The sequence below is a fragment of the Odocoileus virginianus genome, chromosome 31 (assembly GCF_023699985.2).
Source record: "Odocoileus virginianus isolate 20LAN1187 ecotype Illinois chromosome 31, Ovbor_1.2, whole genome shotgun sequence".
Taxonomy (NCBI): domain Eukaryota; kingdom Metazoa; phylum Chordata; class Mammalia; order Artiodactyla; family Cervidae; genus Odocoileus; species Odocoileus virginianus.
In genome coordinates this window covers 9,078,016-9,366,373 of record NC_069704.1, presented here as the reverse complement: position 1 = coordinate 9,366,373, position 288,358 = coordinate 9,078,016, and the positions used below count along the sequence as shown (strand labels likewise).

The following is a 288,358-nucleotide window of genomic DNA, read 5'->3' as shown; positions in this document are numbered from 1 at the left end:
GGGATGGAAGAATGAATGTCAACAGGGGTCGGATCTGTGTTCAAACCACCACCCTTTCCTACATCTTGAAGTCAGTTAAGACAAGAGTTTTCCATTCCTTTCTTCCCCGTTCTCTCTTCTGCTTTTAAGAGCATCCTAATTGCACCAAAACCACAATGTCTGATGCGCAAACCACACTTTCTTGTTGCTAAAACCCTTTCATATCCTTCATCTCATCTGACCTGCACATTTTAGGGTGAGGAAACTGAGGTACAGAATCTCTGGAGCAGTAGACGGCAGAGAGAGGCCTTCAACCTTGGTTCTCTGGTTCCAAGACTAAGGGGCTGGCTACGATGCATCCACAACTCCTGCATTTCCAGGACTGTGTCCTTAGAAAGCAGCAGTGCCGGAGGGGCCCACCCCTAATTTCCGTCTCAAGCAGACCAGGCAGGTTTTGGATCCTGCCTTCCCCCTCTGATGTCCTCATAACTGCTCCAGGACTCGTTCATAAGGGCTTTTCCTGGGTAGGCAATTACCTGAGTTCATATGGTTAATTGAAATATTCCTTTTCCTAGAGTTTTAATTCATCCAGTGTAGTTTCAGGAGCCACAGATAATAAGACCTAATTTATAATTAGGGCTTATCAAGAATCAGCTAATTTCTAGACCCCTGATTCCCAAGGAGAGAGAAGCAAGGTGGGGGCTTCTCTTCTCTTTCCAGGGACTTGCTGCCCACCACCAGGGAGGGAGGAGAACTAATTGGGAGCTGGCCCTCCATCTTGGACAATTTATTAATTGGATTATGGGAAATCTCAGGCCCCAGGCAAATCCCAGGGAGGCACGGCTGCTCCCCCTGGTTTACAATGAGAATACTAGGCCAAAGACTGGGTTCTACCCAGTCCTCCAGGAGCTGGGACTCTTCAAACAACTGCTGCATGCTGCCTGGCCTCAGTTTCCCCGTGTCTACAATGACCGGGATCATCTCACTCTCCTGACTCTCAGAACTTTCCTGGGAATTCGATGAGATGATGGGCATTTCAGGCGCTGCCACGATTTCTGCTGGGGCTGATGATATACCTGGGATGGGCCTGAAAAACAGTGAGAAAAAGATGTCCCAACACAGAAAACCATGCCTCAGACAGATTGGGATTGGTCACGACCCCACAGGCAGGAAGAGCTGGGGTCTACCTTTGACCTCAGCTCCCCTTGTACCTCATTTGCTGAGACTTTCCTTTCACCAGAGGTCCCAGAGGTCTTGAATTCCAGATTCCTTGTTGCTTCCCTAGCAAGCTCCACCTCTGTCTAGATGCTACTCAAACATCCACCCAACCAGTCTGAGTTTAGGAAGGGTTAATGCAGGGATAGGTGGCCCAGTGGTAAAGAATATCCCTGCTAATGCAGGTGACACGAGATGCAGGTTCGATCCCTGGCTCGGGAAGATCCCCTGGAGTAGGAAATGGCAACCCGCTCCAGTATTCTTGTCTGGAAAATTCCACGGACAGAGGAGACTGACAGGCTAAGTCCACGGGGGTTGCAGAGTTGGACACGACTGAGAGACTGAACACACGCCCGTATAGCGGAGTGAGCACAACTTTGGAATCATAGAGGTGTGGTTTCAAACCCATACACTGACCTTTACTAGCTGCGTCAGTCAAAATTTTTGAACCACAAGAAATTGACATGAGACAGAAACCCAATGCAAATGGGCTTAAGCCTTAAAGAAATATTAGCTAATGTGTCTAAACACTATAGCGGTCCTCACTTTAGGGATGACTGGATTCAGATGTTCAATGATGACAGAAATGTCTTTCTCTCTATTGACCTCGTTCCTCAGCAGGTTTCACAGTGGTGGGCAAGGATGGCTGTGGCTTACCCCTGGGGAGAGGGAGAGGAATGAACCCACTACATAGGCGAAGCAGGATTTCCTTGCAGCAGGAAAGAATGGTTCTGCAAAGAAAGGGAGATTTGTGAAGACAAACAGCACTATAGTCTCAAGGCAACCACTCACTCTATCTGGTTCTCTTCTCTCATCTGTAAATTAGTATCAATAGCAATGTTGCAGGATTAATATACAAGATGAATGTACAAAAATCAATTGTATCTCCGTACACTAGCATGAACAATCTAAAAAGGAAATTAGAAAAGCAATTGCATTTATAATGGCTTCAAAAAATAAAATACTCAGGAATAAATTTAACAAAAAAGAAATACAAGGCTTGTGCATTAAAACTACAAAACTTGATGAAATAATTTAAAGAAGATCAAAATAAATTTAGACATCCCGTGTTCATGGAATACTTAATGATAAAATGGCAGTACTCACTCAAACTGATCTACAAATTCAATGCAGTCTCTGTAAATTCCCAATATTTTTTTTCAGACATTGATAAGCTGATTCTAAAATTCATATGGAAGTGCAAGGGACTAACAATAGCCAAAACAATACTGAAAAATAAAAATAAAAATAGAGAATTTACTTCAACTTCTCAATCTCAAAACTTTCTATGAAGCTATGGTAATCAAGACAGTGTGGCCTTGGCAAAAGGATACACATATATTATCATTGGCATAAAATTGAGAGTGCAGAAATAAATCCATGCATCTGTGGCCAACTGTTTTTAACAAGGGTGTCAAGACAATGAAATGGGGAAAGAATAGTCTTTTCAATAAATGGCTCTGGAACAACAATATATCCACACGTAAGAGAGTGAAGTTGGACTCCTACCTCACATATTATTCAAAAATTAACTGACAGTGGATCATAAATCTAAATATGGGATTTATAAGCCAAGTAAGATTCTCCCCAGAGGTGGAAGGATGGTTCAATATCCACAAATCACTATACTAACAAACTAACATCCATTTATAAGAAAAACTATCCACAAGATGGGTACAGAAGGAACATACTTCAACATAATAAAGGCCATATATAGTAAGCTCACAGCTAACATCATACTCAGTGAAAAGCTGAAAGCATTTCCTTTAAGATCAAGAACAGATAAAGATGCCCACTCTTGCTGCTTTCATTTAACATGCTATTGGAGGTCTTAGCCACAGCAACCAGACAAGAAAAAGAAATAAAAGGAATTCACTCTCTGCAGATGATTTTATATTATACTTAGAAAATCTTAAAGATGTCACCAGAAAACTGCTAGAGCTCATCAATGAATTTAGTAAAGCTGCATGATACAAAATTAATATACAGAAATCTATTGCATTTCTGTACACTGACAATGATCTATCAAGAAAGGAAATTAGGAAACCATACCATTTACAACCACGTTAAAGGGAACAAAATACCTAGAATAAAACTAAGGACAAAAAAGAGAAAGACAAATATATGATATCACTACTGAAATGAAGCGAAAGTCTCTCAGTCATGTCTGACTCTTTGTGACCCCATGGACTGTACCATAGAAATCTCCAGGCCAGAACACTGGAGTGGGTAGCAGTTGCCTTCTCCAGGAGATCTTCCCAACCCAGGGAGAGAACCCAGGTCTCCTGCATTGCAGGTGGATGCTTTGCCAGCCACCAGGAAAGCCCATCACTTTTGTGTGGACTCTAAAAAAAATACAAATGAACTTATTTACAAAACAGAAACAGACTCACAGACATAGAAAACAAAACTATGGTTACCAGAGGGGAAGCAGGAAGGTATAAATTAGGATTAACAGATACACATTTATATAAAATAAACAAACCACAGGATTTACTGCATTGCACAAGGCACTGTATTCAATACCTTGTAATATCATGGAAAAGAGCATAAAAAGAAGACACATATATATGTATTTGTATGTATATATCCTGAAGGAAATCAACCCTAAATATTCATTGGAAAAACTGGTGCTGAAGCTGAAGCTCCAATAGTTTGGCCACCTGATAAGAAGAGTGACTCATTAGAAAAGACCCTGATGCTAGGAAAAGTTGAGGGCAGGAGAATTGGGTTACAGTGAATGAGACGGCTGGATGGCATCACCAACTCAAAGGACATGAGTTTAAGCAAACTCCAGGAGAGGCTGAAAGACAGGGAAGCCTCTCATGCTGCAGTTCATGGGGTCACAAAGAGTCAGATACAGCTTAGCGATTAAACAACAACAGCAACAACAACAATATGTATATACACATACACACACACATACACACACACACACATGCTTCCCTGGAAGCTTAGCTGGTAAAGAATCCACCTGCAATGCTGGAGACCCTGGTTCGATTCCTGGATTGGACAAATCTCCTGGAGAAGGGATAGGCTACCCACTTCAGTATTCTTGCCTGAAGAATCCCCGTGGACAGAGGAGCCTAGCAGGCTACAGTCCAAGGCGTCGCAAAGAGCGGACATGACCGAGGGACTAAGTACCGCACAGCACACATATATGTTCAGATATGCATACATACATATATCTGCATCCCTTTGCTGCACATGTGAAACTAACACAGTATTGGAAACCAACTATACTAAAGTTAAGTTTATTTGCAACTACATTATCAAGAAACTTGCAAAGAGAAAGGAAGGGAATATTTACAAATCATATAGCTGACAAGGGAATTGTATACAGAATATATAAAGAAATCTTACAATTCAGTAATAAGAAGTGAAATAACCCAATTAAAATTGGATTTGTCATCAGACGTTGAAAGATTTGAGTATATGTTTCTCGAATGTGTCTGTCTTCAACAGAAGACATACAAATAACCAGTGAGCTTATAAAAGATGCTCAACATCATTAGGAAATGCAAATAAAAAAACCACAGTGAGATACCACTTCACACCCATTAGGACGGCCATAACCAAAAAGAGGGATAACAACAAGCACTGATAAAGATGGGAAGAAGTTGGAACTGGAAGGAAAAATGGTGCAGTCACTTTAGAAAACAGTATGGCAGTTCTTCAAAAAGTTAAACATAGTTACCATATGACCCAGCAATTCCACCCTCAGCAATTCCACTCCTAATTTCAAAGAATTGAAAACATATATCCATCCAAAAATATTTACATGAATGTTCATAACAGCATTATTCATAAGGGGCAAAAAGTGGAAACTGCCCAAGTGTCCATCAACTGAAAATCAGATAACAAGACGCATTGTATCTGTACAATTGAAATGCCATTCAGCCGTAAAAAGGAATGGAGTACCGCTACATACAGCAACCAGGATGGACTTTGAAGACGTCATGCTGAATAAAAGAATCAGTCACTAAAGTCCACATATTATATGGTCCCATTTATTTGAAATGTCTAGATCTGACAGATCTCTATAGACAGAAAGTAGATTAGTGGTTTCTAGGGGCTGGGGGCAGGGAGCAATGGGGAGTGACTGTTTATGGTGTGGCATTTCTTTGTGGGATGATGAAGGGCTCTGAAATTAGATAATGGTACGGTTGCAAAACTTGGTAAATAGGCTGAAACCACTGATCTGGATACTTTAAAAGGTGAATTGACGGTGTGATGGTTACATTTATGTGTCAATTTGACTAGAGAACAGGAGGGACCCAGATCTTTTGTTAAACATCATTTTGGGCAGATCTCGCAGAGTGTTTCTGGAAAAGATTAGCATTTGAATTGTTGGACTCGGTGACGCAGACTGGCCTCCCCAGTGTGGGTGGGTGGGTACCATCCAACCCGCTGAGGGCCTGAATAGAGCAAAAAGGCAGAAGGCTGAATTCTCTCTGCCTGACTTCTCTTGCCCTTGGACTTAAACCATTGGTGTACTTTGCTCTCAGACCTTTGGTCTTGAACTAGAACTACACCATGGACATTCTTGTGTCTCCAGCTTACAAATGGCAGACTGTGGGGCTTTTTAGCCTCCATAATCATGGTAGGTAATTCCTTATAATAAATCAATTTTATATTTCACTTAGAAATACATATCTATATATATAGGTATGTACGTATATATGTCTAGGGGCTCTCCAGGTGGTGCTAGTGGTAAACAATTTGCCTGCCAATGCAGGAGATGCAAGAGACGTGGGTTCGATCCCTGGGTTGGGAAGATCCCCTGGAGTAGAAAAAGGCAACCCATTCCAGTATTCTTGCCTGGAAAGTTCAATGGATAGAGGAGCGTTGTGGGCTACAGTTTATGGGGTCACAAAGAGTCAGAACATGACTGAGCAACTGAACACACAGACACAAATGCATCCTATTGATTCTGTTTCTCTGGAGAACCCTAATACACATATATGTGAAGTCTATCTCAATAAGGCTGCTGTTTTTAAAACTGGTTTCAAAACATCCACCATACAGGGTCATTATGGAGAAGAAATGATGCATTGAATCTAAAACTCTTAGTACAGTGCTAGGCACACAGTAAGTGCTAAGAGTGAGTTTTCTTTCCTTTTCAAAGAAATACTCCCAACTCTGCCACCTTTCCCCCACCAACCCTCTTTAAGCAATCCCACCCAGTGTCTAAGGCAGAACTTGGAGGCATTCCACAGAGAAGGCTACGCTATGCCTGGCTACTCACAGAGCAGCCAGAGTCATTCTGAAGATAACTGGGCTGGTCTCCCCTGATATTAATGAATAAGATATTCATTTCCCTAAGAATGCATCTACCACTTCAGCCATCCCGGGAACAGAGCGGGAGGCAGGTGCAACTCTATTCATCCAAGCCGGTCTCACATCCACTTTGATTCAAAGGTTTCATTTTGGTTGGCTTCCATGAGAAGGACAGTTTATTAGTGGGCGATGACAGGCTAAGTGAACTCAGGTACTGGGTGTTTGGCTAAGGATGACGACGAGGCTATTTTAAGTCACCGGAGTTCAAGGGTATCTGCCACAGAGCTTTTGTTTAAATTGATTTGTAGTCCTGCTGGCTTGACCTTGATGCATTAAATAGTTCCAAGGGGCAAGAACAGAAGAACACAATTCTAGCCAAGAGAGCAGACGCATTCCAGCACACCGCCTTCTCAGCCGCTCTCTACAGACCACTGAGCCCACAGCCCAGCTGACCTTCACTCTGGGCTTTCACCACACAGCCGTCACGGGAGTCAGAGAACGGTGGAGTAGGGTGGTCCCGCCGCCTGAGTTGGGAAGGCCCAGAGACGGAACGGATTGCTCAAGGCTGTGAAATGAGTCAGTGACAAAGTTAGAATTTTTCAGCCAGGTTGGTATAACTCCAGCTCCTTCTCTCAACTCATAAAACGATTTAATATTTATTCAGTACCTACCTGGGCTGCTCAGGAGGCGTAGTGGTGAAGAATCCACCTGCCAATGAAGAGATTCAAGAGACTAGGGTTCGATCCCTGGGTCAGGAAGATGCCTTGGAGCAGGAAATGGCAACCCACTCCAGTATTCTTGCATGGAAAAATGCCATGGACAGAGGAGCCTGGCAGGCTACAGTCCATGGGGTCACGGAGAGCTGGACATGACTGAGCACGCACACGGGACAGTACCTACTATGTTCCAGATACTCTCTAATGCTTAATATACATTGGCTCCTTTAATTCATACAGAAGCCAAGGAGATGAAGTTCAGCTGGTATCTCCATTTTACAAAAGAAGAAATTAAGATTCCCCATCTGACATGGAGCTTGAGTACTTCGCCCAAGTTTCCAGCTAGTAAAATGGCAGAGGTGGGGTTTGAACTGAGGGAGTGTGATGCTAGAACCAGCCTCTTAGTCATCCCACCATCCCCTCTCTGCTTATTGCATGTGAAAGGAAATGAAATCAGATTCTGCCAGAGTCTAAGGTGGACATTTGAGCTGTCTGGAGTGCCCAGGCCTAAGTTAACCTGGTCATTGTCACATTCCCAAACCCCTTCATGCGGAATGGAACCAGATGACATCACTGTTCAGAATCACTCCTCTATCTAGGTTTCTGGAGTGCCCCAAACTCCTGGCTAGCCGATCTGAGAAGTGCTACACTGGACAATGTTTCCTATAGAAGCTGTCCCATCCTCTCCTCCTCTCTGATGAGTCAGAGATCTGCGCTCCTGCTCCTCTCTTTCAGCCTTTAGCTAATCAGCCTGAGGGGGGTTGTTAATTGGCGTGGGCAGAATGAGCACTGGACTGGGACGCAGGGCATCCAATGTGTGAAATTCCTGTGTGTCCTTGAATAAATCACTGAACCTTTCTGGTCCCCAAATTCCTCATATGTAAGAAGGATATAAGGATATATATTTTTCTCACAAGATTTTTCTGAGGAGTCAAAGAGCTTGCAGACATGAGGCCGAATGCGATGAACCCCACAACAGACTAAGCATTTCCAGAGTTAGCACCAAGGTAAAGAGCCCTGGGGAAGGGATGGGGTGTAATGAGAGGGAGTGACCAGTAGGTGGCAGTGCTTCAAAGCAGCCTGCGGGATGCCTGAAGGAGGGTCCTCCTAACCTTTCCTCTTTAGGTCCGTGAAACCTTAGTCCCTCACTCCATACAAACATCTAAAAAGGGAAAAGTGACATTCAGAGGACAGAAGCACCGCTTTCAAGAACCCATCCTAACCCAATGGCAGAGCCTGGATCAGACCCCAGGTTGGTGGGTCTCTGAATGTCTGCCTTCATTCAACCTCTATTTACGGTGGTTCCTACTGGGTACAAAGGGCTGGGCTTCCCAGGTGGCGCTAGTGGTAAAGAACCTGCTGGCCAGTGCAGGGGACATAAGAGGCGCGGGTTCGATCCCCGGGTTGGGAAGATTCCCTGGAGAAAGTAACGCAAACCCGCTTCAGTATTCTTGCCTCGAGAATCCCCATAGACATAGAGCCTGGCGGGCTACCGTCCATAGGGTCACAAAGAGCTGGACACAACTGAAGTGACTTAGCACGCACTGGGTATAAACGCTTATGTGAGGCCTTTCTCGTGAGTTTTATTGCATTTACTGATTCCCAACCCTATCGGGGCCACCTCCCACTGCTTCCTGGGCTGTACTCACTGGTATAAGGACTCACCCTCTGTCTAAACTGGACACCGGAGAAGCGGCGGAAAGCACCCTGGATGGATTACAGGCTGAGAGACGTGGTTCTAGCTCTTATAAGAGCTCTTTATGTGACCTTAACCGATGCCTTTATTAGTAGATCATGAGCTCAATATAGTGGGTATTTAATTGTAAAAGAAAAGAATTTTTTAAATGCTAGCATATGTCTGCCATAGTACAGCTAAACTTTGTTTTTAATTGTTTCACTTTTATATGCGCACAGACAGGTGTGAAAATCTTGTGTCCATATGAGCGTGTGTCTCTGTGTGTCCGTGTGTGTGTGTCTGTATGGTGTCTTGTGTCTGTATGGTGTCTGTGTGTGCGTGTGATGTGTATGTGTGTGTACAGGGTCCTGATATGAAAGGCATTTCATCTTACTCTTCACAGTCTCACAGTTCTGAGAACCCAGTCTAAGGGCGATTCTAACTCTATTCTGCAATCCAAAGTTTCTTGCACATCAGCTGCACATCTGCAAGCCAACCCCCAAGCTGTCCAGGAATCCCTATACTTGTTATTTCTGCTTTAGGCAATTTGATGTCTCAACAGCAGAAAGGTCTAGTAAACTCCTGTCTTCCTTCACTTAACGCTCTGAGAATGTGCAGTGTTATTTATCCTTAAAACAATCACCTGTGGTAGATATTCCCCCATCTACAGATGAGAAAACAGGCTTAGAGAGGTGATGTGACTTGCCCAAGGCCTCACGGCCAGCAGGTGCCAGAAGAAGGTCTGGAGCAGAGCCAGCCTCACTGGGAGATGTTGCTGACATGTTGCCTGGAGCACAGAAAAGGCCGTGGGGTCCCTTCTCCAAAGAAAAGCAACAACTGCTTACCAGCCCTTCCATTTCTCTTCTTCCTAGTCACTTTTATTTTCTTTCTCTCTCTCAAGTTTGATTGAATTTGCACTTAATGAATCCAACTTTGTCATTTAGGGGATGTTGAAGCAATAAGACTTGACAAGGCGTGAGTGATGATGCAATCAGTTGTGCTGGGAGCCGGGGCCAGGCCGTGGCCCGGAGCCCGAAGCGGTCCCTGCACCCTCCCTAGAGTGGTGGCTGCATGCAGCTCCCTCGCTGGGGAAGCATCTGGTGACTCCCTGCAAGGAGAAGGACTGGGTGGTTTAGGGTGGAGTCGTTTTATTTCCAGTGAGAGCAGGAGCTGGCCTTTGGGATTACAATGGGTCAGCAGGGGTGGGGATGGGGGTGGGGGGTGAGGATTCGAAAGATGCGAGAGGTGAAGAGGTAGGTGTCACATCTGCCACGGGCTTGCGTGCTCTGTGCCCTTGGGCAAGCCACTCCACCCCTCTGGTCCTCTGTTTCTCCAACTGTAAAATGGGGCAATGGACCATGGCTTTGTTGCCTTGTAAACTGTGACCAGAGGCTCAGTCTCTTATGGGCATTTCAAAGGTGGTTGTTTGATGGCAAAATAAGCTACCTGGAAGCTCATCTCATGTCCTTGTACTTGCCCGTGATAAAGGGGCAGCCCCACCATCTGCTGGGTGCAAGGTTTATGCGAGGGCTCCAGGGGAGGAAGGTGGGTAACCATCTTTGGTAAAGGAACAAAATGAAAACTTAAACTTTTATTAAAGTGTGATCTCATTCTTCTTAGGAAAGATGATATATACACAGAAAAAAATGACTAGGAGAATGTACCCAAAATGCTCACAGTCATGGGTAGAATTTGGAGGTGCTCAGTCGCTCAGTTGTATCTGACTCTTTGTGGCCCCATGGACCGTAGACTGCCAGGATGCTCTTTGCATGGAATTCTCCAGGCAAGAACACTGGAGTGGGTGGCCATTTCCTATTCCAGGGTACCTTCCTAACCCAGGGATGGAGCCCATGTCTCTTTCGTCTCCTGCATTGGCAGGCAGATTCTTTACTACTAACACCACCTGGGAAGCACTAGAATTGGGCGGATTTTCCTCTTATTATTATCTGAAATTTTAGACCTTTTTTAAAAAACTGAAATAAAGCACACATAAAAGAGAGTGTATGGGACATAAATGCAGAGTTTAAGGAATAACGATAAAGTGAACATTTATGGCACCATCGTCATTGCTCCTCTCTAGAAACCTCCCAAGTGTTCGTCTCTACAAAGTCATTCCTGCATTTTCACAGGCAGCTTTTTACCAATTGTCTTTGTCTTTATTTTTCAGAGTTTTACTCTCTTAGTAGGCATCCTTAAAAAATAGTTGTTTTTTCCCATTTTTTGAAATTTATAAACATGAAATTATATGGACTTTGTGGGAATGTATTCATCTTCTTTAAATCAATATTATATTTTTCAGATGGATCCTTGTAGTGCATATGGTTAAAGATGGTGCATTTCTGATGCTGTACTGAAGTAAATTTTATCTCTATACTGCAATTCATATACTGATGCTGAAGCTAAAGCTGAAGCTCCACTACTTTGGCCACCTGATACGAACAGCTGACTCACTGGAGAAGACCCTGATGCTGGGAAAGATTGAAGGCAGGAGGACAAGAGGGTGACAGAGGATGAGATGTTTGGATGGCACCACTGATTCAATGAACTTGAACTTGGGCAAATTCCGGGAGATGGCGAGGGACAGGAAGGCCCGGCATGTTGCAGTCCATGGGGTTGCAGAGTCGGACGCGACTTGGCAACTAAACAACAACAGCTGCAATTCATCTATCCATTCTAATGCTGGTGGATATCTGGGTTGTCTTCTCTATGTCCTGTAGGTTTTCTACAATGAATCTATTATTTAGGGTGGAGAGCCCAGCATCTAGTAGGTATTCAATTAAAATTTTTGAATAAATGCATGAAAAGTGAAAGCTGATTATTATTTTTTAATTAAAGAAAAGTTCCAATGGTATTTGGAGGGTTGAGACTACAAACAAAGAGAGATCAAAGAGAACTTTCTAGATCTGTCGATTTTCCCTGGAGCTCAGAGGAGAAGATTGGTTGGTGGCATCTCCACTGCCTAGAAAAGCCTCAAGCCTGTTTGGACATCCCATTTAAAATAAGAAGAGAGTAGTACTGAAAATGAAGAAAAACTCCCACAATCATAGTGTTACATGTGTGATTAGAGAAAATGAAAATTTACAGAAAGCACTGCAACAACGGAGGCAAAGCAATTAACTAGGAGTCAGAGGAGCTGAGGAGTCAGAGAAGATGAGTCCAACTCTCAGCGCTTTCCTAAGTGAGCAATTTGGCCTTGAAATAGTCATCCTCACATCTCAGAGACTCAGTTTCCCCATCTGTAAACTGGAACTACTCCCTCCAAGGCTTAATCAAGGGAGACAGTGTAAGGAACTGAGTTTTGTAAAGGTCTACATGAATGCTGGGGATTTCGCCTGAAAGTGCTGGGTGGAAAGCAGATCTTTCGGCAGGTCCATTTCCTGACCTATAACCTCTATTTCCTTACTACCTATCACACACCACCTCCTGCCTGAAGCACAGTATGTACGGAAACAAGGATACACAGCCTGCCCATAGGAGGGCACTGAGGAGTAGGGAAGAGCCCAGTATGAAATAAAAGTGACTCCTTTATTATTAGGAATCCGACTCAGCCGGGAAGGCTGGGGGCAGGTGTGGGAATGGGAGGCTCCTCGGTAACTCCCTTCTCCCCTGTTAGCCTGAGGAAGGAAAGGTCTCCAACTGGGCCAGGCAAGTAGCAGACACTCCATTTTGAAAGAAAGAAGGAAATAATAACAGTCTTTTAAAAGCAGATCTAGGGAGAACTCCCCTTCCCTTCTCTTTTTGCATCATGAGTGTAAGAGTGAAGTTGCTCAGTCATGTCTGACTCTTTGCAACCCCGTGGACTGTGGCCTACCAGGCTCCTCTGTCCTTGGGGGATTTTCCAGGCAAGAGTACTGGAGTGGGTTGACATTTCCTTCTCCAGGGGATCTTCCCGACCCGGGGATTGAACCCAGGTCTCCTGCATTGCAGGCAGATGCTTTACCACCTGAGCTACCAGGCAAGCCCCAGAGATCTCTTCAAAAGTTGCATCATAGATCTCTTCCAAAGTTGACAAAGTCTTTGCATCCTCCTGAAACCCCACAGGAAGTCCTGGAAGGTCTGGTTACAATCAGGCATTGCAGCAGAGTTCCTGATTGCTTCGTGTGTGTGTGTGTGTGTGTGTGTGTGTGGCTTTTTTTTTGAGCCATTGACCATTTTGGCAGCCTGGGGGAGCCCATAGATCCTCCCATCCTCAGAGTAATGTTTTTAAATGGAAATAGTGTGTATATAAAATGCATATGCATTTTTGATGAAAATATATTATGGGATTGCAAGAAAATCAATTATATTGGAATATAGTTTTCAACATATTAAAAGAACAAATACAGTAAATAGTAATAAGTATGTTTCTCTATTAATGCATTGAATAACAAGCTCTAGCAACAAGTTTAACAGCTAACATGATTTTAAAATAACATGGAATATAAATATTTCCAGGTAGCTGCAACAACTCTATTGTGATAGGAAAACATTTGTGATTTTCATTGGTGGGAGTCATAGTACTGTTAATGTATCTGTGATTTGTCACTTACGTTCAAAAGGGAAGACAACGCTAAATTATAGTTGCAAAATGAATGAAAATAAAGAAAAATAGGCATAGGGTTTTTTCCCTATCCAAGTTTGCAGACCTCCTGAATTCTAACCGTACATCTCAGGTTACTAGGCCCTGCAGGTGTTCAAAACTGTTTTTATTCATAATGAAGCGGCCCATACTCACCACTGTCTTTTGGGGGAAAATGTCTCCTTTTACAAACACAGGAACACACACAAAGACTGAGGCACCTGTGGGGCTCAAGGTGGGGAGGGGACACAGGACAGGCTGGAGTGGAGAACCGGGAGGGCCTTGTGGCATGAAAGCAACTCAACTAGTGCAAGAGGTAAATTCTGCTTTAGATGCTTTTTAAATTAGGAAATAAAATAAGCCAATGAACTAAGCTTACCGCTTTCTATCTTGAAAAACAGATTTCTCTACCCCATCCCCACCACACACACACAAAGTAGTTGGCAGGAAAGAAAGATAATAGTGGGAATAAACTAATTAGGAAACGCAAAAACAGGGGAGCCAGTAAATAAAACCAAGAGCTGATTCTTTGAGAGAGCTAATAAAAAAGACCAACCCCTGCAAGTACAGTATAATTAAGAAAAATAAAGAGACGCAAACAAAATCAGAATTGAGGAAGTGTTTACAATGACTAATCAAAAAGATGACAAATATTAAGGGGGGACATTGTACATAATGCCATAGCAAATTTGTTTTAAATAATCAGTTAAACAGACAATAGTCTACAAATATATAAAATGATCCAATAAGAAATATAGGTTAGATCAGCAAACAAGGAAGCCTCTAAGAATGAGAAATTTGTTAAAGAACAACCCTACCAGGACCACTGCCACCCGACCCCACCCCCTGACATTTGTACCCACCCTGGAGCCTCTGTTGTTGGAGAAAACTCTTGAGAGTCCCTTGGACTGCATGGAGATCCAACCAGTCAATCCTAAAGGAAATCAGTCCTGAACATTCATTGGAAGGACTGGTGCTGAAGCTGAAACTCCAACAATTTGGCCACCTGATGCGAAAAACTGACTCATTTGAAAAGACCCTGATGCTGGGAAAGACTAAAGGCGGGAGGATGAGACAGAGGATGAGATGGTAGGATGGCATCACTGACTCGATGGACACGAGTTTGAGTAAGCTCTGGGACTTGGTGATGGACAGGAAGGCCTGGCGATGCTACAGTCCATGGGGTCGCAAAGAGTTGGACATGACTGAACAACTGAACTGAACTGAACTGGAGTCTCTGGTGAAACCTACCCAAATTTTACAGAAGAGTGCATTTCCATGTTACATAAATTATTCTTTAACATAGAAAGAATGGTTTAAAAGAAACTGCTAATTCATTTTGCAAAGCAAATGCAGTCCTGATTTTAAGCCCTGATACAGAATTTTTTTTTTTAAAGGAAAACCAAGGTCCAGTATAATTTTAAGTACAGTCCCAGGGTACAGTGTTCACCAGCATATCAAGAGACTAAAATACCATGACCACAAAGGGTTTCTCCAACAATGCAAGGAAAGTTCAGCACAAGGGTATCTATTAATACAACACATCAGATCAATAGATTAAATAATGTGAACCGTATGATCACCCAAATGGATGCCAAAAAATGTATTTCAGTAAATGTCAAAACATTTTCAAAAGTAGGAATAGAATGACACTTCCTTAACATAGTAAGGATCTATTTAAAACTTAGCCAGTATCCTTTTCAATGGAAAAACATTAGAGATTTTCCCATTAAAAAAGGGAACAAAATAAATAAGCTTTCTAACACCATTATCATTTAATGTTGTATTGATAAATCTGGTTGATGTAATAAGACGTGAAAAACAAACCATTGGAATACTTTTTAGAAAGATAAAAAGTCTTCATTCACAGGTGATATGATTATATTCTTTTAAAAATCTGATGTTCTCATCTCAATTACCATTAGTGGTAAAACAAAAGTTTAATAACTTGCTATATATGGACACATGGTAAATATTTTAAAAATCAATAACTTTTTAAAATAAGTGCAATAACAAGACAGAAAAGAAAATCTTTTTTAATGAAGTTCAAGTTGCAACCAAACACAACTAATTAAATACTATGACATAGCAAGACATACCAAAAAATTTCAGTTTTCCTGGAAAGCATAATAGAAAACATGAATAATAGAAAAACATATCATATTTTTAACAGAAAGTCTTTACTTTAACTTTCTGTTTAATGATTCAAGATAGTCTCAAAATAATACAAAAGAATTTCTTTCAGAATTTGACAATATGCATTTAAAAATAATCTTGAAAAGAACAAGCAAAATAGCAAAGATTATTCTGAAAAAAAGAGCAATGATAATGGTTAACATATAAATAAGCCATTAAGAACAATAATTGAAATGGTGTGGTACTAGATCTAAAATTTGATGAAATCAAAGGTGCCAAAACAGACTTGATGACATAAGAAACTGTAATATATGAAAAGTGGAGAGGGAAATGGCAACCCACTCCAGTGTTCTTGCCTGGAGAATCCCAGGGACGGAGGAGCCTGGTGGGCTGCCGTCTATGTGGTCGCACAGAGTTGGACACGACTGAAGCGACTTAGCAGCAGCAGCAGTATACAGAAAGAACATCTCAGAGCGATAGAGAAGGGAAACATCATGTAATGAACAGTTGGATGGTGGATAAGCAAAGAAACTAAGGTCTACACCTAAAAATAAATTCCAGATTTAGAAGAGATCAATTGAAAAAGTATATAATTAAAATGATTCATTTATCCCATCTAAGAAATAACAACAGGCTAAGGGTAGAAGAAATAGAAGAAATTACAAAGAGGAAGAGTGGACAGATTAAGCCATATTAAAATACTAAATGTATACACAAACTAAAAGAAAAAGAATACACTAGGGAAAAGACTTATATCAAATGGACTCGTAACTATTTTTTAAAATTTGACACTCTTGAGAATCTAAGGAAATTTAGGGCCCTTTCACATATACTTGCAGACATGACTACACACCCACAGGAACACACAGAAACATTCGTAGTGACATAGGCAGATATACACAGAGACACACATGGAAGCAATAGATATACTTGTATAGGGCTGGCGGACTCCCGAAACTTCTTGGTCCCAAGCTTAAGACTATCTCATCTGGACAGAATAGACTGTATTAAAATATGTAAGGATACCCCAAAGCCAAACAAATAAATGAGCAAAAAGCATGACCAAACCACTCATGGAAAAGGAAATAGAAATAGTAAATGCAAGGACAAATGATCTATAGGCATAAAATATGCTTCATTTTTTGTCCAGTAAATTATCAGATTGGTATAAAACTAATGCAAACTAATGTTGATGAGATTTCAGGAAAGTTGCCACATTGCCGGTCCTTTTTGAAAAGTACCTCACAAGAGCCTCAGAACATCAATATTTTTTTGATCTAATTGCTCTTTTTCTAGGAATTCATACCCATGAAATAAATTTTAAGAATCAGTTTCCCCAAAGATGCTCCTCACACCATTGCACCGTGATGGGCTAAGTTGCTTTAATCGTGTCTGACTCTTTATGACACTATGGACTTTAGCCTGCCAGTCTCCTCTGTCCATGGGATTCTCCAGGCAAGAATACTGGAGTGGATTGCTGTGTCCTCCTCCAGGGGATCTTCTCAACCCAGAGATGAAACCCGTGTCTCTTACATCTCCTGCATTGGCAGGCAGATTCTTTAACACTAGTGCCACCTGCGAGGCCCTCCTCACACCGTTAGAATCCTCTAAATATTCGAAGAAAGGGCAGGGTGACAGCTAAACAATTTTGAGAATCCATATAAAGTAACGAAGTATTGCCATTTCATTGGAAATGATGAAAATAAGAACATGGTTATGGTATGCTAACTTAGAAAATAGAATTGTATATTTTTTTTGCAAAAGTGAGGAATGATAAATTAAGTTTTTAAAGTTTCCCTTAATGTTGTACATAAAAAGTTGTATTCCAGGCTGAGCACTCTGTGCTAAGCATCATAATGTAATGGAAAATGAGAAAGGGGCTTAGGGGGTGCAACTCGAATTCAGGACTCCTGACTATCTAATTGTGCACAGGAGACAAGTAGGGCCCTAGGAACTTCTGTGACGAGCTCCAGGTTGCTTTTCCTCTCCCGCTTTCTTTTTCTCCTTTTTCTTCTTTCCTTCAAGCAGGTGATTCTTGTACTTCATGATCATGATGCAAGCTGACTTCTTCCCCATGTCTTTACAGACTCATAAAGTGTTCAAAATATCTATATCAGTACTAGGCTGCAAGGATATTTTAAAGTAATAGGGTAAAAATGAACTCGGATTGAAGGAGGTAAAAGCTCTTACACCAAGTAATGCAACTCTTTTCTAGAAAGTAAGCGCCACATCTTTTTTCTTCCACCACTGAATCTCTAGCATTCAGACAGTACTTGGCACATAGTAACCTTTTAATAAATATCAGATAGTTAGAGGGATGGATGGGTAAAGACAAAGAAGGACACACCTAAGAAGCAAAGAGAAATAAGCCTGAAAACCCTAAAATTCAGCAGATCACGGCTGTGGAGAGCCACACAAAAGTCAACAGGGGCAAACCAAAAGACTATGGGAACTGCTACAGGTGCATACTCAGCACACACTCTGCACACACAACTTCAGAATTTGCTACCATCTTTTTTAAGGTGTACTCAAAGCTGGTGGACAGACCAGTTAAAGAAGGAACACAGTGTCCCTCACTAACTCAGACATTCAAAACCAAATATGCCTGATTGAACTGTGAATGCCCCCGCTCTGCAGGGCCCTTTGGTAGAGACCTTTTTCAATTCCCATTGGCATCTGGACCTTAGACATCTTCCAGATGCCTAGAATTAGGGCCTGACATTGAGAGCGAACCAAGAGGTAGTAAGAAGTGAACTACTCACAGGCCCAAGAACGACGGGGAACTGTGTCTGCCCGCACCCACATACAGAGAGGGTGAAAGGATGTGTCCACAAAGGGGAGAGCATCCCTGCCAGATGACTGCCTTACTGTACTTATAACCTACATCTTGTGGTCAGTTGAATGCACCGACTGGCCGCCTAACCCCTCAGAAATATGAAGTTTTCCTATGCCTGAGATCAAAAGAACGATAACCAGGTCTTCCTCTAACAGATGTTATCTGTAAACCCAGGCCCGCCTCTGAAGAAAAAGTAAAACAAGAACAATCACCAGAATGTCACTTTTACAAGGACAAAAAAAGGAATCAAATCCTATATAGAATCTGTACAGATGTCCCCCTGTGAGACAGACTTACTCTAAGAAACAGAAGGAAAAATATTAATATAAAATTTATATTTTCCATGCAATTAGATAATATATTGCATTTATGAAAAGGTAATCCTCTGAGATGAGATAATTTTACTTTGAGGTGTAAACCATGATTACAGAATTTTAAGACGTAGTAAGGGAAGTGAAGAGCATATTAAACATTGAAGAAAACTGAATTAATAATTTAAATCATCTGTTGAAAAGAGAAAATCTCCTAGAATTCAGAGAGGAACATAGTGAGATGAAAGATGAGCAAAAACATCACAGTAAATCTAAAAGTGGCAATCACAATTTGAGAGAAAAGCCACCAAGAGCAGATAAAATTAATTGAAAGAATTTGCATCTTGGTACATCCTGGTGAAATTTCCAAATGTCAGAGATACAGGAAAGGAGTCAAGGATTAATAGGGTTTAAGTTTTAAAAATAGAATCAACAAAATAAAAATAAGAGAGTATATGTAACTTCTGAAAGAGTGGGAGGAAGAAAGTAGAAAATGTGAACAATATAACCAAAGACTGGGAAAGAATATAAAAAACAATATAGGATACAGTGACGAAATCAAAAAGAAAAGTATTAGTCATCACAATAAATATAAACAGATCAAACTTCTATATCAAAAGACAAAGATGATCATACTGAGTCTAAAAGTATACTGCACTAAAAAATGATAATGTTTAAAATAAAGGAATAGGTAAAAAGTTATAAGTCAACTGTTAGTCTGTAAAAGCAATACAGGGATGATATCAACATAATAAGCTGAATCCAGACCAAACTTTCAAATGGCATAGAGTTATTCTGATAAGATTAAAATCCTCAGTTATGATGTCATGAAACTTAGTCACTAAATAACAAGCAAACAATAATAATGAGAGGCTTTAAAGACACTACTCTATCTACACTTTCACTTCTGATCATGATGGAGTGACTGGAAACAGATAATCTCTCCTGTCAAAAATAGATAGAAAAGTGAACAGCGTATATGACATATAATAAAAAATTAACAGCCAACAGGCAAACTGGAAACACTAACAGAAGAAAGAAAAAAAAAAAAGGCCTCGATAAGAACTTTCTTCCTCTAGCCAGAATACTAGGAAAAGTGCAGCCTCAGAGGACAAAGAAATTTTAGAAAATTCCTTAGCTGTATCAAACGCCACAAAAAACTCTGGGGCCCCACTCCAACGCAGTATAGAGAAGGCTGAGTGGACAGCCTACACTTCTACCTTTGCCAGACTGTGATGAGACACTGCAGTACTTCTCCTAGGATGGTGTCAGAGAAGATCAAGATGGACTTTCGTCCCTGCTAGGTAATAAAGAGGCACTCTTTCACCACATCAACAGAGATCTTGTGGAGAACATGGACTTCACACTCCAACTGGCAGTGATGAGGTGCTTTCTCTTACTGGGGTGATGTCAGAGGAAGCTGAGCAGAGAGCAGGGACTTTCATCACTGCTCAGCTGTAATAAGTCCATTCCTTCCCGTTGAGCCGATAGAGGCCATGGGAGGAGCATTCCTGACTGGTCCAACCAGGAAGGTATCAGTAGAGGCCTCGTGGGAAGCTGGAATTACCTTGCAGCCCAAAAGCCCTGAAGAGAGCCCCTCCTTGGGACTCACAGGCACCGACAGTGACACATGAATAGAGGAGGGTTAAGGACAGAAGTAAGAGAAGTAAGGTTTCAAACTGATAAAACAGGAATACCAGCACACTCTGATAAGTTATGCATGTATGTGCATATGTAATACCTATAGATATCTAAGTAATAGTTAAGAGTAGCCAGTAAAAGATCTATAGAAAGATAAACACTATCAGTTCAGCTCAGTTCAGTCACTCAGTCGTGTCTGACTCCTTGCGACCCCATGAATCTCAGCACACTAGGCTCCCTGTCCATCACCAACTCCTGGAGTTTACTCAGACTCTTGTCCATCGAGTCAGTGATGCCATCCAGCCATCTCATCCTCTGTCATCCCCTTCTCCTCTCTGCCTCCAATTCCTCCCAGCATCAGGGTCTTTTCCAATGAGTCAACTCTATGCATGAGGTGGCCAAAGTATTGGAGTTTCAGCTTAAATATCAGTCCTTCCAGTGAACACCCAGGACTGATCTCACTATAGATAAGTCAAAAATGTTCAAGTAAGCCACAGGTGGTAATAAATAGAAAACAAGTAAGTGAAAAACAGAGAGAACAAACAGCCAACAAAAAATTAAATGGGAGACTTAAGCCCCAATATCTTAATAATTTCATTAAATATAAATGGTCTAGATATACCAATTAAGGAACAGATGTTGATCGAGAAGGTTAAAACACATAAACAAAGGGAATTCACTGGCAGTCCAGTGGTTAGCGCTCAACACTTCCATTTCTGGGGCCCAGGTTAGATTCCTGGTAGGGGAACTATGATCCTACAAAAGAGCACGGTGCAGCCAAAAAAAAAAAGGGAACAAACTACAAGAAACTCATTTCAAATATAATAATATGGGCAAGTTGAAGTAAAAGACTGTAAAAAGATACATCATGCAAACACTAATCAAAAGAAATCAGGAATGTCTATATTGTTGTTGTTCAGTTGCTAAGTGCTATCTGACTCTGCAGCCCAGTGAACTGCAGCACGCCAGGGTTCCATGTCCATTATCTCCTTATTAAAGACAGAGAGAGATGTTATATGATGATGAAAAATTAATCCACAGAGAAGATACAGTAATCCTTAATACATATGCACCCAAATATGGAGCTGCAAAAATGTGAAGTGAAAACTGATCCCACTTAAAGGAGAAATAGAAAAATCCACAATTATAGTTGAAGACTTCCACACACTTCTCTCAACAATCAAGAAAACAGCTAGACAGAAAATCAGCAGGAATACAGAACTCAATAACACCATCAACCAATAAGATTTAATCAACATATATAGGACATTTTACTCAACATGAAAAGAACATGTATTCTGTTCAAGTACCCGTGGAACATATACCAAAATAGACCATATTTGGGGTCATGAAAGAAACATCAACAAATTCAAAAGAATTGGAATAATAGTGTGTTCAACTATATGGAATCAAACTAGAAACCAGTAACAGATAACAGGAAAAATCTCCAAACAATACTAAATGACTTCTTAACAATCCATGGATCAGACAGGAAATCTCAAGAGAAATTTAAAAATACTTCGAAATGAATGAGAGTGAAAACACAACATATCAAAATTTATGAGACACAGCTACAAAAGTGCTGAGAGGGAAATTTATAACACTAAATGTACATATTAGGAAAGAGGAAAAGTCTCAAATCAATGATGGAAGCTCCTACATCAAGAATCTAGAAAAAGAGAAAAAAATAAACCCAAAGCAAGAAGGGAGTAAATAAACATAAGAACAGAAATCAATGAGATTTTCAAACGAAAAACAATAAAGAAAATAAATGAGACAGAAGTTTATTCTTTGAAAAGATCAATACAATTGAGAAACTTTTAGCAATACTAAGGAGGAGACGGGGCCGATAGAGGATGAGATGGTTGGATAGTATCACCAACTCAATGGACTTGAGTTTGAGCAAACTCCAGGAGATGGTGAAGGACGGGGAAGCCTCACGGGAGGCATGCAGTCCATGGGGTTGCAGAGTCAGACACGACTTAGTGACTGAACAACAGCAAACAAAATAGACAGAGAGAGAGAGAGACATGTTTACCAATATCAGTAATCAACCAAGAGGGATCACTACAGATTCTGAAGACATCAAAAGGAAGACAACTCTATACAATACACTCAAAAATGAAGATGAAGCAGACTAATCTTGAAAAACACGGACACAGGGGCTTCCCTGGTGGCTCACTGGTAAAGAGTCCGCCCGCCAATGCAACAGACGTGGGTTGCATCCCTGGCCCAGGAAGATTCCACATGCAAGAGACGTGGGCTGCATCCCTGGCCCAGGAAGATTCCACATGCAAGAGACGTGGGTTGCATCCCTGGCCCAGGAAGATTCCACATGCAAGAGACGTGGGTTGCATCCCTGGCCCAGGAAGATTCCACATGCAAGAGACGTGGGTTGCATCCCTGGCCCAGGAAGATTCCACATGCAAGAGACGTGGGTTGCACCCCTGGCCCAGGAAGATTCCACATGCAAGAGACGTGGGTTGCATCCCTGGCCCAGGAAGATTCCACATGCCGCAAAGCAACTAAGCCGGTGCACCAGGACTATTGAGCCTGTGCTCTAGAGCCTGAGAGCCGCAACTACTGAGCTCATGTGCTGCAGCTACTGAAGCTTTCCCGCCCTAGAGCCTGCACTCTGCGACAAGAGAAGCCACCACAATGAGAAGCCTGAGCAACGCAGCTAGAGAGTAGACCCCGCTTCCTGCACCTGGAGAAAAACCTGGGCAGCAGCAAACACCCAGCACCGCTATAAATTAAAAATTTTTTTAATTTTAAAGACTCAAAATTGCTGTTAAAAAACAAACAACTCATCAAATATTAAATAGATAATTTGAATATTCCTGTAACTCATAAGAAATTAAATTTGTAATTTAAAAATTCCTCTCAGAGAAATCATCAGACCCAGAGAGTTTCGCTGGAGAATCCCACCAAACATATAAAGAAGATTTAACAAGAATTCAACACAATCTCTCTCAAGGAATAGAAAAGAGGGGATTACTACCTTCATTTTAGGAAGGTAGTATTACTCTTCTACCAAAACCAGACAAATACTCTACAAAAAGGATATCACAGATCAATATCCCTTCAATACAGACAAAAAGACCCTTAAAATACAACAGCAAATAGAATTTAGCAATGTATTGAAGAATTATACACCATAACCAAGAGAATTTATTTCAGAGATGCAAGGCTGATTCAATAACCAAAGTCAGTCAATATGGCCCATGATGTTAATGGGCTAAGGAACAAAATCACATGATCACATCAAGTAATGCAAATAAAGTTTTTGGCAAAATTCAACACCTACTCATGATTTAAAATTTCAGAAAATTAGGAATAGAGGGTTATTTGCTCAGGTTGATAAACTGCATCTACAAATAAATCTGCTGCTATTATGCTCAATGGTGAAAGACTGAATGATTTTTGCCTAAGACTGGGAAGAAGGGAAGAATGTCTACTATGTCAAACTCAGCTGTATTTAATATATATATTAGCAATAAGTGTGTGGAACTGAAATTTTAAATACAGTACCACTTAAAACTGTTCAAAAAAAAATGAAATACTTTGGTGTAAATTTGACAAAACATTCTTAAGATTTGAAGTCTTGAAAACTGTAACATGCCAATGAAAGGAATCAAAGATCTAAATAAGAAAGACATCACGTTCATGTTTCGGAAGTCTCAACACAGTAAAGTATTAATTCTCCTCAAATTGATATACAAATTTAATGCAATTTCTATCAAAGTATCAGCAAGACTTTTTGTAGATATACACAATTTGTAAATACACACAAAAGATATAAAATTTACATGAAAAGGCAAAGAAATTAGAAAAGCTAAAACAATTTTCAAAAAAATAAAGTGGAAGGAATCAATCTGTCTGATTTCAAGACTTACATAGTTGCAGTAATCAAGACCTATATCGGACCAGGGACTTATATCAAGAATATATAAAGAATTCTTTACAACTCAACTACCAGAAGGAAAACAATTCAGTTTTTTAAATGGCAAAGATTGAAGCAGATTATTTCACAGAGGAAGATATATAAAATGTTAATACACAAACATCATCTGGGAAGTGTAGATCAAAATCTCAGTGAGGTACCTCTATATAGTCACTTTAGTGGCACAAATTAAAAATTAGTCAGAATGTAGAACCACTGGAACTCCCATGTTGCCAGTGAGAATGTAAAATGTATGGCCATTATGGAAAAAGTGTTAGCAGTTTCTTACAAAGTTAAATATACACTTAAAATGCAACCTGGAGAAGTAAAACCATCTGTTACATGAAGACTTGTACATAAATATTTAAAGCAGCTTTAATCATAGTAACCCAAACTGAAAAAAATCCAAATGTCCATCAATTGATGAGTGCATAAAGAAATTGTGGTATATCCATCCACACAATGAAGCTCAATGACAAATGGGAATTCACTAGTGACTCCAGCAACTACATGGATGAATCTAAAAATATTATGCCAACCAAAGAAATCAGACACAAAAGAGGACAATCTGTATTAGTCTCTTTATATGAAGTTCCAAAGAGGCAAATTTAATCTATACTAACAGAAAACAGAAGATTTGCTACCTGGAACCAGTGTTGCGGGTGCAGGAGAGAGGTTGGATTACAAAGGCCACAAGGGAACTTTCTGGCATGATGGAAATGTTCTCTATCTTGACTGCAGCATGGGTCACACTAAACAAACGTAAGCTTAAAATGTGTATATTTTAATGTATCTAATTTACACACAAATTTTTGTTTAAATTGATAAAATTGATTGAAAATAATTCTCAGTCTTTGACAGATCAAAGAAGTAAATAGAGGAACTGAATAATATATTTAATTATGACAAATGAGCGCTAGAGAGAGAATATTTTATAAATATATTACTTTCAGACGTTCACGGAAGAGTTTTTAATTTGATGATCTCATAGGTTACCAAGGAAAAAAATTAATCTTACAAGAGTAGGATTTCACTGACATGTTTACATGTTGCAAGGCAATAAAATAAAAACTGGATTGCAAAATTATAAATAAACATCGCTTGGAAAATTTTAAATGTCCTCATAAATAAAGCTTAAGTCAAAACCAAAATAACATTGCAACTACAGGCTGGAAAATAGTTTTAATAACACTGTGTATGAAACTCCAAGATAATGCTCAGAGGATAAATCATATTCTTTTAACGTTGTTTATTAGGAAATAAAGATTCAAAATAAATGAAATAAACATTTATTTCAAAAAGTAAAAAAAGAAAAATTAACTGGATTTAACTAAAGAAAGAGAAAATAATTGATAAGATTAAAGTTAATGAAATGGAAAATGGGAAAAAAGAGAATTAATAAAATCAAGTTTGGTTTTTTAAAATATTAATATTAATTCAAAGTTCTGGCAAAACTAATCAAAGAGAGGAAGAGATAGAGAGAAAAGTTAAATTAACATTATTTGGGTGATGGCAATGAATACGGCAAAGCGACGATGTCTAAAAATTCTTTCCTCCCTAAAAGCTATGAGGAAATTAGTGAAAGTGGTCAGAATCAATTTTTTAGAATTCCAGAAATTAACTAAAGGCTTGTAGCAATATGAGGAGTGTTTGTTCAAGAAAAACAGCTGAATCTCAGGAGGAACAGAAGACTCTGTGTTATTTTAATTGCTTTAATCTTATCTTCCATTGTTCAGTTTGGCAGTTGTCTTGAAAACAAACAACTTCCATTTGTGATGAAAACCAGCAGGCAGCTTCTAGAGGGAGCAGAACAGGACTATAGCTCCTTCAAAGCCTCATTCCCAACCAGTTTTCATTATTTGATCTAACGTTAATACCAGGAAAACAGCATGTTCAAGGCTATCTTTATTTGAACTGATTCAGTATTTGCCCACTGCAAAAAAAACTTTTCCATAGAAACATTTGTGAAAAACGATTATAGTCAATTGTTTAACTTTCTGGCTTCCTAAAGTGGTAGATAATAGTTAGACCAAACAACAGATAAATCAAAAGAAAATAAATTTAATAGGAGAATCGAGGGGATGATATGTGCATTGGGGCTTTGAAAACTCTGACATTACATTAAAATTCAGCCGCTTTTTTCTTTTTTTTTTTTTTTGCAGAAATTCACAAGCTTATCCTAAAATTCACATAGAAATGAAAGGAACTGAGAGTGGCCAAAACAACCTTGAAAAAAAAAGAGTTGGAAGACTCATACCAATTTCAAAACTTAATACAAATCTACAATAATCAAAGGCAATGTGGTGTTGGCATAAGAAGAGACATATAGATCAGTGGTATAGAATTGAAAGCTCAGAAATAAACTATGGTATTCTATGGTCAATTGATTTCCAATATGGTGCCAACAAATTTCAATGGGGAAAGAATAGTCTTTTCAATAAATGGTACAGGGATAACTGGTCATCCATATGCATAAGAATGAAATTGATCCCAACTTCACACCATATACAAAAATTAACTCAAAATGAATCAAAAAAAAAAAAAAAAACCCACAATGGCTAAACTTATAAAACTCTTAGAAAACATAAATGTAAAATTTTACGGTTTTTGATTAAGCAGTATTTTCTTAGATAAAACATTTATGGCTAAGCAACCAATGGGGAAAATAACAGATAAATTAGATTTCATCAGAATTTAAAACTTTTATGTTTCAAAATAGATGATCAAGAAATTAAAAAGACAACCCACAGAATAGGAGGAAAATTTGCAAAATATATGATAATTGTATATCTGATAACTGTTGTATGTCCAGACTATATGAATAACTTCTGCAATTCAAAAATAAAAAGACAAATAAACCAATTTAAATTAACCTAAAAGGTAAAGGATGTGAATAGGCATTTCTCCAAAGAAGAGAAATACAAATAAAAACCACACCAAGATTCTGTTCTACACTCACCAGAATGGCCATAATTTAAAAGATAGACATGAACTTCCCTGATGGTCCAGGGGTTAAGACACTATGCTTCCACTGCAGTAGGTGCAGGTTCAATCCATGGTCAGGGAAGTTTCACATGCCACACGATGCAGTCCAAAAAAAATTAATATTAATATAAAGACAGATAATAAAAGGTGATGACAAGGATGTGGAACAATTGGAACCCTCATGCATGCTGGAAGTAATGTATGATGGAACAGCGATCTTGAAAAATAGTTTATCAGTTCCTCAAAGATTTAAACACAGAGTTCATATGACTCAGCAATTATTCTTCTAGGTATATATTCTAGAGAATTGGAAATATGTGTTCACACAAAAAACTTGTACATTTATGTTCAGCCTTATTCATACTACTCAACATTCATAATGTCTAGGAAGTGTAAACAACCCAGATGGCCAACAAAGGTGAGTGGATAGGGAAAAAATGTCATATATCCACACAGTGGAGTATTATTCAGCCATGAACAAGAAATGATATACTGTTACTTTCTACACTGTGGATGAATCTTGAAAATATTATATGTTAAATGAAAGAAGCCAGACAAGAAAGACCAGATCCCATTTATATGAAACGTCAGATTAGGCAAATCCATAGAGATAGAAAGTGTATTTAGTGGTTGCCAGGAGCCGAGAGGGAGGGAACAATGGGGAACGACAGCTCAATGAATGCCAGTTTTCTTCTTGGACGGATGAAAACATTCTGGAATTAGATAGTGCTGGTGCTTGTAAAACTTACGAATGTATTAAAAACCAGTAAATTTTATGATGTGTGAATTATATCTCAATAAAAATGTATGGTATTTGATATGACATATCAGTTTTAACCAAAGATCTAGAGAGAAAAATGTTATTTGTAAGTGGATATTACACAGAAATTACAAAAATCCTATGCTCTAAAAACTGGGAATTTTAATGAAGTTATTTTATAAGAATATATCTTCCCCAAATGGACTAAAAAGAAAAAAAGAAAATGTGCATAGACTTAAAACCATAACTGAATTTGAGATGGTTGTCAAAGAACTGTACCAAAAAGGCATTAAATCTATATTTTGTCATCAGTAGATCTTTCAGACTCAAGTCTGATAACACTTATACACATATATAGAAAAAAACTAATAACCAGTCATGCTGTGGGTTATGGATATAAAGTTTCTTTTAAAAAAATAAAAGAGTAATTGGATCCAGATGTACATTTAAAAAATAATACACAACCACCAAATAAGGCTCATTATGAGAATGAAAGGTCAAGTCAATATTAAAAATCCACTATTATAACCAAATCATATTGTCAAAGATAGAAAACCATATGAAGTTTTTTACACACCAAAGATAATACTTATGCAACTTGAATTTTTAAAGCCTACATCAAATCACCATGATGCTTAATGGCAAGGCAGTAGAAACACTATAATTAAAATCCAAAGAAGAAAAGGCATTAACCATCAATGTTACTTAACTTCACTATAAAGTGACTGCCTAGGCAACTAGATGATAAACTGTAACAAAAACATGGGTGATATTCAAAATATTTAACAAAGATTTTAGTAACATAACACATAAATTCATTAAAATATTTAAATGTATTTTAATGTATTTAAAATGTATTTTAAAAATATTTTAAAATATTTGAATGTATTTTATTCTCCAAGGAAACAAATATGTTCATAAAATTGCTCTCCAATTAAAAGAGATTATAGTTAAAATTGTTCATCAAATCATTCTAAGAATTTCCAAATCATTTTTTAGTTTTTAGAAACTGTTGGTGTAACTTTTAAGAATATAGCTTTCCTAATTATATGATAATCTCTCCAAACTATAATCTGACACATGAATCTCATCAAAATCTTTCAACAATTTACCATTAATTGGTAGTCAGTGAGTGACTTGGGAAATGCATGTCTCTTAAGGTCCAAAATATTGTTCAGAGTGCTGAGTCATCTCTCAGCTTCTGTTGAGCTTCTTGCAATTAACCTGGAATTTTTATATCCCTTGAAATATTTGGATTTTTATATATTTAATTTTTATTATCAAAATTGTTTACTTATTATAATATTGTATTTAATCACAATAATCATTTATTTATGTTCATTTACTTTCAATCAATGGCTTTTCATAAATACTATTGTGTTTATAAGCATAATACATGAACATCCATGAAATATAGTGTTTATGAACACAAATAATGGCCAAGGCAATACTAATAACTTAATAAATGAAAGGCCATGTTTTATTAGATAAAATAGAAACAAAAATTATTATTTGTTTCCCTTTTAGTCATTGAACAACAAATATATTCCTGATAATCTATCAATTTAATAGGTTTTTCTCTGAATTAAAACTTTATCTTATTTAAAAGCGTATACTTTTAAAATTTCTGCAAAATCTCCATTTTCTTCTGGTTTTATATGCTCAAACATTTTTAATTTGGGAGCACTAATTGTAGTCTATGCTCAATAAAGCTTTCTATTAAGCTAAATATATTATTAATGTCTTAATAAATTAGCTTAAAGTAAAATATCCTGTTTAAAATGGATAATTTTTAAATTATTTGCTTCTATTACATAATTTTTGTGCAAATGATAAATCTGACATAATTTTTAAACTGCTTTTGTAATTATAGCATCATAGCCCAAGCATTCTACTTTTTATTGTCTCAATTGCCAAATTTTCAGTTATAAATTTTTCCTGATGTTGTTTGATGCATAGTGATAAATTAAGAAAACATTTATAATTACTTATTTGCTTTATGCATTTTATTGCATCATTCTGGGATAATTAAATTCAGTGACTTGGATAGTGCCAAACTGAAACATCCAAAAATTTTCCTAAATTTTGGCTGAAACTGCAGACACTCTCCCTAGCTATTCACAGGCAGTGTTTGTGTAAAATCCAATAAGATTTTCATGGAAATAGTTTCATTGAAACCATTTTTCTCATTAACAACAATAAATTTTGATAAATTACTTCAGATGTTGTTACTTTCTGCTTCATGAGGTCAACAAAAACCATTAAATTATCTCCAAAGTCTTGAATTTCACATTTTAAGTAAATTATTAAAACTATTTTATATGAAACGATTGAAACTACATCAATAATAATTGAAATTTTACTGCTTTGATTTATATATTTTCCAAAAAGTTATTTCCTCATATCAGTAGATAGATATTTGGCAACAAGCAAGTCCATAAATTTAGACTGCTATGATAAGCCCATGTAAGCAATACTAATATTGCTCTTTTTTTGAAGAACAAACTTTTAAAAGTATTTTATATTTGAGAATGGAAAGACTGATGCTGAAACTGAAGCTCCGTTACTTTGGCCACCTGATGTGGAGAGCCGACTCATCGGCAAAGACCCTGATGCTGGGAAAGATTGAGGGCAGGAGGAGAAAGAGGTAACAGAGGATGAGACGGTTGGATGGCAACACTGACTTAACGGACATGAGTTTGAGCAAACTCCAGGAGACAGTGAAGGACAGACAAACCCACGCAGTCCATGGTGTCCCAAAGAGCTGGATACAACTGAGCAACTGAACAACAATTATTTTTAACCATATGAGTGGAGTTTTCTAGGTGCTTTTCGTTTGTTTTATCAATATTCTGATCATTTTTTTTCTGGAAGTTTTTATACTGCTAATGTTTTTACATGAAACTGATTTAAAATGTACTTATAATTTTCCTCATTGATGAGATAAATTTTTCTTTATTTAAACCATCAGTTTTAACAGAATGTAATTGCCATTTTGATGAAATATGGACCTATAATTAATTGTATGCAAATTTTGCACTCTGATTATTTGAGTCACATGTACACACTGACTATAAAAAGTCACTCATTATTTTTACTGAAGTAACTGGGTTGTTTTCATTTCACATATATACAGGTTATTTATTTTGCATTGTTTCTACACTGTTTCAAAAGATATCCTGGGTTCTGGTTTGTACATAACAGTAAGAAGCTATTCCTGGCAGAGTTCATTACTAAATAGCATTTCTTCTCTGTTCTTCCACAGTCATAAGATTTATGTTTACAATATTTAAAAAAAACATTAAAAAATTTATCCAAACTCTGCTATATCTTCATTCTGGATTTCATCTTTAATATTTTATTATAAATCCTTAAATTTATAAACATCAGAATATTACACAATTACTACTTACACAAAGAATTACAGCACATTAACTATAAAACGAAAGCATAAACTAAACTCAGTATTTAGTCCTTAGATGCTCAGTTGTGTCCATGTCTTCCGCCTGCCAATGCAGGAGACACAAGAGACATGGGTTCAGTCCCTAGGTGGGGAAGAGCCCCTGGAGTAGGAAATGGCACTCCACTCCAGTATTCTTGCCTGGAAAATTCCGAAGGCAGGAGAGCCTAGCCTGCTACAGTCCCTGGGGCCGCAAAACGTCAGACACAACTGAACAACTGAGCACCGAATAAGTTGTGAATTTTCCTAAAGCAGTGGTTTTCAGTCTTTTTGGTGTCATCACCCTTTCACAGTGTGAAGAATTACTTCAGATAGCTCTAGATCTTTTGTTTATGGCAGTTACATCTATTGATACTTACACTATTAGAAGTTATAACTGAGAATTTTTAATTGTTTGTTTTTATTCAGTTAAAAATAACAATCTTAAGCCTATTAAATATTAACATAAATAACATTTTTGTGAAAATTACTTTATTTTCCAAATGGAAAAAATAATGGAAAAGCACCATTGTTTTACATTTTTCAAATCTCTTTAATGTCTGGCTTAATAGTATTCAGCTGGGCTCTGAAATCTGCTTCTGCATTTAATCTCTTGATATCACACATCACGTAGCCTCAGGAAAACTCCACTTACACTCCAGGGAGAATGAGTGTGAAAAAGGCAAAGATGTCTTGGTATTATTCTTGAAAGTTCTGTGAAGACACCCTGAAGCGGGTCTCAGAGACTCCCCCAGAGGTCAACAACCCACAGGTTGAGAACCACTGTCCTATAGATTGTCCTAAAGTATGTGCCATGAAGTCATGCTGCCTTCTATGAAATGGGCAAAGCTGCCTGGAAATGCTGCAAAAGTGCTCAGATGTCATTCTGATAGGAAGTTCATTTATTGGCAGTTGTTACATGCTACCACCATTAGCTTGAACTAACAGATTTATATTAGGACCCAAATTATTAATTCATTTCGCTGTACCTTGCTGCTGCACACGTGTGCTGAGTCATGTCCAAATCTTTGCCACCCTATGGACTGTAGCCCACCAGGCTCCTCTGTTCATGGGGTTTTCCAGACAAGAATACTGGAGTGGGTTGCCATGCCCTCCTTCAGGGCATCTTACCCACTCAGGGATCGAACCCGCATCTCCTGCATTACAGGCGAATTCTTTACCAATGAGACACCAGGAAAGTCCACCTTGTCCCTACTGGTACACTATTTACCAACTAGTATGGAAACTTTTCAATATTTAAAGACCAGTAAATCACATTGGTAAGTACCATGGAATATCAGCTTTGTTGAGACTATAATATTTTAAATGGAGAGCTATATGAATAATTGTCATTATTCATCAGTGAGGTATTGACAGAAGAAAGCCAAGAAGATTAAAAAAAAAGTTCAAAGTAATTAGGGTATTTAGTAAAAAAAAAAAAAAAATCTGTTGCAAAATAAAAATGTATACGTTTGTTTATCAACATCTGTATCTAGCTTAACTATATAGCAGGGATATTCAAACTTAATAAAAAAATATGCAGAACATGTATGAAGAAGAAACTTGACTCTGAATATAAAAGGAGATATAGTATTATTCTAGATGAAAGGGTTTGATTATGTAACTCTCCCCAAGTTAATCTATATATTTAATATTATCTCTATCAAAATAATGCTATTAGTTTTGAAATTGATAAAATTATTTTAAATATTTTCATATAGTATTAAATTTGATTTTTTAAAATGTAGGAATAGCAAAACAAAATCTGGAAAAAAGGGTAGGGCAAAGAATATTGGGTTTGTTTTATTAAATGTTAACATGTGTTAAACATTTGCAGAATGAAAATAATGTGGTTTTAAGACCAAATAAATAGACACATTAATGAAACAGAATAGAAAGTTCCCAAAAGACCCAAGGTGTATACAAGTTTAATATGTAACACGGAGAGCATTTCAAATTCAAAGGAAAAAATTATTCTTCAATAAACAGTGGTACAACTGGCTAGCCACTTTGAAAAAAATAAGTTGAATGCCTAGCTCTCATCAAATTGCTGCTGTTGTTTAGTCACTAAGTTGTGTCCGACTCTTGCAGTTCCCTGGACTGTAGTCTGCCAGGCTCCTTTGTCCGTGGGATTTCCCAGGCGAGAAAACTGGAATGGGTTGCCATTTACTTCTCCAGGGGATCTTCCCAACCCAGGGATCAAACACACATCTCCTGCATTGGCAGGCGGATTCTTTACCAATGAGTCAACAGGGAAGCCCAAACACCAAAGCAAATCCCAGTAGCATTAAAGATTTAACTATCAGTGAGATATTCATAGAGTAATTAGACAAAAATAAAGAGAAATATAGAATCCTGAAATAGTACAAACTCTCCAAAGCATAGGAAAAAAAAGATTTGATAACATAATGCAAAACTGCATAAAAATAATGAAAGGAAAAAAAAGAAAGAAAAAAATAATCAATAATAAAGTTGACCACTCCAACAGAAAAGTAGACAGGAGCATATTTATGAATAAACACAGGTGTCCAGAAAGCACAAGAAAAGAAGCTCAACTCAGTTGTAATCAAAGAATAAACGTAAAAACAGCATATCAGTTTTCACCTATCACATTAGCCAAGAGTAAAAAGAATCATGCCAACAATTGGTTAGTGTATGGAGAAAGGGAAGTGTAAGCTGGAGCAATAGTTTTGGATAGGATGGAAGTAGATTTGGAAGTGTTTGGTTAAGTTCTTAAAACACCCCATAAACTTTGATGCAGCAGTTCCATTTTTAAGGAAATATTCAGGAAGTTTCCTAACAAAGGATCTCCCAGAAGCTCTTCATAATATTGTCTCTATCAGTAAAAATATCAGAAACACCTAACTGGTCAGTCAATAATAAGAATTTGCTATATTCATATATGCCATATAATAAGGGTATGGTATATTCATATGATGAACTATTATGCTATCATTAAATATGTTATAAATACATATTTATTGACTTGGAGACAAGTTGGTGATACAGATATAAAAAGCACCACCCCAGGCAGCACAAAGACTCTGATTTCATTGTTCTTAAAGGTTATTATTCTCATGTCTGTATTATAGAGAAATGCAGAAAGTGTCAGGCTTTATAGTAATGACACTCATTAGCTTTTGTGGTAAGCATAAAGATGATTTTACTTTTTTGCTGTTTGGGCTGATTTTAATTTTTTCAACACTAGACATGACTTTCACCAACAATAAGTATTTTTAAATCTTGCTTAGGCTGCTACCCAACTAAGTTTGGTCTTTAATAATACTTCGGACACATACGCTCTGTCAGCTCCACATGTGGGGAAATGGAGGGCATTGTTCACGAAAGGACTAAATGAGGCTTTGGCCAGTATTGATGGTATAAACATGCTAGGAGAGGAGTTTCCCAAGCCACCTGGCTGCTGGGTGCTAGAGCCCAAGTGTATCCTCCTCAGGCTGGAGACAGAACACCCTGGGAATTCCAGACTCCTAGACAGGTAGGAGTGATCTGTGTGTTGAGTTGCTCCATCTCATGGACCTGTGACTTCTGTCCCTTCTACCAGAAGACCAGACATCAGTCCCCCAAAGCATGGGCTCTGCACACCACTCTGGTTGCATTCTCTGTTTTAGTGATGACCAACCTCCATTCCCTTTCAGATCCCGCAGAGCCACTGAGAAGGGCAGATATGAGCACGCGCAGTTCACCAGTCACATCTTCCACCCTCACCAAGCCCTTTGCACAGAACATGGCCAAGTGACTTCAGCTCAGTTCAGTTAAGTTTCTCAGTCCTATTTGAAGCTCTTAGTGACCCCGTGGACTGCAGCACGCCAGGCCTCCCTGTCCATCACCAGCCCCCGGAGTTTACTCAGACTCATATTCATCGAGTCGGTGATGCCATCCACCCATCTCATCCTCTGTCGTCCCCTTCTCCTCACGCCCTCAGTCTTTTCCAGCATCGGGGTCTTTTCAAATGAGCCAGTTCTTCCAGTCAGGTGGCCACAAGTATTGGAGTTTCAGCTTCAGTACCAGTCCTTTCAATGAATATTCAGGACTGATCACCTTTAGGATGGACTGGTTGGACCTCCTTGCTGTCCAAGGGACTCTCAAGAGTCTTCTCCAACACCAAGGTTCAAAAGCATCAACTCTTCAGTGCTCAGCTTTCTTCATAGTCCAACTCTCACATCCATACGTGACCACTGGAAAAACCATAGCCTTGACTAGATGGACCTTTGTTGGCAAAGTAATGTCTCTGCTTTTTAATATGCTGTCTAGGTTGGTCATAATTTTTCTTCCAAGAAGCAAATGTCTTTTAATTGCATGGCTTCAGTCACCATCTGCAGTGATTTTGGAACCCCCAAAAATAAAATCTCTCACTGTTTCCACTGTTTCCCCATCTATTTGCCATGAAGTGATGGGACCAGATGCCATTATCTTCTTTTTCTGAATGTTGAGCTTTAAGCCAACTTTTTCACTCTCCTCTTTCACTTTCATCAAGAGGCTCTTTAGTTTTTCTTCGCTTTCTGCCATAAGGGTAGTGTCATCTGCATATCTGAGGTTATTGATATTTCTCCCAGGAAGATTGATTCCAGCTTGTGCTTCATCCAGCCCTGCATTTCTCATGATGTACTCTGCATATAAGTTAAATAAACAAGGTGACAATATACAGCCTTGATGTACTCCTTTTCCTATTTGGAACTAGTCTGTTGTTCCATAACCAGTTCTAACCATTGCTTCCTGACCTGCATACATATTTCTCAAGAGGAGGTCAGGTGGTCTGGTATTCCTGTCTCCTGAAGAATTTTCCACAGTTTGTGGTGATCCACACAGTCAAAGTCTTTGGCAAAGTCAGTAAAGCAGAAATAGATGTTTTTCTCCAACTCTCTTGCTTTTTCGATGATCCAACAGATGTTGGCAATTTGATCTCTGGTTTCTCTGTCTTTTCTAAAACCAGCTTGAACATCTGGAAGTTCACGGTTCAGATGCTGTTGAAGCTTGGCTTGGAGAATTTTGACCATTACTTTACTAGCATGTGAGATGAGTGCAATTGTGTGGTAGTTTGAACATTCTTTGGCATTGCCTTTCTTTGGGATTGGAATGAAAACTGACCTTTTCCAGTCCTGTGGCCACTGCTGGGTTTTCCAAATTTGCTGGCATATTGAGTGCAGCACTCTCACAGCATCATCTTTTAGGATTTGAAATAGCTCAACTGGAATTCCATCACCTCCAACTAGCTTTATTCATAGTGATGCTTCCTAAGGCCCACTTGACTTCACATTCCAGGGTGTCTGGCTCTAGGTGAGTTATCACACCATCGTGATTACCTGGGTCATGAAGATCTTTTTTGTATAGTTCTTCTGTGTGTTCTTGCCACCTTTTCTTAATATCTTCTGCTTCTGTTAGGTCCATATCATTTCTGTCCTTTATTGAGCCCATCTTTGCATGAAATATTCCCTTGGTATCTCTAATTTTCTTGAAGAGATCTCTAGTCTTTCCCATTCTATTGTTTTCCTCTATTTCTTAGCACTGATCACTGAGGAAGGCTTTCTTATCTCTCCTTGCTATTCTTTGGAACTCTGCATTGGAACTCAGTCACAACCAAGTGACTTACCACCCCACATTACTATCTGCTTATGAACCGTGTATGAATTACAGGTGTCCCTGGTGGCTCAGATGGTAAAGAATCTGCCTTTGACAGGGTTCAATCCTGTTGGAAGATCCCCTGGAGAAGGAAATGGCTACCCACTCCAGTATTCTTGCCTGGAGAATTCCCTGGACAGAGGAACCTGGTTAGCTACAGTCCACGGGGTCACAGAGAGTCCCACAACTAAATGACTAACACTTCCACTTTCAAGTCTTACCTAAATCCAGTAATTCATTGACTACATCTGTATCTTGCATCAGACTCTGGCTTCCACCAGCCGAGGATCCCACCTGATTTGTATCTGAGGCCCTAGCACTTGGCTAAATGCGGTAACTCGTTACTAATCCTTGGAAATTTGGGATGAAATTTCATTTGCCTGCTGTTCCTGAATGCTATTACCAACCAACAAGTGTCCATGGAGGAACATCTCCGTGCCTGACACACACCTGCCTTTCTGTCTAACTAGTGCCGACCAGCAGCTGGCAAAAACCTTCCTTTTCAGTGACTGGTGAGAAACCAGAATGACTAGAGTCTTGGCACAGGCTGAGAATGAGCTGGCTGCCTTTCTCTTGCTCCTTCTGCCTGGCTCCCTCAATGAGAGAGACGAGCCAAGCCTTCACAGAGTGTTCCAAGAGCACAGGATTGGGGGATCAAAAACAACTCAAGTGCTTAGGAGCTGTGTGACCTCGGGAGACTGACTTTACCTCTCTGAGCCTGCTTCCTCACCTGCAAGCTTGGGTCTAATAATAATGCATGCCTCACAGAATAGTTTGGAGTACAGTATTATGTGAAATAATGTATGTAAAGTTCATAGACAGGCTCCATAAGTGAGCTTTAGTTGTTGCTGTTATTTTCCTTATGGTTATGATATATATTCAGTGGATCAGCTCTGATGGGCCTGATGGACTTACCTGAGACCCCACCACTACCTTGTATTCCTGTCAACTTGGGCCATGATGAAGCCTGAGAACTCCCATGTGACAGACGAGGCTACTGAGGCTGGAGGAGACGTGACTTGCCCAAGATGTACTGGGGAGCCTCTTGCCATGGCCAGCAAGATCTAGGTCTTTTTGCCTCCCAGGCACTTGCCTCCCATCAAACCACATGTTTTCCCTGAGGAAGAGTCGAGCCTTTAAAAAGCATTAAGCCCCCAAAAGAAGAGAAGGATCGCCCCCATTCTCTTGACTTGAGTTTCTCTGGGATAGCCGACTTTGTGCCATTCATGGGTGTGAAGCTGGGTTGCTCTTTTCTGATGCGTTTTGCACTTGCTCACTCCAGCTCAGCCGCTGTGCACTAGCACACCCTGAACAGGCTCACTAAGAAGAGCTGGCAGAGACAGGCTCTCCTTCTCTTCAGGAAAAAAGATGTCTCTTGGCTGGAAGCTGCCATTAGCCTCTTGTGGCTTATGAACCATTGCACTGTGTGCTGAGTGTTGGATGCCAGCACCTGTTCTCAACAAGGCCACTCCACCAGTTGGTAAGGATCATCGTTTCCCATCCTCTGAGGTTCCCAATCCAGTATCCTCTATCCCTTGGCCCTGGGATAGAGGATGACATGATCAGAGTAGTTGGGAAGAAGTCAAACCACATTTCCCTTCTGGAGATGCTCATTGCAAATTGGCATAATAACCCCCGAAGAATGTTCAGAAAGGGATCTGTCAACTCACATGGAACTCACATTTTCCAAATGTATTTGATCACTTTTAAAAGTGCGAGTGTTAGTTGCTCAGTCATGTCCGACTCTTTGCAACCCGCAGACTGTAGCCCACCAGGCTCCTCTGTGCATGGAATTCTCTAGGTAAGAATACTGGAGTAGGTTGCCATTTCCTTTTCCAGGGGATCTTGCTGACCCAGGGATTGAACCCAGGTCTCCCACATTGCCGGCAAATTCTTTACTGTCTGAGCCAGCAGGGAAGCCCTTAAAAAAGTGCAAAATAGCCACTGACTTAGTTGGCTTCTTCACTTCTTTCTGGTCTCTGATGAAACGTCTTCTTAGAAAAACTCCCTGGCCCCCTGGCTAAGACAACACCCCACAACTCTGTAAATTCACTTTGCTTTCTGTTTCACCATGGCACTTACCATGTGATACACAGTTTGTGTCATGTGACCATTCATCTCCTTCTCTAGAATGTGAGCTCCATGGTGGAAAATGGTGCCATTTTATGGCTATACTTCCAGTCTCCAGCACATAGTAGGGCTCCGTAGATGCTGTTGAACAAATGAACAGCCCTGCAAAAGACTTCAGTGCCCAACCTCGCAGTAAGAAAGTTTTCTTGGATGTCAACCAAAAAGTGGTCCGGGATAATTTCTTTAATCTCAGACATGAATTTCTTAGCCAGCCGGTGTTAACTTTGACTTGGTTGTACAAATTAAAAAGAGCTCTGTGAAAAGGAAAATTAATACAGTCTGCTAAAATTTAGCAAAAGCAAAAGCGGCTGTTAAAATGGAAACAGAAATGCAGCCAACTTCTTAAAACAGCTCACACCTTCATCAGAAGTCCCACCTGCATATCCCTGTCTTTCTCTTCCCATTTATTGAGCTCTTGTGTGCGTGCATTTTGGTCACGTCCAACTCTTTGTGACCCCGTGGACTGTGGTCCACCAGGCTCTCCGTCTGTCGGAATCTCCAGGCAAGAACAGTGGAGTGGGATGCAGTGCCCTCCTCCAGGGGTCTTTCCCAACCCAGGGATTGAACCCAAGTCTTTTACGTCTCCTGCATTGGTATGTGGATTCTTTAACACTAACGCCACCTTGGAAACTATTGAGGTTTTATTTGGTGCCAGATACTATATCAGTCACTTGACATCTCTTACCTCATTTAATCCACACAATCACTTTGTAAGGAGAGATTATTGTGTCCATTTTGCAAATGAGGAACTAGGTCTAAAGGTTTTCTGGGGAAACAGGCCCAAAGGAAGAGAATGAATTTGTAAATCAGTTAGGGGAGAATTGCCATGCTGACAAAATTGAGATTTCCAATCCATGAACATAGAATGTCTCGATTTATTTAGCTCTTCTTGAATTTCATCAATGATTTGTAGTTTTTCATCTACACATCTAGCACTTCTTTTGTTAAATTCATTACTAAGTATTTTATTCTTTTGCATTTTATTAATGGAAACATTTAATTGAATGGTTTAAGTATTTAGAAATATAATTAATTTTCATATATTGAACTTGTATCCTGTGACCTTTCTCAACTTGGTTCTTACTTGCAGTGGGGTTCTTTTGTGGAGTCCTGAGAATTCCTGGGATTCATGTCACCTGTAAATAAAGGTAACTTTACTTTTCTTTCCTAATTTATATGTCTGATATAGGCATTTAAAGTTATACATTTCCCTCTTTTGTTTAGTTATAGCCTATGAATTTTGATATATTATTCCTTCATTTTCAATCAGTTAAAAATTTTTTTAATTTCCCTTGTGATTTCTGGTTTAACCAATTTGTTGTTTAGAAGTGTGTCATTTAATTTCCAACTATATGTTAATTTTCCAAGTTTCCCTGTATTATTGATTTCTAATGTAATTCCAATGTAATTAGAGAGCTTACTTTCTATGATTTCAATCCTTTTAAGTTTACTGAGACTTTTTTTAATGGCCCAGCTTATGGTCTGTCTTAGAAAATGTTTCATGTGTGCTTGAAAAGCAGGCAAATTATACTGTTGTTGGTGGGGTGTTCTATAGATGTTAGTAACATCAAGTTAGATGTTCTTATTGTTGTTGTGCTGTGTTAGTCTCTCAGTCATGTCCAACCCTTTGCATCTCCATGGACTGCAGTCTGCCAGGCTCCTCTGTCCATGGGATTCTCTAGGCAAGAATACTGGAGTGGGTTGCCATTTCCTTCTCCAGGGGATCTTCCCGACTCAGAGATCGAACCTGTGTCTCTTTCGTCTCTTGCATTGGCAGGCAGATTCTTTACAACTATGCCTGAGGAAGTCCTATTGTTTTGGTCACCCTGTAGACCCAAGGTATCTTATTTTAACTCATGACATATTTATCATTTCTGATGGCTTTTATTTCTTCCAGTAGATTCAAATTGCCATCTGGTGTCAATTCTTTTGGGCCCAAAGGACTTCTGGTAAGGTTGGTCTGATAAGCATGAATTCATGAATTCTCTCAGTCTTTTTCTTAAAAAAAAAAAAAAAGCTGAGTACATCTTTAGTTAGCTTACATTCTTGAAGGAGTTTTGTTTAATATGGAATTCTTAGTTGACAGATTTTTCCCCAGTACTTTCAGTATGTCCTTCTAGGTCTCCATTATTTTACATGAAAAGTCAGTAAAGGTATTGATGCTTTCTATATGTGATGAATAGAGAAGGCAATGGCTCCCCACTCCAATACTCTTGTCTGGAAAATCCCATGGATGGAGGAGCCTGGTAGGCTACAGTCCATGGGGTCTCAAGAGTTGGACACGACTGAGCGATTTCACTTTTGCTTTTCACTTTCATGCATTGGAGAAGGAAATGGCAACCCACTCCAGTGTTCTTGCCTGGAAAATCCCAAGGATGGGGGAGCCTGGTGGGCTGTCATCTATGGGGTCGCCTGGAGTTGGACATGACTGAAGTGACTTAGCAGCAGCAGCAGCATACATTTTTCTCTTGCTGTTTTCAAGATCTTCTCTGTCTTTGTATAGTTCAACTCTGATGTGTCTAGGTATGTATCTTTTTTATAAATCAATGAACCTTAAATAAATAATCTTTAAATTGCTCAGAGAGCAGTTATTATACTTTCAATTTCAGAATTTCATTTTGGTTCCTTGCAATAATTCTTATCTCTTTATTGAGATTATTTTTTTCATTGTTGCTATACTTTAATGTTTTAAACATTATTTTCTTTAGGTCTCTGAATATATTTAAATAACTGCTACATAGTAAAAAGCAAAGACATCACTTTGTCGACGAAGCTCTATATAGTCAAAGCTATGGTTTTTCCAGTAGTCATGTGTGGATGGAAGAGTTGGACCATAAAGAAAGCTCAGCATTGAAGAATTGATGCTTTCAAATTGTGGCACTAGAGAAGACTCTTGAGGGTCCCTTGGACAGCAAGATCACCAAAGCAGTCAATCCTAAAGGAAATCAACCCCAAATATTCATTGGAAGGACTGATTCTGAAGCTGAAGCTTCAATACTTGGGCCACCTGGTGTGAAGAGCTGACTCACTGGAAAAGACCCTGATGCTGGGAAAGACTGAGAGTAGGAAGAGAAGGGGACAACAGAGGATGAGATGTTTGGATGGCATCACCAACTCAATGGACATGAATTTGAACAAGATCTGGGAGACAGTGAAGGGCAGGGAAGCCTGACATGCTGCAGTCCATGGGGTGGCAAGGAGTTGCACATGACTTAGCAATTGAACAACAGCATGAAATCTTTAGGGGTTCCCAGATGGCTCTAGTGGTAAAGAACCTGCCTGCCAATCCAGGAGACATAAAGAGACACAGGTTTGGCCCCTGGAGGAGGTCATGGCAACCCATTCCGCTATTCTTGTCTCGAGAATCCCATGGACAGAGGAGTCCAGCAGGCTACAGTCCATAGGGTCACAAAGAATTGGACGCAACTGGAGTGACTTAGCACACACCTATGAAGTTTTTATCTGCCAGACCAAATACCTGGAGGCACTCAGAAGCAGTTTTGACTGTTTCTTTTTTCCCCGAGTGTGGGTCACACTTTTGTTTCTTTGCATGTCTCACACTTTTTGTTGCTGTTGAGACCTGAACATTCTAGATAATATATTTAACAAGTCTGGATTCTGTATTTCCCCCCTGAAAGTTATTATTGTTAATTTTTTTTATTTGTTTAATAATCTGCCTGAGCTAAATCTGTCTCCCTAGTGATATGCAGCTACTGCTGCTATCTCTTCCCAGGCTTTTGGATTTTTGTTGTTTCTTTCTAAGCCTGGCTTCCTAAGGGCCATCCTTGTGTCTATGTTGCTTAGTAGTCTGTCAATGATTGAACAGAGGCTGTGCTAAAATACTTCAAGCTAGTCAAGGTTCTGTCTTCTGTTGAAATCTATGTGTGGGTAAAGGAGCACATTCAAAGGCAGGTCATTTTACTTTCTGTGGACCCCTTTTGGTCTCTTAAACACATGTGTGTAGCCTCAGGGTCAGTCAGGATTGTGTGATTAGCTTGTGCCCTCAGCTGCTCATAAATCTGGGCTCAGCCAGGAATATACTTGGTCTAACCATGACTATAATCTCAGACTACTGGAGCCATTGGCCCTCTCTGCTCACTTATCACCGAAATAATCACTTTCACCAGTGTTGCTGGACTTATTACCCAAACTGAGTAAGTCCTCTTTGATTTCAGCAATTGCCGCTGCCTAGACTCACTGCACACCATCTCCTGGTAGAATCTCTGAACCAACTAAACTAGGAGGAAGTTGAGAATTAGGAGCTGCTGCAGGCAGGAAGAACATACTGTCACTCTTCTTATCCAAAGTTCAGTAGTTTGTCAAAAAAAAATGTCAAACAAATGCTTCTCAGATTGGTGTAGATTTTTAGCTGGTTTCCAGAGGATTGAAAAAGTTGTTTTCATCCATTGAAAAGGTTGTTTTTGTCGAGCTTTATGGTTTCTCTGTGGGAGAATACTTGCTGACCTCTTATTGGCCATTTCAAATCCTAAAAGACGATGCTGTTAAAGTGGTGCACTCAATATGACCAGCAAATTTGCAAAACTCAGCAGTGGCCACAGGACTGGAAAAGGTCAGTTTTCATTCCAATCCCAAAGAAAGGCAATGCCAAAGAATGCTCAAACTACCATACAATTGCACTCATCTCACACACTAGTAAAGTAATGCTTAAAGTTCTCCAAACTAGGCTTCAGTAGTATATGAACTGAGAACTTTTAGATGTTCAAGCTGGATTTAGAAAAGGCAGAGGAACCAGAGATCAAATTGCCAGCATCTGTTGGATCATCAAAAAAGCAAGAGAATTCCAGAAAAAAAAATATATTTCTGCTTTATTGACTCTGTCAAAGCCTTTGACTGTGTGGATCACAGTGGAAACTGTGGAAAATTCTTCAAGAGATGGGAATACCAAACCACCTGATCTACCTCCTGAGAACTCTGTATGCAGGTCAAGAAGCAACAGTTAGAACTGAACATGGAACAACAGACTGGTTCCAAATTGGGGAAGTAGTATGGCAAGGCTGTATATTGTCACCCTGCTTATTTAACTTACATGCAGAGTACATCATGCGAAATGCCAGGCTGGATGAAGCACAAGCTGGAATCAAGATTGCCAACAGAAATATCAATAACCTCAGATATGCAGATGACAGCACCCTTAAGGCAGAAAGTGAAGGAGAACTAAAGAGCTTCTTGATGAAGGTGAAAGAGGAGAGTGAAAAAGCTGGCTTAAAACTCAACATTCAGAAAAAGAAGATAATGGCATATGGTCCCATCACTTCATGGCAAAAAGATGGGGAAACAATAGAAACAGTGAGAGATTTTATTTTTGGGGGTTCCAAAATCACTGCAGATGGTGACTGCAGCCATGCAATTAAAAGACATTTGCTTCTTGGAAGAAAAGCTATGACCAACCTAGACAGCATATTAAAAAGCAAAGACATTACTTTTCAAGAAATATCTGTCTAGTCAAGGCTATGGTTTTTCCAGAAGTCAAGTATAGATGGGAGAGTTGGACCATAAAGAATGCTGAGCACTATAAAGAAAGCTGACCTTAAAGAATTGATGCTTTTGAACTGTGGTGTTGGAGAAGACTCTTGAGAGTCCCTTGGACAGCAAGGAGATCAGAGCAGTCAATCCTAAAGGAAATCAGTCCTGAATATCCATTGGAAGGATTGATGCTGAAGCTGAAGCTCCAATACTTTGGCCACTTGAGGCGAAGAACTGCCTCATTGGAAAAGGTCCTGATGCTGGGCAAGATTAAAGGCGGAAGGAGAAGGAGATGACAGAGGGTGAGTTGGTTGGATGGCATCACTGATTCGATGGACATGAGTTTGAGTAAGCTCTAGGAGTTGGTGATGGACAGGGAAGCCTGGCATGCTGCAGTCCACAGGGTTGCAAAGTCAAACATGATTGAATGACTGAAGTGAACTACTTCGTCATAGCCAAAATCTGTGATTTCAGTCTATAATTTTAAACCTAAGTTAACTGATCCTGAGCATGTGTTCTTTCTATAGTACCATGTGACCAACATTATTTTGGTTTAGTACTTATTAGCCTTTTCTTTCTTTCTTTCTTTCTTTTTTTTATAAGTATTAACTTTATGTAGTGTCCAGGACAATTCTGTAAAAAGTTTGTCTTAATTATTCTGCTGTTGGAGCTAAGGCAATTGAGGTGTAAGAGGTACTGAAATTAATATTTACAGGTGAAAAATGTCATATCAGAGAGAAGAATGTAGCCAAGCACATACAGTTGAGTCAATCACCACTAGGACTAGAACCTGGGCTAGAATGAGGACTAGAGCCTCATCCATTTCCCAGATGAGGGTCTTTGTGTACCATCCAACTCTTTTCCGTTGGGGGACGATTTGGGACAAGACGACCTCTTCTCACTACCCGCTTCTCTTATCCACTCTACTACACCTCACTACCTCTATGACTTAACTCCTGTGAAGAAAAAGGACGGGTCAAAGGGCATTAGATCACTGGAGATCCCTGCCCCTAGAGGGTGCTGCTCTTTCTGGAACAGGAGCGCAGGTTGCCTAGAAAGGTAATTTAAATGTTTAAGCATTTTGGATCATGTCAATTGCAAGCATTCTTTCAGTCTAATTATATAGGACTCATCTGTCTTTGAGCTTACCTGGTGGCTCAGATGGTAAAGCGTCTGCCTACAATGCGGGAGACCCAGGTTCAATCCCTGGGTCGGGAAGATCTCCTGGAGAAGGAAATGGCAACCCACTCCAGTATTCTTGCCTGCAAAATCCCATGGATGGAGGAACCTGGTAGGCTACAGTCTCTGGGGTCGCAAAGAGTCGGACACGACTGAGCGACTTCATTATTCATTATTAATCTGCCTTTAATAGATACTATTAATAATTTATATTGTTATCTTTAATAATGTAGTTCTGTTTAAAATGTCCATTTGCCAGTTAGTTTTCTCAGGAATTTCCCCTCAACTCCTGAGTTTTACTTGGAGTTTGTAGCAGTCTATGAAAGCATCCATGAGTGGGGATTTAGCAAGGCACTTTTTAGAGAAATAAAGATCAGTTTCCAATGAAAGGAGATGCCAAAAAAATTATAGTATTAAAACAAGAAGATATATGTGTATCAAAGTTACAATACGAAAAATAAAAATTCTTTTAAAGTACTCTGAAATTTCTCGTAACTCATACACACAAACTTTCGGTTTTTTTTAAATTGTTCTAAAAAACAATTCTTATTAGATTCTTTTTAATGTTAATCGGCTTTGTTTGTTTGTTTGTTTGTTTGTTGGCTTTTGGATTCCTCTGAGGGGAAGATCTCTTTAGTTTGCTGCGGCTTACCTTAACTCTCAAGCCAAGTCTTTTTGTTTAACTACAAATGTCAAGTTCAAATGGAAAAAGGGGTGGATATTTCTGGTTGTCACTCCAGATCTACCCTCTCTCCTTCTGTATTTTGCTCTGTGCCAAGGAGGTTGATCTCTGAAGAGTATATTAACCAGCTTCCTTGCCCTCTGACTTCTGGGAGACTTGACCAATGGGAGGAACCAGCTTGGAAAACCACGCAGAAGAGAGAGGTTGTGCTTATTCCTCAGCATTCTCCTTGCTGGCTGTGGCTTGACAGCAGCCCTGTTCCTCTATTTACAGCACATTCCTCCTGGAGGTGAAAGTGTTAGTCACTCAGTCGTGTTAGACTCTCTGCGGCCCCATGGATTGTAGCCCACCAGACTCCTCTGTCCATGGGATTCTCCAGGCAAGAGTACTGGAGTGGGTTGCCATTCCCTTCTCCAGAGGATCTTCCCCACTCAGGGATCGAACCCGGGTCTCCCGCATCGCAGGCAGACGCTTTACCCTCTGAGCCACCAGGGAAGTCCTCCTGTGGGTGGCCCCCTCCTACAACCACACTCGCACAGGGTCAGGAAGGGCTATTTCTCCTTGCCCCTTCGGCCCGGGGGTGGAAATGGCTTTCTCTCTTTCCTAGCCTCTGGTTCTTCGGCATCCCCTGCTGTTTTCCTTAACTCTGTCCTTACCTCTGTAAATAGACACGTGATTAGCTTTCCTGCTTTTTATCTTTTGGAGTGCTGCTAACTGCTGAGACTCTGACTGATACAGCAAGCCAGTATGGTTAAGAAAAGGGGGTCAAATTGGGAGTCCTGCAGTGTTACTTTGGGGCCTCGCTCAGTTACTATTTCGCTATGCGACCTTGGGTAAATCCACTTTATTCTCTGGATTGAATGCCTCATCTATAAAAAGAGTGGTTGGACAAAATCAGAGAACACAGCACATTTTTTTTGCTCATGTCCCTCCAGAAGAATTCTGAAAAACCACATAATCACATATTTTAAAAATTTGTCATCACAATTTTAAATAGTTGTAAAGGGCATAATGTCCTGCGTATTGTAAATATTTGTGTTTAAAAATAAAACTGTTACTTACTCTTTAAAATATATCCAACGGAATTTAAATATCATACTGATTTTATGTCCACCGTCATCCATTTAAAAAAAATAGATGAACAAACTCTTAACAGTTAGAAATTTTACAATGTTCTTCTTTCTCCTTTAAATCATTTTTTTCCATTCCACTCCCCTCACAGAGTTTTATAGGAATGTAATATATTCTTCTGCTTGTAAGCCTCATATGGATCATCTTGGCACAGTCTCTAAATCAAAAATATGTTTGTAGACAAAAATTGAAAAATGTTTATATTTCCTGTGATCCTAAGGCTCTAAGTGTTAAGCACTTTTCTGAATTAAGTCATCAACACAATTAATTTTAAGATATAGTTGATCAAAATTTTAATAATTGTTAAACAAAAATGAAATTAATGGAAATCCATCTCTTAGTGGGCTGGATAGAGGCTGGATAGTAATATTGGGATTAGAAACTCTCAGCATTTGGAATCAGGCCTCTTTCTGGTGTCCTCTCCCCACCCACTCCCAACCCAGGGTGATCCACCCAGGGCAATACCCCACAGTAAGACTGGATGCAAAAGGAATGCACCTTTATTTTGTCAAATAGGAGAAGGGCAACCAAGAAAGGGACGGTGAGCAAGGAAAACCAGATTCATGCCTTCACATCGGAGCTCTCAGGCAGGTTGGTGATAGGAAGCCATACAGGTAGCAGTTGACAATCTAGATATCCACACCTTTAAAACTCTCTGTGTCGACTACTCTTTCAAAATTGGATCCCCAGTGGATGTGTCCTCTACTTTACAGGACATCCCTGGATGGGAGCTTTCACAGCAAAGCCAGTTCTGCTGTCAGACAGCCTCAGAATGTACTTTGTGACTTGGGTAAACTTTTTCTGCTGAAACTTTTTGCCTCAGTTTCCTCATCTCTAAAATGGGTTTACATATCGATCTGTCTCATAGCGATTCTTTAAGAATTAAAAGAGGTAATGAGAGTAAAGCACCTGAAATAAGGTAAATGATTTATTCAGAAAGGATTCATAGGATTGCAGAAGTTCCTCCCAGCTCTGACATAGTCTAGGATGGGCCTGGGACCCATTGAGTGGGATCTGTGTTCTTTCATTAAGCCTCCCATTTTAAGGCAATGAGCTGTCATTGTAAATGTCCTGATGTCTCTGAACGGAAAGCAAAATACTCCAAGCTCTTTAGCTCTGCTTTGAGGGTAAGATTTACTGTCTACTGAAGCTTTTCCAGTATTTCCAAAAAAGCATCAGTCAATATTTATTCCTTGGTCTTGACCTTTGCCCCCTGGAGGAGGGTGATATTTCCAGTTTATTCTCATGGTAGAAGAACGAGGCCATGGGGTTGTAGGTTTACAGACTCATTTGACTGTCTTAATCTGTTGTTGTTTAGTCGCTAAGTCATGTCCGACTCTTGCAACCGCATGGACTGTAGTCCACCAGGCTCCTCTGTCCATGAGATTTCTCCAGGCAAGAATGGTGGAGTGGGTTGCCATTTCCTTCTCCAGGGGATCTTCCTGACCCTGGGATTGAATCCCTGTCTTTTGCATTGGTAGGAGGATTCTTCAACGCTGAGCCACCTTAACAGGCCTCCCCTATTTCTCAGAGAACTAATCATGATCAGGCTATGTGCGAGCCCAGAAAATGTCAGCTCCTGCTTTCCAGGAGTGAGAATAAAGTATATATTCACTCATTCCCTCCTAGAGAAACAGGTTGCTCAGGGGCCACTTTTGAATCAGGCAAGCCAATATCTGAGCTTTCTGCCAGAGAAACAGAAAGAAACATTGATATGCTAAAAAGTTGCTAACTGAGTCAGTTTTGCTGTCATCTGCTCTGATGTGACTTGTGCGTTAATATTATTGCTCAGACAGGAGGCCTGCACAATGCCTACCCTGCTGACTGCCACTCTGCCACCAGAATGTGGGCCTCCCTGACACATGGCCGGGCTGAGTTCTGAGTTCTCAGTTTCATTTCCCACTGATCCAGAGGAACGCTGCTATTTTCCTTTTAGAAAGAAACCATTTGTATAGATGGCTCCTGGTTTGGCTTTCTTCTTTACTATCTCTCAGAGCACAGCTTTAATGTATAGAGTCTTGGGCAGCTTTATCTTAAAGTTTTTTTATTTTGAAATTTAATTTTGCCCTAACATTTTTGGAGAAGAAAGAAAATTGGTGATAAGTATGGTAGATTGATTGCATTAATGGCCCCAATTCTTTATTCCTCCCTGGATCCATGCCTGGCACCGTGTGACTGTGCATCGTTCTCCTGCATGGCCTCTGGGCCCAGCTGCATGACTTGTTTGGGCCATAGGATGTTCACAGATGTGACTTATACAGGAGTTGGTAATGTGCCTGTGCAGTTGGGCTTGTCTGCTTTTCCCCTCTGCCATGGCCAAGTGAACACGTGTAGACTAGGCTGCTAGAGGATAAGTGTGTGGACCAGAATCATGTGGCCCTGGTTGTCCCAGCCATGGCCAATGGAGATCAGCCAAGAGCCAGCCCACCCCAGGTATGTGGACAAGCCCACCCATGATCACAGGAACCTTTCAACTGATCAGCAGGCTCACAAATTACACTCATGGAAATTATTTGAAGCCATTGAGTCTCGGGGCTGCTTGTTAGGTAACATTGTTGTAACAGATAGCTTATGGCTTCCCCAGTGGCTCAGACCAGTGAAGAATCCACCTGCGCTGGAGGAGACCCGGGTTTGATGCCTGGGTCGGGAAGATCCCCTGGAGAAGGACACGGCAACCCACTCCAGTTTCCTTGCCTAGGAAGCCCCATGAACAGAGTAGTCCGTGGGGTGGCAAAAGAATTGGACACGACTTAGCAACTAAACAGCAATAGATAGTTTATGGAATAAGCAAACTTTCCCTCCAGGAAAAATATTCAAGGGAGCATCGAGTCCACAAGCAGCACCTCTCAAGGACTCTGGAAACTGTGAGAATTAAAGGAAAGGGAGACTTTTACCAGGGAGGCTCAAAGGCCTCCACTTGGCAGGTGGGGCTCTACATCAGCGAGATTCAGGGTCGCAACGGGAAGATGAGCACAGGCTCTGCCGCTGGACACCTGAGTCTAAAACTTAGATCCATGGAGGAGCTCTGGGTCCTTGGGCAAGTTACTTCACCTCTTTGTACCTCCTTTTCATCATTTATAAAGCTGGGAGGATAATAAATAGTACCTACCTCATCAAATTGTTAGAGGAATTGATGATTTTAATGCACTTAGAACAGCTCATTGCAAGCCCTGGGTAAGTATTTGTTAAAGAAATAAATAAAACGTGACCTCATTTATACCCGCAGGCTAGGAAGGCCTGGGAGACTTCCGGATTACGTTTGTTCTTCAGTAGGAAGGATACATTTAGATCATGGAGGACTGTTTTTCATTCCATAGAGTCAAACATCGACTTCCAAAGTTGAATGCATACTCAACAGCTCTCAAAAATCCAAGGAAAAAATTTTTTTCTTTGGAAAAATTCACTTTATTGTGTTTATATCCTTAGCTCAGTCAATTCACCTTACTAAGTTCTTGCTAAGATGGCATAAGTTCTGGGGCAGTGCTCAGTGTGAGCTTTCAAGAAGGACAGCAGAGATGATGCTATCCACTGTTAAAGAGTCTGTGAAGGATTTCCATCCCAAAGTATTGAAATAAAAATATTGGCACATAGAGAAGTAATCTTCAACACACATTTATTATCTCACAATTTCCGTGGGTCAAGAATCAGATTTGGGGTCTCTCGTGAGGCTGCAAGCAAAGGCTGGTGTCTCACTGAAGGTTCAGTGGCAGAAGGATCTGCTTCCAGGCTTGCTTACCCGGTTGTTCACAGGAGTCAGTTCCTTCTGAGTTGTTGGACAGAGTGCTATATTTCCTGAGTGGTGTTGGCCAGAAGCTATTCCCAGTTCCTTGCCACATGGAACTCCTCAATATGGCAAACTTGCTTCATCAAAGCCAGCAAGGTTGAGTCTACTGAACAGAAAGAGGTTATAGTCTTAAGTAACATAACCATGGAAGTGAAAGCCCATAATCTGCAGTATTCTGATGATTAGAAGCAAGTCTCAGCTTCACTCAGTGTGAAGGTATGCATAGATACCAGAAGGTGGGGATAAGTGAGGGCCACCTTAGAGTCTGCCTGCCTGGCTGCCTACCAGAGAGACTATAGTGCAGCTTGCATGCATGCATGCTGAGTTAATTCAGTTGTGTCTGACTCTTTGTGACCTATGGACTGTAACTTGCCAGGTTCCTCTGACCATGGGGATTCTCCAGGTAAGAATACTGGAGTGGGTTGCCATGCCCTCCTCCAGGGGATCTTCCCAACCCAGGGATCGAACCTGTGTCTCTTATGTCTCCTGCATTGGCAGGCGGGTTCTTTACCACTAGCACCATCTGGAAAGTACTCACAGTGCAGCTTAGCTTCCTCAAAAGACGGCGGCCTCAGGGAATTTGGGATTCTGGCAAGATGGTTCAGGGCTCCAAGTGTGAACATTCTAATGAATAAAGCTACTTTGTCTTTCATACTTCAGTCTAGAAAGCCAGTCCACATCACTTCCACAGTGGTCTATTGGTTGAAGCAGTCACAAGTTCACCTAAATTCAAATAGAAGAGATTTGGACTCCAGCCCTTAGGAGTAGAGGCAAAGACGTTGTAGAAGAGCAGTGGGATGAGAGATATGGTGGTAACCATCTTTGAGCTCTGTCACTCCTCTGATGCTGTTCTTCCAACCCTTTAGTAAAGTCTGAAACTACTGTTCAGCTTTAATTGTGGGGGGGGGGGGGACAGGGGGGAGTGGAGAATCAAGGGATGACACAGTAATCTAAGTGGAAAGGGAAACTTTGCAATCCACATTCTTGAAAGTGATCTCATTGACTTGGCCTGCCATGTGATTCTTCCTGGACCAATTTGGGGCAAAGGGGATGAAATACATTGATTAGCTAGGCCTGAGCCATTTGCTGATGGTGCTCGGGTGAATAGAGAGAGTCCACCCAGGATACAGAAAATGAGCATGATGGAGATCTTGTTCTCCAAGGAATAGAACATTGAGATTTTGTCACTAAAATATGTTACAGTGGAAAACAGGTGATCTCTACAGCCCTCCTTCCACCAGAAAAAAAAAGGGAGGGGGTAAATTTAGATGGGGTCGCAAAGAGTCAGACACGACTGAGCGACTGAACTGAACTGAGCTAAACTTTCAAAAGAGAAGAGAGAACTAGAACTTTAGATTGTAACTGGCAGTTGCCAGACCGGGCCAGTTCTGGCATTTGTGCTAAGTCACTTCAGTCGTGTCCGACTCTTTGAGACACTATGGACCAAAGCTCGCCAGGTTCCTCTGCCCATGGGGATTCTCCAGGCAAGAATACTGGAGTGGGTTGCCATTCCTTTCTGCAGGAATTCTGGCATTTACTTCTCATGATATCTCTGTAAATTCAGTGAAATCAGTCATTTCATCACTCTTCAACAGATGCAGAAACTGCAACAGATTGGCAGAGGAGAGAAGGTGTATCAGTTATCTGATACACAATAAGTCTGTATAACATACCACCCCAAAACTCAGTGATATAAGAAAATAAACATTTATTTAACTCATGAGACTGTGGCTTGGGATTTAATCTGAATGGTTATTCTAATCTAACTCTGGGTGTGGTATTTTGTGGTCAACTGGCAAAACCAAACTGTTTCACTTTATTCTCCTAGTCTTCCAGGAGGCTAGCTTGGGTATATTCTTATGATAAAGGCAGAAATGTAAGAGCTAGTGCAAATCCAGTCATATAAGTACCTTTAAAGCCTCTGCTTAAGTGGAATTTGTTAATATCCCATTGACCAAAGCAAGTCACATGAGCAAACTCAAGGTCAAGGATGGGAACATAGACTCCACCTTTTTAGGCAAAAGAGCTTCAAGGTCATGTGTCAAAGAGGGATAGATGCAAGGAGGTGTGCAGAAAGGGGAAGTGTATGATCCTTTCAGGTTGCTAAAGATAGATTTATTAGTTTTTTAATAAATAAATAAATAATAAATAAATCTTTAATAAATAAATCTCAATAAGCTTGGGATAAAAGTCATGAAAGATAATCATCTTTCTACCTTTATTAAAACAATGTTTAAAAATAGTCCTTCCTCAGCTGCTGAAGAGAACATTATAGTGGTTCCTCAAAAAATTAAACATAGCATTACCATGTGATCCAACAATTCCACTTCTGGGTATACACCCGAAAGAAGTGAAAGCAGGCATTTGAATGGAAACTTGCACAATCATGTTTATAGCAGCATTATTCGCAATAGCCAAAAGGTGGAAATAAACAAATATCTGTTGATGAATAAATGAATAAACAAACGTGATACATGTATACAATGGAATATTATTTATCCATAAAAAGAAATGAAATTTTGATACACTTGTTGTTCAGTAGCTCAATCATGTCTGACTCTTTGATCCCCCATGGACTACAGCATATCAGGCTTCCCTGTCGTTCACCATCTCCCGTAACTCGCTCAAACTCATGTCCCTTGTGTCAATGATGCCATCTAACTATCTCATCCTCTGTCATCCCTTTCTCTTCCTACCTTCAGTCTTTCCCAGCAACAATGCCTTTTCCAATGAGTCAAGTCTTTGCATCAGGTAGCCAAAGTACTGGAACTCAGCTTCAGCATCAGTCCTTCCAATGAAAATTCGGGTTGATTTCCTTTAGGATTGACTGGTTTGATCTCCTTGCAGTCCGAGGGACTCTCAAGAGTCTTCTCGAACACCACAATTCAAAAGCATCAATTCTTCTGCGCTCAGCTTTCTTTATGGTCAAACTCTCACATCCACACATGACTACTGGAAAACCATAGCTTTGAGTATACAGACCTTTTGGTTGGCAAAGTAATGTCTCTGCTTTTTAATATGCTGTCTAGGTTTGTCATTGCTTTTCTTCCAAGGAGCAAGCATCTTTTAATTTCGTGGCTACAGTCACAATCCACAATGATTCTAGAGCCCCCCAAAATAAAGTCTGTCACTGTTTCCATTGTTTTCCCATCTATTTGCCGTGAAGTGATGGGAACAGATCCCATGACCTTCATTTTTTGAATGCTGAGTTTTAAGCCAACTTTTTCACTCTTGTCTTTCAACTTCATCTGCCATAAGGGTGGTATCTTCTGCATATATAAGGTTATTGATATTTCTCCCTGCAATCTTGATTTCAGATTGTGTTTCATCCAGCCCAACACTTTGCATGATGAACTCTACATATAAGTTACATCAGAAGAGTGACAATATACAGCCTTGTTGTATTCCTTTCCCAATTTGAACTACTTCATTGTTCCATGTTCATTTCTGTTACTTCTTGACCTGTACACAGGTTTTGCAGGAGGCAGGTAAGGTGGTCTTGTATTCTCATCTCTTTACGAGTTTTCCACAGTTTGTTGTGATCTACACTGCCAAAGGCTTTAACATAGTCAATAAAGAAGAAGTACATGTTTTTTTCTAGAATTCCCTTGCTTTTTCTATGATCCAATGGATATTGGCAATCTGATCTCTGGTTCCTCTGCCTTTTCTAAATCCAACTTGTATATCTGGAATTTCTCAGTTCACATACTGTTGAAACCCAGCTTGAAGGATTTTGAGCAATACTTTGCTAGCATGTGAATTTATGATAAATCATCTGATACATCCTATGTCATAAATGAACCAGGTAAGAATACTGGAATGTTTTCCATTCCAACACAGGAATACAGAAGCCATTCCCTTTTGCAGGGTTGAAGACATTATGCTAAGTGAAATCAGAAGGACAAAAAAGGACAAGTATTGCATGAGTCCTACTTATATGCAGTCCCTAGAATAGTCAAATGCACAGCAACAGAGAGTAGAATAGTGGTTACCAGGGCTGGGAGGAGGTAACAGATAGTTATTGCTTAATGGGTATGTAGTTTCAGTCTGGGATGATGAAAAATCCTTGTGATGAGAAGTAGCCGATTCACAACAATGTGAATGCACTTCATGTCACTAAACTGTACACTTAAAAGTGGTTCAAATAATAAATTATAGGTTTATACATTTTACCACAATAAGAAAAAGTCATTCCTTCCTTTGACACTTATATTCAAGGTGTTGATTGAGCCAACAGCCAACCAGCTTGCATTTTTGCTCCCTAACCTGACAAATGGGTATGCTGGTCATATAGAAACCATGAACTTGGTCCTCTCCTCACAAATCTCATAGTCAAATTGGGGAACTGAAACATTAAAATCATAAGGATAACAAAGCCCAGAGAGTTTACAATATTTCTTACCAATAACACAAGGCAAGTTGGGCTCCTCATCAAGCAATGGCCAATAACTGCTACAGAGCTTGAAGGGCTAGTTAAAAATACAGATACGGGTCCCTCCTGACCTATTAATTCAGAATCTTGGAGGCATTGGCAGCGGGAAACCTATCTTTTTCACAAGCCTCATAGGTAATTCAGAAGTACAGCCAGGTTGAAAATCCTTCTAAGCTATACATGGATTAATATCAGGGAAAAAAAATTAAAGAATTAAATCTTATTGGTAACACTGAAATGAAAATTGAAAAAATTTTTACTTGGTAGAAATAAGCAACAGAAAATGAAACTGACAAAGACTAATATTGCACACAGTAAAGATTATTATTGACTAAAAATGGAAGAAGACCCTAAATCTTCTCGACAAAATTTAGATCACAAAATTGGCCTGGGAAAATCGAACCTAGTAGGAATAAGAGTCACAGAAGAAAACTATGTTATTAGGGAAAAAAATCAGCAATTTTTGATGGGGTCAAACCACTGATCAGTGAATCAAATTTTGTTGTCAGACATACATTGAAATGAGACAGTTCTGATGAAAAAAATGTCACTGTAGGCTTCTAATGCTTTTGAACATTTCAGATGCATTACTTTTCTTAAATTCTTATTTTGAAATAATTTCAAAATTATATTGAAGAGTTGAAAGAATAGTGCAAATAACTCGTGCATATCCTTTACCAAGATTTGTAATTGTTAAATGCAGTCACATATTAGTATGTTATCTTAAGTTATATGTGATATATGCACACATATAGGGTTAGGGTAGATAGGTGTGAAAGCGAAAGCGAAATCGCTCAGTCGTGTCCGACTCTTTGCAACCCCGTGGACTATAGCCTACTGGGCTCCTCAAACCATGGAATTTTCCAGGCAAGAATATTGGGGGAAAAAAAGAAAAGAATATTGGAGTGGGTTGCCATTTTCTTTATGCACACACATAGGGTTAGGGTAGATAGGTGTATACATATATAAATAATTTGTTCTCTTTAACCATTTGAGAGCTGCAGACACCATGTCCCTTTGCGTCACAAGTTTGTACTTTCTAAGGGCGAGAAATCATCTTATACAACCCAGAGAACATCTATCAGGTCAAAACTTTAACATGAACAAATACTCTATCTAATAATCTTACCATATCCATATTTCACCAATTGCCCCCATAATGTCCTTTATAGCAATTTTTTAAAAACTATAATCTAGGGTCCAATTCCAGATCACTCTTTGCCTTTAGCGGTCATGTGACTTTAGTCTCCTTTAATTTGAAACAGTTCCTCAGCCTTTCTTCGTCTTTCACAATAATGACATTTTTGAGGGAGAGGCCAGTTGTTTGGTAGAATCCCCCCTCTATCTGGCTTCATGTGACATTTGCTCATGATTAGATTTGGGTTACGTGTTTTTGGCAGGAACTCTATGTGAGTGCCGTTGGTTCTTGCTGCCTCACATAGGAAGAGTACATCAAGTCCATTTGTCCATTTACCAGTGAAAGATAGATTCCATTTTATTGTCTGTGTCTCACTCTCCTCATCTGTTCCTGGAGATAACTCAGGAGCGTAACTGAACAGTGCCATGGCTGAATGGTCATTTCAGACATACTCCACCCACTGGACAACTTTCGCAAATACAAGTCGTTGAGTTCATGCCACGATTAGTTATGATCATTGCTAACATCTAGTATACCTGATGTGTGCTGGCACTTGTCATTTTTTCCGAACCTTCATGCAAAATATGAATATGTATGTTATTATTCCCATTTAACAGTTAAGGAAACTGAGGCTTAGAGACAGCTGAGTTGGGATTTGAGCCCAGCATGATCTAGTCCAGAGTCTAAGTGCCACACCATGCCATGTGCGTGCGTGACAAGTCATTTCCGCCGTGTCCAACTCTTTGTAACTCTATGGACTATAGCCGGCCAGGCTCCTCTGTCCACACTGTCACTTAATCCCATTTGCAAATGTACCTGATGGCAGAAAGGACAGATTAAAGCTTCCTTTGAGGACGTCCTGGTGGCATAAGGAAAAACAGGATGGGCCAGCTCCTTCCATCTTTGTTCCTCTCCCTCCTTCCCCTGTCCTGGGTCTTTCCCTTCTGAGATCCAGCAGAACTAAGGTCAGGATTGCTGCCAGATTCAGGGGCATACCTGCTGGACATGTGGCAGCTGTCTCTAAAGCTGATTTTGTTCCCTTCTTGACTGGATAGAAAGAAGAAAGTAGAAAGTATTAGCTGGTCAGTTGTGTCCAACTCTTTGAGACCCCGTGGACTATAGCCTGCCAGGTTCCTTGGTCCATGGAATTCTCCAGGCAGGAATACTGGAGTGGGTTGCCATTTCCTTACTTCAGGGAATCTTTCCAACCAGAGACTGAACCTGAGTCTCCTTCAATGCCGGCAGATTCTCTACCATCTGAGCCACCAGGGCTGATGCTGCTCAAATGTGGTGATTCCATCCCACCCCCTCCAGAGGCCTGAATTTCCAATATATGTTAAAGTGGAAACGAGCTGGGACTAGGAATAATAGCTACCTTGTTGAGTGTGTAACTTGAATTAATGCTTTAAATCACCCTGTATGTTAGGTACCTTATTTTGCCCATTTTGCAGATGAGGAAACTGGGGCTTGGTTAAGGTCACAATTTGGTGAGTACAGAGCAGGGATTCCTATGCAGATCAAATTGCTGAGATTGGATGAGATCTTCACCAGCATGCTAGACCTTCTCTAGGCTTCATAAGATGGCAGGCACAAGGAATAAGTTTTTGAAACACACAGTATATTTTAATGTGCTATGTTGAATCTGTGGATGGGCTGCTCAGATATGGCTTTAATTGTGATACTTGCTCTAGGCTGTCAGCTTGATCTCTCCTCTCTTGACTTGCTAGCGGAATGTCTTGGACCTTTGTTCTTTCTGTCTTTTCCTCCCAGGGGGACTGCTAGACCTCAAGTATCTGTCTCTGGAGACTTCATCGTGACTAGGAAGGACCTCTCTTAAAGAAATAAGTTGATGCCACATCTTCTCAACTTCTTCCTTTGTAGGGAGGGGGATGAAGAGGCGGGGAAGGAAGGAAAAGAAGAAAATTCTTCAGTCAGTCAGAGCAGGACGATTTACTGAATCTGTTGGTTTTGTTTTTGTTTTGTTTGGCCACACCTTGAGGCTTATGGGATCTTATTTCCCTGACTAGAGACTGAACCCAGGTCTCAGCAGTGAAAGCGCTTTGTCCTAACCACTGGACTGCCAGGGAATTCCCGAATGATTCCAATCTCCTGAAACTTTCATGGGGGCAGCCAGAGCAGAGCCCTGACTGAGAGTCAGATGGGGCTGCCACTGGCTGGTTCGGCCAAGTACTTGAGCCTCACGTTCCTCATCTTTAAAATATGGGTGACTGCACCTTCTCCACCGATCTCAGAGAAGTAGTGGGTCAAATAAGAAAATGCTGCCATCTTGTTTGGTAGATTGCTAAGAGAGTGTATGAGACCAGATTGTGTGGTTCTCTCTTGTCATGCAGATTCAGGCAGTCCAAGTCTCCCTGGCAAGGGTTTCACTGAGGATTGTTTGGGCTTAGAAAAGAAACTCAGCTTGAGGAAGAAGACATCATTTTGTGAAGTCCTTACTTTCTGTTCCACACCCCTGAGAACCTACTGTTTCACTCTAAAGTCATTTTCTTCACCAGGATCTACCCACAAGATTTTAGCCAAGACCCAAGTTCTGTTTCAGATCCAAAGGCTATTTTTGGAGCAATTCCTGTTTCCTGGTTCACCTCACCTGCCTGTGACACAAGCCTCATCTACCTTGCACCTCCTGACAAAATGTCAAAATCTCACCACTCTCAGTCCCTGATTACTTTGAAATCTCCCGATTCCACCAGGAGGAAATGTATCTTCTCATGCCAGGTCCTGAACTAAGTCCTTTAAACCCCTTCTGCTGCTGCTGCTGCTAAGTCTTATCAGTCGTGTCCGACTCTGTGCGACCCCATAGACGGCAGCCCACTAGGCTCCGCCACCCCTGGGATTCTCCAGGCAAGAACACTGGAGTGGGTTGCCATTTCCTTCTCCAATGCGTGAAAATGAAAAGTGAAAGTGAAGTTGCTCAGTCGTGTCCGACTCAGCGATCCCATGGACTGTAGCCTACCAGGCTCCTCCATCCATGGGATTTTCCAGGCAAGAGTACTGGAGTGGGTTGCCATTGCCTTCTCCATTTAAACCCCTAATGTCAGCCAATTCTCACCGTCCTCAATGACGTTCAACATCTGAGGGGGCTGCCCAACCTACTACACCCCCTTTCCTCAGGGGTGGGTTTCTGAAGTTTCTGCACACTGTGTGATGTCAGATGCCTTGTTCTTCAATGATTGGCTCCTGGTGGCATCTGAGTCAAGCTCTGCCAACCACACTCTCTATCCCGAGAATTCAGACTGGAACACAGAGACACCAGCCAGCACCTGTTGGCACTGAGGCCATTTTGACTGTGTGCCCAGAGAGGCAGAGAACACCCACCTGGAGAAAGGGAAGGCGGAGAGGCATGGGAGCAGAGAGATAGAGAGAATGGATTGGAGCTGAGACGTCCAGAGACGGTGGCACAGAGTCATGGAGAGAGCAAGCCTGTTCCTGATGGTTTTCTAGTTCCTGGCTCCAAACCTCTGGAGGCTTCATTTCATTTCTGCCCTTGGGTACCATGATTTTGTTTAATAAAATAACACTTAAAAAAAAAAGCAAGATTTTGTTCCTACTGATTATAACTAAAAGAGTGTTGATAAGACTTTAGTGTCTCCATTTTGCAGAGACAGAAACTAAGAAACTGAAGCTCCAATAATTTGGCCACCTGATGTGGAGAATTGACTCATTGGAAAAGACCCTGATGCTGGGAAAGATTGAAGGCAGGAGGAGACAGGGACGACAGAGGATGAGATGGTTGGATGGCATCACCGACTCGATGGACATGAGTTTGAGCAAGCTCTGGGAGTTGGTGATGGACAGGGAAGCCTGCAGTCCATGGGGTCACAAAGAGTCTGACACAACTGAGCAACTGAACTGAACTGAAACTAAGGTACAGAAATTAAGCCAGGAGCCCAGCGTCACACAGCTAGTCCATGCAGAGGATGGAAACATGTGTCTCTGATTCCCATAGCTGATGTGTATGGAGTGCTTTCTTTATTCTAGGCATTTTCTCTTTATTTATTCATTTTATTTGGCTGTTCCGGGTCTTAGTTGTGGCACAAAGGATCTTTAGTTTCAGGATGTGGGATTTGATTCCCCATCTAGGGATGGAAACTGGGCCCCCTGCATTGGGAGTGCAGACTTTTAGCTTCTGGACCACCAGGAAGTCTCAGGTACTAGCACTTTTTCAGAAGTTTTATATGTATTATCTCATTTTATCCCCAAATCACCCCACCTATCAGCACCATTTGAAGGACGGGGAAATTGAAACAAGGGGAGATTGAGTTGCCTGCTGAAGATCAGGTAGCATTCGAGGGCCAGAGCCAAGGTGGGGACCCAGACGCTGACCCCACTGTTTGAAGTGAAGTGAAGTGAAGTCGCTTAGTCATGTCCAACTCTTTGCGACCCCATGGACTGTAGCCTACCAGGCTCCTCCATCCGTGGGATTTTCCAGGCAAGAGTACTGGAGTGCGTTGCCATTTGGGCTCTTAGTAAATAAAGCAGTGCTGGTTTTGGGGATAGAAGGGGGCAGAGGTCTCTAGAATTTGATAAACACAGGTATGTTGAGTTGAATCATGAACCCTTAGGGGATGGGTAAGCCCTCGGAGGTCCCTACTGGGTTACGCTTCCACCTAATGCGTCTGTTCTCAGCAGCTCTGACAGATGGCATCTCGCCCCTGTGATATTGTGATGCCTCTTCCATCATTGAGCAGGTCTCGCCCTGCTCACTAAATACTCCCTGTGCCCCCCGCTCCCGAACTCCACTGCTGCTTGTGGCGAGTATACTCTTAGTTAACCTCCTGAACAGGGATAAATCACAGCTGTGGGTGACTGTGTCGTTTCCACTATGGTTTTGGGATATGTGCGAGTTCATTTAGAACCTGGATTTTGTCAGGAAGATACCAAGCCCAGTCTTCATCCCCTTAACCTATCTATACCCTTCATGACCCAGGAAAGATAGACTAAAGAAGGGACAGATGACTCTCCAGGTCAGGACGCCTGTGGTGAACTTGTCTCACCTATCCCAGGTGCTAAATGCACTCTATGCGCACTCTGTCCAGATGTCCTCACGGAAGAGAAGGCCCGCTTCTTGTGGCTGTGGGTGGTAAGGAAGCAGAAAAGGCTGGCAGTGATTCCAGAAAGAGAGGTTGAGAAGGACCCGCAAGGATTTTCCAGGCCAGAGGTGCCTGGAAACAGGCTGAAAATCAGTCTAGGTTGGGGTCACTGACCCTTTAGGGAAATCGGTGAAAGTCAGAGATTTTCTTCCCCAGAATGCACATGCAGAGATAAATTTGCTTAAGACGTAAAATTTCTTACTTCGGGGATCCACAGACCTACTAAGGACACTACTGAAAAATCCCTGACCTAGAGAGACTGCCATCCGATGCAGACCTAGAGGGGAAGGATGTCTCTATCCCGCCTTCCTGCAGGATGCTATTCCTCTAGGAGTCTTTGTCGACCCTGTTGGAGCTGGGGTGGGTTCTTTCTCTTTCTCTTATGCCTGTGCAATTTTGTTGTTAACACTATGACAATGGCTTTTATTTTTTAAATATTTTTATTTATTTATTTGGCTATGCTGGGTCTTAGCTGCTGCATGCAATATCTTTGATCTTTGTTGCAGCATGGGGAATCTTCAGTTGAGGCATGCAAACTCAGTTGTGGCATGTGGGATCTAGTTCCCTGAGCAAGCTAGAACCCTAGGTCCCCTGCTTTGGGAGTCTTAGCCACTGGACCACTAGGGAAGTCCTGGCAAAGGCTTTTAAAATGTGGTCCTCTGACCAGCAGCATTAGCATCACCTGAGAACTTGTTAGAAATGCAAATTCTTGCTCCCTACCCCTGACCAGTCTGGATGGGGCTCCGAGATCAGTGTTGGAATGGGCCCTTACCGTGATGCTGAGGATCGCTCAGGTTTGAGAAGGGTTGCTACAACCAGTCCTCTTCTCGAAGGTGTGGCTGCCCTGCTGGACACAACATGCCTGGCAGATAGTAAGCGCTCAATGAATATTCATTGCATCACGTTTTCCTGACTCCCAGGGCAAGATTCCTTTTCCCCTTGATACCCGATGGCTCTCAGACGTGGTGACTGAGATCTAATGTTATTTTGGATCCAGTTTCTTTCTACTCCAGGGCCGTAAGTCAGGCGTGACTCTGCTAGGTACAGTAGGGGGTCTGGTCTTGAGACAGGTGCCTTGAAACTTTCACACAGGGATGGAGCCAGAGAGACACCAAATCTGGACGATTTCTCTGGGTAACGGGGCCTCAATCATCTGATGGCTGAGAGGCAGATGGGCAGGGGGCTGCCTGGCCTATACGTATGTCCTGGGTCCCTGAGAACCCAACACTGCCAAACTCCACTGGCTGCCCTGCTCCCCTCGGTGCCTGCCCTACACCAGCCTTGGCAGAGGCTGCCAAACCTTGGCCAGGGACATACCTGCCAGGCTGGCAGGAAGAGAAATGACCACTTTTTATTTTCAACGATTCTCCAGCTTTTTGGGTGGTAGGGAAATGGTTTGAAGATTCCTCTTAATCTCGTGTGTGTATTTAGTCTGGAGGAGAGTGTGCCTCAATTCTCTGCTAAATTCTCACTTTCATCCTTTAGGGAGAGACAGTGTCTTCAGTACAATCTTATAGTTTCTGGATATTTAAAAAATAACCTTTGCTAGAGGGTGCAGGGAAAAAAAATTTCTGTAACTCTTCCTGTCTCATATTAACCCAACTCCTTAAACATTAAAACAAACAAACAAACAAAAAAACCCTATTTGATTTTTTTAAGGTGGGTGCAGAGAAATGACACCTCTTTGCCCTTCATTTCCCATGGTTGTATTTTTAAAAAGTATTCTGGCAGCTTTCCCTGTGGCTCAGTTCCCAGGTGGCTCAGTGGTAAAGAATCCGCCTGCCAAGGCAGGAGACATAGGTTTGATCCCTGATCCTGGAAGATCCTACGTGCCAGGGAGCAGCCAACCACATGTGCCATAATTATTGGACCTGTGCTCTAGAGCCTGGGAGCTGCAACCACTGAGCTCACGGGCTGCAACTCCTGAAGCCCCCAGCCCTAGAGCCCGTGCTCAGAAATAAGAGCAGTGGGAAGCCGGTGCACCGCAACTAGAGATTAGCCCTCAATTGCCACAACTAGAGAATAGCCTGTGCAGTGATGAAGACCTGGCACAACCAATAAATAAATGCATAAATAAATTAAAAAAATTAATACGGACACGTGACACTAATTAAAAAAAGTATCCTATTTTTCTACTAGGGAGGGGTAAACAAAGACTTCTCTCATCTCATAGACTCGCAGTTTTACAAATTTTTATTCTAAAAAACAATCAATTGTGGGAGATGCAGGACGGATCCATTAATCCTTTCTGTTTCTATATGGGACAAGTCCTTCACACATAATTTTTTTTTTTTTTAATCTGGTATTTTTGGAGGGTGAGGAGGAAGGGGGGAAATCCCTTTTAAACCTTACCAAGTTACAACAATGCCTGTTTCTCAAATTTAAAAATAATCTGATTTTTTAGGGTATTGAATAGAAATATTCTTGTTCACCATTTACTTCATCCAGAGTTTCACAAATTTTTCTCTTAAAAATCAATTTGATTGGGCATGTGGATGGTGGGTGGGGGTGTCTAAACTTTCACCCTTCTTGTCCAACATGGGACCAGTTCTTCAAACTTTAATTTGTAAAATAAATATATTCTTTAAAAAATTGACAGGGATAAAGAGAAACATTCCCTTTATCTTGCATTTCACATAAAAGCAGCTCAGATATTTATTTTTAAAATCAATCTGACTGGGGGGGGCTAGAAAGAGTTCCCATAACCCCTGTTGTCTGACATAGGGCTAGTTCTGCAAACTTTTATTCTTCAGTTACATTAGGTTTTTTTGGAAGGGTGGCAGGGGCAATGATAATATCCCCAGTGAGTCTTCCGATTCTTCCATAAGGCCAGCTCTTCAAACTTTATTTAAAAAAATCAATCTGATTTTTTGGGGGTGGGTGGGTGGGGGGAGCCAAAGAGTTCCCATTAACCCCTTGTGTTCCGCCCAGAGAAGGCGCCCCAAACTTTTTTTCCAACGTGAAAATGACCTCTCGGAGGGGCTGGGGAGCGGGGGCAGGGCAGGAAGGCTCAGAAGGGCGGGCGCGGGGGGCGCGGGGCGCGCGGGGCGCGGCGCGGGAAAGTTTGGGGGGCGGGTGCGCCTCGGCCCGGGGGCAGGCGGGCGGGCGGGCGCCGCGCGCCCGGGGGCCGGCCGGCTTTGTGTGCGGCGCGGAGGCCGGTGGCGCGGAGGCCGAGGCCGAGGCCCGGAGCTCGCGGGCCGCGCGGCGAGGCCGGCCCGGGGGCGGGCAGGGCGGCGGGGGGCGGCCGCAGCCCCGAGAGGGGCGGCTCGGCGGCGGCGGCGGCGGCGGCGGCCGGTGCGGGCCGGGGGTGGGGGCGAGGGCCGGGCGCCCCCCCCGCGCGCCCCCAGCGCCCCCAGCGCCCCCGCCCCCCCGGCCTGAGCGGGGCGGGCGGAGGAGGGAGCGGCGGCGGCGGCGGCGGCGGCGGCAGCGGCGGCGGTGGCATTGTGCGCGCACCAGCAGCCCGGCCCGGGAGGAGCGGGACGCGCCGGGGCCGCCTCCTCCCGCACGGACCCATGAACCAGCCGGGCGGCGCGGCGGCTCCGCAGGTACGGCGGGGGGCCGGGGGCATGCACCGCGCGGGGGCCCCCGGGGGGCCGGGGCCCGGGGCGCTGCGCCACTTCATTGCAAGATTTGCAAAATGCAAAGTGCCTGGGCACGTTTGCGGGCTTTTTTGTGGGCGCAAACGGGAGAGTCGGGGTCTGGTGAGCCCCCCCCCGGGCGCAGCGGGGTGTGCGGAGGGTGGGGGTGACGTGGGGGTCTTTTCGGGCCCCCACCCGGCGCCCCCTCCAGCCCCGGGCTCGGACCGGAGCCCAGAAAACAAAGCGGCGAGAGAACAGAGCAGCCATTTCAGTTTGGACAATTCACATTTTGCAAAAATGCAACCTCTTCCAGATCTCCCCCCTCCCCTCTAAATTTACAATTTCCCCCTGACCCTCTGTGCGCTCGGGGTCCCCGATGACCCCTCAGGAGGTCTTTCCCCCCTGGCTTCCTATCTTTGCAACAATCTTTTTTTTTTTTTTTAGGCCATATTTCCTTTTCTCAATTTTTTTTCTAATTTTTCTTCAAACGGTAGTTTTTTCCCATTAAAACGACGCCACCTAGAGGATACTATTTTGTAAATAAAAAAGAAATTAAAATTGAAAAGAAATATTTTTTATTTCTTATTTTTTCAAAAGTTTCCTCTATAAGGCAGCGGAGAGGACAGAGATTCTTTTTTTTTCTTTTTGAGGGTGACAATTTTCACTTTGATCTTTCCAGGAGCATAGAGACAATTTTTATTTCTGAAGCCAAATCCAGATAATATGTAAATGAAAATTAAGCTAGAATTTGAATGAATTCAGTTTTTGAAGGGGAGAAGGCAAAAAGCCTTCTAAAACCAAAGCCGATTTGGCTGTCCAACTCATTTTAGTTTGAGAAAAAACTATTTGGAATGAGGAAAGGAGGGAAATTGTTGAGTTTAGGGGAAACTGGGAGAATTGGCTTTATTGAAGCAATTAGAAATTGTACTTCATTGTAATTTGGAACTTGTTTAGCCCAGTGGGCAAAAAAGACTAATTTTGCCATTTGGCAATATTTAAAGTTTTTCTGTTTCCAAGAAGGAAGGGTTTAAAAGAGAAATAGAGCCTAAAATGTTGGCTTTGGACACACCCAAAAATTGTAGGTTTTATTTTTTTAATTTTTCATTTACATTTTACTGCGTTTAAATCCCAAGGTTCTAAAGAAAAGCAGAAACTGGAAAAGTTAGAGTGAAATCCATTTTTTCCCTGCATTTGTTGGGTTGTGTGTTATTTTTTTTTTTTTTTTTGCTTTGATGGAATAATTAAGACTGTTTTCTGATTTTGTTTGCTGAAAGGTCTAGGCATTTCTTTTTTTGCTGTTGTTTTATACAGAAAATGTCAGCCACCTTTTCTGAGCAATATTCAGTGGGAAAAAAATGTAAATTCATTACATTATACAAATTGAGTAGTCCACAGATTTGTAGGAGAGACCGCCATTAAAATAAGATATGCATAATTAACATTATTATGAAAAAACTAACAGTGGATTCACAGAAGCTCATTTTTTATGACATGCAACTGAATCAGTTGGTAAAGACAAGGGTTGAAGAATCCTTGGTAAGAAGAAAATTTTCCTTTCTGTGGCTTGCTCAATCTTTCAATTTGAAAATTTTATTATTAAAAAATATATATCCAGTTTGGTTTCAGGCCTCTTTGATTGTGCTGTGGGGTTGGTAGTTTACTAACATTTGGTATTTTTCACAAATCTGATTACTTTCAAAGGGGAAAAAAATCCATTAAGCTTGATCATTTAGTGGGGGAGGGTCTAATTTTTTTTTCAAAAGCACAAATTTTACTGACTTAGGAAGGAAAGATAAAAAAGGGAAGGACAGAGAAGAGATGAAAATTCTGATTTTTATCCATCTCCTGTAGTGGAATACTTACTTTGCTGAAAAAATGGGGTAAAACACCAATTCAACTTGATTCTAGCATCAAATTTTAAATTTTTTTTTTAAGGGAAAAAAAATCAAAATATAAACAAAAGCCAAAACCCAAAGATACTTGTCTTTGGATCATGAAAGCATATGTGCACATATTATTAGATAGTTTTTGGCCTTCAAAAAAGTCAAGGTGAAGCCAAAAAAAATTTTTTTTCCTTTGGGAAGACAAATATTGGCCAAATTGAAATTTAACAAAGGAAGATAAGGTACCTACCCAAAGTTGAAGGGTTATGTGTGGTAAATTACCTTCTGAACTTGCTGGGGATTTTGCATCAAAAAAAGAAAGTTCCAATTTTTCTATCCAAAAGGAGGGGGAAATGTTAGCATTTGTGGAGTGGTTTCTTGGATGGGACCTGGTGGTGGGTCACACAGGGCTAGGGCAGAAAATCCTGTTTCCTTTTGCCAGCCACCAGCTGGTCTTGGAAGAAATGATGGCCCTGGTCCATGAATTCCCAACCCCATTTTGGGGAAATTCAGATTTCTAAGGGGATACAAATTCTGTGAAATATATTTGACAGTGCAGAGGTTTGACATTTCCCATCACCGCCATTGCATTTGGGAGATTTTTACTTTTTTAGTAACAAAATCCTTCAGGGCTGACTGGCCACATTCTGACATATTTGGAATGAGCTTTTTTTTTTTTTTAAAGTAGCGTAATTAATTTTTTTTTTTTCTGTTGAATTATTTAGGCCGATGCCTAGGACAGGCAAGGAATTTATAATTTCCAAGGGCTCAGGAGGTCTCACGAGACAGGAGAGCCAGTTTAGCAGGTGATGGGAGGAGAACTGTGTCCTGCACTGGGGAGGGGTGGGTGGGCACCCCTACCAGGCATCTGAGAAAGACTCAGGGTTGTAGATAACAGGTTATTTCTGGTGCAAGGAATAAAAATATTGCAGCATGTTTCTTTGTGTGCCCTGGATCTCCTGACACACAACTCAAATTCCTTCATTCCATTCTCTTAAAATTTTGTTGTGTTGTCTATGGTTTAAAGGGAACCCCTGACTAGAAATGGAAAATCATCTCTGTTTTGGAGGCTTGTTTTTTCTTTTTTCTTTTTTTAAATTGGTTATTCTGATCATGTTTGTTTTAAAGGAAATAGAGGTGCATGATGGTACTGTTGGGGGCGGGGTCAATTTTCTTTTGTTTCTATTGGCGTCTCTCAGGATTGAGACAGTGACCTGGGCCTTGCCTTTCTCATCTCCTGTGGTGGATGGAAGTGTGGCCAGGAATGGATATATATCAGCTGATTTTTATTAGGCCATGTCTGTTCACCAAACTCTTGTCGTCTTGAGCGAAAAATCTGGCAAATTGGACTTGAGGGGTGGTAATTTGATGATGGACTGAGTTATTTTGGTGAAAGATCATTTATGCTCACTTTCACAGAGGAGACTCTTATTAATGTTTTGCTTTTCTGCCTAAGGAGGTTTTTTTTTTTTTTTAATTTTCTACTAAGGTTTGAAATTTCAAGGGCTTGCTTTATTGCTTGACTTCAGACCAAGCTGAGAAAAAGGGTTTGCTTATATTTTCAGCTCTGTTCAGAGGTGGACTTGAACAAGGGTTCTTGCTGTTGAAGGAAAGCAACAAAGATGGCTGGTCAGGGTGAGTGTGACCTCTCCCTGGTCCTTGGAAATCAAGAGCCAATGGTTTGTTTTGTTTGAGAAACAGTTTAAAAACTCCTGCACTGTCAGATACCATTCTCCCCCTCCACCTTTGACTCAGCTGTTGGCATACTGCTTTCTCTGACCTCAGAAGGCTCATGTCGTCTCCTTGGAAGGGTGATAAGAACTTCCTTGCGTGTTTCATTGGATATATAAGGGGACTTTTCATAGCCATGGTGAAATTTTGAAATTTTTCTGTGTTCTTGTAATGTTTCATGTCAGTGATGTCTCCTCCCTGGTGATGGAAGGTGAAGTGGCTTGGTGGGTACACAGGAGGCCTAGTTTGCCCAAGGTCTTGTGTATGATCTTGGACAAACTGCTTTTTTTTTCCTTCTGAGCCCTCAGTCTTTGTGTTTGTCATATGAGAGCTTTGGAACACAGCAGTATACTAATAAGTTGTTTTCTTCTCTGATTCTGACTCCATGCAATGGCCTGGATCACTGTGTTGAGAAGGATTCTGAGGTCACGTCTGGACTCCGATATTGTGGAGAATGGGGGGCAGTGGTCACGTAGCAGTGTCCATCCCAGAGTGGGGGGTGTACCACTGCTCACCATACCCAGGCTAGGTTGTGACTCACGACCCGTTAGTGGGTTATAAGATCAGTTCAGTGGATCACAATCAGCACACACACAAAAAGAACACAGTAGGATACGGGGGAACAAATACCAGCAGAGGCATAGCTATGTACTCAAGGTAAGTGTCGTCTTAACGAAACTTTAGTTTTATTTACATGTGCTGATGTGTGTGCACGGTAAATGTAAGTCCTACTGTGAGTTGTGGTTAAAAGAATCTGACAGGTGCTGGTCTAGATGATGGATGGTGATGTGCTCCAGGAATCCCTCATATTGCTTCTTGTACTTCATTTTCTTATTTGTTACCCCAGTGACTTTCACATGAACCCTTTGGGATAGGTGTCCTGGGTCACTTTTTTTTTTTTTATTTAATTCTCTGGTTGAGCTTAGCTGAAGGGCCAGCTGTGAAGACATCTCGACCGCGTAGGTGGCAGTCAGGCATGCACCCCAGCTTGTTGGCCTTGGATGAGACAGGAAGGGCAGGTGCTATTAATGTGTCCTTCCAGGGTGAAGTGGCATCTTGGCCAGGTTCTCTGGCTGGGAAGGAGACTTTTTATGTAGTGTGGGATCCCAGTCTTGATGGGAGGGAGAGCAGCCCCAGTTACTTTTATTCCTCACTTACTTCACATTGCCAGTGGACTTTTTTTGGAGTTAAGAAAGTTCATGTCTGTGCTATATTTAAATGCCTATCAGACTCTGAGTGAACGTCTGTATTTTTATGTGTATGCACTTCCTAAAAAACTCAAGAATTGCTGTCTTGGTCTTCTCATCTTTTAAATGTGTCAGGCCGGTGCTGTCCAATCGAAATAAAATTCAAGCCACAAATGTGAGCCACATATGTCATTGTAAATTTTCTAGTCACACTTTAAAAAAACCAAGAAGTAGATGAAATTAATTTTAATAATATGGCTTATGTAACAGCATATTCAGAATGCTATCATTTCAGTATTCATTAATATAAAAATTATTAATGTGCTATTTTACATTCTTTCTTTGGAGGGGTTCTGAGTCTTTTCTGACTAGCCACATTTCACGTGCTAGTAACCACATGTGGCTAGTGGCTCTGTATTGGACAGCATAGAACCAGACCAGTGTTCCATTTCTTCGTTACTGGGTGGCCTCAGAAGGTTATAACACATCTTTGAAAGCCCTTGGTTTTGTTGGTGGGACTTCCTTTCTGAACTCTGTGTGCTGAGGCATTTCATCTGTATAGCCTCTTCTGGCCAAAATGGTCCACGCCTCCCTTGTATGTGCCCAAAAGCAGCCTTCTGCCAAGGTTAGGCCAGAACACTTTAGCCGGAAGAGACAGATGATGGCTCGAAACTCCAAGATATTGTGTTTCAGTATGTGTGCCATTGAAGTTAAGAAGTGGAGGAGTCTGTCCTAGGAGGTTGGTTTAAAAAGTATTGCTTGGAAAAAGGATGAAGATGGAAGAAGACAGCAGGTGCATAGGACCAGGGTTGGGGGTCCAAGGGGTGGGAGGAGATCTGGGTGCCAAGATGGTCAGTCAGTGCAGTCCACCAGGAAATTCCCCCCAGGGGAGGCCTTAAATATGAAGCATAGAAAATTTCTAACAGCCACCCAGTTGGTGAAATGGAAAGGTGGATGTGAGGTCAGCCAGACCAGAGTTTGAAATCCAACCTCATTGCATGGTTAGCCTTGTGTTACTTTGGAAAAGTCTCCTTTGGTTTTGGAACCGCAACTTCTGCATCTGGAAGAAGGGGTGAAATCTTGACCTTGAAAGGTTGTTTTATGATTAAATGAAGCAATTCACGTGTTATATCCAGCCACTCCTTAGAAGGTGGTCAATACTTGTTAGTAATCTCTTGATCCAGTGGTCTCCATTTGTGGAGGTTGACAGCAGTTTTGGTTGTTCTGCAAACTTGGTGACTTATCTTTAATAGGTAGAGTTAAGTAACGACAGAAAATGTGCATTTTTTGTGTGTTGTTTGATTTTAAAACAGACTAGGATGAGACATCTCTTGGACCTTACACGTCTTTCCTGTCCAAAGTGTTGTCAGTGCTTTCATTCCAAGGATGCTCTGGCTCCTCCAGATATTTCTGGGTTTGTTTCAAAGCCTGTGGCACAGTTTAAAGGGATAAATCTTAATCCGGGGTGAACTGTCTACCTTTTTTTGGGGGATGATTTATTTTATTTTTTGGCTGTGCTGAATCTTCGTTGCTGCACTTGGGCTTTCTCTAGTTTGGTGAGTGGGGCTACTCTCTAATGTGGTGCATGGGCTTCTCATTGCAGTGGCTTCTCTTGCTATGGGCCACGGGCTCTAGGTACATGGGCTCTGGCGTACGGGCTTCGTTGCTCCATTGCATGTGGGATCCTCCTGGACCAGGGATCGAACTGGTGTCCCTTGCATTGCAAGGCAAATTCTTAACCACTGGACCACCAGGGAAGCCCTGAACTGTCTACCTTTGAGATTCTGTTCACACCGGGCCTTCTGTCTCTCATGACCTCGCCCTCATTTTTCTCTGTCCCATGAGAAACCAGACCCCCTTGAGACCCACCTGCATGTTCTCTTCTCTGGAGCCCCCTGGACCCCTGCAGCCTGCGGGACTTTCCAGATACTCTGGGCTCACGGATGGGGGTTGGTTGTTCGCATTTCTGACTCAGCAGCCAGCTTGCGAGTTCCTTGAGGGCAGAGATCATGGGTTATTCATTTTAGGGTCTGGCACTGAGCAGCAGCTCAATAAATGTTTGATGACTTAATCTTATTTTTTGGAAAAAGCTCAGATCATTTGGATTTGGATCTAATGAAGAGTAGGTGACCAGTTTGGGTTTGGCCATTTGGTCAACATCCGTGTTTTGTTAGGGAGCCGTAAATAGATTTCTTAGAACTGCCTCCAAAGCCCATGGCTCCCTGGGAATAATAATAAATAAATAATAATAAGTCAGAGAGGGCTCCCTGGATGGGACTAATGCTCCTTTGACTTCACATGTTGTGGAGGATTTTAAAAAGTTCCCACCCTTTTTCTCTCCTGTTGTATGAACCATTTCCTTAAAATAGATGGAGACATCCAGATTTGCAGGTATGAAGAATGGGGCCCAGCATGTCCAAGGAGGTGGAAAAGGTGGGGTGCCTTGAGGTGGAGGGCACTTGATAATTCCCTGTCCTTGCTCCTGGAGCTGGTATTGGCCGTAGGCCCTAGAATTGGATCTCAGAGGATTGTTTGTAGATACACAGGCCCCTTCAACGTGAAGTAGCTTAATGTGTGATTTGATGTTCAGCCAGGCCCCATCTTTGGTCAGATTCCCATTTGCACATGCCAAGGATTCAGGGAACATTTATGGAGGAAAACTGAGAATATTCTGTTTATTTGCTTAATTGTTTTTCCCTATCAGTTTTAGAAAGCTCTGTCATTGTTAACACTGTATAGTCCAGCTCAGTAAGTGAGCTCAGACTCCCATATTTCCTGCATGGTCAAGTTCCCACATTTTCTTATTTCTGAAATTGGGATGTGTTTTGCAGTAGATGTGTGTGTTCTTTTTCAGCACTGTTTCTCCCTCATTTTTTTTTTTTTTTTTTTGGTCTCAGAAAGCCATTATAAAATCGATGGTGTATCTGACAGTCTAAGGCACCTTGGAATTGAGGATATAGAGTGTCCTGTTCCTGGTGGGGTGAACTGTGACAATTAGGGACTTCCAATTCTGCCCTTTTATTTTAACCTCACTTATCTCTGGGTTTGGTGTCTCCACCTATAAGTGAGACTGGAACTCTGCCTTTGGAGGAAGCATCTGGATCTCTGAATTCACCTCACTTTCCTTCCGTGTCTTGCTATGGTCCCTTCTCTGAAAGGCTGAAGCAGCCAGTGGGAGGAAGGTGAAGCCTTGGAAACAGGTGGTCCCTTCTGTATGGCCACGTGGATGAACTGTCCTGCCAGTGGCAGAACACCAGCTGGACATTTCCAAGGGTAGAACAAACAGATTGAAGTTGGGGGGCAAGGCTCTGCTCCCCTCTCTGCTCTATTCCTTAATCATATTGTGAGATTTGTCCAGGTATAATATTACACTTTGGTTTCCACATCTGTAAAGTGGTGATGATAACAGTGATGATGAAGATAGTAACAAGTGTGGCACAGGGTTCTGCTGAAAAGTTGCGAGCGGTGTGAGAAAAAAGTTTGTAAAACGCAGAGTACTTTTCACTTGCAGCATGTTTTTTATGCATCTAATCCAGGGATGGTAAATAAGTAATATACATGCCACCACTCCCCATTTTTAAGCCTGTGGCAGACATTGCTGATCAATCATGGCAGTCTTTTCCATGGAGCCTGGCCAGTGGCCTTAGAGTCCTTCTTAGTAAGAAGCTACCACATGAAGCCAGTTTGTCATTTCTGATTTAGACACACACACACACACACACACGCATGCATGCACGCCTGGGAAGAGAGGTAGAGTTACTTGCCCAGAACCTCAGTGGATAGGCGGAGTCACTTCAAACCTCAGATTTCTTAACTCCTCAACCAGTGCTTTTTCCTATTATTTGCACAAACACTCTGTCAAAAGGAATTAGAGTTAATTTGGTCTTGAGAAATCGTGAGAGGGTCTTGACTCCTCCCTTCCCTGTTATAATTAGATCCCCTTGGGGTTGTCATCAAAGCAGGGCTGGATGACCTGCTTCTCTGTCTGATCCCCGCGTGATCAGGTTTCAAAGGGAAGATGTGGTGGCTGGGCCACTGGGTTGGGTGGTGTTGCCCGCTTGCTCACTCGTATGGTACATATGACGTGGCCGGGAGGGTGGGGGGCAGGGCCCGCCCTGGGGTTCCTACAGGAGCACCTGGGTTTGCTGTTTACACGCCAGCCGTTCCTGGGAATCTTTAATTTCTACAACTGGGACCCGAGATGGACACAATCCTTCACAGGAATGACGTGAGACAGCATGTTTGAAAATGTTTTTTAAACTCGGAAGCCCTGTGTGCGGTTTATTTTGTTTTGTTTCATACGTGTTAATTTTTATAACTAGAGCTAATCCCTGATCATCAATGCCCGGTTGGGTAAATTGTATAAACCCAGAGTCACAGATGGGTGCACGCAAGGTGAATTGGCTCCTTATCTTGTTTTATTTGATTTGCCAGCCTAAGATTTAAAACATTCCGAACTTTGAGGCCTTTGCAGCGTAGGGCCTGTTTCAGCCTCGTGTGATCTGCTGCACTCCGTAAGGCACTGGCATCTGGGTGCCCCGATGCACCTCTGTTTGGTGATGTGCTACGTGGCAGAACAGTTCACTTGTATACCCCTCACAGGCTTCCTGCAAGCATCCCATGAGTTAACGGACTCAAAAGTGCTTCATAAACAGGGAAACGTATTGGCGACAACTCCTTTCTTTTCGTAAAAAGGAAAGGAGGGAGGCCAAGGTGAGGATGGTATTGAGTCGACAGAAAAATGATATAAATATTTTGGCTGACGAAGCAGGAGGAGGCTTCATGTATAAGCTGTGCTATGCTTAGTCGCTCAGTCGTGTCCGACTCTGCAACCCTGTGGATTGTAGCCCACCAGGCACCTCTGTCCATGCGATTTCCCAGGCAAAAATGCCATTTCCTTCCCCACATATATAAGCTAAAGAGAAAAAAAATCAAGTCAGGTGATGCTCCGCTCTCCAGTCTGCTGTGGAAACCACAGGAACACCTGCTTTCTAGTGAAGTGACGTTCTGTGTTAGGGATGGAATCTCTGATTCCCAGGGCCAGCCCTGCTTGTGGTTGGGGGGGGATCCAGGGAGAAACCAAATCTGATGTCTCCCCTGTGGGTGAGAAATGACTCCTAACAGGTGGAGGAGGTCTGAGTGGCCCTCATCAAACCCCTGGCTTGCAGTTTGCTGGTAACATTAAAAATCAGAAGCTGTTTTGGCTCTTTTCTGGATGTGTTATTGTCTAAGACAGCATGCCCGAGGGGCCAGCCCTTCTTAGTTCAATTCAGTCGGTCAGTCATGCCTGAGTCTTTGTGATCCCATGGACTGCAGCACGTCAGGCTTCCCTGTCCATCGCCAACTACCAGAGCTTGCTCAAACTCATGTCCATTGAGTCAGTGGTGCCTTCCAACCGTCTCATCCTCAGTTGTCCCCGTCTCCTCCCGTCTTCAATCTTTCCCAACATCAGGGTCTTTTCCAATGAGTCAGTTCTTCACCTCAGGTGGCCAAAGTATTGGCTTTTCAGCTTCAGCTTCAGTCCTTCCAATGAATATTCAGGACTGATTTCCTTTAGGATGGACTGCTTTGATCTCCTTGCATGCCAAGGGACTCTCAAGAGTCTTCTCCAACACGACATACAGTTCAAAAGCATCAGTTCTTCGGAGCTCAGCTTTCTTTACGGTCCAACTCTCCCATTCATACATGACTGCTGGAAAAACCATAGATTTGAGTAGATGGACCTTTGTTGGCAAAGTAATGTCTTTGTTTTTTAATATGCTGTCTAGGTTTGTCATAGCTTTTCTTCCAAGGAGCAAGAGTCTTTTAATTTCATGGCTGCAGTCACAGTCCACAGTGATTTTGGAGGCCAAGAAAATACAGTCTGTCACTGTCTCCATTGTTTCCCCGTCTGTTTGCCATGAAGTTATGGGATGATCACTTCGAATGAAGATGCCATGATCTTTGTTTTTTTGAATGTTGAGTTTTAAGCCAGCTTTTTCACTCTCCACTTTTACTTTCATCAAGAGGCTCTTTAGTTTTTCTTTGCTTTCTGCGATAAGGGTGGTGTCATCTGCACATTGCGCTTTGAGCCTCCTTCTGGTCAAATTCCCACCAGCCCCAATGTTCTTAAAGAGGATTGAGAATGGGAATTTTTATCTGGTGAAATTTTGCCGAGAATTTGTTTGGGCTCAGAGTTTTGCAAGATGAGGGGACATAACCAGAGCCCTTGGAATACCCAGAGACAATAATTGAAGGCATTTTGGATGCTGGAGACTTTTTAAAAAAAAATTCATCAACTGGGGGGAAAAAATAACTATAAAAATTTCAGTGCATTTATGTGGGTGTTTTTTTTTTAATGTATGCTAGAAAAGCAGAAAGTGAAACTGATCTGAAGTAAAACTGAAACTGGCCTGAAAATGAGGCCTCAGGGAAGGGAAACTTCCCTGGGGTGCTGCTAGGTTGAGCTGGAAGTTGTTGTGAGGCTCGTCTTTTTGGATCGCAGGAGTCTAGAGCTAACACGGCTCATGGAGATGATTGAAGTCTGTGCCATTCAACACGTACTGGCAACCACTAGCCACAGGGGCTGTCGAGCAGTTGAAATGTGGCTAACCTGAACTGAGATGCGCTGCAATTGAAAAAATTCACACTGGGTTTTGTTTTATTTGTTTTTTTTTTTTGGTGAATTGTCATTTTCTCTTCTCTAGATCAGGATCTTAAACACTCAGTAGGATAAAAAAATGACTGTAGAAGGTCTCAGTCATCATTTTTTAAAGTAAGGTTAAAATGATAGTATTTTGTATGTTGTGTGAAATAAGGTATTAAACATTTCATTTGTTTTTATTTCATTTCTTACATGTGGCCACTAGGAAATTTGAAATTAACTAGTGACTTATATTCCATTTCTGTTGGACCATACCGAGCTAAGGCAACCTGAACCCCCCAGACAGAAGGAGTAACTTGTTCTTGAGGGTTAGGTCACAGGGCAGCTTCATCAGCTCATTGGACAGATAACAAGATTGAAGAGTTTGGGATGGAAGGGAAGATGATGTAGTGGTATAGGTATCAGCATAACTGGGCGGTTAAAATGGAAGGGTCATGGGACAGGCAGAGAGAGTGAGATACTAGTAATTTGGGGGAGGGAATTCAAATGCTTCCCACTTTCCTTATCCATTCCCCTAAACATTAATTAAACACTTTGGAAGAAAGTAAACCTAACACGATGAGCAATAACAGATCTAAAAGATCACCCCTGACAGTTTTTCTGATTGCCAAAAGAATTTCAGTCTATTTAGTCTTCTAGGGTCTTTTTGAATCAGAGTACACAATTCAGGACTGGTTTGGGCATAGAAATCCAGGTCCCATTTGGGTCTGTGGGTTTTGGATCCTGGGGGGCTGGAAGCCATTCTCTTACTAAGTTGGATCTGCTCCCTGTAATGATTTGGGAAGCAAGGCTTCTAGAAAACCCAGAGGGCATATTGCCTAGTGGACAGAGCTGGCAGGGTGAGAAGGTCACCTAGCTCTCCTGACATAGGAACCTGGAGGAGGGTGACTAACCTTGCGGGAAACAGCAAAGCTAAACTTGAACCCGGGCCTACCTTTCCAGCCTGGTTCTCCTGCTGTTAGTGTTTTGAAAGGAGTTTGAGCAATGCATTGGAAATTCAGCCTTACAAGTTTTTGTTCTTTAATCAGGAACTCTTTCTGTCAAAAGGCTGAAGTTTAGCATTCTATCTCACTTGATTTTTGCAAAGTAGAATTTGTCTGCCTTGAACTATAATTATTGCACATTTGTTGACTTGTTATATGCCAGGCACTGGATTAAGCATTTAACATCTATTATCTCGTTTAATACAACCACCTTGGGAAGCAGGGATTTTTCTTTTCTTTATAAAATGAAAGAATTGAGATTGAAGTAAATGGAATTGCCCAGTACTCAGCTGTCAGTCGTGTCTGACTCATTGCAACCCCATGGACTGTGTAGCCCACCAGGCTCCTCTGTCCGTAGGATTTTCCAGGCAAGATTACTGGAGTGGGTTGCCATTTCTTTCTCTAGAGGATCTTCTCAACCTAGGAATTGAACCTGAGTCTCTGGTGTCTCCTGCATTGCAGACTGTTCTTTACCCGCTGAGCCATCGGTGATTCAAATTCAGATGGATGCTAGATTCCAGGCTCACAACATTCCTTTGAGGAAAGTGAAGTAACATGGCCAGAATGTGGAGTTGGTGATTGGCTGGAACCTGAACCCCAGTAGATGTTCTGCCCATGCCCTGCCCCAGACCTTACTGTGGGGGGTTGTCTGAACCCTGCTGTCATGGGAAGTTGCCCTGCTGACTCCGAGGACCTTGTATGGCACTTGCCGTCTCCTATTCCTCAGCTCCCAGCTCGCCTCCGTGGACCTGGGCTGTGTTTCATGCGCACAGAACCTTTAATAGTGCGTTTGAAAACAGTTGCAGAAGGTTTGCTGTAATTAATTACATTTGACATACTTGGAATCGGGGCCTCCTGGATTCAGAATGCAAATTTATGCCCAGACAGATGTAAGGTATGCTTGGAGCCAAGAGCTCTGGCACGTCCCCGCCAGGGCGTGTGGCTTCGCTCACTGCCCTGATGGGAATGTCATCACAGGCAGTGAGTGGGAGAGGCAGGACTCAAACTCGGGGGTACCAGGAGCCCACAGGCGTTTGGAGGAGAAATAGCACTGAGCTTTAAGGCAGGAACTGTGGTCTCTGGTCTGAACCCTGCTTCTAATTCAGCCGTGGTAGGGGGAATCTCTTTTCCCTCTTTGGGCCTCAATTTCCCCCACTATAAAGGCTTAGGCTAGGTGGTCCACTGGGTAGTCTCGGAAAGTACGTGCTGTAGTTTGTTCAGGGGCAAGCGGGCAGTTAATCAGGAAGTCAGAGCTTGGGATGCTTGCTTTTGGGAGTATTAATCATCGAGGTGAGAAAGGCTTGTAATTGGTAGGTAAGCAGGAGGCTGGTGGAACAGAGAGGTGTATGAGACAAGGCCTGGTATCTCGACAAGAAGTTGCTAGTTTCCAGGGCTCCACATAGAGAAGTTATTTATTCCGCATCAGTCCCTCCTCCTACCCATATATACTCATCTCACCATCTGTATTAGATATCTATTACTGTATAACACATCACCTCAAAACTTCAGCTTAACAGAACAATAGTCATTTATTGTGTCTCATGGTTTCTGTGGGTTGAGAATGTGGAAGTGACTCAGTTGGTCAGTCTGGTTCAGGGTCTCTCAGTGGTTGTGGCCAGATGTCTGGGGCTGGGGTCATCTTAAAGGGTTCTCCACTCTCATGTTTGGTGCCAGGGCTTGGAAGACTCAGAACAGCTGGGGCTCTTGGAGTATCCCTCCATCTATCCATCTCCATTCCCCTTCCCACCCACTGATCTCTCTATCTATTTATATATGTCTTTCTATCCATCCATCTACTTTATATACATATATCTTTCTAATCTATCCATCTATGTATCTAATGTATATCTCTCTAATCCATCTTTCTGCCTTTCCATGTATCTCCGTGTGGTCTCTCCAGCATAGAGATATTTGACTGGACTTCTACATGGCACCTTGAGGCTCTGAAAGCCCATGTCCTATGAAGGCATAGGGTCAAGCAAATGCAGCATCTCCTTGAATCATCTAGCCTCAGACCTCATGCAGCACAACTTCCATGTCAGTCTTTTGGTTGAAGCAATTGTAAAAGGGTGCCCCAGTTCAAGAGGAGAGACATAAACTCCACCTCTCCATGGAGTTGTGTCAGTATCATGCTGAGTATGTAGGATGGGATATATATCAATGTGGCTCTTTGGAAAACTCAGGCTGACATTCCATCTATCTACTCACCAACCCGTCTGTCTAGCTGTTCACCTTTTCATCCTTCTCTCCACAGACCCATTCATCTACCCATTTCATCTTTCCATCCTTCAGATGCCTGTCTTTCCTTACTACTATCTGCTTATCCATCCATCCCATTCAGTCACCAAACAAATCTCCAGCAACCTGATATGAGCCAGGGACAGCTCAGCTCAGTTCAGTCACTCGGTCATGTCCGACTCTTCGTGACCCCATGGACTGCAGCACGCCAGGCCTCCCTGTCCATCACCAACTCCTGGAGCTTACTCAAACTCATGTCCATCGAGTCGGTGATGCCATCCAACTATCTCATCCTCTGTTGTCCCCTTCTCCTCCCGCCTTCAAACTTTCCCAGCATCAGGGTCTTTTCCAGTTAGTCAGTTCTTCGCCTCAGGTGGCCAAAGTATTGGCTTTTCAGCTTCAGCATCAGTCCTTCCAATGAATATTTAGGACTGATCTCCTTTAGGATGGACTGGTTGGATCTCCTTGCAGTCCAAGGGACTCTCAAGAGTCTTCTCCAACACCTCAGTTCAAAAGCATCAATTCTTCAATGCTCAGCTTTCCTTATAGTCCAACTCTCACATCCATACTTGACTACTGGAAAAAGCATAACTTTGACTAGACGGATTTTTGTTGGAAAAGTAATGTCTCTGCTTTTTAATATGCTGTCTAGTTTGTCATAGCTTTTCTTCCAGGGAGCAAGGGTCTTTTAATTTCATGGTTGCAGTCATCATCTGCAGTGATTTTGGAGCCCCCCAAAATAAAGCCTCTCACTGTTTGCACTGTTTCCCCATCTATTTGCCTTGAAGTGATGGGACTGGATGCCATGATCTTAGTTTTCTGAATGTTGAGTTTTAAGCCAACTTTTTCACTCTCCTCTTTGACTTTCATCAAGAGGCTCTTTAGTTCTTTGCTTTCTGCCATAAGGGTGGTGTCATCTGTGTATCTGAGGTTATTGATATTTCTCCCAACAGTCTTGATTGCAGCTAATCAGCTGAATGACCTTGGGCAAGTTACTTCTTTGTGCCTTGGTTTCCTCACCAGTAAGGAAACATGAGAGGGACAGCTAGGTACTTTGAATAATGAACTAAAGGAGAAAATGAAACTAACGTTTATTGAGACTCTACTCAGCGTTGGTCCCTCTATCCTCAAAGTAACACCATAATGTAGAATTATTATCATGTTTATTTACTGGTGAAGAAACCAAGGTACAAAGAAGTAACTTGCCCAAGGACATTCAGATGACTAGTGTCTGAGCCAGAATGTAAACCCAGGACTTCCTCATCACCCTGTCCCAGGTTATTTCCATTCTGATTCTGAGTATGAAATGGCTGTCCAAGAGTTGGTTTTACTCTTCTCTCCTTTTTTTTTTTTCTAAGTAAAAATAGGTTTTTTTCTCCCCAATTATAGAAAAATATGTTCATTACAAAAACATTCAAGCATACAGAAAAGCAAGATTTTTTTTTTTTAAAAACCACCCCAAATCTTACCTCTGTTTACATTTTGATGGACATTATTTAAATATATATGTAAATATTTATAGAAATGAGACTATATTCTTCATGCTGTTCAGTAGCCAACTTTTTTCATTTTAATACTCATTGATACCTTTTTCATCAGTAAATTTGTTATTACTTTACTGCCTGCATTGTGCTTCTACTGTGAATGTGTTCTCAAAATCAGTGCCTGCAGGATTTTGGTTATTTCTGACCCTTTTGCATTTGATTTTACATTCATTTGTATGGTAATCTCCTTGACATCACTTGTGAAGAGGTCAGTAGCTGAATCCCAGCATGTTCACATTGTTCAGGTCGTATCAGTTTACGTTTCTACCGGGAGATCGTGAGTGCTCTCTGTGCACATTGTGGCCATCACCTTGTATTGCCAAATATCTTTGATGTCCCGGTAGACAAATTAATGAGGCTGAACATCTGTTGGTATATTTTATTAGCTGCTCGTGTTTCTTCTTTTGTGAATTGCCTGTTCAAGCATTTTGCTCTTTTTTCTTTTGGGGTGTTTTTCCTTTTTTTTAAAAAAAAAAACAAACAACTCTTTGGATTTTAGAGATATTGACTCTTTGCTATTTAAATTCTAAGTTTTTCTTTTTTGAAAAAAATATTTAGTGATGTTAAATAAAATGTTTAGTTTTTAATATTTATGTTTTGGATTCTATTTTTTGTGTATGTCACACTTGAAAAGACATTAAGAATCTAATGAATATAGCTAAATGGATTTGATTTTAATGCATTTAACATTAATTAATGCAATTAACATTAATTAATTTAATTAAAAGACATTAAGAATTCATAGTGAAAAGTCAGCCTGCAGAATGGGAGAAAGTATTTGCAAATTCAATATCTGGTAATGGGTTAGTTTCCAAGATATATAAAGAACTCCTACAACTTAGCAACCACAACAGTAAATACAACTTTAAAAAAACTGGAAAGGACTTGAGTAGACATATCTCCAAAGAAGATATGCAGATGGCCACCAAGCATATGAAAATGTGTTCAACATCACTAATCATCAGAGAAACACAATTAAAAAACAATGAGATATCATTTTGCACCCATTAGGATGGCCACTGTCAGAAAATAAGTGTTGGTGAAAATGTTGAGAAATTGGTAACCCTCATGTACTGTTGATGCTGCTGCTGTGAAAAACAATATGGAAGTTCCTCAAAAAGTAAAAACAGAATTACTGTATGGTTCAGTAATCCTACTCCTGGGTATATATCTGAAAGAATTTAAAGCAGGATCTCAAAGAAATACTTGTACATCCATTTATTGCCACATTATTCACCGTAGTCAAGAGGTGGAAGTAACTCATTTGTTCTTTAATGAATGGATAAATAAAATGTAGGATAGACATACAATGGAATATTATTCAGCCTTTAAAAGGAAGGAAATCCTGTCATATGCTACAATATGGATAAACCTTGAGGACATTATGCTACAGGAAATAAGCCAGTCTCTAAATAACAAATATTGTATGATTCTACTCATGCGAGGCATCTAAAGTAGTGGAGCTCATAGAAACAGAAAGTAGAATGGTGGTTGACAGGGGTGGGGGAAGGGGGAAACACAGAGGGGGTGTGTAGTGGGTATAGAGTTTCAGTTTTGCAAGCTGAAAAAGTTCTAGATGTCTGCTGCACAACACTGGGAATGTACTTAGCTCTACTGAACTACACACTTTGAAATGTTTTAAGATGGTTTTAGAAAAAATTAACATTTATTTAACAAATAAGCAATTTGTCTTGTTGGAACATACACACAAGAAATACTTGTACTTCTATACCACTGGAATGTGCCTAAGTGCTCACAATAGAATTGTGTATAATATCAAATGCCTGGAAACAACACAAAAAAATGTTATAGAAATAGTCACCATTTTTAAAAAATTAATTTTTATTGGCGTATAGTTGCTTTACAATATTGTGTTAGTTTCTGCTATACGGCAAAATGAGTCAGCGGAATGTGTTCATGCGTGCCTGCATGCTAAGTGGCTTCAGCCCTGTCTGACTCTTTGCAACCCTATGCACTGTAGCCCACCAGGCTCCTCTGTCCATGGGATTCTCCAGGCAAGAATATTGGAATGGGTTGCCCTACCATCCTCCAGGGGATCTTCCTGACTCAGGGATCAAACCAGCATCTCTTATGTCTTCTGCATTGACAGCAGGGTTCTTTACCACTAGCACCACCTGGGAAGCCCATATGTATACATATATCCCTTCTTTTTTGGATTTCCTTCCCATTTAGGTCCCAGCAGAGCATTGAGTAGAGTTCCCTGTGCCATATAGTAGGTTCTCGTTACTTATCTGTTTTATACTTATTATTGGTAGTGTATATATGTCAGTCCCAGTGTCCCAGTTCATCCCACCCCACCTTTCCCCTTTGGTATCCATAGGGTTCTAAGTCTGCCTTTAGAAATAGTCACCCTTATTTTTTCTATTATTTCATGTAGGTTTTGTTTTCTTACATTTAAATTGTTCGTCCATCTGGAATGTATTTGTTTTAATACATTAAAGGTACAGAGAGGGGCATAGGGATCAGGCTCTATATTTTTTTCCAAATGGTGAGCTGCTTGCTGCAACATCAATAATTGAATGGTCCATCTTTTCCTCCCCGATTTGAAATGTCATTTTAATCTTATATTAAATTTCCATATACTTAGGTCTATTTTTGGACTCTTATGTTCTCTGGCTGTACAGGTATAGCGCTGTTTTAATTTGATCACCTTAAAATAAACGTTAATCATATTTTAAGAACAGACTTATAAACTAGCATATAAATTGCCCCTGCAGTGCTTACCACATTGGGGCAGCTTTCTGGTGGGCTCTTTGATAGGACAGGCTCTCATTGATACCCACACTGGCATCAGTGCCATTATAGATATGGAAACTGTGGTTCATAAGGTTAGGTAACTTGCCATGGGTAGGTAATTGGCGCTTTCGTTCACCACTGGGATGTGGCAGAGTGGAAATTGGAGCCTGAGTCTGAACAACTTTAGAGCCTGTGGAGTTCCTTTAACAACGTGCTGTGTCTTTGGATGCACAGATATCTTCCCTTAGAGATCGTACATACCTTGATCCTCATCGTGCCTGGCATAGAGTGGTGCTAGTATGTACTACTTGAATTGAAAGGGAAGCAATTCATGGCTTATCCAAAAGGGAAGCAATTCATGGCTTATCCAAAACAGGTATTATTAAAAAGATTATTCCCTGGCTGCAGTTAGATGTATGCTAATGTTTGTTTTAATAAATTAATTTTTAAATCATTAAAGTAACCTAATGATATTACAGATAAATCAGAAAGTAGAGAAAAAAATTGTGCTAAATATATTCCAGCCCCCATATATTCACTGTTTTGGTGCATTTCCTTCTAATTACTTAATAAGCGTATTTTTATTGTTTGAATCATAATGAGTTAGAGTTCTGCGTCCTGTCTTTTCCTTCTCCCATGTTTTCTTTGTTTTCATAATCCATCATTTTTCAAGATTGCACAGTATTCACAGAAGAGAGCAAAAATAGATTGCTTAACCCATAGGCTGTTGGTGAACATTTAGATTAGTCCTGTTTTTTCTCTTTTATAAAATGACGCTGTAAAAGGTGCTCTCCTGGTGGTCCAGTGGTTGGGATTCGCCTTGCAGTGCAGGGGACACTAGGTTGATCCCTGATCCCGGAGGATCCCACACGCCTCAGGGCACCTAAGCCCATGGGCCACAACTGCTGAACCCGGGTATTGCAACTACTGAAGCCTGTGCACCTCCTGAAGCCTCGCACTGCAGCCAGAGAGTAACTTCCACTTGCTGCAACTAAAGAAAGTCTGTGTGCAACAGCATAGACCTAGCACAGCCATGAGTACATAAAATTTAAAAATTACATTGTAATGAATATCTTATATTAAATATTCTGATATTTTAAAGCCATCCCTTTTGGATATATTCCCAGAGAGAGGTTACTGGGTCAAGGGTAGATATTAGTTTTGGGTATTTATTGTCTCTAAGCTTTAGGAACCTCTGCTAATTTGGAAAAGAACTGCAGTAAATTCTTCAAACACATGTTTTGTTGACCTTATTATCATGAAAGGAATTCCTGTTCAATGAGGAGACCTAAAATATATATACAAAAAAGAAAGGATTCCATAATTTTGTATTTTCCAAGATGATCTCTGATAATTTCATTTATCCTTGTATATTTATATCAATATGTATTTTTTAGTAAACTTTTAAATTTCATTTTATTAGCCAGAATTCTCTAATAATTTTTTTATGCATTTATGTTGATAATCCATATTTGGATGATGATCCTTTGTCTTTTGACATCCTAAATATCTTCTGAATTATTTCAACCATCCATTAAATATTTGTTCCAACTATGGGTGACAACCCTTGATAGGTGCCAAGGTGTTGAATCAATATGGATTGACATCCTAAATATCTTCTGAATTATTTCAACCATCCATTAAATATTTGTTCCAACTATGGGTGACAACCCTTGATAGGTGCCAAGGTGTTGAATCAATATGGATTCCCTTCACAGCCATCTGTAATGTGTTGTGGAAAGTGCTTAGTGCTCTGAAACTGGATACTGAGGGTGTTTGGTGGAGGGAAGGATGAATCCTGTTAAAATCCTGAGCAGCTTTCTGGAGGAAGTGGCATTTGTGCTTGGCTTTGAAGGATAGATAGGGCTTTCAGGTCTAAAATAGAATCTGTAGGAGAAAGGATGGAAGAGTACATTTTGGGCCAGTGAAATAGTATGAATCACCAAAGAAAGATGAACTTAACTTTTAGTGAATTTTTAGTGTCAAGTATGCTGGTGGTTTAATTGCTAAGTCGTGTCTGACTCTTGAGACCTCATGGACTGTAGTCCGCCAGGCTCCTCTGTCCACAGGATTCTCTAGGCAAGAATACTGGAGTGGGTTGTCATTTCCTTCTCCAGGGGATCTTCCTGACTCAGGAATTGAACCAGGTCTCCTGCACTGTAGGCAGATTCTTTACCGACTGAGTTACCAGGGAAGCCCAGTATATTTTATTATAAATCTAATTCTTTGAAAGCTGATGCATCACAAAATTCTGCCCAAATATGGTTATCCCTTATGTCGGCCCACCAGAATGTTCAGTTAAATCCTAACTGTTGTCTCTGAGGGGCTGGGGGAAGAAAGGGGCAAGGGAAGACGGGAAGAAAGCCAGTCTTTGGTAAACTGGTATCAGGTAGAACGGTATTTTAACTCTGCAAAGTGTTTTTGCGAATGCAGTCTCATTGCTCCCTCTTGGTGTCCTGACAGAACCGACCCCCGAAAGGCCTGTGACTTGTTTAGAGTCTCAGAGCAAGGGAGGAGCTGTGCTGGGCATTGGCTCTCAGACTTTCATGACTGACCCATAGGAGGAAATACATTTTATATCACCCTCTTACACACACATATGCACTCATTGAAATAAAGCAAAGTAGGGAACAGTATTTACACTTAACCACTTGTGGTACATTGTGGTAATTCCTATTCTGGTTTTTTAAAATTCTGGCTGTGACTCGTTAAATTGATTTTGAGACCTAACAGTGGGTCATGACCTGCTGTTTGAAAACTGCTTCCATTGTGGCTCAGCTGGTAAAGAATCCTCCTGCCATGCGGGAGATCTGGGTTCGATCCCTGAGTTGGGAAGATCCCCTGGAGAAGGGAAAGGCTACCCACTCCAGGATTCTGGCCTGGAGAATTCCATGGACTGTATAGTCCGCAGGATCACAAAGAGTCAGATACTACTGAGCGATTTCACTTTTTCACTTTCACTTACACACACATATGTACTCATAGAAATAAAGCAAAAAGTAGGGAACAGTATTTATACTTAACCACTTGCAGTACATTGTGATAATTCCTATTCTGTTTTTTAAGAATACTGCCTATGACTCATTAAATTGATTTCAAGACCCAGCAGTGGGTCATGACCTGCTATTTGAAAACTGCTACTCTGAAGGACCCTGAAAACCTGGCGTCAGATTCTCCTGCCATGACCTCCCAGCTGTCCTGAGGAAGTGGAACCCAGAGCTTCTTTTCCCCTCCTGTCCAGCAGGTGGGGAGTAAATCAGGTATGTCCTGCCTTCCTGGCTCCCCTGTCCTCATGATGATTGGTGATTTTTGTCACTTCTTATTGAAGATGTGAATGCCTGAAGCAGGCAGCTGTGGAGCTCCTGAGTTGGTGAGCTGAACTTAGTGATGAGCTTGGAGCAGTTTCCAACACTGATTAGAAGGCTCAGGGGTTCCAATGAGCCACAAGGAGCAAAATTATTAATGGAGATTATCTCAGAGGGGTATAGGAGTATAGGTCTATTTTTCTTCATTGAACTTGAACGTCTTTCATAATAATAGAGTGAGTTGACAAAACACTTTTTGAAGAATTTACTATATTTCTTTTCCAAATCAACAGAGATTCCCAAAACTTAGTACCAGTAATCACCTATGTAAGGAATGACCAAAACTCTGGGGCGGGGTATGTGTGTGTGTATGTGTGTGTGTATTATGGAAATGTGTTGAACTAATATCACTCCTTGGCCCAGTAATCCATCTTTGGGAATATATCCAAAGGAGAGGATTTTAAAATATCAAAATATTTTGTGTATGAAGATGTTCATTACAGTGTAATTTCACATAAGCCCAGCATTAGGTCTGGTAGGAGCATGCAGTGTGGGACCAAGTGCGGATGCTGGTGCTGCTTTGGGCCCAGGAGAAACAGTCATTAGGTGACTGCTCTGAGAAGCAGAATGACTAAGGATGTACACTTTATAGTCAGGCTGTGCTGTGTTTACTAGTCCCTCAGTCGTGTCTGACTTTGCAACCCCATGTACTCTACCCACCAGACTTCTCTGTCCATGGGATTCTCCAGGCAAGAATACTGGAGTGGGTTGCCATGCCCTCCTCCAGGGGATCTTCCCATCCCAGGGATCAGTTCCAGGTCTCCCGCATTGCAGGTGGATCCCTGGTGGATCTGAGCCACAGGGAAGCCCATAGTGAGACTACCTGGATTCAAAATCCAGATCTGCCACTTTTAGACCACACGCCTCGGGGAAAATTACTTACCCTTCTTTGTGTCAGTTTCCTCATCTGTAAAATGGGTTTGGTGAGAATTAGGTGAGGAAATACTGAGAACACCAGAACAGTGCTTGACACACACTAAGTCCTGCATAAGGCTCAGGTTGGCTAATTAATTCTGGTTTTTTTTTTTCTTGCACAGAGGATGGAAACTTTGCATAGGCTCACTTGTCATGTGTCTGCGTCCATTTGGGGAGTAGGACATAGAGAGTGGAAGGACTATAGGACTGGATGTGAAAGATAGAACGTTGAGGGTTCTGCCCCTTATCAGACTTTAGCTGAGTTTAGGGTATTATTTTCCCTGTTGGAAACATTGTTGTCTAAAATATAAGATAACGAGCCTTTTTCTGCTCTGCTTTGCAGAATTGTCATGAGGATTAGAAAAAAAAAAAACAAAAAAACAAAACCACATCCATAAAATGAAGAGATTGAACTTTAGAGATGTCCACTGGATTTATTGTGAATTCTGTCTCTGTTTGTGGAGATGGGTTCCGTGGATAGCCCATAGTGGGAAGGAGGTGCTGAGATTGATTGGTGATGTCTGCCACTGGAAGGAAGTGTGGTGGTGGCTTAACTCACCTTTGCTACCTCAGGGCTGCATGGCTTCCTGGGCCCCACCTAATCCGAGGCTAGGTGGTTCTATGGTTATTGAGGAATTGAATTAACTGTGTAGTACTGTAACCAGGAGATGGGAGGTCATCTTTTCCAATTATATACATTAAAATATCTTAAAGCTATGGTAATGAAATGTGGGTGGAAATGGCATGGACATTGAACAGGGAGATAAATAGAACAGATTACAGTCCAGAAACAGACCCAATGGATCCTGCTGTGTATAAACTTTAGTTCTGGTACCACCCTATTTCAGATAACGTTGCTTTTGAGATAATTTAGTAAACATCTCTCCCAATTGTCTTGTTTTCAAAATTCTCCTGTGTCTCTCTCTTTTATTCTACCAGATGAACTTGAGAATCACGTTCTTCAAGGTAAAAATTGTAAAGACATGTATGCATGAAACTGAGTGGGAAGGACATATTCCTAGTACTGTGTTTCTCTGCCCAGTAACAGGGTCTCTATTCATTCACGTTCCTTTATACCACCCTCAGTAAAATTCTGTAGTTTGCCACATAAGTTTCGAACATTTATTTCTAAGTGTATTCCTAGGCATTTGATATTTTTGACCGCAGTTGTAAGTGGGATAATTTCCCTCATTGTATATCTTACCTAATTAACACAAGTAATAGAAAAGCTACCGGTTTTTATGTGCTGGTTTTTTTGTTGAAATGTATAATGTACTGTATTGTCTTCTTAGTTCCAGTAGTTTCTTGTGGTTTCTAGGTAGGCGATAATATATGCAAACAATACTCATTTCCCTTCTTATTCTACAGTATTGTCCTTTTTTCCCCCTGTGTAGTAGGAGATGACTAGATCTTCTAGAGCCATTTGCATAATTGTGGGGATAGCAGGTATTCTTGTATTATCTTATTTTCTTATTTTAGTGGGAAGCATTCTAGTGTTTCATAATCAAGTACGAAGTTTTATTTTGGTTTCCGATGTGTATTCTTATCTTTGAGTAAGTATCTCTCTGAGTTGCTAAGAGTTAGTTTCTCTTTCTTTCTCTTCTCTCTGTCTCTCCCTCCCTCCTTTTCTTTCCTTCTTTTTAAAGTTGTTTCAAGATGAAGGTGAGTGGTATGATTTAGGAGTGATTTTTACTTTTCTGTGTTTGAATTTTTCCTTTGCAGTGGAGTGTGAATCATCCCCTCCCCCACTATAAAGGTATTTAGTAATGGGGGGGGGGAAGGGATGATGAATTTTTAACAAATGTCTTTTCATTATGTACCCAGATGGCCATATGTTTTTCTTACTTTGATCTGCTGATGTGATGAATTATATTAATAGATTTCCTAATATTAAACCATCCTAGAAGGAACCCATTTTGTTCATGGTGTTTCATTATTTTTATACATCCTGAGTCCATTTTGAAGTGTTTTGTGTCTATATTCATTGGGGAGATTGTCCTGCAGTTTTATTTTTAGTGTCTGTTTTTTGGCATTTTTTTTAATGCGAAGTTTGCTAGTACAGTGGGTTGTAAATTGGAAAGCTTTCCATCATTTTCAATGATCTGGAACAGGAGGATAAATACATTTCAGATTGTGTTCCTATTGGTGGTGGCTGCTGAGACTGCTGTGTTGAGAAGGATTCTGAGTCCCTGTCATGTGTAAACAATTTAGTGTTTTGGAAGAGTGTAGGAAATGAGAGTTTAAGCATGCATGCCAGATGTTTATTTGTAGTCCTTGCCAGGAATGATTTATATTGCACGGGAATTATCTATCTTTTGAAAGTTTAAAAAGACTTGTCTTTAAAACTTTTCTATCTTTTTAGGCTTTAGAGATAATTATTTTCCACTGTTTCCCTTTCTTTAATAACTTTTTGGCTTTTGCTGTTGTTGAAATAGTTTGGGTCATTTATATTTTCTTAGAAATTTATTTATTTCAGCAAGAATTTGAATTGTATTTTGCGTAGACCAGAATGTGTGTGTGTGTGTACATATATATATATCTATATATATAGATATATAGATATATATATATTGTTCTCTGTTTATATTTCTTCATCTGATTTTCTTGTATACTTTTTCTCTTTAATTTTTGGTTGAATACTAATATCCGGGCCTACTTATTATTTTTGTATCCCACCTCTTAAAATTTTAAAGTTATTTATCAATTCTAGCTACTTAAAATATTTCCAAATTTCTACTTTCTTTGGATTTTTAAAAAATGGAATCCATAGCTCTTTATTTTTTTCTGTTTAGTAATAAAAGTGCTTAATCAATGAATTTTTCCTCTGAGTACTTTTTTGGTCACATTCCATAAACCTTACTGTGAAGTATTGTTACTATTTTCTCCTCTGAATATTCTGTAATTTTAGTTGTGATGCTCTTTAACCTGCAGATTATTTCAGAGTATAATTTAAATTTTTGTATGAGTCCCTTTTTTACACTGCTGTTTATTTTTATTCATTTTTAGTTTATTGTAAGAGAATGTTGCTAGTGTTAGTTCTGCTTTTGGTAATTTATAGACATTGGGTTCCTTTCTAAGTATTAGTTTGTGTAAATATTTCATTTGCTTGTAAAAGTAGTAATTTCTACTTTTTTTGTTGTTCAGTCTCTTAAGTCGTGTCCAACGCTTTGTGACCCCGTGGACTGCAGTGCGCCAGGCTTCCCTGTCCTCCGCTATCTCCTGGAGCTTGCTCAAATTCATGTCCATTGAGTTGGTAATACTATCTAACCATCTTATCCTCTGCCACCACCTTCTCCTTTTGCCTTCAATCTTTCCCGTCATCAGGGTCTTCTCCAGTGAGTTGGCTCTTTGCATCAGGTGGCCAAAGCATTGGAGCTTCAGCTTCAGCATCAGTCCTTCCAAAGAAAATTCAGGGTTGATTTCTTTTAGGATTGACTGGTTTGATCTCCTTGCTGTCCACTTTTAGGGTTTATTATTTGCCATATACATATATTTCTCAATTTTATATGTCATCAGCATTATTAATTACATTTTTCAGATTCCTTGTAGGGCCCCAGTCATGTTGCTTTTCCATTTATATTTTGAGAATTTCTTACTGTCTCTCCATACCGTGTTTCTTTTGATTTTACCTTTTTTTCTTTATACTTTACTTTATATTTTTATTAGTTAGGTTAACAGAAATTTACCTGCTTACTACATTTTATTATGGATTGTACCCTTAATGTGTAAAAATCAGCCTTCCTTGACCTGCTTTATAGGGCTTCCGTCATAGCTCAGTTGGTAAAGAAACTGCCTGCAATACAGGAGACCCTGGTTCGATTCCTGGGTCGGAAAGGTGCTCTGGAGAAGGGACAGGCTACCCACTCCAGTATTCTTGGGCTTCTGTTGTGGCTCAGCTGGTAAAGAATCTGCTTGCAATGCAGGAGGCTTGGGTTCAATCCCTGGGTTGGGAAGATCCCCTGGAGAAGGGAAAGGCTAGCCACTTCAGTATTCTGGCCTGGAGAATTCCATGAACTGTATAGTCCATGGGGTCACAAAGAGTCGGACATGGCTGAGCGACTTTCACTTTGAGTATTTTATGCTTTCTACTTTCAGTTCTAGTTTTTCTGATTCTTATTATGCTTTTTCTGTTTTCACCTTTAACTTTAGTGAAATTTATAAAGCACTTCCTACTTTGTGTTGTTGGAATTTACCTGATAAAATTTTATATATTTATTTCACTTTTAACCTTTCTATGCCCTTTAACAGTTGCTATATTTCTGTCAGATTGCTTGTAGTTTTTTATATTTAAAAACTCAGAGTCTGAATATCTGTCTTTTGGAACTTACCCCTGTTTCTGTTTATCATAATAGTTAATGTGGTTTTTTAAACATCGTTTTTCTATAATTAGTTTTTTTTTTTATTAAGTATTTGTGTAACTAAGAAGACATTTTTGATTCCTTCTTATGTAAATGGCATCTTTTAACGAATAGGGCATTTTGTGTTATATATTTTTTCTCTCAGTACTCTGCGGATGTTCTGTAGTCTTATGTTGTTAATATTGAAGAAGGCAATTCAGAGGCCACGTGGTATTTCACTTTAGTGGTTGATTCCTGCACCCCGTCCCCGACCTTCCTGAATGCCTGTCCTATTCTTTCTCACCCTTGAAATCCCAGGATTATTTCGGGCAGTATCTGTGTTTGGTGTCTTTTAATTCATTTGCTGGGCTTCCCTGGTGGCTCAATGGTAAAGAATCTGCCTGCAATGCAGGAGCCACAAGAGATGCAGGTTTGATCCCTGGGTTGGGAAGATACTTTGGAGGAGGACGTGGAAATCCACTCCAGTATTCTTGCCTGGGGAATCCCCATGGACAGAGGAGCCTGGCGAACTACAGTTCATGCAGTCGCAGAGAGTTGGACTCCTGGAGAGACTTAGTGTGCATGCACGCAATTCATTAGCTAAATACATGGTATGTACATTAAGTCTACAGACTTAGGTCTTAATAATAGAGAAATTTTTGTTCCATATGTTCCCCTGGTCTCATCTTTTTTTGAAATTTCATCATTTATATCCATATATCCCTGCTGTTTGTTTTCCATAATGATCTCTTCTTTTGATGATTGTAACCTCTCTCTATTTATTTCCTCTGAGTTTTATGAGTGCTTCTCAAGCTTATCCTTTGCATCACATACTCAGTTTTCTGTGCTAATAGTTTGTTTATTACTTCTGATGCTGGTTTTAATTCTTCAGTGGCATTATTTGGTTCCTTGTTCTTTCTTCTTAATTCCTTGAGCTTCCTTTTCATTTCACTCTGCTCTTATTTTCTTTAATTTTATTGAGGGAGCAAAACAGAGTGTATCTCAAGTTTATTTCCGTTTCCTGGAGTAAAACTATGTTTTATATGTCCCATCTCTGTGTCTTGAATGGAAGGCTTGTCTCCTTCTTTTTGTTCACACAGTTTTGTTTCATTTGCCCTCCCCCTAGTTGTGTTATTTATTCGTGTTAAATAAGGAAAGGTATGTTTTGGTCTGGCATGTACTTTAAAATGACATTGTTAACTGCTTCGTTAGATCTTGAGGTGAAAGGGGAGGGCCAGATGGTAAAAGCTGATATGATGGATGAGTGATGCGGTAGCCTGACATTGATGGGGTTGTAAGTTTTCTCAGTCTGGGTACCATCGTTTGGTTGAATGGAGCAACACTGTGATGTACCCAGGGGGCTATGCCCAGATTCTTTCCTGATGGGATTAGGGTTGAGTTGAAAAGCTCTTCCTAGAGGAAGCTTAGCTGCCACTGGGATTTCTCTGTGGAAATGCCATCAAGGAGGGTTTTCAGTAGCTTCTGTCACAGCCCCTCCATTTCACCCCCAGCTGCCTTTGGCTTTTATCTTAGCAATTCTGGGTTGGAATCTCAAGGAGGGTGGCTGTGAGATGATCTACTGGGATGCTCTTTGATTTGTTCCCATGTCCCTGACATCTAGCACAGAGCCTTCAGTAGGCAGCGTGTGTGTATGTGTGTGTGTGTAATCATCTTCTAAATTTTAGGATCTCCTTTTAGTTTTTAATTGTGGTAAAATCCTCAGAACATAAAGTTTATCGTCTTCACCATTTTTATGTGTACCGTTCAGTGGTGTTAAGTACATTCATGCGGCTGTGCTGTCCATCTCTAGAACTTTCTCACCTTGCAAAACTGAAACTCTGTTCATTAGCCAATTCCTCGTCGCCCACTTCTCCTGGCCCCTAGAAACTCCCATTCTACTTTTTGTCTATGAATTTGACTACTGTGAGTGTCTTATATGAAAGGAATCATACAGTGTGTGTCTTTTTGTGACTGGCTTACTTCACTTAGCATAATGTTCTCAAAAGTTCATTCACATTATAGCATGTGTCAGAATTTCCTTCCTTTTTCAGACTGAGTAATATCCCATTGCATGTATATACCAAATTTTGTTTGTGTATATATATCTGTGGACACTTGGGTTGCTTCCACATCTTGACTATCTTGAATAATGCCTCAATGAACATGAGTATAATATTGTCTCTTTGAGATTCTGTTTTCAATTCTTTGGGGTATATACCCAGAAGTAAAATTGCCAGATCATATAGTAATTCCATGTTTAATTTTTTGAGGAAGCCACTGTACTATTTTCCTCCTATTTAAAAATGTGATTAAGGAAAATTTCAAATATGCAGAGCAAACAAAGTTGTATAATGACCTATCATGCCTGATTGTCCAACTTCAATAGCCATCAGCATAGATTGCTAATCTTTCATCATGTGTACCTCCACCTACTCTCCCCACTCAGTGATGACGGTGGTTATTAAACTGTTACAGCTGATTCAGGAAGAACTTCCATAAGTAAAATGGACATAAGTAAGTGAAGGTTTCGGTAAAGAGATTTGTTGTTCAGTGGCTCGGTCGTGTCTGACTCCTTGCGACCCCATGGACTGCAGCACGCCAGGCTTCCCTGTCCTTCACCATCTCCCAGAGCTTGCTCAAACTCATGTCCATTGAGTCAGTGATGCCATCCAACCATCTCATCCTCTGTTGTCCCCTTCTTCTCCTGCCTTCAGTCTTTCCCAACATCTGGGTCTTTTCTAATGAGTTGGCTCTTCGCATCAGGTGGCCGAAGTGTTGGAGCTTCAGCTTCAGCATCAGTCCTTCTAATGAATGCTCAGGATTGCTTTCCTTTAGGATTGACTGGCTTGATCTTTGCAATCCAAGGGTCTCTCAAGAGTCTTTTCCAGCCCCACTGTTGAAAAGCATCAATCCTTCGGTGTTCAGCCTTCTTTATGGTCCAGCTCTCACATCCATGCACTCGTGTAACTCGTATCCCTACTGCAGCATAGAACCTTTCCGCCTCTCAGAAAGTGTCCCTGGGTCCTTTGTCAGTTGCCACCTCCTCTCCCAGAGGCAGCTGCTGTTCTGATTGCCTTCATGTTAGACTAATCCACCTGGTCTAGATAGAGAATTTACGTAAACCACGCCTCCTGTTTTTATATTCCTGTGGTCCATCTGTGAGTGTGTTGGTGGCCCTGTGTCACTTGCCTTGTAGGACTCTCTTCTTTCACCTTTTTGCAGCTTTGGGGTTCAAGGTCCTATTAGGTAAGCACTGCCTTTGGTTTTTGTTTTTATTCTGTCCTGCTAGTGTTATAACTTAGGAACCCAATGAAAAAGCCCCAGCATTTCCCCCGCATTTAAAACTCATTGTATTTTACTCCTCTTTTACCTGTAAAAACAGTTATTCACATATTAAAGATTTGAGAATTAAAGGAAAATAAATCCATCAGTGTTAACATAACTTCATAATCATGATTAGTGGTTCTCTGTTAAATTTGTCTTTTTTCTAGGTGTACTTTTTTACAGCTATCATCATAGTGCATACAATTTTATATCCTGCTTTTTTCACCTAACACTGAAACAGCAGTAATTTTAGCTAGCTACATGGACGTCAGTAATCATTTTTTATTGGCTCCATAGTTGCTGTAGGGGGTCTGTCATTTGAGCTCTTACACTGTCTTGCACTGTGCTAAGTCTTATTAACTCATTGGATGCTCACAACGTACCTGTGAAGTGCTTACTGTTCCTCTCAATTTACAGGTTTGAAATTAGTCACACATTTGGTGAGCAGGGAAGCCAGGAACCAAACCCAGGCATGCTGGCTCCTATCCCCAATACTTAGGCACAGTAATTAACTTCATCATTCCTTTGAGTGGACTCTACAGGGGTCCTTTCTTCCATTTTACAGATGCGTAAACTGAGGCACAGAAAAGTGACTTCACTGAGGTGACGTGGCAAGGAAGTGACAGAGCTGAGGCTGGAACCCAGGCTCCTGCCTCCTGGCATCATCCTTTCCCGCTTTTTCTGGAAACCCGCTGCTGTGCTTGGGTGGGGGTAGGCTCTGCCTTGTGTCTAGTACTGCGGCACAGCAGGATCACCCCCTTTTCTTTAAGCTTCTGGTTTTCCTTTCATCCTTATTCTCTGTCGTCCTTCCAGCAGCCTCCAGGTCCTCTTGCCTCTCTGGGCCTCACTTTCTTCATCTTTGAAATGGGCCTCTCCTTTCCCCCTCTCCTTTCTGGGCCCTGTTGCTTCAGCCCTGCTCTCCTGCATTTGGCTGGCCCGGCGCGTTCCCAGACACTTGCAGGGAACTGTACTTGCCGCTGAGCGAGCATCTGCTTCCCCATCTGGTCCCAACTTTTTCCTTAATTACCCACTGAATTGGCTCTAACAAAACGCTGACAACTTGAATGAGACATTAGCTGATACATCAGCACCCGTGCCAGGGCCTCACGGGCTTTTCCGGGACGTGACGAACCCAGGCCCAGCAAAGCCCCTTGTTCCCTGGCCCGAGTCCCCGTCCCAGCTGAGAGGCAGGCCCAGCCGAGGTGCAGGGCCTCTCCGGGGTCCTGCCGCCTTGTCGTGCCGGGACCCCAGGCTTTCTTGCCATCATCTTTGGGACTGGGTCATGAGCCTGGAGGCAAGATTTGTCCTCCCTCGCGTCAGCCCCTTGGTCCCTAGCCTTTCATGTCTTTTGTTCCTAGTTACTGTTGTTCAGATTATTTTTGTTTTGTTCCTAACTAGTCTTGAAGCAGCCAGGCTAAGTGTACCACAGAGGGAGGGATGTTGGCTTGGGTTTTCTCAGCCTCAGGGTGCCTCCTGCAGAGCCTTTTTGGGCTTGTTTTTTGGATTCGAGGACTTCCCAGGTGGCGCTAGTGGTAAGGAACCCCCCTGCCAATCCAGGAGACATAAGAGACAAGGGTTTGATGTCTGGGTCGGGAAGATTCCCTGGAGGAGGAAGTGGCAACCCACTCCAGTATTCTTGCCTGGAGAATCCCATGGACAGAGGAGCCTGGCGGGCTCCAGTCCATGGGCTTGAAAGACATAACTGAAGTGACTTACACGCTTGTTTGCATTCAGATAAGAGGTCTGAGGGGGTGTAATAGAGGCTGTATATTACATTCTAACTTCCTGAGAAGAAGAGGCAGGGCTTCCATTTTTTTCATTGCAGGAAGAATAGGTAGAGTCAGCTGCCTTGGTGGGGGTGAAGAGCACAAATTTGGGGGTCAGCCAACCTGGATTCAAGTCTTGCTTTTGCCCTGTGTGACCTTGGGCAAGTTGTTGAACCTCTCTGGGCCTTCATTTCCTCTTCAAAAACTGGAGATCAGAGAACCCCATGAGAGCTAGTTATGAAGATTAAATGAGGTAGTACATATAATGCACAGACACATAATAAGTATTCAAATGGTACCTGTTTTTACTTCCTCCTTTTTAAACTCATATGCAACAGGTGAAGTTAATTATGCTCAGTTTAGGGTGCATGATCATTTTTGGCTCATTATAACCTTTTCTTGCTTTATTTAGTTACTTCTTTGTATTCTCATTGGCCCCTCCTGTTTCTCCCCTATCTTCAAGCTATTTATTCGGTGTTTTTAACATGCTTTTTTGGTTTTGTTTCTATTTGTTCTTAAAAAATGTGTGCTGTTGTTTCCTGTGCATGTTTCAAAAATTGATGTCAGTGCTTTAGTGTCTGGATCTCATTCTGTTTCTCACTTTTGTCCCTCAGCTCTGAGTTTTTGAAATCTATCACATTATTTCTCGCTGCTGGGTGCAACCACCACAGTTTTCCCAACCAAGGCTCCTTAACTCCCCCCTACCCACCCCCAGCCAAATAGAGTTGTGGTGCACTGCCCTATGCATGTTTCCATGTGGATCCCCGTAAGATCTTGCCATGTGTGCCCAGGTGTGGAATTTAGTATAGAATAAAATGGAGAATAGTTGAAGGAAGCAAATGGAATGGATATTCTCATGCCTTGAATTGAATAAAATCTTAAACAACAATTGGCCAGTTAAGTTAACCATCTACTGAGCTTGCTTTGAACCCCAGCAAAGGACTCTTGTTTTTAAAATTTTTAATTAGAAATCACATGAATACATATTCTTTGAAAACAGTTTAGAAGAAAGACTAAAAATGGAAAGGACTCTTTTCATCGTGCCTCCCATCCTCCTAAGCCCCATTTTGAGGAGTTAAGCACTGGTGATAGTGGACTAAAGTCAACTTATTGGAAAGACCCTGATGCTGGGAAAGATTGAGGGTAGGAGGAGAAGGGGGTGACAGAGGATGAGATGGTTGGATGGCATCACCGACTCCATGGATGTGATGAGTTTGAGCAAACTCTGGGAGATAGTGAAGGCCTCCTTCACTAGGGAAGCCTGGTGTGCTGCAGTCCATGGGGGCACGGAGTCAGACACGACTTAGTGATTGAATGACAAATATACTTATAGGCACAAATGTGAACTTTTATACCGTTACACAGCTTAGCTTTTCTCACTTAATAGCATGTCATGAGGGCATTCCACCTTAGCCCCAGCACATCTACCTCAGGTTTTCTCGTGCTCTGTATTCCATGTTAAGTATCTATCATAGTTTATGTGGCTAGTCCCCTCCTGATTGGCATTTTGGATGTAGCCAGTTTTCTGGCTATTTAATAAAGAACCAGTGCTTCTTGTGATGTTAGTCTGCTGGCGATGAATTCCTTTAGCTTTGTACATCTTATTTTTGAAAGCTATTTTTGCTAGGTATTTGCTAGGTTGACAGAGATTTTCTTTTTTTCCCTTTCAGTAGCTTAAAGAAGTCCTACAGCATGTGGATGCTATGTTTATTTCTGTCCATCTTTTTTTTTCTTTGTTTTATTACTGTTAGTTTCTATGGCTGTGTCTTCAAGTATGTCAGTCTTTTCTTCTTCACTATCTAATCTCTTCTTCATGCCAGGCATTGCATTCTTTGTCCGGAGAGGTTTGACTTGTATCTTTTAAATCGAGAGATTGGTCACTAATGTGCTCATGTTCTTCCCTACCTTCTTGAATTTATGGAGTATGTTTATGACAGCAGTCTTAACGTCCTTAAAGTCTGTCAACTTGAAGGACATTAAAGTCTGTCAACATGAAGGACATTGGTCTCTTCCTGTTAATTGATTTTTCTGCTTCTTTCAGGCCTAGTGATTTTTGATTGATAGATGCTTTTACATTGATAGCGACAGTGACTACATAGATAGTGACTTTTACATTGTTAAGTGCTGGATGTATTAACATTCCTTTTTTTGTACTTTGTTATCATTTTTGTATTAGTTTACTATTGCTGCTATAACAGATTGTCACGATTTTAGTGGTTGAAAGCCACTCAGATTTATTATCTTACAGCTCTGGGGATCGGAAGTCCAGGGTCTCACTGGGCTAAAATTGAGGTGTTGGCAAAGCTCTGTTCCTTCTGGAAGCTGTAAGAGTAAATCTATTTCCCTTTCCATCTTCTAGAGGCTACCTGCATTCCTTGGCCTGTGGCTCCCTTCTCCATCTTCAAAGCCAGCAATGTTGGACAGAGTCCTTCTTATGCTGCCATCTCTTTTCTGCTTCCCTTTTCTATTTAGAAGGACTGTTTTATTGAGCCCATCCAGATAATCTCTCCATCTCAAGGTCATTTGACTAGCAAGCCTCATTTCCTTTGCATGTATCCTCACATGTTCACAGGTTCTGGGGATTAGGATGTGGACATCTTTGGGAGCCCACTCTCTGCCTACCAGGCTTTCCTGGTGGCTCAGATGGTAAAGAATCTGCCTGCAGTGCTGGAGACCTGGCTTTGATCCTGGATTGGGAAGATGCCCTGGAGAAGGGAATGGCTACCCACTCCAGTATTCTTGCCTGGAAAATTTCATGGACAGCCTGGTGGGTACGGTCCATGGGATTCCTAAGAGTCAGACATGACTCAGCGACTGAAACACACACATTCTGCCTACCACAGCAGTTAAATTGTTGTGAAGGACAAGAGCTGGGTTTAAAATAGAGGACAGTTTGGCAGACTCTGGTCCATGGGGCAAGTCTGACCTTTTTTGGTGGGGGCACTGGGTCTTAGTTGCAGCATGTGAGGTCTTATTCCCTGATCAGGGATTGAACGTGGGCCCCCTGCATTGGGAGTTGAAGTCTTAGCCATTGGATCACCAGGGAAGTCCTTGGCCTGTTTTGGTAAATACAGTTTTATTGGAACACAGGTATGCTCATTGGTTTACGTGTTGTCTCTGGCTGCTTTCCTTCTGCAGTGGCCCACAAAGGCTGAAATGTTGACCTTCTGGACCTTTATAGAAAAGGTGTTCTGAATCCTGGCCTAGTGCTAATTTTTCCTCACTGTTGTTAATGCTGTTCAGTCGCTAAGTCATATCTGACTCTTTCCCACCCCATGGGCTGCAGCACACCAAGCCTCCCTGTCCTTCACCATCTCCCTTCAAACTCCTGTCCATGAGTCGGTGATGCCATCCAACCAACCATCTCATCCTCTGTTGTCCCCCTCTCCTCCCACCTTCAGTCTTTCCCAGCATCAGGGTCTTTTCCAGTGAGTCAGTTCTTTGCATCAGGTGGCCCAAGTATTGGAGTTTCAGCTTCAGCATCAGTCCTTCCCATGAATATTCAAGGTTGATTTCCTTTAGGATGGACTGGTTTGATCTCTTTGCTGTCCAAGGACTCTCAGGAGTCTTCTCCCCACTACTGAGGGCATACCTTTTTGAGTACCCTCCCCAATGCCCTTGTGTATTAGGAGATTTCTCCCCTTTGGCTGGTGGCACTATGACTTATTCTTAGCCTTGTTGTGAGTTCTGAGAATTGTTCTGCTGGGTTCTCTCTTTCTTGCTCTAGCCTTAGGTAGTTTCCTTATATGCATGTGTGATCAGCACTAAAACAGCTGGAGAATTGGAGCTCATTCTCTGGGCTCCTCTCTCTCCTCTGACTCTATTCTGTCTAGCTTCCTTGGCCTCCCCTGTTTTAAACTGTCTGCTCAACTCAGGGGAACCCTTGAACTCTGCTTGAGTGCTTCCTCTCTGCACCGCAGTTTAGAAATTCTCTGAGCAGTCACCTGGGACAATTGTAGGACCCAGCATGTTTGCTTTTCCTCTCTTCGGGGTTACTGTCCTGTAAGCTTGCTGCCCAGTGTCTAGAAATAATTGTTTCAAATGTTTTGTCCAGTTTCTTGGTTGTTTAAAGTGGGTGGCGAATCTGGTTCTGCTGACTCCTTCATGACCAGAAGCCACCAGCACTTCTTATAGCAATGCTATTTTACATCTTTGAAAGTACTTTGAGGGTACTTTGAAAAGATAGAGTACTGGAACAGGCATCATGGTGTCAGAGACTGTGCATTTTCAACGATGTTACCAAATTGGTCCTTGTAAAGGGTGTGCCACTTTATACTTTGAGAGTCTCATTCTAATAGCAGAGGTTGTGGGAATAGACGATGATATGAAATTGCCCTGAGCTCTGTAAAGTGCTGGGAACATGCCAGGGCTTATGCTTCTTAAGAAAGGGCTTCTCCTAGCTGTTTCTCTTTTGACTTGTGTCCCTGGTGGCCATTTTGCCTTGCCAGACTCTCCACCAGCTTGGCTTCGTAGGACTAATATTATTTCCGTAGCAAATGGGGATGCCTGGGGGGATCTACTGTTAGGCTGAGACTTTCTTTCCTGACATCTGTTGAGCACCTACAAATGCTAAATCATGTCCTGAGTGTTTTGTGTAGTCATTGTGATGTAGTTTAAATGTCCACCACAACCTTGGGAGCTTGGGATGAAATGGAAACCGAGAGAGGTGGCATAGCTTGCTCAAGGTCCCAGGAAAGTGAGGATTCTTTCTGCCTTTAAACCAGATCTATTGGTTCATGCAACTGACTGTCCATTTTTTCTAAAAAAGGTCTTTCTAGATCCTTTAGACTGCAAATGATAGATACTCAAAGTGTAACCTAAAACTTGATAACATGAAAAGGGATATTTGTTGACGTTGTTGTTGTTTAGTCGTTAAATTGTGTCTGACTGTTTTGTGACCCCGTGGACCGTAGCTCGCCAGACCGCTCTGTCCACGGGATTTCCTAGGCAAGGATACTGGAATGGGTTGCCATTTCCTTCTCCAGGGGATCTTCCTGACCCAGGGATCGAACCTGTGTCTCCTGAAGTGGCAGGTGGATTCTTCACCACTGTGCCTCCAGGGGAGCTCATTTGTTGACATACCTACTGAAAAGTCCAGGGCTGGGCTCAGGTAACTTCGTTGGGGTTATCAGAAGTGTGTTGCTCTGCATCTCTCAGCTCTTGTTTCCTTGTGTTGACTTGCTCTTCTTGCAGGCCTTCCCCAAGTGGTGGCAGAAATGGCTGTAGTGTCCCCAGCCTTATTTCTCACCCCACTGGCGTAGCTAGTCCCAGTGAAAAGAGAGGACCTGTTTCCCAAGGGTTTCAACCGAAGTCCTAAGGAAGGCTCATGTTGGCCCAGCTTGAGTCACAGGCATATCCCTGAACCAGTCACGGTGCAGGAGGGTCTATTGTTCTAAGTGATGGACATGGGGGTCACTTGAGTCTCTTGGTGCTGGGCACTGGGACTGTAGATTCCTGAAAGGACAAGAAAGTTCTTTGTTGGAATCAGGGATGCTGAATAGGCAGAAATAAAAGTGTCCCTCATCCTTGGTGCTCTGTGGTCTTACTTGGCACCTGCTGAGCGACTTCTCTCCTCTGGCCTTGGTTTGACATGGCATTCCTCCTTCCGGTTTCTATCAGTTGTTATCTCTCACCACCTGGGGCGGGTGAGGCTTCCAGGCCATCACTCCCTCTGGCATGGGTCAGCTTCCGCCCACAACTGCACCACATTGACACGGAGCGGACAGGGGGAGATGTCGGGCCTTGACTTTTCAGTGCTGAAGCCCCCATTCTTCAGCCCCCGGGGTGGAGGGGAGCCGCTCCTGGGGAAGGTAAAGCTGGGAGAGCAGAGGAAGTGTGTGTGTGTGTGTGTGTGTGTGTGTGTGTGAGAGAAGCTTACCATTCCACTCTGAGGCTACAAAACAAGAGGCCCCCTGGGGGGCCTTACCCTCTAATTGGCACCAGGAAACAAGAGCCCAACAGGCTCGGGACTCCCCCAAATTCTCTTTCATCTTTAGTAGATGAGCTCCTTTCCAAGGGAGGTCTGGGACCTCCTGCACTAAAAGCAGCTGGCACATTCAGCTTCCCCCTGCTGTTTCTGAAATCATAGCGGGTGGGGGAGGTGGAGAATCGGAGGGTTTTTTGTTTTAGTTTTGGGGTTTTTTTTGGCTGCACTGTGTGGCCTGTGGTATCTTAGTTCCCCAACCAGGGATGGAACCTAAGCCCCCTGTGCTGGGAGCAAGGAGCCTTAACCACTGGATTGCCAGGGAAGTCCCAGAATCTGAGATTTTAACCAGCTCCCCGAGCATTGCTTTCACATGCTGCAGGTTGAGGTCCTAAGGCTGATGACTGTCTTTGAATTGGCTGAGTTTCCCGCTGCCTTAGGTTTTTCTTTAAAGGATTCTCCTTTCTCCTGATGGGACTATTCGCCTGGTTTATCCAGCTCAGGGATTTCCCTCCTTCAGATTTGAACTGTTCCTCCCCTGATAGCTCAGCTGGTAAAGAATCCTCCTGCAATGCAGGAGACCCCAGTTCAATTCCTGGGTCGGGAAGTTCCACTGGAGGAGGGATAGGCTTACTCACTCCAGTATTCTGACCTGGGGAATTCCATGGACTGTATAGTCCACAGGGTCACAAAGAGTCAGACACGACTGAGCGACTTTCACTTCACTTCCAGAGGAAGGAGGTGTAACTGAGCTTGGGAGTGAGTCTGAAGTGTGGAATCCCTTTTTGAAGAGATCAGCATTACTATTCTCCATCTAAAACTTTCTGTGTCTCACGACATACATTGAAATTAACATGAAAAGAGAGGGTAATGCACAGTGAGCCCGCATGCCTACTACAAACCACTGATGCCTAAAGCCAGTGACACATCAGGATTGGTCGTGAGAGCTGGGAAAAACTAAGTGACTAACATGAAACCACATTTCATTGGTTCATAAATTAAGATCCTAACACTCGGTTGAGTAAAATACTACTTTTGCTCACTGGGAGATTTCAAAAATATTTTTTGCCAAAGAACCTTTTCACAAATGAAGTCTTACAGAGGAGCTCAGTATATCAAATAGATAAAAGTGATTTTTTTTTTTTTTTTAATTGGAGAGGGACAGTCACATTATGACTTTCGTGGGCCCCAGGTACTTTTGCCTTTGTGATTGGCTTCCTTCATTAAAATATATGTAAAATCTGAGGACTTCTCTGCCTGTCCTGTGGTTGAGAATTTGCTTTCCAATGCAGGGGGTGTGGGTTCAATTCCTGGTTGGGGAGCTAAGATCCTACATGTCTCTTGGCCATAAAAACAAAACATAAATCAGAAACAATATTGTAACAAATTCAATAAAGACTTTAAAAATGGTCCACATAAAATCTAAAAAAAATTTTTTTAATTACTTTTTATGACTTCATTGGTATAAATGATGATTGTGTTAATATTATATGGCAGGCATTTTCTCTGACCTGAAAGTTCAGTACTTTATTCTGGTTTTAAAGAAATCAAAGCTTTTTTTTGTGGACCCTGTACACTGTGTCTCCCCTGTCCAGCGGGGAGTGTGGCCCTCAGGGGACAGATCCTGGCCTGACCACCTCCTGGGTGGCTCCTGAAGCATGCTGGAGGAGAGGGACCCGTTTGGAAGACCCTTGCACAGATTCATCGCTCAAACCTTATCAGATGCTTGTCTGCCTCACTGGGGAAGAATCAGAACATATCAGAGTAAGCATGGAATGTCAGTCATCCTCCTTTTTTGCCCTCTGCCCCCAACTCAATCTCTTGAGCATCATTCATACCAAGAGGTCAGCTGTCCAGCCTCTGCTTGAACCTCTCTAGGGACAGGGAGCGCCTTAGCGTGCTTGCCTTCTTTCCGACCCAGTTCTGTAGGACGTCATGGTACCCAGCAAACCTCTAGGTTGATCCCCATTTGTCCCCTAAGCCAGAGAATCCTGGAGTGCCCATGCCCACTGCGGAGCCCAGGTGGGAGTCAGGAGTCTGGGGTTTAAGGTGCAACTTTTGCCCCTCCCCCCTCCGCTGTTTGTGATGGTAAAGTGAGACCAAGTCTTGTCCTGGGCAGGGATTGCCTGTAGCCCAGGTTTTTTCTGGGATGTAGAGGGCTTGTTGGCTTTTGTGCTCAGAGATCGGGGGCCAGAGACTCTGTATGTTCCTGTCCCCCTGGGTCCGGGTGGGGCACTGTTACACCACAGGAGAAAATTTGGATAAGAGGGGAAGGGTCAGGTGGTTTTAGGGTGACCGTTCCACTCCTGGGCCCTCCGTCTGGTTGCCTTTTTCCTGAGATTCCGGGACATGTGGCCACCTCGGAACCCCGTGGGCACCCGTCCAGTGCCTCATGGTGCCAGGCACTTGTCCGCTTGGGTTGGGGAGAGGAGAACAAGAATGGTGATTTCTCCCCTGAGGCCTACTGGCCTCAAAGCCTGGACTTGCTTAGAGACAAGCGGGAGCTTGGCAGCGTGGGATATTTCTTCTCTTCCCCCCTTTCCCATGCAGCCTCCCCTAGTTCCTGGTGCTTGGAAGAGGGGTGTACCCCAGCCCCTGTCCGCAGTCCTCATGGCCCAGCGTATCTTTATGAGCCCCCCATCCACCCCTCGTCCCTGCCGCACTAGACGACTCTCCTAGACCCACCTGTGCTTTCTCAACCTCCACGCTTGGTTCTCACCGTCCCTCCTGCCAGGGCAGTTGGTGCGGTGGGTGCCCACGGAGAGTGGGGTGCGGGGTGAGTCCCCCAGCCTGGCCTCCAAGTAGGGGAACGTCCTGCCCAGCCTGGTGTTTGCTCACCTGGCCCCTGCCCTGCACTTTGTAATTATTGATCCTGCCGCGTCCGCTTCCCGTGAGCCAGCTGGGGTGGACTGGCCGTCCGGCTTAGAAGTTCCTGGAAACAGTGACTTATTACTCCCCTAATGAGCGTGTCTCTGCCAGCCAGGTGTGTCCAGGAAAAAGCGTGAGCATGTGAGCTGCTGGACAGGACATTTTCATGGGCACTGGGTGAATTTCCCCCTTTTCTCTTGGGTCTGGCTCTTCAGGGCTATATTCTCTCTTGCCATTACATCTTGACATTTTTACTTAAATAACTCCTCTGATTATATGCCAAGGGAAAGCCAGTTTAGTAGGCAGTTCGTCTGAAGCCAGTTTTCTCCATCCCTCCCTCCCCCCTCCCTCCCTTCACACCTTCTGTGAGCAGGGCTGTCCTGTCCTTCTGTCCCAGGCAGCAGGGACCTTGTGGTCCAGCGGGAGACCTAGGAAGCCAGATGCAGAGTGAGTTTCAAGTTAGTGCAGCACTTCCTGCTTTGTTGGTAGTAACTTCTCTCAGAAACTTTCTGTTTTATTTAAAACAGTTTGTTTTTCCTTCCTTATAAAAAGTAGCAAATATTTTTATAGGAAAAGTTGGAAAACACGGAGAAGCCTGAGGAAGAAAGAAAATCACCTATAGATTTGTACCCGAGGTTTCCATCTTGGACGTTTTGACCGTTTTCCTTTTTTTAAACCAATGAGTGCAATAGGTTCAGCTTCTTTCCCGCTTAGAAGAAAAAAAGGCTCAGCTCACAGGATTTGCATTTCCCAGTTTTATTGTAAACCCCGTGGTTTTGGCTGTATGGTGTTCCATGAAGTGGCTGCATCCTAGTTTACACAATAGTGCCCAGTTGGGGGATGTTGTGCTATTTCCAGTCTTCCCCTGTTGTAAATAATGCTGTGAAGAATATCTTGTAAGTGAATTGGTTTTCACGTTTGGATTGTTTCCCAGACTTCGTCATCTAGAAGGCATCTTCGTGATCACCCAGACCACTTCTCCAGCGTTAGTGTGTGTTAGCATCACCTGAAGGGCTTGTTGAACCCAGCTCTCTGAGCCTCACCCCCCAGAGACTCTGGTTCAGTGGGTGAGGGTGGTGCCCGAGAGTCTGGGTTTTAACAAGCTTCCTGGCTGTGCCAATGATACTCGTAAATGGACCACACTCCAGGTGGCATCGACCAGCCTCTCCTGGGTGGTGAAGTTGACGCTGATGAGTCAGGACAGTGGAGGGGGTGGGTGGCCATTGCCCAGGGGGGACCAGTGGGCAGTTCCTGCACTCAGCCAGGGACCCCTACCCTTTGCTGCCCCTGCTGCCTGGGGAACCTGCAAGACAAGGCAGCCTTCATGCACCCAAGGATAGAGGATCTCCTCCATCCAGCCACTCGGGGCAGGCAGATGCAGAGGTGAGCTTAGTGTTGGGATACAGATGGGGGCCAGGGTGAGAACCAGTTTAGGAAAGACACCGGCGGAGACCGTGGTGAATCATCTTAAACGAGAGTGAGTGACAGCCCCTCTAGGACGCGAGGGGTTAAACAGGCGGCTGGCACAGCCTCCCCGGAGCCGAAAGGGGGAACTCGGGAGTAAGTCGTGACTGCCTAATTAATTCAATTAAACTACTTTATAAGCTCCACTGGTGTCAGTAAATTGTTAAAGTCTATTAAAAAATCAGTGGGACGTGATGAGGGTTTGGGGTTGCTTCACCACCTTCTGGCTCTTCCTTTGGCTTCCTCCCCTGATGTGAGTGGGGATGCTCTGTCTGGTACCCCTGATGACCTGCTGTGTGTGCCGAGGCAGGTCCTACCCCCCGCCACCTGCCCCCGCACCGGGCTTCCGTTTCCCTCCTGCAGAGCTGAGTGATGGCCTGGTTCTTGAACACCCCTTCAGCACCAGGGTTATTAGGATTTGCCAGTCTTGTCTGGTCAGAGGGAGCTGTTGCTGCCGAGGCACTGCCCTGTTCACTGCTCTCCCTTCTCATCACGTTCGTCTGGGCTCTTTCTTGAGTTGGCTGTATGGACAGGTGACCCAGAGCGGAGGTGCAAGCTCTGGAGAGAGAGTAAGCAGAGTGAATTTCACCTAAGCCCTAACCCTGTGCTGGGGTCAGGGACTGCTCACAGGGTCTCCTTTGGCATCCCCCCCCCAGGCTGGGACTGGTACCCACGCTCTTGCTGGTGAGGATCTGGAGGGTCCCAGGTCTCCACGCGACCTCCCCACGGTTACCTGGTGGGGCTGAGATTTCAGCTCAGGGATTCCGTGCCTCAGAGTCCCTTGGCTGACTGCTTGCAGTTGTTTAGTTGCTCAGTCGTGTCCGCCTCTTTTGCGATGCCCTGGATTGTAGTGCTGCCAGGCTCCTCTGTCCATGGGATTTTTCAGGCAAGAATACTGGAGTGTCTTACTATTTCCTTCTCCAGGGTATCTTCCCAACCCGGGAATCGTACCCAAGTCTCCTGCATTGCCAGGTGGATTCTTTACCTCCGAGCCACCAGGGAAGGCCTCCTTCCTCTGTAGACATATTTAAAATAAAGCTGCATCCCCTGGCCAAACCTGGTCCACACTAGTTGAGTTAGTTGCTTGTCTTTAGAAATTCAGATTTGCCACTTGTTTTGACAACCTGGATGCCCAGCAGCAGTGAGCATTAGTTCCTACTGGCCAGCCATCAGCAGGAACAGGTAAGCGGGTTTCCTTGTCTTCCCAACTCTGTGCCCAGCTTCGTGCCACATTGTAAGTGTGGGAAGGAATACACGAGAAGTGTTCTTTTTGTCTAGTTAGTATCCAGACAGGAGGAACTGAGGAGAGGGAGTGACAACCCGTCCCTAGAGGTATGTTAGCAGTGGTTGGCTGACTACTCCAATAGGCCCGTTAGAACCAAGATCCTGTAACTCTGGGCCCAGCTGTTGGTTTATACTTTTTTCAGCATTTTGTGCTAAGGGCAGACTGGGAATTCAGCAGCAGTTGCTCCCTGGCACATGAGCACTGGATTTATTGTCTTGTTTTCTGTCAGATCAGGTCTTGTTTAGCCAGACCGGTAGGCTGGATAGTGCTGGTCTTGAGTATGACTGTGGTCCTGGGTTCGAGGGAAGCGTCTGTTTTAAATTAACCAACGGTGGATCTTTGGCAAAGCTCTTCTCCTGATCCTAGAAGTTTAGGTTAGTTCCCTCATCTCTGAAAGGCAGCTCAGACAGTATGCTCGGGAGGTGGTCCCTAGCGAGAGGAAGAATGAGGAGGATGAGTTTAGGGCCAGATACACTTCTAAATGTAGCATATACCACCTTAAAGAGTGTGTGGTGTGTGTTAGTTGCACTGTCATGTCCAACGCTTTGTAACCCCTTGGACCCACCAGGCTCCTCTGTCCATAGAATACTCCAGGCAAGAATACTGGAATGGGTTGCCATTTCCTTCTCCAGGGGATCTTCCCGGCCCAGGGATCAAACCCTGCATTACAGGCAGATTCTTTACCATCTTAGTCACCAGGGAAGTAATAGCAGGCGTTGGACCTTTAAAGGCTCTGAGAGCTCCTGCACCTGAGAAAGGAGATCAGCTTTGTTTATCTGGCCTTCGCCAACCTGGCCACTCTTTCCCTGTCCAAGCACACCTTTTATTTAACAACCTGAATAGACATGAAAGCCTAAAATATTACCCTGGAGAGAGTGGCTTTTTTATGGTGGTTCTTTTTGTCATGGACATCCTTTCCGTAAATAGGACAAACCAGCCTTTAGCAGGGTGGTATCTGACTCCCCTAAGCTGGGTTTTCTTAAACCGAAGTCCAAGTTTGTTCTTAGATCCCAGAGGCTGGCCATGTTCCAGGAGCTTCTCTATGCCCGCGAGTAGCCAGGCCCTCCAGCTCTGGATTATCCTCTACTTGGGGTTCCCTTTGTATTAGCTATAGTATTTGGTGTTTCAGAGAAACCCTCCTTCCCACTTTATACCAGCAGGCAGAGGAGCCCATTGGTGGAGCTCGGAAGTTGCCTGAAGGTATATCATGATGTCCTGATAATCCGGAGCTGCCTGTTTAAGAATTTGTGAACTGCAGCGGACCTTTCCAAAAGAAGATTTGCTTAGGAAAATGCTAGTGTAAACAAGGGGAAGAACTGTAAGGTGTGTGAGGAATCAGTCTATTTTTAAGCCTTTTGAAAGCTCCCATTTGTGGAACACAAACACTATGCTAATTATAAAAACACCTTTTCTGTTCAAAACTTGGGTGAACAAGATGGGAGCTGGGTGGAGGAGGGAACTAGTGTCTGAACAGAGGTTCGACCAGAGTTTAAACACTGTCGGTCCACACTAGTTGAGTTGGTTGTCCATCTTTAGCAGTTCAGATTTCCCACTTGTTTTGACAGCCTGAATGCCCAGGCAGCAGTGGACATGAGTTCCTACTGGCCAGCTGTCAGCAGTAAAAGGTTAAGGGTGGCTTCCTTGTCTTCCCAGCCTGGTTTATTTGTGGGAGTGACTTGCACCGCCCCACCCCTTGGAATGTACACCCCTGCCTTTCTAACACTTTCCCCAAATATCTTAAGAGTATAGTTAGCATGTCTGCTCATTTCCTCTCCATTAACCGTGGAGGAAGTCTTCTGCCTTGTTCAGCAAAACTTTCGAAGATAAACAACCAAGTGTCTTTTTATTGGACATCACCTAGACATCAGGTTCTGTGCAGATGTCTTATCTCAACGTGGGGTTGAGATAAACCTTCCTGCTGGCCGTGGGGGATGCGGTGCAGCCACCAGCCAGGTGTCACCCAGAGCTCCCATCCTGCGTGCCTTGAATTGGGGCAGAGGACTCTCAAAGAATGGATGAGGTCCTTGCCCGTGACCTGCCTTTGTAGAGAGATGAGATGAAGGGTGAGGTGAACTCCTGAGAAGTGAGACTGTGGGGTCCCTTTGAGCTTTGGGGATGTGAGATGTGGGCGTGGGGAGAGGAAAGGGAAAGGGGGTGGGGGAAGGGAGGGGTTAGGTATACCAGAGGAGGTGTGTGACCTTGAGGGGTGGTTAGGGTTGGATAGGCTGAGGGGAGAGGAGAGACCATCCCAGGCTCTAATGAAGAGGTAGAAAGATGATAATTAGCAGAGGCTTTATTTGTGAATTACATTCGAAAATGCTTAAAAAATATCAGGAGGCTGAAAATAGCAGGTGGTCTGCTTGTTGGGGAGGGGATGGGGATGGAAGGAGAGGAAGAGAAAGAGAGAGGTAGATGGATGGATGGATGGAGACATACCAGCTGTCTTGGTGGAGGACCCTGAGAACCAAGTGAAGAGTTTTGCTAACTAAGGAAATACATATAACTGGTCTTAAGACCCATGAGGGCACAGTCTGTCTTATTCATTACTGTGTCCTCAGTTCCCAGCAAGGCCTTGACATGGTGAATGCTTACTAATTATTTGTTGAGTGAGTGAATGAAGGTACCTAGTCAGTATTTATCACATTTCTCTTTATGGTAACCCTATGAAAAGATGTTGTTACTCCTTTGAACCATTCTTAGAGGTGTGTGTTTGTGTGTGTTTATGTGTATGTGTGTGTATTATGGTGGGGGGGGGGGGGAGCACGGGGCTACCAGAAAGGTTTTTTTATTGTTGCAGTACCATGAAATATTGATCAATTTGATTCTATTGTATGACACAGGGACAATTTTACTAGCGGAAAATATGACCGTGTTATATGGCTGCAATAAAAAATCACAGCCGTGAGCCCAGGCTCAGAAAGCGAAGCGAACTGACAGTGTAGGCAGGACCCGCTGACTCCCTGTCTTTCTGCCAGTGTTAGGTTGCTCTTGTTCCTTCCTGGTGCCAGTGATGAGCTCTGTTTCAGGTAGGAGGTAATAGGTCCCAGCAGAAAATTTATAGAAGACAAGCTTAACGTCAGTTTGGTTTGCGGTTCTCCTGCAATTAGGAAATGTCCAGTGTTGTTTAGTTGTAGATGTAAAGAGTACCAGTCTAGCCTGAGAATTTTCCCATGGGAAGGTTTTGAAGCAGGGATGTGATTTAATGAATGGGTACCATGACATCTCAACAGAAGTGCACTTGACTCTGGAGAATATGTATTGTGCCTGTGGCAGGTGTCCGGGGGTGAGATGACCAGGAGGTGAGAACTGGTGTTCTTTGGGTCCCTCTCAGAATGAGAGCATATTGACCCACTGACTGTGATTGTTATGGTGCAAGATATGTGTCTTTCGTACAATAGGGTCCTTTAATGCAAGTCAGCATCTTCATCAGGTGCCCAACCAGAAAAACGTTGCTCTGTTCCAACTCTAGAGGACCAGCTGGCCTTTGGGTTTCTGGAAAAATGGGAAGACAGTCTCCAACGTGATGCCTTCCCAAGGAGTCACTGGTTGCAGGTTTGTCGTGGTTCAGTCTCTAAGTTCTGGCCGACTCTTTGCGACCCCATGGACTGCAGCACACCAGACTTCCTTGTCCATCACCGTCTCCCACAGTTTGCTCAAATTCATGTCCATTGAGTTGATGGTGCTATCTAACCATCTCATCCTCTGCCACCCTCTTCTTCTTTTGCCTTCACTCTTTGCCAGTGTCAGGGTCTTTTCCAGTGAGTTGGCTCTTCGCATCAGGTGGCCAAAGTGTTGGAGCTTTGGCTTCTGCATCAGTCCTTCCAAGGAATATTCAGGGTTGATTTCCTTTAGGATTGACTGGTTTGATCTCATTGCAGTCCAAGGGACTCTCAAGAGTCTTCTCCAACATCACAGTTCAAAAGCATCACTTCTTTGGTGCTCAGCCTTCTTTATGGTCCAGCTCTCACATCTGTACATGACTACTGGGAAAACCATAGCTTTGAGTATACAGACCTTTGTCGGCAAAGTGATGTCTTTGCTTTTTAGTATGCTGTCTAGGTTTGTCTATGGCTTCCCTGGTGGTGCTAGTGGTCAAGAACTCTCCTGCCAATGCAGGAGACCTAAGAGACAAGGGTTCAATCCCTGGGTCGGCAACATTCCCTGGAGGAAGGCATGGCAACCCACTCCAGTATTCTTGCCTGGAGAATCCCATGGATAGAGGAACCTGGCGGGGTCGCAAAGAGTCAGACACGACTGAAGCAACTTAGCAGTAGGTTTGTCATAGCTTTCCTTCCAAGGGGCAAGCGTTTTTTAATTTCATGGCTGTAGTCACCGTTCACAGTGATTTTGCAAGTTTTAACTGTGAGATTTCAGGTTTATGTACTGGCTTTAGGACTTAACCTCCCCTAAGATGTCACCCTGCCTTGCCTGCTGGTGGCTGACCTGGCAGCTTGTTCAGGAAGAACTGGGATGTGTGAAGAGGATGGAATAGAGTGGCAGACTCCCTTGGAAGCAGGGATGGAGCTGAGAGATAGTCCTGGCTCACTCGGACCCTGTTTTTCCTCTTTACACTAGGCACTGCAACCTCGGGGCCTTTGCACTTGCTGTTCCTCTGCCTAGAAGGCATTCCCTAGTTATTTTCTTGACTCTTCTCTCACTTTGATTTAGTCTTCTCAGTAAGCCTCCTCTGATCTTGATATTTAAAGTTATATCCTCCATTCATCCCATCACCCTTTTTTGCTCCATTTTCCTCCATAGTACTCTTTTCTATTTTACCTTTAGAAAGAAATTATGCTTCCTTTCTGTCTCCCTCTTTTGCTTTTCCAAGGATGTAAACTTTGTAAAGGCAGGGCTTAAAAAACACTTAAAAAATAAGTTTTTCTTTTGAAAGCAGTTTAGACATAAAATTTTGCAAAAGTAATGCAAAGAATTTCCAGGTATCCTATACTCAGCTTCCTCTAATGTTAGCACCTTACATAACCATGGTATAATGCTTCAATTATGTTATGAAATTTGTATTAGCACAGGAAGTGAATAGCAATGCAATCCTGTGTACTAAGCCACAGACTTTATTCAGGTTTCACAGTGGCCCCACCAATAGTCCAGGATTCAATCCAGGATCCACTATTGCCTTTAGTTGTCATGTCCCCTCGATTTTCACCAGTCTGGGACAGATCGTGGGCCTTTCTTTGAATTCTGTGCCCTTGACCCCTTTAAAGTGTCCTTACTAATTATTTTGTAGAATGCTCCTCATAGGTTTGCCAGATATTTGCTGGATCACCGAGTTGGGTTCTGTGGTTCTGGTCGTAGCTCACCCACAAGGGCTGGTACCCACCCCAGGCATCACAGCAGAAGGTACGGGATGTTGGTATGACTTATCACTAGTGATGTGAACTTTGAACACTTGGTTATGGTGGTGTCTGCCTGGTTTCCCAAGTTACTGTCTTACATTTTATATTAAGAAGTATCTTCTGGGGAGATACTTTGCGACTATGCGAATAACTTGATTCCCATCACACTTTTTGTCCCTGACATCCTTAGATGATTCTTGCCTTCAACAGTTATTACTGTGGTGTTTGCCAAATAGTGATTTCCTATTTATGTCATTCTTTGTACATTTATTAGTTGGAATTCTACTGTAGAAAGAGCTTTCCTTTCTCCTTCATTTATTCATTTATTTATTTATACCGGTGTAACTCCTGGCTGTTTATTTTATGGATTATAATCCATTACTATCATATTCTATTGCTCAAATTGTTCCAGATTTGGCCAGTGACAGCCCCTTCATGCAGGCTCCTCTGTCCTTTGGACAAATGCCCATTATTCTTTGAGCTTGTCCTCATACTCAGCAAGGTATTCAGGGCTTCTCTTGTGCTGTCCCAGCCCCGGAAACAACCCTTACTCTATGAAGGCAGGCAGGGGTTTTTGTCTGTGTTCTTCATTCTGTTGCATTCTAGTGCTCACAGGGTCTGACATGTAGTAGGTTCACCTCAAATAATTTTTGGATGAATGGATGAACCCTGGGAAGGAAGATTCCACCGGCTGGGTACAGAGGCTCCATACAATTCATACTTTTCCTAGTCTCCTCCTGATAAGCCTGAATGAATGATTTAGAAAGGGAGGGTTCTTTTCCCTGTTTTTCTCTCCTGTGAGCCTCAGGGGCTTTGACAGACCCGTTTTGTCACTTTCAGCCTGTTCTCCTTGCTGCAAAGTGTGAAAAGGATCCCAGGGCATCCCCGATCTTGTAGAAATAGATCTTGTCGAGTAGAAAGAGCCAAAGGCGGGGAAAGCAGCCAAGAGGAGCAGGCTGGCTGGAGAGTTAGCTGGGGCTGGCAGAGCCGGGCCTGCTTGCTGCTAATGACGGTTGAACACCAGCCGCGGCAGGCGGGAGGCTCCAGCAGTTGACGGCGGAGGTCCGGGGACCCCCACCGACGTGTCTGTAGCTGGGGGGCTGCCAAGAGCCACTCCTGGTCTCCTGAGATGCACAGGTCTCGCTTGAATATTTTATGAGTTTTTCTTTATAAAAGATTAAAACTCAGTCACGTTGGCTTTGGAAAAGCTTGTGATAATCAGATTTTTATTTATGAGTTGGACTGTGTGTGCGCATGCCCCTGAAGAGGAGAACTGGCTGCCAGGCTTTCTTGCCGACCCTTCTGGCACATTTCTGGGCCAGGAGCAGCCTTGGCAAGTGGTAGCCCCTTTTTTGAGTCAGGAGAGGCCCCGCTGGCTCCTGAGATGTCGTTGCTGGTGCCCCTGAGAACGGCGCAGGCCCCTTCACAGGGTGGTACCTTCTCTGATACCACCTCTACCCAGCGGTTCGGGTTTGCAGAGCACCGTGATGTCTTGTGTTCTCACCAGTTTCTGCAGGGCAGTCCTGGGAACTGGGCCAGGCGGGCATGGTTGTCTCAGTTTGCAGGCAGAGAGACTGAGTCCCAGGAAAAGGGAAATGACTGCCTCTCCATCGTGCTTAAGGGTCTGGAAAGCATCAACATGTTTTAAAATGTCACAGTGCCCAGGTGGGGTGGCCATCTCCTCAGGGTCTCCTGGGTTGGGGTAACATAGCAAAGGTTTGTGTGGATGGAGGAGACAGGGGAAGAGCAGGGGGAAGTTAAGAGTTCTTAGAGCAGGCCTTCTGGGAGGGAGAGGGCAGTGTCAGCTTGCCTTGAATCTGTATTTATCAAGCACGTATACGATGTGATACCTAACAGGGGCAAGAACATGGAGAGATCCCAGCAGGTGATGGAAGACTACCTGTCAAGGACGGCAAGCCTTCCGTGGTCTCTGGTCAGGGATACTGGAGGCCTGTTCGCTCAGCCTGGGGATGCAGCCGTCAGCAAAGCCAAGCACTGGTGAGCTGTGTATGCCCCAGCTTAGCACTCAGCATACTCCTCCCCAGGGTACGTGTGGCCCAGAGTAGCGAGGGATCCCATTCTAGCATTCTTTTCAGTCATTTATTCCCCCCATCCCAGAAGTGTTTATTGCATGCCTGCAGTAGGTCCAGCACTGTACTAGATACCAGGGCGAATTAGACCACAGGACCCCAGCCCTGTGGGGTTCACTAGTAAACAGACAGGCAGTTTTCCAGTATGTAGGGTAAGTGCTCTGGTGGTGGAATCCAGGGGTTTGTAGAAGGCCCCTGTTGTCCATGTGTCTCATCCTCAGGACAACTCTGAAATAGATGCTGTCATCATCTCCTTTTACTGATGAGGAAGCTGAAGCTCAGATGTTGACTTCGCCAGCAGATAGCAAAGCGAAGCTGGAGCCCACAGGCTTGACTCTCCAGTGAAGGAAGGAGCTGGCCAGTGTTTAACAGTCAGTCCATGGCTAAATGGACAGACTTTCCATCACCCCAGCCTCCCTGACTTATTGTGAACAGGAGTGAGTGCAGATGCTGAGGGCCTGTGGCCAGAGTCTCATCCCATCTGAACCAGGCAGGGGCTTGATGCCTGGTTGGAGCTGGGGAGCAAATGGAGCCCTGGGCTGGGCATGGAAGCCTCTGCATCACCTGGGTCCAAAACAGAGAATCTCTGTTGGAGGAGCTCCTGGCTAGCCACTCCAGCATGCTTGCCTGGAGAATCCCATGGACAGAGGAGCCTGGCGGGCTACAGTCCATGGGGTCCCAAAGAGTCAGACATGACTGAGTGGCTAACACAAAATGAGGAGAAGTGAGCTTACAATATAGGGTGGTCGTGATGACTAAGTGAAGTACTGAATAGGAAGTGTTAAGCACAGTGCCTGGCGTATGAGAGGAGCCACAGTGACAGTTTGTAGTAGTCCTAGTAGGTTTTAGCGGTGGGTTTCTGCGGATTGCTGTGTGGCTGGTGGTAGCTTAGGTGTCTTTGTGTTCCACTCGGCTTGAAGGCATGAGCTCTGCCTGGTAGTTCATTTCACAGACGGAAGTCGGTTGTATGATGGCTGGCAGTTCTGTGGTTATTAAGCATTGTGTGATGGGATGATTTTCTCTTGTTTGTGTGCAGACTCCCCAGGGACAGGGCCGGTGGCTTTCCTGTTGGTAGTCTTGGCTCAGAACCTGGCGTGGATCAGGCACTCAGTACTTTTGCCATTTTTAAAAGTTCCTTGACCATAAAGCTTCATTTACCATGAACCTTTCGTATCTGTTAGATGAGATTGGAATCGTGAGCCCTGTTTCTTTTGCCTAATGGCTAGGGTAGGTAAATTACTTCTCCTTTCTGGTCTGTTTCCCCACCTCTCAAACCAGGTGAGAGTTACGCACCTGGTTTCTATTCTGAGGCCAGAGAATCACTCTAGCCTTTTGCCTGTCAGGCCAAGGATGTTCTGTCTCCATCCAGTGGGTCAAAGGTTTCTTCTGGATACAGCGACTGAGGATCCAGTCTCTATTCCCAGAGTCTCAAGACATCCACCTCTGAAGGGAAAGCCCTCGGAGGCTGATGGGGTCAGAGGTCACTGAGTTCAGAACTGATGAGTTGGGATTTGCCATGACCTCCTTTGAGGAGACAGAGGAAACAGCACGTGGCTGGAAGGAAGGAAGAAGGGACAGCTTCTTTGTTTCCCTTAGGGCAAACAAGACTTTCTGAACTTCATATCATCCTGAAAAGTTCCCCGCTAATCAAACCCTTTTTTGGACTATTCTCTGCATAAAAGATTTTTATGACAGAGCTTTTTTACAAAGCAAAAGGTACCTTCTGTAAAGTGAATCATCACGCCTGATATTTCCTTTGTGTAAACCTGACCTTTCTTATGTTGTTTTCCTGCTTTTTTTTCTTTTTACTTCTATTATTATTTTTATTAACCAAAGAAATGCATGTTCACTACTGAACAGTTAGGAAGTCCAGATGAGCAGAAAAAGGAATAAAAAATCAAGGTCGCCTATAACCTTCCCAGAACCTGGAGGTAATCCCTCTGAATGTTGCTATTTGATGTATTGATAATTTGATGTATCAGGAGACGTATGACATGCAGAACATAAAAGTTCACTCATTTAGGAAGTGTTTACTGAACTTCTATCCTGGGCACAGTGTTGGAGAGAAACCAGGGACCAAAAAATAGATACCATTCCTCCAGGAAGCAATTTATGTAGACAAAAGGAAGGAAAGAAATTGACGTGGAATTGGGACTAAGGAAAGATCTGAAACTGATAGTAAAAGTTGTCATGATCTCTGCGAGTTTTGACCTGACTCGGGAATGGTTGGGCCTGAAATGGCTGGATCGGGGAGAGGGAGGATATATTGACAGCTTCCAGGAGAGCTGATACATACTGCCCAAAGAAAGTGGTAGTGGTTGGTATCTGTATACTGGGGGAACAAGGACAGAACTGAGCTGAGTTGTTTTTTTTTTTTTGTCACGTTGCTATCTAGTTGTTCTGTTGATAGTACCATTTGTTGAAAGACTATCCTTTCTCCATTGAGTTGCCTTTTTCAAAGATCATTTAATTGTATTTGTGGGTCTTTTTCTGAGCTTTCTATTCTGTTCTGCTGATCTTTTTGGCTGTTCTTTCACCAGTACCACACCCTTGATTACCATAGTTCTACAGTAAGTCTCGAAGTCAGATAGTGTGAGTTTTTTGACTTTGTTCTTCTTCATTGCTCTGCTGGTTACTCTGGGTCTTCTGGTCTTTCCATGTATGCTTTACCATTAGTTTGTCAACAGTCACAAAATAACTTGCTGGAATTTTGATTGAAATTGTGTTGATTCCATAGATTAAGTTGACAACCAACATCTTAACAATATTGAGTTTTTCTTTCATAAATATGGAATATCTCTTCATTTATTTAGAGTTTTGCTAATTTATTCCATCAAAGTTTTATAGTCTTCATGTATCATTTACATATTTTGTTAGATTTATACCTAGGTAATGCTTTCTTTTATTAGTGCCAATATAAGTGGTATTGTGTTTTAAATTTAAATTTCCATTTACAATGCACTGTTAGTACATGTAAAAGCAATTGACTTTTTAAAATACTAAGCTGGGATCCTGCCACCTTCTTATATTATTTATTCCAGTTTTTTCTAATATCAAGGTTTTTCTTTTGGATTTTCTAAATAGTAGTCATATATCTTTGAATAAAGAAAATTTTATTTCTTCCTTCTCAGTCTATATACTTTTAATTTACTTTTCTTATCTTATTGCATTAACTAGGACTTCAGTATGATGTTGAATAGGAATGGAGAGGGGGACATCCTTGCCTTGTTTCTGGTCTTTCCATCCTTGCCTTGCTTCCAGGAGAAGACATCTGGTTTCTCACCATTAAGTATGATCTTAGCTGTAGGTTTTCTGATACATATTCTTCACCAAGTTGAGGAAGTTCTCCTCTATTCCGAGTTTTCTGAGAGTTTGTTTATCATGAGTAGATGTTGGATCTTGTCAGAGGCACAGCTACTGACATGACAGTGTGATTTTTCTTCTTTAGCCTGTAGATGTGATGGAGTGTGTGAATGTGTTCTTCAGTGTTTAAGCCAGCCTTGCATGCCTGGAATAAATCTCATCTGGGTGTGGGACATACTCCTTTTCGCTTCCCCGGTGGCCCAGATGGTAAGGAATCCGCCTGCAGTGCAAGAGACCTGACTTCAGTCCCTGGGTTGGAAAGATCCCCCGGAGAAGGCAATGACTACGTCTCCAGTATTCTGGCCTGGAGAATTCCACGGACAGAGGATCCCGGCAGGCTCCAGTCCATGGGGTTGCAGAGTCACACATGGCTGAACAACTTTCACACATACGCCTCTTTCTATACGTTGTTCAACTCAGTTTGCTAATATTTTATTGGTGATTTATGCATCAGTGTTCAGGAGAGAGAATCATTTGTGGTTTTCCTTTAATTATCTTTATCTGGTCGTGGTGTTAGCGTAATACTGACTTCATATAACGAGTTGAGAAGTGTCCCCTATGCTTCTTTTTCTTGGAGAAGATTGTAGAGAACTGGTATCATTTCATCCCTAAGTATCAGAATGCACCACTGAAACCATCTGGACCTGGTACCTTTTTTTTTTTTTTTTTGGAAAGGCTCTTTTTATTGATTCAGTTATATGTATATATGTGTATATATATATATATATATATGTATGTATGTAAATATATGAAATAGATAATTTGTTTCTCCTTATGTGAGTTTTACTAATTTGTCTTTCAAGGAATTGGTCCGTTTCATCTCAGCTAGATTTACGTGCAAAGAATTTATAATATTTGTTTATTCTTTTATATCCATGAGGTCAGTGCTGATAGCCTTTTTCCTACTTCGGATGTTAGTGATTTGTGTTTCTGTTTTATTTTCTTGGTTATCATGGCTAGCCACATGACTGTGGCTCAGATCATGAATTCCTTATTGTAAAATTCAGACTTAAATTGAAGAAAGTAGGGAAAGCCACCAGACCATTCAGGTATGACCTAAATCAAATCCCTTACAATTATACAGTGGAAGTGATAAATAGATTCAAGAGATTAGATCTGATAGAAAAAGTGCCTGAAGAACTATGGATGGAGGTTTGTGAGTTGTACAAAAGGCAGTGATCAAGACCATCCCCAAGAAAAAGAATGCAGAAAGGCAAAATGGTTGTGATCAAGACCATCCCCAAGAAAAAGAATGCAGAAAGACAAAATGGTTGTCTAAGGAGGCTTTACAAATAGCTGAGAAAAGAGAAGTTAAAGGCAAAGGAGAAAAGGAAAGATATACCCATTTGAATGCAGAGTTCCAAAGAACAGCAAGGAGAGAGAAGAAAGCCTTCCTCAGTGATCAATGCAAAAAAATAGAGGAAAACAATAGAACAGGAAAGACTAGAGATCTCTTTAGAAAATTAGAGATACCAAGGGAACATTTCATGCAAAGATGGGCACAGTAAAGGACAAATGGTATGGACCTAACAGAAGCAGAAGATATCAAGAAGAGGTAGCAAGAATATACAGAACTGTACTAAAAAGATCTTCATGACCCAGATAACCACGATGGTGTGAACCTGGAATGCGAGGTCAAGTGGGCCTTAGGAAGCATCACTACGAACAAAGCTAGTGGAGGTGATGGAATTCCAGTTGAGCTTTTTCAAATCCTCCAAGATGATGCTGTGAAAGTGCTGCACTCAATATGCCAGCAAATTTGGAAAACTCAGCAGTGGCCACAGAACTGGAAAAGGTCAGTTTTCATTCCAATTCCAAAGAAAGGAAATGCCAAATAATACTCAAACTACTGCACAATTGCACTAATCTCACACGCTAGCAAAGTAATGCTCAAAATTCTCCAAGCCAGGCTTCAAGAGTACATGAACCATGAACTTCTAGATGTTCAAGCTGGATTTAGAAAAAGCAGAAGAACCAGAGATCAAACTGCCAACATCCGTTGGATCATTGAAAAAGCAAGAGAGTTCCAGAAAAACATCTGCTTCTGCATTGTTGATTATGCCAAAGCCTTTGGCTGTGTAGGTCACAACAAATTGTAAAATTATTCAAAAGATGTGAATACTAGACCACCTAACCTGCCTCCTGAGAAATCTGTATGCAGGTCAAGAAGAAACAGTTAGAACTGGACATGAAACAGCAGACTGGTTCCAAATAGGAAAAGGAGTATGTCAAGGCTGTATACTGTCACCCTGCTTATTTAACTTATATACATCATGCAAAATGCTGGGCTGGATGAAGCGCATGCTGGAATCAAGATTGCCAGGAGAAATATCTATAACCTCAGATATGCAGATGTCACCACCCTTATGGCAGAAAGCGAAGAAGAACTAAAGAGCCTCTTGATGAAAGTGAAAGAGGAGAGTGAAAAAGTTGGCTTAAGTGCACCCCAATGTTCATCGCAGCACTGTTTATAATTGCCAGGACATGGAAGCAACCCAGATGCCCATCAGCAGATGAATGGATGAGGAAGCTGTGGTACATATACACCATGGAATATTACTCAGCCGTTAAAAAGAATTCATTTGAATCAGTTCTAATGAGATGGGTGAAACTGGAGCCCATTATACAGAGCGAAGTAAGCCAGAAAGATAAAGACCATTACAGTATACTAACACATATATATGGAATTTAGAAAGATGGTAACGATAACCCTACATGCAAAAAAAGAAAAAGAGACTCAAATGTATAGAACAGACTTGTGGACTCTATGGGAGAACCCGGGGGTGGGATGTTTCAAGAGAACAGCATCGAAACATGTATATCTAGGGTGAAACAGATCACCAGCCCAGGTTGGATGCATGAGACAAGTGCTCAGGCCTGGTGCACTGGGAGGACCAGAGGGATGGGGTGGAGAGGGAGGTGGGAGGGGGGACCGGGATGGGGAATACATGTAAATCCATGGCTAATTCAATGTATGACAAAAACCACTGCAATGCTGTAAAGTGATTAGCCTCCAACTAATAAAAATAAATGGGAAAAAAAAAAAAAAAGAAAAAGTTGGCTTAAATCTCAACATTCAGAAAACTAAGATCATGGCATCTGGTCCCCCCTTCATGGCAAATACATGGGGAAACAGTGGAAACAGTGAGAGACTTTATTTTTCTGGGCCTCAAAATCACTGCAGATGGTGACTGCAGCCATGAAATTAAAAGACGCTTGCTCCTTGGAAGAAAAGTGAAAGTTGCTCAGTTGTGTCTGACTCTTTGCGACCCCATGGACTATACAGTCCTTGGATTCTCCAGATCAGAATGCTGGAGTGGGTAGCCTTTCCCTTCTCCTGGGGATCTTCCCAACCCAGGGATCAAACCCAGGTCTTCCACATTGTAGGTGAATTCTTTACCAGCTGAGCTACAAGGGAAGCTATGACCAACCTAGACAGCGTGTTAAAAAGCAGAGACATGACATTACCAACAAAGGTCTGTGTAGTCAAAGCTATGGTTTTTCCAGTAGTCTTGTATGGATGTGAGAGTTGGACTGTAAAGAAAGCTGAGTGCTTAAGAATTGATGCTTTTGAACTGTGGTGTTGGAGAAGACTCTGAGAGTCCCTTGGACTACATAGAGATCCAACCAGTCCATCGTAAAGGAGATCAGTCCTGGGTGTTCATTGGAAGGACTGGTGTTGGAGCTGAAACTCCAATACTTTGGCTACCTGATGTGAAGAGCTGACTCTTTTGAAAAGACCCTGATGCTAGGAAAGATTGAGGGCAGGAGGAGAAGGGGATGACAGAAGATGAGATGATTGGATGGCATCACTGACTTGATGGACATGAATTTGAGCCAGCTCCGGGAGGGGTGATGATCATGGAAGCCTGGTGTGCTGCAGTCCATGGGGTCACAAAGAGTTGGACACGACTGAGTGACTGAACTGAACTGAATTGATCGTGGCTAGAGGTTTATCAGTTTTATTGGTCTTTTCAAACAACCAGTCTTTGCTTTCGTTAATTTTTGCTATTGATTTCCAGTTTGCAGTTTCATTGATTTCTGCTGTAATATTTCTTTTCTTATGATTGTTTTTTTTCCTTATGATTGTTTTAAGTTGATACTGTTCTACTTTCTCTAGCTTCCTAAGATGGATGCATGTATGAATGATTTTAGATCTAGCTTTTTTCTAACATATGTATTCAGTTCTATAAAATTCCCTCTAAGCACTGCATTCACTGCGTTCCACAAATTCTAATAATTGTATTTTCATTTTCATTTAGTTAAAAATATTTAAACATCTCTCTTGAGACTTCCACTTTGACCCCTGTGTTTTTTAGAAGACGGTTGTTTAATCTCCAAATATTTAAGTTTTCCATCAATATTTCCAGCAAATATTTTGAAATTTAGCTACAGTTTTCTGTTATTTATTTCTGGTTAAATCCATTGTGGTCTGAGAGCATATTTTGTATGGTTTCTGTTCTTTTCTTTTTTTTTAACTTTTTAAGGTGTGTTTTAGTCTAGAATGTGATCTGTTTTGGTGACTGTTTTATGTGAGCTTGAGAAAAATGTGTATTCTGTTGTAGTTGGATGAAGTACTCTATATATGTCAGTTAGATCCAGTTGATTGATGGTGCTGTTCAGTTTAGCTATATCCTTACTGATGTTAGGCTTCACTTTGCAGTTCTGTCAGTTTTGCCTCATATATTTTCATGCTGTGTTGTTAGGCGCATGTATGTTAAAGATTGTCATGTCTTGCAGAATTGACCCCTTTGTCATTATATAATACTCCTTTTTATCCCTGTTTTTCTTGCTCTGATTCTTGCTTTGTCTGAAATTAGTATTACTCTAGATTTCTTTTAATTTGTGTTAGCATGGTATATTTTTCCCTATATGTTTAATCTACATATATATGTTTTTATATCAATATGTAAGTGGATTTTGTCTTTAGTACACAAAATATAGTTGGATCTTGAGGGTTTTTTGTTTTTTTAAATCTGTTCTGATAGTCTCTGTCTTTTAATCAGTGTATTTAGGCCACTAATATTTAAAGTGATTATTAATATGTACCATATTTGGAACCATTTTCTATTTGTTGTTCGTGAATTTTTCTTTTTTGTCTTTCCCTTTTTTCTGCCTCCTTTGGTTTTAATTGAGCATTTTATATGATTCTGTATTCTCCCCTCTCATAGCATCTGAAGTCCTTAAAATTTTTTTTTTAGTGATTGCCCAAGACTTTGCAACATACATTAACATTTAATCTAAGTCCATTTAAAAATAACACTGTTCTGCTTCAGGTGCAGGTTCCTTATAACAAGATTCCTAGTTGTTCCCTCCCATCTCTTGTGAGGATGAGATGGTTGGATAGCATTACCGACTCAATGAACGTGAGTTTGAGCAAATTCCAGGAGATAGTGAAGGACAGGAAAGCCTGGCATGCTGCAGTCCATTGGGTCAAAGAGTCAGACACGACTTAGCAACTCATCAAAAACAACAATAATCTCTTATGAAACTGCTGTTAGTCATCTCACTAATTCATAAGTTATAGTTAATGTCAGTATATTGTTTTCTTACTATTTTGAACAAAGTTATCTACTAGGTAACTTAAGAATACGACATATAAAAATTTTATTTTACTTTCATTTTTTCCTTCTCCCACACCATTCCTTTCTTTGTGTATGCTGAGTTTCTGACCTGTTATTTTTCTTCTCTCTGAAGAACTTTTAACATTTCTTTTAGGAATCTGCTGGTGACAGATTTCCTTAAATTTTTGTCTGTATTTCTTCTTCACGTTTAAAAGAGAATCTTATTTGATATAGGTTACTAAGTTGGTAGTTGTTTTCTTTCCACACTTTGAGTATTTCACTCCACTGTTTTCTTGCTTGCATGGTGTCTGGTGAGAGCTCCCAGGGTGACTCTTTTCTTTGTTACTCTGTGGGTAAGCAGGCTTTTCTTGTTGTTGTTCATTTGTTTCTAATGACTTCTGGCTGCTTTCATGATTTTCTCTTTGTCTTTGATTTTTCTGTGGTTTGAATATGATATGCCTAGGTGTAGATTTTTTGTTACTTATTTTGCTTGTTGCTTTCTGAGCTTTCTGGATTTGTGGTTTAATGTCTTGTCATTAATATTGGAAGACTCTCAGCGATTATCGTTTCATATATTTCTTTTGTTTTCCTTTTCTTTCTTCTCCTGACATTTTTATTATGTATATGTTACACCTTTTGTAATTATCCCATAGTTCTTGGACATTCACCTTCTTTTTTTTTTTTTTTTTTTACATTCTTTCTTGTCTTTGCTTTATCATTTTGAGAAGTTTCAATTTCTGGCATTTGATTTTGATTCTTTGTTAAGAGTTTCCATCTCTTTGCTTACATTGCTTTCCATTTTTATGTGTTGTCCACCTTTTCCATTTTTGAGCCCTTAATATATTAATCATAGTTGTATTAAATTCCTGGCTTGATAATTCTAAAGTCTGTTTCATATCTGAGTCTGACTATGATGTCTGCTGTGTCTCTTTAGACTTGTATTTTGCCTTTAATTATGCCCTGTAATTTTTGATTGAAAGCCAGACATGATATAACTAGTAACAGGAACTGAGGTAATCAGCGTTTTAGTTTGAGGTTTTGTGTCTATCTGGTTGGGAGTTAGGCTGTGCTAACAATTTGCTATAATTGTAGGTGTCAGAGACTAGAATTTCCTCTGGTGGCCTTGTTTTTGTCTTCCCTGTAGTTTTCAGGTTTCCTTTGAGACTGCTTAAGTAGAGTCTGAACCTTGCAGGTCTTTTAGCTATAATCCTCTATTAATTGTTCAGGAGCCCTACTGATGTGGTGAGGTGTGGGGAGAGGCGAAGCATTTTAGACTCTTGTGATTAGTGTTCAGTCTTTTAGTGGGCCTGGGTCCCTGGCCTGTGACCTTAACAAGTGCTTCTCTATTTTTTTTTTTCCTCTTTAGGTCAGACCGGAAGGTCAGAGGGGACTGGATTTGGGTATTCCCCTGCCCTAATGTCAGTTAGTTCCTTGTAGGACTCATTTTGGTTAAACTCCATAAATATTTTCCCTTGAGGGTAGGCCTTTGTTAAATAGCACGGAATGTTCTGGGTATATTTAAAAATTGCTACTTTTCACCAAGAGGAGAACTTTCTTCCATCTTAAAACCCTGAGAAGCTGGTAAGGCTCCTGGAGATAAAACTCAGGAAGGAGTTGCAACCCCCAGGAGTTTTTTTCTCCCTCAAGCCCATCTGTGCTGTCTCCGCAATGACCCCCAAGTGTTCCTACCAGCTCCTGGCTCCAGGGGGCAGCTTCAGCTCATGGTAAGCTATGAGTCTCTTTATTCACCTGTCTCTCCAGATTTCAGGGTCTGGAGGTCTCTGTTCTCTGATGGCCTAAGATAAGTTATTGAGTTTTCAGTTTGTCTAGTTTTTCTTTCTCTCTTTTAAAAAAGATGTGTTTATTTATTTTAGCTGTGTCAGGTCCTAGTTGCGGCATGTGAGATCTTTTATGCAGCACATAGACCCTAGTTGTGGCGTGCAGGCTTAGCAGTTGTGGCTGGCAGGCTTAGTTGTTCTGTGGCATGTGGGATCTTAGTTCCCTGACCAGGAATTGAACTGTGTCCCCTGCATAGCGAGGAGGATTCTTAACCACTGGACCAGCAGGAAAGTCCTTAGCTTCTCTCTCGTTGTGAACTCTTTCCAAGAGTGGAAACCAGAAATGGAAACCAGAAGTTTTTATTATCTCATTCTTTATCTCTTTGTATTTCAGTTTGGGTATTGTGTAACCTACCTTCCAATTCAGTGATTCTTTCCTCAACTGTGTCCAGTCTGCTGAGGAGCCTATCAAAGGCATTCTTCATTTTTGTTGCTCTGTATTTGGTTTCTAGCATTTTTTCTTAGACTTTTGATTTCTTCTTTTATGTCACCCATTTGTTTTTACATATTATCTATTTTTTTTCTGTTAGAGCCCTTAACATATTAATCATAGTTATTTTCAATTACAATTCAAAACCCGTGTCATATCTGTATCTGATTCTGATGCTTATTTTGTCTCTCCAGACTATTTTTTCTTGTCTTCTAGCATGTCTTATAATTTTTTGTTAAAAGCCAGACATGATGAATTTAATAAGAACTGAGATCATGAGAATTTTCGTGTAAAACTTTGTTTTTATGGCTATGTGATGTTACTGGACCATGTTTAATGCTTGGTGTACCTATAGATGGGCTTCCCAGGTGGCACTAGTTAATAAAGAACCCGCCTGACAATGCAGAAGACAGACTCAGGTTTGATCCCTGGATTGGGAAGATCCCCAGGAGGAGGGCATGGTAACCCACTGTAGTGTTCTCTGCTGGAGAATCCCATTGACAGAGGAGCCTGGTAGGCTACAGTCCACAGGGTCACAAAGAGTCATAAAGACACGACTGAAGCAACTTAGCACGCACACACATACCTGTAGATGCCAGAGGTTTCAGTTTCCTCCTTGTTTATCCTCCTCCCCTCTTCCTGTTGTCTTTGGGTTTCCTTGAGAACTCCTTCTTAAATAGAATTTGTGTCTTGCAGCTCTCAGTTGCAATCCACTGTTGTTGTACTCTCGTCTTTATGATGTGGTGGTAAGTTCTTAGGGAAAGGATTAAATCTTAGGATTTAAGCTCTCACTAGTTTTTTTAGTGGGCCTGAGTTCTTGGGCTGGGACCTCTAGAAGAGTTTCTGAGCCTTTTCCTTCTCTCCCCTTATGTGAGACATGATGGTTAAAGGGGCTGACGTCGTCCCATTGCCCTTCCCCCAGGTCAGATAGGGCTTTCTGGGTGGCTAAGTAGTGAAGAATCCCCTTGCTTATGCGGGAGATGCAGGAGATGCAGGTTTGATCTCTGGGTCAGGAAGATTCCGAGGAGGAGGAAATACCCACTCCAGTATTCTTGCCTGCAAAATCCCATGGACAGAGGAGAGTGTACAGCACAGTAGTTCAGATAAGTCTGAAAAGTACTTCCTCTGGAGGACAGGATTTTGTTCTGGAGAACAGAGTTCTGCACTGTTTCAAAAACGGTTCCCCTTCTCCCGAAAGTATGAACCTGTTGAGGCTCCCACAAAATGGTGGCTCCCCTGAGACTGGATCCCCAGGGGTCCCAAACCAGTGGACACTCAGCTTCCAGCAATTAGGCAGTTACGGTTAAAGTGACCCACCAGTTACTGCCTGTAGCTCTGTGACTGTTCCCAGCGAGCTGTACTTCTCTGTATTTGCTTGTCTGTCCGGTTGTCAGAGTGATGGTTCGCTGTGTGACCTCGATTCTCCATTCAGAGAAAGTTGTGGATTTTCAGTTGGGGCATCTTGTTTCTTAGAAGAGTAGGAGCGATGACGTCGGTGCTCTTTACATGTGGAAGCTAAAACCGGAAGTCCCCACCGGGTGGATTTGTCAGTTTTGTTCTCTTAGGTCATAATTGTGCTGGAGGACTTGGTGGCCTTCGGTTTTCTGGGTGGTGGGGACACAGCGAGGGCCTGGGCATGTCATAACTCTGCTGCCTTCCCTGTTCCTCTTGGCCCTGTCTGGCCGGACTCACGGTCACAGTCTGGGGTTTGATTAGTACTCCTGGCTCTCATTTGGGGAATGAGTGATGGTAAACCAAGCTGGGCTGAGAGAACTGTGTTCAGGGGTGAGCTGTGCTCTCTGGGCCTCAGTGTTTCCACTTGTGCAGTGGGGAGAGGGTGGAACCCCTTCTAGCGCAGCATGCTCTTGTGAGAATAACACCAGGTTTAGCTGATACATCGTCCAAGCTGAGGGAGTGATTTTGTAATGACTGTGTGTCTTATGGAAGTATTTCCAGACACCAGCTTTGCCTTTGGTGTTACTGTTAACTAGTAAAAGGCTTCCTAATAGAAAGAGTGGAGACAGCAGTCATGTGCAGGCAAATGAATAACCAGTAACTCGGAGCAAGTTTATCTTGGACTGTTCCTCCCATGATGAGTGTTTTTTAAAAAGCATTTCCTCTGATAACAGGCCTGGCTTACCGGGCTTCCACGCCTTCTGAAAGGGATGGGGTGTTTCCAGGGTGCGATAAACCAGTGACCTTCATTCATTCCTCCTTATTTGCACAGGAGACTTAGTGTTAACACATTCTCTGTGGGTTCTGAAGCCAAAATGGGGAAATTGCTTTCCTTTTGGAAAGCTGAAATATGAGGGGGAGAGGAATGGAAATATATGTTGGGGTTAATGTTTGTAAATTTTCTTAGATATGATGTCACTTAAAGTCATTTGGGGTGGGAAAAGCGTTGCATATGTTCTCCTTGCTCATAAAAACATTCGTGCATTTAAAACCACAGTTAGTTTATGTCATTATTCCAATTCTACTCTCTATGAATTTCCTCTTAAAATTTAAAAAATTTTGGACATGCACTGAACCTTATGATGGTGAGCTTTGTAATTTCAGGGATTTCCTATTTTTTAAAAAACTTGTTCCAAAGAAGCAGACTGGTCCTTGAATGGACAGGACATTATTGCTGTTTTAGCAGAACAAACCCAGAGGCATAATTTTCATTCTGTATCCCAGCACCTAGCATGGTACATGCAAAGAGAAACATTAATGTTTGTTGAGTGAGTTGGTGCATATAGTAACATACCCACATGTTGGGCTATCAGAACTTGACATAAAGATGCCCACAAGCAGAGCAGGCTCTGATTCCTTGCCTTCCTTGCCCAGGCCTCTCGTCTGTCTCATCTTTGGGCAGCAGTGGTACCTGCCAGTATCTCTGGTGTCGGTATTGAACTGCTGCTTTCTTAAGCTGAAGATGGATGCTGACTCACTAGGATCAGTTTTCACATATGGTTATTTGTCTTGCCTGGATTTTAGCCTTGTTTGGGTAGGAAAGGGAAGTAGAGGCCGGATAATCACAGGCATATATTTGACATTAAAATATATGTCCAGCATTCCCCTCCAGCCAAATCAGAATCCTGGGGGAAATACGGAATTTTACTTTCTTAGGATAAAATTCAACAAAAATTACTAGGTTTAGAAGAAATAGGGTAGGTTGTGGAGTTGAGAACACGACTCTGGCTCCCTTCTTAGGCCTTGCGTAAGGACAGAGAGATGCTGATAAATGAAGTGAGCAGAAGTAGAAATGAGCTGTGAACTGGCTCAAAGGGGAGCCCCATTCAATCATTAATTCAACAGTCAGCATGCATCTGCTGTGTGCTCAGCACAGGTGAGTAAGGTAGTCACTTCTTTTGGGGACCACACACAAGTCAGAGTGATTGGCAGCTTGGGAGCACAAACTTAGGTGTCATCAAGGGCTTCCTGGGTGAAGGAGTGTTGAAGATTGAGTAGGAGGTTTCTGATGAATAGAAAAGGAACCTCAAGGCAGCAGGAACAGCATGTGCTAAGGCTCAGAGGCAAGTGAACAGACAGCACATTCAAAGATCTGAAGGTGTGGTTGGTACAGGGGGATGTTCAGAGCCCAGAGGGGCAGGTCGTAAGACACATTTCATGCCTGGTGGAGGAGCTGGGACTTCATCCTGAGAACAGTGAGGTGTCAGGGGTAGTTTGGGTTCATGAGTGACCTGATCAGACTCATGTTTTAGATCTGTGCTGGCTGGCACGGCAGCCACTCACCCCATGTGGCTATTAAGCCTCCGAAACGTGGCTAATCCAAGTTCAGATGTGCTCTAAATACACACCCGTTTTCAAAGGCATCGTATGAAACAGAGTGAGATAACGCATGAATAGTTCTTTTGGGATTGATGTCATACTCAAAAAACATTATGGATGTATTGGGTTAAATAAAAAAATACATTAGAATTAATTTTGCTGTTTCTTTTAAAAATGTGGCTCCTGGAAGATTAACAATCACGTGTGAGGTTCACATTATACATCTGGTGGACAGTGCTGTTCTCCACTCTCTGGGCTGATGGGAACCTATTTAGTGTCGCAGTTGATTTGTTCATTTGTGAATTCATTTATTCAGCACATTTATATCTATTTATCAATCACCTGCTGGAGGAGGGCATGGCAACCCACTCCAGTATTCTTGCGTGGAGAATCCCCGTGGACAGAGGAACCTGGCGGGCTGAGGTCTGTGGAGTCACAGAGCCAGACACAACTGAGCAACCAAGCACGTGGCACATAGGTCACCTACTGTGGGCCAGGAGTTGTTGTGGGCATTGGGAATGCAGCAGTGAATAAGGCAAGGCCCTTGCCCTCACAGAGACTTAATAACCATAACAAGTAAGTAATGGAATTCAAATAATGTTCAGTGGCATGAAGATGAATGAAATGGGATGCACTTGGGATACTGTGGTAACATACAGGGAATGGGGTCTGGGGTTCTTTGAGATTGGATCAGCAAAGACCACTGACAAGCAGAGGCTTGAATGGAATGCGGAAACAAACCTTGTGACGGATGGGGAAAAATAGTCTAGGTGGAGGAAACAGTGAGTGCAAAGGCCCTGGGGTAGGAATGAGTGTGGTGTGTTGGGGAAAAAGTCAAGATAACGTGAATGGTTGGAGGAACTGAGGGGTGCAGGAGATGACCCAGCCGGATAGACAGGGTCAACTGGATCCTGGAGGATCACCTAGCAGACCACCACGAAGGGGGTGGAAGATTTTTATAAGGTTTTGTACTGGGTTGTTCACAGGAATTGATTTGCATTTTTTAAAGGAGTCCCTGGGCTGCTGGAAGGGAAAGAATAGACATGAGAAGATTGGCTTGAAAACTTAGAGGTAGTCTAGGTGAGAGGAGATGCTGGTTGGGAGGGTGGGGGAGAGGTGATGGAGAGATGCTGAGGAGGGATCAGAGGTGAGATGAGTTTCGATATCAGAATCAATGGGACTTAGCACCAGTTGGGTGTCTAATGGGAGGGAAAGAGGAACGGATCAAGAGACTCGGGAAGGAGCAGGTCATGCTGGGGTGGGGATAGGAAATGGGACCCTTTAGACTTGTGAAGTGTAGGATGCCTGTGAGATAAGTAAGTGGTCGGATGGAAGAATCTGGAGTTAGGTGAGCAGTGATCAGAGCTGAATATTAAATTGGTGATTCGTCAGTGTGTAGATAGCATTAGACTCTGGGACTTCCTGAGGTCACCTATGAAGTGAGTATAGGGAGAGAGAGTCCCAAAACTGAGCCCCTTACTTGGGAAGGGACGGGGTTGGGGGGGCCAGCCCAGGGAATGGCCCATGAGGTGGGAGCAAAACCAGGAGGTGAGGGGTCTTCAAAGCCAAGAAAAGAGTTTCAGGAAGGAAGGAGAGAGAACCAAGCTTGCCAAGAAGAGGGTTGAGGGAGGTCCCCTGGGCTTGCTGTGACAGCGGGAGGGTCAGTCACCGATGACCTTGGGGAGGATGATTTCAGCATGCCGGGGGCCATGGTAGCTGATTAGAGTGGTGTGGACTCAGAAGAATGGGAGTGAGGAGGTGGAGCTGGAGAGCTTGGACCGGAGTGAGGGATTTTGCTCCAAAGAGGGCAGAGTTAGGAGGAGAGAATGTGGGCCCTGGTGCTGTGCATGTGCTTGTTCTGTGCTGTGGGCAGGTTCTGGGAGGGGGTGGGCACATGGGGAATTACCAGAGCAGTGACCTTGGTTTGGGAAGAGGGGATGGGACCCAGTGTTGAGTGAGGGCTCGGCTTGGGCTGGTGTAACAGGCAGGAAAGGGGGACTCTTCAGTCCAGATGGAGCAGCTTGTTAGGTTTGGGGATGGAGAGATGTGTCTTTTTCTTCTGATTGCTTTTCTTTTCTCAGAGAAAGGAGTTGTCGGTGAAGAGAAAGCAGGTTGTTTGAGGTTTGAGGAGAAAGCAGAAAGTCTCATGTGCTCATCTAGGAGAGTGAATTGAGGAGGGAAATGGTTGGGCTGTAGTAAGGACCCACTTGAGGTTTGTGGTCATAAATTTAAAGTGAGACAATCCGCGTGGTTGTGTGCGTTCCTCCAGCGCGAGGTGTGCAAGCGGTTGACTTGGGGTTTTGCCAGGGAGTGAAAGGCTGGAGAGAGCTGGAGAGTTGAAAGATTATGCCGGAGGGAGGGTGATCGCCACAGGCCTGGTCTTGGCCGGGGAAGGATGGCAGTGAGAAGGGGGAGACAGGGTGGTGAGTGGGAGGTCCCACTGGGGCACGACTCAGGACAGGGACCATGAGTCTGGGCCCTGGATGCTGGAGGTGTGGTGGTGTCACTGACGAGGGCAAGGTCAAGGTGTGAGTGAGGGAGTGGGTAGTTGGGCTGGTGGCCGGGAGGTGCATGGAAGGCCCCTGGAGGAAAAGGAGATGAAAGAACAGGTTGGCCAGAGTCACAGGGGCTGTTCTGAAGGCTGGGTAATGACGGAGGGAAGACAGGGAGCCTGGGCTGACGTCTTCAGCATGAGGTGTCTATGGAGACATCACCAGGAGAGCTGGTGGCAGGAGCTGCCTGAGCTGGGTGTTTTCAGTGTTGTTCCCAAGTTCAAAGGGGGGGCTGGATGGGAGATGCCCCGGAGCTGGCCGAGGAGCAAGGAGAACTTCCCACAGACCGAGCCAGCCCCCCAGGCCCGCCTTGGCTCTGCATCAGTGTTTGCCATTGGGCAGGTGGCTTCCTCATCTGAAAAGTGTGGTTACTCATTGCACTGGCCTCATGCATCCACTGCAAGGATTAATTGGACAGAATACATGTAGCATGGTTAGGCCCAGTGTTTGGTTTATGGTCTATGCCAGGGACTGGTAACTGTTTTCTCCAAAACAGAGCTGTCCTTAAATGAGGACAGTTTGTTCCCAGAGAGGGAGGGATCCGTCAAGGTGCTCCCCTAAAGTGGGATTGTTGGAATGAGAATGCAGCTTCCCAAGGGCACTTTGAAGGTCATCAAAACGCGTTCAGGCCCATGGGTGAAGCGTGGTTCTCTAAGCACAGAGTGTAGATAATGATACAAGCTGGATTAAGTTAATTCCTGAGCAGCGTGTGACTCGTGCAGACAAGAATCAGGGAGCCCTTGGCTCTTGAGGATGCTCTTGGCCTTGGCCTGAGCGTGGAGAGACTGGGGCCGCCGGAGTATCCTGTTGGTAGACAGCCGCCGGAGTATCCTGTTGGTAGAGTCCTTTATGCTTTATAAGCTCATTTGCTACGGCACCTCTGTGAAAGAGCCGTGGCAGGATGAACAGAAGAATGGGGCTCAGAAGGGTTGAGCCAGAGTCAGCATCCCTTACCAGCTCCAGCCCTCCCCAAGTGCAGGTGTGAATGGCCTCAGACCCAGGACATGGTTTTATGAATGGCCCCAAGCCGATTCACTGATCAGGGCTGAGGGGACATGCGTGCAGGTGGCCTGGCTGGAGCCCCTGTGGCTGCCGTGGGGCTGCCACCAGCATGCCTTGTCTGATGGGAAGCTGCTTTGGGCCCAGACCCTGGGGAGGAGAGGCCTGCTCTGGCTCCTCTGAGCTTGGTGACCAGTACCCCTGTGGAAGCAGCTGGTCTTTTCCTCTCAGCCTCCACCATGGACGACTGGACCGGATCACGAAGGTGAGTCATTTTAGGAGCCCAGGTGGGAGCCGCCAGTCCGCAGGAAGGACGCAGCTAGTGGCCTCTGGCTGGCTTCCCGGAAGGCTGCGTTGGGATGAGGGTTGTTCTCAGGCAAAGAAGCACCGTCTGCTGTCTCCCTGGCTCTGGAAACACCTGGTGCTGTGCCCAGGACGTGTCTCCATGTTGCTTCACCCCAGAAAAGGAGCATGGCCCCAGGACTGGGGTTGGAGACCTTGCATTTCAGTTTCCCACTTCCTGGCTGCCTCACCTTTGGACAGAGAATTCTTTCTGGGCCTCTGTGTTCCTTCTGAAAGAAGAGGGGGTGTTGGGGCCTCTTGAAGTCCCCTTACTGCCTCGCTTCTCCTCCTACCCTAGTCAGTCTTGATTGGTTTCATCCATAATTACGGCTGCTCAGTTCTCTAGGTCAGTGGTCCCCAACCTCTTTGGCACCAGGGTTAAGGTGAGAAGTGGGTTTCAGGAGGATTCAAGTGCGTTCCATGTATTGTGCACTTTATTTCTGTTACTATTACATCAGAGATCATCAGCCATTAGATCCTGGAGGTTGGGGACCCCTGCTCTAGACTGCAAGCACTTTGAGGATGGGGTGAAGTTGTTCTCCCCTCTGTGTCCCCAGGACCTGGCACATAAAAGCTGCTCCACAAGTGTTTGCTGAATGGGTCACATGCACATTACTTGTGGCCCTGGGTACTCCATCACTTGGGGGCTCAGCTGCTGGAACAGAAGCAGATGGGGCTTGTTTTGCCTAATGTTCCAGGGAAGGGGGTGGTTAACTTGAAACCACAGGCTGGGATTCTTTCTCCTACTCCAGGGGAAGCCTCTCTTGCAGAACCCAGCACATAGAGCATGCATAGAAAAGGCAGTACAACTAGGTGATCAGGGACCAGGCTCTGTAGGCAGACAGACCTGGATTCAAATCTCAACTCTGCCAGACCAGCTGTTACCTTGAACAACCCTCTCCCAGAATCTGAGCCTGTTATCTCAGCTCAAAAACAGGAATAGAAAAACCCACCTCATAATGGTGGTGTGCCGATTAAATCAAATAAATGACATGCCTACTATGGAGACAAGAGAAAAAGGTGGCTTGTTGTTGTTATGAGTAGTAAATATTTGCTGAAATAAAGAATGAGAATCCTCTGGAACCCTTTGGAATCTGGCTACTCCTTGATTTTCTTTGGTTTGCTGTGTGTAAAATGCAAGAACTGGGGAATTTCTGCCTTGAGCAGCATAGAAAGATGGGTATTGGTGCAGACTTTGGAGTTGGGAAAGTGTCTTGGACCTGTGACCAAAGCTTCTCCCTGACTTCATCTATGTACTGGGAATAATAGCACCTATATCATCAGGTTGTTCTAAGGATCAGTTGAGATACTATGTGTACAGAATGCTTAAAGCCTAGCAGATTGGAAAGTATTAATTTTTGTCATTGTTTTATTTTATTTTCTGAAGAGCTCCCCTGGTGGCTCAGACAGTGAAGAATCTGCCTGCAGTGCGGGAGACCTGGGTTCGATCCCTGGGATGGGAAGATCCCCTGGAGAAGGAAATGGCAACCCACTCCAATATTCTTGCCTGGAAAATCCCATGGACAGAGGAGCTTGGCGGGCTACAGTCCATGGGGTCACAAAGAGCTGGACATGTCTGAGTGACTATCACTTTCTTTACTTCTTTTTCTACTTTATTTTCTGAAGATGCTTAGAAATACCTCCAATATTATTTTTAAAAATCTCCTGTATTTATTTAGTGTTTTCTTTCCTGTTTTGCTATTTAATCCTTCTGGCATTTATTTTTATGTATTTTTCCAGGTGTCCCACTCTTACCTATTTCTAAATTTTATTTATTTGTTTTTGCCACATCTGATTTTATTTAATAAAACTTGACAGAGTTGAGACCCCCTTCTCCAGGGTCAGTGCTCTCCCTCCGAGGTACCAGGAATCTACAGTTTGGTGTTTATAATTCCCAGACATGTTTATAATAATGCTGAATAAGGATGAAACCACAACTATCCCAAGGGATCTTGCAACTTACATTTTTTTAAAAAAAAACTTATTTTGTCATAATTTCAGGCTTAAAGAAAAGTTTCAACTAGTGCAAAGAATTTCTTTATCATTTTCACTCCAGTTACCCCAAAATTAACATTCCCGTGTTTGCTCTCCCACCCCCTCACTCTGCCCCCACTACAGGTCTCCGTTTAATCCTTTTTCTAAACCATCTGAGATACGATTGCAGGCCTGATGTCCCTTTACCCTTAAATACTTGAGGGTGTATTTCTTAAAAACAAGGATATTTGCTTATAATACCACAGTTCAGTGATCAAAATCAGGAAATTAACACTGGTGGAATACTATTAGCAAGTCTACAAACTTTATTCCCGTTTAACCATCTGTTTCAGCAATGTCGTCTGTAGCAGTGGTCCCCAGCCTTTTTGGCACCAGGGACTGGTTTCGTGGAAGACAATTTTTCCGCAGATCGGAGTGGGTGGCGAATAGTTTCGGAATGATTCTCATAGAGCAGGAAACCTAGATCTCGTGCATATGCAGTTCACAGCAGTGTACGAGCTCCTGTGAAAATCTAATGCTGCCCCTGATCTGACAGGAGGCAGAGCTCAGGTGGTAACACAGCATTGGGGAGCAGCTGTAAATACAGATGAAACTTTGCTGGCTCACTCACTGCTCACTTCCTGCTCTGCAGCTGGGTTCCTAACATGGTACTGGGCCTTGGCCCAGGGGTTGGGGAGCCCTGCTCTGTAGGAAAAGAAAACCTCAGATCACAAGCTAAATTTTCCATTGTCCCGCCTCTTTCCTCTTTTTTACACCTGGATCACTTCTTCAGTCTTCCTTTTGTCCTTCCTGACCTTGATTTGTTTTGTTGCTGTTATTTTGTAGACTACCCCTCCATTTGGGTACGTCTAATGTTTCCTTGTTCTGAGATTCAGGCCAAGCAATTTTTGCAGGAATACCTGGACATGAAGATATAACCTTCTCAGTACTAGTATCAGAAAGCATCATTTTTGTTAGTGAATAGTCTGTCCTTCTCCCACTGATCTGAAATTACACGTTCACAACTCTCTAAATTCTCACATGTGCATAAGTCTGTCTCTGGACTTGTAGTTCTTCTAAACTGATCAGTTTATCTAATTTTGTGCCATTTTTTCCCCAGCTGTTTTATAATAATTGTTGTTCAGTCACTCAGTGGTGTCCGACTCTTTGTGATCCCATGGACTACAGCATGCCAGGCTTCCCTGCCCTTCACCATCTCCCAGAGCTTGCTCAGACTGCTGTCCATTGCGTCTATGATTCCATCCAACCATCTCGTCCTCTGCCACCCTCTTTTCCTCCTGCCCTCAGTCTTTCCCAGCCTCAGGGTCTTTTCCAGTGAGTTGCTCTTTGCATCAAGTAGCCAAACTATTCCAGCTTCGGCTTCTGCATCAGTCCTTCCAGTGAGTATTCAGGGTTTCTTTCCTTTAGGATTGACTGGTTTGATCTCTTTGCTATCCAGAGGACTCTCAAGAGTCTTCTCCAACACCACAATTCAAAAGCATCAATTCTTTGCTGCTAAGCCTTCTTTATGGTCCAACACTCACATCCATACATGACTGTTAGGAAAAATCATAGCTTTGCCTATACGGACCTTTGTCAGCAAAGTGATGTCTCTGCTTTTTAATATGCTGTCTAGGTTTGTCACAGCTTTTCTTCCAAGGAGCAGGCATCTTTTAATTTCATGGCTGCAGTCACTGTCCACAGTGATTTTGGAGCCTAAGAAGATAAAGCCTGTTACTATAGGATACCTTCAAACTGTACTCAGTTTGGTTCTTGGTGTTTTATAACTTAAGTTACACATGGGAAGGGATGCTTCCTCCATTAAATTTTCTAATTGAGTATTGTTGATGTTGGAAAACCACTGACTTGTGAATATTTTTCCTGGATCTGGCTGGTTTGCTGAATTCTCTTTTATTCTAATCTTTTTCAGTTGATTCTGAATATTTGGAATATTTTTTTAAATGTAGACAGTTTTATTTGCAAATCATGGCAGGTTTGTGTCTTCCTTTACACTTCTGTTTTCTTTTCTCCAGTCTTTTTACATGGGCTGAGATCTCTGGAATAGTTTTGAATAATATGATAGCGATATTGGGCATTCTTGGTTATTCCTGACTTTAACTGAAGTAGCTCTGGCATTATATTAAGTGTTGGAGGGAGATTTTGGAGAGATACCCTTCATGTGGAGGTTTTAAAAAAATTCCTAGTGAAATATGTTGATCTTAAAAAAAAAAAAAACAAAAAAATGAAACTCAAAATCCAGAAGATGTAGGTTGATGCTTATTTTTAGAGTTGTATTACTTTTGTAATTTAGTGCCGTGTTTTATTTGCTAAGGCTTCTCTGGTGGCTCAGTGGGTAAAGAATCCACTTGCCAACGCAGGAGACACAGATTTGATCCCTGATCTGGAAGATACCCTGGAGAAGGAAATGGCAACCCACTCCAGTATTCTTGCCTGGAAATCCCCATGGACAGAGGAGCCTGGTGGGCTACAGTCTATGGGGTCAAAAAGAGTTGACATGACTTAGAGACTAAACAACAGCCACTTATTTGCTAACAATTATGTAGGATTTTGGGGTGTGAATTTACATAAGATTTATCTATAATTTTATCTTTTAAATGATCAATGCCCAGTTTTAATTGGAGAAGTATTTTGGCTTTGTAGGAAGAACTGGGATGTTGGATGTCCCCCCAACAATTTAGAAAATATAAATATAATCTGTTTATTGAGGATTTGGTAGAATTTGCCAGTAAAATTGAACATTCCCAGTAATTTTATAATTCAAATTTCTTCATCTAATTCTTGATCTGTTCAAGTTTTCTATTTAGAAACAGATCTATTTTGTATGCATTTAAAATGTGTGTTAATAAAAAGTCTTTCTTCTTCTTTCTCTCTTTCTATCCATCCTTTTGGTTCTAAGTTACTGCCTCCTTCTCATTTCTTAGTGTTTTAAATTTATCTTTTTATTTTCTTGTCCAGACATATTGCGGGAGCAGGCAGGGTTAGCTATTTTATTCATAATTTCAGAGGACTTGCCCTTGCTTTTGTTGTCAGGCCTTTTGTTTTCTGATTCTTTAACTTCTGATTATTTTTCTTCATTTTTGACTTTCAGTCTATTTCCATTTTTCATTTATTCACTTATTTTTTGAGTGACAGTTCAGAAGTATCCCATGGGTTTTACTATGTAGTATTCTCATTGTTCATTTTTAAACAGGCTGCAGTTTATTTTAACTTCTCTTTAAAAAATATTCCTCTAAATAGCCTTTGGATTACATTTCCAAGTGGTTAAATTTTCTGTGGCTCTCTCTTTGTTTAATTTTTAGTTTTATTGCTTCGTGGTCAGAGAATATGGCCTGTGTAATTTCTGACTTAAAAAAAAAAATTATTGAGGTTTTCTTTGTGGCCCATCACATGATCAGTTTGTAATTGTTCCATGGATTTTTGAAAAGATGTGCATTGTTTTATAAACACATACAAAAATATATTAAACTGTTTGTGTTTTTCAAGTCTTTTATTGCCCACCCCCGCTTTTTATTTATTTATTTTTTACTCCCGTTTTTTAAATCCTCATAATCTGTCCATTTCTGGGAAGTATGCCACTGTCTCTTATTATAACTAATGTTTTTTTACATTTCTCCTTGTATTTTTAACAATTTTTGCTCTGTGTATGTAATGAATATAGTAATAGTTTTTTAGTGGTTTAATTTAGTATCAATTGAAAAATTACTTTTGCCCTTTGTGATTCTTATTTTTCACCTTGAAGTCTGTTGCCAATTCTCATTTTATTGACATGTACTTGGTGTCATTTTGTCAATTCCTTGTTCTTTTTTAAAATCTGTTTTAAAGTAATTTAAGACTTCATGAAGAGTTGCAGCAAGAATGCTCATGGTCCGCATGTACCCTTCGCTCAGCTTTCCTCATAGATATCATCTCATGTCATCATAATCCTTTCTATTTTAGCTTTTCTGGGTCTTTTTGTTTTAGCTTCTGTCCCGTACTACATCCCCCCACCTGTGATACACTTTTTTTAATTGGGGAATTTATGTGTAGACGCAGAGTGTGTTAATAGTTCAGTTATGTCCAGCTCCTTCGACATTCTTTGTACTATAGCCTGCCAGGCTCCTCAGTCCATGGGATTCTCCAGGCCAGAATACTGGAGTGGGTAGCCATTCCCTTCTTCGAGGAATCTTCCCCACCCAGGGATCAAACTGGTCTCTTGCATTGCAGGCAGATTCTTGACCATCTGAGCCATCCATATTTATTGTGTTTGCTTGTTTTAAGTTTCAACTTCCTTCTGCCACCTTAATTTGTTTTTGGTTTTCCATGATGTTTTTCTCCTGCTTATTGTTAGATTGCCAAAGTTTTCTTTAGTCTCCGTTTTTCTTACTTCCATTTTTTATCCTTTCTACCCTTGCTGCTTGAATCCCACCCCCCACCTCCATTCTTACTCATTTGGAAGTCATAATCTTATTTCTCACTTTTTTCACTTAGGCTAAGATTTTTAGCAAACATATTTAAACTTGGGCAAGAATAAATTATTATCTCTACCCTTAAAGATTCCCCGCCTACACACAAATATTTGACCTTTAAATGTACCATGGTTTCCTTATCCTCTCTCTATAATCGGTTCTTGGTTAATATGATATGGAATTTTATTTCCAGCTTTAAAAAATTCTGCATTGTGGTTTTGGAAATTATGTAAGAGCTGCCTTGAGCTTCACAGCTACATTTTCAGTCACTCTTTGTAGACTTAACTCTGTTTTGTTGAATTTCTTTCTCTTCTTTCTAAAATTTTGTTTGATGTCTTCTTTCTTATACTTAATTTCCTTTATGTTTTTCAGAAAAGGTGTTGGGATGACTCCAGAATCTCTGTATACCTGAGAAGTCAGATATATATATATGTTTTTCCCTCTACTTGAATGATGAGTTAGTTTACAGTTGAGTTCTAGGTTTAAAGCTCTTTTGCTTGGAGCTTTGTCACCCTTGCAGTCTTTATCTTCTGCTCTTGAGAAGTCTGATGCTAGACTTAAGTCCTGTTTCTCTGCAGGTTTTTTTTTCCCCCCTCTGTGGAAGCATTTAAGGATTTCTCTTTGTTCTTGGAGTTAGGAAATTTCGTCAGGGTGTGTCTTGAGAATCTTGTTTCATTCCTCATCCTCAGCACTTGGCTTTTGTGCTCCAAAAACTCCAGACTTTACTTCTGTTTTTGCTCTTCACTCTGGAGAAATGAGTGAATATTGGGCCTGTACGGGGAGCATGGTGGGCTGCCGTCTATGGGGTCGCACAGAGTTGGACAAGACTGAAGCGACTTGGCAGCAGCAGCGGATCTCCAGGGTAGAGACACAGTGAAGCCCTGTTAGTCAGATGACTTAGGATGCATGCAGCTGGACAGCTGGTCGACCCTCTACAAACCATCCATTTCTCATCTGTAGAAGGCAGTGAGAACAGCTCTTGTCAATAGGGTGGTCGGGAGATGAAACAGGACACAGAAAAACACTTGGGAGTGCCTGCACGGAGGAAGTAGTCAGTGGTGGCAGCTGCTGTCTCTGTAATCCCCTGAAGGCAGCAGAAATGGAGGAACAAATGGGCTTTTGAACTGGACTTTGAAGAATGGACAAGATGGGAACCTTCTCTGAGCCTCAGTCTCTCTACTCAAAATGATGGAGCTTGATAAGTTTATAGGTAATCATTATTCTTTTTTTTTTTTAATTTTACATGGAGGGATATGACTTGAATCACTTTGGAATCTTAAGTCTCTTTTCTTTCTCCTCTCTCCTTTCTCTCTTCTTCTTTCCTTTTATCAATTTTATTGGGTTGGCCAAAATGTTTGTTCCGTTTTCCCCATAAGACTGTGTAGAACTGGATGAACTTTTTGGCCAACCCAGTATTTGGTCTTTCTGGTTGCCTGCATGTTAAGTTGCTTCTGTAGTGTCCTATTCTTTGTGGCCCTGTGGACTGTAGCCCACTAGGCTCCTCTGTCCAGGGATTCTCCAGGCAAGAATACTGGAGTGGGTTGCCACGCCCTCCTCCAGGGGATTTTCTCGACCCAGGGATCAAACCTGTGTCTCTTATGTCTCCTGCTTTGGCAAGCAGCTTCTTTACCACTAGCGTCACCTGGATCCAGGAGTTCGAAGAACCTTTAATTTGCTGAAGAGAAAGGACTTCAGATTTGCCTATTAGAGCTTGTTTTAGTGGACTAAAGGAAAAGTTGGATGTCTTTGCGCATGATCTGCATCTGACTTGCCCTCTGGTGTCTCCTCTTTATCTGTTGCCACTCTCCTGGGCTACAAACTGTCCAGCACGTCCCCAGGGCTTGCATACAGTAGGTGCTCTGGAAAAGCTTACGGAGCATATGGTGAATAAGTGCTCCATGTTTCCTGCTTGGAGACATGATTGCATCTCATTTCGCTGGGCAGGTGCCCTTGCTTTTGCTGTTTTATAAAAGGTTTTATTTGTGATCGAATGACAGACAGTTCTTTCAGAAAACGGGAAGAACTGGTTTGGACCGTTGTGAAACTCCGTTTTAATAGCAAGAAGACAGGACTCTGGCAACTTCAAAAAGGGCAATCAAGAAATTCTTGTTTGCTCAACAGAAAGAACTATTTAGAGTGGTTACATGGATTCAGAGTCGCTCCAAACTCCATATAATTGCAACTTCTAATGGCTTTTTTGGCCTCTGAGGTAATTGGTGAAAGTTTATTTACAGGAGTGTTCTAGGTTGGTTTCACCAAGTTGCCGACCGTCCCAGACACATCTGGAAGCATCACAGGAGAAATTCGGCTGGGGAGGAGATATGGGTAGGGTATGATTCCCAACGTATTTTCTCTGCTCTTGGCACGGTTCACATTTTGAGCGTCTCTTCTGCCTGGCACTGATGAGACAGGAGAGGGAGGGAGGATGGGCCTGAATTAGTGCGGTAGAGTGTGGTCAGTATAAACCCCGCGCCCGACCGACTCAGGAGAGCTGGAGGGGTGAGGGCCGTGTTGGATACAGAGGGCCTCGCCATGGATGAGAGAGGGAAGGGCCTTCTGGACAGTGGTCACTGCGCAAACGGAGCACCCCAGGCGAGCACAGTGAGAGGTAGAGCGTGTCTGCGGGGTGCAGCCTCGCGTGCATTATGGCCGGGAGCCCCTGTGTCCGTCTAAGGGGAGCCGTTGCCACTTAGCTCTACCTGCCCGTGGCCACATCGAAACATAAGCCCCGGGTGGCCAGAGCTTTGGATTTTTTGTTTTTTTTTTTTAAAGAGAAGCTCTAGATCTAGAATTTTATGTAACATTTCCTAAATTTCTAATTATGGCAACTCATTGAAAAATTTTAAAATAATGTCAAGCCCCCCCAAACCCATTCCAGGTCACTAGCTGGTGAAACCTGTTGTGGGAGGTTGAGAGAAACAAGGATGAAGAGGGACTCAGCCCGCCATGATCTGTGTCCTGTCCTTTGGAAATGTCAGGAAAGAGAGCTTGGCCTTGAATTTTGAAACGGATGGGTGACTCTGGAGAAACCTGATCTTCCCTAACCTTATTTACTTTGACTCAGGGAATGGGAGTCAGAAGTTTTGGGCTTTTAGGTTTTCTCTTTATTACTACCCACTGCCCCCCCCCCCCTTTTTTCTTTTGCTAAAACTGCATGGGGAATGTGGTGGTGACAGATGGAGCTGGTTTGCTTCTTAGAACTTTTAAACTCCCCTTGCCACATGCTCCTGCCCTGCACGGTTCTGGTCCCACGTGGAATTTCTCCCCTTCCCACCCTTTTGTTCTGTTTTGTGGGATAATGGAGACAGGGCCCGGTAAATACACTCTTGAGCCTAAACTAGCCACAGTAGCCACATACGCTTATCTTCCCCCTGAAGTAGATGGATAAAGATGTTGTTTAAAATTCTTGTTCTTAAATTCATAACACAGAGGTGTCCAGTCGAAATATAATGTAAGCCACATACATAATTTAAATTTTCTAGTATCCACAACAGAGGGGAAAATGACAGTTGAAATTAATGTTAGTAATATAATTTATTTAGCCCTATACCTCCAAAATGTTATCACTTCAACATGTAATCAATATAAAAATTCTTTTAAGTTACTATATTTATATTACATACTATATTATTATATTTTTAGTGTTGCACAAAGTCCTTGAAATCTATATTTTCCATGTATAGCCCATCTCACTTTGGATTCATTACATTTCAAATGCAAAGTCACATGTGGCTGGTGGCTGTCATGTTGGACAAGTGTGGCTGTAACAGGTGCATGTGAAAAGGTGATACTCCACAGACTCAAAGGAATATACAGACTGAGGACTTCACTGGCGGTCCAGTGGTTAAGACTTCTCCTTGCAATGCAGGGGGTGCAGGTTCGATCCCTGGTCGGGAGGGCTAAGATCCCACATGCCTTCTGACCAAAATACCGAAACATAATACAGAAGCAATATTGTAACAAATTCAATAAAGACTTTAAAAATGGTCCCCCAAAAGTCTTAAAAAAAAATATACAAGCCAGCTGTGAACTAACTTCCCCGGTGATCCAGTGGTTAAGAATCTGCCTGCCAATGCAGGGGACATGGGTTCGATCCCTGGTCTGGGAAGATTTCAAATGCCTTGGGGCAGCTAAGCCTGTGGGCTACAACTACTGAAGCCCGAGCTTTAGAGCCCAAGAACCACAACTGGAGAAAGCTCGCATGCAGCATTGAAGACCCAGCACAGCCATAAATAAATAATATTTTCAACAAAAGGGCACATATAATGATGCTTTTCTCCTGCTTGGGTTGCTCTTCCTTCCCCTCAGGATGGAATTCTATGGGCTCTGTCCTCCCTTCAGCTCCATCTCTCACCCTCCCTCCCTCTTTCTTACCAGACGGGCCTCCTCTTCTTCTTCAGCATGCCAGGCGCCTTTCAGCCTCTGAGCCCTCACACAGGCTGTTCCTATTACCTGAATAGTGCCTCCCCAGTTTCCATCCCCTCCTTGACCTTGCTGCATCTAACCAGCTTTCAGGTTAAATGTCCATTTTTAGAGAGGTCTTCCTTGATCCTCCGGCCCCAAAGTCCAGGCTAGATTATGTTTCCCTGTTTAATGCTGTCCTTTCTTCTCAGCACCCAGCACAATCATAATTATCCAGTTATCAGTGAGATAATCATTGAACATCCCTCTGCCCCATTAGATCGTGCGCCCCAAGAATGCAAGGACCGTGAGTGCTTTGTTTGCTTGTTTTATGCACAGCAGTTCCTGTGGCGGCTGCAGAGAATAGATTATTAGAAAATATGAATGATGCAAGACTGAGATTCAGTCTTGTAGAGGAACCAGGGGCCGTGGGCCCCAGAGGGCGCAGACCCATAGCAGTGAGGCAGTGGGCGGGGTGGGGGGCGTCCACCCCTGTGGTCAGTGCTGATCTCCTGCTTTCTCACCGGCAGAACCCCCTCTTGACTGGCTTTCAGTTGCCTGTAAATTATATTTTTGGTGGCTGTTAATAAAAATATAGGGCTGGGGAAAAAAAAAAAGACTTCTCCTAATAGAATTTTATTAAATGGCACTAGTTTAAAAATGTCTCGTAAAAAGTTAATTAATTTGGGATTTGGGGATGAAAGGCGTGATATAAATGTCAGTTATTATTATTACAATTTCAGCCTCACGCTTATGCTCTTGATCCAGCCCCTGATCTGGAGTTTCTCCTACACCCGGGGACTGGCAGCTCTGCTGAAATGCCAGAGGCAAAGTTGAGCTTTGGGGCTCCATCAGGGACAGAGGGACTTAGCCAAGTGAGGTCGTCCTGCCTTTTCATAGAGGATAATGCCAGGCCTTGAGAGCTGGCGCCACCAAATCAGGGCCAGGAGTGCTTCAGAGCAGAGCGGTCTTGGTGCTCCAGGGAGCTCCGGGCCATCGAAGCAGGCAGGAACATCAAGGTCACGTGCTTAGTCCGTGCCTGGTCACAGAGTCCTGTTGAGCTGTCAGACCTCTGAGAGGTTAGGGCCCACTCTCACTTTACAGAAGGGGAAACTGAGTTTGAAGAGGGGTGGAGGCTTACCTAACCCGTAGCAGGTCACATAGCAGGTTAATTAAATTTGTAGAGAAAAAGGCAGTGAAAGCAATTAGTGAAGTGGGGAAAACCTTCCAAAAAAAAGAATTCAGGCAATTTATCGGTGATGGGTCTAGAAACTGTTTGCCACGGAAACAAGGCGTCCTGGGACTTCCTGTGAGTTCAGAGAGACAGACAGCCTCTCACTCCTTCAAGACACTCACCCTCCCCCATCATTCCCCTGACTGCAGACACAGTACCTACGGGGAAGAGCTCCAGACCTGACCCCGTGTGTAATTACTTCCGCGAGGTGGGGGGCAAGCTGGGATGTTAATCACCATCACAGACCCTTACATTTCTCTACTGACTGTGGGCCAAGCAGTGAGGATCTGTGTGCTTCTGTCTCCTCTTCTCTGCAGCAGGGTGGGAAAACACCCCTTGCAGGGGCATGATGGGGAGCAGGTGGGTGGCAAAGTGTATAAGTGGCAGCGTGCAAGCTGGGGGCCTCATGCTCTTAGACTCATCTGTACTCACAGAGCTGAAGGGGAGACATGGGTGGCCAGTTGGTTATCCAAAGGAAGCTTCCCAAATGTCTGTCCCTGAGACAGGAGTCCCACCTAGGGTGGTCCTTCTCATTTCCAGTGATGGCCTTCACCCGATTCTTCCAGCAGCCCATTCATTCTGTTTTGCATAGCTCTGGGAGGGCCTGCCTTCTCTTGTCCGTGATTCTCTAATTCTTGTTCCGTTTTCAGGATTAATCTCTTTTCTCCCCTTCCAAGTGGACCCATTGTTTTTACATCCCGCCCTTCACTCAAACCGTGTAGGTTGAGTGTCTGATTAAGAGAAAGGGGGCTCACAGAAGGTTTATAGAATGAAGGAGAGAAGCAAGCTTGTGCCCATCTGGATCTCTTGACAGTCTGTCCTGGGGCTTTTTAGTGAATCCTTATCCAGCCGTCGGTTGGGATCTTCCAGGGTATTTGGGAATCCAGTAGAGCTGGATTTAAACCTGGGCTCATTCATGTAAACAAGATACTTAAATCTTAGTAGTTCTGTTTCCTCATCCGGACAGTTGAGTTGTAGGATACCTACCCTGCAGCATTACTGTAAGGATTAAAAGAAGTGTCTAAAGTACTTAGTACACGCACAGCGAACACTCTGGTACCAGGGATTACTCTCCACTCATGGTGCGTATGTCAGAGTTGGACCATAAGAAAGGCTGAGCGCTGAAGAATTGATGCTTTCGGATTGTGGTGCTGGAGAAGACTCTTGAAAGTCCCTTGGATAGCAAGGAGATCAAACCAGTCAGTCCTAAAGGAAATCAACCCTGAATAGTCACTGGAAGGACTTGATGCTGAAGCTGAAGCGCCAATACTTTGGCCACCTGATGAGAAGAGCTGATACATTGGGAAAGACCCTGATGCTGGGAAAGATTGAGGGCAAGAGGAGAGGGAGGCAACAGAGGCTGAGATGGTTGGATGGCATCACGAACTCAACGGACATGAGTTTGGGCTAATTCCAGGAGATGGTGAAGGACAGGGAAGCCTGGTGTGCTGTAGGTAGTTCATGGGGTCGAAAAGAGTTGGGCATGACTTAGCGACTGAACAACACCACCACAATACTGATGCAATTTCCACGAGACGGCATCCTGGCCCTCCTCCATAGCGAGTTCCTTAGGTGTCCGTTAAGTCCCGCTCAAGACTAGACATGTAGACTTCTAGAACCTTCCAGTTCCTATGGCTGCATGCTTCCTCTGATGATTAAGTGATTGTTCAATGGAACTGAACTGAATGAAGAGTTTTGGCCTGTGTTACAAAGCTTCGGGTCACATTTCTGGTTTGGGACCAGGCCTGCTGCGTCTCCCTGACTGCCCTCTGCAGCTGGGACCAGCCCTGATGTGGGCGCTTTTGAGCAGGTACAAGGTCTCCTAGCGTTTTATCAAGTGAACAGAGCCAACTGTTGTCTCCACTCGAAAAACAAGTGCCATGGCTCTGTTTTTGTTTTAGAAGTGAAACTTTTACTCTTCCTCCTGCCCCATCCCCCTCCGAAAAAGAAAAACCCGCACAGCTGCCTCAGACATTTAAAAGGCCTTAAAATTGGAACCCTGGAGCAACGTGGGGGGAAAGGGTGAGTTGGGGGTGTCCCCTTGGCCACCATCTGTTGCCCTTGGCCTAGAGCATCCAGTCAGCCGTTTGTCTTCCCATTGGTCGTCGGCAGAGCCGAGCAGGTTGCATGGAAGGAGATGCTGTGGCTCTCTCCAGGCAGAACAGCCTTCCCGGCCTCTCATCTTTATTGGATTTCAATGAATCTGTCTGCCCCGGGTCATATGTTCAGTGCAGCCCCATAAACGGTGCAGTAGAATTTCTGCTCCTTTTGTACGGAGGGCCTCAAGTGCACTCTAGCCCCATTGTCAACCCAAATGTGGAAAATGCAGAAAATTCAGCAGAACTAGCTTCTCTCAGGCATCCCTAAGGTTTAGAATATGACTGTTCTTATCCTGTAGGCACAAGCTAGTCAGGATGTGGGGTAGGGGAGCAAGGCAGATGTGGAGTGGCAAGCAGTCTTCGCCTGCATATCCAAAGCCTCACACTTTTCTGTGGAATGTTTCAAGGCTTTAAAGAGATTTGCCCCCTGGGCCTAACAGCTTTGCAGTCATCAGACTCAGAAGAGGATCTGAGAATGTGTGTGGCCTTGGGAATTGGAGGGTTCTAGAAAGAATCTAAACCTTCTTTGTGTTCAATCACCTGCTGGTTTGATCCCTGGGTTGGAAAGAACCTCTGGAGAAGGAACTGGCAACCCACTCCAGTATTCTTGCCTGGGAAATCCCTTGGACGGAGCCTGGTAGGCTATAGTCCATGGGGTCGCAAAAGAGTCAGACACAACTTAACGACTAAGCAACAAGAAGAAGCCCTCTCTTCTGAATGTGCAGCTGAGATGTTTACAGAAACTTACTTGATTAAAAGGACATGTGTCATTTCATCAGCTGTGGTTGATGTGTAAGTAGATTGATCCACCTACTTTTGGGTGCCTGCTCTGTGCCAGGCATTGTGCTGGGAGCCAGCTGTGCTGAGGTGAGCAGATGGGAACCCCTGGCATCATGGTGATGCCAGGTGTAGTAATGATTCAGAAGGGAGTGCCCGCCGTGGATGAGGTGTATATACAGGCTCAGATATGTGTGGTGGTATTATCGCTACACTTACTGGCTTGGGTTGGAAAGTGTGCTGCTTTCCTGGATTTCCTCTCTGTGGTCTGGAGATAGGAGTGGTTTTGGTGTGTGTGCTCAGACGTTAAAGAATCTGCCTACAATGCAGGAGACCGAGGTTCGATCCCTCGGTTGGGAAGATCCCCTGGAGAAGGAAATGGGAAATGGCAACCCACTCCAGTATTCTTGCCTGGAGAATCCCATGGACAGAGGAGCCTGACGGCCTACAGTCTGCTTGGTCGCACACAGTCGGACACAACTGAGCGGCTAACACTTTCACTTTCTTTTCAGTGGTGTGCAACTGTAGCATACCAGGCTCCTCTGTCCATGGAATTTTCCAGGTAAGAATACCTGAGTGGGCTGCCATTTTCTACTCCAGGGGATCTTCCTGACCCAGGGATCGATCCCACATCCCTGAGTCTCTTACAGTGGCAGGTGGATTCTCTACCATACGCCACCTGGGACGCCCGTGGAGTAGCTTGTACAGTCCCTCAAAGACACCTGGTTCTTCCTCCAGGTTGATTCTCTGCATCCTCACCACAAGGTCATCCGACTTGAATGCCTCTGTGGTCAGGGTGCTCACTACCTCTCAGCTGTCCTCTTGGCCTGGAGGAGAAAGTTCCTCTTCATCCCGAGCTCAGAGCTGCCTGCCTCTGACATCTGTCCCCAGGGCCACAAAACCGTGTGCTCCCTCTGCATGGGACCACCCTCCCATGCTGGAGGCAGGTCCCTGCTCCATCAGCTGCCACCACACTGGCTTCCACTGGGGACAGCACTGCCCGCCAATGTGTAAATGTGTCACTGCCAATAATAGTGCAAAGGCTCTGAATCCAAGGGCCTTTCTAGGATCGTTTCCTGATTAATTAGGTCAGCGTCTCCAAAATCAATTTCCAGTGAAGTCGCGCCGCCCGGTAGCGCCGTTCCCTGCCCAGCCGGGCGAGTGAGTTGGCGCGGGAGGCAATTCCCTGGTCTCTGGTGCAGTTCAGGCCTCGTCTCTTACCTGGGAAGAAAGTCACATTGCACGTCTCTTCTGTGATTATCCTGACTTTTTATTTTATCTGCCCTCCCTCCTCAAATCTTCCATTAAACCCCTGTAGATCCTGCTTCAAACAGGCAATTAGACTAACAACGTAATTATATCCCTCAATGCTAATTGTAACTGGTTTAGGGGAAAAACAAAGAGAAAGAGGCTTCAAAATCTCTGGAAACTGAAAGCGGCTGTTATCATTTCCAGGTACTTCTTGCCCCCGTGGGTTTCCTTGGGAGCCCTGGAGTCTGCGTCCAGTAGCTCTGACTTGGTCCCCAGCACCCTTAGGACAAACTCTGGTCTGTCCCCGCTCCTCTCTGCACGTGCTCGTGGCATCCTCTTCCTGTCCTCCTGTACTTTACTGACTCTCTGCTCCTCTGGCTCTCATTTCTTTGACTCTATCTCAACCCTTTTTATACTTTTAGAGCCACTCAGAAAAGGATGAACAAGCAAGGAGGTGGATGTTTTGGGGAAAATGACATTTCTTTCTTTCCTTGCCAACACTCCATCATCGCCAGTATCTGTAGGCTCCTGGTTTGTTTGTTCTCCCTCTGGAGAGGGAGGATGGAGCCAGACCTGGTTCAGGGTTTGAGCCTGTCATGTGACAAGGATGCTGTAGAGAGATCTCCTGCCACCCTGCCCATCCATCCTCAGCATTTTCCCAGTGTCTTTTCCTGGCCAGGAACTGTATGTGCTCAGAGGTAAACAAGCATTGGGGGCCACCCATGGCCTGGGGAAGAAGGCAGGCAGGTAGGTCGTGGAGCAGTGGGGCCATTGAGAAGAATGTACATCAGAGGGGATCCAGCCCTGCCTAGGGTGGCTTGGGACAGGGATGGGAGGTGGAGTAGGGCAGGGTGGGGATGTGGAGAAGTTTCTAGATGACGGTGATGTCTAGGATGAGACTTGAAGGACGAGGAGGAGAGTTAGCCAGGCAGTGAGTGTGGGGAGCAGATGCAAGAAGCCTGGTGTGGCTGGAACATTAGGTGTAAGGGTTGTGGTAACGGGAACTGTAAAGGAGCGTGGTGTTTGCCTTGCAGAAGGGGAGCCTGTGAAGGGTTTAAATGGGAATGGTCATATTTACATCTTACAAAGACCATGCAGGCTGTCAGTGGAGGCTGTTGGACCGGAGGGCCTTGAATGGAGGCTGGAGGCCTGTTAGAGGCTTTTGAAGAAAGCCTGGTGATTTTTTTTTTTGAGTGCTGACTGCCCAAGTATCTGCCCGCCTTGATGTCGATCCACTGGCTGTGTTGTGTGACTTTGAGAAGGTCACTTCTCTGAACCTTCCTCTCCATGCAAGGTTAAAATGAGGCTAGTCATATTTACCTTTCCATGTTGTGGGGGGGTGTGTATGAGAAATATAGTCTGTAAAGTTTCTGGCTCTGTGCTTGATGTAGAATAAACATTGAAGTGGTACTTCTGAATAGGGAGGATGTGCCCACGTGGCCTGGGATATTTTTCCAAAATGCAGGTACCCCCATCTTATCAACTTTCATTTCCAGAGGAGGGAAACTCAGGCAATTACATGGTGATGGACTTCTTGAGAACCCCAGCAGAACGTGATAGCTCCTCAGTTATCACGACTTTTACCATTTCTGGAGCTGAGTCCCAAACCTTGGCCTCTTGCCTCGGTACAGATTCCTGGTTCTCTGCCATTTTCCTTTTCTCAGAAACAGGGTCTCCCAGTTTGACGGTGGAACGTGCTGATGATGTTTTCCTTAGGGTAGCTGTCACGCACAGTGCCGCTTTGAAGCCTGAAGGGGAGACTTTGTCGTCTTTCAGATATTGATGAGCTTGGAACCCCGCTTTCCATAAATGTGTGCAAGCCTTCGTGACACCCAGTTTGGGCTGTGAAATCCCAGGTATTTCAGCCCTCGGTTTGCCATCAGTTATGCGGATAGGGTGTTTTCATTAAAATTTCCATTAGCTGCTTTTTTTCTCATTTTTTAAAGCCAGTGAGCAATTTATAGATTCATTAACTTTTTACTACACTTGTGAAGTCGGGAAGAGGGGAAAAAAGGAAATGAAATATTTGGTAGTCCTTAAATATGGAGGATGGAAAAGCTGGATGTCTAGAGCTGGTCTGTGGGAGTATTCGGAAGGCCTGAGATCTTCCAGAAGAATCCAGAACTGGAGCAAGGAACCATCCCTTTTGCTTTCTTCTCCTTCTTATTCCCTCCCCCCAGAGCAGGTCCATCCTTTTGGTTGTAACATTGATAATTTTTTCTCCAGATGGCTGTCTTTTCTCTGATGACACACCTCCCCCTGGAAGCCCACCACTTCTGGGCAAACTGTGCGGCTCTAAACATTATTTCCTTGTTTTATTTTCTTTGCTTGCTTTGGGCCACACCCTGTGGCATGCCGAGCTTCCCAGACCAGGGATTGAACACACAGCCTCTGCCGTGTCAGTGCAGAGTATTAACCACTGGACCACCAGGGAAGTCCCCTTATTTCTTTATGTTGTGTTGCAGTCTGATTATTTATAGTGCTCTTATTTCATATTTTTTTTGGTGGATGAGTTAGTTACGGCACTGTAGTTGAGTATATGGGCTTTGGGGCCAGGCAAGCTTGGGTACAGATTTGCTTACTAGCTGTGTGATTCAGGGCAAGTAACTTTACCTTCCTGAGCCTCACTTTATCTATTAGTATAAAATCACGGTAGTATTAGGGATTCTGGGAAGCCCCAGGAATGTGGCAACAATATTCTTCACTGTACACAAGTGGCAAGGATAAAATGAGATGGTTTAGAGATATTACTTTGCCAACAAAGGTCCGTCTAGTCAAAGTTCCGATTTTTCCAGTGGTCATGTATGGATGTGAGAGTTGGACTATAAAGAAAGCTGAGTGTCAAAGAACTGATGCTTTTGAACTGTGGTGTTGGAGAAGACTCTTGAGAGTCCCTTGGACTGCAAGGAGATCCAACCAGTCCATCCTAAAGGAGATCAGTCCTGGGTGTTCATGGGAAGGACTGATGCTGAAGCTGAAACTCCAATACTTTGACCACCTGATGCGAAGTGCTGACTCGTTGGAAAAGACCCTGATGCTGGGAAAGATTGAAGGTGGAAGAGAAGGGGCCAACAGAGGATGAGATGGCTGGATGGCATCACCGACTCAATGGACATGGGTTTGGGTGAACTCCGGGACTTGGTGATGGACAGGGAGGCCTGCCATGTTGCGGTTCATGGGGTCACAAAGAGTCAGACACAACTGAGCAACTGAACTGAACTGAAGAAGCCAGCCTCACATTCCAGACAGTGCCGTGCACTGGACCACTCAACTGTGAACATTCTCACTTGGACCCGGTTCCCTACAACAGCAAGTCACTGCCTCTCAGGACCTCCCTCAGTTCTGAAGTGAATGAATGATCTCTAGATAATGAGGATGTTGCATGATTTCTCACATATTTAATGAGCATTTTCGAGTCATTGGCACAGCACAGTATCTCAAACCACCCTAGCAGTCATATATATTTTGTGGTTGCAGTTACATACAGCATAAAAACCTCACTCTCAGGGTCTACTGTATTAAAAAGGCAATAGGCTAAACATTACCTCCAAGAGCCTCTTAGGGAAAAGGTTCAGTGCTTAAAGATATTCCCAGGTCATCTTGTCTCACTCCTGGGTGAAGCTTGGCTGCTCTGAGTGCTTCCCAGTGGATGGTGTGTACCTGGGCCCAACCACTGTGTCTACTTAAGTGGCTGGACACAAGGTAGATGCAGGTCTTGGGAGATTCACAGGTCTTTAATCTGGAGAATGGTAGCATCCCAGGAAATTTCCTTGTCCAGATACCTGCCTTTATATGTGCAGGCCAGGTCTTTTAAAGTTTGGTGAATTTTTCCTCAAAAGTAATAGTGATAGAAAGCTAACTAGAAAGGAGAGGAAAAAAGTCGTATATTTTTTAGTCATCTAGGGCTGGTACTTTTTGGCATATTGTATATGTGCTTGCAGTGTTTATATAAAATTGTGTACATATTTTTGACTCTGTTCTTGATATTTCACTTTAGTACATAAGCGTTTTTCATGTAGGTCTCCACCATTCGTAAGCATCCATTCTAATGAATTTGTGAGAAGGTATTTATTTACATTGTTGTACTCATAGGTCATGGGCTTCCCAGGTAGCGCTAGTGGTAAAGAGCCCATCTGCCAACGCAGGAGACATAAGAGATGTGGGTTTAATCCCTGAGTTGGGAAGATCCCCTGGAGGAGGGCATGGCAACCTACTCCAGTATTCTTACCTGGAGAATCCCATGGACAGAAGAGCCTGGCAGGCTATAGTCCATAGGGTCACAAAGAATTGGACATGACTGAAGCACCCTTGCAAGCATGCATATAAGGGTCACAAAAATGTGTTCCATTTTTGTACACGTAAGACTTTATTTATAATAGTGTCCACTATTAAAAGGGCTTCCCTGGTGGCTCAGATGGTAAAGCATCTGTCTGTAATGCAGGTGACCTGGGTTCAATCCCTGGGTTGGGAAGATCCTCTGGAGAAGGAAATGGCAGCCCACTCCAGTATTCTTGCCTGGAAAATCCCATGGATGGAGAAGCCTGGTGGGCTACTGTCCAAGGGGTCACAAAGAGTCGGACACGACTGAGTGACTTCACTTTACTTTCCACTGTTATAAGTAACACAGTGGACATCTTTGTTCATGAAGCTTTTTCTTTCTCTTGTACAATATTGATAGGATTTGTTCCCCAACGTGGTTAAAGAATATGAGAGTGGGTAAGTTGGTTGTGACGGTGCACCACGTTAAAATTGGAGAAAAGGCGACAGTGGATTTGACAGCTGAAGGCACACAGCTGCTTTGGAGATTCTTTAGAAGAATCCCATTTGGGCAAATTGACATGGCAGAATGCTTCCTTCTCATCCTCCATCTTAATTGGGGTTGGAAGCCGATGACTTGTTTGATTTGCCCGAAGATTTCAGATCAAGCCATGAACTAGTGGCTGGAACATTGATTTTTTTTTTTTTTTTAACATACCTAGCCTAAAACCATGGAGAAGGCAATGGCACCCCACTCCAGTACTCTTGCCTGGAAAATCCCATGGACGGAGGAGCCTGGTGGGCTGCAGTCCATGGGGCCACAAAGAGTCGGACACGACTGAGCAATTTCACTTTCACTTTTCACTTTCATAGACTGGAGAAGGAAATGGCAACCCACTCCAGTGTTCTTGCCTGGAGAATCCCAGGGAGGGCGGAGCCTGGTGGGCTGCCGTCTGTGGTGTCGCACAGAGTCAGACACAACTAAAGCGACTTAGCAGCAGCAGCAGTAGCAGCCTAAAACATGTATGCTCATGACTGCAGAGTCCCACACTGGGCTTAGCAGAGCACCATGCCTGATAAAGCTAATACCTGTGAAAGGGACTTGCAGATGGCATTAAAATGCATGTGACCTCACTCATTTTACTTCCTCTCTGGGCCTTTATTTTCCATCTATATAACAGACCCCTGGCTCTAAAGACTGTGCATGGATGAGAAAGTAGTGTATTTTGTGCACTGAAAGTGTTCCCCACTGAAGTCCATCAGGGAAGGAGATTCAAGCTCAATTTTGAATAAAGTGGTAGTGGTTGCCTGGTACAGGGGAGGTCAGTGCTTTGAGTAGACTTCTGAGAATCATACAATGTCTTCCAATGCCGCCTCTTAACTGTTAAGTCATTTGAGCTTCTGTAGTTTTCCAGTTTTAATTAAATGTAGGCATTTTCCATATTCTACTGCTTTGGCTGTCAAGTTTGCTGACTATAGATATTGTGATGGGTTGGCTTTTTGAAATAAGCTTATTGATGGAGAAATAATGGTTGTAACAGTGAAGACAGTGGTAACCGTTACTTACAAAGCACTTAGTCTGTGCCAGGCACTGTTCTAAGTGCCTTACATTTATTAACTTTTATCACTTAATGATTTCATTTAATCAATTCATTTCATGAAAGAGAAGCAAGACAGGGGATCTTGGAAAGGAAGACTGGAGCCGGGAGACAGAAGGAGCTTAGTATTTGTCCTGGAAGAAGACTTGGATCTGAAATTCTGCCCTGCCAGTAACTAGTAACTTTGGGCAAAGCTCCTTAACTTCCACTCCCTCCTTTCTGAAGTGGAAATTGTGGCTCCTACCTTGTAAAGAATTAAATGAAATAGTGGATGTAAAAATCCCATCAATCACTAAACAGATATGAGTCACTGATAGAAACTGTTATTCTTGCCTCACCCCAGACTCAGGATTTGGGGAAGCTGGGTCACTTTCCTCTTTAAGGATACCGTGTAGATGCTTTCTGTCTGTTGGGCTGTGTGGTAGGCTCTGGGGAATCCAGAGGCATGGCGTCTGTCTGGGGAGGATGTATGGTCCAGCTGGAAAGACAGGTCGTAAGAAGATGACTGAGTGTACCAGCTGGTGGATCAATACTGTTTGAATGGCTCAGGCAATGAGAGAACAGGGGAGCGAGGTCGGCCTAGGAAATGGAGCCTTCGGTGAAAAGGAAGGGTCCTCTCTTTCTTTGCAGAATGTAGCGTGAAACTACGCCTTCAGCAATAGCCGGGACAAAGAGGGTCACAGAGTTGAGTCTGTGCCCCAGGGGACAGGAACGCACCTGTCTTCTATGATACGGCTCAGAAACCACCACCATGCCATTGCAGTCTGGATCTGGAGTAGCTTTTGAAGATGGACCGTCTGGGGTCTTCGCAGCCCACCCAGCTGGCATCAGACTTGATACCTCAGAGCCTCCACTCCTGATCCTTGGAATGCAGCGTTCTCGATCTGGTCAGGAGATGCTTCTAGAGTGTCCACTGGGTGCTTGTGTCTTCCAAGTAATATTAAGGACAGCTAGCTTTTCAGGTGACACTCCTGGTAAAGAACCTGCCTGCCAGTGCAGGAGATGTGGGTTCGAAGCATGGATTGGGAAGATCCCCTGGAGGAGGGCATGGCAACTGCTACTCCAGTACTCTTGCCTGGAGAATCCCCTGGACAGAGGAGCCTGGCAGGCTACAGTCCACAGGGTCACAGAGAGTCAGACACGACTGAGATGGCTTAGCACATGTGTTCATAGACGTCCACATTATGCGCTTCCTGTCAGTAGGAGATTCCTCAGCAACGGCCAGAAGCAAAAATATGTGGAAGGCCATTCAAGCACCCCCGTGTTGGGGTACTAGGACCAGAGGGCCGGGCTTCCGTTTCTCAGGCTGCCAGGGGCCTTTCCGCCCTGAGCTGTGACTGCTGGATATTGTGGAAGACGATGCAGGCCAGGGGAAGATAGTCGTTGCCTGTGAGGAAGTTACAGTCTAAACGGGGCAATGGGAACCCAGGTGGGCCCTGTGGTAGGCTGTGAGGATACTATCAAGTGGTTTCAGCCGTCCAGGAGTTTTCCGATCGGAATTGATCCGCTGTTGGTTGGCCCTCAGCTGCGTGCCTCTTGTTCCTCTGTGTGCTGTGGATTGCCAGAAGCCACGTTTCTCAGATATCCTTGCTCTCTGGCCTTTGAATGGTTTAGCCGGAAGGATGCACAGCAGGGATGTTGGGAGATGGGAAGGAGGGAGAAGCCAGGGTGTTTCTCCCCACCTGTTCCCTGCCTCTCGTGGTGTTTTCCGTGTAGTTCCAGCGCCTCCCTCTCTGAACCACTCCCATTGAGCGGCGCCTACTGAACTGTCCCAACTCCGGTTAACACCACGTGTTCCTCTCTCTCTCCAGGCCTAGAGGGGATAGCGACTGCTCCTCGGGTGCTAATCCACAGTTGCTTTTCCCCCCCATATGTCTTCTCTACCCAGAATTGAAGTAGTTTTCGTGCTTAGTCATGTCCTATTCTTTTCAACCCTTTGGAATGTACTCTTTGCGACCCCATGGACATAGCCCTCCAGGCTCCTCTGTCCATGGGGATTCTCCAGGCAAGAATACTGGAGTGGGTTGCCGTGCCTTCCTCCAGGGACTCTCCTGGCCCAGGGATCAAACCTGCATCTCCCGTGTCTCCTGTGTTGCAGGTGACTTCTTTATCCACTGAGCCATCAAGGAAGAAGTAGCTTACTCTGCTCAGATCCCTGTATTAAACTGCCTCCACTTTAAAGATCTAGAGTGGCTTCTGTTCTGCCCCAGGCCCTGAAGGATGTACCACCCAGATCAGACCCCGTGGAGCCTTTGACTGTTCCCACTGTGAATAATCCCATGGAAACCATGGTAAAATAATGGGTGCCCTAATGAATTCAGGATACCAGATTTTGTTTTCCCCTGCAAAGAAAACAGAATTGTAGAATAATTTCAAAATAGTCTGGCTGTCTTGATTTTTCAGCAGGCACCCATGGGGATGTGTAGAATTACAATCTTTCTTTTCTTCATGGGCCTCTCATTTTGAGGGTAATGGGCAACTCCTTCCTTTCCAACTGTGAGAAGAACTATTTTGATTTTTTAAAAAATGTGTGCAGTCATTTTCCCCCTCCCCCTATTTGCCTGGGCTGTTGATCTTGTGATATATTTATAGAGATTGTGGTTGGCTGACCAGGAGTTATTTTGCAATAGGAATTTGTAAGATTTCTACTTTGAGCATGTGTTCCAGACTTTTCTTTCTTTAAAAAGAAATAAAAAATCTTCCGTAGAGCTTCCCCTTTGCCCTTCTGTAATTATTTCTCTTTCACAACCAAAGTAAGCCTTCTGTTTTGCATAGTTTTTTAATGTGTATTTCTTTTGTCTCTGGTCTTCTCTCTCCTTTGGTGTCTCTTTTTAACTCGATTTAAAAAGGCCATGATTCCTTCTTCATGTAGGAATGTTTCCGCAAATGAGAATGTGAAGACTGGAAAAAGGGCACTTTAGGGACCAGGAGACCTCTCTATCTGTAAAAGAAGAATATTGGGCTAAATTTGTGGGAGCAAGCATGCTACTGTCCCCAGCTTTACCTCACTCACTACAGGCATCAATGATCAATCACAGCACTCTTCCTAGAGGAGTGCCAGTGTGGCCCCAGAATCCTCAGCACATTGCCCCAGGCAGCCACGACTAACTGTATAGAACTGGCACTGAACAAAAATTTGCCTGTTTGCCATTCTTGGACTAGATAGATCCCCTCTACCCCATTCACCATAATGATTCTATAAGTATTGGCAATGTAATTCCTTTATTCTTTAAATCTGTTGAAATTGAAAGTGACAGTCCCTCAGTCGTGTCCGACTCTTTGTGATCCCCATGGACTGTAGCCCGCCAGGCTCCTCAGTCCATAGAATTCTCCAGGCCAGAATACTGGAGTGGGTAGCCATTCCCTTCTTCAGGGATTTTCCCGACCCAGGGATCGAAGCCGGGTCTCCCACATTGCAGGCAGATTCTTCGCCATCTGAGCCACCAGGGAAACCCCTTAAATCGTTGACTGACCTTTATTACATTCCCATGTGCTGCACAGCCACTGGCCACCCTCATAGGACTTGCAGTTTGATTGGGAGCAAGCTGCAGAGAGAGGTGATGTTTCCAGGTATGCTCAGGCGCACTTGTGGTGCTGTGGTCAGGGAAGCCTTTTTGGAGCAGGGTCAGGGGTCCAGTGGGTCAGAGTGGAATGTAGTCTAGGCAGTGGGACAGCTGGAGGAAAATCAAGTTTCAGAACCAGGAGGGTCCTCAGAGCTCCTGTGGTCAGAACTCTCTAGATTATAGCTTGGGAAACAAATGCTCAGAAAACTTGCTTGAATTTTAATAAATGATCATTATTTAGCTAACATTTAATACATGATACATCATTTTAATAAATGATCATTATTTCTATAGTTAATACTTATGCAGCGCTCTGTGTCAGGCATATTTACGTATTTTTGGTTGCACTGGGTCTTCGTTGCTGTGCGTGGGCTTTCTCTAGTTGTATTGTTCCGGGGCAATTCTTCATTGGGGTACGTGGGCTTTTTGCTTCGGTGGCTTTTCTTGTTGTGGAGCAGACTCTAGGCTCATAGGCTTCAGTAGGTGCAGCACCAGGGCTCACTAGTTGAGGCTCACAGGCTGTAATTGCTCCACTGTGCGTGGAATCTTCCCAGACCAGGGATTGAACCCGTGCCCCCTGCATTGGCAGGCAGATTCTTATCCACTGTACCACCGGGCAAGTCCTGTCAGGCATTATTTTGAGAGCTTTAGTATATTAGCTGATTTAGTCCTAAGTAACCTTGCGAGGTGACCACTATTATCTTTCCTGTATGGACAGGTGAGAAAACTGAGTCCCAGAGGGTTAAGTGATTAACCCAATGTCACATGGCTTGTAAGTGGTGGAGTCAGGATTTGAACCTAGGCCATCCAGCTCCAGAGTCACTGCTGGGAACTTCTGAGCCTAGTAAATCCTGTTGGGAGTCATCAAAATATGTTGTTCTTTTTTTTTTTTTACTGTATTAATCTTCCTCACCACCACCACCAGTGGAATCATCTTGACAGCATCCAGATCTCTGCTCTTGTAGTACTGTTAGCACCAGCTGGGAGTGTTACAGAGTTTGTATGTTTTAATATACCCAGCAGCTGTGGTTCGTGGGGACTTTTCTCTCTTTTACATATGAAGAAACTGAGGCCGTGAGGGATGGTGTGACTGGAGGCAGATAGATCACAGACCTACATTGTGTTCCAGGCAGAATTTGAAATCAGGTCTGCTGGCCTCCAGATGTCAGAGTTGGAAGGTTTCTGAGAGGTCATGAGTCCAGCAGCCTCACTGGATGGGTGGGCAGATGGAGGCCAGACATTGCCTCTGCCAGCAGCCAGAGGCAGGGTCTCCTGGCTTGGGGGCTACTGCTGTTTCCTCAGGGTTGTCTGAGCATGCGCGCATCACCACGCCCTTTGCTTGGTCCTCTTGAAGAGGTTTGAGGTCCCCTTACTTTGTTGTCGTTGTTCAGTGTAAGTTATGTCTGACTCTTTGCAACCCCATAAACTGCAGCACTTACTTACTGCCTTATTTAGAAATACCTAAGGGTGGTGTTCATGGTTTAACGGGGTTGACTTAAAAAACTCTGTCCCCCAATTCCCCAATTCTGGGTTCACTAATTTGAAGCTTGATACACTCTGTATTCATAAGGGATTTTTTCCCCCCATGAAGCAAAAAAAAATTTTTTTTTTACCCACCCTCCCCAAGTTCCTGCTGATCTGAAGTGAATATTTATCACGTATTTAATGAGTAATCTGAGTCTTGGCTTGGTGAGGCTGTACCAGGACATAGTTTATGGCTGATCTGGTTTTAACTCGCTCCAGGCGGTTTTCCCTGGAGTTTTCTGTAAAATCATAAACCTGGAGAGAGAATTTTTGTGGAATCCAGTCACATGACTCGCTCTTTTGTAAATTGAGAGATTAACTGTGTGATGGTAGAGAACTGAGATGCAGTTCTTTTTTGAAAAGAAAACAAGCAGAGAGAGTTTGTGTACGTGGAGGAGTGGGTTCTCTCCTGAAGGTGGGGAGTGTCACTCGCCAAGGTCACCCTGCTGGGCCTTGGAGCAGCATGGCGCTGGGTCTGAGAATATGAACTTGAAATTGGAGCATCTGGATTGGAAGCTGGGCTGGAGCTCTTCCTCGCTGTCCCAGCACCCTGCAAACTCTGAGTCCTCACCTGGGCAGTGGGGGTGAAGGTAGTCCCTACTGCTCAGGGTGGTCGTGGAGATGAAATGGCGCACATGATGCCCGCGCCCTGGGCTGGCATACAGGAGGTGATCAGTAGATGTGGAACGCTAGGGATTGCTGGTGTTATCCCCCTTGGGGCCCTTTGTGCTGGACTAATAATCCGGGCTGACACTGTGCCGGAGTGAAGGCCTTGCTCTAAGTGTGAGACTGATGAGCTCCGTTTGTCTCACGCAGCCTCTGAGGTGGCCACCAGCATCACTCCCGCTTTACAGAGGAAGCCACTGAGGCGCTGAGAGGTCAAGTAACTTGCCAGGGTGCAGCTAGCAAGTGGCAGGGCTTGTGCCCACCCCCAGCCCCCTGCCTGCCTCCCAGTGCCCACCATCCCTGCTGCTGGGGCCCTTCTTCATGGATCAGCCTTAGAGCCTGAGGACTTTTTGACTGCTGGGCCTGGGGAGGGAAACTGGGCTTCACCTTGCTTAGCTCAGGTCTTACCTGACCCTCCCTGGGTGCTGGCATCAGCCCCCAAACTGGTCTTAATCCCTACATATCACCCCCTCCAGCAGCCCCATTTACAGACAGAATCCCTGTAGTTTCTCTGCAACTGTCTTATAAATGCAAAATTATTTCAGTTTAAAAAGTAAGAAAGCAAAAACAAAAACTAATGATCTTGCTGGGCCTGACCCCCCGGAACAGCCTCACACTTTTTGATGCAACCTTAGAACTCTTTGTGATCCAGCCAGCTAAGCAAATAGAATTTAAACTCATTAAGCAGGCAGGAACTATTCTAGATCCTTCAGGCCCAGGGAGGGACTGTGGGCTCCCATTGTGGTGGCATCCAGCACCCTGGGATGAGAATGAGGCTTGTGGTCTAGGGGTGAGTCCCACATGGCAGCCCAGGGAAGGCTGTTGCCCCTCCTCTCTGAACCAGGACTCCCCACTTCTTCTGAGGCCCATGAGTCAGGCCTCAGGGGTGGAAGTGGATTCACTTTTTTACTCCCAGTCGTCTGCATGCGGTCCATGGCTGACAGAGTTTTTCAGCAGCTGCAATGGTGCCTTTATTTTTAAACCTGTCATTTATTGAGCAACTACTGCATGCCAGCTCCACCCCGGGCACTTTCCAAACGCTATCTCAGGAGATCTTTGTCACTCCCAATAGCTCTAGGTCTTGGAGCATTCTCTCTTGCACCACGGTTCCCTGAGTGTCATCATCTCTTCTCTGGAAGATGACAGTGGCCTCTGTGCAGGGCTCCCTGCCTCCGCACTGTAACCAGTAGTTGCTTTCAGAGGTGCGATTGCCTTCTGAGCAGCCTATGAGCCGTAGAATAAATCTGAAACTCCTCAGCCTGGCTTACAGGTGCTCAGTAGTTACCAGCTGCTGGTGGCAATGACAAAGTCGATGATGATGATGGTGCTGGTGATTGTGCTGGTGGTGATAATGGTGCTGGTGGTGGTGATGGTAGTGGTAGTGCCAGTGATGGTGACAGTGACAGTGGTGGTGAGATGATGGTGATGATGGTGGTAATGCCAGTGATGGTGACTGTGATTGTGGTGGTGGTAATGCCAGTGATGGCGACTGTGACAGTGGTGGTGATGATGATGGTGATGATGGTGGTAATGCCAGTGATGGTGACTGTGATTGTGGTGGTGGTAATGCCAGTGATGGCGACTGTGACAGTGGTGGTGATGATGGTGATGATGGTGGTAATGCCAGTGATGGCGACTGTGACAGTGGTGGTGATGATGATGGTGATGATGGTGGTAATGCCAGTGATGGCGACAGTGACAGTGGTGGTGATGATGATGGTGGTGATGGTGGTAATGCCAGTGATGGTGACAGTGACAGTGGTGGTGGTGATGATGGTGATGATGGTGGTAATGCCAGTGATGGCGACTGTGATTGTGGTGGTGGTGATGCCAGTGATGGTGACAGTGACAGTGGTGGTGGTGATGATGGTGATGATGGTGGTAATGCCAGTGATGGCAACTGTGACAATGGTGGTGGTGATGATGGTGATGATGGTGGTAATGCCAGTGATGGTGACTGTGACAGTGGTGGTGATGATGATGGTGGTGATGGTGGTAATGCCAGTGATGGTGACAGTGACAGTGGTGGTGATGATAATGGTGATGATGGTGGTAATGCCAGTGATGGCGACTGTGATTGTGGTGGTGGTGATGCCAGTGATGGTGACAGTGACAGTGGTGGTGGTGATGATGGTGATGATGGTGGTAATGCCAGTGATGGCGACTGTGACAATGGTGGTGATGATGATGGTGATGATGGTGGTAATGCCTGTGATGGTGGTGGTGATGATGGTGATGATGGTGGTAATGCCAGTGATGGCGACTGTGATGGTGGTGGTGATGATGATGGTGATGATGGTGGTAATGCCATTGATGGCGACTGTGATGGTGGTGGTGATGATGAAGTCAGTAAAAGGACCCTGCTCCAGTCTTCATGGCTGCCCACCAGAGAGAAGGAGAAACTTACATAAAAGAGACAGCTTGTGCTGGTTCCATTCCCAGGAAGCCTGCTGTATTCTTGACACATGTCTTCAGATAACACGGACTTGGGGAAGAGCAGAAAGACATGGTAACCTGGAGGAATAAAGACATTGGTCATTTCCTATAGATTTCTCTTATAGTTGGAAATCTGGCTAGTCAGTGAGGGGCCTGCCTCCCTCAGCCTCTGGGTTCTGGCCTGGGGTCTGGTCAGGAGCTTGCTGTGTGAGCCTGGCCATGTCAGTGGGCTGGCCCCTTCCTCCAGAAGTGGAGGCCCCCAGAGAAGACTGTAGCCCCACAAGATTCAGAGACCCGGGCTTTCCAGCTGGGCCAGATGGCACCCTTCTGCTGGCTGCCTGGCACCCAGCTTGTGTTAGCTCCATTTGCATTAGATTTTGCATTCCCACTATTGAATGGGAGTGCTGTGTGCCCTGTTCCAACATCCTTCCCTCAGGAAAGCCCATCCCAACTCTGTCGTCTCAATGGATCCTGTTGTCAGAGATACTCAGGGAATTCAGGCCTTTCTCTTCAGAACAAGTCTCTAAACTGAGTGTGAAGTGAATAATCATGGTCTGCCTCCCCCTCTGTTCTTGTTGCTATTGTGTCCCCAGTAATTATCTTGGTACCCAGCACATAGTAGGTGTGCATATTAAGTGCTAAGTACCCAGCACTTAATGGGTAGTATTTTGGTGAATGAGTAAGGAGCCATGTCTGATTCATCATAGTGTCAATCCCCCCAAGGCCTTGCTCAGAATCACACAGCTAGTCTGAACTCTATAAATATCTATTGAAAAATGGAATCAGCCTCCTGGGTTCCATTTCTTTTAACCCAGAGTCTTCTCAGGCAGCCTCCACTCTATCCTGCAAGCTTTGGACCCTTAAAGCACTCAGTGGCTTTAAGTAACTGTGTTCAGTTGGGAAAATAAATAGAAAATAAAACCACATACCACATGGTAGGAACATATCACTGATTGTGATCTAAGAAGCAGGATCTAATTAGGGAATTTATAACATATTTAGTTCTCTGGGAATGGAATCCTCTTTTAACTTGCAAAGCTTGTTGTTCAGTGCTGATACAGTCACCCTTAATGGGTGTTTTTCAGAACACCTGGTGAGTAAAAGTAGGGACTACCTGTGTTTGAATTGGAGCCCAGTGGTTGGATAGGAAAATAGTTCGTCTACATTGTTTAGGGCCAGGGTTGATTCATGAGTTCTAGAGATGAAGGGCCAAGTCTGTAGAGGAAATGACCATGGACTTAGGTAAGAAGACCTGCATGAGCCCTGCCCAAGCCTTGGGCCAGCTGTGTGACCTTGGGCTAGTCACTTGGCCCCTCTGGGTGCTTGGTTAATTCTTGGTCAAAGGGGCATAAACTGCATTGTCTTCTTCATGGGGTTATTTGGAGGATTCAGTGAGGTGGAACAGTCTGTAAAGTGATAGGCTGATGATTAATATTCTCATCACCAGACGGGTGCAATTCCATTTTTCTTGGTCCAAGATTTTGAAAATCTTTGCTGATTCTTCCTTTTTTTCAGTCATGTATCCAGTTTATCAGCAAGTCCTGTTGATTCTACCTTCTCATATATTCAGAACTGAGAATGCTTCCTCAGCTCCCTCATTCCCACAACCCTTGTCCCAGCCACCTTCATCTCTTACCTGGACTGCTACAGTAACCTCCTTGCCAACCTCCCGCCTGTCTCCATCCTTGCCCCCTGGTCTGTTCTCAACAGAGCAACCGCAGTGATTTTTTTAAAAATGGAAGTCAAATTATATGACTCTGCCCAAACCTTCCAGGAAGGTTTGGCTCCGCAGAGTAAAAGCCAAAGCCCTTCAGTGGCTGCGAGGCTCTGCACAGCTGACCTTCTCTCATCCTCGCTTGGTCTGCCCTAGACATGCTGGCATCCTGTCTGTGCATTGAGCGCACCACGCACACGTCTGCCCTTCGGTCTTCCCACTGGCCTTCCCTCTTTTCCCAGTCACCGCATGGCCAGCCCCCTCACCTTCCACTGTTTTCCCAGTAACACCTACTCTGATCAACTTATTTAAAATTGCAGCCCACAGCTCTTCCCTTGGCCCAGAATTCTGATTACCCACCTGCCCTTGAGTGCAATTATGCTTGATTATACACGAGTATGGGCTTCCCCGGTGGCTCAGCAGTGAAGAATCCACCTGCAATGCTGGAGTCACAGGAGATACAGGTTTGATTCCTGGGTCAGGAAGATCCTCTGGAGGTCGGCATGGCAACCCACTCCAGCATTCTTGCCTGGAAAATCCCATGGACAGAGGAGCCTGGCGGGCTACAGTCCACAGGGTTGTAAAGTCTGATATGACTGAAGCGACTTAGCATGCACACACACCTGCATACTAGAGTATGGGGCTTCCCAGGTGGCGCTAGTGGTAAAGAATCTGCCTGCCAGTACAGGAGAACAAGAAATACAGATTCAATCCCAGGGTCAGGAAGATCCCCTGGAGGAGGAAATGGCAACCCACTCCAGCATTCTTGCCTGGAGAATCCCATGGACAGAGGAGGCTGGTGGGCTACAGTCCATAGAGTCGCAGAGAGTCAGACACGACTGAGCACCTACCACACATACTTGAGTGTGATCACCGTGAGGACTGGGAAATAATAACAGGTTCAACCATATTTGCCTAGAACAGTGTCTGGAACATAGAAGGAGCTCAGTAAATACTTGAGAGATGAGCGAACAACTTTCTCCTGACTTGAGTCATGTGACTCACTGGGACAAAAGTTCAAGTTAGATTTGAGGGATCCATTGGTGGTTGGAAAGGAAAGAGATATGTAAATAGGGCTTGAGTTCTTCCAGACCCATTTGTCCTCCTGTCTTTAGTAAATTGTAGGGGACATAGAGTCATCCTCTGGGCAGGTCCTGAGGCTCTGGTAAGTTCTTCTTAAAGGTTTGGTGCCTCCCGCAGCCTCCAGGTCAAGTGCACTTGATTTCATTCATCGCTGAGCCCGAGCATCTTCCTGCTGGGTGAGTTGTACCAGTTGGTAATTTAAAACAATTTCTATGTGCAAAATAATATACATATGTATAAAGTACACAGACATGTTTTGGACCACTATGCATTTGGTGCTTGTGAATATAACAGTCACGTGACTTAGTAAGAAAGAAGATGAGACTTCAAAGGGATTTGAACAATCAGGGAATGTCCCTTCCTCTCCCAGGTTCATGTTGATTCTTCCCTTCCAAGGATGGAAGGAAGCCGAGAAGCAGTGAACACTGGGGGTATGGAATTGTCCATCAGTGGGTTTGAGGTTGTTCATTCAAAGCTGAGCATAGTACATGACACATAGTAGGCTTTCAGGAAACACATGTTGAATGAATGAAGGAATGACTGATTATTTAAGATCAATTTTCATAGCTTACCTATGTATAATTGCCAGTGCAATTTATTATTCATCTAAGGAACCTCAGTATCAGAGAAAGTGAAAGTGAAAGTCACTCAGTCATGTCTGACTCTTTGCAACCCCATGGACTGTATAGTCCATGGAATTCTCCAGGCCATAATACTGGATTGGGTAGCCTTTCCCTTCTCCAGAGAATCTTCCCAACCCAGGGATTGAACCCAGGTCTCCCACATTGCAGGTGGATTCTTTACCAGCTGATCAGTATTACCTGAGAAATAGTAATTAATGGATTCAACCATATTTGCTGAATATTTGGCTTGTGCCAAGCCCCTAACTGGGTGCTAGAGACACAACCACATGTGGGATGTGGTCTTTATCCAGGAGGAGTCTGGGGCAACACAGGCTCTCCAGGAACTGTGGTCCCCATCCCGTAGAGCTGGTGAAAGGCACTGGTGGTAGTGTGTTAGCCATGTTGGGAGAACAGTGAACAGGGACTAATCAGATCTGGTGGGGGATGGGGAGTCATTTAAGTCTCCAGGGAGGAAGCAATTTTTGAGTTGCAGTAGGGGAGGAAAAAGGCAAGATCTTAATTATACCACCACGGAAATGTGCTGTCTGAGGTCTGTCCTGGGCTTGACCGCTGATGCGCCATCTTGGAGATGCCCACTCCATCTTCTCAGAGCTCGAGCCCCCACTTTTCCAGTGGCCCCTCGGCCCCCCTGAGCCTCTGGGTCTGCTCTCTTATCGCAGAAAGGCATTTCATTCTTCCAGATCAGGCAGCCAGGACCCAAGGAGCTGTTTTCCTCCATTGTGCAAGCATGACAAATCATTAATTTTTGATTGATTTGCTTAGAATTATGGGCGCCCCAGCATTCTTTCCGCCGCCGAACAGCTGTATAACAAATGAATATATCAGTGTGCACAAAAGATCCGCGATCTAAGAGAAGCAATTACATTGGCCACCCTCCCCCACTCTCACCCCTTCCCGGGCAATGAAGGGAGGAAATTTTTACCAGAAATTCCTCAAGTGGCTTTAAAAAAAAATGCCTTTTTATAATTGAATTAAATCTTTATCTCTTCATCTTTTGCAGCAGATTTCCAAACACACACCAGTTCCCCACGTGCTTGCTTGGGTTCCATCCATCCAGGAAGAATCTTTAATAATGAAATTTCAACTCATGAATTAAAACCAAAATGGAAAAAAGGAAAAAAAAAAAAAGGAGCAAATTCTACCCCTCCTTTTTGCTTTTTTTTTTTTTTTTTTTGGTCGCTGCTATTCCTTTAAGATTTTGGAACCGTACCAGTGCACTAAATGTGACCTCCATAACTTTTAAATTAAGAATTTATGCTGGCTTGAAATTTATGAAATATTTCAGCATGAAAGAAAGCCTTTTTCCCTCAGGAAAATTGAGCAATAAATCACAGCGCTGTGGATTTACTGCCCTGGAGCCAGCGAGAGATAGGATTTTTTTTTTTTTTTTTTTTGCTTCATTCTGAAAAAAAAAAATGTAATCATATAAGACAGCTTAGCTGCTATCCTCCCACTCTCTAGAATTTTTAATTTCAGCTGTTTCTGCTTGGATTTATTTCCAATATTCCTGCTCGGCTTTTCAATTTCCTCAGTTATTAAATTTTAATTCAGTGCATTAGCATTTAAATTAAAAAAGGGTTTATTTTATCGAAATCGTTGGCCAGCCCCCATCCCGTAGCACACGAATTGCCTGTTTCTGCCATTTGCACAAAATGTGAAATGCAGCTAATGTCTTACAACTTACATTTGCACAAATTTAGAAATAAAATTTCTGGGTTAGGAATAATATTTTCTTTCCAAGAAAATCCTTAATAAGAGAATGGAAAAGAACAGCTCAACGTTCGTTTGAGAGGGAAGAGGAGGGTTGAATGAAACCAAAAATAGCCTTGCCCAGGCCCTGAGAAGAAGCTGGTGTGGTAAGGAATGGGTGGGGCTGGGTGCCCTTGTGGGGAGCTGGGCAGGGGGGCCTGGGTTTGGGTACCTTTAGCCCCACCTGCGTAAGAGGAGGAAGGTCTCTCATGAGCCTACTCCCCCGACCATATTTCATTTACCCTTAAGTGGTCTGGTTAGGTTTGGGTCAACTCCACATAAGAGCGTCAGGGATGAAAGGAGGTGCGACGATCTGATTGAATTCTCGTGCCTCATATCCTTGTTTTTACCTGAGAACCTCAGGTCCAGGGAAAGGAAAGAGCATGCCCAAGGTTGAAGGGGAGACCCAGACAGAGCCAGGCAGAAGCTGCATCTTTAGGCGCACGTGGTCCAGTGGTGCCATCAGCAGTAGAGTCTCCATTTCTACATGCACTTGGCCTCTGCTTAGTACTTTGCCAGCATCACTGTATTCACTGTCACTGACCAGCCCTTTGGAGAAAGCCTCAGGGCCGTGGGGTCTGGTAGATGCTTACGACCTTCTGTCTTGCAGCCGAGGATTCAAATCAGGCCCCAGGACAGGCTGGGAAGGCATGTGGCTCGGTCCAGGCCTGACTCTGCCTCTTGCCCATCTGCTGTGTATTCTTGTACAAGTCACTCTGTTTTTCTGTGCCTCAGTTTCTTGGGCCCAATAAGTGGTACCCTTTATAGCTATATCTAGGGTTGTTGACGATTATTATTATTATGATTACAGCTGGGCTCAAACTAAGTAGTTTTACATGTATAGCTTATTTATCATGTTTAAGTCTCCCTCCAGTCCCAAGAGGTAGATCCTAGTGTTGGCAAATTGCCATTTTGCAGATGAAGAAACTGAGACCTAGAGAGTACAGATGACTTGCCAAGGATTGTACAGCTCAAAAATGGCAGACCCAGGACTTGAATTCAGACCCTGTGACTGTACGCCCTGTGTTCTTGAACTTTGGTTCAAATTGAGAATCAGATCAGATTACACTGGGTAAAAGTGGGTTTGTGGTTTGGGTCAAATTGAATGAAATTGCTGGTAGTAGACCATTTGGGCCCAGGAAAATGGCACTATCAACTGAATTCAAACAGTAAGACTTGCTTTGAGATATTTGTGAGGACAGAGACAAAGCCGGCCTGGCTTCTTAGGGATCTCTACAACTGAGAATCGGTGTCCTCAGCACTGTGGCTGGTGGGGGTGGGAGGCCCATAGAAGCTGTCCCTTGTCGTTAAGGTGGTCTGGTTCAGTTTGGTTCAGTTCAGTTGCTAAATCTTGTGTGACTCTTTGCAATGAACTGCAGCATGCCGGGCTTCTCTGTCCCTTCACCATCCCCCAGAGTTTGTGCAAACTCATGTCTATTGAGTCGGTGATGCCATCCAACCACTTCATCCTCTGTTGTCCTCTTCTCTTGCCTTCAGTCTTTCCCAGCGTCTGGGTCTTTTGCAACGAGTCCGCTCTTCACATCAGGTGGCCAAAGTGTTGGAGCTTCGGATGGGTCTGGACTCAGGCCCAAAGGCTGAGGTTGAGAGTTGCTGTGATATTGACATGTGCTCTCTTGAGCATCTCTCACTCATGGTCCATGGTCCATCTCTACCGCCTTCCCATATCTGCCAATAGACAGACATTTCCCACCTTGCAGGGATGCGTTCTTCCCTCCAGTTATCCCATTGCATCTAGGCTTCTACAGAAAAATTTGCTTAGACAGCTCTTTGAATGTTTTTAGCACTTTGTCTTAGTTTGATAAAAATAAGTGGAAAACGGGAACACACGTGGAGATGGGCAGGTGTGCCAAAGAGAGAGACTCCTTTTCCCTGCCCAGTTGCATGTTCAGTACACTTGAACTGGTCAAATTTGTGTGAAATTATGTGTGAAGGAAAAGGACAAAAAAGAGATAACATTAAAGATAGGTATGAGATCCTATAAAGACATGCGTAGAGTTGAGTCTGAAAGGTGGTTTTACTTTCAGTTGGGGGTTTTACTATGTTTAAGCTCTCTGGGGACAGAACTTCCACCCCTTTTGCTTTTTCTGATTTGAGCATTCGAACAACTCCTTGCATTTGTTTTCTTTACAAGTTTGAGGAATGCAAGATGTCGGAAAGAGGCTGTAATTGATCCTGCTCTTTTGCTCCCACTGATATTATTTGCAAACCATCTTCTGCTTTCTTGGTTCTTCCATGGAAATAATACACTGGCATCCCATTAGCTGCTCCCTCCCAAGCCTTGTGTTTCTGCCTCCATGTTTGTCCTTCACCTGTCCGTTTCCTTCCTGTGGGCAGTGGGGGCTCTGTACATTCACCCCATTTCCCAGTTGGCTCTCTTGAGTGTTGGAGGGAGATAAAATATTCCGGAGCTGAGGAACGTGGGTGTTGGAGTGACCCACACCTGGGTTTGTAGTTGTGGGATGTTGGATGAAAGTGAAAGTGAGAGTTGCTCAGTCGTGTCTGACTCTTTGTGACCCCATGGACTGTACAGTCCATGGAATTCTCCAGGCCAGAATACTGGAGTGGGTGGCCTTTCCCTTCTCTAGGGGGTCTTCCCAACCAAGGGATCGAATCCTGGTCTTCCACATTGTAGGCGGATTCTTTACTAGCTGAGCCACAAGGGATGTTGGATAAATGACTTAAATTCTTTGACCCTCAGTGCCTCACCTGTAAAATGGGGAGACTGTGTATGTGTGTTGGGAAACCTGTCCAGAGGATTAAATGAGAGGCGTTCAGTGCCCATACGTTAGTGCTGGGTGGGAAGTTAGCTGGGGGAGTGAGTCTTGGTACCCACAGGGGACGGGGTGGGGAAGTAGACAAGAGGGAGTGGTGGGGACTGTGGCTGACCAGGTATATCAAGTCAAGCTAACTGGTCACGTGGGACTGCGTGTTGCTTTCAGAAGCTGAACATCTGGCTTTGTGGGGGATGAAATCCCTTTATTTTTATATATCGACTATTTAAATCGAAGTCCACCATCTGGTTTTGCCAGTTTGCAGCTTCTCAGAGGCACTCCTTAACAGGTAGCTGCTGCTGTTTTTAAGTCCTCTGTCCTTCATTTGCAGCCCTGAATTTCAGAAAGCTTGGAAACAAAAAGATGTTTTCTAACTGGTGAGGTGACAGAACTTGACCTGAAGGGAGAAGAGGCTAGGTGCCAGCTTCATGTCACCCATGTGCTGACTGCGTATGTTTCACTACAGAAATATCAACGTGTTTGAGCACTGGGGGCTCCCCAGACCCTTCCAGGGTTGTTTCAAAATATAGAACACACGCACCACATTACCTTTCTAAAATTGGAAAGTGTCTGAATTTGGAAACACATGTGTGCTTGAGTTTTGAACCTGCATTATTCCAACTGTGATTACTATTATCATGAATGTTTCCCCAAAGCCGGGCAGTGCATCTCCAACCAGGGGTGTTGGAGAACCCATGGCCTTAGTTTCTCCCGTGTCCGTGGTCTTAGCATTGAGGTCTCCCCAGCATGGGCCTAGGTGTCAGGATCCCTGGGTATTTGTCACTCAGTCCTCATGAGACTTCAGGCAACTCCCTTTTCTTCTGGGGCCTCTGTCTCTCCATCTGAACCAGAATTTTATGATTTCTGAAAATTTCATTTGGTTAGCCTTATCTCTCCACCCCGCACCCTCCAAATAAAAGCGATGACAAACCAGCATTCTCGCCTCCCCCTGCTTGCAGGGTTGGGGGACAGCCTATTTTAACATAATAGGATTTCCCCCCTCCAGTTGGTAGGAATAAATCTGCGGCTACTGTTTTATTGGAAATCCCAGCTGAAAATAAAAATGGTGCAATTCAATCTCAGATCTGGCTGGTTACTTACTTTTCACTGAGTCCCACGAGCTCTGTGGTTGCTGGGTTTATGTTGGCAGTGGGTGCTCATCTGGATTTAAAGGGCCAAGCAGATTGGTGGTGGAGGGTGGGGCGGGGCGGGGGTGGGGGGATGGCTGTCCTGACCCCCTCTTGCCACTGGGGGGCAGATTTTTCCAGCCTGGAGGAATGGGGCAGCGGGTGGTGGCCCGCTAACCCCTCTGAAAGCTGGTGTTTGAGCGGGCGCTTGGTAGGGTACAGTGGGTAGCCTCCGTGCCTTCCTCTTGGCTGATGTAGGTGTTCTGGATTTCCTTTGCAGGCTGACGGAGCCAGTGCAGCTGGAAGGAAGAGCACGGCTAGCAGGTATGCCCCCCTCCCCGCCCCCCACTGCACTCCCCTTTCCTTCATCCCTGGTCTCAGGACCAACACCCACCTCTGTCCAGTCATCACCTACCACCTGAAAGAATGGATGGTCCAGGTTAGCCCCCTTTGCTGCGAAGTAGCCGTACTTCCCTGGAGGACATGGAGCTGTGAGTAGCACTTTCCAGCCCTCCTCTGTGGGCATCTGTGACTGGAATCTTAAGGATGACTCTATGCCCAGCTGGCCTTGCCTGCTCAAGTTAGGGGAGACTTGGGGGTTGAAGTGCAAGATTGGGCAGGAGGACCTGGGATTGAATCCCATCTTGACTGCCTCATCGTGAACTCCAAGGACGCCCAGCCTGGTTTGGAATTCACTGGCCCAACTTCGGTCCTATGCTCCTCCCCTGAGCCCGTCCCTCCAAATCGGGAGGGTGGAATACTCTGCTTAGCCAGACCTCACCCTTGGAGCTGGCAGGGGATGGCGGAAGCGTGGTCCCCACAGGAGAGCGGGACTGTCATGACCGAAGATAGGGGAAAGCAATGCTGGACAGGCCCATGGAGTGGACGTCTCCCACCAGGGGCGCAGGCGGGCAGTCCCTTGGTGTAAATGTTAGTGCTGTTCCTGCTGTTCCATTAGATAGAGCAGCTGGAGTGGCCAGATGACCTTTATTTAGGGCATTGACAGCAAGAAGGCAAGGGGACAGCCTAGAGAGAAGGCTTCCCAGGCCACATCCACAACGTGTAGGACAGGCTCTAGGATTACCTACTGGAGCTGGGTGTGCCAAGCACAGGAGTATGCCCTTCAGCTCATGGAACACTGGTTCTTTAAATGTTAACAGATTTTTATGGGGGGAAAAACGGTTCTCTGGCCAAATAATTTGAAGAATGGCTAGTTAAAGTCCACAGATTTCTTTGCTGTGGAACTTTCCAAAGCATTTCATGTGCTAGGGTGCTTGCTTGAGAGCATCCGAGAGAGAGGAGAATGACATGTTGCTCAAACTTACTTAACTGTGGCATGCTTTTATTGACATTTATCCCGTGGAGCCTGTGTTCCTTGTAATGTGCTTTGGGAAACCATAGGAGCAGGAGGGTAAGGTGATCAACTCTGTGCTGCAGGGAGATCACCCTGGCCCCCACTTGCAGGGTGGATTGGAGACGGCCCGAAAGCGGGCATTGACACCAGGCTGGAGATCAGTGTAACCCATCCAAGCCAGCATGGCCCGGCTTCCACCCACCTCCCTGGTCTTTGCGTACGTCTCCTCCTTGCTCAGTCTGTTTTAACTACCCTGACCCTCTAACTCTGTAAAGGAGGGGTCGCCCATCTTTACCGATAAAGGATCAGATAGTCTTTCACACTCCACAGGCCATAGGTCTCTGGCGGCATAATCCAGAAACTGCTACAGATCATACATAAATACACGAATGGCCGTGATTCGCCAGTTTCCGGCCTGAGTCTTTGCAACCACTGTTACTTTGCCTGGGATGTCCTCTTCCCCAGTCTTTCCATGATCAGCGCCCTGTCATCCTTTAGGTCTCAGTTCCATCCTCCCCTCTGAGATGCCTTCTCTGAGCCCCACCGACCCCGCCTGTGGCCTGTTTATACTCTTCACTTACTCCATGTATTTGTGTACTTTTCTCTGCTTCTCAAGTGCCAGCTCCAGAAGCCACTTCTGTCTTGTTCAGTGCTGTGGGCTGATCCCCAGCCAGCACTCGAGAGTGTTTATGGGATGGGTACCCTGACTGAGGTGGGAGAAGATGGGATAGTCTAGGGGCAGGGAGTGTGGGCTAGATTGAAGGGCTGAACAGTCGAGCTTGGGCTTGGGAATCTGGACAGTGACTCATGTAGCCAGTGGCTGCCCAGCGCCCTTGTACTTCTCTCCTGGGCCCCTGATATTAGAATCTTGCATAAGAAGAGTGTATGAGGCTGTGGCTTGTGGGGTCTTGGGAGTCCCTAGACTGCCAGTGCCTGGAAATGCTTCCTAGATCTGAATGTCAGGACTGAAAGGGGCCGTGGGCTTTGTCTGGTCACTCCCTTCATTGAACACATGGGGAGGGAAGGCCCTGCTCAGGGTCACGTGCTGAGTGAGGAAAGCAGTATCAGGCCTTGACCCTCCCTAAGCTGGTGCTCTGTCTGCTTACTGAGGCTGTACTCGAGTGAGGGTCTAGCCAGCCGCCCCCACCGCCCTCTCTTGTTCATTGAGCACCTGCTAGGTTAGACCCAGTGCTCTGTGCTACGGACTCAGGTGGATTAGATGTTCATTTACTCATCCAACAGACATTTGAGCACCTGTTCTGTGGCAGGCACCATTCAAAGTGCTGGGTCTGGAGCAGTGGGAACAAATTTCCCTTCATTCCTCATCACTTGTATGTGGGTGTGGCCTTGCCCTCACTCTCTAATGCATGAATCTCTCCCAGGCCACCATCTCTGCCTGGTGATCGGAGAACAGCAGATGGGTTTCCCCACAGTGCAAATAGGTGCCTGAAGCTCTGTATTGTGTCTTATCAGCCCAAGACTGTAGTGACGGGCAGAAGAGTGCTGAGATCAACTAGAGATGCCTGGCCTGGTCAGGGGAGGTGGGAGGTGGCCTGTGTGCCATCTCTTTGCTCTCCCTGATTAACCTATATTTGCGAACACTTAGTAATGGAGCCCCATGTTATTGCCACAGTGCCAGAGTATACACCAAGAAGGGTCAGCCCAGGCCTTACTGTATAACTTGTGATGTAGAAAAAAAAATTTCTAATAATAACTACCATTTAGTCAGGCTGTGAGCTAAGTGATTTACATTTATTAAACGATAGAATCTTCATGGGGCTTTCCTGGTAGCTCAGCTAGTAAAGAATCTGCATGCAATGCAGGAGACCCTGTGGTTCGATTCCTAGTTTGGGAAGATCTCTCGGAGAAAGGATAGTCTATACCCACTCCAGTATTCTTGCCCAGAGAATCCCAGGGACAGAGGAGCCTGGCAGGCTACAGTCCGTGGGGTTGCAAAGAGTCAGACATGACTGAGCAACTAAATGCAGCACAGCCCATAATCTTTATCACAGCTCTGTGAAGGATGATCTTGTTATTCCCACTTTACTACTGAAGCTGCTGAGGCCCAGACAGGTATACAGTTGGAAGTGAGCGGCACAGCCAGGGTGCCTACCCCCGTCTGACTCTTCTGAGGCAGCTGCCTCACCACCATGCCCTCCTGCTGCTGTAGGAAGTGATCAGTTTACAGAGCTTAGAGGAGCCTGTGCGGGGACCAGGGCTGGGCTATCGACTGGGGTCTTGTCCAGAAGGCAGGGCCTCTGAAGGAGCTCACGAGGGAGTTTATATTGATTCTGTTATTAAAGCTAATAGAGCATCTTTGAAAGACCAGAGCAGCATTATTGTCGAGTGACCCAGTAACTGGTGTGAGAAGTGAGTTCTGCTTTAAACGTCCAGAGAATGTTAATATAGAACATTAATATAACCCTTAGCTGATGCCACTGGTGAATTTGACCCTTGGACAGAGGAGCCTGGGGTTGCAGAGATTGTCGGGCATGACAATCCGGGCATGAGCCCGGATATTGGGTTAGATTGGCCAGGTGGGGTTCAGAGTCTTGGGTACTTGGTGGAGCGTTGGACTCATGCAGTCCCTGCTTCAGATGGAAAGACTAAAGCCCGAGGCTGTCCGAAGTCAAGAGTGAGGCTGAGTGGCCTTGGTTGGGACTGACCTTGAAGGACCTGTGACTCTCTGACCTCCACTCCGGGCTTTGCCGTGCATGCTGTGTCACCACAGCAGGGTCTGCTTTCGTTCCAGCGCCTTCCTTTCGGCCCAGAACACCTCATGCTGTTCCTTCTCCAGAGGGCCTCTGGCTAAACCCCAAAAGCAACAGCATGGGCTGCTAAGGAATTAGTGTTAAATTGAGGGGGATGAGGAGAGGAGGTGTTTCTGATCCTAGGAGACGACCGCTGGTGGTTTGGTTTACTTCCCTGTAACCCAACCTGGGTCAGTTTTACAAGACCAGTGATCTCAGCACTTGAGGTTAATGCTATCCTGGTGTGCAGGTTACAGATCACGTACCACAATGCAGCCAGACCTCACTTACTCTAAGAGGTGTGGAGGGCTGTGGGGCCTTAACTGTAGAAAATTCTACCATTCTAAATGCAGTTTTCATAATCAAGTAAATGTAGCTTCAGCCTTGTTGTAATGAAGAATTAGCCCCCCCCCCCTTTTTTTTTTGGTCAGTTGAAGGCTTTCAGAGTTGGAAGGACTTTGTCGATAATCTGGTCCAGCCCTTTCATCTGGAGGTAAGCAGAGCACGGGTAGAGGCGGTGAGGGACTGGTGTGTTCACCATGTGTGCTAGTTGCCTAACAAGTGATCTGGGCCGAATAGACAGGGAGACTGGGGCGGAGGAGAAGGCGATAAGACCAAGGCTCATTCATTCATTCCACAAACACTGAGTGCCTGCTAAGTGCTAGGGTCTGACCGTGGTGCTGTAAATACAGTGGCAAATAAAACAGAAATCCCTGGTCTTGTGGAGCTCATGTTCTTGTGGGAATGGAGGAGACAAAAATACTGAAAGTACATCGCCTGTCATATGGTAAGAAGTGCTTTGGGGGAAGGGCAGAGAGGGAGATTGGGAAAGTCAGAAGGAGTATTGCATCAATAGGAAGGTGACATTTGAACAGAGATTTGAAGGAAATGAGGGACTGAGTCAGGCAGTCATTTGGGGAAGTGCATTCTAGGCAGAGAGGACGGTAGGTGCAAAGGCCCTGGGGCAGGAGTGTGCATAATGTGTTGGAGCAACTGCAGGGAGACTGATATGGCTGCCTGGGGCCTTGGAAACTTTTGTCAGGACTTTGGCCTTTACCCTCTGTGAAGCAGGGACCCACTGGGGGTGTTGAGCAGAGGAGTGACTTGATTTGGTTTTAAAAGGATCAGTCTGTCTGCCAGAAGAATACACTGCAGGGGGCAAGATGTGAAAGAGGTACTGCCAAGAGTACGGGGCAGGCAGGACCTTAGACAGTAGACTTGGAAGGGAGTTTCTGAAAGGCCATGTTTTTCAGGCCTGAGGAATTCGTTTCAGCAAAGCATTTTGTGAGTCCTGCGTTCAAAATGCACAGCCTTCTGCTTGGTCCTGGGAGAGCCCCAGAGTGGAACAGGATGGTCCCTGTGGCTCCCACTTTGCATGCCTGGCCTGTGGGGCGTCCCACTCACCCTCTCTCTGAGCCCACACTGCCTGGGTGCAGATCCTGGCACCACCTGCTGTCTGGTTGTATGACCTTAGGCTAGTTACCTGACCTCAGCTTCCTCATCTGTAAAATGGGGGGTTATATTCATACTGCCCTCATAGCGGTGTCAATGAGGGTGAAGTGCACTAATGATGATATGCAGGCACTTCCCTGGTTGTCCAGTGGCTAAGACTCCATGCTCCTGATGCAGGGGGCCTGAGTCTGATCCCTGGTCAGGGAAACAGATCCCACATGCCACAACTAAAAGATGCTGCATGCCACAACTTAAAAAAAAGATCCTGTATGCTACAACAAAAACCTGGCACAGGCAGATAATTTTTTTTTTTTAAGTGGTATTACACCCTTAGCCCAATGCCTAGTCTGTAGTAGATGTTCAGTAAATGCTTGCTTTTTTTTGCCACCGTCACTGCAATGTTGGATTCCATTCCCAGGAGGAGGGAGCAGTGGGTAGCAGGTGACTTCTCATAGAGCCTGGACGTCAGAGGGAGCCTGCAGGTGGGGATGACCGTGGGGGTGGAACTTGTGTTTGAGGGCCCACCACGATCTACTTCCTGTGTCCTGCTGCTTGCGCATCTCAAGTGACCCTCCCAGGGTCCCGCTGAGGCAGCAGTTGGCATCCCTCCTTCTCACAGGGCCTGAGAAATAGACTTGTTCATGGTCAACCAAATAATCAGATGGCTTTGGGCCTCGCTGAGTCTTGTGCTTTAAGCCAAGGTTTTCCCCCTCGGTGGACAGTTAAATCTCATAACCACATGTGTATGGCTGTGTAATTGTTTTTAAATAATAGCTTCTTCTTGTTTAGCATTTTGGCTTTCAGCAGGAAAATTAAAGTAGCCCTAAACCAATTAACCTTATTTGCACAAAATTCCGTGGTACCGGTAGGCCTGATGCTGGTCGGTGACCAGGATGGCATTGGCAGAATGAGTTATGTGAGAACCAGCTCTGGGTGTGTGCGTCTGCCTGCAATGCGGGAGACCCAGGTTCAGTCCCTGGTGGGGAAGATCCCCTGGAGAAGGAAATGGGCACCCCACTCCAGAACCCTTGCCTGGAAACTCCCATGGACAGAGGAGCCTGGTTGGCTGCAGTCCATGGGATCACAAAGAGTCAGACACGACTCAGTGACTTCAGTTTCACTTTTCGTTTTCATCTTCATCTTGACTGTAGGTTTGTGTTCCTGTTATTGGAACTCATTTGATCTCCAGAAATGTGTATGCTCACACTACCAAACTTGGGACCAGAGTTTGGCAATAAAAATTATAAATTGCAGGCTGCCTCTTAAGGGATAGTCTACTCACTCCAAAGGGGCCCCTTGCTTCTCTGGTGGGCAGAGTTCACGCTGCTTAATCAGCTACTATTAACTGCACAAAGAAGGCAGATGCTGGAAAATTCAGACATCCTTGGGATTGTCCTCTGGAGACAGCCACAGAAATGCAAACTGCAAGTCCTATGTATCAAAAATGGTGAATCGTTTTTCCAAATGGCGCTGTGGTTCTCAAGCTTGGGGTGGTCCAGCTATAGGAAGTGATTGGGGTCTCTAGGGAATCCAGACTCCGTCTAACCACCCAGCTTGAGTTTCCTACCTGTGCTCCTTGAGAAAATTTAAGAAAGTTCTCCTGAAGCTGCAGTTACCAGCACAGAGCATCCGGAAGTCTTGTCCTGTCCTCAAGAAACTTGGTCTTGAGAATGGAACCAGGATGATATGACCTGGTTGCTTCTCGAAAACTCCCCCTTTTAAAAATTTTATTTGATGGTGCCAGGACTTAGTTGTGGCATGTGGGGTCTAGTTCCCTGACCAGGGACCAAACCCAGGCCCCCTGCATTGGAAGTATGGAATCTTAGCCCCTGGATCACCAGGGAAGTCCCTTGAACCCTTTAATGACAAAAGCCCTCAATCTGAGAAAGCAACCCTGGAAATGTCCACAGCCTCACTGTTTTTATATCGTTCTGCCCACCCTCAACTTCCGCCGCCTCCAGGTTTCACGCAAACCACGATGGTAAAGGGCGTGGGTACATCACACCCACCACCTTGATCACACCACCTTCCCATCCTGCAGTGAATCTGTCCACGTGTGTGCCCACTTCTCCCTCCTCTTCATTGCTGATGTATGCAGGGACCCCTGCCCTCCGTTCCCTTGGTTTTCACAGGGGCAAAGCATTCCTCTCCTGCCTTCATTTATGAGTTATCCACCTGTGACCTAAGAGCTCCTCTTTTCCACAGTTGGACCACACTTTTCTTGTTTTGCCTGACAAGTGCTTGGTAGAGACAGGAGAAGAGAATAACAGGTACTGAATCCCTCTATGTGTGTGGTACTCTGCTGGGTGCCTTATGAACATCTCTGTGCTTTAATCTTCTAAATAACCCTTCGAGGTTCGTGCTTACACATCAGGAAAGAGAGGTGTGTGCAGGTTAGGAAGCTTGGCAACAGCCCGCACACCTAGTTTATCATCTTCAAACCCCTTGGGGAGACTGGACTGTGTATTAAAGAGTCTCGTTTGGGTATCTGGGGGCAGCAAACCTTTGGGCAGAGAGGGGCCAGGCTTGGGTGTTCACAGTAGTCCATGTGGATGGAGCTGGCTCTGCATTCCAGATCCCAGACAAGGTCATCAGCTGATCTGGTGGATGGAGAACAGAGGGGTGGAAGCCAGATGTAGTACCAGGATGGAGCAAGCACAGTGGAGGGATGGCAGAGCTTTCTAAGCAGCTGGGCAGCTCCTGGCATCAGTTGTCAAGGTGGGCAGGAGAGAAGGGGTGCGGTCCTGTCGGGAAGCCTCTTTACATTTCATGCCAAGGTGAATGGTCAGGACTGCTGGGCATCAGTGATCGAGGCTACGTCACAACCTCGGTAGGAAATAACGTTGATGGCAGAAGGGGTGTATTCTCTGTTTATACAGCCAGCGTGAGAGCCTAGCTATAGCCTCGCTCTTCATGGTTGAGTCACCTGCTCCCCGGGGTCTGTGTAGGACACCGTGGGTGCCCTGGAAGGTACCGGACAGTCGGCATAGGCTCCTGTGTGGCCTCCCCTTTCCCACCTGCCTGTCGAGGGCATTCTAAGGGAGTGAGAATTCCTGAGTCTGCAGAGTCCCAAAAGTTGTGTGGGGAGAGTCATAGCACAGTGGGTCTTTAGAGAGCCGTGCTCACGGCTAGCTGATACATGTCATCTCACGGACAGACCCATTGGAAAACACAGCCAGTGCCTCTGTGTAAGATACTGTTAACAACAGCTCTGATTAGTGACCTGGGCCAACCTTCCATGTGCTCTGCCTCCCTTGAAAGAAGCTTCCAGCTTTCCCTGGAGGGTCCCACCTGCTAAATATCAGAGTTTGTGACTTGACAGCCGTTGCTCAAGACTCCTGCTCTTCTCTATTTTAGGTTTAAATTAACCAGGGAATTAACTCTTAATATTTAAGTCTTCACAATGTCTTTCCGAGTTGCGGTATTACCCAGCGTTGTGGCTGACTGACAACCATACATTGAAGAAAATTAAGTGCCTAAAAATTAATTCAGACTAATGATATATTTATGCATTGTACGATATTTTGAATTTCTAGACTGTTAAGAGTTGTTTAATAGGTTAATAGTTTTTAATCTATTAATCTAATCTTTCCTACTTGACTATTTATTAAAATATTTCAGTGATACATGACAGAAGTGGATAATTCTGAGGGTTATTAAGGCATGGGTGATGGGGTGAAGATTTGGATCACGGGTGGAATAGTAAATATAGCTGCCTCGATAGTGGGGTTTGCAGCAACTGGGGTTTCGCTGTAGGTTCTTTCTCTTTTGGCCCTTCCGGGTTAGTAGTGAAGCTGTGACCTTTATCCTCATGATGTCTGTTCTTGTAGCTGAAAACAGGAAACTTTTTACATCCAAAGGACAAATGTGAACATAGCCGCCCTTCTGGGGCACATCAAGGAGAGCTGAAGGTCAGCGCTGAACATAGCCCAAGCACCTTTCTCTGTGGCAGAGATGGAGCCCTCCATTTCTTTGTTTTCTTGCATTTCCGTGTTTTCTGTTTTTAGCATTGAGCATGTGCCTGTTCGGCCAAGATACTAAGGATACGGTAGGAGACAAGGAAATGCACACGTTCCCCATCTCTTGGAGCTTCTGGTCATTCAGTCTTGTATTTCTTCATTCATTCAACAAGTGTTTTTATTATTTTCTCTAGGAAAAAAAACAAAAACAAACCATCTAGATGATGTTTTAAAAAAGCCTAGGAAAAAAAAAAGCCTAGGGATTGGAATCAGACAGACCTGGTTGAATCCTGCTTCTGTCACTAGAAAGCTGTGTGACCATGAGAAAGTCACTCTTGTTTCTCTGATCTTGGGCCTTCTTATTTGTGTAACAAAACTACCTGTCACATAAGGCATCGTGAAGAGCAAGGAGATGGTACTTGCATACGGCCTGAAGCAGCCGCACGCCGCCTGGCCCCTCCTCGCTGCCCAGCGTATCCTAGCTGCCCTGTCCTCACTCACCCCGTGACTGTATCATTGCATCAGCATCTCCTCTGCTCCACATGCTGGCATTTTTGCATCTGGTTGTTTACTGCTTGCATCATTGCTGACATCTGCCAGGGTCCAGATACAGGGGTACAGAAAGCAGAGGTGTAGAGCCATGTGGAATTGGCAGTGAGGTTTGGAGCCGGACCCTGTTAGAAGCAGGGGGCGTTCCCAGAGCCACTGGTCTGAGGCTGCAAGCTCTTTTGTGGGTATCATCCTGAGACCTCAGCACCCCACCCCTGCCCAGCAGCCTGAATCTGCTAATGGAAGATATAATGGTGACCCTGCATCTTCAGGGGCTGGTGTCATTTTGTAATACCAGATCACCACCCTATCCACCTTGAACTTGCATGTTATATGTCAATAGTATCTCAAAGCTGGAGGAAAAAAAAGTGATGGTGTCAGAGCATTGCTAAGGCTGCCCTGTTGGCATTTCAGAAAGTAGGAAGAGCTTGTTGCATTCAAGAAAATTTCCATCGGAAAGGATGAAGATAAGACTCTGACACTTCAGGAAGAAGCTTCCCTTATTCAGAACATTGGCTCCAATGAAATATCTCCAGCTCGTTTTCTACCGAGGGCCAGATGGGTGGGACGTTGCTGCCTTCAGTTCTGGGTGTCAGCTGAAGCAGTCCAGCCCTCGACAATTCTTTTGAGTGGTGGAGAGAGGGAGACACCTCAAAGGCTATGCTGCATTGACCTTTGCAAGGTTCATGCTTGGCTTCTTAGGTGAGCAGGTGTTGATTGGTCACCTCGCCCATATCAGGCAGCGCTGCAGGTGACAGCAGATCGAGGAGACAACGTCCCTGTCCTCTTGTAGCTCTCGTTCTAGTCGGGGAGACGTTGAGGAGGACGAGTGGTAACAAGAGTGGTGCATGAGTGCAGGGTAAACGCTGAGCAGAACACGTAGGGCAGGGAAGGGATGTGGATGTTTGAGTGAAGACCTGGAGGAGGGGAGACCCTGCCGTGGGAATTTGGGGACCAGGGAGAGTATTCAGAAAGAGCGAAGAGCAGATGCAAAGGCTTGAGGCAGGAGCCTGCCCCACCTGCTCAGGGGACAGGGAGGAGGCTGATGTGGCCCCTGGGGGAGGAAACGAGAGGGACAAGGTTAGCAGATGAAGTCAGCGGGCCCGTGAGGCATGTCTCAGAGCCCTGAGGGTTGAAGCAAGGACTCTGGCTGCTACTCTGGGTGAGATTCAGAACCGTAAGTGGGTTTTGAGCCAAGGAGTGACGTGAGCTGGCCCGGCCAGGATAGGAACAGGGAGACGGGCTGTGAGAATATTACCGCAAGACAAGAGAGGGGAAGGCAGCTTGGATGAGAGTGGTGGCAGTGGGCTGGTAAGCAGCGTCGGGTTCTGGACATATTTTGAAGGTGGGGTTGATAGGATTTGCGGGTAGACTGATGAGTAGGAGTGAGAGGGAAGAGACGAGGATGGTCCCAGAGTGGTGGAATTGTACTAACCGAAACAGAGAAGCCCGCCATTAACCGATGACTGTGTCCTCAGCTGCAGAGTTTAGCGGGAAGAGCACTGGGGTTGGAGTCAGGAGAATTTCCTGGCTTGGGGGAAGGGGCACAGCCTCAGCTCAGCTTGGACCTGTAACTAGGGGTGCCTGCCTGTTGGGCATCCAGATGGACGTGTCCACCGGGCAGTTGTTCAGGCAGGTCTGGAGCTCAGGGAGAGGTCCAGGCTGGAGATAGGGTTTGCAATTCATCATCACATAATTCCCATGTAAAAGCACGAATCTAGGTGCAATCATGTAGGAAGTGAGTGTGAGTAAAAACAAAAGAGGCTCTTGAGCTTATCCTTGGGACAGGTTGACATGGAAAGGGTGGGTTGGTGAAGAGGAATCAGCAGAAGAAAGAGGGGTGGCTGGAAGGTGAGAGGCCCACGGGGAAGACCCAGAGCATTGCGAGGAAAGAGTTGGAGGAGAAGAGAGGGGAGCTCATTAAAGGCTGTTGATAGAGATGAATTCAGTCAGGACTGAGTAGAGACTGTTGGATCTAGAAGCTTGGAGGTCCTGGGAGGCCTTGGAAAGAACTGCTCTGATGGAATGGGGGCTGGGGGCAGGAACCTCACTGGACCTGGGAAGCATTGCCAAGGGGGAGCCTGCCAACATTTGCAAATAATAATAATTTGTGCTCAGGTTATTGGTAGGTGGGCTGCTGGGTAGGACTGGAGGACTAGATCAGTGGTCAGCCTCTGCAGCAGGGTACACACGGCCCCTGACATCATGGCTGGATGTGTGTTAATTCATTTAACACCACATGCATCCATGCGTTCATAGACAGTGTTGTGTTTAAGCACAGCTTGAGGCCAGTTAACCCTCTTTCATAATGAGTAGAGTCTTTTAATGAGGTTTTATTCTAGAGAGAGTTAACCAAGTCATTACTTACACACTGTGATTAGAGATTACCCCCACCCCCCACCCCCCACTACCAGCTTTAGCATTATTTCAGTGGCTAAAGTACCAGAGGAAATAAGTAGTGGCCTTTGGTGAAGGTGGAGTGGCCCTGAGGCTGAGCCTTGAGGCAGAGACAGGAGATTCACACACCTGTTGGGCAGAGGTCTGGCCTCCACCAGGGCCTTAGATATCTCAGACTCCAGCTCAGTCATCATCAGATGGAAGTACTGACTCAAATTGGGGCAGGACGGAAGTCCAGTGTGCTGAGGACTTCTCATGACCCCTGAGACTTGCTCGGATTACAAGTGTTAGCATCTGTGGTGGGATGATGTAGAAATTCCACCCAGAAAGAACTTTGGTTGACTGGCATCGCTGGGACTCTTCCTTCAACGTGGCCAGAAATGACATTTGTCCTTGGGCCTCCAGTCCACTGAGAAGTGGTTTGGTGGCTCTCTTGGACTGCAGGGCTCAGCAGGAACGACTCTAGGACAGAAGTTACAAGAATTGGTCTCAGATTCATTGCTGGAGGTTGTGTACCCTTGGGCACACCGTTCATTATGCCTCATGTTGATGAGTCTGTCCTGTGCACAGGCCCCAGGCTGGGGCTGGATGTGGAGGGGGAGGGAACAGACGTGGGCCCTGCCCTCTGCTCTGGTTCCCTGTCTGGCCACAGGGCGCTCGTGAGCGCCAGATGTGATGGGATGGATGTGAGCAGTGAACCATCTGGTAAGACCCAGAGGAAGAGGTTTGTTTCTGAAACCTTCCTGGGCAGGCATGCCGGCACATTGACTGTCGCGATCAGACTCGGCCATGGAGATGAGTAAGAACGAAGCAAAAGGAAACTTTGGGGCTGGCGGAAGCCACTGGTTTGCAGAGTTAACTGCTTTGGGTCTGTTTGTTCTAATTCAGCCACACATGGTGTATTAGTTTCCTGTGGCTGCCGTAACAAATACCACAAACTGAGTAGCTTAAAACAAGAGAAACTCGATCCCTCGCTCTTCTGGAGGCCAGAAGTCTGAAACCACGTCTGGGCCAGCGTTACACACCATCTGGAGGTTCTGGGTGTGGATCTACTCTTTGCTTCTCCAACTTCAGGTGGCTGCAGCATCCCTTGGCTTGTGGCCACATCCGTCCAATCTGGGTTCTCCTGCCTTCTCATCTTCTCTGTATGGCCCCCTCTTCTGTCTGTCAGATCCCACCTGTGTCTCTTACAAGGGCACTTGGCACTGCACGTAGAGCCCACCCAGAGAATCCAGGACAGTCTTGTCTCAGGATCCTGAAATGCAATGCATCTGCAGAGAGCCCTCTCCCAAATGAGTTCACAGTCGCAGGTTCCAGGGGTTAGATCAGGGGTCTAGCTTTTGGCTTCCCTGCTGACTCAGACAGTAAAGAGTCTGCCTGCAGCAGGAGACCTGTGTTCGATCCTTGGGTCCAGAAGATCCCCTGGAGGAGGGCATGGCTACCCACTCCAGCATTCTTGCCTAGAGAGTCCCATGGACAGAGGAGCCTGGCGGGCTACAGTCCATGGGGTCACAAAGAACGGGACACCACTGAACGACTCACAATTTTTGTCTTTTGGAGGGGCCACCATTTACCCCCCATCACCACTAAAAGCAAAGCTGTAGGTATCAGAGACAGAGAAAGTGGTGTTCCTGGAGGCCTACTCACCACCACTCTTGTAATTCAGGCCCCATGGGTGCTTTTGGGCCATCGCTGTAAAACCCATAGGCCTTCAAGGATCACACTTCGAGAACCATTGCCTTAGTGAAAGGCCAGGTCTCTTAGAGAATTCCTTGGGCAGGAACCTGCTTGGTCTGGTTCTTATCCTGGCATTCTGGCCTGAGCAGTAAGCAGTGACCACAGACAGCATGTACTTACTGAGAAATATCCTTTTAGTGCCTGACTTTAGATTTTATGTTGAAGTGTGACTCGGGTTAAATATAAAATTCATAGCATATCTTGAGCAACTATTTTGTAGTTATCTATATATAAATCTATTTTACAGTGACACAAATAGAATAGATTATGGAGTGTCAGCATGTAGATAGATTCCAAGTGCTTTTTCACTAATATACCTAATGATTCGTGCTGAGAATATCCAAGGGCTCCACTGTACATTTAAATGGATATAATTAAAATAATGAGCTCTATTTTAAAAAATGATATATGAAAAAAATTTTTAAAGAAGTTTGAAAGAGCTGCACCACTAATTCAAAGTGATATAAGTACTTCTGCAATTCCATTGTTATTAGGACACCTAATTAAATGTAAAGCATCCAAGCAAAGCAACATTTGGGCTTGTAAATCCAAACTGTGAAGCCGGAGGAAGAGAAGCCCGCATGTTCTCAGTGTAGCGTGGGCTTGGGGGCTTTGCCTCTAAGGGAGTGGATGGTTGTGTGCTGTTGTGCCCGTGGGCGAGAAGATGGCTGACGCAGCTCCTGGTGTAAGAGTCGCCCATGCCAGGCAGACGGGGGGTGGGTGCATTCAGAGATGGGGGCTGACTCCATCCTGAGCAATCAGGGAAGGCTTCCTGGAGGCAGGGGTGTCATCGTGGACCAGTGTCATCATAATGGCAGCTGCCATCCTTGCACATCCATTCTGTGCTGCTCCCTGGCTCACCTCCTGCCCTATGCTGGCAAGGTTCATGATGGTCCCCCTTTAACAGACAAGGATACTGAGCCTTGGAGAGGGGAGTGTCTGGCCGGAGGTTGCAGGGTCTATGGACAGCCAACCTGTCAGACTCGCAACAGCCCAACCTGTCAGATTCTCAACAGCCCTCCCTCCCACCAGGACGGCACATGCTATTGAGGTCCTCGAGGGCAGGACGGGACCCTGAGTCTGCTTAGCTAGGATAGTCTCAGACCCCAGGGTGAGGGTGTTCTGGACAGGGGTCTGTCCTTCCTGCCCTGTGACATCAGCTGCAGGGACCACTGACAGGTAGGACCCCTCCACCCTGATGATCTCTTCTCCGGCCCTGGGAAGCATGTCTGCCCTGAGCTTGAGGCTGAGCCCCTTCTCCAGGCAAGGTTGGGGCCAGCCAGGGAGGGTCCTCAGCGGCCTGCCTGCACAGCTGCCCCAGGACCTGTGGGCTGTGTTCTTGCCAGAGTGGCCCAGAGAATCAGACAGAGTCCCTGAGTCCCATCTCTGTGCCCCGTGAGCCTCAGGGTGGGCAGGATTGGCCAATAGTATCTCCTACTAGTCTTAGGGCAGGAATAGGGGTTTCAGCAACTTCCATCAGAAGTTTCTCTTAGTCACTCTAGACTGTGTTCTGGCTCTACATTTTTTACAATTGATCCTCACGAGGCCTTTTGAGTAGGTGCAAGGCTCCCTGCCTCCCTGGGCAGAAACAGGCTTAGAGAAGGTCAGGGCCCATGCAGGGGTCCAAGCTGGGATGGCAGTACTGGGGTTTAAACCCCACTGGTTTACGTCTACAGACCCTGCACTGAAATCAATGCCACCCTTCTCCAGTGGCCTCTGCACGCTTCCTTCCCCTCCCACCATCCTGTAGATGGCAGGTACCCTTAGGACATCTCCACGGGGGCCACTCTTCTAGGTCCCTTGCAGACGCTGGCTTTTGTGTCTGCATCACAGCCCTGTGGAGTAGGTGCTGTGTTTATCCCCGTTGTATGGGTGTGAAGACTGAGGCTCGGGGAGTGAAGTCACTTTTGCAGGAACGCACAACTTGAGAATGGCAGTTTTGAGATGGGCCCTGGGATGATCCAAATTCAGTTCCTTGCATCCTTTTCCCGCCAGACTGTCAGGCCGCCTCTGGTCTTCTTGGTTTCCAGACAGCCTCCTCTCTGCATCCTTACCTGGTAGGGAAGGAGTGGGAAAGATCTTTCTCCTTCTTCAAAGGCCACAGTCCTATCAGATAAGGGCCCCACTGTTCTGATCTTATTTAACCTTAATGAATTAATGAAGTCGCTCAGTCGTGTCCGACTCTTTGCGACCCCATGGACTGTAGCCTACCAGGCTCCTCCGTCCTTGGAATTTTCCAGGCAAGAGTACTGGAGTGGGTTGCCATTTCCTTCTCCAGGTATTGGTAGAGACCTTATCTCCAGATACAGTCTCATTGATGATTAGGACTTCACCATATGAAGTGGGGGTGGGGGGTGCAGTGCCGTCCACAGCACCTCCCCGTGGCCTTCATGTGCCCCCTCCTCATCAGCTAGGGCCTTCCTTCTCTGTCTGCTCAGTTCCCCAACCTGGGAGAAAGCTGAGAGCTGGGAGGGACAGTGGCCATGATAAAATCCATGCTCTTGGGGTAGATGGAGCTGGAAGCCCAGAGAGGGAAGGGTCTTGTCTAGAGTCACACAGCAAGCCTCCTGTCAATCCAGGATGAGACCCCAGGTCCTGCCTCCCAGCCCAGACACCTCCGCTAAGCTCCAGTGGGTATGCTAACCAGCCCTGACTCAGCCTGCCTCAGTCTGGGCCTTGACGTTCACGGTGCAGCTGCCTTTCTGGAGCAGTGGAGAGGGCTGGACCTGGCCAAGGCAGCATCCCAGGCCTGGAACATGATCAGATTCCCCAGCTTGTGCCCACCTTGGCTTTTCCAACCCATGCCAGAAGGACGAGGGGCACTTGTGATAACACAGAGTCTCCTTGAAAGGAGAGTGGTTCCAGTGGATGGTGGGGACTTGGCTTCATGCCTTGACTGGCCCCCAGTCTTGCGTGTGGCCCTGGGCAGGTCACAGCTCTGTGCGAGACCTCAGTGCCCACCTCAGTATTGAGCTGGGCATGGTTTCTCTTATTTGAAGAGCCACCTAGAGGCCAGAGGTGGGGGCCCAGATTGGTTCCATGGCTTCCCTGCCTTTTGGGAAGGGAAAGTTCCTGTCTATAAAGCAGGAGGAACTTTGCAGCCCTCCTGCAAAGGGAGGGGCAGACCCCACTCTGCACACATCAAGCCGCTGAGACCCCTACCGCTCCAAGTGTAGCACCTGCCCCCCTGGCTTGTTAGAAATGCACCCTTAGGCCAGACCCCAGGCCTGCTGAACCAAATCTGCGTCTTACCAAGATTCCCAGCTGATTCATGGGCGCATGGAAGCTTGAGAAGAGCTGAGTTCTCCCAGCCAGAGCTTTCCTTGCAGGTCTCATGTAGCTCCAGTTATAAGAATGACTGGTCGTGTTTAGACCTCAGCTTCTCCATCAGCAAGATGGGTGGAATTGGAGCCATCCCAGCCCAGTGATTTTCAAACTGTGTTCCTCGAAGCCCCCAGGGTTCCCTAGAGGATCCTCAGGAGCAGCTGAGTGGCATGCGCTTTTTAAGGCAATGGTTACATGAGAGGTGGGTCTGCAGCTGAACATTTTGCGACCTCCTGGACTGGGGTGGGGGGGCTTCCAGGTAGGCCTGGGGTGGTGCTGGGGTCCACTCTGAGCAGACTCTCTTCTTTGCCAGGGAGCGCTTGAAGCGCAGCCAGAAAAGCACCAAGCTGGAGGGGCCAGAGCCCGCGCCAGCTGAGGCCTCGCTCAGCGCTGAGCAGGGAACGATGACGGAGGTGAAGGTCAAGACAGAGCTGCCGGACGACTACATCCAGGAGGTGATCTGGCAGGGCGAGGCCAAGGAGGAGAAGAAGGCGGTCAGCAAGGATGGGACCACCGGCGACGTGCCCGCCGAGATCTGTGTGGTGATCGGTGGCGTCCGCAACCAGCAGACCTTGGGTGAGCACCTGTCTGCAGGGTCGGGCCGGGGCCAGGGTGGACCGTGCAGCTGAGTGCTGGGGGAGACAGGCCTGGGATCCCTGCCCCTCCCTGGCCTAAGGGGCCTTCTGTGGCTCCCCTCTGCCCTCAGGGAGGGGCCTTGGCTCCTGACACTAGCCTTTATCTGCTCAGCTCTGCTCTGGAGCGCTTGTCTTCCCACTTGACATAGCAAAAGCCTACTTGTCCTTTAAGATTTTGCTCAAGTCAGATGCCTGGAACTTTCTACAGGCTTGGTGGAATCCCTCCCACTGTGCGTCTAGCATAGCCCACATCACTCAGTGTCCTAAATGCCCATCTGCATTTCTTCCTACTGGGTTTCCCCAGGGGCGACTTTCAGTGTGGGTCCTGTTCAGATTAGTTGTCTGATCAGGATCGGATGAGTCGTAGTCTGGCACTTTCTTCTGCCTCTTTGTGGTCTGGGCCGGGCTCAGAGGCGCTCAGAGAAATGAGCTTCTTAGAAACCATCTCTCCCCGCTTCTCAGCGTGAGCCAGGGGATATCCCACCAAGGCTGCCTGCAGTCCTGCCAGGTTTGCAAACGCAGATGCCCACAAGGCCCAACAGATACGTTTATTTAGCATTGTGGAGATGAGCCAGACAGGCAGGTGGTGGGGCTCGGGTCCAGCTGGAGAGTTACGGTTAACTAACTGCAAAGATGGGCTCAGTGTGGCTAGATCTCTGGACACAGCACGTGCCAGAAATGAGAATTTTAAGGTAAATTCTTCTGGCTTTAAACATTGGTGACTAATTTGACTTTTAAAATCTGCCAAAGGAAACATATCTGTGGTCAGAATCGTTCCACGGGCCACCAGTTTTGCAGCCCCGGCCTGTAAAATATTATAGTCCACGTGCTCCATCCTGGCACAGAGGCCTTGCCTGGTCGGTTCCCAAACCTCCATTTGCATCCTTGCTGTCCTCCACATTCGTGTGCTCGGGAGGCCACCTGCCTGTCCCTCCTGGGGCAGCTCTGCCCACCTCCTCCTGACTTCCAGGCTCCCGTCCCGTGAGAGGCAGGCAGGGCCTGGTGGGGGGAGGCTCCCCTGGCTCTTTCCCCGAGTTTAGACTAAAGTCCTGTTGCCTTTTTTCCCTGACCACTGACGATCAGCCTCGAGCTCCCTTTCCCCCCTGTTGTGGCCTCCATCGCCCCACCCGGGTCGCTCCAGTGTCCTGCTGGCAGCCTGCTTCTGGCATCGTCCAGGTTAGTCAGGGGACTACATGCATCCCCAGGGAGGCTGGAAAGTGCCGTCCTCCCCCGAGACAGAAGAGGAATGAACCAGAAATAACTTGCTGAAGAGCATGAGTGACCTAGCCCAGTGTCGAGTCTTCTGCAGGGCTTGTGTCTTACCTCCCTCCACCCGGGTTCACACCCCACGGCCAAGGACTGTGTTAGCCTATAAGGGAGGTGTTAGTTAATCAAGGAGAGGACCTGCCCAGGCTCACTTTTGCGGGGCAGCCGGTGTTTTAAGACTCATTGTTTTAAGCTCATTTAAGAGCTATGTATGCCCTTCACCAGGAGGTGTCCAGTGAAGGGCAGTTGAATCAATCTTGAGATGGGGTCAGCTTCAAGCGGAGGGAAGCTTGGAGCAGCCATGCTAAGGAAATGCTGGGGACTCCTCCCTGGGCCAGCTGCCTGCACTGTGAGAGGCCCCAGGGCCCCGTGCCAGCCACGGATGCCAGGTTCCAGCTCAGCTGCTTCTCAGCAGCAGGGTCCTTGCCCTTGTTATGCCTTGGTCTCCTCTTCTGTTAAAGCAGGCATGCTCCCTGTCCTGGGAGCCCCACGGGTTCCCATCCCCACACCCCATGGGTGTGGAAACCACACACAGGGGCAGGGGATGGGGAACGGTGTTGTGCGCGGAAAACCTCGGCTCCTCAGCCTGGGAGCGCAGGTTCCCTGACTTAGCGTCTATTACAGCTTGGGCAGACTGCTTGACCTGTCTGTGCCTTCGTTCTCACAATTGCAAATTCATGTGAGGATGCACCGTGATCATGTGTGTAAAGTACTCAACATTGTGCTTAGCAAATCATTCACCATCGTTCGCAGTAATCCTAGTGTGGATAGTATAAAGTACCCCTTCAAAAGGAAAGAGGAGTAATAGTTTCTGCTTTTTTCCCCCGAGTCTGAGAAATAAGCCAGTGTGCTGTAGAGAAGAAATAGGATGGGGAAGAAAGTCGGCCCTGGATGAGGTGTCAGAAGACATGGCTTCTGGTTGGTTCTTGATTTTCTCACCTGAGCTCCTTCTAGTACTGCTCCCTGCTGCCCCTCCAGAATCCAGGGACTTTCAGGATGTTGTGAAATTTCTGAGTAAACTGCTTTTGAAGACCCTTGTGGAAAAGTTTTAAAAGCCATGGTTCGCTGTGGAGCTGCCATTTTGGAGCTGGTACCAAAGCCGGAGCCGGGTGCTTCCTGCTGGTGGTGACGGCTAGCTCACACCTATCGAGGCTGACCTTTGCCTTGCGGGTGTAGTTTCTGCCAAGGGTCAGGCTCGAAGGAATCTGGCTTGGCCTTTTAGTAGCAGGAAAGAAAGGCAATTAAAAAAAAAATTAATGTTAGAATGGAACCTTATGAACTCATCCCTTCTCAGAATGGCAAGTAGACATCATCTTATGGGCCAAGTCCAAGCTTATGGGCCAAGTCCAAGCAGTCGCTGCTGGCTATTGGGAGTTCCGTGTTGAAGGTTCTGAAAGGTGGCATGGTTGATTATTGATGTCTGCCATGGATGTGGAAGTGGGCAATGAAGCCCCACGTGCTACAGATTTGGCAGCCGGTGCCCTCATTTTATAGAGGGGCAAGCAAAGCCCTGGGAGATGGAAGAGACTTGGCAACTCCACTTCATAACACCCCGTCCCACCTGCTCTTAGAAGCGAAACAAGGAGGGAAGGCATTGCCTGGGCTGCGGCCAGGGCAGAATGCTGGTTAGAGTTACTCTCTGAATGAGCTTGTGCTGCCGTGTGACTGGGCACTGTGGAGTTAACATGTTCCCGAGATGCTTGGCAGGGGCGCAGAGGGCTCCAGCCAGCTCTGTCACTGAACAGAAGAACGTTCCTATTCGATCAGCCAGTGCTGTCTCATGAGGGAACCTCCCGTTTGCCTGCTCTCTGAGCTCCATCCCCCTGGCCCCCACCCCCAGGTCCTCACTGGCCCTTTAACAGCCATCAGGTAAACAGTGTTCCCCGTGACACAGACAGTATCCGAGGCACTTCCCGTGGAGGAGCCTGGGTCATGGACACATGGATGGCATTTGGCAGCTTCTCAGGCGAGGAGCATGGGGAGGGGCATCAGTGCCCAGGAGGCTGGCTGCCAGGCTTGCAAGTAGTCTCTGCTCGTTCCCTGCTGCTCAGAAATTCTTTGTACCGAAAAGGGTACTTCTCACTCTTGAAAGAATGTCACTGCCATTGAAATCAGCATGGAGCTTGGGAGCAACATATCCAGTTTCTGTTTTAGCAAGAAGAGCAGAGATAATACTGACCGTGACAGCTTTGTTGGGTAAAACCAAAAGTGAAAGGCATCCCTCACTCTTGGCTGCACCTGTCCCAACAGTGTATCTCAGAATCCTTCTCATCATAGTACAGCAAGAAGTCACGGCCAGTCAGCGAGAATTGAAAAATCTGAAATGGACACCTGCTTGCTGCCATCCTTGTCCTAGGTGATGAAGACAAGACAGGCTGGGTTTACAGCAAAAAAAGCATGCAGCCCATGGAGGAATGGTGCAGAAGAGATGATGGAATAGAAGTGTTCACAACTTAGAGCATTTTGATGGGAGGGGACTGAGCAGACACACTGCAAGTAGCCCCAACCCCAGTGCAGGAAAATCACCAGGAGGTGATTGCAAATCAGTATGAGGGAGGGCTCTGTGATTACAGAAAGTGTTTGGTAACTGAAGACAGGCCTGTGAGGGAGGGAGTTCCTGTCCTGGAGATGGGTGAACAGAAGGGGGTCCCTAGATCTGGTATAGGAGGGAGAGTCAGTCAGCTGGGAGCCTGGATCCTACAAGGCTGTTTCTAGGCAGCGAGCTTTGAGCAGGAGGGCTGGGGGTGCTTTCACACACACACAGGGCTGCCTGGGGAGGAGAGGAGGGGAAAAGGGAGGTGGGGGCTTGGCCACAGCTCTGGAAGGAGCCGCGGAAGAGCAGACAGCCATTCAGACAGAGCCACGTGGGTTTCGGTCTGTTGTGAAGCTGAGCAGTGAAGGTCCTGCTTCATAGTGCCAGCTGATAGTTAGTTTCCTGTTGCAGTTGGTGTTGGCAGTGCTTTGGGCTTGAGCCTGCCAGAACCAACCCTCGGCTCTTTGCTGCAGCCACTCAGAAAGGAAGGGTTCTGGCCTCCTTCCCAGGAATATCTTATCCCTGCTGCTGACTCTTCATCAGGTGGTCCAAGGTGGGTTGGGGGGTCCTGATTGCAGGGTCTCCATGGCAAAGGACCCCTGGCCTGTAAGCCAAGAGACCTGGGGTCTGCCCTTTGTGGGGCTCTGTGAGGGCCCCTTAACCCCTCTAAGCCATAAGGTCTTCACTGATCAGTGGGTATAATAAAATCTACCTGTCTTTCTAGTAGGATTGTTGAGGTCAGAGTGAAGTGATTGGTGTGAAAGTGTTTGTAAGGGGGGACAAAAAAATGCAAAGTGGGGCTTCCCAGCTGGCACTAGTGGTAAAGAACCCATCTGCCAATGCAGGTGGATGTAAGAGTTGCGGGTTTGATCCCTGGGTCAGGAAGATCCCCTGGAAGAAGGCATGGCAACCCACTCCAGTATTCTGGAGACAGAGGAGCTGGCGGGCTGCAGTCCATCGGGTCACAAAGAGTTGGACACAACATGACTGAAGCAACTTGGCACACGAAAAATGCAAAACAGAGGCCAGTGGTGCTAGCCAAAGCCGTGGATGTTGACATGTACAGGGCTGCCTCTGGAAGCAGAAAGGCTGATGGCTTCAGACTTCTTTCCTTCAGTATCTCCTAAAAGAATTTTGAGGAATCGTACTCTCTTTCACATTTTTGAGTTGACATCTAACATTTCTATCCAAAGTTTAAATAATTGCAAAGGACAGAATTTCTGGAGTACTGTGTTTTTAAAATGTGGCATTTTGGAAATAAAACTGTGAACTACTCTTTTAAATGTATCCAGGGGACTCCAAACTCCACCGTTTCTGATATCCACCATCATCCATTTAAAAAAAAGAACATAATGAACAGGCTCATCTTTAACAGTCAGAAATTTTACATCTTTCCTTTTTCTCCTTGAACTCATATTTCCAGTCTGCTTCTCTCACAGGATTTTAACCTACTGTAATATATTTTTTATGCTTGAGAGTCTTTTATTGATCACTGTTTCACACTCATCTCCCACAACAAGATGTACGTAAATTGAAATAGAAATTTCTAAAAAATTTGTTGGGATCATAAAGCTCTACGTCTTAAAACATTTTTTCCCCTGATCGAGTTGTTATTAGCATACAATTTGTCAAAAGCAAATTTAGATAAATAGCAAACGTAAAAGTAAAACATTATGGAAAATGCACCTCTTAATGAAATGGATGGGGCTTTATTTCTTCTTCCATTGGCTCATGTTTCTGTGAATTAATATTTCTTATTGTCGAGTGAGACAAGATTCAGCATTAATTTAATTCCTTTTTTTCCATTTTCTTAAGTGTAAGTGCTTGGAAGGCTTGATCATATAAATAAAGAGCCAGGGATAGGATGGAATCTTGTTTCAGCAGTGTCACTCAATTCCTTGAACTCCTTCCAAGTTATATGCCAAAAATCACACGGGTCTATCATCAGACATTATTTTTAATGGTCTCTTCACTGACAACTCCATTAGATCCTTCTTCAGTTTTGTGGAAAGCAAAGAATTAGAAATCACTCAATTTATAGAAGGAATTGTTCCCAGTCATTCGATGCACCTGCATTCTAAGTCCAGCACAGCTGGACTCCAAGCCTTTGCTTGGAGCTCTTAGATGTCCATCCCTCTTGTATGCCACTGTAGGGGAATTAGGGGTGGGTGAAAAGACCATTGTGTTCGCCGTGTGGAAGTGGGTGGCGGTGAGGAGAACCAGTTGAGCACGGCCTCCCTGCCTGCTGTGTTCTCTGGCCCGCTGGTTTTAAGAAGAAATGCATTGGGCAATTGATAATTTGGAATTGATTCTCTTAAAATTCCCTGTGTTCCAGCACCCCCAGGGGATTTGTACTCTACATAGAAGACCTTGGCCCGAGGACATTTGTTAAGTCCAAGACCAGAGAACCTCAGGAAACCTACTTGTCCTTTTACCAGCTTACCTCTCCAGGGTTCCTGTCCCCCAGCAGGCTGTGGGCCCAGCTCTGGGGCATTTTAGAACCGAGTGGGCAGGATGCTCGCTTAGCACGTGAGCTCCCGAGTTGCCTTGAGCTAAATACAGGATTGCCTGTTGTAAGGAGCTGTATCCCTGTCTGCCCGCCTTGTGTGTTTCTTCTTTCCTTCAGCTGCACTGGATTTCTGCCTTGTTGCATCTTGTGTATCCTGCAAGGCATTGGAACTGATCAGGAGCTTGACGGGTGCAAGGCATAGAGTTGAGGATTGCTGCCCACTTTCCTCCTTTACCTCGGCCTCCTGCTTCTCCCCTCCATGGCTTTGGGAGCTGGACCCACCTACTCTCACCTGGCCTCACCTGGTCTGTCCAGTGCTTCTGGGAGGGTGTTTAAGCCAGGCTTTCTGCCAGGTGGTTACAGACAGTGCTAGACAGATGCTCTTCATCAGTACTTACTGATTCTTGTATTACTGGTGACAGCAGGACGGGGGAGAGGAAAAGACTTGAATCTGTGTCTGGCGTGTTCTGCCAGCCACTCTCAGGCCCTTGATCGGGCTCTCTGGGGGGTCGTGTCGTGGTACCAGACATGGTAGGGGGTTCTGCTACCCAGTGTTGGGGAAGCTCCATATCCAACAGAGGTTCATGGCTCCCACGGCATCTGGAGGTGACCTGGCATGAGGATGGTGGGCTGGCTCTGGATCCCTGAGGGCCAGCCTTGAGCCCAGTTGCTCACTAACCACTAGCTGAGTGGCCCCAGCCCTGGGCCACCTGGCCCCTAAAACTTTTCACGTTAATGGTTGAAGTGGGTGTTGAGTTGTCCCAACACCCAAAGACTTCTGGGAAGATGGAGGGTGGAAATGAAAAGCCTGTATGCTTGGTAAACGGTAGCTGTGAGCAGGTATCCTGTCTTCTCTCCTTGCTCCCTGGGACTGACTCTCTGGTGATCACACACAGGCTCCGGAGCAGGACAGATCAGGCCACCTCTGGCCTGATGTGTTGCCCCGTTGTCTGAAAAATGGGGATAATCCTCACCTTTCTGTGCTGGACTTGTGAGGATGGATTGAGCTGATAGGTGGGAAGCCCCTGAGTTCATACCCCGCCCTGTTCCCACCAGCTGGCTGTGTGGGTATATTGCTGCTTTCCCACCCATGCAGTGGGGTGCAGGGGGGTCAGAGACCAGCCCATGCAGAGATGTTGGAGAGGCACAGTGGAGACTTGCAGCTCCGGCACTTAGTAGAGAGAGACAGAGGACAGGAGTGTAGTCGGGAAATGCAGTAGACTGAGGAAGCCTGCAGGGCAGGGAGTCAGATGACGGAATGGGGACCACCTGAACTGAGAGGGCCCCCCAGCTGCCATTGCAGCAGCCTCAGGTACACGGTGGCCATAGGCCAGGGGGACACCAGGCCACTGCACACATGAGGCATATCATCCCTGGAGGGTCATTTTGCTGGCAGGATTATGGCAAGAAACATTGGGTTATGACCTCACGATCACCGAAGAATTGATGCTTTCAAACTGTGGTGTTGGAGAAGACTCTTGAGAGTCCCTTGGACTGCAAGGACATCCAACCAGTCCATCCTCAAGGAGATCAGTCCTGAATACTTATTGGAAGGACTGAAGCCGAAGCTGAAGCTCCAATACTTAGGCCACCTGATGCGAAGAACTGACTCACTGGAAGAGACTCTGATGCTGGGAAAGATTGAAGGCGGGAGGAGAAGGGGACGACAGAGGATGAGATGGTTGGATAGCATCACTGACTCAATGGACATGAGTTTGAGCAAGTTCCGGGAGTTGGTGATGGACAGAGAAACCTGGCGTGGTGCAGTCCATGGGGTCACAAAGAGTCGGACACGACTGAGCGACTGAACTGAACTGAAAATGAACCTCAACGATGGATACTTTTATGTTCTATCCATGTTATGAGTCAGAACAGAGGAAGCACAAAACTTCAGGGGCATTTGGTCCTGGGGCTGCTTGCTGCCTTCTGCCACACCCCAGCCTCCCTTGGGGAAGCATGGCTGCCTCTTAGCCAGCACAAACTCTAGTGAAAAAGCAGACACCATGACCTTGTCCATCCATCTCGTGTGCAGATGGGGAAACTGAGGTGCTGAGAGCTCAGGGGACTGGCCAGCCCTAGACTCAAGAGTCCTCCTTAACCTGGCCCGTCCCAACCCACCCCATCGTTAAGGGCTCTTTTTGATTTTTTACATAATTCGGATGAAATTCAGAGTGGCAGCCCCCACGGCAGATCTGTGTGAGGTGGTATGCAGGGACCTGGATTTTTGACCAAGCGTTGAGATGCGCATCTGGTATGTGATGGTTGAGGGGCAGGAGGACCTGATGGGGCCAGCATGAGGGTGGAGGCGTGGCTGAATGTCGGCATCAGCTGCAGACCCCTGAGTATGCAAGGCCTGTTAGTATCTGCAGGGACTGACCCTAACCTCCTCCACCCTGTCAGTGCCCCCCGTCAGCAAATCTGAGCCTGCCCGGGACCCGGGAAGCTGTCTGCTGGAGGGCTGGTAGAGCGTGTAGGAATCTGGGTGTTGGGAGTGGGGGGCCCATTTTGGCAGAACTTGCTGTGGACTACAGCTCTGAAACGAGCCGTGGAGAGAAAGGAGTTCTGTGGTCAAGTTGGTTGGGAAACCTGGGGTTAACGGTCAGTTGCATTCCTTTACTGCAGGTCCTCTTGCAGCCGGCACAGCTCCTGGCCATCATGTCTCCCGAGATGGGCCATGCCTCCCCCTTGCTTGACCATGGGCCCCTCTCCCCAGAACCCATTCAGGAAGTTGGGTCCAAGAGCACTTTGGAGAAAACTGACAGTAATGGCAGCTCTCCTTTACTGAGTGCCTGCCGTGTACCGGGTGCTGTGCTGAGTGATCTCAGTGTTATTGCTCATGTTATTTCTCCCCCACGTCCTCAATGAGGTGGGCGGTATTTTACCGTGTCCGTTTTATAGAAAGGAAGCCTGAGGTGTGGGTTTTTCCCGGGCTTGTCCAGGGCCCCGTCTGGTTTGTGGTGAGCTGGGATTTGAACCCACATTCGCTGGCGTTGTTGCACTGGCCCCGTGCCCCAGCCCCCTCTGCCCATCTGGACCCTTCTGCGGACAGGGACCTGCAGCCTGAGGTCCCAGGGTGAGTGAGGGGCGGGCAGGGCCTTGAGCTCAGGTGTCCCTCCTGCCAACACAGTTCTCAGCCTTGAGACTCAGCGTGCCGGGCAAGGGGTCCGTTTTGCTCTGGCGCCCGGAGAGGGCCTGAGGCTGGCGAACTGTGCCCCTGTGACTCTGAATGGATGGAGGTCTGTGAGCAAGGCTGCAGGTACCCTCGGCACTCTGTGGGTCAGGGGAGAAGCCAGTGGGACTGACCTGCTTATAAACAGTACCAACTGGGTGGATGCGCTGGGAACATGACAGCCTGCAGACTCTGTCCATCAGCCTACACTTACTGCACAGTTTGAGGAAAGACCTCAGGTCATTGAGGGCAGTTGGAAAAACTGAGGCCCAAGTCTTGTGGCAGAGAAGGGCAGAGACCTCATTCAGAAGTGGGTCAAGTCTGAGCAAGGCTGTGGCCTCAGTCCTTTGGGGAGAGACACCCCCCCTCCCCGGTCGCCTTCCATGCGGCTCCGGCCCCTCCACCTCCCACTTGCCCTTCCCTTCTCCCATGTGCTCAAGTCCCCTGGCTGGCTGCCTTTGCTGCAGCCTTGTCAGGGTCCCACACTGTGGCCACCAGGCCCTGCCCTTGGCTGTCATAGCATCATCACCCTGCAGGTCCCCTTGCCTGGTGGCCTGTCTGCTTCCCATCAGATGGAGGGCAGTGATTGCTTCTTGTTCATGGTTGGGGCCTCGGTGCCCGGCATGTTGAAGATGCTCCGCAAGTTCCCGATCATTCAAGGGGAATCAGCAGAAGCTGTTGAGGAGCGGGTGGACGCACGGGGAGGTAGTCCAGGTCTTTATTACTCGGTGACAGATGAGGAGAGCAGCAGGACGCTGTGAATTTACTGAGCCCCTGCTGTGTGCCAGTCACGGGGCTAAAGACAGGGAAATATACACTCTGATCTTTGCCCTCTGTGTGTGTATATTTTTCCCAGTGAGACAAGGGTAACACATATAAAACTGTTGAATAACAGGCTGCTAAATCCCCTGCTGGTTTGGAGGACAGCATTCCCTTGAGTGACTCACGGGGGCCAAGTGGCACTGCCCACTGGTGGGCCTGCTGACGTATGGGTTGTAGCTCATTCATCCTGACCTTGATCATGAGACGTAGGCATCATAGTCTTGTTTCACAGGTGAAGAAGCTGAAGCTCGAACTGGAAAAGGAGTGTGCCTGCAATCAAACAGCCAGGAAGGGAGTGGCCGAGCCGAGCTCACCATCAGGCTCCAAGCCCAGTGCTCTTCTGACTTAACTTACCTGGAGTTCACACCCAGTGGTGGCTCAGACCTTAAAGAGTTTGCCTGCAATGCAGGAGACCTGGGTTCCATCCCCAGGCTGGGAAGATCTCCTGGAGAAGGGAATGGCAAACCTCTCCAGTATTCTTGCCTGGAGAATTCCATGGACAGAAGAACCTGGCGGGTTACAGTCCATAGGGTTGCAAAGAATCAGACACAACTGAGCAACTAACACAGATGGGCCCCTGCATCCGGGTGAGACCCCCGGCAGGGGAAGTTGGTGGTACCTCGACTCACTGACTGTCTGGACTTGTGGTGGGAACACCACGCATACTTCATTCAATCTTCCATACATTTTTCCGATAAGGAGACTGACGCCTGGCCAGTAAATGGTTAAGCTGAGACTCCATCCCAGAGCTGTTGGATTTTAAACCAGTGGTTCCCACACCTAGTTGCTGAGCATCAGAATCCTCTGTGGATACTTGGGGAAAGGAAGATTCCTAGCCCTCCCCCCGCCCCCAGCCATTCGGGTACCCTTACTGTGGAGTGGGGCCGGGGACTGTGTGTGTGTGTGTGTGCAGGCGCCCAGGCTGTTCTGTTAGGAAGGATGGAGCCTGGGCCGAGGTCTTTGTGAGGCAGGCAGACCCGTGTGAGGGATGGGCAGGCTTTCCAACTCCTGGGGCCTCTGCCAGGCTGAGTCTGACGGGCTCTGCTTGCTTCCCTGCTGTGGGCTTTTGCCCTGCTCTGCATGACTAGGCTCTGCCTTTGACCAGTCTTTGGTGCCCACTGGGAACTCAGCCATTTCGGTCTCCCTGCCTCTGGGAGAGGGCTTCCGTAGTGGCTCCTATGGCAAAGAATCTGCCTGCAATGCAAGATACCTGGGTTTGATCCTTGGGTCAGGAAGATCCCCTAGAGAAGGGAATGGCTACCCACTCCAGAAGGGCCTGGCTGAGGGCTGGAGTCAGGCACGTACATCAGGTTGATCTCTGCACATCTGAGGGAGTAAGGCGGCACCTCAGCAGACGAGAGGGGTCCCCTCCTTGCCAGACACATGGATAGTAGGGCTGGGCACTTTCTGGGGGCCCACCTGGGCGTGGAGCCACCCCTGTGAGGTCGGTACTTTTAGCCCCATTTTACAGTGGAGCAGACTGAGGCTTCATGTGTTCAAGGAGATTACCAAAGTCGTGCTGCTGGTAGGCGGCAGAACAGGGACTGGGATCTAGATGTGTCTGGTTCAAAGCCTGTCCTCTTAACCTCTGTCCATCCTGACGAGGAGGAGTAGCTGGAAATTATTCCATTGAAGCTGAGGAATGATTTCCTTACATGGATGCAGTTTATTCCTTACCCCGAAATTCTTTCACATTCATCTCCTTTTCTCTTTCAAGGAATAACTGAGTAACCTAAGAAGTCACATTCTGTGTCTTACAGATTTGGAATCTGAGGCCCAGAGGTGGGAAGTGACTTGCCAAGGTCACTCAGAGAGTTGAGATGAAACCCTGAACTCGACCCCAGCCTCCCGGCCTTCAGCTCAGTGCTGTCTTTGCTGGTCCTTACTGCCCTCTTGCTTGTAGGGAACAAGATGGCCTGTTGGCACAGAGTTGGTGTTACCTGGGGCTTTCCAGGTGGCGCAGCGGTGAAGAACCTGCCTGCCAGTGCAGGAGATGTAAGAGACGCAGGTTCAATCCCTGGGTCAGAAAGATCCCCTGGAGGAGGAAGGAGCAACCCGCTCCAGTATTCTTGCCTGGAAAATTCCACAGATGGAGGAGCCTGGTGGGTTACAGTCTGTGGGGTTGCAAAGAGTCAGACACCCCTGAGCACATACACACCAAGAGTCCTGGGGCCTCATGGTTGTACGCATTGGATGCTGCCTGACCCGTGTCTTCCTTTCCTGTTTTCCAGGGTCCTACGAGTGTGGAATCTGTGGCAAGAAGTACAAATATTACAACTGTTTCCAGACCCACGTCCGCGCACACCGAGGTGGGTGGGTGTGTCAGGGGCAGAGCCGAGGGGTCCCTACCTCCCCATCCCCTGCCTGTTGTTTCCACCTTGACCCCTCGAAGGTGACCTCAGAGCACTTTTTGCAGTGGAAGTGGGACCCGAGGCGAAGGGGGGAGGCCTCCTTAACTTGGGGGAGCACCCTGGGGTGGCGATGGGGTGGGGAGGAGTGCACAGTACGTGCCACCAGGCTTCTGCCAGCCCCACATGGGCCCGCCTCCTCCCAGGGGGCTTCGGTACCGCTCGGCGTCAGCGGCCCCTGCGGAAGGTATTCGGGTGTCACCTCGTGAGTTGCTCACGGGACAGCAGCCTGCTGGAGATGAGGACACCGGGGACAGGAAGGGTGGTGTTTGCCGCTCCCTGAGCCTGACTCTGGCAGGTAGGGATGGACGGCACCAGGTCAAGGCCTCCCAGGCAGCAGGAAACACAGGGAAGGCTTTGTGCCCGCATCTTGAGTGGAACAGCGGCATCCCTGGGTTCACCGGATCGGCTCTCCTGGCCCTGCCTTCTCAGCTTCTCTCCCTCTTGGCAGCGACCCTTCCACTGTCTGGCCGGCTCACCCCCTTCTTCTCTGTTACAGACACTGAAGCCACCTCAGGGGAGGGAGCCTCCCAAGGCAGTGAGTATTTTGCACTCCTCTTGAACTGTGGGGGCTGAGAGGGCCGGGGTGGGGGGAGGACGGAGAGCCAGGGCCGGGGTGAAGCGCTCAACCCTACACCCCAAGGTGGCCCCGGGCGGCTTCCAGGAGGCGCCTCAGAGCACCGTTTCCCAAAGCGTGCTCTGTGGCATAGTCATCCTAGGGAAGTTAACAGGCGATGAAGGGTGCTCTGGCCAGATCACCTGGGGAAACCTTGAGTTCTGCTAAGATGAACATTTTTTTTGCTGGAGACTTCTCGGGGCCCTTCGCTGGCAAAATATGTACATGCACCCCAAAAGGGACCCAATGTGTGCACTCTGTTCTTCTGACTCCCCCTCATGGGTTGGGGGGCTTCCCCTGTTGGCTCCAGTGCTGAAGAATCCACCTGTCAATGCAGGAGACTCGAGATTAATCCCTGGGTCAGGAAGGGAGGAAGAGATGGCACCCCACTCCAGTATTCTTACCGGGACAATCCCACGGACAGAGGAACCTGGTGGGCTACAGTCTATGGGGTCACAAAAGAGTCGGACAGGACTGAGCGACTAAGCACACACTCACGCATGCGTGGGTCGGGGGTCAATCGCCGTAACTGATGTTTGGGAAATGCTACTTCGGAGAGTTATTTCAGGAGCACTCACAGGCACGAATCCTGGGGGGCGGTGTCCCAGCCCTGGGGATGCACGGAGCCTCAGCATCTGGGGACGGTTCCATTTGGCTGCTTGCAGGGGCCCTGCCTGCCTTTCCTCCAGATCTAAACCCACAGGGCTGGTGGGCAGCCAGCCAGTGGGTGTAGGCGGGGGTGGAACCTCTCCCCACTCAACAGACCTGAGCTCCAGAACCCAGCAGTTCCCCTCCCCGGTGCGTTGTGTGCGCATGTCCACCCAAAGATGGGAATTAAGACATTCTTAGCAGGGACTTCCCTGAGGGTCCAGTGGTTAAGACTTCACCTTCCAATGCAGGGGATGCAGGTTCGATCCTTAGTTGGTGAGCTGAGATCCTTCATGCCTCAAAAAGAAAAAAACCAAAACAGAAACAATATTGTAACAGATTCAATAAAGACTTTAAAAAGGGTCCACATCAAAAAATATATTAAAAAAAATAAAAGATGTTCTTAGCAGCACTGTTCATAACAGCTTCAAACCAAAAACCACCCAGCGCTAGCTGAACAGGTGAGTAACGCAGAGCATGTTCTCACAGAGAACTGCAGGACGACAGTATAGCCGTGAGAAGGACAGACGGCAGCTACACACGGCGGTGGTTGTTACCCACAGACAGAACGTTAGCAGAAGGAGCCCGGCACAGAGGTCCTCCTCTTGTGATCTGTGTACAGAGAGTGTAGAAACGGAAGGAGACTCACGATGGAAGAAGTCAGAGCCACGGTCACCCTCAGAAAGGGGCTTCAAGAATGGAGCTGGGTACTGGTTACACAGACGTTTGCAGTTTCTGGCAGGGTGACGAGTTGACCCTTTTAGGGTTTGTACATTTTTCTGTGTCAGTGGTCAGCGTATTATTTGGTAGGGGACCAAAGAGTAGATATTTTAGATTTCGCAGGCCAGATGTCTTCATCACATCTGCTCAGCTCTGCCACGGAGCGTGAACGCAGTCAGGGACCACATGGAACTGAATTCTTCACCAAAACAGATGCTGGGCAGGCCGCAGTTTGGGCACCTCTGTTCTACTGGTTTGGTATACCACCAGAAATATTTGTTAAAATAATAAATAAACAGGACTCCCCCACTGCTTGAAAATCCAAAACAGTAGTTTAAGGAGGTAGGAAGGACCTTAGTTCCATAGGAGTCTAACAGCATTTCTCCTGAAGCACTTTCTCATCCACTCTTTCTTTGGATTCTTCTTGTTGTTCATTCGCTAAGTCGTGTCCGACTCTTTGTGACCCCATGGACTGCAGCACGCCAGGCTTCCCTGTCCATCACCGTCTCCCAACATGAGAATTTGCTCAAACTCATATCCATTGAAACAGAGATGGTATCCAACCATCTCATCCTCTGTTGCCCTCTTTTCCTCTTGCCCCTCAGTCTTTCCCAGCATCAGGGTCTTTTCCAGTGAGCCGGCTCTTCGCATCAGGTGGCCAAAGTTTTGGAGCTTCAGCTTCAACATCAGTTCTTTCGATGAATATGCGAGGTTGACTTCGTTTCAAATTGACTGGTTTGATCTGCTTGCTGTCCAAGGGACTCTCACCACGTGATTCTTACACCACATGAAAGGCCGGCACGGCTGAGACTACCTCTCCGTTCTCTGGAGAATCTGAGCATCAGATTGGCCAGGCACCTGCCCCCAGGCCTGCAGCAGGAGATGGCGAATCCTATGTCCACTCCTTGAGCCCCACCCTGCCCCTGCCTGGCCCCTGGCTCCTTCTCCCTCAATAGCTCCCTTCTCTTTGCCTGCCTGTGGTCAGCCACACAGTTGAAGAACTTCCCTATTTATCTTTCCCTTCTTGGCTGCTCTGGGCCCCCGCCTCTCCGGCAGCCCCTCAATGCTCTGTTATGCTCCATCTGGCTTCCGTCATTCCTGGAGGCTCATTGGTTGTGGAGGACTTGGGGACTGAGGTATTTTTGGTCATTCTGTCACTTTTCCCTTCCTCCCTGCGGTATTCTTTCCCCATGGCCAGTGTGCCTGACTTGACCCTCAGTCCAAAAGCATTGCTGCCCTGACCCCTGGGCAGCCGCGCCTGCTCAGAAAGCCTGGCGTCCTCACACCCCAGTCTTGTGACAGGAGCCTGGCCATGGAGTCCTGGGGAGAAGGTTCAGTCCAGCCTCATTGTTTTTGCAAAGGAGGATACTGAGTCCAGATAGAAGTCATGCAGTTTGTTCAGGGTGGAGGTGGGCAGAGAAACCAAGTCTCACCCCTTCTAGTCCAGGGATCTTTGATGTATTTGTTTAAAAAAAAATACCACAGTCATACATAGAGGCGTAGACCCAGTTACCAGTCTCTCAACTACGAACCTCAAAGATGAACTCCACATCCAGCTTTCTTGCCGCTGTTGCATTCATTCCCTTTGTTCAACTATAATGTTAGGTACCATTTACTGAGTATTTATTGCATGTTATGCCTTATGCTCATTTATTCTATGTTATGCCTTGTGCTCATTTATTCTTTATTACAATTCTGGGAGATGAAGAATTATTTTTTTTCATCCCCATTTTGCAGATGAGAAAATCTAGGTATGGAGAGTTTAGGGCACATGTCCAACATTAATGACATCTGAAGATGGTGAAGTTGACTTCAAACTTGGGGAGCCTGACTACAGGGCCTGCCTGCCTCCCAAGGCAGATTGGCAATGGCATTCCTAGAGACACTGAGCTCTCCTGGGGTTCTGGAGACATAAAGTTTCACTGACAAGAAACTCATTTTGCCTTTCTTCCCTTGGGTATAACTCTCATCCTAATTCCTCCAGCCTTAGGTGAGCCCGGGAATATGGCCCCATCCATGCAGTGGTATGAGATTTGACAGAGCAGGGTGGGGGCACTCCTCAGCGGCAGGACACTGGGGGTTCGCCTTTCATCGGAGGTGGCAGATGTACGTGGCCCAGTGGGTAGGAGAGGCAGAGTGGACAGAGATGAGACATGTGGGACAGGTAGCTGCAGGGGGACCAGCAGTGACCAGTATGGCGGGGGGGCATTGCAGAGGTAGGAACCCACCTGGATCCAGCAGACCCAGGTGGCCTTGACTTACCCACCCCCAGATGTCCGAGAAGGATTATGGTCCAGATGGCATGTGATAGGGGAGGTTGTCTATGCTGGATTGCTGGCCACAGGCAAAGATCATGTGCCAGGCTTGGAATTCTGGAACCGTCAGCACGGGAGAGGCTCTGGGAGTCGGCTCATCTTCCACCCTCCTAAATTAGGGGGGAGATGGGGGACTCTGAGTCCCATGGTGGGGCTGGTACTTGCTAGCAGTCTGGGTGAGGCAGGCCAGGTCTGAGACTCTCCTCCCCAACCCCACCACCTCTTCCCCACACCACTCTGTTGCTGGCTGGGGCAGAGGCTTGGAGATGGTAGGGCCTGGTAGGAAGGTGGACGCCTGGACCCGGCCTGGTCCCCGTGAAGGGCCACACACAGGCTTGCCTTGCTGTGGGGCTCGCGGAGGTCCCTTCCTATCCTCAGCGGCCTTGAGTGTTAAATGGTTATCACTTCCTGCCTCGGCTGCAGGGACAAATGCAGGAAATGCCCGGCCAGCTCCTGGCCTGGCTTTTTGCAGTGCAGTACTGCCCCACCAGTTCAGTCGCTCAGTCGTGTCCAACTCTTTGCGACCCTGTGGACTGTAGCACGCCAGGCCTCCCTGTCCATCACCAACTCCCGGGATGGTTATTCTCATGGAACTTCACAAAGGAAGGGAGGCCAGCTATGAACCCGGCCCTTCGGGGCTCAGCGCACACGGGTGCCATTGGGAGTGCTTTGGAAAGTGACTTCCAGGCTCCCCGGTCTCCTTGTGGAGAAGACTCTAGCACCCCAGGGGCTTCTCTCCGTGGATCGCCAGCTGGACCCAGTCTGGCCCAGACCCACCTCTCACGGCCCCCAGGGGCCCGAAGGCCCGGTAACCCAGTGTCCTTCCATCCTCCACAGACAACTTCAGGTACACATGTGACATCTGTGGGAAGAAGTACAAATACTACAGCTGTTTCCAGGAGCACCGGGACCTGCACGCGGTGGATGGTGAGTCAGGCCCCTCACTCCTGGGGAGCAGAGTCGCATAAACAGACCTCTCTCCGGGGCTCTTACCAGGCCCCCGCCGCACCCTCAGCTTCCCCTCCCTCCCACACCGAGGGGAGGTCAGGCCACAGACAGACCACAAGTGAGCGAGCGGAGCGACCAGCTTGCAAGGATTCCGGGCGAGGGAAGGCCCCCCACCATGCTCCCTCTATATATACTTCTGATTAGGGTAACCCAAGTGAAATCGCCGTTTTTGTAGGTCAAAAATCAGTCGCATATCAGCAGTTTTATATCAGTTTGTTTTGCGATTTCATGTTGAGTATTCACATGCTCTGGTGAAATTAAACCAATTTTTTAAAATGAATGATGATATTTTAGCATCTTAGATTATAGAGTTAGAAATTAGAACGATAAATTTAGGTAATTTATTTTTGGAATCTCAAGAATCCTGGAAATAGGGTCTTCGCCTGGGAAAGGATCCTGGAAGGTTCCCTCTCCAGCCCCACACCCCCAGCCGGAGTCAAGCCCTGACATCCAGGTCCTACCCCTCCTCTCTCCTCCTCTTTCTCTTCCTACCCCCTTATCCTTTCTTTTTCTGCTGCCCTGGCCCCTCCAGTGAGTGGCAGAGATCTAAAAACAGGCCAGCCAGCAAGCATCTTTCTGCCCTGGGGTGGTCCCAGCCCATGGGGAGGGTCCCAGCCCCATGGGAAGGAGGAGGGACAGAAGGATGTGCCCTCCTGGGGCCCCTGGTTTTTTGGGGCATCCACAATGGCTAAGGCAGGCTCGTGGGACCGAGGCTGGGGGCATCGGGCAGAGGCAGGGACTAACAGGGCTCCTGTTTGCTTCTTTTCTTCTGCGGCTGCTGCCTCCCGCCCGGGCGCAGTGTTTAGTGTGGAAGGGGCCCCTGAGAATCGGGCAGGTAAGTCCTCGGTGGCAGCCCACCTCCCTGTCCCAGCTGAGCTCTGAGACCTGGTTACCAGGGTGCTAAGGGCCGTATGTTCTCCCACAGACCCCTTCGACCAAGGTGTCGTGGCCACTGACGAGGTGAAGGAGGAGCCCCCGGAACCATTCCAGAAAATCGGGCCAAGTATGCAGGCCTCTGTCTGGGGCCGGGGCTGGGTGGGGAGACAGGCCGGGGGTGGCCGAGGGCAGCAGGGCAGGTCCCACGCCTGGAAGGGGTAGTGTTGGGAATCCTGCAGCAACGGTGGTGGCCAGTGAGCCGCTGGCCTCCCTGTATCTCACTTTGCCCACCTGTCAGATGGGTCAGTCACTCTTAGGACTTCAGCTTTTGAGAAGCAGCAGGACAGCACGGGGTCCAGGCCAGGGCAGTGAGGGTAGCGCAGGCTCGGTGGCTGGTCTGTTAGCCATCCTGAGCCCCGGCTCCTCACCTGTGGATTAAGGGGGACACTTTGCCACAGGTTTGTTGGGGGATTAAATGAGATCATGGATGTAAATCACCTATTCATTAGCACAGTGCCTGGTACATAGTAGTGCTTGGAAAATACTGTTGTTATTTTTGTTGAGGGGGTTTATTAGCCAGTGAAGCCGTCCAGGGGAGCCACTCGCGGATGCTCTAGTCCTCATCCCAGTAAACCCCTGGGGGCAGGAGCCATTCGCTTGACCTGCCTGTTTGCAGCACGTGTGTTGAGTGTTGTAGGGACACGGCAGTGAGCAGGACAGATGTGGCCCTGTTTTGGGTAGTTTACACGCTGGGAGCGGGGGCACGGGCGGTCGGTCAGTAAGCGAGTAGTGACAGCATAGAAGCACGGGGAGCAGCGAGGCCAGGAGGCAACTGACCAGCCTGGGGAGTCCAGGAGGCTTCTGTGTGGGGATGAGGGTGGGGACGAGCCCCAGCACCCCAGGTGAAGGCAGGAGAACTGCACTTGTCCCAGAAACTGAAAGGCAGGTCGGTTCTGAGCTCGGGTCTTAACAGAGCCTTGGAAACCAGAAGAGGGCAGACTTCATCCCGAGGGGACTGAGCCAGAGTTCACCCAGTGGAGAGGGACTTGATCAGACTGGAATTTTAGGAAGGTATTTTGACTGCTGCAGGGAGTATGGATTGGAGTGGGGCGCACGGACAGGGTTCTCACAAGTGAGACTGGTCCAGCCCTTCAGGAATTTGCGTACTGGCTCATTCCTCTCTGTTTCCCATGCCTCTCTTACTAATCAGCGAGAGGAGACCTCCGCTGGCGCTGCTCGTTGCAGTGAGGATTAAGGCAGTTTGTGAAAATATACACACATACGTAGATTGAAGGGATGAGGAATTTTAGCAAAGGAGAGTCAAGGAAGCTGGGACTACGAAGCCAGAGACAAGTCTCAGAGGGTGGGGCCTGGTCCTGGCCCTGGGAAAGCACTCTGGGAAACCTCTGAAGAAGGACCTTCCTCCTTCCTCTCCTTTTCTTTGTCTCTTAAAACACTCTGGGAACTAGAGATGTGCTAACATCTATAAAGGGGCTCCACAGTGCTTGCCATGTGCATGACAAACGTCTGATAAACAGTGACACTAAAGTGATCTTGAAGAAAATGATGAGATCCTTCTCACTGGAACTGCTGGAAGTTAGACTGTGGGAAAACCCAGATGTAGATCAGACATGCCCCATGACAGACAGACATAGACCAGTACAGGACAGGGACATTGGGATCTCTTGACCCTCCCCTCCCACCGCTCCAGTTCCATCTAACAGCAGCGCCAGCACAGCACCCCCACTTCCATCTGTAGCATCATAATTAGGAAGGTTGAGTATAGACTACATAAGCTGTAGAATCACACCCAAGCCCAGGTTTGAATGCCGACATCCCCAATTTACTAGCTGCTCACCGCTTCCGAAAGTGGCTCAGTCATGTCCGACTCTTTGTGAGCCCATGGACTATACAGTCCGTGGAATTTTCTAGGCCAAAATACTGGAGTGGGTAGCCTTTCCCTTCTCCAGGGGATCTTCCCAACGCAGGGATCGAATCCAGGTCTCCCACGTTGCAGGGGGATTCTCTACCAGCTGAGCCACCAGGGAAGCCCAGGAATACTGGAGTGGGCAGCCTATCCCTTCTCCAGCAGACCTTCCCAACCCAGGAATTGACCTGGGGGCTTCTGGATTCCATCTGTAATGCAGGAAACCTGGGCTTGATCCCTGGGTTGGGAAGATGCCCTGGAGAAGGGAAAGGCTACCCTCTCCAGTATTCCGGCCTGGAGCATCTCCACGCACCAGATAGTCCATGGGGTCACAAAGAGCTGGACACGACTGAGCGACTTTCACTTTCTTTTACTCCCTCTCAGTGTCCGTTGATGCGTGTGTAAGTTGGGAGCAAGAGCATCTATCTTAGAACTTCCCCGGTGGTCCGGTGGTTAAGACTTCACCTTCCTGTGCCGGGGTGCCGGGTTAGTCTCTGGCAGGGAGCTGTCCCACATGCCGCAGAACCAAGACATCAAACAGAAGCAGTGTTATAACATGTTCAATAAAGACTTTTTTTTTAAAAAAAGAACATCTATTTCTTCTTCAGTGCTGTTGGAGGATGCCCACATCAGCAGCACCTGGATCATGTTCTGAGCTTAACAAATAAGCGATGTTGCTGAGAGATAGTCGAGAATTTAGAGCTATCCCAAAGATGAATCCCAGCTCTACACTTAATGCCTGCGTGACGTCCTGCAAGTTTTATAATCTCTCTAATCACAGTAGTGACAGTAAAACTCACCTCTCAGGATTGTTGTGGTGATTAGATGAGGTTATATTTGTAAAGGAATTAGCATAGTCCTTGACATTGACATGGAAAACATTAGATACGTCGTACCTATTAATTACCCAGAAAGGTACAGAGCAAGCTGAAACTTGTTCTTTGTGTCAGTATCTACGTCTGACAGCCAGCCCGTTGCTGGGAGCTGGGAGGAATTATCACAAATTATATGGGATAGAATTGCATTGAGAAAACTGAACTGAACTTGGCTTCCAGCTTGACGCTATGGAACTGAGATGTCTATATGAGTTACAACTCAGAGGCTGCCTTGAGAGATAAGAATCCTGCTTCTTGGGTTTCTGCCACTTTTTGAAAGCTGGCTGGTGCTACAGCACCGTGATGGTGATGAGCCACAGAACAAGGGGAGCTGGTAGAGGCACAGTGCCCTGTGAAGAGACTAGTCCCCATGGGTAGAGCTCTGTAGGTTAAGAGAAGAGGAGAAACAGCAGCATCAGTGCGTGCTGGGAAGTACGCCTTCCACATCCACGTCACTTGTGCAAACTAGAGAGCTAGGTACTCGACGAGGAGGAAGCCAGAGCCAGAACAGAGCAGAGGAGTCCTGCCAGAAAGAGGGAGTTGGTCTAAGAGGCCCCCAGGGTGAGCTTGCTCTTCAGCTGCAGATCTGAGAACTGCTCCCATGGTGATGGTCTGCCATGATAATGGGATGATCAAGGACAATTCATTCAAGTCTGTTGAAACAGAGTAAATCTAGATTTAGAGGTTACTTGATTTTTATACCTAGATAAAGAAGCGTCCAGTCCCAAAGGAAGGCATTGCCAAAGAATGTTCAAACTATCACACAGTTGCACTCATCTCACACCCTAGCAAAATACTGCTCAGAATTCTTCAAGTCAGGCTTCAACAGTATGTGAACCGAGAACTTCCAGATGTTCAAGCTGGATTTAGAAAAGGCAGAGGAACCAGAGATCAAATTGCCAACATCTGCTGAATCATCGAAAAAGCAAGAGTTCCAGAAAAACATCTATTTCTGCTTTAGTGACTATGCCAAAGCGTTTGTGTGGATCACAATAAACTTTGGAAAATTCTTCAAGAGATGGGAATACCAGACCACCTGACCTGCCTCCTGAGAAATCTGTAGGCAGGTCAAGAAGCAACAGTTAAGACTGGACATGGAACAACAAACTGGTTCCAAACCAGGAAAGGAATGTGTCAAGGCAGTATATTGTCATTCTGCTTATTTAACTTATATGTAGAGTACATCTTGAGAAATTCAAGGCTGGATAAAACACAAGCTGAAATCAAGATTTCCAGGAGAAATAACAATAACATCAGATATGCAGATGACACCACCCTTATGGCAGAAAGCAAAGAAGAACTAAAGAGCCTCTTGATGAAAGTGAAAGAGGAAAGTGAAAAAGTTGAGTTAAAACTCAACATTCAAAAAATGAAGATCATGGCATCTGGTCCCATCACTTTATGGCAAATAGATGGGGAAACAATGGAAACAGAGACTTTATTTTGGGGGGCTCCAAAATCACTGCAGATGGTGACTGCAGCCATAAAATTAAAAGATGCTTGTTTCTTGGAAGAAAAGCTATTACCAACCTAGACAGCATGTTAAAAAACAGTCATTACTTTGCCAACAAAGGTCCATCTAGTCAAGGCTATGGTTTTTCCAGTAGTCATGTATGGATGTGAGAGTTGGACTATACAGAAAGCTGAGCACTGAAGAATTGATGCTTTTGAACCGTAGTGTTAAGTCCCTTGGACTGAAAGGAGATCCAACCAGTCCATCCTAAAGGAAATCAGTCCTGAATATTCATTGGAGGGACTGAGGCTGAAGCTGAAACTCCAATACTTTGGCCACCTGGTGCAAAGAACTGACTCACTTGAAAAGACCCTGATGCTGGGAAAGATTGAAGGCCAAAGGAGAAGGGGACAAGAGAGGATGAGATGGTTGGATGGCATTACTGATTTGATAGACATGAGTTTGAGTAAGCTCCAGGGGTTGGTGATGGATAGGAAAGCCTGGTGTGCTACAGTCCATGGGGTCGCAAAGAGTTGGACACGACTGAGTGGTGACTGAACTGAAGGGTGAGTGACTTGAAAAGTTTTGGGGTTTTGTTTTTTAAAAAAAGAAAACTTGGGAATTATGAAAATTCTACATGACAAGAAAAGGAATTTAGGAGACCTAGAGGAAGAGTATGCCTCTGAAAGTGATGAACTAACGAGCTTGGAAGAAAATCCTGTTGGACAACCACAGTCAAGTATGAGAAAATATGACCTTAGTTCAGTCTGGCTGCCATAACAAAGTATCACAGACTGGCTTACATAACAGAAATTAGTTTTTTTCACAGCTCTGGAGGCTGAAGTCTGAGATCAGGGTGACAGTATGGTTGGGTTCTGGTCCAAGGACCCTCTTTCTGGCTGTACTCCCACATGGTGAGAAGAAAGAGAGAGCAAGCTCTCTGGTGCCTCTTGTTATAAGGGTACTAATTCCATCATGAAGGACCCCACCCCCACCCCCCGCCTCCATCCTCATGACCTCATCTAAACCTAATTACTTCCCAAAGACCCCAACTCCAAGTAGCACTGCATTGACATCTATTTTGGAGATAGGGCATCAGCATCTAAATGTGGGGGTGGGAAACAGTTCAGTCTATAACATGACCTGTGTGAGAAAGGAAGCAAAGCAACAAGATGAAAAGGCAAAGAGAGAGAAGTGAAATGAGAAGAATGGGAGCGATGAAATAGAAGAACAGAATCGGTATGTAATTAAAGCCTTCATTTTATATAGTAAAGAGCAGAATTGGTCTGCAGAGATGGAATTAATGATGTGAAAGACAAACTTGAACAGATGAGCATCGTAAGAGGAAAACATGATAAATACAAAGAACAGGAAACCTGTTCCAGGTCATTGGTGTTTCTCTACCAGTGGGCCAGAAGCAATGCTCCAAAGACTCAGTAGAAGAAATAAATGCTCAGCTAAAGGAAGACCTATGTATGCAGATTCAAAGGCTTGTCATATGTTAGGTAGTCAATATAAAAAGACCCGTAACTGAAAGATAGTAGTGACTCCTTATGAATATAAGGGGGAAAACCATACAGGCACCTGGAAATAAAAAAGCAAGTTATTTTCAAGTGACTCAGTGACTCCAGGGTGGACTTGCCTTGGATTTCCCTACAATACTAAATACTGAAGTATCGTGGAGTATGTTCTGAAGGGGAAAGGTTGCAATCTTAAGAATTTTCTATCTAGACAAATTTTTATTTATGTGTAAAGAAAAAAGCAAGGGCTCAAAATCAGGCTGATTCTCCTGTGAACCCATCTTCAAAAAAAATTACTTGGAGATATACTCCAATGAACTGGCTGGTTGAAGAGATTTAAGGGCTCAGTTATGAGACATTAATTCATAGTACCATCACTTCATGGCAAATAGATGGGGAAACAGTGGCTGACTTTATTTTGGGGGGCTCCAAAATCACTGCAGATGGTGATTGCAGCCATGAAATTAAAAGACGCTTACTCCTTGGAAGGAAAGTTATGACCAACCTAGACAGCATAATAAAAAGCAGAGACATTACTTTGTCAACAAAGGTCCGTCTAGTCAAGGCTATGGTTTTTCCAGTGGCCATGTATGGATGTGAGAGTTGGACTATTAAGAAAGCTGAGTGCCGAAGAATTGATGCTTTTGAACTGTGGTGTTGGAGAAGACTCTTGAGAGTCCCTTGGACTGCAAGGAGATCCAACCAGTCCATCCTAAAGGAGATAAGTCCTGGGTGTTCATTGGAAGGACTGATGTTGAAGCTGAAACTCCAATACTTTGGCCACCTAATGCAAAGAGCTGCGTCATTTGAAATGAGTCAACCTGATGCTGGGAAAGATTGAGGGCAGGATGAGGTGGTTGAATGGCATCACTCACTCAATGGACATGGGTTTGGGTGAACTCTGGGAGTTGGTGATGGACAGGGAGGCCTGGTGTGCTGTGGTTCATGGGGTCGCAAAGAGTCTGACATGACTGAGCAACTGAACTGAACTGAACTGAATTCATAGTATGGGAGGACTTGTGAGTACTGAACCCAGGTAAACTAGAAGTAAGTTTAAAATGTTGCAAATTTGATTATAAAATTAAATGAGGAAGACAGAGATTATTCTAAAATATTAAGAATGAACTTTCAAAATCGAGAAGGAAGGACTAGGTGAGGGATACAATGAAGTAGGTTAAGGCTGCCCTACTCATAGTGCAGTCCCCAGATCAGTAGCATCAGCATATCCTGGAGGCTTGTTAGAAATATTAATTCTCAGGCCCTACACCAGACCTGTGGAATCAGAATCTCCAAGGTGGGGCTCAGAAATCTGTTGTAACAGCTTTTCTAGATTCTTATTCAGGCTAAAGTTTGAGAGTTACTGAGTTGAACTGCCTTTGTCAATTGTAATAGATATAAAAACAGCACTTCTTGCCTGACTATAAAAATTAGAGAAATGTATCTTTTAGACCATCTAAAAGCAATGGAGAATATTGGAAAATGATGGAGTACCAGAGAATAATGGAAGGGCAAAGAAACGAGTTCATACATCAAACAACCAAAACCTAAGGGAATAAACCAGAAAGGGTACAGCATGAAAAGAAAACAAAAAAGAATCGTAAAACCAAGTCAATAATAGCAGTAAAAGCAGATGTCATAGTTTCCTTTATTAGAGGACAGAGATTCTCAGGTTAATTTAAAATAGTCCATGGAAGTCCAATCATTAGGATTCAGTGCTTTCACTGCTCGGGCCTGGTCTCAATCCCTGGTCAGAGAACTAAGATCCTGCAAGCCACATGGTGCAATCAAAAACAAAAACAAAAAAACACAACATCCAGTTGCTACTAGTGTAATAGAGACATAACTAGTTAATTCCTTATTTTTTACACTTCTCTTTCCCAGGGAGCTCTTCCCTGCTCTGTTAACTAAACTGAATTCCCTGCTAGGATTTCCATAGCACTGTTAACATCTCCTTAAGAACACCTGTTGTGGTTCCAATTTTAAATTTGTGTCATCATTTTAATTTCCTTTCTCCATTTCTAGACTGTAAGCTCCTTAAAGGCAGGAACCGTGACTGTTTTTGCTCAACATTTTGTGCCAGCATTTAGCAGAGTACTTGTTTGATAAATGAAAGTACAAAAAGTTTTAGGATAATGGCTTTAGACACATGTGAACAAGTAGCAGGAAGAATCTAACAAAGTCATTATCAAGAATTAATAATATGAATACCAGGCAAACTAATAAACAGTATAATTAAAAGTTAGAGCAGTAGTTCCTAACTTCCCCACACTTCAGGATTCTCTGTAGGACCTGATAAAACACAACTTGCTGGATCCCATACTAGGATTTTTCTTTCAGAAAACCTTGAATAAGTCCCGAGGATTTGCAATCCTAACAGGTTCCCAGGTGATGCTGATGAGGGACCACCATCATTTGAGGAGCACTGTGTTAGAAAATAGAGCTTCCCTTGTGGCTCAAAGGTAAAGAATCTGCCTGCCAAGGCGGAGACTCAGGTTCAATCACTGGGTCGGGAAGATCCTCTGGAGAAGAAAATGATAACCCACTCCAGTATTCTTGCCTGGGAAATCCTATGGACAGAGGACACTGGTGGGCTACAGTCCACCAAAAGAGTCAGACATGACTTAGTGACTAAACAGCAGCTGCAGTGTTAGGAAATAGTGTAACATTAATAAAGGATCCAGTTCACAGCGGAGGTTTTGATCTCATGAGCCTGTCTGCATCAAACGACATTATATCTAATTTACAAAATAATTTTAGAAACACAATCAAATGGAAGAATTGATCACAGCACTTAGTCTTTGACAGAGTGAGAAGAGAAACAAGATTATATAGAGTCTGAATAAGACAATTAATAACAGTTGATCTAACAACTTAAAAGCCTACAAAGAGCAAATAATATATCTTTCCCAGTGTTGGTGATTCGGTAACAAAAATTATTTAGCTACTAAAATTTTTAAAGCTTCTGTATGCCGAGAAAAAAATGTAAACAGACTAAGAAACCAATCAAGAAAAAATACATATAACTTACAGAACAAAATGTTGATGTCCTTAATCTATAGAGTTCTTAGCGATTTTAACGAGGTAAACATGCCTATAGAAACATTGACTGTAAATTCAAATAGGAAAGCCAAAGAATAAAAACCGTAGTTCATTAATCCTGAAAAATAGCTTCCTTAGAACTCAGAGAAATGGAAAATAAAATCAGCAGTGCAATATATTTCTCCCTCTCAGGCACAGTAAGAAGATGATAGTCCTTAACTCTGGAAACAATCATTTTCATATTTTTCTTATGGGGATGAAAATTGACCCAACCTTTCAATAAGTAGTTGGTGCTTTGGTGATCAAAAACCTTAAAAATACACACCCTTAATTTATCCTGAAGAAGTATTGTGCACAGATTATGAGCGATAATCTTTATTTTGCAGTGATGTGCAAAAATAATGAGCAGATGTGCAAAAATTTCTACGAGGATGGAGATCGCAGCATTTTTTTTTAATAAGGAAAGAATTTTGAAACAATCTCAGTGTCCTCTGGTTTAGGAGACTGGCTCAGCAAATTTCAAAGTCCAGTGGGAACGAGGCAGCCAATAAATGCAGTGGAGATCAATGCTTATTGATTTGAGCAAGATGTCCACAAAATATTGTCAATTGAATGCACCAGGTTACCAAGAGCATATAGATCAGGGCTGGTTAATTCAAGGCCCGCAGAAGACTGACGGCTGATGTCAGTGAGAGATGAGATGGGAGTGAGAGGCCGGGTCTCGGGCAAGTGGCCAGGTGAACGTTCCACCCCATGGGGTACCTGCTACTCTTTGTTTGGGGATTATAGATGATTGAAGTTTCTCTTATATATAAAATTTTGTATTTGTATTTATCAGTATTTTATAATTTTCCCCCAGTGAACAATATTACATCAGAAATTTTTAAGAAGAAAGAAGTTAGGCAGTGCCAAAAGAGAGGTAAAGACAAAGTTTGGTGGGACCCGAGAGGAAGAGGTGACCCCTTCTGCCAGGGGGCGGGGGGCGTTTGGGGGCAGGGCAGGTCCTGGAGATGAGGGGACCCAGGTGTGGCTATTGCAGCAGGCAAGGCCTGAACAGGGGGTGATGAAGAGGTTGACGCTGGAGGTCAGTCAGGTCCCCACACGTTTCCTGAGCACCGGGGTCTGGGGGTGGGGCAATGGCTGACGACAGTGTGTGCCAGGTACTGTTCTAAGCATGTGACAAAGAAATTTAATCCTCACAGCAACCCTATAAGGTGGGCCTGTTGTTACCCCCATTTTACAGATAGGAAAACTGAGGCACAGAGAGGGTAAGCAATTTGCCTAAAGTCGCACAGCTGGAGATGGAGGAGTTGGGATTTGAACCCAGGCAGTCTGACTCAAAGGGGCTGCTGATTCTAGCTGGTGGTCCCAGAATGAGGAGTTTGTGGGGAGGGAGCACACTGCTGCTTCTGGATGGGAACCAGGCGCGCCCGTTCTCACACTTCTCTCTCCTTGGACAGAAACCGGCAATTACACCTGTGAATTCTGCGGAAAGCAATACAAGTACTACACGCCCTACCAGGAGCACGTGGCCTTGCACGCCCCCATCAGTGAGTACCTTCTCTGCCTGCGGAGGGGTGAGCCACCCATAGGCTGAGGCTCTGGAGTCTCCCCGGGGAGGGCAAAAGCAGGGTGAACTCATGCTGGGTGGCCCAGTCTCTTGGTATCCAGGTCTGACTTGGGGCCACCTGCCTGCAGGAGCTGGAAGTCCCACCCTTAAGCCAGGAAAGCCTGAGGCCTCCCCCGAAGGTCTCAGAGGCCTGGGGTCCACGGGGATCTGGGGTTAGGAACAGTGGGCATCACTTGCCGAGTCCCTCAGGACCCTTGTCCTTACCTCTTCTTCTTCTTGTTCAGTTGCTGAGTCATGTGCGACTCTTTGCAACCCCATGAACTACAGCACGTGGGCTTCCCTGTCCTTCACTTGCTCCTGGCGTTTGCTCACACTCGTGTTCCTTGAGTCAGTGATGCCATCTTGTAAGCACCTCTACATCATGTGGTTCCTGAGTCCCCACCCCTGAAGCCAGCACCTTCAGTCTGAACCGGTGCAGGGCCTAATGCAGGCTAGAGCCTGCTTGGCTAGATGAGACTTGGCTTTGCCCTTGGAGGTAGGAAGGGTGAGAAGTCAGAAGGAGTGCCAGGCCAGGCCTCAGAAGACCCGGGTTATCAGTTCCAGTGGGGTCACAGGCTTGTGTGTGGCCTTGGGCAGGCCCCATCCTCCCTCTGGCCCCCAGTCTCGCCCTCCTCCCCTGGCCTGGGAGAGAAAGGGTTCTGAGGACCCCTACCACAGGGACATCCTGGCCTTCCATTCCGATTTGCCAGCTTCCTTTCTGGGTGTCAGAGGTGCTATATCCTTAGGTCCCCAATTATATGAGCCCTCAGTTCTCAACCAGAGTCCTGACAGGGCGGGGCTTAACCAGAATTGCAGGGCAGTAGCGGGGAATGTTTACGAGCTCTTTGCAAGTATCTCTGCTTTTGTTTTTCCCAACAGAGCTATGGGGATCTCCCTCCCCAGTCAGTGGGTGGAAAGATTTAGGTTCAGGAAGGGGGAGGGATTATGCAGGGTCATCAGGGTTCAAGGTGTCCGGAGTGTGGGAGGCCTGACCCTCCTTGAGCCCTGGCAGTGACACAGGCACGTGCCCCCGTGAGGGCCTCCAGGTGCCAGGGAGAGGTGTTCAGAGCCCATGAAGGTGGTGGAGGCAGCTCCCCTGAGATTCTTGTCCTCCTTGGCCCCTGACTGCAGCGTGACCTTTGAGTCTGTCACTTCCCTCCTCTGGGCTCAAGTTTCCCTCCTATGGGAGCTCTCAAGGTCTTTTCAGCCCCGGAGTCTGGGTTCAAGTCATCTCTTCCTTAAGGGGACCCTCAGGCGGGCATCTGCAGTGGCCCAGCTAGAGGAACATGTCCCACCACCCATGCTAAGGGTGTGTGGGTTACCTGGCAAGGTCCTGCAAGTGGGGGAGAGAGGACCCAGTTTCCGCTTGGTGGGCACTGACCCATCCATCTTGCCCATTCATGTTGCTGCTGCTGAGGCATCAGGGCTGTGGCTTGAGCTCCATCGCTCAGACCCTTCTGAGGTCCCCGCTTTCCATGGGCGGGGAAAGAGGCATCTGTGCATGGACACCTGCTTACCTGTGCTCTCCAGGGTGTACTTACAGTTACCTACCCAAAGTGCACTTACGGTGGTGTGAGCTACAAAGCCATCCTGCGACTTGGGTTTCAGCCTTTGGAGGAAACTTTCAGGGCTGTTTCTTCTCTTCCCCCAAATGACTCTTGGAACAAGTTGAATAAGATCATGGAGTTAAGAAGAAGAAGGGCTTGGCTTATAGCCCTGACAAGCAACCTGCAGACCCATACTTGTAACTATGAAGTTCTCGAGCATCACGTGTCAGGTGGTACAGTGGGAACGGGTACTTCGTTTGTTACCTGATTCTTATCCCCCTAACATCCAGGTACTTCTCTCCTGAAGGGCTGTCCCCTCTTTCTCTGTCCCTCATTTTGTTGTTCTCTCTATTGTGGACTCTCTTCGTCTTTCTGCATCTGTATGTTGAATGCATCTCTTTATTGCTGAAGTCTAGAGACTCTGGGATCATCTGTGTTTAAAAACACAGCGTGAGAGATTTAGGCTAAATGCAACAGAGGACTGATTCTTAAAGCTGACCAAGAAGTAGCCCCTCCAGTGGTCTTTGGAGCTAGTGATTTGTATGTCCGTAGGTTCTGAACAGGTAGAATTGGGGGCTGGACTTGATGGCTTCATCAGCTGATAACCAGGGCCAGGCCTTGAGAGCCCCTGGGTCTGGTGAGAGCATCCAGAGGGATGTAGGCTGACTGTGGGTGGAAGAAGATTCATACATGTTGTATATATCAGTTCATTTTTTTTTTTTTACTACTTAGCAATATTCTGTTGTATGAAAATACCAGTTTGTTTAGCCATTTGCTTGTTCATTTGAGTTGTTTCCAGCTTTAGACTATTAACGAATAAAGCTGCTATGGAAATGCTTGTACCAGGCTTTCTGTGGACATATGTGTTCATTTCTCTTGGATAAATTCCAATGAGTAGAATTGACAGGTCATAGTGGAGAGCGTGCTTACCTTTTTAAAAACTGACAAACCATTTCCCAAGATGACTATAGCACCTTAGACTCCCACCAGCCGTGGACGGGAGTTCCACTAGCTCCGAATTCTTGCCAACATTTGGTGGTAGGCTGCTATTTAATTCGAGCTAGTCTGGTGAGTGTGTAGTGATATTTCACTGTGGTGTTAATTTGTGTTTTTAATGACTAATGATGTTGAGCGCTTTTTCATTTGCTTATTGGCCGTTTGTATATTTTACTTTGGGAACTGTTGAAGTCTTATGACCATTTTTTTGGTTGGGTTGTTTTTACTGTTAAAATGTATGAGTTCTTTTTTTTAGCCACACTCCATGGCATGTGGAATGGAATCAACTCCCCTGAGGGAGTGAACCCATGCCTCCTGCATTGGAAGCTCAAGAGTCTTAACTACTGGACCAGCAGGGAGGTCCCTAGGAGTTCTTTATATATTCTAGATCCAGGTTCTTTATCATATATATATATATATATATATATATATATATATGTATATTTTGTTGTTCCGTCACTCAGTTGTGTCCGATTCTGCGACCCCATGGACTGCAGCACGCCAGGCTTCCCTGTGCTTCACCATCTCCTGGAACTTGCTCAAACTCATGTCCATTGAGTCAGTGATGCCATCCAACCATCTCATCCTCTGTCATCTCCTTCTCCTCCTGCCTTCAATCTTTCCCAGCATCAGGGTCTTTTCTAATAAATTGGCTCTTCGCATCAGGTAACCACAGTATTGGAACTTCAGCGTCAGTCCTTCCAGTGAATATTCAGGGTTGATTTCCTTTAGGATTTACTTATTTGATCTCCTCGCAGTCCAAGGGACTCTCAAGAATCTTCTTCAAGAGTCTTCTTCAACACCACAGTTCAAAAGCGTCAATTCTTTGGCTCTCAACCTTCTTTATGTTCCAGCTCTCACATCCATACATGACTACTGGAAAAGCTGAAGCTTTGAGTTTATATATAAAATGAACATTTTCTGTCGGTCTTCGGTGTGACTGTTGATTTTCATTCAGTATCTTTTGATGAGCAGCTGTTTTTCATATTTAATGATCTAATTTATCAATTTTTTATGACTAGTGTTTTCTCAGTTCTACTTAGGATATCCTTGTCTACCTCGGTAGCGAAGATATTCTCCTTTATTATATTTTAGAAGCTTTCTACTATCAGCTTCTGCATTTTAGTCTCTGATCCATTTCAAGTTAATTTTTGTGAATGATGAGAGGTATGATTTGAGATTCACTTTGTGCCATATGGATATCTGGTTGTTCCAACACCATTTGTTGAAAAGATTGTCCTTTATATATTACATTACATTGGGACCTTTGTTGAAAACCAGTTGAATGCAGGAGTAACTATGAGTCTATTTCTGTTCCATTGAGCTATTTGCCTATGTTTATGCCAACGTGGTCTTCCTCTAAGTCTTAAATCAGGTGCTTCCAGTTTTTCAACTTTTTATATATTTACGAAACAAGGAACTTTGCCTTGCAATATAAATATTAGTCTTCTTGCCAATTGCTGCAACAAAATTACATCTTGGATTTTGTTTAGGATTACACTGAATCTATGGACCAATCTGGGGAGACTAGACCTCATGATATTTGATCTTCCAATTCATGAACATAGTCCGTCTCTTCACTGGTTTAGGTGTGTTTACATTTCTCTTAGCAATAATTATATTTTCAGAGTAGAGGTCTTGCACGCATTTCATTACATTATATCTGAGTTTCTTGTGTTTTTTAATGCTACTGTGATTTTTTAATATTCAGTTTTTGTTGCTATTACATACAATTAATTTATATATATTGAATTTGCATCCTACAATTTTGTTAACTTCACCTGTTCTGTTAGCTTTTTTGTAAATTTCTTGAAATTTTTCTTGTCCATACTCATGTCATCTACTAATAAAGACTGCTTTACATCTTTTTTTCTAATCTGTATTCCTTTTATCATTCTTTCCTATTATGCTGATTAGGACCTTCCAGTTAGAGGTTGAATAAATGAAATGAGTGGATGTCTTTGCCTGGTTCCTTATCATAGGGTTTGAGTTTTCATCATTAAATTTGATCATTTTCATCATTAAGCATTGTATTAGCTGAAATAGGTTTTCATAGATACCTCTTTATCTGTTAAGAAAGTTACCTTCTGTTTCTAGTTTATGAAAGTTTTCATAATAAATTGGTGTTATGTGTTTTTTCTACATCTATTGAGCTGATCCTATGATTCTTATCTTTTATTCTGATAATGTGGTGAATTACATAGATTGATTTTTCTAAAAAAAAGTTATCATGCCTGTTCTTTATTAAAATACATTGATTATCAGAAAACCGTGAAATGAACTAAAAAACATTACAGAGTTCGAATGCTTCTTCTCCAGAAGAATGACTTCTTTTTTTAAGCTTCTTTTTCTTGGAAAGGCATCTAAATTACTTTGAGACCTAAGGTAGTTTATAGTTAATCGGTTATCAAGTATGTGTCTTCTGATTACTTCTATCTAAAATTCCCTAGGGTTTTACCCGGCTTTTAATATCATTTCCAAAACTGACCCTTCAACAGTGGGAAACTACAGTCCTAGGATTAGAAGAGTGCCCCAGATTCAGTCATTGGTCCATTAATCATGGTCATAATCAAGAAAATAAATATTTCTGGTGTTTTTAAGATACCAGAAGTATTAATATGTCATCATCCAATTAAGTACCTCATTTAAAGTAAATAATTTGTCCTATGTATGCAGCCATGAAACCATCACCACAGTCAAGATAATGAACATGCCCTTCACCCCCAGAAGTTTCCTTGTGCCCTTTTATCATCGCTCACTCACCTCTTCTCTCTTCCTAGGCGAGCACTGCTCTGCTTCCTATTACTACAGGTTAGTTTACGCATGTTCTGTGGTGGTGGTTTAGTCACTCAGTTGTGTCCAACTCTTGCGACCCCATGGGCTGTTGCCTTCCAGGGGAACTTCCCGGCCCAGGGATCGAACCCTTGTCTCTTACATCTCCTGCGTTGCAGGCGGATTCTTTTACTGACTGAGCCACCAGGAAAGAAGGCCCATAACATTTTCTGGAATCTTGCAAATACAGAATCTTATCTACTATGTGTGGTGGGGTCTGGCTTCTTTTGTTTGAAGATTCATCCATGTTTAAATGTATCAGTAGTCCATTCCTTTTGATTGATGAAGAGTAGTGCTCCGTTGTCTGGATACGGATGCCACAGTTTCCTTCATCTGTTTACTTATGGATTGACATTAGGTGGTTTCCAGTTTGGAGCTAATATAAATAAAGCTGCTCTGAATGTGTCTTACTATGGACAGATGCTTTCATTTCTCTTGTATAACTACCTAGTCTGGATCATATGATAGGTATATGTTTAACCTTTAAGAAACAGTCAGACAATATGCCATTTTACATTTCAACCAGCAGTGTATTTTACTTTTCTTATGATCAGTTCAGTATCTCAGTCATGTCCGACTCTGTGACCCCATGGACTGCAGCATGCTAGGCTTCCCCGTTCATCACCAACTCCCTGTTCACCAACTCCCAGTGCTCAAACTCAGGTCCATTGAGTCAGTGATGCCATCCAGCCTTCTCATCTTGTCATTCTTGTAATGTCCTTGTCTAAATTGGGTTTCAGAGTAATGCTGGCCTCATAAAGTGAGCTGGGAAGAGTGTTCCCTGTGTATAGTGTCAATTAGGTTAAGTTGGTTAATAATGTTGTGGAAATCTCTTATTTTGGCACTTCCTATATGCCAGGGAATGAGCCCTGGTTGGGCCAAACTGGCGGAGTCCCTCCCTCACAGAACATGCAGGATAATCAGGGAAAAGACATTGGTTGAAAGATCACACCATGTGTCTCTATTGGTGGTGGTCAGATCTTAGAAGGGAAGAGGGGAAAGGACTGAAAGATAAATGGCCAAGTAAGATATCAGGGAGGGTTTTCGACGGAAGTGATGTTTATTTGGAAGTATGTGGACCGGCAGTAGTGATTCAGGGAAGAACATTTTAGGCAGAGGGGATAGCCTGAGCAAAGGCCATGAAGCTTGGAAGATTAGGGCATTGTAGATTGAGGGGGCAGAAGGTGGGCAGGTCCCAGGCCAAAGCAAGCAGGTGATGCCCTCGGGTTCATTGTATCAAGTGTTTTTGGGTGCCCTGAGCTCCTTGCCACAGGGACGCAGGGGCTCTCGCACGTGGGTGCCAGGATTTTGACAGCAGGATCGAAGACCTTGAGATCTGATCCAGAGGGTCTCCTGGAAACCATTCTGCGTTTGGAGATGAGGCCTAAGAGGGCAAGCAATGTGCTCTGTTCTTTGCTCAAAAATTCTCTGTCCCTTGAGCTTGTGTTAGTGCCTAAGGGGACCACGTGGTCTTGCACAAAGGCTTCCATGGGAAGCTGGCAGCATTGGGCCCCATTCCATCCTTGCCCTGACTTTCTGTGTGGCTGTAAACTTATTAAGCATTCTGGGCCTTAACTTCCTTAATCCTAAAAAAATACTTTTCATACCTGTTTACATTTGAAGAGTATTCAAGGTGCTTCTGTGACTTGAGTGGATTCTCGTAAAATCCCCATGAGGTCGATAGTGCAGAGACGGGTGCCCCACTTTTATCGGCAGAGTTGAGGTGGGGAAACTGAGGCCAAGACCACGGAGGCCAGAGGTGACTGACCTGGAATTCAGAGGTGGGCCGGGCTCACAGCCCACACGCTGTTGGTTCCATTACAGCAAACCATGAGCTGTGGTCCCCAAACTGTGCTTCAGGGAAATGGGGGAGAAATCAGAGATGGGACACGTTATATCTCCCTCAAGGTTTGATGTGTAGATTTAGTCTGTGGCAAAAAAAAAAAAAATTGGAAAGTGTGAGATGAGCCGCCTTCCGGTTGGATTCAGGGCCTTCAAGTTCCGTTCTCTGAAAGGAAAGGAGAGGGAAAGAGGGGACCTTTGTAGGTATCCTTCAACACTTGCCCCTCTCCAGGTCCTGATTGAGAAAGTAAGAATCCAGAACGTGGGGCGGGGGCTTGGGGAGAGAGTAGTGGACGACAACTGTGTTCTCCGCAGCCTGAGCCTGGGGGATTTCTTTCCGAGTTCAGGGGGGCAGGTGAGGTCTTGCTTAGGGGCCACGACCGAATCCCCACCCACAGCTCTTGGCATCTGGCCACTGCTGTGCTGGGAAGGCAGTGACCCCCCAAAGGGACGGGGGGGCAGCCTGAGTCCTGTGAGCCCACCTCAGGGCCTTGAGTCCTGTGTGACCTTGAACTCGGCCCTGCCTCCTGCTTCTCCGGGCCTGCGCTTCCCCTCCGGCCAGGAATGGGCAGAAGTGCAGGAACAGAGAGCGCCCGTTTGCTCTTTGGCAGTGAAAGCGGCCAGTGCAGCAGCATCTGTGCCCAGGAAGGGCACTGCCCTGGGAGCGGGGGTAAGGCGGCCTCTCCTCCCCCCCGAGGCAGGCTGCAGGGCAGGGTCCTTCAGGCCCCAGCCAGCCTCTGTGGCAAGGCGGTGCCCCCCAGGTGCTCCCACCACCGCGGGTCCTGTGGGCCCCGGTCAGTACCAGAGGGGCCCCTTCTCTTGCCGCCCGGTCCACTCTCACCCTCAGCAGAGAGTTGCAGTGGACTAAAGCCACTGCCTCCCCTCTTGGTTTGAAGGTGGCCCTGTGGCCATGTTCCAGGGCTTGCCACCACTAGTAACCATGTCTCCGGGCCGTGTGAAGGGGGCAGATTGATGCCACCCGAGCTGGATACCACCTGAGGGTCAGGTCCCCCCCAACACACACCCCTGCTCTCAGGAAGCCCAGCTTCTGCAGAGGATGCAGGCGATGGAGGCAGGGCGTCTGGGAATCGGTGACATAAGCTGCCCTTGACACCGCCAGGGAGATGCTGCACTTATTTTCCTTAAAGTATCGGTCGTCGGGTTGAGCACTGTCCCCTGAGAGCATCCATCCCAGGCAGTGTCCAGGAGCAGCACGAGCCCCTTCCCCTGAAACCACGGGGCGACATCAGCCCTCTGCTCTTCCCTTCCCCAGCCCCACCCCACCCCAGCCAGTCGGCCTTGCTAGTCTCTGCCTCTCTGTTGCTTGCTGTTACTTCTGAGCCAGCCTGCCTTAGAAGGAAGAGAGGCTTAGGGATCTACATCTTAGAAAGTGCATTTGAACTTGGGTTGACTCATCCAGGTGCCCCAAGCATGGGTCCCAGGGTGAGTTCTTAGACACTCAGAGCCTGGGCTGGTCAAGGGTTATGGTGTGGACTGGTCAGTGGCCTTCAGGTAATGGTGAGTGTGAGCTGGCGATCAGGTTTCGCTCAGGGAGAAGACAGAGAAGGTTCTAGACTCCCAGACTTTCTTGGGCTCCAGGTGGTAGCCAGAAAGGCATTTCAGCCCTCGAGCATAGGGGTCTGTGGCTCAGCCCCAAGGGTCCTCGGCGACTGAGAGCGTGACCCTCTCAGGTACCGCCCCCGGGTGGGAGCCACCGGATGATCCAGACACGGGCTCCGAGTGTTCGCATCCAGAGGTCTCCCCATCTCCACGCTTCGTGGCAGCGAAGACCCAGACGAACCAGTCGGGGAAAAAGGCTCCGGCCTCCGTGGTCCGATGCACCACCCTCTTACACCGCACCCCTCCAGCCACCCAAACCCAGACGTTCCGCACTCCAAACTCGGGATCTCCGGCAAGCAAGGCGACCGCAGGTACCAACGGCCTCTGTTCCCTTCACGCTCCCTCCACTCCCCGCCCCTCTCCCCCCCTGCCACAGCAGTGCCCGCGGTCATTGTTCCCTTGCAAAAGCGAGGGTGGAGGGCCCGTGGCTCTCTGGGACGGATCTGGGTCCCTGCTCTGCCTCCTGCTGGCTCTGTGATTCTAACAAGCCATCTAGCCTCTCTGAGTCTGGGTTTTCTTACCCTAAGTCAGAGGGTTGTCCAACATGGTTTGCAAACTAATTTTTTTAAGCAGGAGAGTGTTTTTTCATAAGTCATGGCCTACGGGATTTTAAATTTGTTTTAATTATTTGCTAACGTTTGAACGTTAGATGTTCTTGTGAAACTTGATTTCTCGCTGACATGGTAAAGTCAGATCTGGCAGTCCTGGGCTCACTTTCCTGCAGGGCAGCCAATTGCCTTGAGGCGGAGTCACAGAGCATGTGCTCTCCAGTTTTCCACAGTCCCCACCGCTCCTTCCTGCCTCCCCAACACAATGGCCACGTGGCAGGCGCCATTTCTCATTGTGATCACGCTGTTGTCTGTCTCGCATCCAGCCCAGTTCATCCATTTACGTCCCCTGCCTGGAACTTCTTGGCATGAGTTTGCACCTCCTCCCGCATCTTTCAGAAAACCCAGTCTAAAAACTCATTTCTACAAAGAGCTGCTCTGCATGAAGAAGAGCAGTTGACTAGGAGCTCTGTTCTCTTGGCCTCCTTCTACCGGGTACTGCTCGTGAAACCCCTCTTTGAACCGTAGCCTAGCAGGAAACCAATGGATGTCTGCTCCAGTGTTATCTGAGTCTATGCAGGAAGGGCTCAGATTGCAGAAGGGTGAACAGGTAGTGAATGGCACACCCCAGCCATTTCTTACCAGTCATCAGGGAAAACTGCTGAGACACACCGTGTGCTGAGAACCAGCTAATTGGGAATCCTGATTCATGCCTGGCTGGAAGGAGCCTTGGCCGCCTGCCTAGATATGTGGGATGTAGGATGGAGTGGTGACATAGTCCTTCTGGGACTACGGGCCTTTCAGGTGCCTTCAGGATGCCCAAAGTCACCCATGAAATGTACAAGCAAGTCAACGGAGAACTCGCTTACCTAAGTCAGGAGGCTGGACCGGAGACAGCCAAGGAATGAGCTGTGCTGCTTTATTCTGGTTCAGGAGCAAGGATGCGGTTCTTAAAAATGTTCATCCCCACATTGGCAGGCGGGTTCTTTACCACTAGTGCCTCCTGGGGAGCCCCCTCCCAAATTTTGAAGCTATGCTTATTTGCGCTTCCTTGGTGGCTCAGAGGGTTAAAGCGTCTGCCTGCAATGTGGGAGACCTGGGTTCGATCCCTGGGTTGGGAAGATCCCCTGGAGAAGGAAATGGCAACCCACTCCAGTATTCTTGCCTGGAAAATCCCATGGACGGAGAAGCCTGGTGGGCTACAGTCCATGGGGTCGCAAAGAGTCGGACACGACTGAGCAACTTCACTCACTTATTGTGCTTACAGCTCCCGAAAGGAGAGTAAGTAATCAGCCTTGAAGGTAACCGTTTTCAGGTACTGTGTAGAGAAGAGCTGGGGTTTGGCGACAGTAGTCATAAATGAGTTAAACAGGCTGGTCATCACAGACTTACTAGTGGTAGATACTGGCTCAACTAAGGATCATGGCTTTCATGTCTTGCTGTTACTCTTGACCTTGTGGCTGAGAGTTTCTGCAGTTTCTGCAGAGAACTGCCTATAGGGTTTGTGCGGTTTGCAGCAGCTCTTGGAACCCAATGTCACCATGGAAGCTTCCAGAGAGCCGTGGGGCTTGCCTCTGGCTGCCTTTATGTGACATACGAGGCTTGCGGTGGGTGTCACACCTGGGCTACCAGCTGCATGGGACGTAAGCCGGAGCCAGCATGTTGAAGCTGGAAGTGACCACTGCAACTCTCATGCTGGAACAAGACAGGCGGCCCCTCCCATGCGTGTGTGTGTGCCTGCACGGGGATGTCCCCTGCAGAGCCACCTGGTGGTTTTCAGGCAGAGGTGCCGATAGCAGGAATAGCTGATCAAAGTCTGCATTATCAGCTGAGCCATAGGAGATTGATTATAATAGTTTGTAACCTCAGATGTGCTCAATTCTACCAATATATTGGTCAGGCTGCATGAAATCCTCCACAGATGGGTAACCATTCCATGTGTACAAGAGAAGGTGGAGAAAGGAATCTCTCCTCTGCCCCAGACCCTTTTTAAAGAGGAAGGCTCTGTCCCGGGAATGAAATCTCCTTATTCTGCCATCTTTGGGGGTTAGGAACTTAGCCCCAGGAAATCGACAGCCTCACTTTCTCTGGGTTTTCACCTGTAAAATGGGAGTGACAGCATGGATCTCACAGAGCTCTTGGAGGGTTAAGGGAGACCATGGACATAACACACGTGAATCAGTGCCTGGCTCATAGCAGGTGCTTCATAAATAAGAGTCCCTCCCCTTTGCCCTAGATAAAGAATTCAAGGGCTTTCTTTGCCAATTTACAGATGGTATCTTGAAGCAGGCAGGTGTGTAGTGCTCGGCCTAGGCATTTTACAGACACATTTGGAAGAAAGGGTCTTGCCTGTGATGTTCTTGACAGCCTCTGCAAAAAGGAAGCTGCATCAGAGGGCATTGTCAGAGTCAGGCACAGGGGAATTGAGTGGGGCCTGTAGGAGCCATCTCTGGCTTTCTTTCCCATCACCCCAATGATTGTCTGGAACACTGGCCCCCGACAGTCTGAGCACTTGCCTTCCTGGTGTCAGGAGGCCTGGGGACAATGACACTTGCCAAAGTTGGTTCCCAGGATCACCATTTTTGAGAGATACTAAGAAATCTCATATTATTACTTTTTTTCTTTTTTTTTTTTGGCTGCATATGGGATCTTAGTTCCCATATGGGTACTGAGTTGGTGTTTCCCACCTGGTTGGGCCCTGTCTCTGACTCCAGTATTTACAGGGAGTTATATGAGCCTCTCAGGAAGGCCCCCCTTGTCCGTGGGGACACCCCAGAAATCACTCGGGAAGCCAGTCCCTTTCCCTGGGTGAACCCTGACCAGACAGACCTCACCTGGTCGCTGGCCTCCCAGGGTTTGGAGCTGCCCAGGCTCTGCCTGTCACGACATCTCTGCCACCCAGGGGCCCCAGCAGCCATCGGGCCCTCCTGCTCTGCCTGAGCCACCGCCAGAAAGCAGGCTGTCACCCTCCCTGCGCTCTGGTGGGTCCACATCACTTAGATGGCACCTGTGACTCCCCAGGGGCCAGAGATGGGAGACCATGGCCCGTTCGCCATCTGCTGCATCAGCTTTATCTCATGTGCGTGCCCACATCCCACACACACCCCACGGTGCCTGGACCTCTGCCCATCCTGGGCACTACTAGGGGGGTCTCCTGGGGTCCCGAGGTGGTGTCAGGAAATTCAGGTGAGCCTGAGAAGCTGGAAGTGTGTGGTTTGGGGTTCTGGAGCCCCTCACTGTGCTGGTTCCCAAGTATAAAGCCTCAGGCACTCACCCAGTCCAGGGGCTGGGGCAGGTCCCACATCCCTGGCCTCCGAGCCCTCCCCCCTCTCTGGCGTGCCCCCTCTCTGGACCTGGTACTGACCAGTCACTGTGGTGGTTTTTTTTTCTTGCTCTCTCCCTTCCCCCACCCAGCAGAAAGTGCTTTCAGTCGACGGGTAGAAGGCAAAGCACAAAACCACTTTGAAGAGACGAATAGCAGTTCCCAAAACTCCAGCGGTGAGTTGGTGAGCGGTGTGCCCCGGGACCGCCGTCCTGTGCTTCCGGGGTCTTTGTGGTCTCTGCTGGGCTAGGGTGCTGGGGGGAGGCTAGGGGCAGAGAATTAGAAGGCGGCCAGGGCCAGGCAGAAGTGAGGGTCCCTTTCTTCCAGGCGCGTCCCTCTAGGTCCAAGGAGCATCTTGAGGACTGTGGCTCCTCTTTGTCTTTCCATGGAGAGAGAAACTCCCCTGTCCCCACAGCCTGTGACACATTAACTCGGACGGCCCTCTGAGCCATTGCTGGTGTTTATAGGGTGAACGTTGCAGCCACTTTTTCCCCAGGAGAAGCAAAGCGGGTACAGGAGACAGAGCTCTGGCCCAAGAGCCAGAGGCCGCATGTTCTGGTCCCCCTTTGGACCTGGGAACTTCCAGAGGTTCCCTTCTAGGAGCCTTACCAGCCCAAGTAGGTTTGCTTGAGGTTCCGGGTGGTGTTTTGGCGCCCCCTGGTGGCTGCCTCTTGCCAGACCCTGACATAGCCTTAGCACCTTAGAACTGAGCAACCGTAAGGCCGCTGTCCCCAGACAGACAGACAGAACTGGGGCCAGCCTGGCGGAGCCCTGCGCGGTCACAATCAGCTTCTGTCCGAGAAAGGCACAGCAGGCTGGTCTGCACAGTGCCAGCCGAGGCAGAGTGTGAAAAGGATTCTGCTCTCATACTTCTTTACATGAAGGTAAGGCATCGCTCCCTTTCTTGCTCCGCGTTTTCACTCACCAGATTAGGTGTTGGCCAGTGCTCAGCGCCCTGCCGAGCCCTGGCTGGGTGTGGACGGATGATGAACACGACTTGACCGTGAGTCAGGGGCTTTATGAAACACGCGGGGGCTCAGGCTTGCACGCGGAGTCTTCCTCACAGTGCCCAGAGCTGCAGCTGAGGCTTGACCCCAGCTCCACCTTCGGCAAGCTGGTGGCTTAGGCTCGCCTCTGAGTTTCTCCCCTGCTGCAGAGTGGAAGTGGAACACACGTCCCTGTGGTCGGGGATCATTCAGTCGGGGCCCTGCAGAAGAGATACACATCCACATTGTGTCCACACTGTTTGGGGGGGCGAGGGGGGCAGGGTTAAGTTAACCAAGCGATTTCATGAGTCAGTGTCCGAGGCAGGCAGTGAGGTATGCCGTGGGAGCCCCGCAAATGTTGACATGCTCCTTTAAACTAGAGAGAACATCAGCTGTTCCAAACTGCTTCATCCTTTTGAAAACTGTAATGCCTCTCTGAAAGGTGGGCCTTAAAGAGACGGAGTGACTGGTCCAGGCCTTGCAGGAATGAGCAGCAGAGCCGGGACCAAAACCCCTGTCTCCTGCAAGCCTTTGCTGTCAGCCAGCCAGGCTGCAGCCCCTGCCTCTCCTTCCATCAGAGTCCATGTTCAGAATTGGGACGGTGTGAGGCACCGCTCCTGCTGGCAGCCACCATTTATTGAGTGCTTACTGTGTGTCTGGCACCTGTTCAGAGCTGTATGTGTCTTACCTGTTTTCACCCTTGCCACACAGCCAGCGAGGCTCAGTTTTACTGTTATCCCTGCTTTTCGGTTGAGGAAATCAAGGCTCAGGAGAGGTCGATTGTCGCCCCGGGCCCCTAGCTTGTAAGTGGTGGAGCCAGGATTCCCCGGGGTAGTCCGTCTGCCCCACTCTGCTGCCCACTGCCCGTGAGGCTCACCTGACGATACCAAGAGGCTTGGGGAGCTGCCAGCAGACAGAGAGGAGGATGGAGACACATGAAGGGACAGCGCAGTGCTCCCTCGGCTGCCCTGGTGGTTGGTATCAAACGTGTCCACCCTGGGCGCCCTGACCTAGAAGCCGTCCCAGCTCCCTGTCCTGAGACGGGCAGCCACGTGTGGGTACTGTCTCATGGTGTTCTGTGGGCTCGCTGTGTGAGAGCTGAGGGTGTCCTGGAAGGATGGCCGTGGCTGATCTCACCCTGCCCGTGCCCAGGCCCACCCCAGACACCCGCCTCCCCCTTCTCTGAGAGCCCATCTGGCTGCTGCTGCCCAAGAACAGAAATCATGACAGTCGGCCCGAGCACCAGAACTGGAAGAGACTTAGCTAAACTGTTTCTCTTTTGCAGAAACTGCAAGTCCCCTGATTTCCAATCCTTTCCCTCTCCTACAGAGTAAGTGAGGGTCCCGTCGGGGGGGGGCTGGAGAGGGCGAGACAGGGCAGGGAGTGAACTCAGGCCGCCACATACTCTGGACCCCTCCCAGGCAGACCCGGCAGCTGGTGGAGGCAGGGGGAGGCCCAGCCCAGGTGGGTGGAGGAGTGTGGACAGCCTGCCTCTGCCACCCCCAGCCCTGCAGAAACAGAGCCTCCCCTTCCTGCCCACGGGGCTGGCCTCACGACGCCGCTCCCGAGCCTCACCTCCGCCATCATCCTGCTCTTTTCCTTCCTGGTCTTTGGTCTCTTCTCTCTTCCTTCCGCATTCATGTGCCAGGCACACAGATGGAAAGATAACAGGCCCTGCACACGAGCTCCTGTCTATACGCTCTCATAATTCCACCCCCCCATCCCCTCCGCTCCTCTTCCGTCTCATCCCTGCTTCTCTGGCTCTTCGCTGTTTCCCCGCTTCTCCCCTGTTCTCTCGTCCCTTCCCGCCTTCTCTGCCCTTTCCTCCGCGTCGCTCGTCTTGTCTTTGGTTCATTCATACCTTCATTCAGTCGTCCGCTCAGCAGACTGAGCCGTCTGTGTGCCTCTGCCAGCCGAGAGAGAGAGGTAGGCTGGGGAGCCGAGAAGATGCGGTCCCTGCCCTGCGTCGTCCCCAACGCCCGAACAGTGCCTGGCACACAGTGAGCCCTCGATAAATGCCCCGTGGCTGCACTCGACGGCCTGTCATTGGCCATCTTCCTCTGTCCGTCGCTCCTTCCTCCCCAGCCTCTCCCTCACTAGCTAGTGATGGGGAGCCCCGAGGGCACCACCCCCTGCGTGTCTGGGTGCCCAGCTCCCAAGCGGCCCGCAGCAACCCAGCAGGAAGGCGTTGGGGTTTGTGCGGCCCTTCAAACGGCCGCTCTCTTTCTCCCCGCAGAGCCCTACACGTGCGGCGCCTGTGGGATCCAGTTCCAATTCTACAACAACCTGCTGGAGCATATGCAGTCTCATGCGGGTAAGGACCCTGCGGCAGGCGCCGGCCGGATGCTGCAGCCCCCTCCGATCCCTTTCCCCCGGATTCTGCAAGAGGCAGGGCCAGCCTGGGGCCACGCTCCCAGGAGACCATCACAGGGCCTGGGAGCCCCAGTCAGTCTGTTGTAACCCAGGGTAGTGTGGAGCTGAAGAAGCTTCCGGAGGCTGTGGCTTCTGCCTGGAGCCTGGAGGCCACATAGGAGCTGAGCAGGACAGACGTGGAGGTGTGTGGTCTGAGGTCCAGGGGAGTGGAGGTGGGGAGGGCAGTGGAGAGGCTCAGCCCAGGGCAGCCTGGGGTGAACCCCGTGGCTTTCAGGGGAAAATTCTGTCGCGTGAAGCAGCTGCCATCAAACCTGAGGGTGCCTCAGCCTCTAGGAGGGCTGGTGGAAGCCCAGGTTTCTAGGCTCTGCCCTGAATTTCAGACTCCTGGGTCTAGGGTGGGGCCTGGACTTGCATTACTGGCCGGTCCTCACGCCACACACCCCCGGCTTGTCCAGGGGCCACGCTTTGAGAACCACTGCTATAGAGGTCAAGAATCTGCCTGCAATGCAGGAGCCCTAGGTTCAATCCCTGGGTCGGGAAGGTCCCCTGGAGAAAGAAATGGCAACTCTCTCCAATACTCCTGTCTGAAGAATTCCGTGGACAGAGGAGCCTGGCAGGCTACAGTCCATGGGTTGCAAAGAGCTGATCAACTTTTACTTTCACTTCAGAGGCAAAGCTAGGAGCCTGCTGTCTGGACAACCTGTTTATCAGCTGTTTCTCCATCTGCCCAGCTTACAGTGTCAGCTCCCTCACTAGACCATCCAGCCTCCAATTTTAGGTTTTTATCATAGTAGCACTGAGTTTTTATGTAGGTGTCTCCCTAGACACTATTCGCCATAGCAAGTAAATCCCAAATGCTCGGTGGTTTGACATAACCACTTAACATCTCAGCCATAGCACAGCCTGATGCAAATGGCCTTCCACGTGGCCACTCACACACACTTCCTTCGTGTGCCTCCATCCTCCCCGGGGTCGCAGAGTCCTCTTCCTCTGACTGGCAGGCAGAGAGAGGGGCACCCTTCTTTCTTTACCCTTTAGACCACAAATGACACACAGATGCTCCGGTTCCAGGGGAATTCTGGGAAGCACACCCAGAGCCCTGCCCAGGGGCAGCCTGACACTCCGCGGCGGGAAGCGGGAATGTGAGGGAAGCAGCTTGCTGACCCCACCGCCCCTCCTTCAGGGTAACCCTCTAGAGGCACTGGAGGTGATGTGAGAAAAGCACTTGGTGGTTCAGGACAGGCCACATAGAAGCTGACCAGGAAAAAGATAGGAGGTAGAGGTGCAGTGTTTGTTTAAGCTGCTGTTATTTCTCCTGTTACTGTTATTGTTAGTTATCGTCTCTCTCTTAGGGCTTCCCTAAGCGGGAAAGTGGGAAAAGAACCTGCTAGTGGTAAAGAACCCGCCTGCCAATTCAGGAGACAGAGGAGACGCAAGTTCGATCCCTGGATCTAGAAGATCCCTTGGAGGAGGGCATGGCAACCCACTCCAGTATTCTTGCCTGGAAAATCCCTGTGGACAGAGGAGTCTAGTGGGCCACAGTCCATGGGGTCACAAAGAGTCAGACACGACTGACGCGACTTACCACGCACGCTCATCTCTCTTAGGTTTATAAATCTTTCATATCATCTTCCAGGTTGGGCCTGACTAGCACAGTATTACAGGGCTAGATGTTCTTTAGACTGGTCCTGTTCTGTTAGTGTGACCTCTCCATTTGTTCACTTACTCAGCATATATCTGTTGGGTACCTGCTATACACTAGGTACCAATTCATTTGATTTTAGGTGGAGAGGGGAGATTATTTATTTCTAATGTACTCATTAAATCAGTGCAAGGCAGGATTGGCTTCCATGACATGTGAGTTCTAGTCCTCTCTAACCCATGGGTCTCCATACCACATACCGAACAGGAAACCTTGTCCTCCTCTCTGAGTCTCCATTTCTGAAACAAGGGCTCACAGATCTCAGCTGCCCTCTTCACACCAAGGTCCCATCTCCACATGTCTCTCACCTCCAGCTTGCCTTTGCCATCAGCCATCCTGCAGCAGGGAGGGCCTTCGGAGCGTTTAGACTTGACCCTGGGGAACCAGTGGCCAAAATTGGAAGGTTGCTGGGGACCCCTGCCTGAACACAACACTTGGGTCCCTTGGGCCCGAGACCCCCATGACCCAGCCCCTGCTCACTCCCCGCCGAGGCCCTCTGCCCCCCTGCAACCCCTGGAATGTGCTCAGTCCTGTCTGACCCTTTGTGACCCTTTGGGTTATAGCCCACCAGGCTCCTCTGTCCATGAGCAGGCTGCCACTACGTCCTCCAGGGAATCGTCCCTAATCAGGGATTGAACCTGCGTCTCTTGCATCTCTTGCACTGCCTGTGGAGCCACGTGGGGAGCCCACCACCTCTGGAAGCTGAGCTCTCATTAGGGAAGACTCTGGGTGCCTGGGCTTCTCCGACCCTCAGGCAGTTGGGCGGAGGCCATTGACATGCAAATCAAGGATGCGCCTGTGGGGGCCCCGCCTCCCCCAGGCATCCCAACTTGTTTTCCCGAGAAGAGCTTTGGGCTGCTTTGTTCTGGTTCAGCGCCAGCAGAGAATGCCTTGCCGGCAATCCAGTGCAAAGCCAGGCTGAAGCCCAGCCAGGCTGAGTCGGGATTAAAGGATTGACTCCATAGAAAGAAATTAAGCGTCATGATCTGCGCAGTTCACAGGGCCGCTGATAAGGGGGATCAACCTCGAATAACACCAATCTCATTAAGAAGCTGCTGAATGGCACAGAGTAATTCCCGCTAATAAACTTCCTTTCTGTACGGTACAAAAACCTGCCTGGTCCCTGGTGACAGTTTAGGAGCAGGTTTTGGCAGCAGTGATACTGAAGGTAGCTAACACTTAATGAGCAATTACTGTGTGTCGGGCCTGGTTATAGCATCAAGGCTCCTCAATAAGCTGGCTGGCATTATCATCCCCATTATACAGATGAGGAAACTGAGGCTCAGAAAATGTAATTGCTGGCCCAGAGTTGCATGGCTCGTAAAAAGTAATACCTAACATCTTTTGAGTACTTACATATTAGCTCATTTGATCCTCAGAAATCCCTCTGAGTTAAGTGCTTGAATTAGCTATCCTTTATAGAAAATGGAAGCACATATTGTGGGCAGAAAAGCGTCAGTCAAAGAATATTTATCAGGGACTTGCCTAGCAGCCCAATGGTTAAGAATCGACACTTCCACTTTGGGGGACGCAGGTTTGATCCCCAGTTTGGAAACTACAATCCCCCATGCCACTCAGCACTGGAGAAAAAAAAAAAAGAAGCACAATTTATCAATAAGAAAATTGTTAGCCCTGTCCAGCAGTTAATGATTTAAATAATGATTGCCATATTTAATAAACATAAGCTGTTCCCATAATGTTCCAGAATGCAATAGGTCATTCCCTCAACTGCTATCAGTAGGGGAGATGCTCTGATTTTTAAAATTTTTCCAAGTTGTAGTGTTATATTGCTTGTTTGTGTTTAGAAGTGTACATTATGCAGTTGATTTTAGTGTGCTATTTCTATGTTGTTTATTTTTTTGTTCTTTTCATAAATTGTGTGAATTATAAAATAAAATGACTAAGTAACTTGCCCAAGGCTCTGCAACCACTGAATCAGACTACGATTCTGACCTTCTCATGAACTCAACAGCCAGGTGCCCTTTTCAGCAGGGTGATTGAGGTGGAGGATTAGGGATGGGGGAAGTCTCATCCCTAATGATGAGGTCATCATTAGGTCAGGGATGAGGTCATCCCTTCTAGCCTCTTTTCAGCTAAGTGAGGCCTGGGGACTTTCCTAGGAGGCAAACATATTGGCAACTCAGAGTGGTAGGATGTGGGAATGGCCACACTGAACTTCTAGTCCCTTTGAGGGATTACCTAATCACCTTTCTGGGTGTCAGGCTTCTCATCTGTAAAGTGGGTTCATCACCATTCTCCACAGCCTGGGTGATGGTTCTGGAGATGATGCATGTAAAATATTGAGGACTGTGGCACATTCTAAAATAAGACCAAATAATACAAATTTCTCCTTTTCCATCCATTGCTGGAAACAACTGCTTTCTCCTTCCTGCAACTGATCCCTCCCTGGGAGACATTCTTTATTCCAGCTTTGCGTCCAGTCCTTTGCAGATGTGTCTATCTGTTCATGTGTGAACATGTGTATCTGTGATACATGGGAATAGCCACACTGAATAAACCTTGTTTCCAGCTCAAGCTATAAATCAGACCATTCACAGAGCATTTACTGAGTGCCTCACCCATTCAGCAGCATTATCTGTGAGATAAGGGTTTTTTTAATCAACCATACTAGATATCATTATCAAATTTGAGGTTGAGTAATCCTGATTCCAAGGCTTGCATAAAGGCAGAGAATGAGGGAACCACCCTGCAACCATAATCTTACTACTCAAAGCTAACCACTATTCCTCTTTTAATGGTTTCTTTTCAGTCTATTTTAAAATCATATTTATTTATAATTTATATAAATAAGATTCACCAGTTTTAAGAGTTCTGTTTGACAGGTCTTGATAAATGTATAGTCATTTAACCACCATCATAAGCACAATGGATAATGTTACCATTGACCCAAAAAGTCCCTTTCCCAGACCCCCATGCTGGCAACCACTGTCTGCTTTCTTTTCTTATAGTTTCTGGAATTTTGTGTGCATGCGTTCATGCTAAGTTGCTTCAGTTGTGTCCAACTCTGTTGGACCCTATGGACTGTAGCCTACCAGGCTCCTGTGTCCATGGGGTTCTCCAGGCAAGAATACTGGAGTGGGTTGCCATTTCCTCTTCCAGGGGAATCTTCCTGACCCAGGGATTGAACCCGTGTCTCCTGAGTCTTCAACACTGGCAGACAGGTTCTTTACCACCAGTGCCATTTGGGAAGCCTGCAGTTTTGTATAAATAGATTATATATTTAGCCTCGTGTCTGACTTGGGTGTCTGACTTCTTTCACTTAGCATAATTTTGAGACTCATTCATATTCTATGATACTAGTCTTTTAATTTCTGAGTAGTATTTTATTGTCTGGATATGCAGCAGTTTGTTTACCCGTTCCCCCGACTGATGGACTTTTAGGCTGTCTCCAGTTTGGTTGGGGCTCTTACGAATAAAGTTGCCGTGAATGTCCAAGTCCAAGTCCCTGTGTAGACATGCTTTTAACTACTACATAGTTACCTAGGAGTGGAAATTCTGGGTCATAGAGTCAGTCTGCAGTTAACCTTTTGAAGAGCTTCCCCTGTTTACTAAAGTGTCTGCACCATTTTCACATTCCCACCAACAGTGTCTGAGGGGTCCAACTTCTCCACACCCTTGATAACGCTTCTTATTATCTGACTGGTTATAGCCATTCTAATGCATTAAGTCAGGGTTCCCCAACCTCTAGCATCTAATGCCTGGTGATCTGAGGTGGAGCTGATATATGTAATAATAAGAGAAATAAAGCGCACAGTAAATGCAGTGTGCTTGAATCATCCTGAAACCATGCCCCTGCCCCAGTCCATGGAAAAATTGTCTTCTATGAAACTGATCCCTGGTGCCAAAAAGCTTGGGGACTGCTACATTAAGTGAGAGGTTTCCCCAGTGGCTCAGTCGTAAAGAATCCGCCTGCCATGCAGGAGCCAAAGGAGATGTGGGTTCAATCCCTGGGTCGAGAAGATCCCCTGGAGGAGAGCATGGCAACCCATTCCAGTATTTTTGCCTGGAGAATCCTGTAGACAGAGGATCCTGGCGGGCTACAATCCATAGGGTCACAAAAAGAGTCAGACATGACTGAAGCGACTTAACACACACACAAATTAACTGATACCTCATTGTTATTTTAATCTCTGTATTATTGTTATTCAGTTGCTCATTCATGTCTGACTCTTTGCAACTCCATGGACTGCAGCACACCAGGCTTCCCTGCCATTCACCATCTCCCGGAGCTTGTTCAAACTCATGTGCATTGAATCGGTAATGCCATCCAACCATCTCATCCTCTGTCGTCTTCTCCTCCTCCTGCCTTCAATCTTTCCCAGCATTGGGGTCTTTTCTAATGAGTAGGCTCTTCACATCAGGTGGCCAAAGTATTGGAACTTCCAAAGAATTGAAGCTTCCCCTTTCATTCTAGTCCTTCCAATGAATATTCTGGATTGCTTTTCTTTAGGATTGACTAGTTTGAGCTCCTTGCAGTCCAGAAGACTCTCAAGAGTCTTCTCTAACACCACAGTTCAAAAGCACCAATTCTTTGGTGCTCAACCTTCTTTATGGTCCCGCTCTCACATCCATACATAACTACTGGGAAAATTATAGCTTTGACTATAGGGATCTTTGGTGGCAAAGTAATGTCTCTACTTTTTAATATGCTGTCTAGGTTTGTCATAGCTTTTCTTCCAAGGAGCAAGCATCTTTTAATTTCATGGCTGCAATTAGCATCTGCCATGATTTTGGAGCCCAAGAAAATAAAAGTCTGTCACTGTTTCCATTGTTTCCCCATCTATTTGCCTTGAAGTCATGGGACCAGATGCCATGATCTTAGTTTTTTGAATGTTGAGTTTTAAGCCAGCTTTTTCACTCTCCTCTTTTACCTTCATGAAGAGGCTCTTTAGTTCCTCTTCACTTTCTGCCATAAGGGTGATATCATCTGCATATCTGAGGTTATTGATACTTCTCCCTATAATCTTGATTCCAGTTTGTGCTTCATTCAGCCCAGCATTTCACATGACATACTCTGCATATAAGTTAAATAAGCAGGGTGACAGTATACAGACTTGACATACTCCTTTCCCAATTTGGAACCAGTCCGTTGTTTCATGTCCCATTCTAACTGTTGGCTTCTTGACCTGCATACAGATTTCTCAGGAGGAAGGTAAGGTTGTCTGGTATTCCCATCTGTTTAAGAATTTTCCACAGTTTGTTGTGATTCACACAGCTAAAGACTTTAGCATAGTGAATGAAGCAGAAGTAGATGTTTTTTGGAATTCTCTTTCTTTTTCTGTGATCCAGCAGATGTTGGCAATTTGATCTCCAGTTCCTCTGCCTTTTCTAAATCCAGCTTGAACATCTGGAAGTTCTCAGTTCACATACTGTTGAAGCCTAGCTTGGAGAATTTTGAGCATTACTTTGCTAGCACATGAGATGAGTGCAACTGTGTGATAGTTTGAACATTCTTTGGCATGGCCTTTCTTTGGGATTGGAATGAAAACTGACCTTTTCCAGACCTGTGGCCACTGTTGAGATTTCCAAATTTGCTGGTATATATAGAGTGCAGCAGTTTAACAGCATCGTGTTTTAGGATTTGAAATAGCTCAGCTGGAATTCCATCTCACCTCCACTAGCTCTGTTTGTAGTGATGCTTCCTAAGGCTCACTTGACTTTGCACTCTAGGATACCTGGCTCTAGGTCAGTGATCATACCATCTTGGTTATCTGGGTCATGAAGATCTTTTTTGTATAGTTCTTCTGTGTATTCTTGCCACCTCTTCTTGGTATCTTCTGCTTCTGTTGGTCCATACCATTTGTCCTTTATTGAGCCTGTCTTTGCATAGAATGTTTCCTTGGTATCTCTAATTTTCTTGAAGAGATCTCTGATCTTTCCCATTCTGTTGTTTTCCTCTATTTCTTTGCATTGATCACTGAAGAAGGCTTTCTTATCTCTCCTTGCTATTCTTTGAAACTTTGCATTCAGATGGGTGTATCTTTCCTTTTCTGTGTATTCCTGATGGCAAATGATGTTTAACATTTTTTTATGTGCTTATTGGCCATTTAAGTATCTCCTTTGGAGAAATGTTGGTTCAAATCCTTTGCCCATTTTTTAATTGGGTGTTTTGGGGGGGGGTTATTACTGAGTTGTAAGAGATCTTTTTATCTCTATAGAGACATGAGGCCTCTATAGATAGATGATTTACAAATATCTTCTCCCATTCTGTAGGTTGTCTTTTCACTTTCTTGATGCTGTCCTTTGAAGCACAAACATTTTTGATGAAGACTTTTTTTCATTGTTTGTGCTTTTGATGTCATGTGTAAGAAATCATTGCCTGGTCGAGGGTCACAAAGACTTAACTCCTGTTTTCTTGTAAGAGTTTTCTAGTTTTAGCTCTTAGATTTAGGCCCATATTCCATTTTGTGTTAATTTTTGTATGTGGTATGAAGTAGGGGTCAAACTTCATTCTTTTGCATGTGGGTATCCAGTTGTCCCAACGCAATTTTTTGAAAAGACTATTTGTTTCCCTGTTGCATTGTCCTGGCATCCTTGTCAAAAATCAGTTGACTGAAAATTTGAGGGTTTATTTTTGGATTCTAAATTCTGTTTCATTGGTCTGTATGTCTATTTTTGTGCCAGTACCACACTGTCTGGATTACCATGGCTTTATAATAGCTTTGAAATCAGGAAGTCTAAACTCTCCAGCTTTGTTCATTTTCAAGAGTGTTTGGCTCTTCTGCATAAACTTTAGGATCAGCTTGTCAATACCTGCAAAAAAAGACAGCAGGACTTTTGATAGGGATTGGGTTGAATCTGGATCAATTTAGGGAATATTGCCATTTTAACAATATTGTCTTCTAATCTATGAAAATGGAATGCCTTTTCATTTATTTAAGCCTTCTTGAATTTTTCAAACATATTTTTAGTTTTAAGTGTGCAGTCTTATACTTATTTTATAATTTATTCCTAAGTATTTTAACTTTTAGAAGCTATTATAAATGGAATTATTTCCTTAATTTAATTTTTAGAGTGTTCATTGCTAATGTACAGAAGTATAATTTCTCTAATATGTTGATCTTGTATCTTGAAATCTTGCTGAACTTATTTACAAGGTCTAATAGTAGTGTGTGTATATCTCTGTTTTCCATAGGATTTTCTATACACACAATGATGTAGTCTGTAATCTATAAATAGAGATAATTTTACTTCTTCTGTTCATCTGGATGCCCTTTCTTTTTGTTTTTCTTTCTTTCTTTTTTTCTAATTGCCCTGACTGGAACCTCTAATGCATGCTGAATAAAAGAGATAGAGTGTTCATTTTTACCTTCTTCCTGATCTTAAGAGGAAAATTTTTAATGTTTAACCATTAAGTATAGTGTTAGCAATGAGTTTTTCATAGATGCCCTTTATCAGGTTGAAAAATTCCCTTTAATTCCTAGTTTGTTGAATGTTTTTATCATGAAAGAGTTTTGAATTTTGTCATTTAATTTTTCAGCATCAATTAAGATGATCAGGTAGTTTTTGTCCTTTATTCTATTAATATAGTATTGATGTTTGTATGTTGAACCAACCTGTATTCTTGGAATAAATGCTGCTTGGTCATAGGATATAACCTGTTGTATGTGTTGTTGGATTTGGTTAGCTGTACTTATATTGAGTATGTTTATATCTATATTCAAAAGGCATAGTGGACTATAGTTTATTTTCTTGTGACTTATTAGTCTGGATTCGGTATCAGAATAATACCTGCCTCATAGAATAAATTGAGAAGTGTTCCCTCCGATTTTCAGAAGAATTTGTGAAAAGTTCTTTAACATATGATAAAATTCATCAATGAGATCATCTGAGCCTGGGCTTTCCTTTGCTTTTCTTTTTTATGGTCTGTACTTTGATTACTAATTCAGTTTTTGTATAGATATATCCAGATTTTCTGCTGCTTAAATAAGTTTTCGTAGTTTATGTTTTCTAGGAACTTGTCTATTTCATCTAGGTTGTCTAATTGGTTGGAATACTACTGTTCATAGTATTTCCTTATAAATAATCCTTTTCTATCAGATCAGTCAACTTAAGATTTTTTTTAGATGTCCTTTATCAAGTTGAAAAAGTTTCCTTCTCTTCCTAGTTTGTTGAGATTTTGTATCATGGGTGGGTATTGGATTTTGTCACATTTAAAAGTGCATTTTATCTATGGCGATAAAATGATTTTTCTTATTTTTTTTCCCCTCTTAGTATAGGAAATTACACTGATTGGTTTTCTTTTATTAACTATCCCATTTCTGGAATTAACTTTGCTTATTCATGATGTGCTATTATTTTTATTTTTTATTTTATCCCACATGGCTTGTGGGATGTTAGTTCCCAAACCAGTAATTGAACCCGGGGCACAGCAGTGAAAGTTCTGAGTCCTAACTTCTGGACCACCAGGGAACTCCCATGATGTGTTATAATTTTTATATATTGCTATATTTAATTTGCTAATATTTTGTTAAGCATTTTGTGTATATGTTGAGGGATATTGGTCTGTAGATTCTTTCTCTTTTAAAAAAGAATATTTATTTATGTACTTATTTGGCAGCGCCTGGTCTTAGTTGAAGCAAGCAGGATCTTCCAGCAGGATTTTGTAGTTGAGGCATGCAAACTCTTAGTTGCCACAAGTAGAATCTAGTTCCTTGACCAGAGATCGAACCTGGGGTCCCCCTGCACTGGGTGTGTGGAGTCTTAGCCACTGGACCACCAGGGAAGTCCCTGTATTTTCTTTTCTTATAATTTTTTCTTTAGTTTTGGATTGAGTTAATGACAGCCTTGTAAAATGAATTGGGAAATGCTCTTTCCTCTTCCGATTCTTGGGAGAATTTGTTTGGAATCTGTATTATTCCTTCCTTAAATATTTGGTTGAACATTGCAGTCAACTCATGCGGGAGTTTTTCTTTGTGGGAAATTATGAGAGCTATGATCTGAATTTATTAATAATTACAGAACTTGAAAGATTCAGGTTGCCTATTTCTTCTGAAGTGAACTTAGATACTTTATATTTTTAGGTTTTTTTTTTTGGCGTCACTTAAATGGTTGAATTTATTGGTATAACATTGTTCATAATCATTTTTTAAAATATTTATTTATTTGGCTGCATCGGGTCTTAGTTGCAGCCCATGGGCTCTCTAGTTGTGTGTAGTCTCTGGAGTGCTAGAGCTCAGTAGTTACAGCATGCGGGGCTTCTCTCGGTTCAGTGCTTGAGCTTAGTTACTGCACTGCATGTGGGATCTTATTTCTCCGACCAGGGATCAAACCTGTGTCCCCTGCATTAGAAGGTGGATTCTTAACAACTGGACCACCAGGGAAGTCCCCATATTCATGTCCCCATTAATCCCTTTAATATGTGTAGCATCTGTAGTGGTGTCCCCTTCTTTTATTCCTACTACTAGTAATTTGCATTCCTCTCTTTTGTTTTTTTAAACTTTCTTATTAGAGGGTTATCAATTTTACTGATTTCTACCAAGAATTAGCTTTTAGTTTGATTTCTCTTGTGTTTATCCATTTTCTGTTTCATTCATTTCTGCTTTTATCTGTATTATTTTCTTCTGTTTATGTTAGACTCAAAGTACTCTTTAAACTTAGTCTTTAGATCTCTTAGTGTTGAAGCTTTGTGACACTGATTTTAAACCTTTATTCTTTTCTAATAAAACTTTTAATGTTATAAATAACATTCATTTAGATGTACCCACAAATTTTGAAATCTGAGATCTGTATGTTTTAGTATTTAGCTCAAAGCATTTTCTGACCTCCCTAATATTTCTCTGACCTCTGAGTTACTTACAGGTGTGATGTTTAATATTCAAATAGTTGAAATATTTCCAAATATCTTTTTGTTATTGATTTCTAGTCTAATTCAGTTATGGTCAGAGACTATACTTTATATGATTTCAGTATTTTTCTATTCTGCCTCCTTTCTCTGGGAATCCAGCTGTATGTACATTGGACTGCTTGCTGTTGTCTGCTCTCTGCTCATTTGTATTGAGTCTTTTTCTTTTCTCATGAGAGGAACAGTTACTGAGAGAAGACAGTTTGAAATTTCCAGTTGTGGGTTTGGTTTCTCTGTTTCTTGTTCAGTTTTCTCAGCTTTTGCTTCTTGTAATTCTGATGCTTTATTATCACTTGTACACAACATAGGATCATTATGTATTCTTGGTGACCTGACTTCTTTATCATGATGCAAGGTCTCTCGTTACCCCTGGTCATATTTCTTGTTCTGAGGTCTGTTTTCCTATAGTGCTACCACATGCATCTCCTGCCTTCTCTTCATTCCTCTTTGTGGAGTATACCTTTATTTAACCTTTAACTTTCAACTTACCCATGTCTTTATATTTAAATAGATTTCTTATAGATAGCATAGAGTGGATTCTTGTTTTTTTTTTAAGTATGACATTCTCTAACTTTTATTTGGAATGTGGAGATCATATCATTTGCATTTAATGTGATTTCAATATTCCTGGGTTTAAATCTACCATTTTCCTATTTGTTTACTGTTTCATTTGTTCTTTCTTCCTTTTTCTCTATAATTTTTTTGCCTTATTTTGGACTGAGAATTTTTTATGATTCCATTTTTATCTCTATGATGAATTTATTAACTGTAATCCTTTGGGTGTTTTTAATTATTTATTTCAGTTTTACACTATACATTTCTAATTTATTAAGTCTACTTTCAAAGGATATTAGCCCCCTTTGTATATTGTGTGAAAAACTTTCAACGAAATCTTCTGTATCATTTTCCTAATCTTTCTATTATTGTTGCCATACAGTTTATTACTACATGTAATTACCACAATTCATTGTTACTATTTTCCAATGAGCAGTCAGTTACCTTGTTAAAGAGATTAAAAATGAGGGAAAACATCTTTTATGTTCATATATATACAGTCCCCAGTTGTCTTCTTTTCTTTCTGTACATCCAGATTCTTATTTGGTATCATTTTTTTTTGTATACCTAAAGAACTTCCTTTAGCATTTCTTATAGTTGCAGGTCTGATTTTTTTTTCTCTTATTTATTTCCATTTGTGAAAGATAGTATCTTGTTGTTTATCTCCTTTACATATATTAGTATGTGTATGTTAGTCTCAAACTCATAATTTGTCCATCCTTCCTCTTTCCCTTTGGTAACCGTAAGTTTGTTTTATCTGTCATGGGTCTATTTCTGTTTTGTATGTAAGTTTATTTGTATCCTTTTTCTTTTTTGATTCCACATGTAAGTGACATCATATGGTACTTGTCATTGTCTGGCTTACTTCACTTAGTATGGTCATCTCTAGGGCCTTCTGTGTTGCTGCAAATGGCATTATTTCATTTTTTTAATGTTCGTTTTATTTGGCTGTACAGGGTCTAAGTTGAAGCATGTGGGATCTAGTTCCCCGAGCAGGGATTGAACTTGGGCTCCCTCCGTCGGGAGCATGGAGTCTTAGCCATTGGACCACAGGAAGTCCCTCATTCTTTTTTATAGCTGAGTAATATCCCATTGTATAAATATAGTTTATATCAACTGTTTATGATGTCTCCTTTATCCATTTATCTAGGGCAGCCCTTAGAATTTTAGATTGACCTTCTCCTTTAACTTTGTTCTGTTGCCTGCTGGGTCTGTTGTTATTCTTATTTTTGTTCACCTGTACTTAATTTTTCCTCTTCTCTCACTGTTCCTGTCATTGGTTTTCAACTATTTTATTATGACACTGTGCCTTGGTGGTGTTTTCTTTGAGTTAGTTGAGCTTTTAGAACTTGGTTTTATGGTTTTCATCTAATTTGGAAAAATTCTGGCCGTTTCTTCAAATATTTTTTCTGCCTCACCCTGTTTTTCTGGGACTCCAATTATATGTGTGTTAAACTACTTAATATTGTCCTTACTCCCTTTATTTATTTACAACCTTTTACCCAGTCTGGTTTTCATTGGATATGTTTTTTTTTGCTCTGTCTCCAACTTCACTAATTTTTTTTTCTCCTGTGGCATCTAATTAGTTTTTATCCCATACAGTGTACTTTTCCTATACCACTTATTTTTATATTTAGAAGTTCCACTTGAGTTTAGTTCGCTCTTTTTTACATCTCCCATTTCTCTCCTTAGGGTATTCATGTTTCCCTTCATAACTTGAGCATATTTATGATGTCTACAACTGCTGTTGCAAGATTCTTATTGGCTAAATATATCATCTCTGTCCTTCCTAGGTCTGTTTCTGTTGATTAGTTTTTGTTTTTTTTTTTTCTGCTTATAGGTCATATTTGCCTACTATTTTGAATGTCTGGTACTGATTAGATGAATGACATTGTGAATTTCATATTGTTAGGTGCTAGTTTTTTTATTTTTTTAGAGAGTATTAAATTTGGCTTATAGTTTGTTAACTGGAATCACTTTAATACATTTGAGGCTTGTTCTTAAAATATATTAGGGCAGGTCTAGGGCAGCGCTTAATCTATGGCTAATTTAGCTGCAAAATAAGGGGACTGTCCAGGGCTTCTCAGGGGGCACTAATGGTAAAGAAGCCGCCTGCTGATGCAGGAGGCATAAGAGACATGGATTCAATCCCTGGGTTAGGAAGATCCCCTGGAGGAGGGCATGGCAACGCACTCCAGTATTCTTGCCTGGGAAATTCCATGGACAGAGGAGCTGACTGAAGTGACGTAGCACATACGCACGCATACAAGGGGATTGTCCAATTTCTCGTGCATTGAGGTTGGTCTCTCCATTCTGGTTGAGGGAACGCAGGTGACTTCCCCAATGGGATAGCCCTAGGAATTATCATCCTACTGCATTTTAGTGATTCTTCCCCCGTTCCTGTGGAATTTGGTCCTATGTATTGGGCTTCCCAGGTGGCTCAGTGGTAAAGAATTCACCTGTCAGTGCAGGAGATGCAGGTTTGATCCCTGGTCAGGAGGATCCCCTGGAGAGGGAAATTGCCACCCACTCCAGTATTCTTGCCAGGGAAATCCCATGGACAGAAAAGCCTGGCAGTCTACAGTCCATGGGGTTGCAAAAGAGTCAGACACAACTTAGCGTGTAAACAGCAATAGGCAGATCAGTTTCATCAAAGACTCCAGGGAGCCCCCTACAATCTCCAGAGCTCTCTCTTTCTGACACTTCCTCTGCCTTAGTACTTTTCCCTGTAAATTCTAGCTGTCTCTGCCTGAATTTTGATCTCTGTCTCTTAAAGGTGGTCACTGTGCCTGTTAAATTCCCTACCCCTATGCAGCAGCATGAAAACAGGCAGTAAGCAGGGCAGAGAGCTCACCACATTCGCTTTTTCTGGGCTCACACCCCAGGTTGCCTGTTTGAAAGCAGTTGTATCATGATCAGTAGTTGTTTGTACCTGGAGAGCAGTTCCTATGGTAGGTCATCCTTAACGGGCAGAAGTGAAAGTCCCCTCCCCACAGATTTTGATGCATACCTCTGTTCATTCTTTGACTTGTGAGTTTTAAGTACATATCTCTAAAAATACATATGAAGTTCTGATTAGAGTGTGCTTTTCATTATCTTATGCATTTTCACATGTTTCTCCAGGGTACACAGCCACCTTTCTAGTGGCTGCAAAATATTCCTTGAATGCCCATCCCAGAGTCTTCTAGCTGGCTGACTGTGAATATGTAGAAGTTGGAGAAGTCTCTTTTCTAGGTATGAAAATTCTGGCCTTGACCTCTATGGTCTGATGCCTTAAATTGAGAAGAAAGGAAGAACAATGTCTGACAATGCTAAACAGAGGCCACTGACCTCAGGTTGTGAATTCTACCTGTCAGATGATGTCTCAAGGAAGGACACCCACAACAATAAAAGAGCACAGAAAAACAGTATTAGAATATTGGGCAAATAGGTTCATAGCAGAATAGTCATACTGGAAATGGCACAGCCCTGAAACTCGGGACCTAGGGTGTAGTTAATAATTGGTAAAGTATGGTGCAGTGAAAGATTGTGTGGTCATTTCTGATGGCAGATATGTAACTCAAGATGATTTCTAATGAAGACAGTTCTACAAAAATGTCAAAAAGTAATCGTGCATAGAAGAGTATGGCGTGTGCCCATTACTTAAAACTGAACCCCAGTGTATATGTACATGTCAACAACAATTAGGGAAATTCGAGGGCATACCTCGGTACCAAAGGACCTGGGTTGTGCGTCCCAGCTCTGCTGCTGGCTTTCTGTGTGATCCCGAGGAGATCCTTTGCTATGTGTGCCCTTTAGTTTCCACCTTCTGCATGTAACGAGGGGGTTGAGAATTACATACTTTATGTCATCTAGGGCTCTGGTTTTGTTGTGTTCATCTAATTAAGTTTCTAGTAAATACACTAAAAAGACAAAAGACACACTTCAAAGAAGCAAGCATGTGAGATGCTTTCTTCCTCTTGGGATGTAATGGGCACCCTCTCTGCAGTCTCAGTTAGAACTTTGTGCTTGTGGCTGTTGGGGGGCCTCCCATCCAGACTCAGAACACAGCGCTTCCCATTCCCCGAGTGCTTACTCCATGCTGGGCACTGTGCCCACTGCTCTTTCCCTATATTATCTCTTGTTAGTCCTTCCAGCAGTTGTGGGATTGTCTTCATTCTTCCAAGTGATGAAAATGAGGCTTTGCAGGCATCAGATAGTTGTCTAAGGAGCCAGGATTTGAACCCAGGCCCGCGTCCCAGAGACCAGGCTTGCCAGAGACCAGCATGCAAGTGCATGCTCTCGTTCTCTCCCTGTTAGCGGACAGGCCTCTGGCACTTGAGGGAAATACACTGTCCCCTTTGTGCCCACAGCGGACAACGAAAACAACATCGCCTCCAACCAGTCCCGATCGCCCCCTGCTGTCGTGGAGGAGAAGTGGAAGCCCCAAGCCCAGAGGAACAGCGCCAACAACAGTAGGTCTTTCCTAGGCAGATGCCAGGAACTGGTGGAAGTCTGCTCCAGCACCTCCCCCTGTTTGTTCCCCTCTGCCTCCCTCCCCACCCCTGTACCACCCATGGTGATGCAAGACCACACGTAATGGTTTGTCGAGCACTTTCACACCTGAGACGTAGTTGATGGGAATTTGACCTCACGGGATGGACGGAGGAGGCCTGGGGAGACATGATCTATTTGTGACCTGAGAACACAAATTTATGACAGAATCAGAGTTAAAATCCACTCTCCACAATTTCTCTGGTCTGCTTTTTCCTGACACTGTGGCCTCAAGTATCTTATTCACTAACATCTGTATCAGAGGCTGTTTCTGGATTGAGGAAGAGGTTAGACTACTTAGCTTCAGAGGTCGAGCTGAATGGCACATGCAGCAACTATTTGCACACATAACCACTACACTCTGTTCCCCTGCCCAGGGCAGACATTACTAGTCAATCACAGAACTTCATTCCCGGGAGACTGTCACATGTTAAAGACTTGCCATGACCATCAGTTTGCATACCAGATGAAATCGCTTCATAATGCCTAGTCCTAGATGCTTGAGTATTAGGCTGCTGCCAGACCAAGGAGCCTTGAATGCCAGGATTAATCACGCCTCTCTTTGTGTCCCCCTCACCAGCCACGACCAGTGGTTTGACACCCAACAGCATGATCCCCGAGAAGGAGCGGCAGAACATTGCAGAGCGGCTCCTGCGCGTCATGTGCGCCGACCTGGGTGCTCTGAGCGTGGTGAGCGGGAAGGAGTTCCTGAAGCTGGCCCAGACGCTGGTGGACAGCGGTGCCCGCTACGGGGCCTTCTCGGTCACTGAGATCCTGGGCAACTTCAACACGCTGGCGCTGAAGCACCTGCCGCGCATGTACAACCAAGTGAAGGTGAAAGTGACGTGCGCCTTGGGCAGCAACGCCTGCCTGGGTATCGGCGTGACCTGCCACTCGCAGAGCGTCGGCCCCGACTCCTGCTACATCCTCACGGCCTACCAGGCCGAGGGCAACCACATCAAGAGCTACGTGCTGGGCGTGAAGGGCGCGGACATTCGCGACAGTGGCGACCTGGTGCACCACTGGGTGCAGAACGTGCTGTCGGAGTTTGTGATGTCAGAGATCAGGACAGTGTATGTGACGGACTGCCGGGTGAGCGCGTCCGCCTTCTCCAAGGCCGGCATGTGCCTGCGCTGCTCAGCCTGTGCCTTGAACTCGGTGGTGCAGAGCGTGCTGAGCAAGCGGACGCTGCAGGCCCGCAGCATGCACGAGGTCATCGAGCTGCTCAACGTGTGCGAGGACCTGGCAGGCTCCACCGGCCTCGCCAAGGAGACCTTCGGCTCGCTGGAGGAGACCTCGCCGCCGCCCTGCTGGAACTCGGTCACGGACTCGCTGCTGCTGGTGCACGAACGCTACGAGCAGATCTGCGAGTTCTACAGCCGGGCCAAGAAGATGAACCTCATCCAGAGCCTCAACAAGCACCTGCTCAGCAACCTGGCCGCCATCCTGACGCCGGTGAAGCAGGCGGTCATCGAGCTGAGCAACGAGAGCCAGCCCACCCTGCAGCTGGTGCTCCCCACCTACGTCAGGCTGGAGAAGCTGTTCACGGCCAAGGCCAATGACGCGGGCACTGTCAGCAAGCTCTGCCACCTCTTCCTGGAGGCGCTCAAGGAGAACTTCAAGGTGCACCCCGCGCACAAGGTGGCCATGATCCTGGACCCCCAGCAGAAGCTGCGGCCCGTCCCCCCCTACCAGCATGAGGAGATCATCGGCAAGGTGTGCGAGCTCATCAATGAGGTCAAGGAGTCCTGGACCGAGGAGGCCGACTTCGAGCCCGCGGCCAAGAAGCCCCGCTCCGCCCCCGGAGAAAACCCTGCCACCCAGGAGGACGACCGGCTCGGGAAGAACGAAGTGTATGATTACCTGCAGGAGCCCCTCTTCCAGGCCACCCCCGATCTCTTCCAGTACTGGTCGTGCGTGACCCAAAAGCACACGAAACTCGCCAAGCTCGCCTTCTGGCTCCTCGCGGTGCCGGCCGTGGGGGCCAGGAGCGGGTGTGTAAATATGTGTGAACAAGCACTTCTCATCAAAAGGAGGCGACTGCTCAGTCCAGAAGATATGAACAAACTCATGTTTCTGAAATCCAACATGCTTTAAGACTTCCAGATTGGAAAAAAAAAAAAAATGAAAGAGAAAAAGAAAAGAGAATGTTCAAAGAAGAAAAAAAAAAAAAAAAACCCACACAACACTGTCGCAAACAAAGAAAAGGAATTTTAAGTTCTAAACACTGTGGACCTCATTATAAATGCCCCCTGGAATCTTAAGTGCTTTTTTTTCAGTGTGTGCGTGCATGTGTGTGCATGGGCGGCTCTGTGCTCATCTGCGTGGCCGCCAAAGCGTTGCACGCGTGTGCACACACATACTCCCCTGGTGCATGCATGCATGCCCCCTCGTGGGCGTGTGTGCATTAAACTGGGCGTGTCAGGAAAGCTGAGTGTTTGGGAAAGAGGGAAGACGCTTCACTTCCTTTTCTCAGTGAGGGGGCTTTAAAAGATTCCATTTTCAGGTGTGCAGATTGTACAAACTGATGTTGTGAAATGTTCAGGCAGCTGAGATCTGAAGTGACTTGACGCTCTCTGTCCTTCACCCTGTGGTCCCCCCCCACTGCCCGCCACCCCTGCCCCCAGCCTTCCTGACCCTGTCACGCCCCACTCCTCCCCAGCTGCCCTGCCATGGATTCTCCAAACTGCATCAGATGGACAGCTTCTGCACTGGACTTTGTTCTCGTTCACCTTCAGGGCATTGAGCTGCTGCCTTTGGGATACCCCTGGGTGTCAGGGGGCAGCCGCCTTAGAAACACACCTATCTATCTCCCCAAATCAGGAAAGGAGACTTTTAAGAATATAAAGCTGACCTTTTGCTTTTTAATATAAGAGAGAAAAAAAAAAGACATTTTCAAAGAAGTATAAGATAACTGTCTCCACTCCTTAATAATTTTTTTCCTAACATTTTAGCAGTTTTTGCCTTTTTTTTTTTTTTTCTTCAAATTTGGTTTAGACTCTGCTAGGAGGCACTGAATGTCTATAACTTATATTTTGGAGAGTTTTTTGTGGTTTTTTTTTTTTTTTTTTTTTGGTTTGCCCTTTTTGTTCCTCAAGTCACACTGTAAACGAGCTCATCTCAGTGGTGTATTCAGTATCCTGAGGTTTTTATCAACCTTCCCTGTACAGCCCAGTTTTCCTGTATTTGAAACAGCCAAGACTGTGAACTTGGCCGTGCTGTTTGGAGACCAGGAGAGGTGTTGGAGTCACAGGTCTCGCAGACGTGGGATTTGGTGGAAGCCATAGAGAAACATGTGGCTTAGGAGTGCTGACTGTAAGTGGAAGACCGCCCTCCTGGCTCGCTGTGTCTGGTACGCGAATGTCTGATTTCTATACCCAGAGTGCATTACACTACTTGCCGCGTCACTGACCCTTCCGGCTCAGCAGGGAATCCTGAGTTGATCCATGTTCACATCCATCACACCTCAGACCCTCAACCTCCTCTTCCTTCCCAGGACCCCAGAGATTCCGGGTGGTCCACTACCCACGGCTCTGGGGGTCCCCAACATGAGCCTCAGCCCTCCTTCCAGGATGGTAGTTGAGCATGGTGCCTTGCGGGCCAAATGACAGATGTTTGAAGGTGGAATGGCATTAGGCCACATTCAACTTGATGCTGTGAAAGACGATTTTAGGCTTTTCTTCCTCTGTGAGCGGTTTTTGTTCCACACACTTAGCCTAAATGCCAACACGGTGACCCTTTCCCCTCTCAAGAGGTGGTCTTGTCAGGATCAATGCTCAGCCTCCCACCCCACTTCTCAGTGAATATATAAGGTGGTCCCATGTCCCCTCGGTGCCCACCATCACTGGGGGGGGGCGCCATTTGCAAAGGCACATTCTACCATCCTGGGGGGTTGACCAAGTCCACATCCCTCCTTAGTAATAAAACATTGTTCAACTGCGAGATACCTCGATTTCAAAAAGCACTGTACAACAGCCCTCTCCCCCCGCCCCGGTCCATGGCAGTAACGTTGGGGAAGTTAAGTTAATTTAAAAACTCAAGGCTTAGGATCATGGACCAGAACACTGTCCCAGGTGCCAAGCCTGTTCAGTTTGCCTCATGAGAACTAACCCTCCGCGTCTTGGACATACTGAAATGCATCCCAGAGGGTCATTTCCACGTTCACTGCAGCAAGCCATGGTCTCAGGAACCACCATGCCATTTCCTCTCCCGGAGAAGTTCTGGGCACGTACTCCACAACATTTCCAAGGGGTTTCACACCGTCAGAAGAGCCTCTTATCTGCACTGGACCGTCACCTCGTGTCACGTCCTGTAGTACATGGGAGCATCGACAGGCTATTTGATGAGACTTTGGGAGACATTCCAGAAGGGGGCTGCAGGCTTGTTGATGGGCGAGATGCCTACAACCAAAGGCCTCCAGCCTTGCTGCCGGGGAGACCTGGCACTCTGAGCCACACAGGAGGGTGGAAGCTGCCGGTGTTGTGTAGTTGGTGGGAGTCAAGCCTCGGAGCCCATCCTCTCTCTCCTTTTGAGCGGGGAGCTCTGGTGGTCTTGCCTCATTTTCGGGGCCACTCAGCAAATCGGCATTTCACTGTCTTGCAAAGCCATCAGGACCAAGCCCAAGTATCAGTGTCCTTCTTGGAACTCGGGGATGTCTGCCCTCCAGCATGAAGTTTCGAGGAAGTCTTCACCAAATTCCAGGTATCGAGTTACACATGTCACCTCCTGTTCTGTCCCTCCTTTCCACCTCAGTTCGATCCTTAGGGCTTGGCTTGCTCTGCAGAGATGAAGTCAGTGCCACTAGGTTTCTGAAGGCTGTCTCCTGGCACTGCCTTGTCCAGGTACGGGCACAGGGTGGCAGGTAGTCATTCTCTCTTCCAGTCTTTCGTTCTTCAGACACTGTTGTTGCCAATAGGAAGGGCTGTACCAAGGTGCCCCCGCCCTCCGTCTGCTTTCTCACGCAGGCAACTCGCATACTGCAGATCCCCTTGCAGTGAACAGCTTAATAAAACCCAAAGATCTCACAGGCCCAGCCACTGGCCCCTCATCTCCAGCAATATCCACCCTATCCAAATTCTAGCTCAGCCAAAGGATTGAGGTCGGCTCTTCCAGCTCATCTCCTGGCACCTAGCCTGACATGGACCTTCAGAAAGTTTCTGTCTTCTGCCTCCAAGTTCTGTGACCACTAACCACTATGGAACTCTGCAGCTCAAGGCGGTCGATTGCCTGCTGACTTGGACGCAATTTGCCAGAAGCATGTGATTCCCAGGACAGAAGGGGCCTTGCTGCTGATATGCATGGACCCCAGCGAGGGGGCGGAGAAAACACACCTCCACTCCGCAGGATTTTCCCGCCTCCTCTGAGGTCAGTGGGCTTCACCACCAAAGCCCAAGCCAAGGACCATAGCCTCATGGATGGGGCCACAGATGTGGAGTAACCGAGGGGTCTCTGCTCCACCAAGAGCAGGCATGCCATCCCAGTTGTCATGAATGGATGCCCGGACTTGTGTCGACATGGTTCTTCTTCCCTCCGCCCAGGTCCACCAGCCAGGCCTCCCTCCAGATGGCAGCTGGGAACCAGTAAACAGAGGGGCCATCAGATGAAGCCCCGTTATGGCTCCTCTTCATTTCAGGGTTCATGGCGTAGAAAACCACCTACTGTGTCTGTGAGCAAGGACACTGCCATCACCCTGCCTGGCAGCTTCATGGTTGGCATCTAGGCTTTGGCTCTTGGCTGGGAAAAGGATGCTGAGGTTTCCTGGTGAGGAGAGAACAATCCGATGACACAGTCGAGAAAGTCTGCATCTCCCGATTTCTGGGAAGGACTCAGACGTCAGCTCTGTAGGCTGGTGAGCCTCCTTCAGCTTGCTCTTTTCTCTCCTGCACTTTCAAGAAACACCAGAGAAAAACTCTGCAAGGCATGTTTTCCACAGTGAAGCTGGCCCTCTGCCCTTAGGGGTCACCCAGGTTTGTGGTTGAACTTGGACTAAACTCCTTGGAAAGTGGGCGCCTAAAGAGCTGTTGGGGATGCCGCAGGCACTCTCGGAGGCCACAGGTTCGCAGGGAAGGTTTGGAACAAACCTGGGATGCTGACGGAGAAGGGAGGGCCCATGAGGAATGACCCAGAAGGGGACAGTACTGGGAAGTTGCCATGACGACGGGTGTGCTGGCAAAGATGGAGTGAGGAGGCATGCAGGGCACAGCCGAAAGTCTCCTCCTGCCCGTGTGGAGCTGGGCAAGTTCACAGCCCTGCCCTTGCCTGGGGAACAGCGGCAGCTCCTCTGTGCCTGGGTTGTTCCTGGGGGAGGGCTTCCAGAAAGGCTGCTGGCTTAGAGGAAACCAAGAGGCTGAGTAAGGCTCAGGCTGTCCCCTGGAGACAGTAGTTAGGGAGGGGGGCTCCTGTCTGGGCCCTGCCGGCCCCACCTCGGCCCCCTCTATCCAGTCAGGCCTGTGTTAGAACTGGGAAGGGGCCTGCCCCCTCGTCACTGTGGCTAATGTTTGCTAGGCCAGTTATGGTGAACCAATGATACAGTGTTCTCTCTCTTATGTTTCCCCTCCCAGTTTTCCCTTCTCGGGGTTTTCTGGAGGATTTTGTTGTTTTTCTTCCTCTCTCGTTTGGGTTTGAGGATCATGGTTCGTGGCGCCCCATCGTTCTCTAGAGGGGCCCTGTGGTTTCCGTGCAAAGAGGCACCTGCTCCCGCTTTGATGAGGGTGAAGGGCATCGGGTTGCTATTTGTGTATTCATGGCCCCACCGCTGCCACCACCATGGGCGTTGCTTTAAAGATTCAACTCCGGTACCAAGAAGATGTGCTAGGTCTGCAGTTGGGTGTCAGCATCAGGACCCACCAGGGGCCTCCCCACCCACACGTCCCACCGGGCACCTTCGACTCTTCGAACCAAAGTTCCTTTTAGGGGCACAGCCCAGCCTTGTCTGCAACCTCAGGGGCCTGGGGTCCCCGTGGCGCTTCCCGAAGTCCAGGTTGGTGGAGACCATGAAGTCAGAGGCCAGCCGGAAGGGGGCTCCTCCCACAACCCAGGTGCCAGCCGGTCCCCACCCAGGACCCTTCCCTCCCACCCAAACGGGGTCCCAGACGGGGTAGCCGGGTTCCAAAGCGGTGAGCGAGCTCGTGGACACAGGGCTGGAACTTGCCAGCCAGGAGACAGAGGGTCCCACGGGGCTGGAAGCTCCCAGACCCACTGGGCAGTGTGTCCAGGGCCATTCAGATTCCAAGCATCAGGAGGTCATTTTGTACAACCACCTGAAGCAGAGATATTTTTTAAAGAGCATAAATTATTTTCAGTTGTTCTCTGATGACCCTACCTTTTTTTTTTTTTTTTGCCCATAACTTCATGTCGGTGATTCTTTCACATCAGGTAAATCTTATGAAAGCCTTGGTGCCCCCTCCCTCCCAGGCCCCCCTCAGTAACCACATGTGTGCACCCCCCATTCTTTCTCAGTAGTTAAAGACGTTCTAGGCAATACCATGGGCACATCTGACTGTGTCTCTTCGAGTGCAAGAAACTCAAGTCATCTTAAAAAAATACAAAAAAAAAAAAATTTACAAAAAAAAAGAAACACACAAAAAAAATATCTTTTTTAGGCCAGAGTTTTCTACAGGTATTAATGAATATTTTTCTTAATCCTTATAAGTTTTATGTGTTTAATATTTCTTAATACCGGTAGCATTAATTTATACTTTTGTAGCAACACAATATTTTTATAAACAGCCAGTGCTTGGCTCAAGTCTCCACAAGGGGTTTGTTCAGGGTTTTCTTGGGACCCTGTGTACCATGTACTGTATTTAAAAAAAAAAAAAAGTTACCTAGTATCACCCTTGCTGTGTTAATTAACAAAAGACGTTGTTTGCGGTCTCTGTGTCGTTGTGGATCCAGCAGCTCTGCAAGGAGTCACTTTGCATGGGGGTTGAGTTGATGGTTCTTGTGATTTGTAAACCCCCGAGACCAAACTTGAGGGTTTATTTAGGGTTTTCTGTTTGTCCTTTGGGTTTTCGGTTTCGTTTTGGTTTGGGTACCGTTTCTCCATTTATAGCCAAATCAGTTTTGTGGTGTTTAAAACTTTTACTGATGTCAAATGGAGGAAAGGAACAGAAAAAAAAAAAAAAAGAGATTTTTACAGAGTAATAAAATTTAAAACTGAGCTGTTTAAATGTTTGCTGTTTTTACCTGTCTGTTCTTGTCCAAAAGTGGGACATTCCCAGGGTGAAGAGGAAGGGTCCACTTGGTTCCTTAAATCGCCAAAAGCCCCAGTCCAGAATTCAACACCCCCTACCCTCCTCCCCCGGATTCTTGCAACATTATTTCCCGGTTGGTTGATGCCAAGGCAAAAGACATCCTTTTAATGGTTAGAGAGAATCAGTTGCTTAAATAAATGATTTCATGTCAGTGTTGTATTTATGGTTTTACAATAAAATGACCTTTAGGAAGATGGCAGTGCGTGGTGTTATTTCTTGGGCTTGGGGTTGGGCCATGTCGTCCAGGCAGGAGCAGGGCGCTAGAGAGCAGAGATGTCGCCTGGGGGTGACGAAGCTGGAGTCCATCCCGAGGGGACATTGGATGAGGTCAGGGTGACCCTGGACAACAGAGCCGGGCCAGTGATATCTGACAAATGAGGCCCAAGAGCATGTGGCCTCCTGGGCCTTGCCCTTGAGCGCTGTCCCGGGGAGGAAGGGTGGCCCAGGCCCCAAAGAGCACACCCAGCTTTGCCTGGACCGATGCCTTTTATGTGATGTTGTGGGTTGTGTGTACCGTCCCATTTTCTGAGGAAGGGTGCTGTGGCTTTTGCCAAGTTCCAGATGGCATCTGTGACTGAAGAATCAGTGGGAGCTGTCAGAGACACATTCAAACCCAGTGTCTGGACACACTATCTCCAATGCGGTCCACCCCAGGAGAGGTGCAGACAGAGCCCAGACACCTCACTGGGTGCACACGCGGAGACTGGTGGGCCTGCCAGGCAGCCAGGCCAGGTCCCTTGGGTGCCCTCCTCGCTGTCCTGAAGCTCCGAGCTGCGTCCCGATGTAGCAGCCCACCCAGGCTCCCCAGTGGCTTCCTCACTGCGTCCCCTTCCCTGAACCTCCCTCCCCATTCGCTGACTGCTGAAACGCTGCCGTCCTCCGAGCCAGCCCCCCAGACATCTCTCCCACTCCTCCAGGACGGGGTGACGGTCGCCACGCACCTGCCCGGAGTTAGCGCACCCATCTCCTAAGTGAAGCACACGTCCACGTGCGTCTTGCCCTGCGGTCACTTGCAGGCCTCGTGCTCCTTCGCCCCCCGGCATTGGCCTCCAGACCACGTGTGTGGAGTTCAAAGTGTCTGCGGAAGGGTGTCTGGCCCTGCCAGATTTCCCAGGGCGGCCATCGCTCTAGCCAGGTTAAGAATCAGCGCCCGCCACAAGGGCCCAGCCAGGGTGGACTCGCCCTGAGCCTCACGCTGCAGACAGGCTCATCGACACTTGGCTTGGATAGTCGGACTGAAGGCGCGTCTGTGACAGCACCACCAGAAGGCGGCTGCGGCCTGAGCCGGGAGCAGGGAAGGAGGGGTGACAGCTTCTCCTAAAGCAGACCTGCTGTTGCTAGAACAGCCAGCGCCTTGGGCTTCATCCCTGTCCTTCACCGATACAGTCCGTCAAAGTAAAAAAAGTTGCTCAGGCGTGTTCGACTCTTTACGACCCCGTGGACTACACAGCCCATGAAATTCTCCAGGCCAGAATACTGGAGTGGGTAGCCTTTCCTTCTCAAGGGGATCTTCCAAACCCAGGAATCAAACGGGGTCTCCTGCATTGCTGGCGAATTTCTTTACCAACAGCTGTCAGTGCATTCCCCTTAAAAAGGGTGCACTGTTAGGTCAGTTGAACAACTTCCATCAATCAGATCGCAGGGGTCACAGCAGGAATGGGCTGTGAGCCTGGGCCAGCCTCCCAGAGGCATCAGCCCTGCCCTCCCCTTCTGCGGGAGTTTCCTGCTGTTCAGCGTACCATGTGGATGTCCTAGAGCCGGTGGGTGAAGTTCAACCAAGGAGTTTCTATGGGCTCTGAAACAAAAGTCAGGAGACCTGCTGGAGCAAAAAGACTCCCCCCTACCCCCACTTCAGAATACCAGGATCCAGTAAGGCCAGGGCGTGGCCAGAGCCTTGGTATGGCTGAGGGGCCAGCCTCTGGATTTTAAAATTAAGAAACAAAAACCACATTTTTCTAAGTAGCCACGTCTATGTTATAGAAGAGATGAGTGTGACCTGTATCTTTAAGAGAAAATGTGAGATGAGACGGTTTAAGAAGCAAACAGGTGGGGCTTCCCTGGTGGCTAAGCGGTAAAGAATCTGCCTGCCAGGGCCGGAGACACGGGTTCAAGCCCCAACCTGGAAAGAGCCACATGCCTCCGAGGAGCTAAAGGCTGTGCGCCACAGCTTTTGAGCCTGTGCTCCAAAGCCTGGAGGCCCCAACTACGGAGCCTGCATGAAGCAGCTACTGAAACCCAAGGGCCCTAGAGCCCCTGCTCCTCAACAACAGAAAAGTGAAAGTGGAGTTGCTCAGTCCTGTCCGACTCTTTGCGACCCCATGGACTGTAGCCTACCAGGCCCCTCCATTCATGGGATTTTCTAGGCAAGGGTACTGGAGTGGGTTGCCATGTCCTTCTCCAAGCCACTGCAGTGAGAAGCCCATGCACTGCAATTTAGAGTCGACCCCGCTCGCTGCAACTACAGCAAAGCCCGTGTAGCAACAAAGACCCAGCACGCCCCAAAATAAAAACAAACAAACAAAAAATAGGTCATCACAGCGTTTGGCTGGGAATGCTTCTGGTGCCTTCTGAGATGAGGGGACTCCTGACTGGAGGAGTCCCCTGAGGTGGTAAGATCAGATCCAAGGGAATTTTGTGTAGTGAAAGTTTTAGCACGTGTCTTGGAGACGTGTCTCCAGAACCAGGCAGGGTGGCGGCAGGGGCTGGTGACCCTCAAGGGCAGCTCCATGTAAACGGGCCATGTCAGTTCAGCTCCTGCACCTTAGCATGCAGGATGCAGGCCCAGGGCTGTCGGAATCTATTTTTCAAGAAAACTGAGAAACTTAGATTTTTATATGGACTTTTTTTTTTTTTCGGTCATGCTGCGTGCTATGTGGGACCTTAGTTCCCCAACCTGTGTCCCCTGAAGTGGAATTGCAGAGTCTTGACCAATGGCCTGCTTGGGAAGTCCCCAAGAGGTCCACTTTTAAATGGTGAATTCAGAACTGTGAAATAGATATCTTATGAGTCAAAAACTCCCATCCACCAGGTGAGCTGAGGGTGGCTGACCCATCTGTGGTTGGCATCCTCTGCTTTAGGCATTTGTCCTTTGGGTCACTTCAAAATATCCCTCTTCAGAGTGGTACCTTCAGACTGCTGTAGATGGTGGCCCCAGTGCATGAAGCGTGCATGGAAGGGCAGGTATAGACAGATGCAGGACATGAGGACATGAGGACATTTGTGAGTTGCAGCCTGGAGAGCCTGTCGCGTCTCCCTGTGTCCCTGTCCCCAACTCCAGCCACTTCTGTCACGACAGAGTCCCGGCTACACCCACAAATGCTGTCCCTCGGGAATCAGGAAGCCCCAAGCTCAGGGCTTTGGGGAAAAAAAAGAGGAGTCTCTTATGTGATCTGATCAAGAGGGCTGCAAAGCTGTCTCCACCCAGAATCCTTGCCTCTGGGTTTGTCCCCTCCACCGGAGATGTGCAGTGCCCACCGTTCTCCCTTCCTGAGGGTCTCTTAATCCAACGGGCTAATGGCATGAAAGGGACTCTTGACCAAGTGAGCCGCCAGCCTTTAGCATGCTGTTTACCCCACGGGGAAGAGGTGCTGTCTCTGCCTAGATTTCTGCTGCCAGGGTCAGCGTCCCATTTCAGCACACACGAAGCTGGGATTTTTTGGCTCTCTCAACAGCAGCAGTCCTCAGGACTCTGAGCGGATGGAGCCAGAAAGAGGTGTTTATGAATCTGATGTTTGTAGATCTGGTGTGTGTGAGCTCCTGGAGTCCTGTGCTTGGACCAAATTGGTGCCCAAGCCATGCTGGACAGTCTACCCACTCTCTTCCTCCAGGGAGGAGGGGAAGCTGGGCTAGACCTAGGACTTGCAGCTGAGTCCAGGGCCAGATGGTTGTCCTGGACACCGTGAAAAGGGCAATTAACAGTCTCCTTCCGGGGCCAAGGGCCAGAGCGAGGATGGCAGGAGATGGGGTCTCCAGGGCCCTTGCGGAAGAGCAGCCTGAGGCTTTCCAGCAGCTGCAGCTGGGGATAAGGCTGTGAACAAAGTAAAAGGCTGCGGGGTGGGGGGGTGGGGGGGTCGGTTCTGTGTGGCCAAAGGCAGGGGACTTCTTCCAGGCACTTGTGGGCATTTACCTGACCCCCCTGGGCACACACTAGGCATGGTAATTTCTTCTGACCCTGGGCCACTGATGACCTCCATCAAACCTCTCCGGGAAACAAGTATCCAGAGTTGCTCCCTCTTTTCTCTCCTGGCTTTATTAAAACAAAACAAAATAATCCCATTTTATACAGAACTGTGATTTATGTTTCACAATTTGCATAGCCAATTTCATGTCCTGAAGATGGCTCTATTACATTTCCCACACACACATTTTTCATTTCTGGGGAAAGTTCATGCCCCCTCCCCAGCCGGTCTCCTCCTCCCTTCCCCCCAATCTCATTATACTTCGTGATGAACAGTCAGGACATGGAATTTCAGGAGTCTACAATTCGGTTTTTATTGGAACCTGCAGCAGGGCTCTGGGGCAGACTCTGACCCTCCCAGTTCCTGCTGCCTTGTGGAGTGGCCTCCGGGCCGGTCAGTTGGAGAAGCGCAGCAACTCCTCATCCCCTGTGGACACAGAGAGGCTTGGGGAGTAGGTGAGGGGTCACCCAAGGGTCTGTGGTTGGGGGTGGTCGGTCAGGGCATGGGGATGGCTCATGGAGGAGGGAAGGCGGCCTGGACTGAGTTCAAGCCTGAGCCTGAGGCCAGAAACTTCTGCTTGCAGGGTGACTTGGTAACTCCAAGATGCATTCCACAGGATGACCTGGTTTTTTGCCTCCTGATTTACTTCCGGCACCGTTTTTCCGGTGGGGAGACAAGGCACATAAATTTTCAATGGCTGTGGCTTCTTGGAATGCTCTTCTTGTTATCATCGCAGCATTACCACCGTTACTAGTATGGGCTGCTGCTAGAAGGGTATGAACCAGGCGAGGCACTGTGCCGCCTAGGAAGTGGGTCCTTTGTCCCACTTTACAGAAGAGAAAACTGAGGCTTAAATTGGTACAGCCTGCGGGGCCACAAAGGGGCAGGCATGACTGAGCACGAAGCACTGTAACAGGGACAGACATGGATTGAGACGGTCCAGAGATCTGAGCCTTCAGGAAGCAGTGGCTGGCAGTATTTGAATCATGTGAGTAACGATGTGGCCAGCCCGAATGTGGCAATGAATGCCAGGATTGGAGCCCGGTTCTGCCCACTCAACCCACCGCCTCGCCCTCTGCTCAGGCCAGCACCTCCCCCCAGGTGCCCCATCCCAGCTGGGGTGAGGCCTTGGGCTTGGCCCCATTTTACAGGTGGGAAGCTGAGCGAGTGGGTGTGTTGGTCACCAGGACAGAGTCCAGAACTCAGCTCTCCAGATCCCTGCCACCCACCAGGGCTCCCCGACCCCCACTCCGGTGGCCCCCAGCCCCGCCCGGCCTTGCGGAGCCTCCTACCTTCACCAGGAATGCCACAGTACTCCTTACACTCCTTCTCCGAGTAGAATTTGTTGCCATTGCCCTGGCAGCCCCCATAGATGAAGCGGACGCACTTCCCCTTGACGGCATCAAACGCCCAGAGCTCGACGTAGGCTCGGCATGGCCCGGGGACTATGGGGAGGTTACAGGCCTCTGCGGGGTGGGGGGAAGGCAGAGAGCCTTAGAAAACCTCATGATCGCTGACCCGAGACCCCCGGCAGGGACCCTATCCCCTGGAACACCTAGACCTCTTCCTATCGATTGAGAAATCAGCCCCCTAGAAGACATACGTGCCGAGGGTCACCCACACCCAAGTGTTCAATTCCTATGCCTTCAGGAAACTGGCCCTGGAATTCCACCACTGGAGCATCCTCTCTCAGCTACCTGTGCAGTGGGCAGGTGGTCTGTTGGGAGGACAGGAGTGGGCAGTGCAAGGGAGGCGGAGATGGGGTGGCACTCACCCACGGTCCGGCAGGTCTGCAAACACTCCTTTTCCGAGAGGAAGTTGTTGCCATTCCCCATGCAGCCGCCATAATCGAAGGTCTCGCAGGCCATGGATGTACCGTTATAGAAATACCTCTTGAACAACCCCAGGCAAGGACCTTGTGAGTAGCCCAGCTGGCAGGAATCTGCGGAGGGGCAGAGCAGCAGTGCTCGCGGAGTGCTGACTGTGTGCCTGTCACCAGGCTGGGCACGTCAACGGGTATCACCTCATTTAGTTTTCATCTCTGCATTCAGAGGAATCATTCTCAACCCTTTTTAAAGCTAAGGAAATTGACTCCCTGAGAGGTAAAGAGATTTCCTCAGGGTTACCTAGTGCTGAGATTCCAAGTCATATTTGTTGGACTCCCAAAAACCCATGCCATAATATGAGGCGTTGCCAATGACTCAGAGGCCCAGCATCCCCATTTGGTCTTGTCTGCCCAAGAGCTCTGTAAAGATGGTGGGTGAGGCTACATTCACCAGCATGCATGCTGGCAGCCTGACCTCTCTGCCAGATGTCCCAGCCCTGTGCCTTTGCTCTCATCATTCCTGCCCCTAGAATGCTAGAACGCCTCCCTCCATAAACCATACCTGGACATAACATGACTTCTCCTTCGTCCAGGAAGTCCTCCTTGACTACTTCACCCCTCCCTTTTCTGAGCTCCCTCAACTCTTTAGCTGACCCTCCTCTTTCAAGTTCCTTATTTCCTTCCTTGACTGCCTACTCTACTAGACCAGAAGGTGTGTTTGTCTCCATGATCCCAGTGCTCAGCAGGGGGTCTGGGGGCGAAGCAGGGTCAGGGTCCAGTGTTTGCTTAGAGTTGAAGAGTGATAGGTCTATCAACTACACATGTGCTCCCACAAGGGCCCCTGAGGTCAGCTCAGCAGGCTGTTATCCCATTGTACAGATGAGAAAACCAAGGCCAGGAGGCCACAAAGTGAAACAGGCCAAGAGCTCACTTCTCATCACGGAGCTGAACATTTCTAAGCTCAGGGACCATGCTTATGCTCCCCTCCCTCTCTCAACAATGTCTGGCACAGGGCAGAGGATGGGATTTGCCTTTTCTAGGCTCGGTTCTTCATTCTAGTAGAAGAATAAGAAAGACTTCATGGTGATGAGGGCAGCTGGAGTGAACCAATTGTGGGCCCTTCCTCTCTGGAGTGTGGCAGAAGGGGGTTTAAAAAAACACAGAGAGTGATCCTCACCTTCTTTCTTGCTGAAATTAGTTACTGGTTGTCCAGCCCCCGAGCCTTCCTCTTCCTGGGTCAGCACAGCCCGCCGAGCCCTCTGGGGGAAAAAACAGAGGAAGCTGTTTCAGGGACCTAGTCACGGTTGTTCCCCTGGACCCCCGGCATGTAAAATGCCATTTGCTCTGAGGATCAAGGTGTAGACAGAAACACAGCTACTAGACTGATGAATGGCCTGTTTTCCCAAAGCATCGGGCTTCCCAGGTGGCGCTAGTGGTAAACAATCTGCCTGCCAATTCAAGAGACAAGAGTTCAGTCTCTAGGTCGAGAAGATCCCCTGGAGGAGGGCATGGCGACCCACTCTACTATTATTGCCTGCAGAATCCCGTGGACAGAGGAGCCTGGCAAGCTACAGTCCATGGAGTCGAAAAAGTTGGACACAACTTTGAAACCAAACAACAAAAACAACTGGCTAAAACAGAAGAGGCAGGAGACAGATAAAAAGAAGAGGAACAGAAACTATCCAGACCCGCTTCAGAAATCTTACTCAAGGTTGAAGGAAATGGGAAGATATTCTCAAACAGGGAAGAATTCCAGGATTAAAATACTCAAAACTTCCTCGAACACAGCACTTTGTGAAGAAATGGCATTAAAAGATTAATAGAAATAATAACTCAGGAATGGCGAGGCTGTGTTGTATTCATTAGGAGAGAATGTAGAATCCATTAAATTATAGAACTGTTACTAAATGTCTGGGAATTGCAGAGACAGAACAGAATGGGAATGGTATCAATCTGGACAGAGTAAAAGAAAAAGGGAAGAGGATTTAGAACACAGTTTGATAGTAAAGACCTCTGTCTACCAAGTCCCAGAGACAATAGATAGCCTCTAAAAGTATTTACTTACGTTTAAAGTCGCTCAGTTGTGACCCCAAGAACTATACAGTCCATGGAATTCTCCAGGCCAGAATACTGGAGTGGGTAGCCTTTCCCTTCTCCAGGGGATCTTCCCAAACCAGAGATTGAACCCAGGTCTCCCGCATTGCAGGTGGATTCTTTACCAGCTCAGTCATAAGGGAAGCCCAACCTTGACTCAGAGCATTCTTAAGAAATAAACCTCTTGGCAAGGAGAAATATTTATTTGAAGATTTTTTTTAAAGCTTCAAACTTCAGATTTTTTTTAAATTCAAGTAAAATAACAATGAATGCCTTTTCAAGTTCAGGAATAGCATCTGGAATGAATTCCATTTAATAACAGCATATCTAAATCTGTGCTTCTGTCTATCCAACTTTCCTCCCCCTGCCCCTCTCCAGGTGTATACAGGTCAAGATTCCTGGAATAATGTGAATGCTCAGAGTTTCTTGGTGGTGCAATTTTTCAAAACTTGTTTTTTATATTTTTTATACTGCATTGTTTTAATTCTTTATAATGAGAGTATGTTAACTTTATAGTAGCAATGGTAATTTTTCTTAAAAAATAGGAAAGCAAAGAAATATGTTAACTGTGAATTCTATGTAGAAATAGGACACTATTGTCCTTTTTTTCTTTCTTTCAGTTTTAAAATTTTTTTCAGTTGCATGCAACAAATTCTGGTAAATTCTCTTTTGATTTTCATTCTATTACAAGTATTTTCTAACCTTCCTTGTTATGACTTCTTAGATACACCCATCATTTAAAAGTGAACATCTAACTTCCAAATACATGGGATTTTTGTCTAAAGTGTCTTTAATATTAATCTCTCATTTTGATACTAATTCCTTATTTAAATGCTTTTTTCTCTGCAGTCACCCTCTGTGTTTTCTTCAGTCTAACTTTATTGAGGCTTTCAGTGGCTAAGTCAAAGATTTCTCTTGGTAAATATCACATTGCACTTGAAAATATGTGGATTATTTTCAAGTGTCTTTTGATACTGATTTCTAACATAATTCCACAGTGATGAGAACAGACTCTGTATGATTTCAATATCTTCAGACCATGAAACTTTTGCATCTCATCTTAAGTCCCTGGATATGTTCCAGTGTCTCCTAGGTTATAGTCTATGGGAACTTGAATAGAATTTGTATTCTGCTGTTGTGTGAAAACTATATAAATCTTAACTATGTTGAGTTGGTTTTTAGTGCTTTTTGGGTCTACTATCTGCTTCTACTTCTCTGTATATTCATTCTATTAATTTTTGAGAGTTAGATACTGAAACTCCAACTAACAACCTTAATTTATCTATTTTAAAAAATAATTGTAATATATAGTGGAACATATGTAACCTTGTTCTGTATTTTCCAAGTCCCTTGTATATATGTTATATACTTTCATAATTAAAAAAATTAAGATTAAAGTGAAAAAAATTTCAAAAATATGTTTCTAAAATAAATATATGTATGTATTTTTACACACACACACATAGACACAACAGTAGACTAAATTAGTATATATAATTTCCAAATAATCAGAGAAAGAATGAAGACTTAATCAATATGGCAAAAGGCAGGAAAAGAAGGAAGCCTCCCAAATCAAAAGTCAGCATAGAAGAGGCACTGGCTTGAGAAGCTGCTTGCCCTCAGGTTTGCTGTTTTTCAGAGCTCAATTGACTTTATTTTCACCTATTGAGTATTGAGTATCTTTATCTCATTATTGAGTCTGTCACTGCTTTTGGGCACTCTTCTAACATGTCACTGGATCCCAGCACCTGGAAGGTAAAGGTAATCACTCCATTCCACAGATGAGGAAAGGGACATCCGCACGGGGCAGCAACCAGCCTCGTGGCAGAACTGAGATTGAGCCCAGGTGGGTCTGACTTCACAACCCATGCCCACTGCTGCCTGCTCTCAGCAACCCCACCCACCAGCACGGCAGGGGAGCCTACGCGGGCAGGGTGGGGCTGGGGCGGGGGAACAGAGGTGCTCACCGAGAGTGCAGTGGGCTCTGGATCCTGCTCTCCAGGGACACATTCGCCTGAGTCAGAGGACAGAAGAGAAAGGGAATAAGACCCAGACAGGCTTTGCTTCTTCCGAAGAACTAATGGCCATGTGGCGGGCGGGCCCCCTCTCTGGGACCCGTCCCGTGCACCAGCCCATTGCAGGGACGGCTCCACCCGCACGGCTTGCTGAAGGTCATCGCTGGAAAAGCGACGGACTGATGGCAGTACCACTGTTACCACCCCTATTGTCTCCATCCCGCCACCAGCATCCCAAGGCTGACATCTATCCAGCACTTACTAGAAACCACGTACAGTGCTACTGTATTTAACGCCTTTATCTCATTGATCCCTCACAGCAACTTCTAAGGGGGGGCACACATTATCATGCCCACTTTACAGATGAGGAAATGAGGCTCTGAAAGCCACCTGAAGCCTCCCAGCTCAGTTCGAAACTCGGGGCTCTAACTCCTACCCTCTATTGCCTCCCAAGAGGGGGCCCTGGATTCTGGCTGTCACCGCACTTGGCAGGTGGCGGCAGCGTGAATGCTGAATTGGCTCTAGTCTCAGCTCTGCCAGGTCCACGCCGTGTGACCTGGAACTAGCCCGGGGACCCAGCGTGCCTTTTCTGTAAAGAGAGGAGGGGAACTATAGCCCAGTTTCCCTCAAAGGGTGGTGGGAGAGCCCCAGGGGCTCTGGGCCCACAGGATGAGGAGGGGACAGAAATGTGAGATGCCGTTACCTCTGTCGGGCATGGTGAAGATGGCGTCCTCGGGGATGCCCACACCCAGGGCCACCTCCCTGAATTCCTCCAGCAGGCTTTCCCGAAGCTGCGGCTCACGCCCTGAAAGTGGGAGGCAGGGGAGATGCCTAGGACCACAGGGGCCAGGGCTACCAGGGCCTGGCGTTATTTTGCCCAGGGATTTTCATTTCGGGGACATTTGAGACCTATTGACTCAACTGGGTCTCTTTGGCACCCTTACGGAAAGCTCAGCTCCAGAAAAGGAGGAGGAGCCTTCCCAGGCTCCCCATTGCATGTCTCCTGGCTCCCCACCCAGCACAAGAGTGGTTCTTTAAGGGCCCAGAGATGCTAGAATTCTCTGGATATTTTGAGATCGAAAGAAGAGGCTTCAGCCTAAAATGGGAGACTGAGCTCTACCTCCTCCAGGGAGAGTGAATGTTTCGACCTTGCCCATAACTGGAGTTTTGTTGGAAGGAAAAAGCAAAACTCCCTGAGCTTCCCCACTTCATTTCCCCAAATGACAGGTCTCCACCCACCCCCAGCTCCAGGCCTTTACCATAGAGCTTGGCAGTAATGGTGGGTCCATGGCGACGGCTTAATTTCTTGGTCAGAAAAATGGCATACTCATCGTAGTTGGTGTGGACCACATAGGACTCCATGGTGATGTTCCATTCTGCATGGAAGATGAAAAGATCAGTGGTCAGAAGGCTTCTATGCTGAGATCCTTCACCTATTCACCCACATATCATCTATTCATTCATCCTTCTGTCCACCCATCCTTTGCATATATTTGTTTATCTATTCATCCATCTTCACTCTCTCTCTCCATCCATCTCCTCCACGGATTCATCAATTCATCCACCATCATTTGATCCGTCCATCCTCTCTGTAATCAGTCCATAAATACATCCATTTTCCTTCCTTCCTTCCCTCCCTCTTTCCTTCTTTCTTTCCTCCAACTGTTAATCCATCAGTTTATCTATTTAACGATTGATTGATTACTCAACTAATGTACTATCACACATATATTCACGTACCACTTTTAATCCTCTCACTCATTTATTTACCCAACGATTCATCTACCCAAACATTAAAGCCCTGACATGATTATTTGATGCATAGAGCAAATTTAATAAACATTTGCTGAATTAATGATAAACTCATGTCCACGTCTGTCTATCCCTTAGCACCACACACACAGTTACATGGTAGATGCTTAGCAAATTGTTATCAGTTGATTGCAGATGCCTAAACAGGAAGACTGATGAAATCAGCACTCAGAACCATCACTTGAATTCAGTAATATTTTCAGCTCATCACTTAAAACCAGCACTTGACGAGCGTGTACATGGTGGGGCAAGGGTCATGAGGGTAGGAGCTAGAGAGAGAAGGAGGAAGAAGGAGAGAGAGACGCAGAAGGAGCGGGGACTTTGGAGGAAGGCTAGATGACATTGCAGAACAGTGGGAGGAATGGTTGTAGGGGCAGAGAGGAAGAGCGCGTAAGACATCAGGCTCTTTTTTAGCAAAGGAGAGAACTGCGGGCGTCCCCTTTGACTCAACTTACTGGCTTTGTGAAAGAGAAACTTCCCATCAGTGCTTGTTCTCTCATAAGCACCAGAGATCGATTCACAGACACCTTTCCTGGAAATGAGCAAACCAAAAGAAAGATAATATCTGGTAGAGACCGTTGTCCTGACACCCCGCTCTCCTGCAGGGTCTTTCCAGATACTTTTTTTTTTTTTTTTTTGTAATTCGGAAAGTAGCATTTCCAAATACCTGGTTTAATTCTGCCACCAGTCCTGAGAGACATCTGTTTCACATAAGAGAGCAGAGGGACTGAGGGAAGAAAGGAGCTCATTGACGCCATCCTCTTGGCAAACCCAGCACTGAAAATCAGCCGCCTTAACCAAATCTGTACAGTATGCATATACGCCAGGAAATCAGAACGATTCTTTAACACCTTAATTCATTTATTACTTTGTGTCTCTCTTGCCTCGTTTTCCTCATCTGAGAAATGGGGATAATGATAGTTTCTACATCATATGGTGGGTGAGAGCATCAGATGAGATATTTTATGCAAAGAGCTTAGAGTAAGCACTATGCATACATTAGCTACTATCTTTACCTGCTGAGTTACCAGGGAAGTCGTTATTGTTATAATGATTATCGTTTATCTTAATGATATTTAACGAGCATCATCTACGTGCCAAGCACTGTGCTACAGGCTGGGGATTCAGAGAGAAACAGGGGAGACCCTGTCCCCTCATGGAGCATTGGATTGTAAAATCCAGTGAGGGGGGTGGGCAGGCCAGCGGCAGATGCAGTCGGTGTGGTTACTGACACGTGGGGGGAAGCACAAGGTACTCAGAGACCATAAAAGAATGCACATAACCTGAACCTGGATAGGTGGAGGGAGTCGGGGAGGCCTTCCTGGAGGAAGCAACAAAGAACCTGAGTCCTGAAGGATCCATAGGAGTTAGCGCAGGAAGTGGGGAGAGGTTTTCTAGGTAGAAGAAATATTCGATGCAAAGTCCCAGAGGAAGGAGGGTTCCAGAAACTGAAAGAAGATCCAGCTAGGTGGGTCAGAGAGTATGTGGGTGCATGGGGAAGGGAACAGTGAGCGCTTGGGAGTCACAGAGGCTGGAAGGCTCTGCTGAAGGGGTTGAAGTTTATCTCAAGGGCAATAGGGAAGGAACTCTGGAAAGGTTTAAGCAGATTTGAGTTTTTGAAAGGCCTTTCTGGCTGCGAGGTGATGAATGATTTGGATGGAAAGCTGGAGGTTAGAGGTGGGGAGAAATGTAGAGAGGATACTATAGATAACGGTAGGAAAGAAAGGTGAAGGTGACTTGGTCCAGGGCAGTGGTGGTGAATAGGGAAGAAGTAAACAGGCTGGAGGGAATAAGGAAGAGCAGGGATAAGGCTGGATGGTGGACCGAATGGTCGTGGCAGAGGAAAGAAGAGTCTAGGACATTCACCAACCACCCAGCCTTCCAGGTTGTATAGAAGTGCCTTTCCTGAGCTAATGGAAGACCAAGGAGCAGGAGTAGATTGGAAAACAGGCAGTGTTGGGTGTAGATGGGACAATTAGTATGGACCGCCCCACCGTTGGGAAGCAGAGAAGTCTGGCCCTCAGGAGTGAGTCCTGGCTGGAAGTAGCGACCTGCTACTTTCCAGGACAGGGTGGAGGCTGAAGCCAGGGTGGGGGTGGGTCCCAGTCCTCTAACCCCATCCCCACTCACCGCCTGTGAGTGTTGGTGACGCTGATCTCCTTGTTCGTCGCCCCCTCTTTCAACACCAGTGTGCTCATGGTCATCTTGTCCTTGAACCTCTTCAGCCATGGGCAGGTGGAGCCCACGGCCACATTGAACCACTTCCCATAGATCTAGGAGGCAGCCACAAGCCCTAAGCATCTGGACCTGGACAAGACCGGGAGGGCGTCTGTCCCCCTCCCCCATCTCTGACTTCTCCTCCTAAGCGATCATGTCTTACAGATAACTGGAGGCTACGAGGCTTCCGGGGAGGATGGAGCCCTGATGATGGAACTCCAGGCATCATGGCTGGCTTAGAAGAGAGATGGCAGGTAGACCCCACCCCGCCCACTGGCAGAGGGCCTGACTCTGCTGAGATGCAGGCTCTGGGCTGCTCACTGGATAGGGTCCAAATCCCCATGCCCCAGGGTCACCATCAACCACTGCTCCCTAAGAGCAGGGTCCTGTCTCTTACTCCTCCGGGGATGGGGTGCTCACCACCTTGCACACAGCCCGTACCTCTGTGTTAGAAAGTAACTCCTTTCCCTAAGCTGAGCCTGACCCAGGATGAGCCTGCTGCCTCTAGAAAGAGAACTTAGGTGTCTGCAGACCCTTCACCATCCCAGACCACCAGAGACCTGTTCCTCGTGCCCTGCTCCCCACAACCCTTCCTCATTGCTAAACATAAACAAAATCCATACCACGGCTACAAAGGTCAGAAGGAACCTGGGGTGGCACTGGAGGGACAGGCTTTGCTCAAGGTCACCCAGTGATTTGGGTGGAGCCGGGGCTGGACAGCAGACTTCCCCTGCACAGCGCCCTGCCCAGGACACTTAGTCCCCTCAGCCTGATTTCTGTCCTGATCCTCTTATCCCCATGATCCTACAGGTAGGGCAGAGGGCCCAGGATGGGCTACCAGAGATGTTGCAGCAGAGGTGAACAGTTAAAGGATGAAGGGATGCAGGTTAGGGGGTGGGGAGAAGAGTCACACAAAGCCGGGCGCTGTCGGGGGGAGGCGCTGCAGGGGCAGCAGGACTTGGCACCAAGCCTTTTCTGGGTGGGTTCTCATCAGAGCACGATTTCCCTTGGAGTCCAACAGTGCAGGTTCAGACTTCAAGATCTTTGACTCAGAATGGCAGCCCAGAGTCCCACAAAAGGGTGAGCGCAGAGTTGCAGCTTCAATGAAGTCCTGACAGTGTGAGCAGCAGGAAGGACCCTCAGAGACCCATCCCTGGAGTTCCAGATGCAAAGAGTGAGACCCCAAGGCACACAGGACTTGTCCCTCTCCGCCAGCTAGGCCCTGCTGCTCAGACACCCTACAATCACTGCCAGAGACGCCAGCCTTACCCTAGACAGGTCGAAGTTCTCCTGCACTTGAATGTCATCGGACAATGTGGGCACGGGGCTGGCATTCACCGCCAGGCAGGCGGTCAGCAACAGCAGCAGGCCCCTGAGACTCCGCATGGCTCAGGTTCCTCTGTCTGGGGTGTCACTCACAGGCTTGGCTGGTCTGGGGATGGAAGAGCCACCAGCTCCCTGCTCAAGGCAGCTACGGACTGGGGCTGGGGAAGGGGCCTGCGGCTGTAGGTGATCTTGCTGTTTGCCCTGCTCGGCCAGGACCAATCAGAGCCCCAAGGCCAGGGCTGATCGATCCCTTTTTGTAACCTGGCCGGGGTCACAGCCCCCAGGGGCCAGGGTAGCTATTTCAGAGGAGCCGCTGGCCGTATGCAACCTGGCCCTGCTGCAGCTGGATGCTGGGTTCAGGCATCACAAGGACTTCCCCAGAAACTCCTCGCCTGTCCCAGGCAGGATGGGAGAGGCGGGCAGCCCAAGCCCTTCCCGCTGAGTCATTCCACCTGTGAGCCAGGAGGACAAGCCCAACTGGCCTGTTTCCCATACGAAAAAAATCTAGGGCCTGGGGAGAGTAAGTGGCTTAGCAGAGACTATAAGCAGGTCTATGGTGAAGCTAGCTTCCCTTGTGGCTCAGATGGTAAAGAATCTGCCCGCAAGGTGGGAGTCCCGGGTTCAATCCCTGGGCTGGGAAGATGCCCTGGAGAAGGGAATGGCTACCCACTCCAGTATTCTTGCCTGGAGAATCCCATGCACGGATGAGCCTGGCAGGCTACAGTTCATGGATTTGCAAAGAGTTGGACCTGACTGAGCGACTTAACACTACCACCATGGGAAAGATAAGACTAGAGCTCAGGTGTCCTGTCCCCGGAGCTCCTTCTCTGACCCATGGCTTCCCACAGCCCTAGCAAATAATATTAATAATAGAAATAATAATGCTGCTGCTGATGCCCACAGCTTCGAGGCACTTAGCATCTGGTATGGACCAGCTATGCACAAGTACTTTACACCTGCCCTGAAATGGCTCATCCCCAAAACAGCTCCATCAAGCAAGTGCTGTTCTCCCCCTCTATAGACAGGCAGCCTTTGGTGGTGGCTGAGAGCGTGGACTCAGGAGCCAGGCTGCTCCTCTGTGCTGCTCACTGGGGGAGGGGGTGGCCTTGGGTGAAAGACTTTACCTTTCACCACATCTGTGTCTTCATTTGAAAATGGGATAGTAGCAGTTCCTGTTCAGAACACTGTCATGAGGACTGAAGAAGTTCATGCTTGCAAAGCCCTAGGGTAGGAGCTGGCACATGCGGGAGCTGAACGCGTACACTGAGGGCTGGATAAAGCCCCCTCCCCGCAAAGTCGAGTGCGCCTGGGACCTCAGACACCTTACTTGCACATGTAATGAGTTCAGATGAGGTCCTACCGGAGGATGACGAACCCTCAGTCCAAGGACTGATGTCTTCATAAAACAAAGAGGAGGGAGATTTGGACTCAGAGACACATAGGGAAGATGGCTGCAGGAAGACGGAAGCTGAGATTGGAATGAGGCGGCTGCAAGCCAAGGAATGCCAAGGGCTGCTGACAGGAGCTGGGAAGATCAAGGAAGGATTTTCCCCTAGAACCTTCAGGAAGGATGTGGCCCTCCTGACAACTTGCTGTCGAACTTGTAACCTCCAGAACTGGGAGAGAAAGCATTTCTGCTTTATTACACCACCCACTTTGTGGTATTCTGTTAATGGCAGCCTTAGGAAACGAGTCAGAGTTCATTCCCTTGAAATATTTAACAGGAATTTTAAAAAAGCAGATCCATTTGTCTCCGAAGATCAAACTCTTGCCAGTGATACTGCAGGTCCTCTCTGTTTTTGAAATTTTTTTTAAATTGTGAAAGTATGACGACACATTTACATGAAACTTAGAAAATACAGAAAATTTTTTTAAGTAGATAAATGAAGATTTTTAGTTGGAGTTTTAATATCGAACTCTCAAAAATTAACAGAATGAATATTCAGAGAAGTAGAAGGATATGAGAAGCACCAAAAGCGCTATTAGCCTGAAAAGCATGAAAGCGTGGAAAGCACTGAAGCAGTTTTCAACCTGAAAAGCACTGAAAACCAATTCACCATAATTAGGATTTATACAATTTTCACAAAATAGTAAGAACCAATTTCTATTCAAGTTCCCATAGACTGTAAGCCAGGAGACACTGAAACACATCCAGGGATGTAAAACAAGGTGCAAAATTTTCACAGTCTAAAGATATTGAAATCGTACAGAGTTTGTTCTCTTATCACTGTGGAATTATATTATAAATCAATACCAAAAGATATTTGAAAATGACCCACTTATTTTCAAGTGCAATGTGGCATTTACCAAGAGAGACCTTCAACTTAGCCATTGAAAGCCTCAGTAAAGTTAGACTGAAAAAAAACACAGAGGGTGATAGCAGAGAAGAAAGCATTTAAATGAGAACTTTGTATAAAATGAGAAATTAATATTAAAGATATTTTAAACAAAATCCCATGTATTTGGAAATTAGATGTCCACTTTTAAATGATGGGTGTATCAGAAAAATAAATAAGTAAAAATAAAAAAAAAAAATAAATGATGGGTGTATCAAAGAAACAATAACAAGGAAGATTAGAAAATATTTGTAACAGAATAAAAATGAAAAGAGAATTTACTAGAATTTGTTGCATGCAGCTGAAGCTGCTCCATGCAATTAAATGCAATGTGGAGTCTTAAAAAAAGGTATGAAAACAAATAATGAACACCAGCATAAAATTTTGTGGGGTTTGAACAAAATCTGGACTTTAGTTAATAATACTGTGAAAAGTAAAGTGTTAGCTGTTCAGTTGTGTCCAACTCTTTGTGACCGCATGACTGTAGCCCTCTAGGTTCCTCAGTATCACTTGTTAATCTCCCGATTTTCTTTTTTTACAACATAGTATTTCTTCATATTCTCAGAACTGGACTCAAAGTTTCAAGCCTCATTCAAATTTTCTTAGATCACTAAGACAATAAACTTTCTAGACTTTAAGCAGTAATACTAGATGCCAAAATACATGGAACTATATTAAAGTTTTGAGTGAATATAAATTAGAAATCTAGCATTCTGTTCATACTGAGTGAAACAACAGGAATCAAAATGTCATAAAGTTTTCAGCTAGGCAAGAATACATAAATTTTCTGAAATGTATATATTACACATACTATATATATTTGTTGTTGTTCGATCACTAAGCTGTGTCCAATTCTTAGACTTCATGGACTGCAGTGTACCAGACTTCCCTGTCCTGCACTATTTCTCGGGGTTTGCTCAAACTCACGTCCCCTGAGTCGATGATGCCATCCAACCAGCTCATCCTCTGTCATCCTCTTCTCCTCCTGCCTTCAATCTTTCCCAGCATCAGCGTCTTTTCCAGTGAGTCAGCTGGCCAAGGTGCTGGATTTTCAGCTTCAGCATCAGTCCTTTCAGAGTTGCTTTCCCTTAGGATTGACTGGTTTGATCTCCTTACCACCCAAGGAACTCCCAAGAGTCTTCTCCAACACCACAGTTCGAAAGCATCAATTCTTTGGCACTCAACCTTCTTTACGGTCCAACTCTCACATCCATACATGACTACTGGAAAAACCATAGCTTTGACTAGACAGACCTTTGTCGGCAAAGTGATGCCTCTGCTTTTTAATACCCTGTCTAGGTTGGTCATAGCTTTTCTTCCAAGGAGCAAGCAGCTTTTAATTTCGTGGCTGCAGTCACCACCTGCAGTGACTTTGGAGCCCAAGAAAATAGTCTGTCACTGTTTCCATTGTTTCCCCCATCTGTTTGCAGGGAGAAATATCAATAATCTCAGATATGCAGATGATACCACCCTAAAGGCAGAAAGTGAAGAGGAACTAAAGAGCCTCCTGATGAGGGTAAAAGATGAGAGTGAAAAAGCTAGCTTAAAACACAACATTCAAAAAACTAGGATCATGGTATCTGGTCCCATCATTTCATGGCAAATAGATGGTGGGGTGGAAATGGAAATAGCGACAATTATCTTCCCTCTTGTTCACAGTGTTTCTCAAGCCTTTATGGTTTGTTTCACGGTGGTAGTAAGGAGGCAGTCTGAATTAAAAAGGGCGCAGAGAGCTGAGAGCCAGCAGCCTGACTTGTTCGATACAACTTTGGGGATGACCTTCCCTCTCCGAAGCCCACTTTTCTCACCTGTAAATGGAAGATAAGAATCCCTGATCTGACAAGAGATCAAGTGAGCAGTGTGTGTGAAAGTACTCTGTAAACAGTCCACTGCCTCGCCTGTGTGATGGTGTCAGGATGTCTGTCTTTGAAGAAACCAAGCCTGATACAAGAATGAAAAAAAATCATAATGAATCATGAACAGGAACAGAGCCATCCTGTGAAGGTTGCCCACAGGGTATCACATGGCTCATCTGATCTTCACTGAGGGTCTACATTGTCAGGACTGTCAACCACCCCCCCCCACCCCCCCGGCCCCAAGGGGAGCCTGAGAGCCACGCGAGTAGAGAAGAATCCCAGCCTCTTTTGGTGCAAAATTGTTCAACTGGTCACACAGCCCCTGCTGGGGGAGGGGAGAGGCCGGGAGGATGGGCCCAGGATGTTGATCTCTTCTCCCACCTCCAGAGATGTTTGCTCTCCTGAGATTATTAACCAGAACAAACAGTGAGAGCAAACTCTGACAAAGCCCACCTGGACTTTGAGCTGCTTTTTAAAAATTAATCCTGAACCACAAGGACGCAAGGCCGGCAGTAAACAGGAGTGCTGACCCTCTCCCCCCTCTGGCCCTTGGGGTGGAAGGAGAGAGGCTCTGGGGCCCCTATCCTCCTAAAGGATCCAGGGTCCAAGGGTTCACTGAAATTGGCCAGGTCCCAGAACACTTTCAAGGGGAGGGCAAGGGCCTGACCACGCAAGAGAGCTTCTAGCCTCAGAGCCAGCGCAGGAGGGAACAGAGGCCTGTTTTAGATGAACACTAGGCCTCCGAGAAGGAAAAGAATTTGCTCATGGTCCCCCAGCTTGGGAGTGACCGAGCTGGAGGTCAAATGGGCCTGACTCCAGAGCCTAGGCTTTCCCCCATCCTTTATTCATCCGTCCACTCATTCATTTACCAAACGTGCTCTCCAGGCTTGGTGCTGAGGATAGGATGGAAAACAGGACACACTCCCCGGGAGCGGGGGCAGGGGTGAGAGGATCTGGCAAGATGAGTGGGAATCAGCCAGCCAAAAAGGCATGCATGGGGTGGGGGCGGGGTGGGAAGAGGAGAGGGTATTCCAGACAGAGGAAACAGCAACTGTAAAGGCTTAGAGGAGGACAGTGGAGAGAGAAATGTATATGGAATTCAGAAACGAACAAGCCAAACCACAGGTCTGGAGCTTGGGAGATGAGAGGGGTGGAACGAGCCAGGCCAGGGAGGTGGGGAGGACCAGCAGGGAGGACTCTGATGCCAGCTCGAGGGGATCGCTGGTTGTCTGGAGTATCTGGGGAGCCCTGGTGCATTTTCAGAAGTGTTCCTGGATTTATAACCAGGAAAGATGGGTGAGGAGGCAGTGCAAGTGGGAAGCTCAGGAAAGCAACTCACTGGGAGGTTTTCCAGGAAGAAGGAAGGGGCCGGAGCACTGGGATCTGGCGAATGGACCAGCAGGGACATCAAAGACATTAGCTGGCGGTGGCCAAGGTCGGGACCTTCCTCTGCTAATGGAGGAAGGGGATGGCAGGGAGACCTTGCCTCCCCACAGTGAGGTATCCAGCTGTGGGCCTCATCCCAGGGCCTGACCCTGCCCAGGTTGCTCAGACTCAGAGCCACAACCCTTCCCTCCAAGGGGAAGCTGGAGGCGGCAGCACCCAGGACTCCATGAAAGTGATGGAGGAGGCATTATTCTCAGTGCCCAGCTCTGCCTAGGTTTTGTTCCCCATTCCTGCCGCAAAGAGCCAGGTCACCCACAGGCTTGAGTTCCAGGCCTGTGACTTGTTGGGTGACTGTGGGCGGTCTTTTCTCTCCTTGACCTCACCCTCCTCCTCCGGATTCCTGACGCAGGTATAATCTCATGTGACAGAGGTGAAATAAGCACGGGGTGAGGGGCCTTTGTGAAAGTGCTCCCAGGGTACCAATGGGAGGGACCAGTGCCATCACAGGCACTTAGCCCCGCGTGTGGTTTCAGTAAAGGCCCCACAGGTAGCAGAAACCACAGGCAAGAGGGTGTGAGCACCCCACGTCCACTAGAGGGCAGCAGAGAACGTCAGACAGAAAAGGAATTTGTTCACAGCTTCGTCCTTACGGACCTGGAGGCAGAGACCAAGAGTCAAGGCCAGCCGAAGCGGTAGAACCAGGGTTGGAATCCAGCTTTCCTGGCCCCAGGCCTGCTTACAGCCCTCTGACGAATGCAGAACACTCAGCTTCTGCCTTGCCTATCCCCACCCTGGCCACAGACCTGGATGCTTAGATGAGCCCCCTTTAAAACTAGCTCCCTATCTGGAGAAACTACTGGCAGCTCAGTTCGGTTCAGTTCAGTTGCTCGGTCGTGTCTGACTCTCTGTGACCCCGTGGACTGCGGGGCGCCGGGCTTCCCTGTCCATCACCCCCTCCCGGGGCTTGCTCAGGCTCGTATCCATCGAGTCAGTGATGCCATCCGGCCATCTTATCCTCTGTCGTCCCCTTCTCCTCTGCCTTCAATCGAGACTATCACAGACAGGTATTTTAGAGTATACTTATTGTTAATAGTTTATCTAAAAGCTCATATCACATTTACATTTTTGAGGAGCTTTCTTTCTTATTGTTTTTAGAGGTACTTTCTTTGTTGACAAGCTTGTGACAGATATAACAATATAGCGATTTTTAACTTATAATAAACCTAGGCACAATGACAAAAAAATATATAATAAAAAAAATAAATAAAACTAGCTCCCTGCCCAGTGAATTCAGTTCTCCTGGTGAACTAGGATTGGGTGTTACTGCTATTGACCACAAGGGCTGCGACCACTTGAATAAGCACTTAGGTTCATAATGTGTGCCAGATCCAGTGCTGAGGACTCAGCAAGCACGTCATATTGAATTCTCTGGTTAATGTTCCATCATTTCACTATGATGGTAGCCCCATTTTGCAGATAGGGAAATCGAGGCCAAGAGATCAGATGACTAGGTGTCAAGGGTCACTCAGCCAGTGAGTAGTGATCCAAACCCAGATCTGTCTCCCTGACGGCCGAGTCACACTGCTGACCTCCCAGATCCTTGTCCCCTGATACACAGTGGGGCCATGGTGATGTTCTTTCAGACACCTGGAACAGAGGGGTGGCTGTCTCCCTTCTGTCACCCTTCATGAGTGAGCCTGGTTCTCCCTTCCCCGGCCAAGAGCATGCTTGCTTTCTGCCACAGCAAGACTTGACCCTTCTCTTCTTCCTCAGAACCAGCACTGTGCCGGCCACCTAACAGCAGCTCAGAGACCACCTGCTAATCAACTGCCTTAGAACTGTGAGCAGAAAAGTAGGTCAGACCCCAGAAAGATCACCCAACTAGAAGACAGCTGAGGGAGACTGGGAGATTGAAATCACCATGGCCAAATCCTTGAATCATGACCCATGAATGAGTGACTGGGGTATTCCCAGAAACAATTTTAAACACAAAGTTCCCTTGAATCGCTGATTTTGAGTTATTCTTTGCATCACGGCTGGCAGGATCCCCAAGCCTTCATCCAGCAGAGTGATGACCAAGCAGCTGAACTTTGCACCCAGACTGTCCTGGGTTCCAGTCATGGCTGCGACCCCTTCCTGCCTATTTGGTCTTAACGGACTTCAAATTTCTCAACCTGTCTTTTCTTCTGTTAAATGGGGTTCATAAGAACTAATAAGAGTGTATAAGAATTAAATGATGAGAAACATGTCACTTTCTCGCTCCTTGGAGAGAGCTGAGCACATAAATGTTGACCCTGGGTGGGGGGTCCTCTTGCGTGCGTACTCAGTCGTGTCTGACTCTTGGCAACCCCGTGGACAGTAGCCCACCAGGTTCCTCTGTCCGTGGAATTTTCCAGGCAAGAATACTGGAGCCGGTTGCCATTCCTTTTCCAGAGGATCTTCCCGACCCAGGGATTGAACCCGCATCTCTTGCATTTCCTACACTGGCAGGCAGATTCTTTACCACTGGGCCACCTGGGAAGCCAGGGGATTCCCTCGCCTGTGTGCACACTTAGTCACTTCCGTCGTGTCTGACGCTTTGCGACCCCATGGACTGTAACCCACCAGGCTCCTCTGACCATGGGATTCTCCAGGCAAGAATATTGGGCTGCTGTGCCCTCCAGGGGGTCGTCTCTACCCAGGGATCGAACCTGGCGGTTCAACGCAGGCGGATTCTTCACCGTTGGGCCACCCAGGAAGCCAGTGGACCCCCTTAGATGTTGTCACTTCAGCCTCGTGATTGTGGGAGCAGGTGGCTCAGCTTGCAGAAGCAGCCCAGAAAGTGAGCCCCTTTGGAGTTGGGTGTCCTGGAGACCCTGCTGCCCCAAGAACTGAGCTTGTGGCCCAGGACGTGGCTAGCTTTGTACCCCGGAAGAAAGGGCTCCCAGAGGAATAAACCCCCAAAGGCCTGGTCTGCATTCAGGAAGAGGACACAGGCATTTTCCTGCTCTTTGCAGGCGGGTCTTATCTGCCCTGCATTAAATAAAGCAGGAACTCAGCAGGTCTGCCCGACTCCTGGCTGACCGAGTTGACATCAGCCAGTATCCTTGGAGGGACGAAAATAGCTCTTTTCTGAAATCACGAGACAAGCCAGACTCCTTGGAAAGTCCCACTGGCCTTTCTTGAATGAAGACAAATGCATCTCTTGCGATCAGCCTCCCTGGGAGAAGAGTGGGAACTCTTCCCTGGTTTCCCATTGG

The 288,358-nt window shown here is 45.6% G+C and overlaps 2 protein-coding genes and 2 long non-coding RNA genes across 16 annotated transcripts; 1 reads left to right on the top strand and 3 right to left on the bottom strand.

Annotated features, from left to right (window-relative positions):
- Window positions 1-65,608: 65,608 nt before the first annotated feature.
- Window positions 65,609-264,266, top strand: ZNF618 (zinc finger protein 618). Of its 12 annotated transcripts, none has more exons than XM_070459248.1 (16): window positions 65,609-65,727; window positions 175,912-175,955; window positions 193,467-193,729; window positions 206,319-206,396; window positions 206,995-207,033; window positions 211,632-211,721; window positions 212,602-212,637; window positions 212,728-212,805; window positions 222,352-222,411; window positions 222,953-223,042; window positions 232,010-232,249; window positions 235,904-235,984; window positions 238,080-238,124; window positions 239,031-239,108; window positions 255,642-255,743; window positions 256,403-264,266. In XM_070459248.1, exons 1-16 carry the CDS (start codon window positions 65,695-65,697, stop codon window positions 257,917-257,919), a joined length of 2,874 nt encoding a protein of 957 aa, XP_070315349.1. In that variant the 5' UTR covers window positions 65,609-65,694; the 3' UTR covers window positions 257,920-264,266. The 12 variants fall into 12 exon arrangements, with proteins under 12 accessions (XP_070315349.1, XP_070315348.1, XP_070315350.1 ...); XM_070459247.1 differs by having other exon boundaries at window positions 235,901-235,984; XM_070459249.1 differs by lacking the exon at window positions 212,602-212,637 and having other exon boundaries at window positions 235,901-235,984.
- LOC139032396 (uncharacterized) lies at window positions 99,379-107,184 on the bottom strand. Of its 2 annotated transcripts, XR_011484922.1 has the most exons (3): window positions 107,042-107,184; window positions 103,980-104,249; window positions 99,379-103,887 (listed from the first exon to the last, which is right to left on the bottom strand). It is a non-coding gene; the product is annotated as an uncharacterized lncRNA (long non-coding RNA). The 2 variants fall into 2 exon arrangements; XR_011484923.1 differs by lacking the exon at window positions 103,980-104,249.
- LOC110146052 (uncharacterized) lies at window positions 264,213-268,110 on the bottom strand. Its single transcript, XR_002316393.2, has 2 exons — window positions 265,016-268,110; window positions 264,213-264,648 (listed from the first exon to the last, which is right to left on the bottom strand). It is a non-coding gene; the product is annotated as an uncharacterized lncRNA (long non-coding RNA).
- Window positions 268,111-268,540: 430 nt separating this feature from the next.
- On the bottom strand, window positions 268,541-279,767 carry AMBP (alpha-1-microglobulin/bikunin precursor). The gene is made up of 10 exons (XM_020906679.2): window positions 279,485-279,767; window positions 278,129-278,271; window positions 276,454-276,530; window positions 275,446-275,562; window positions 274,890-274,991; window positions 274,139-274,185; window positions 271,255-271,336; window positions 270,027-270,194; window positions 269,545-269,718; window positions 268,541-268,678 (listed from the first exon to the last, which is right to left on the bottom strand). The coding sequence occupies exons 1-10, from the start codon at window positions 279,599-279,601 to the stop codon at window positions 268,647-268,649; spliced, it is 1,059 nt and encodes a 352-aa protein (XP_020762338.2). The 5' UTR covers window positions 279,602-279,767; the 3' UTR covers window positions 268,541-268,646.
- Between the last annotated feature and the right edge of the window lie 8,591 nt (window positions 279,768-288,358).

Coding starts and splice junctions, on each gene's coding strand:
- ZNF618 (XM_070459247.1), top strand. CDS start 65,695: ATGAACCAGCCGGGCGGCGCGGCGGCTCCGCAG. Junction 175,956..193,466: donor AGGAAGAGCACGGCTAGCAG/GTATGCCCCCCT, acceptor CTTCTTTGCCAG/GGAGCGCTTGAAGCGCAGCC. Junction 232,250..235,900: donor GGCAAGCAAGGCGACCGCAG/GTACCAACGGCC, acceptor TCCCCCACCCAG/CAGAAAGTGCTTTCAGTCGA.
- AMBP (XM_020906679.2), bottom strand. CDS start 279,601: ATGCGGAGTCTCAGGGGCCTGCTGCTGTTGCTGACCGCCTGCCTGGCG. Junction 275,563..276,453: donor GTTTCTCTTTCACAAAGCCA/GTAAGTTGAGTC, acceptor TCTTCCATGCAG/AATGGAACATCACCATGGAG. Junction 270,195..271,254: donor TAATTTCAGCAAGAAAGAAG/GTGAGGATCACT, acceptor GCCCCTCCGCAG/ATTCCTGCCAGCTGGGCTAC.